Genomic DNA, 259,577 nt, shown 5'->3' on the forward strand with positions numbered 1-259,577 from the left:
GGCATGCATGTGGCAGTTCCTTTCCACTAAAGCCTTGTTTCCAGCAAAGGGGAGACAGTGAGGAGTTTACAAGGCAGTGGAATACTTGTGCACGTCAACATGCTGCCTGCTCACCAGAGCTGAGCAAACTGGTACAACCAGAAAGTCACATACCCACGAGAGGTGGGTGCGGGCGGAGGGGAAAGCTAGTGAGAGAGGGCTGGAAAAACATAAAAGAACCCTAGGTTGTTTCTGTAGGGTTCTGTAGGAGTAGACATTATTCCAATGATATTGCAGGCCTCATAATTTGGGGTAGCAGATGGGAGCAGCCACATCAGTCCTGATAACATCGTCTGTTTTGCAACCTCTGTGGAGAAGTGGGCCCTGTGATTACATATACAGCCCCTTGCAGAACTGGCCCGCAGAGCAGAAATAGGGAAATTCAAAATCCCAAACCAGACTTTGGTTTGCTTACTAGAACGCGTGGAGGAGGTGGAGGAAATGTGGATACCTAGCCACGGCTTATTTGACAGGCAAACTATATACGTTCAGAACTGCACAACACAAAGGGAAAGCCTTGTTGCTCCTGACCATGCACAGTTTAAGAGCGGTATGCAGGAGGCAGAGCACACGGGGAGATTCCGAGGGCTGTACTGCCAGGTGCTTCTTCGCTATAGGTGTCTCCGGTTGAAAGCCAGAGGTAAGAACAGGCGCCGCGGAACACCAACAGAGCTGGAGGCTTGGTAGGGGAAGGCCCCCGGGGCCGCTCGCTTCCCCCCCACGGGGTTCCCGAGGGAAGGAGCCGGGGACGCAGGAGCGCGGCAGCGGCGGTTTGCTGTACCGGCAGCGTGGCAGGGCGGGCGGCCGGCCTGGGGGGGTGGTGGGGCGGGGCTGAAGGGTCAGGTCAGACCGGACGGCGTTGTCCAGGGTCTTGAAAGCGAAGACGAGAGCTCGTGCGGGGCAGGGGCCGGACCGCCGCGCTGCACCGGCACCGCTCCGCCCGGCGCTCCGCTGGGGCATGGCTGGGCACGGCAGCGGCTGCGGGCCCGATCCGGCCGCAGGAGCTGGGCGGCAGCCCGCGCTCACCGGCTGGTTGCCGGGTAGGGCCGTTCCCGTGCTCGCCTTCTCTGTGCTTCCACCCCACCTGTTGTTCGCCGCCGTTCAGAGGCTCGCAGCGTGGCCCCGGAGGGCCCCGTGCACCCCATCCCGCGACCCACTCCGCGGTGGACGAGGGACGCGGGGAGGCCCCGGACACGCCGCGGGGCGGAGCCTGGTGTTTTGGTTGCGCGACAGCGCGAGTGGCCAATGGGGAGTTGGCGTTCCCCCGGGGCCGAGCTGGCGAGCCCGACGGGAGGCGGTGCCGGCGGGAGGGGTGGGGCTTGAGGGTGTGCGAGGCAAGGCGAGAGCGTGTGTGTGAGCGTGAACCTGTGTCTGTGTCTGTGTGTGTGTGTCTGTGTGTGTGTGTCGGCGCGTGTGTGTCGGCGCTGCTCCCGCCCCTCCCTCTCCCCTCCCTCCGCCTTCCCCTCCCTCTCTCCGCCTTCCCCCTCCCCTCTCTGTCCGGCGGCGGAGCGGAGGCGCACTCGGGAGCCTGCGCCGGGCAGGGCGAGGAGCCGGGGGGAGCGGCGTGCGCTTGAGAGAGAGACCGGACCCCCCCCTCCTCCGACGAACCTTCCCCCCTCGGTCCCGTTAGCGGTTCTGGCGTCCCGAGGGAAGGGGGAGGAGCGCGCGCCGCCGGCGGGGAGCGGAGCCTGTGTTCGCCGAGGAGTTGGGGGGGCGGGCATGGGGGTCCCGCGGCTGGAGCACCCGGAGCGCGGGCAGCAGCGGCAGCCGCAGCACCAGGTAAGGAGCGGCGCCGGGGGGATAGGGCGGGCGCGGTGCCCGGGAGTGCGCGGGCGTGCGAGTGCTTTTCCTCCCGAGCACGGCTCGTGAGCAGTTTGGGAAGGGGGTGCCGCGAGGAGAGACCCGTCTCGTCTCTCCTCAGGTGCCGCCGGGCTCCGCGGCAGGACGGGAGGGCTGCGGGGTGGGGAAGAAGCGGAGGGCATCCTCGGGCCCCCCTTCCCCACCAGCAGCCCCTCCTCGCCCCAGCTGCGACCGCAGGGTGGCTCGCTCCCGCACGTAGCCCTGATGCGCTGTGCCGCGCCGGTCCTGGCCGCGGTGGCCGGGGAGCGGGCGGGTGTGTGTGGGGCGGCAGTCACCTGCGGGGCGGCGGCACCTCTGCGCCCAGGCACGGTGCTTCCGTCTCTGGAGCCCACTTCAACAATAATGACAGTTAGGGAGTAAGTTTGCCTGGATCGGACATCTCTGAGTAGAGCTGGTCTTCAGAGCGGAGACAGTGCAAGCTAAGCGTTTGGGGTGCAGAGAGATTCTTTAGACTGGGCGATTGCCTTAAATAATTTTAATGCTATTGACTGAATTATTATATGCAAGGGGCAACCTGTATCCTTTTGCGGTCCTTCTTATCTTGTAATACCGTGATACGCATTCAGCGGTCCGTTCTCCAAACTTAGTATTTGATCCGTTAAATGATAGCCAGCTGAGATCAACTTTGCGTTAGGGTCTGTTTTGGTGGCTGTGTCGGTGCTCCTGTGGTGCTCCGCAGCGTTCTGCTGAGGTGGTGCACGTCCCTGCGAGCGTGGAAGCAGCGTTACGGTCTTGACAAAGACAACTCCGAAGTTGACAAATTTCAGATGTGGCTGTGTTCACGAAGTAGGTCAGTAAGCTTAGCTTAGTACTAGATGCTGGGTAATTTTAACACATCAGTAGTTTGAATATTTGCTTTCAGCCTGGCTTTTCTAGAGGAAACGAGTTTTATTTTTTATGATGCAGAAGACATGCAAAGTTGAAGAAAATTGCACATGTAAATTCTCCCGAGCTCTTTTGTGCGCCATTTTCACTTCTAAAAGTTAACGCTAGATGGCTTTCTTATATCAGATATCCAACAGAGGAGCAAAGCACACGTTCTGCCCGTGCAGCCTAGTATTTCTGTGTTTGTCTATTAGTTTCTTTTCGTGAATAGGAAACTGCCTTCGTGATCAGTTCTGCACTGATTAGACCGGAGCAGAATTTGGAGTTTGCTTACTAGCTGACATAATTCATTGCTTTGAGCGGTTCATCTTGCTGCTTTGAGAGTTTTTTTTATGTATGTATTACTGATAGCAAAAGGAAGTTTGTCTAGTTGGAAGGTAGTTCTGCAAAATATTTAGTTTGCTTAAAGCAAAGGGAGGCAGCTGGATAAGGAGGGATATTTGTAAATGGGAGAAAACCCCAACAATTCAGTCTTGGTTGTTACTTAGCTCAATGGATTTATTTTTAAAAGGATCCTAATGCATTGATATTGCCTGTTTAGCTGTTTTTTCCCCAGATTCTGCACGTAACTGTCTTAGACCGAATGATGCTTTGAGCAGCCTGGTCTAGTGGAAGGTGTCCCTGCTAGTGCACAAGGGTTGGAACCAGATGATCTTTAAGATCCCTTCCTGCCCTAGCCATCCTGTGTTTGTATGATTTTGGAGTTGGGTTCAGAAACATAGTGCATCACAGCCTGCTGGATGTAGGAATGCCTTAGCCTGATGCCATATTAATCAATTTCTTACCAATTTCCAAAATTGTGCCTGTTGTCAGTGGAATGCATTATTTACCCCCATTTTGCTTCTTTGGTAGTAGCTCTGAAATACTTCAATCTTAAATTTGATGTATGAAACATCTTTTATTATTAATGCAAGCATGTTTAAATCATCAGGAGCTCAAATGCATTATGGATATTTAAACATCAGTTAGGTTCCACAACAGTCAATTTATAATTTATGTAGCATTCATATAAAGCTAGATTTTAGAGAGGTCTCTGAATGTATTGTCTTGGTTTTGCAGGCCCAGTGGGTTACCTTACCAGGTTATGTGGCACCTAGATATGCAAGAAGGAATACTTACTTGTAAGGATGCCAGACTGTTTCACCAGTCAGATTGGTTTATTTAAAGATCATTCATATATGCCAAGGGTGTAACATGAAACCTAGAACTAAACAACTCCTCTATTTTTTTTTTTTTGTAGCTGGTAGTTGCTTTCTGTGCAAATCAGAGTACTTTTAAGTGTCTGTTCTGTTTTCCTGAAAGAAAGATAGTACGGTCTTTTTTGTAGACATTTATTGACATACCATTACTCAAGTGCATTGTGAAATACTTTTGCAAATTAAGAGTGTCAGATGAGGAACTAAGCAAAGCAGTGGTCCAACAGGCAAAACCATCCCTTTCTTTTGCTGTTTGACCTTTACAAGTGAACTGAGGCAGTTCATTTTTCTTCACTTTCAGCTTCATTTTGGACATAGTGGTCAGACGTTGCACCTCAGCTTTTTACGTGCAGATCAGCAGTTCAAACTGCTGGAGAAAGCAAGTATTTTCTCCTTGCCTTGGCTGGGATTGAGATTATATTTAGATGGTTGGGTGTTAAAATATCTTCAGTAGATTCATACCTTTTACAAATGAGCTATCTAGTTTGGTAATACTGAGTGAGAAATGCTATGTTATTATGAAAATATAAGATAAGTTACAGATTGTGGAAAGAGGGTGGGGCACTGGGTTATCTAGTTTCTCACATTAGTCATGCAAGATTGCCAGCAGGAGCTGTATTGACAGCTTGAAGTGAAATTGTGCTTTGAGAAATGCTCTTTTCTCTTTCCATGCAATTTTTGCTTTGCAATTTTAAAATGTTTGGGCAAGCTGGGTTGTGAATCATTGAAATGGAGATAGCTGTTTATTTTATGCATTACAATATTGTACTTACGGTAACATTTTTTGATATGTAGTGTAATTTATATCCAATTCTTTAAAACATTACATCTTGCAAAGTTAAGGCAAACTTCAGTTTATCTCTTTATTTTAAGGGAATTTTCATCCTCTTCTGAACAGTTCATGAAGTTTATGGGTGGGGGTGTGCCCCTCAGTCTTTTTCTACCCTTTTTTTTCCTTCCTGAATTATTTTGAGGAAATACTGTGAGGGCTGTCTACCAAATCTAGGAATCCAGCAAAAATTCATGAGGCCTGTTAGGATGTATAGCTCTGAATATAGAAGTTGTAGTTAGTAGATAGAGAACTATGTTTCACTTTATTATTATTATTACAAAAAAATCCTAGTTTTCACATAGGTTGCATTGAGAATAGTATTAACTCCTCTTGACATTCAGTGATGATGCCATATGACTGGTTAGATTTTTTTAACAATTGCTAGCACTTCACATGAATAGCTGTTTGTTTGGTTGTTTTTTGTTTTGTTTTGTTTTTTTTTTTAGTATGTTGTGAAAGAGCAACAAATGTTAAACATCTGATTTATCCTGACACAAGTAAATGAGAGAGGCACTGCCTTCCTTTGTAGTAAAGCACTGACCCCACATTTAAAGCCATTTTCAGGCATAATTGAATGAACTGAAAATTGAGAAGGATTATTGTAATTGGTGATACTCATCTAGTTTTTAGCTAAAGACTGGATGGACAGGAGTAGGCAGAAATGTCATTGTGATTACTTTGCAGCATAGTTCTTACTAGAAGATATGTAGACTCTTGTCTGGATCATAAAAGTGTAATTACATGAGCAGTTAGCTACTTATGATTTATAAGTGGATTCTTCTGGTTTTCTGGAATTTCTTAAATAGTGATCAGTTTTACATAATTAAAGGTTTTATTTAAATAACCGCCTTGAATCCTTATGGAGATAATCTTCTAAACGTATAATAAGTGTAAACAGCTGCTGTCCTCCCATCATTTTGGATCTGCAGACAAACAGCTTTATTGGGTCTGATGCTTGTAAAACATTTTAAGAGCAGGAGATGTTTGAAATGAAGTAGGCATTTGGTTTAGTTGCTGTTAACCAGGGTTTCTGTGTTCTTCAGGAAAATGACCTGTGCTCACTTTGCTCACTTTTATTTTTCTTGGTGTGATAGATGTGATGTAGAAAGGTACCGTAGCTGTTTTGGAAGAAGGGGAATCTAGAAAGCAGTTAGAGCAAAGCTAGTAAACTGTCCTGTAGTAGCTAGGAGGCTGGAAGGTAGCAGTAGTTGGTTGCCATGGCTTCCCCTCCCCCTCAGCAGCCCAAATAAGGTTCTGAGCACAGGATTTAGAGTTTTGCCATTGACTTTGAATCTTTTCTTATATAATCTCTTCATTTGTTCTCCTGGATCCTGCAGAATGACATATCCAGCTCTGCAGATATTTGTGTAATCCTCCTATAGTATTTGCTGTTCCCTCCTTCCTCCCCCTCTCCTTTCTCTGCCCAAATTTTCACTGACAGATAGGCTGTGGATTGTGGTAATGCCTGCCTGCTACCTCATATTTTTGGTAGGATTTTGAATCGTACGTGTTTTGCAATATGACTTGTCAGACTCAAGTTACATAAAAATGATTTGATGGGATTTATGTTACAGGACACGTAATAGAGATACAAAGCTCTCATACAATTCAGCCATTTAGCCTTCCATTTCCCGTTTGGTTTACCAGCCTTTATTTTAAACCTGATACAATCTGTGATGAAATTATAGAACTTTTACAGATTTACATAAACAACAGATTACAGTATTTCATAAGATGTAATTCTAAGGAAAGGTACTCTGAGAGCACTAGAGGTTCTGTGGCAGGTGAATTCAAGTAGAATAAAATGTTTATTTTAAACCTAGTATATGCTCTAGAACACCTTCATAAAGTCTTTCTACCTATTATTTTTTTTCGGGGGGGGGGGGGGGCCGGGGGGTCTTGTTTGTTCCATACATATTAGAGCAAAAGTAGATTCTGGGCTACCTTGTATTTCATGTTGGATTTTTCTGTTTTCCTTTCACATGGGGGAGTAAAAAGGAATCTTGCACTTAATGCATAGTCAGCAAAACTATTGCTGCAAAGGTAGTTCTGTCTCCTGTATTTTGTGGAGAAGGCATTTGTGAAAGATAAGAAATTTCAGTCTGATTTTGTTTTTTTTCTCGTTCAGATATTTTTGATTGGTTCTGTGTTTGTTTTCCTCACCTGAGAGTTACAAGTTATTTATTATTGTTTTCTTTTGTGTCTTTCTGTCCCAAACTAATTATTTCCTACTTTTAGATACCTAAAGTACATTCAAGGGAAACGGCATTCCTAAGTATTTTTCTAGCTTTTCATCACTGAAAATGAATACTTGACATGTTTTAGCGCGAAGTCTCGTTGCAATATTAGTGTGACACAAAGTGGAAAAAAGTGTGTGTGTAAGTGTGGCTGGGTACATGCGCACATTCTCATGCATAATGTGCATATCATCTATAGCGTGTAGTCAAGCATGTGCATTTTGTGTGCTGGTCTTGCTTATTGCAGTGGCCAGTTATCTGAAGAATTGGTAGCAGTTTACAATGATCATGTTACCCTTGCTGTCCTGTTGCAGTAAAGTAAGCATTGTTTTTTGTGTTCTAAGGTTGTCAGGACAACAGCTTATTATTATTGTTCCTGGTGGGTTTTCTCTATAGCGATGGAGGGAACTGTTTCAAAGAGAGTGGCTGCCTTGCCACATTAGGCTGCAGGATTGCCAGCTGTGATTGGGGTTCAGCAGGATGCTCTGGGTTTGTCATGTAAAAATTCTAATTGATGATGAATGCCAACCCTGTGTGGGAATAATTTTGTTCATTGGACTAATGCAAAACAACCCATTGTATTTACAAACCCATGGCCTATTTTCTCAGCAGTATTGTTACTACTCCTCTGTTCTCTTCCATCTGAGACTCGGAGAAAAATGGTTTACGTTTGACAGTATGGAACCTGTAGTATGAGTTGAGACAAGGTAGGAATTAGTTTAAGGCTATGTTATGTCAGTGTGCCGCTCCAGTCTGAACTGGAGCTAACAAGTGAAACCTCTGGGGATTTCTGCTTACTTTGTTATGTCTTCAGAAAAAACATAATATGAATTTGGTGTTCAATGGTAAGCCATCCAGTAAGTGTTTTACTGTAGTAATTTTGAAGCGCTACTATTTTTTTCTTTACATGGTAAATGAGAAAATGAATGCCTGTTATTACATATATCAAACTAAATGACTATAAAGGTGCTTCTCTGTACGTGGTCATTACATGCAAGAGGTGCAGTCATTTCAGCTGAAATAACTTTTGGTTTGTTGGTATGTTAAGGGGTAGGAAATTTGTTGGTATGTTCAGCAGGGAGAATTATATGAAGAAAGCTTTCAAATAACTTGATAAAATTTTTTTAATTTCATAAAATATGCTTATACACAGGACTAATTTTGACACTTCTATAGCTTCCTTTATATTGTTGATATAAAGCTGTCCCTTAGTTTGATCTTCAAATTCTTTGGTCTGCGCTGAGCTATCCGTCTCAGGTGATCCCCAGGTAGTTAAAATTCTTTATTAAAACAGTAACCTATTTCAAATTCAAAACTGAAACAGCAGTCCATTCAGAGAGCAATTTGGCAGAGGTACATAGGCATCGGCATTCAGTTGTGGAAGCTGGCTGACAGAATCAGAAACTATTGGGATAAGCCTGTCAATGCTCAAAATGTTTTCTTCTTTATCTGGCTGCTGGTTTCCTGAGGTCAGGCAGGTATTCCAGAGGTAGGTGTCTTCCCTCTCCCAGATTCTCCACTATTTGCTGCCCCCTCCCCAGCAACTTGTACATCTCTCTGAATCACACAGCCTTGTTTGCATAGAAAGCCATTTCAAATGGTCATTTTAAAAGGTGGTGACGCAAGGTGGGGTAAATACCGTGACTGGTGTAATCAGTAACAACGTGAGAATGGGTTTGCTCATTTCCACTTCTCTTCACATGTAGAATTCAGCCAGTTTACTACAAGAGGGAAACAGAATAGATGAAATTTTCTGAATTGGTCAGGAGTTGTACAGGTGGCTGCTCAGAGTACTACGCTGAAAAACCCCAGGCTATCAAATATGAATTGAGCTCCCACAGTGTTTTCTATGAGTTGAGGTTTCTAGTGTTAGATCAGAGGGGTTTTCCAGGATTCTGAGCTTTTGTTGGCCTCTTACCCTGGACCCCTGGAAATGATTAGTTTTGGTGGAGACTTCCAAGTGAAGGGCAAGCAGTATTTGATTAGTCTGCTAGATTCTTTGGTTCGATAATTTTGCTAATGTCAGTGTTCCTCTCACACTTGGGACGCTTTGTGCTTTTTCTCTGTGGCTGTGTAAGTTCTTTAGTAAAAATAAGTGAAAGTTCAAAAAAATTTATTAAAGTTTCTGTGAACATAATTACCCTTGAAACTTTTTTCTATCAAATTTTGCTGAGTCAAACAACAGACTAAGAATCTCAAGGCAGGTGGAGGTATTGCACAGTGTGATTGCATAAGGCTTGTTTTCTTAGAAAATAACTTAAAATAGCCGACCATTCATTACATCATACCGATCTGCAGCAAATGGGTACTGCATTTAGTAAAGTGTTTTGTTTTTACTTTGAATTTTACTGCTAAATTTTTGTAAGTATCATTAAATATTTCCGGGTATGTTAAAACTCTGAATGTATGGAGTGTACCTTTGTGCCTGGTAATGGGCATACAAACTGGGTAGTCACAAATAGTTTATTTCCAACTGGTTAATTCAGTAGTTAAATTAATGTTGGAGAGGGACTTTTTACAAGGGCATGACAGGACAAGGGGGAATGGCTTTAAACTGGAAGAGGGTAGATTTAAATTAGATATTAGGAAGACATTCTTTGCTATGAGGGTGGTGAGGCCCTGGCACAGGTTGCCCAGAGAAGCTGTGGCTGCCCCATCCCTGGCAGTGTTCAAGGCCAGGCTGGGTGGGGCTTTGAGCAACCTGGTCTAGTGGAAGGTGTCCCTGCCCATGGCAGGGGATTGGAACTAGATGGTACTTTTCAACCCAAACCATTTTATGATATTTGCCTTGTGTTGTGCCTATGAAAATATTGTGGCTAAGTGCTAGAATAGAGTATTTACCTATATGCATAGTAATAATAATTTCTTCTGGGAAAAGAGATGTTTAATGATAATGTTTTTCTCCTTCTTGTGTAGACTGTGCTCAACAGTGCCAATGTTCTTGTTCACTCATTATATGACATTCAGTGGGCCTTAAAGTCAAAGGTATACAAGTTAGAGATTCTTGTGAACCACTTTTTTCTGTACCAGCTACCTCAACCATGTCTCTCGGTACAATTCTATGAATTCATTGTGGCAGGTACAGGAATCACTGTGGGGAAAAGTAATAATAAGAAATATCTAAAATACGTTAGATAGTCCTCTCTTGTGAATTTTTTTTTTTTTTTTTCATCAGCTTATAAGGTTGAAAAACCAACTCTACCAGAGAAACCATTCAGCATGGACTCTCAGCAAGTGCTGTCCCGGCTCCTAGTCACCTGCAAAAGTTTGCACTATAAACCCCTGAAGTAGATGTGAACGGATTTGTTGTGCAGCTGTGTATGAAATACTAATAAATTAAATTGATAAATAAATTTAAGTAATTCTTTGTATTGCTTTGTTACAGTGTGAAGTCTTTCCCATTTCATCATTCATGTATGAAGGGGATAATGACTTTGGGCTTCCCTGGTTGGGTGGTGAAATTAGTTTTTATTTTCATGGACTATACAGATTCTGAAACTTTAAACTTTCTTGGTTTATGTATAAACATGCTTTTCTTTAGTCCTGTGTTTTCTTCCCTAATAGGAAGAAATCTAGTGAAATAGTTTGGGTGTTTTGGCCTGGTTTTCACAGCATCTTGTATAAGAATTGCAATGTTGTGGTTTGGATTGGAGGATTGGCTGGATTGTCAGGCTCAAAGTGTAGCCGTTTATGGTTCATATTCCACCTGGAGACCAGTTACAAATCAAGTACTGTATGGTGACATATCCTGTTCAGTACCTTGAGCAATGTCCTGGAGGAGGAGGCAAAGTGTATCCATGTAAAATTTGCATGTGGCATCACACTGGGGGAGTAGTTGACGTGTTTGAGACAGTGCTGTGCAGTTTGGAGAGCCTGGTGAAATGGACCATACTGAACCTCGTGGCATTCAACAAGGATGAATGCACGTTCTTACACCTTGCAATAACATGCGATGGGGACCAACTGCCTGGAAAGCAGCTCAGCTAGAAAGAAACCTGTACTTTCTGACAGATATGAATCAGCATATGAGTCTTCACTCTGACAGTGAAAAATGCTGGCAGCATACTAGGCTTTATGAACAGAGGAACAGTAGTTTGCCAGTATTCAGCATTCCTTAGAACACCACATTGGATATGCCCTATCTATTTTTGGTTCCCTAAAACCAAAATTGAGTAAATGGAAGCTAGTTCGGTGAAGAGCCAGCAAAATGAAGGGCTTGAAGCACATAAGGAGAGAGTGAGAGGACTGGCTCTGCATAGCCTTGGACGAACAGAAAGCTCAGGGGATCTCTGTCATAAATCAGCTAACTCATACATGATAGATACCTAATTGATTATTATGAAGGCAGAGCCAGGCCCTTTACGGAATTACGTGGCAGGAGAAAAAGACAGTGGTCATTATTTCAAAGAGGTGATGTTCTGATTTGTCACTAGGAAACAAAAATCATCCTGAGGACACTGAGGAACTGGAACAGATAGCACAGGCAAGTTGTGAAATCTACATCCTTTCCAGTTTTTAAGACCAGGCTAGCCAAAGCCTTAAGCAAGTTGGTCTGAATTCAGTGCTTTGAGCAGGAGGCTTGGTTAGATGTGCTGTGATGCCTTCCAGTGTGAATTATTCTATGAAATACCACAGCTTCCTCAATGATAGTTGGCCTGATAATTGAGAATTTTAGTTGATATTCCAGTATACCATGCTTCCACTTTAGTGCGGAGTATTTCTCTGTTATGTTGGGAATAGCGTATTACATACTCATATATTCTTTGTTTAAACTAGTCGACCAGTTTAAACCAGGAATTCTCAAATAAATTATTGGCAGTTAAATATTTCATAACTATAGTACTTAACAAAAGAATAAGCACTTCAAGAAAATAGCCTCCTTTCAGCTTTGTCTTCACTTAGACTTTGCTCACCTTGTCACTGAATTCTAAAACATGATTAGCAGTACTAGAATTTGAATGTGTGAACTTCTACTGAGCGATTCCATTGGATGTCTTCCAAAAGATTGTTTTACTGTTAAAAGAGTAGGACATGTGAGTTTGAAACTGGCTCTCCGCCAGACAAACTTACATTTGTATTTCATTCTCTCTTTTGCTCTGACTACTGATTTTTAGGACTGTGAAACTTTTGATAAGCTACGGTAGTTATCCATGTGGCTGGAAAAAAGAGTTGTAATTTGTCAAATTATTTAAAAATCCAAATTAAAGTGCTTCAGTTTGAGAACAGCTGCTGTTGGCACCTTTTTATGTTCAGTCTTAATATTTTAGCTTCATTAACTATGAACAAGAGCCAGCAGAACCTCAGAAGATTGAGGAGATTCCTGTTCTTGCTCATCCAGCTTCATAGTAATTATGCTTTTCAGTATTTTGATGTTTGCCAAAGCGTGAACCAGACCTTCAGATCTCTGTTTTGGTTTTTATAATCCATTTTATTAAGTGTTTAAAAATTCAGGGTTTTGTGTAACATTCAGCTTCAGTACGAAAGATGTTGTAAATGCATGCTGAGTTAAGCTAACAAATAGGAAAAGGAACGGAAAGAATTTCCTTTAGGGTAAAATTCCTTAAAGTTGATAGAACCCTGACGGCACTTGTCAGTTGGCAGAGAGGGTTATGACTTGGCTTCTGAAGATTTTTTTGTGAAGGTGAGAGGACATGGAGAAGCTCAGCCTGACATCCTTTTGAGCCCTGTTTTCAACAGAAGGAGTTAAAACATTATTTTTAATCAACTGGATCTCCACAAGTAGCATTCTACACAGCCTGGTCTATGGCAAAAAAAATGGCAATAAAGCTTTAAGTTAAACTGCAATAAAGCAACTACTGGAAAGGTTGTGTAGTTGTGTCTTCATGTTGAGTACAATGTCATGGTTGTTCTCATCTTTGTGTTGCCTGCTAATGAGCTACCAGACTGACAAAAATTTTATCGTGTAGTTCTTGAGTGACTCCAAGCATAAAACAAGAGCAGAATGAAATAGCTACTTAGAACTTACTTTGGTCTTTCTTATGTTTTTATGGTTTTTTTGTGTTTTTTTTTTTTTTTACCTTCCTTTGCAGTGCCAGTGTTTCTCAGCTTTGTGTTCTATTCGGATTTCATTAGTAACTTCCACTCATGTTAAGTTCTTTACTGGAAGTAGGAGGTTAAGATTGATTCCAAGATTGATCTTAGTCTTCATGTAATAAACTCAGTTTTTTTTTATAACCCCCAGACGAGTCTAGTCTCTTTACTTGTTCTGTACTATATCAGGTACTTTCTAATTCCAAGTTACTGCAAAAGCAGTTCTTACTGTATACCATTCATGGACTGATCTAGGGTATCTTTCTGCTATGTAGAGCTGCAGCTCCTAAGCCAGTGTCGTGGTTTAAACCCAGTCAGGTAATTCGTTTGCTCACTTCCCCCCCCTTTCTTGCCCTCCCCCTGCTCCCAGAGGGACGGAGAGGAGAATCAAAAAGAATGCAACTCCCACGGGTTGAGACAAGAGCAGTCCAGCAACAAATCACTACTGCTACCACCAATGACAATAATGATAAAAGAACTAACAAGGGAAGAGAATACAACACCTCAGCACCAGCCAACTGATAACTCGCCCCCCTCAGCCCAACCAAGCACCGACCGATACCTCCTCCAACCCTGCAGTCCCCCAGCCCTTCCGGCTAACTCCCAGTTACCTCCTGGGCATGAGGTGCTGTGGTATGGAATACCTCTTTGGTCAGTTTGGGTCAGGTGTCCTGTCTCTGCTTCCTCCTGGCTTCCCCTCCTCCCTGGCAGAGCATGAGGCTCACAAAGTCCTTGGCCAAACCAAAACATTACTATCAGCCCTGTTCCCAGGCCAAAAGTCAAAACACTGCACTGCACCAGCTACCAAGAAGGGGAAAAACGACTGCTACTGCTGAACCCAGGACAGCCAGCCTCTCCCTGATGGTTGTAGGAGCTTAGCTGGTGCAGTAGCTTGCTGGATTCCTCAATAGGTTGAGTATGGCTTATGTACCAAGCAGTGACGGTATAGTAATTTAAGATACAGGAGTAGCAGCATGGAAGGTACAACAGGAGTTGTAGAAAGTAAGTAATGAAAAACAGGCTTCCAAAATCAACTTGGAATTGTTATGTCTTTGAAAAGATTTTATTTGACCAGTTATTGTTTAAACATTCATCCAGCTTTGACATGAATACAGATATGCTCCAAATTGCCATGCTATTATATGTTTGATGTGGAATAGTATCTTAAGTGCAAAATGGTGTCCTAATGTGTGGTTTTGCACAGAGCAGCTTTCAGTGTTGTGTAGGTCTTGGTATATTTACATCGTCTGACATTGAACATTTAGAAAATGGCAATACAGAATCTTGATTTCTTATGATGTATTTTGCAAATGGGTCATTCTGCTTCACCCTTGCCATACCTAAGCCTACCTGCTGGTATCAGAATATGATAGTAACTGTCTCCATCTGATGTGGGCTCTCAGAGCTTCACCTAAAAAAAACACAAACAAAACAAAAACAACCAAACCAACCAAAAAAAAACCAACAAAAACAAACAAAAAGACACCCCCCCTAAACAAATCCCAACTTGAAAACTTTGCAAATACTTGCTCACTTTGTGATGATCTGCTTTCCCACATGCAACATGCATTGGAATGTCAAACACAGTAACCATGACTTTCTACAGGCTATAAAGTGATGTTGTGAAACTGATAAGCCAGGGTATACAGGTGGATTTCCACTGAATCTGCCCAATTTTTGAAGTGGGCTAGGTTTAGTCCCAAAGTGTTGGCAAGTTTAAACAGTCTGACTGGAATTTTCATAGCTGTGAAATGAGAGCTTTCCTTTCTCTAAAGGAAAGATATGTGTTCTTTCATGCAGTCCAACTAATATTTTGATCTTACGAAGGTTAGAACAGTTGCTGATGGAATATGCAGGACAAAAAAGATCTCCTTGGAACCTAATATCAAACCAAGTTCTGTGGGTGGCCAGCTTACAAATGAGATGGAGCAGAGTTTCTGCTTTTTTTTAAGTGAAAGTGTCTTGTAAAACCTTCGGAACTAAATAATTCCAAACGAGTCAATAAAACCCTATAGACACCTGGAAAACTGTAAATTAAACTGAAAATTATGTTACAGGGAGCAATGAGGTTGTGGTTTGCTTTTATTTTTTTGGGGGGGGTGTGGGGTGGGGGGGTGTTGTTTGTTTGTTTGGTGTTTTTTGTTTTGGATTTTTCTTTCTATTTTTCTTTTTTTTTTAAGGCATTTGAACCTGATCCCGAAGTCAGTTGCTTGTGATTTCCATTCATTGGTGGGTTTAAAAAGTCTCTTCATTGGCATTTTATTTTCAGAGCAGGACTAAGCTTTTGAAACTAATCTCCTGATCTTCCAACTTAGCAGTATTTTGTTTGCACGATGGAGTCATTCCAGAGAATGTCAGTTATATTCCTTTGTAATGAAATTAACCCAAATAAAATGTTAATCTTGGCATAAACTGCATTTCTAATTCTGAATGCTGTACAGTGTGCCTGAGTAATTGAGAAATGGAAGTTAAAACAACATGGCTGGAGGCAACATGGTCTGCAAAAATTTAAGATGAATATGTGAGAAGAAAGCAAATAGCAAAAGAAAACAAAGTTTGTGGAGTAAACACTCATTTCTAAGTAATGGTTGGACTTGGTGATCTTAAAGGTCTTTTCCAACTTAGTTGATTTTATGATTCAGGAAGGTTTTTGTTTTTTTTTAATCCCTGTAACTTGTTATGACTTGAAGAGAATTATAAGAAGTTTTCTGTCTTCATTTTGGCCAGCTCACTAAATTTGAGTAATCTGAGATATGGTTACTCAATGGGAAGGGTACCCAAAACCTGCCAAAAACCCTGCACTACTAAGGAAATGTGATTGAGAGCTGTTGTACTGGAGGTTTAAAAGCAGCACATCAGCAGCACCAGTGTTGCTCTTTAGTTTTTGGGGCTTTTTTCAGGCTTAGCTTGAGGTGGGAAAAAGTATGTATCTCCTTGACTGTGTCTGTCCTTATCGTCCCACCCCCCCCAAGTTTAATCCTCCCTCTTCTCATTATGAGGGCAGTATGGTTGTAATTTAAACTTTTAATGAAAGATCACTGATTGCTATCTTGTAATGGTTACTTTTTTCAGTGTTCCATTTATATAGCTTTTGCTTCCTCGTAATAGCTTGGCGCACAGATCTGATCACATACCAGTGTTTTGGTTAAATACACCAAAATCAACACACAGCTCCCTATATTTGCTTTGTACTTTTTGATCTCCTTACTTTTTCTTTTTTTTTTTTTATTTAAACTAAGTTTCAACAAAATTGCAGCTGATTGCCAGTAGCTCAGCTGATTTATAGCAATAATACAAAACTTCTCGTAGTTGAGCTGACCACAGTAAGACCTTGCAGTTATGAGATGTTATGAAACCTAAAACCTGAGCTCCTAATAAAACCTTTATGGCCTTCAACCATTTTGGCAATAAATAAAAAAAACCTCCAAACAAACAACTAACCCAAAACTGTTTAGAATACATTTTTTGCTTAAACTGTGATAATGTAATATCTACTTTAATACTTTTCTTCTCCCACGTAAAGTCTTTCATTCTACAGTAAAACTTTTCATGCCCTTCACTTATGCTCTGTCTCCCACATCCTTTTACCAACTGGCCATTATCCACTTGTGGAACAAAAAAATCACTTTTCTTTAAGAAGGTGTAGGCCTGTGGTACAACAGCATAGCTCACGTAACCCCTGGGTGCTTTACTGCACCCAGAGGAGCACAGTGTGTTTGTCTCTCCAGAGGCTGGAGGCAGTGCATACCTCCTGGTGAAAGACAGCTGTCAGCTCATGTGTACCTTCTGGCTGGGAAGCCTGTTCTCAGACTTTCTTCCTGCCTTCTGCCTGTAAGGTTTCACATTTAATGCTGCGAAGAGGACATGCTCTCAGCCGCTGAGCAGACCAACAGAACAGGTCACCCCTTTGATCACTGGCAAGTTGGTGAAGGTCCTTTTCCAGCTATGTGTTTTATGGGAGTTGTACAGTTTATGATGCAAGGCATCTCGGAGTAGAGAAAGGGTTTTTCTTCTGTTTTGCTTTAAAATTCTTTTCCCTGTGGTAGCATGTCCTTTCAGTAAAGGAGTGAATGGTAGGATGTTTTTTTCTGCATTCACAGAGTGTGTTCTGTCCTTACAAGCTAGGTAGACATTAAATGATTTTCTGTCCCATCAGAGGAAATGAAAATACTACAGGAGGTTCAAGACCAGAAAGTCCGTATACGGTTCACAGAGATGCTGGGGTTTTTTGTTTGTTTATTCAATGGATTTTAAATACATAAACACTTTCAAGGATACCAGTCTTGGCCTTTTGTTTTTCCTATTTGATACCGTAGGATTAGCACCCTTTACCACATGGATGACATATTAAAATAAGCAGTCTGATGTTCAGGTATGATGGTGATGAAAACTCCCTGAGCTCTGTATGTCATTGATACTTTGAATAATTTGACCGGAGGGTTCTGTGTCCTGTAGAGTCAGGTTGTTCTTGTTTTGGTTTTTTTCTCATTTCTGTCTTATTTTAACATCTTGTAAAACTTAAACTACTAGCACATGGAGAACAGAAGTTAATAAAGATGCCATTATCTTATTAGAAGAGTTGTTAATATCCATGTTTTAGAGATAACAAACTGTAAGGTTATGCTTTCTGGGATGTTAATATATTAACAGCAGTTTCTCTCCACAAACTGATGGTCTGCAGAATAAGCCCTCATCTCTTTAGTTCTCCATAGTTATATACATTGTATAAAAATGATATTTGTTGCCTTTGAGATGCTCTTAAACAGAGGGAGATTGAGAAGACCAAGTGAACGGAAACAAAAATACTTCTTAAGAATACCCTCCACATATACAAAACACCCTCAATCTTTCTGTTAGATTACAAGAATTGTTCATCTTGGAAAAAAAAAAAAGAAACCCCAAAAAACAACAAACCAAACAACTTCAGTTTTCATTGTTAGGTAGTAAGACTATATACGATTAATTCAGATAGTGGGGTTTTTTAATATCAAGAGTCACTTTCAGCTCTTTCCTCACTCTTTGGCTAGTACAGGTGGGAGTGCAGATCTGTATTTTGTGATCACTGGTATTTTGAGTAGAATATTTAAGAATTTGGACTCTACGTTAGGCAAACCTCAAGCTTGCTTTGTATGTCTTTTTTTATTTTTTTTTTCCCACCAAAGACTATTTTTTGCATTATATTGGAAGCTTATATGGGAGCATTTGTGATGAAATGATGACATATTTGTGCAGGAGTAACAAGTGAGTAACTAGTCTGAATGGTCTAACATTATAGCCTTAACAGAACAAAAAAGATGTCTGAAACTTAATGCTATTTTTTGTGATTGAGTTATGAGAAATATTAAAAACTCGCAAAGTGAGCCTCTTTCTATACAGAACTGTTGCTGTTCTGCTTAGCAGATACAGACCCTTTTCAGCTGTCACTCTCAGTACAAAAGAGATGGAGCCTATACTTGCTCCCGCTGTCCTAGTCTGATTTTTATCTAAAGTCAAGTCTGATGTCTGCAAGGCATCAGACCATTTGTCCCATCAGAATGCCAAGGTCTAGATCTTGACTTTTTTGTATTGTGCCTTTTAAGCTCATTGTCAGTTGTTAAGGTATCTTTGTTTCAATAGTAACACCAGATGAACGGGTTGCCCAGGGAGGTTGTGAATGCTCCATCGCTTGCAGTGTTCAAGGCCAGGTTGGACAGAGCTTTGGGTGACATGGTTTAGTGTGTGGTGTCCCTTGCCCATGGCAGGGGATTGGAACTAGATGATCTTAAGGTCCTTTCCAACCCTAACTATTCTATGATTCTATGATACTATTCCCCTTTGGTGGGGGATAAAAAATTAAGGTCTGACACAAATATTCTATTCAAATATTAGATAGTCTTTTATTTTTTCTTTTTGTTTATACATATTAAAAGTATGTTAACTTAAAAATACTTCCATTTTCAGTAGAAAGCATCTGTGTACCTATTTTGTTCTTAATATATGAGCTGCTTAAAAATCCTGTAGCTGATAATCATGACTGAAACAAGAAATACTGATCCCTTTGTGAGAAGGGGAAAGAAGGTTGGGTGATTCTTAGGATATTTATGGTAGCTGCAAAGTGTGTATATTGCAATTGCTCAGTTGTCTTAAGCATTTTATTTGTTTGGTATTTTTTTTTCAGTACTGCTCAGTCTTGTTGGGCTGTTGTCTTGTCAAACCAGTCTCAGTGTTCTAGCTCAGTGGCAAGAATTTCTTGGGTAGAGCCTTCTACTAAAAAAACAATAAATAAAACAACAGGTTTAAGTTGCTTTTGGGTTCCGGAATGGGGAAAACTTTGCTAGATGGTAGAGGGGTGAGTGAATGGAGTGTGTATGTGTGCATACATATGCACACATCTGAAAGAGAAATAAAACATGACTCTAAGTGACTGATTTATTATCTGTTCTACAAGTGCAAAAAACCCAACACTCTCAGATCTGAAGTAGAACACTGGTTCTTTCCTTTTTGTAATCTTGGTTTTATAAGTCAGCAGAAAGAGACAGTTAATTCCTGGCCTGTGATGTTTATGATTTAGGTTTTATTTGTTTTGGTTTTTTTTTTTAATTATTGCTAGATACGTGTTCCTGGTGGAAATGCTATACTACTTGACTGCTGGTTTTCATTATTCTTTCATCCTATTGCAGTTTTTAGAATGGAGTATACTGTAGGTGGCATCCTTAATGGGTATAAATTGTTATACAAGTGCTGTATTGAGATACAGCTGTATGGTGTTACACACAGTTGCAAAATGCCTTGCATATCAGTTAATGTTTTAGTCCAAACTTCTTCCTAGTAGCAATTGAAGCTTTATAGTAAAAGGATTTGTCTTGGTTTATTTTTGATTCAATGGTTGAGATAAAGTATGTGTTTCTAGAACTTTAGCAACTTTGAAAGTTCATTTCAGGTCATGTTAAATTCCTTTAGGTACTGAATGTTTTTAGAAGACCAGAAGGCTGTGTTCGCAGCAACACTGAAGATCAAGGTACTGAATGAATGAGTGGGGGTGACTTTTGAGGCAAAAGATGTGGCATGGCATGGTGCCAAAGTTATTGAGCTCTGCTCAACCTGTGCTAGCTGGCAGAATGCACAAATGGGGAGAGCCCTGCTGTCTTTCTCAAATCAGATTTTCTATAAAATGTGTAAGTATAAAAGATGGCAAGAAACTCTCTGCCCTTTTAAGTCCCAGTTCAGGTACACAACACTCATTACTTTAATTTGCATTTTTTCCTGTGCATGGACTAGGAGCATGAACCTTAAATTAGAGCTATTGTAACTAATGCTTGGGGAAAAAAAGTTAAAGTCATTACTTGCAAAACACACATTGAGAGAGAGTGACCTGTTTTCTTTCTATAGGTGTAGTAATTTGCATTTTCTTTCACAGAAAACTTATTTTGCTATATTGAACTATATTATCCTAATGCACTCTCCTAATTCTGTATTGACATTTATTTTGAAGCTCTTAAACATGTCCAAAACCTGCTTACTGTTGTTTTATTTAGAAGTAGGTTAGGTCACATCTGAATCATGCTGAAATCTGTTAAATCTGAACTGGTGGAATTTTAAATTGAGATTGTAAACACCTTTTTTTAACACTGTTTTTTTTTGTGATGTGTGCTGGTTTCTGAACTGTATGTAAAAATATGGGGAGTGGATTTGCCTCTTAGCCAGCTTTTTTTTTTTATCCCCATCTTATAGGTGGCTATTACTCCTATTTAACAAATACTGAATAGCTGTAACTCCTCCACAGTTAAGGACATCTATGTAAGCTCAGCAGCAGATGGCCTTTTTAAATACACAAACCCAAGGACTATCTTACCGAAGACAGAAAGAAATTACTATATATGGCACATATCTTTGGTAATTATCCAGTTACTTAGATCTGTTGGTTTTCTTCTTTCCCCCAGACAGTAAAGTCTATAAAAACTCCATGACAAATACTGCTTTCACATATTTCTGGTACAGCAAACAAACCTCGTTCTTAGTAATTTTTGTTTTACAGGAGGCAGGCTGTTATCTATGCCTTTCCTCATATCTCTTCTTGTGCAGTAGTGCCTTTGGAATGCTTCTAGTTTGATTGGCAGGCTGGCATATTTAGGCAGGTCTGAAATGCAGACTGTTTTTCATTCAGCACCACACAGACTATGTCATGTTTGAAGTAAGTTATTGAAGCTTTATCTGCAAGAATAATGGGTTTAAGAATTGAAACTGGAAATTTTGTACTATCAGAACTCTATTGTTTTGGGTTTGTTTTTTTTTTTTTTTTGTGTGTGTGTTTGTTGGTTTGGATTTTTTTTGTTTTTTTTTTTTTTCTTTTTCCACAAAGAAAAAATAAATCTGTCAAATATAAATGGAAAGGAATCAAAATGAGACAATCCTGACCAGAAACCAAGTTTTAGTCTTAAGTTTCTGTTCTTTCACTTTGCCATTCAGTAAAGAACAAAGGGCTCGGAAGCCCAGTGGTAGTAGAGGTGCTTGTATTAAAAATGCTTGTGAATGAGCCTTGTGTGCAGATATATGAGGGAGACAGGTATGGGAAGGGGTTAAGAGGAACCAAAACCCAAATAAAACCAACAGCTTCCCCTGCTCCCTAACAGGTAATGTCAATTATTTAGTAACAGTTCACAGAAACACAGGGTGTGAAAGAGTGGTGAGCAAATTTTTCTTTGATCAGGCAAACAGAATAGACTGTATTGTAAGTACATAAAGATTGGGCTCTAATTGCAATGAGAATGCAAAACATAATAAAAATGTTTTCTTAGCCAAAATAATTGGAGAAGAATTTGTTTCTAATTTTGTAAAGCATGTAAAAATCTGTTATTCCCCTCTAACACCCCAAAGTGTTTATTCAGATCGAAATTGTTAAACAAAGTTTTACACTCCCATGGGCTTCCCTTTTTAACATATAAGACAGCTACCGTATCCTGAAGTGTTGTAACCTTCATAAAAGGTATTATTTCCTCCAGTTCACTTAATGGGTGAAATCATAGTGAGTTTTGTCTGTGAGAATCTTCAGTGAAACTAGAATTAACCTGTATCCAAAACCTGTCACTAAATCCTGTTGATCTATGGATATGAATTAATCATATTTGGGATTGCTTCCAAGTTGGTCCATCTGGACATGAAAGAGGGACAGTGTTCTTTTTAAAGTATGTTATAGTGTAGTTATCAGCTCAGATGATAGCTCAGATCTCTGTACTCCAAAGGATCACCATGAATTCTTTTTCTGTTGCGTGTTTACCTTATATATTCCTCTTTGTTTTGCATTCTGTGCATGTTTAATCTGGCTTATTCCACTCTACTATTACACAGTGTAATTGAGTGTTGACTATGAAAAGCAATGGTAGTAAATTGTGAGACACACATTCTTGGAATGAATTTGATGACCAATTATACTATTTTTGTCTCTGATATTTGAAGGGAACTGGGAGACATTCAATGCATTTCTGGGCATTGCCAGTCTTTTCAGTGTTGTTTCAGAGTTAAGGTTGAAGGAGGACTGTACAGAATTTTGAATAGGGTTTTCAATCAAATGCATAAATTCATTGTGTATGAAAAACTCAATGTTATAATTGTTTTGAATGAAGAAATGATCAATTAAATTTCTAAATTCAGGAAATGAGTTTGCCTGTTTCAGTAGGAGATCTGGATGGTACGTTAATGATCTTGATTTATGTTAAATACCCCTTTATGTTCCCCATGGTTCAATAGGGATGTTGAGTAACTGGGAACACCACTTAGATGGGTAGAGGGCCTGCTGCTTATGATCTGCAAGAAGAGCCTGACAGAGCTAGCCTTGTTCAGGTTAGACAGTTCAGCCTGAAACTGGCTGCCGGGAGAACCTGTTGAATTTTCCATCTTTGGAGGTCTTGAAGACACAGCGAGACAAAGCCGCACCTGACCTTTTCTGCTGTTGATGACAGTCCTGTTCAGAGCAGAAGGTTGGACTGCATGACTTCTAAAAGTCTCTCTTAGCCACTCCAAAGCTTAAACTGATTAGGTTTTTGTTTATCCTCTATCTTCTTTCTTTCATTACTCCATTCTTAAAGTGACTGTGGCTCTCCTGTTCTTTGAAAAAGCACACAACCCTGTCAAAAGGCATATCTTACACAAAGTGAGCCATTAGCAAATGATATTGACACAACTCTGGTCTTGTTTCTGAGAGAAAAATAAAATAATACTAAAAAAATCCCCTTCACTGGTAGCATTTGTAAACGTCATACTTTTCACTCTTGAAGAAAACAGTGCTGATAAAGAAATGTGTTGGTTTTTTTCATACTACTTAAAATCTTCTTTTCCACTTGAAAAAAAATAGCAAAGTATGTTTTTTGCCGTAGACAAAAGTTAATGACAAATAAGATATTCAGATGACCTATGGGAACAAAATAATAATAATTTAAAAAAATCAGCTTCTGATCCCTTGAATAGCATCCAAAACACTGTAATATAAGTAAGCTTCTTTCACACCTGTTTTATGACCTGTGGTTTATTTTTGTGTCTTTGCTGCTTTTAAGCAGTTGATGTAAGTCAGTTACTGCATTCCTCTTGCCTTTATTTGGAAATTGTCAGGTACTACCTCATCCTCTTGCTGATTTTTTTTTTTTATTTTGCCTTTTTTTTAAATCTGCCTTTCTGTGGTTACCAACAATGATTTCTTATTTGGTAACTTCAGTTCCAGGCTGGTAACTCATCTTTATCATTAGTATTTTCAGCATTTGCACATTTCACGAGGTTTCCTCTTTTTGTGTTTAACTGGTATAAAAAGTACTGCAAATGTGTTATTGATGCGCTCTGAAAATACAGGGAAATTAAGAGCCCCTGTCTCTTTCATTGTGGGGTGTGGTACTTAACTTCGCTGTGGTTATACCAAGCCACTCACATTTTAGCTGTTTACCGCTTCATTTCTTGTCATGAAGCCTGGCATACTACAAAGTAAAGAAATATGAATGAGAGGACTAAATGCTTGGCTATTGTTGGCAGAGAACAGGAAAACAGCAAAGACAGAATAGATCTGGAAGTGGCTATACTCTCAATATTATTTGCTATATTTTCTAGAATTTGTGGTGTAAGCGCTGTATTTTATAGTGCCAGAATTGATACTGTTTCATTTTCTCTTTGTGGTCTTGATTATTACATGCTTTTGCTGTGAGATCAAAATGACATGTTCCAAAGGGAGGAAAAAAGTGCCTGGAGCTGAACATTGTTTCGTAGAAGAAAAATAAAGAAAAGGTGGGAATGAAGATGCTGTTCACATTATGTATGTGAATGGCGGTGTGTCCAGTGGCATGTTGAAGACACAGCTCTTTGTTTATTACCTTTTGTTAAAAGTAATGGCATTCCATGTGCATCGCCAATTTATTGTAGGCAAACGGACATCTGATGAAATGATGGACAATGTGGGGTGTTCTGTTCATTTCTGGAAAAAATCATTTTGGGATAATATGCAAGCCCTTTTCCAAGTGAAGAGGAAGGTAAAAATGTAGAGCTATCTCTAGCTTACATTTCCTGTTTTTTGTAATGGAGAATGTTCTTTACTGGAGGTGATATTCAAACTGTGGTAAAATTCCTTCAGGTCAGAGCAGGGTTACTTGATTTTTCATGTTCAGGATAGAGGTATAGTTACATTTGAGTGTACATAAGAAAATTACGATAGCCTAAGGAGAGTGTATATAAAAAAATTGATGGCCTATTTACTAATTTATGATGGCCTACTTATATTAAGGAGTGAACCAATAGCGTACATTGCACTGTCCACCTTACATGTCTTTAGCAAGTGCTCTTTATTGTCCTTCTTGGAGAAGGGATCATCCAAAGTTACAGCTTACTTAACAGGTTCCATAAATAATTCTTCTCAGCAGTCAATCTGAGACTTAAGCAGACAAAAGCTGAGGGATATTGCTTCTCAAATTAGTACTGCTGTGTAATTAATTGCCCTTAAGTATTCAGACTGCAGTGATGTAATTTGTTTTCCCAGGTAACTGATCACATTAACGCAACAGTTCAGCTTAGATGGAAACCGGCTTTAAACAAACTCCAAGTAATGACATGTTTCATTGAAAACGTTTTGACTGAAACAGTAGTGATTTAGCTGATGACCCTCCAGTTGTCTCGGGGCCCACCCCGTCCTTCCGGCTGGTTACTGTTGCTTTAAGAAAGGTATGAGGTGGGTGTTTGGGCAGTGTGCGCGATGGCAATCAAATGCTGTTCCCTGTGCAATACTCCTCTAGGTGCGCAGCTTGGAAATGCATCCACAGGGGAGGCATTCCCTCCTCTGCTGCATGCACAGGGACTGGTAGGTAGCACTAGGAACAGTGTTTGAGGTATCCCTTCCAGAGAGAGGCATATTTAACTCTGTGATAGTGTTTTTGTGTTTCATGTAATTTTACATTGTGACAGTATTTGTGATTAGATGTGCTGTGATCGTACGTGATAGTGGTAAAATTCTCAATTTCCTCTTGAAGTGAATGGTATGTGTATCCCGCTACATGATTGGTGCCCTCATCTGCCTTCTTTTAGATTTTGAATTTTCTGTACACCACTGGGCAATAGAGCGTTACAGATCTCAGATGAATGTAATTCTCACTATGATGGATGCTAGTATTTTTGAAACTTGCAAGCAAGCGTACAGACTGAGGTGCCAGGTGTCATGAACAAATGCAAGTATATTTTTATTGCCCTTGTGGCTTTGATACAGCATTTCAGAATGCAGAGTCCGAGAAAAACCTGTAAAGAGGGGATTATAGTTTGGGGTTTACATAGACATTGTAACATTGCAATCAACATTTGTATTTAAAACACACAAACCAACCTTGTCAAAACCTGTAAAGAGGGGATTATAGTTTGGGGTTTACATAGACATTGTAACATTGCAATCAACATTTGTATTTAAAACACACAAACCAACCTTGTCAAATAAGGGAGGATTCTCGTTTTTCTTGTCTTCAGAGATGGCTGGAACATTGATTTGTCCATGTTTATTTGGGCAGCATAAAAATAAGAAAGAATTTAAGGATTTAGAAGGAAAACCCAGTTCACAATTCAATGTATACAAGAATTGTGATTGTCCAAAGCCAGGGATCTTACGAGTTTTAAAGCAAAGATGCTGCCTTCTATAGCTTACATTCAGGGCCTTGAAAAACCACCTTGAATGTGTTACAGTAAAAACTATGTGGTTAAATGAAAGACAGGCTGAGTTTGGAGAGAATTAAAATGCAGTACAAACCAAGTGAAAGCCTGATCAGGGATAGCTGTTGTTTTCTGGAGTCTATGTTTCTATTACATTTCATACTGTCTCTCTTGTTTTTCTGTCTTTTGTTATGCAGAGCTAAGGGGAAAAATACATTGTCGATCATGTTTATGGTTTATTGTATATCTTTGTTTTGTTTCATAGTCCTGCTACTACCTTAGCCTTATTTTCTTTTTCTCAGTCTGTATTTCAAAAAGAAGCAGCATGTTTTTTTCTCTGGAATGAAAACTTACTTACAATAGCTTTCATGTGTGAAACACCTGCACAGTAGGAAGTGAAACAGAACTTTTTAGCTCTCACTGTTTTATGGCAAGATTTCTGTTGCCTTTCCTTCCTGTAAACAAAAGGAGTCTCTTAGAGAGTGGGAAATAAGTTGTTTACAGGATATTTTCTGTATGAAAGGAAGGAAAAGTGCCTTTACGGAGATCAGCCTATTGTGTTGGGAATATTGGAAGTTATATGGAGTTAAACCGAGTTTAGTGTTTGTAGGAGAGATAAACAGTAAAGTATATGTGACCACTTCAGTCTTGACCCTGAGAAGTGCCAGATGACCCCATTAGTTGCTGAAATTAAAGCAGGAATTAGGATGCGGAGTGCTTTGGTTTGGTCCCAGATTGTGTGCGTTACCTGGGATCACTGTAAAAACCTGATCGGATGCAGGTTACACTTCAGAATAAAACCTGAGAGGTTATGTAATGCGGCTTTTATCTTAAAACAGGCACTTTTGATACTTATACTTTTAATTACTGGTTCAAGTTAATCTTGCGCATCTGTCTTCCATCTGGCTGTCTTTTGTAGTACAGTTGTCTTTGCTAGAGAAATACCATAATTGGATTTTTCTTGAAACCAATAGTTTCAAATATGCATGTAGAATGTACATATTTTTGAAGTTTTGCTTTACCTGTGAAATATAATAACTATTAACATTGGTATGAATCATTTTATCTTAGTTATACCTGTGTCATAACATTAATTTCTGTGAATGGCTGTTTGATTTCCATTTATCTTCTGTAGCACCAGCAGGAACCTTTATCACCAGTAAGAACTGTGGAATAGGGATTTAATTAGGTATCTAAATTCTGCATTACAGATTAATGTGGCTTTCTTGAAACCTCAGGTGTATATGTAAGCTGATAGGACAGACAATAGCTTTGCCAATAAAACTGAGCAGGGTAGAAGAAAAATATGCATACAATACTACTTGACATTAGTTGTATCTGTTTTATCTGCAGTGCTTCTACTGTAGTCATGCCTGAAAAGGGAAATTCATTGCAGCAGTTTTTGTCATTTCTTTTGCTCCATGAATTACAAGTAGTTAATACTTCAATGTTGAGAAAAGGCAATTGTAAGCATCAAAATTAAGAAGGTAAATCTTGATTGTTTAATAGATACTGAAATCCATTTTCATTCTCAAAAGTGGTGCTTACCTACAAAAAGGCTTAACAGTAGTGGTTCCTGTGGGCTTTTTGTGGCTTGGTTTAGTTTTGTTTTGTTTTTTCCCCTGTTCCCAGTTCCTCACACAGAAATGCTAATGTCTGGGTATTTCAGTGTAATTTGGCAAATAAGACAGGAGTGTGCGAGTGTGTATATGTAAATAGCAACTGAGAGTGGTCTGTTTTCTGGCATGTTTTGGTGAATAGAGCATGTGCCCTGTCTTGGTCCTTACAGAAGAAGTGGAATGATTCCTTTGCTGCCTGTATTTGATTTTGTCTTCTTCTGGGCCAGTAGTGTCTGTCTGCTTGTTTGCTTTCTCTCTGTATTTTTCAGTTCTTTCTTCATTTTAAGTAGAGTGTTACCAAAAGAGTTACTGCAGTCATGAATGAGACTTTGCCTAGGTATAGAGAAAAGCATACAGTTTCTCTTAAAAGTTTGGAGTCTTGAAGAAACAAATGCCAGTGGTATCCTACAATCTAGACCAAATAAATCAATAAGGCATTAGCTAGTCTTTGTGATGCTATGTAGAATGTATTTTGCTGGACTATGTATAATTTTGAATGTAATATTTTTTCAATATGTGGGATCACAGATGGAATCGCATTCTTGTCCTTAATATTCTTGAATGAGGAAACTATTAGGTTTATATTTCGCATGTAAGAAATGGTTTGCTTATACATCTTGCAAATGCAGTAGGTCATAAATCCAGCTTTTTTTTGTATGTATGGGAGTTTGACTCAAATGTTCCTGGTAGATTTGTTAGGCTTATCTTTCAGACATCACTGCTGCTTCTTCCTTCTCATGGAAGTTCTCCTATTGTGCCTCAGATATCCTGGCAGAGTTATGGCTCCTATATGATGAGTTAAGCATGTGCAGGGTACGTCAGACTTACTGTGTAGATTGACTGTGGCAAGTTGATATTCTGGACATACTGGACTTACTGTGGAGATTATCTCTGCAGTGACCATCTGTACAGTGTTTCAGAGCAGTAGGAAGCTGGCTTGAAACGACGATCTCCTGACTAGGACACTGTCCTTCTGCCCATTGTTTCTGGAATCAGTTTCTAATGCATAGCCAAAGCGTTTTTGTAAAGAAAAAAACCTTGCCTGTAGAAAATTTGGTGTCTGGTAGTGATGATATTCTCTCTCTCTGCTTTTCCCATGGTAACAGCAACAACAACAACAAATTGAACATAATTAATACCAAGGATTCATAAAGAAAATTCATGTTTTCGTACTTGAAAGTGAGGTGCAGTGTATGGCAGGCAACAGTTGTGAATGGCCTTTTACCGAATTGGAGCACTAATAAGGATTGGCCTTTTTAATCTACTTAGGAATTACTTCTACCTGAATTTCAGATATCTTCTAATGTGACCTCTTTTTTGCATTGTCATTGGCCAAGTTGTCATCCTCAGTGACATTCCCTGTAGAAGCAAGACTATAGTTTTCAATTCCAGGGGGCATTTAGAAAAAAATAAAGACTAACAAACCAGCAAATGGAATGCATGTACGACTTCTGGAGAACAAAGCAATCCAGATGGGACTCTGGGAATAGTAAAAGATGAGATGTTCAGGAAAAACAGATGTGATCACCACTTTATACATGGGAGTCTAATGATGTCTAATGCTACAATGAATTTTGAAGTACCTCTATAGGTACTTCAAGAAAAAAGGCATAGTTACACCCGATTCCTGATTCAGAATTTGTTATTTTATGTGAGTTTAAAACTTTTAGGTTTGAGTTTTGTTTTTTTTTCTTTTTCCTTTGTAGATCTTCTTGAATGTAGAGGCAAGATACTCTGAAAAAAACTCTTAGAATGCTGGTGAAATAGTGAATTGTTTCAAAAATACATTAAGCTATTTTTCTTCTAAATTCTTAAATTTTTTTTCTGATGCAGTGTTCTGCATAAGAAAGTTGCCTTAAAAATAAATAAATAAAAAAATGTGGACAAAGCCTGGTATTCTCCTCTTTGGCTGCCTCACAAAAGAGCTACATAATCCTCTAAATCCTACTTTACTCTGTGGATCAATTGATTCCACTTTCTACTCCCATAAATAGGCAATCTGGAAATTTGTCTTTGAGACGGATATTTTGAAGCTTGTTCTTCTAGTGATTTGCAATGTGCAAAGACATCTTTTGGGTTTTTTTTTTGAGAAAGACAACTAATAATGATAATATTTTCATAAAATTACTTAGAGAAAATTTAAATAAGCATTTTCTAGAAAATTTACCAGATTCCATAGCCATTCTAAAAAAAAATCTCTTCCATTTTTGCCATTGCTTTCTTCTCTTATATTTACTTTTCTGGTTCTCCCTCTGCAATGACTAATGGCTAATGTTTCTATGTTCTTAAGTTCTTTCTTTCAGGTTTCATAAACTAAAAGTGTTTGTCTGTTTTTAGTTTCAGCTTTTACTTGAGTGAGGTTTATGTTTGAAATTCATCTTAATCAGATGTTAATTTTTAGGTTAGGAATGAGATTTTTATTTTTAATAGCCTGGCTTTTAATTGTGTCTTCTGTAGGCAAACAGATTAGTTATCTAATGTTGGTCAACACTACTACTGATATAGTTTTGTTTTAGCTCTTCTGCAAAAGCAGCACTGGCAAAAGGGTTTGCTCAAGCTATAGGTTATAACTACCAGGAGGTTTTACTACTGTGAGCATACTGGTAAAAGTAGACATAAGTAGCTGCCTAGTTTTGGCTAGGCCTAAAATGAGGATAATGGTAAACTGTCCTGCATTCCATGTGTATGGGCTTTTTGTTTGTTTATGTTACTGGTGTCTGCAATACCTAGATTTGCAGTTGATTTAGGATTTTGAGGCTTTGTGTTCTTTTCCATTGTATGCACTATTCTGTAAAATACTATAATTATTTTTACCCCTCTGGTGGTGATTTAGTACAGGAAATAACATCTGTTCCTGCTGTGTGTGTTTTCTTTTTCCTTTCTTTCAATATGAATGTAACATTGTGTTTTTTCAAGCCAGATTTTACTATCTGAGGTCATGCTAAAATGAACCCCCTTTGAAACTGTGTTAGCACAGATATAAAATAGAAAGCTAAATACTCTTACTAGTACATGATAGATTTATGGTTTATACCTATGTATGTTGATCAGACAGATCTCTATAAAATATTTTTACTTTATGTATACTTTTACTACCTTCAGAAGTAAATGTGAAAATGTCAAATGTAAAGTTTGCAGTGTTAGATATTGTATTGGCTGGAAGTCATCCCATAAATTCTCATAGACTGTTTCTAAACTTGTTTTATGAGCTGACTGACTACTGTCTTCCCTCAAAACATTTTATGGTACTTTGTGATTATTTTTTTCCCATTCTTTTAATTGAAAATATTGTTCAGCTACTTTATAATATGGTTCTAGGAATAGCTGTGGACCCTTTATCATGACCTTTGAAGCACAGCCATAATGAAATAGTCTGGTTCAGCAGCTACTGGTTCATGACCTCTTCCCCAGCAAAGGCTTTTTCCAGTTATTGTCAGGAACTTACACAGATAACAACTTTAAATTCTCTGTTGCAACACATGCATGTGTGATATGTGTTACACTATACTGAAACTGTATGCAATTTTAAAGCCACTGAGTTGTTCTTGATATTTTTATATGTATAAATTAGTAGATTATCATTTTACACAAGCATTCATTTCAGACTTAAGATAAAAATCTTTCTTATTTGACTTGCAGGTATCTCCATTTTACTGATATCAGAAAAAAGTGACTCGTTGGCATCCATTGGGAATCCTTCTAGCCAAAGGTAAGAATATTTTCTGACCAGTAACAAATATATTTTTAGTCTATTTGTAGCATAATCCTACCTTTTAAATAAAATGGCAGCTGTGCTACTGTCTTTCTTGATGTTTGACATCTCGCCAGCTGAATTTCTTTGGGATCTCTAAAGCATCTTAACAAACCCATAAGAGAATCATTTATATGGCTCAGCATACAAGTGAAGTTCAGTCTTTTTTTTTGACCTGTAACTTGGCAGATTGCCTCTCATTAATATTGAAGCGTATGGTACAATCACTTTGAGGCAATACTTATTATACAGCTGCTGTTATACATAAGGATGATTGCATTCCTTAATGCATTGGATAAGACCAAAATAAAATCATAATTTTGATGATTTGGAAATTTTTTGCTTAGTCTTCCTCTGGAAAAGAGTTAGTATGGCCAGAAATAGCATAATACACTGAAAGAATGTCCTTTGTAAGGGCTAGTTAGGCTGCTTGTAGAAAATGCTGAGCCTACACTTGCCCAAAATCCTGACATCTTGATCTTTTCTGCAACAGGAATAAAGAGGTGCGGTTATCTTCCTATAGCTCCTAACTCTGCAAACTCCTTGATCTAGTTCAACTAGATTGCTTTATAGTTCTGTTGTATGGCTCAGGTTTAAAAATACTTCGTTTTGACTTAACATAATCTGTCATTTGATGAAGACATGTTCCCTGCAGCACAGTGCAGGGATTTCACAATTTTGCAGCTGCTGTAGGAGAAAGTAGGAAAATAAAATGCTGAAGACTTTTAAGAGAAGCTCTCCAAATTTTTCCACTTAAATGTTACCACTGAAGTTACCCTTCAGTGGGTATGATAGGAAAAACTGTTGTACTCATGTTCCTTCTTTGTATGTAATGGGCAGATTTGGAGGCAGATTGGAAGCTGAGTCCCTTCTACCTCCTTTCTTCCTAGATTAATATTATTAGGATATGATCAATGTGAAATCAAATTGGGTTAAAAGCAGACACAAAGATGTTTTAGGTAGGCTGCTAATTTTTGTAGTAGTTGCTTTTTCTCTTTTGTCTTTTTATATTTTTGCACAAAGCACAAAAAGAAGGTATTATATACGTCTATACATAAGAAAATAAATTCATATTCTGAGAAACTAGTCAAATTTGGCATTTTTCGTGATTATCACAACTGAAATGTTGGGGTTTTTAAGAGTAGATAAGATTTATATTAACAGACAATAAATGTATATCATTATTAAAAAAATAAGTTACGCTTCATGTTCTTATTGTATTCATCCTAATCTCTTAGTTTCCAATCTTTTCAAGCAAAATACTTCTGACGTAAACACAGTGCTTCACTACTGTGTGATCTTTAACATAGGAATAATGTAAAAGATCATTATTGAAACTGGTTAGAAACTTCTGTTTTCTGACAAAAATTATATTTTTTTTTTCTGATATACACCTATTTGGGGGCAGGAAAATAAAACTAGAATATATTTAGTTCTCTTTTTGTTGTTACTTTTAATGGAACTGTCCCCAAATCCTTTGTTTATAAATTCGACACGAAGCTATGTTTGCCTAGGAGGCAAACTAAGCTTGTAAAAGCTGCTGTTCAAGCATCTGATGTCCATGGTGGTGGCCAGCTTTTCTGACTAGGCTGCATCTAGTGTGAGGCAATAGATTTTGTTCTCACTGAGCCAGGTATAGTCATGCAGTGCCTCCCATTGAGAGCCACCTGCAGCATAGAGCTACCTAACTAGAGGCCAGCTGAACATGGGAGATAGAGTAGGGAGAGGGTAGCATTCCTAACAAACAGCTGCATGTGAGGTATCCCTGGCTGTTGAAGATACAGGATAGGGCTGTCATTCCATACTATCTCAGATGTTCCAAATGCAGGCTTGAAGATAATTTCTGCTTTATAATACTCTACATACAATGCAGTTTGTACTTTTTATTTTTCCAGTGTGGCAGTTTTTTGTCCATGTCATATTGATGACACCAGTAAGAACTTTTCTTTCCAACTAGTTTTGTTTCCAGGAGAAAAAAAAAAAAATGCTGAAAGAGGATTTGATTAAAGAAAGAAAAAAAAAAACCCACATTTATTATGCATTCAGAGATTTGTATGAATTAAGATAACTGCTTTTGGATTGTACAGGTTTGTCAGTTTAATAGAAGGATAATAGATTTAGGAGGGTCTGAACAATTGACCTTCCTTGCCAGTGGTTTGGCATGGCTGGCTTATATTTTAATGCAAGAAACAAAATTGAACTTTCTGTCCAGCCACCTGAGCCCCTCTGTGCACTACTGCAGCACTGAAACTAGGTGGATGCTTAATAGCTACATGCTACTGTTTATCAGGTTTTAAGTGGCTGCCTTTGCTCCCATCAACTTAATAGTTTCTTTCCCTGTCTCATCTAAGTCTACATTTTTCAATAAATGGTATGTTCTGTAATATGAACTGAGATCACCAGACTCCTGTGTTACTGAGCCTGATGGAGCTCTGCTATATTAATGGTAGGTTAGAACATACCTTGGAAAATCTTACCTACTACTTTTCATATCAACTGTTTTGCTTCAGAAGTAGACTGAGAGGACAGTATTGCAACATAATTTGGATTATGTGTTGTTGATAAGATCTGCATTTGAATAATACTAATTATGTAGTAAATGGGAACTTAACAGTGATAGTCTAGTATTGTATGAGAACCACTTCTGTTATTGCATTGCTTTGTGTTTTGGCTGTATGGTTAGCCAAGGCATAGTAGCTGTTTAAAGAAATCTGGAAGAAACTGAAAAATAGGATTTGTAATCATCTTTTGCTCTCTTTCTGTGGCTCAAAGAAATAGGGCTTGTAATATAATGGTGCTGCAAAAAGAATGAGGGTTGCAGATGTCTAGCATGTGCTGATATATTAATGAGGTGCAATGTTTTTATTTTGTAATTTGTGAAGTATGTATCATGACGAATATTGCTGTTTACAGATGGGAGAAGAAACTAGCAAACTAGTGGTTTGCTCATTCATGAACTAAAAACACATGGATCATTATTTTTGGTTTGCTTTTGTTCCATATATTCTGCTAAAACACTTATACCAAAATAATTCTCTGGGTATAGCTTACAGTTATGGCAGCACTGGTACTGATTAGCGGTTTTGGTAACCCTGATTTTAAAATGTATAAGCCTAGAGTATTTTGTAGACTTTAAGAACTTAATTTTATTTTTAACAAAAGGTAAAAATAAGTCCACCCCTCTTCACCTTTAACTACTGATAAACTGAACAACTAGCTCCTGAATCACTCTTCCTTCCACATTTCCAATAGTTATTGTATAGGCACATACATACATGGGACAACTTAGCTTTAAGTTTGATATTTTGGTGGTATATTTGTGACCTGGAAAAGGACCTGCTTCTAAAATATTAGGTATTTCTGCGCGTTAATGAAAAGCTAACTATTGAGAGTTTGTGTTGATTGTTCTGTCTACCCCTGTGTAATAACTATGTAGTTTGTGCATAAACATACAGTGTTTTCAGAAACTAATGCAAGAAAAGAATATATAGCAGTAAATTTGATCCGGTAATGCATGTATATTGTGATACAACTTTTTCATGGAAAACATGGTATGTATTTGGTACTAAGGAAATTGCTTTCAGAAGATGAACTATATTAGACAAATCACAGAATTGCTGAGGTGGGCAGGCACCTCTGGAGATCATGAACTCCAACCTCCCTGCTTAAGGATAGTCAGCAAGAGAATATTGGCCAGGGCCAAGTTCAGTTATTGTCCTTTCCTTGTGGAAAAGATGCTCTGATCTTAACCATTCTAGTGGCACTTTGCTGAATTTGCTCCTGTAATTCCTTGTCTGTCTTGTACTCGGGAACCCAGAGTACAGCACTGCAGATGTGATGAGGATATGGTGGTGGAATTTTAGCTCAAACCAGTAAGTGAAAAATAACTAGCTAGAAATGCAGATAGGCACATACCATTTTTGTCAATAGTGATGTAATGTATTCAGTAATTCTGTATGATGTCTGATTTCTCAAACATCCCTTTTCAAGCTCCAGATTGTTACCCTTTTATTTCTTCTGTGAAAAGAATTAAAATATACTTGGGTATAAATAAAATATTGAGCTGCTTTATTTTTCAAGGCATGGTGTACTATATTCTTGAGTTGTGAAGTGGTACATAGTCATAGTAATTCTTTCAGCTGTCACCTGGGTGGAAAGGTCATGGGTAAGTGATCCAATGTTTTGTTAAAAAGTTATTAGATCATGTAGTACAAAATACTATTAATGCCATAGGTTGGTTGTTTTTGTAAGATCATAAAAATCTGCAGAGCTGGGCTTCTCAGTCTGATTCCTCCCTGTCATAAATCTAGCAGGACTTTCAGTTCAGGCAAGGGGCTATTTTGGTTCCTAAAGAAAGCCAGCTGAAAAACCCACCTGTGCCATGTTAGGTTTCACTGCACAGTGCTTCACAAAGTCTGTGGTTCTGGGAACATTTATTAGTTGGCTGGATCTGTCCGTTCAGCTTACTGAAGCTTGGAAAGTAATGGGACACTCAGACATTCAAATCACTCTAAATAGCAGAGATAACAGTAAGAAGCACTAGTTGACCTTTTGTGAAGGCATGCATTATTGGTGAGGCTCACCAACAGTGATGTCAAAGAGGATTAACATGCAACTTAATAAAATGGAAGAGCTTACTAATTTGTGTTTTGTGCTAGTGGATTTGGAGAGGGCATGGGGGAAAAAAGAGGGAGCATTGCCAAGTTGTGTATAAGGAGAGGAGAGCCAGAGTCATGAGCCGGAGAGTGGTGAGTCTTAGAAGTGAGAGAGATGGCTAATTTCAAAATATTGGGAGAATCTGGTGGAAAATCTTCTTTCCCTAATACTCAGCAAATGCAGTAATTTCTCTTTGAGGAAGAGGCAGATGCACCACTTGCGCTAACTAAAAAGATATAAGAAGAAACAACGAATTCCCTGATAACCAAATAAAAAGAATTGGAAGTAAGTTGTTGGGAGGGAGAGGGGAAGGATGCACACTATCTTAAACTCTTAATTCATGTAATCTAATTTATTTCAGTAAAATGAGTTGCGTATTGTTCTTTTATACAAAGTGAAGGATTACAATAAATTATCTTAAATTAAGTCCTGTGTTTCTGGCTCATGCAGAAAAAGATCTTTAATGAAGTATTTGAAATAATTAATGATTAATGCAAATATTTGAAGATAAACTAAAGAATGGGTCAAAAACATATCCTATGAACTTGGTTTTGGTTGGTACCAGAGCTGTGCAGGATGAGTGGGAAGGCTGGAAAGAAGATCTATGCATCTGTGAAGGAGCGACTTCTCAGGGAAAACTGGAGAAACAGAACATGCAATAGAATGGGAAAGATGAGAAACTAAAAGAATACAAGAATTGTAAATGGATCAGGGAGAACCAGAACTGGTCTGGAATTAAAGCTGGTGAATGATGTGAAGGGCAACAAAAAACCTGCTGCAAGTATATAAGCAGTAGAAGCGATGCTGAGGAAAATACAAGCCACTCATGAATGGGGTAGGGGATCTGACAACAAAGGACATAGAAAAGGCTGAAGTACTCGCTATGTTTCTCACCTTGGTCTTCACTGCTAAGACCGGCCTTCAGGAATCCCAGAAAGTGTGGAGCAAGGAAGATTGATTGATCCTCAGTGGAGGAAGATTAGATTAAGCAATATTTAAACAAACAGCATAGAGAAGTCAGTTGGACTTGGTAGGATGCCCCCATGAATAGTGAAGGAGTTGTCTGATGTCAGTGCAAGGGCACTCCTGATTTTCTCTGAGAGGTCATGGCAATTTGGAAAGGTTTCTGAGGACTGGAGAAAAGCAAAGGTTCAAGAAGAATCTTGGAAACCAAAGATGGATCAGCCTTGACAGAGCTGTGACAGATCGAGTAATCGTGGAAGGTATTTCCAGATACATGAAGGACAAGAACATGACTTGGAGCAATGAGCACGAATCCACAAAAGGAAAATCCCACTTAATCCATCTTGATAGTCTTCTAATATGAGATGGCTGGCTTGGTCAGTGAGGGGAGATAGCCTTGATAAATGGACAGTGAGACAGACTGAAAACTGGCTGAACTGCCAGACTCGGAGGGTGGTGATCAATCCAGTGGGAAGCCAGTTACTAGTAGTGTACCCTAGGGGCCAATACTTGGTTCAATACCGTTCGTTGTCTTCGTTAGTGATCCAGATGATGGGACTGTGTGCGCCCTCAACAAGTTTGCTAGTGGTACAAAACTGGGAGAAGTATGTGATATCCCAGAGGGTCAGGCTGCCATCCAGAAGGAGCTTGGCAGGCCAGTGAAATGAGCAGAGAAGAACCTCCTGAGTTCGATAAAGGAAATTGCCAAGTCCTACAGCTGGGGAGAAATAACCCATGAACCAGCACGTACTGGAGGTGAACTGTCTGGAAAGTAGCACTGCAGAAAATGATCTGGAGATCTGGGTGGGCAGCAAGTTGAACAAGCAATGTGTCTTTGTGGTAAAGGTGGCTAATGGTGTGCATGATAAAGAGTGTTGCCAGACTGCGTGGAGGAAGTGGTCTTGCCGTTGAGCATGCTTGCAATTGTCCAGTTCTGGGTTTCCCAGTACAAGAAAGAGAGGGACATACTGAAGAACACCCAGTGCAGGTCACAAAGAAGGTTTAGGAACCAGAGTATCTCTCATACGAAGTGAGCTGGGGCTGTCTGGCCCAGAGAAGTCTCAGGGGATCTCATCAATGTATAAATACTTCAGGAGGGTGTAAAGAGGATGGAACCAGGTTCTTTTCAGTGGTTCTCGGTAACAGGACAAGGGGCAATGGGCATAAAACTGAAATACATGGAATTCCATCTGAACATATGAAAAGACTTCTACTGTGAGGGTTGTTAAACAGGGAGCAGACTTTCAGGAAAGGTGGATTCTCCGTCCTTGAAGATATTTAAAACCTGACTGGATAAGGCCAAGAGCAGCCAATCTGTCTGGCTCAACTTGAGCAGGAAAGTTGGGCTAGATAATCTCCAGCAGTCCCTTCCAACCTTAGATATTTAGTGAGATTCTGTGTGACTCAGAAAATTTATAGGAAAAGGTGAGAAACCGATGTGTGTTTTCCAAGCAGTAAAAAGCTAGAACATAGTGATGAATTCTATGAATTAAAAAGATTAAGTGAAGGTCACTTGCAGCTCTCTTTTAATCAAGTTGTAGGGAAAATGCTCAGGTTGTTAATTTCTTGGTTAGTTAGCTCATGGAGCATGGTAATAGACGTAAAAATTTTTTTCAAGTACAGTTCATTAAGGGGTGGTGGTGGTAAAGGCTTAATGAGGTTTTGGAAGCATTTTTTCAGGGTCAGACCAGATCATCTGAAAGAGAACTATCAGTGCTTTGAATTACGTGAGACTGGCTGTGCTGTAATATTTTTATCCTGTCTATGGAATGTCTAAGTTTTTGTTTTCAGTGAATTTTAGTCTTAAAATATCTATAATATGATACGGATGACCTCTTGTTATATTTGGTCTTCTCTTGGGTTGCCTGTCACATCCACTCCTATCTAAAAAATGTAGCCAGCTTAAAATAATCTCTTGCAGGCTGACCTGGTCTGGTTATTAACCCAGAACACTCTGAGCCCTGTCCATTTGTGAAGATGGGGAGGAGTAAAGAGGGCAGGAGGTGAGGAAGCATCTAGTTTCAAAATTAGAAATCACACAAGTACTCTATTTGTTCTTCCTCTAAAAAGTCATTAATTTGCTATGAACAGTACTTTGTAGCTTTTAGCTGTTAGACTTTTTGGAGGTTTTTTTTCATCTTGCCATCTCACTTTTGTCATTTAGCCTAGTAACCTGGTTTGCTGCCCTGCCAAATTCCTCCTTACGAATGGAGTGTGTACTGCGTCATGCATGGCAGCCTGAGAAGGGGAAGGAGTACAGAATTTTCCCAGATCCTCCACTTCATCTAGTTTCCTATTGTATACAGTTATTTTGTTTCATCTTATTGCAAATGGGAAAAAGTGATATGTATGGAAAGGAATCATGCTTTATAAAAATAAACAGGAAGATTTTATTCTGCAAACGTCTTGAGATTTCTCTGTCATCTTGTAAGACCAGTGACATTAACTGCTCTGGACAGCTTCAGGAAGGGCAGGGCTACATGCTGGCAAATGCTGAGGATCAAAGTCCTCTGCAGGAACAAAGTTTTCTCAAAAATATAAACTAAATTCGTAAACATTTTTCAAAGCAGTTATTTCTAATAGGAGCAGGAACACATGCTTCCATTTCTTGTACTTTTTGTTAAGCATATATACTGTCTCCTTCAAAGAAAGGAGAGGTTCAGCCTTTTCTGTATGTGACATCCTTCCTTTTGTCATTTGTCTCTTGGAGATTGTAGAAAAGTGATCTTCATTATTGTTAATGATGATAACAGCTAATTATGTTTGGGTGACTGACAGATTAGATATAGACTGCCTATTTCTACTTTGCCTGTCTTTATTTTTCAGTTGGCTGCAAAGCAGCATTCACAGAATTCACTTAATTTCTCTTACTTAGTGATGAATGTTCCTATCACATCATGTTTAAAAGCAAGATACAAAGAATGTGACTTTGTTTTTTGACTGCTTTCATCTTTCCCTAAAGTAGGTTGGAGGGTTTTTTTTTTGTTTCATTTTTGTGTGTGTGTGGGTTTGGTTGTTTTTTTTTTTTCTTTTTTTTGGTTGGGTTTTTTTTTCATTCTTTTGGTGTTACTTTTTTTTTTTGTAAGAAAAGAATAAATAGAAATATTTCCTACTTATTTTAGCAATTCAGAATACACCTGTAAATCGATTTCTTTGTGTCTTCTGTTTTTTCCTCTTTGGCAAGATTTTTTTAGAGTTTTGAAGGGCAGAGTGGGCAGCAGGTTCAATTCAAAAGTGTTTTCTAAGGAGCAGATAAACTGATGTCATGGTCTAGCCCTTTTGCTTTACATATGCTAATTAATAGATTACGTTTGGCTGTTGGTAGCTTTGTCTGAGGAGGAGTGTGGGTTATATGACAGCTGTATGCATTTCAGCTAACTTGATCTCCAGGGCAGCCAGCATTTATGGTACTTTTAGACTTAGTAAGGTAATCCTGGGGCTCTCTTACTTTGCATTTGATATACTTTGACTTTGAAACAGTGTTCTTACACTACACAATAGAAATAAGTGTTTGAAATACTTCTTCTCAAACAGGTTAGCGTATTTGACCACGATTGATTTTGAAGTTACTACAGTGTGGTGTCACTGCATGAGGTAGAGAAGAAACTTCTTGTGTCATAGGTTTATTACTACAATAATGAGCTGTTGGGATTGACATTTTGTATCAAGGTAAAGAATTGATCTAACTACAAAGTTAAATTGAAAGCTATTATTTAATGTTAAGGTTTTTTTTTCCTTTTGGCAGGGGGTAGCGGAGTGTCTCTTTTAGGAAGTAACTGTGAAAATGTCAATAAAAATTGGCAGACTGCATACTGGAATTATGTTGACAAGTGTGTTTTATTAAATAAGATTCTTTTGTCTTGAACCTCTATGTTTATTTTCTTTTTGCCTTTTTTTGTATGTTTGTTACTAAGGTCACACAGGAAACTAAAACAGAATTCTCCATTGTGTTAGGTGTATTTGGCTTGCTTTGAGGTGTTGTGTGCATAGTTTCTAGAACATATACTGAAGCAATTATTTCATTGTTGGAAGCTTCAGGTTTCCTGGTTTGACAAAAGTGAACTAAAGCACAGTTTGAAACCAGATACATTCATGACAGAGGAACAACATGACAGTTGCCAGTAGAACAGCTGCAAGTCTACAGAAAGTATAGGGCCTAGCAAAGTTATACCTGTGACTATTTCTGAAGCAAAAATTGAAAACTTGGGGAGTATTTTAGTGCTGCTATGTTGCAGGGTATGTTTAATAGCTTGTTGCAGAGATACAGTTAGTTTCTGAACTTTCAAAGTTATCATCCAGAAAAAATTGAAATCTTCCTTTTAGTTCAAGGAGATTAAAACTTAAAAGTTAGTTTTAAAATGAAATTGAATAAAGGCAGCTATCTTAGAAAGATCTTGTAGAAACATAATCAAATACTCCGTATGGACATAAGGACTTGTTCCAGTTCACATGAGGTATACACCTTTGTGTGGAGCCCTGTCAGAAATAATAGTCTTAGAGTGCTGGGATAAAATGAGAGTTCAGTCCTGGCAAAGCCTCCATAATGTTTTTGTTTTTCTTTATTTTTTTTTTTGGGGGGGGGGGGTATTTATTTATTTATGTAATTACTTTGGTTCTGATTGAAATAGGAATAAATCTTAACTAAACTGAATTTCTTTATATTTCTTTCACCAAAAGAAATCAGTGCCTCATACTAACTCCCACAGTGTTTCTCTATAAGCTCAGTGGATGGGTGATGGGGGGCTTGTGTGAGAGGGTATTCTGTTGGGATATCCATTCTACTGTGTGCCCCAAGTGTCATCCACATGCTCCCTTTTCTGGGTCTTTATCATTCTTTTTCCTCTTTGTTTCACTTACTAATGCAATACTCTCCCCTGTCTTTTATAAGACAATAAATAATTGTCTTATAATAAAATAATAAAATAATTGTCAAACAGCTTCTTCCCTTCTGCTTCAGTTGAGCCTCGTTGGTTATGCACACATGATCCACGTTAGTTGCTAAAGAAAACTGAGCTTAGTTGGCACATGAAACCTTCTGGCCCTACTGGTGCAGTCATTTATGTCTGGTATGTATTTTAGGCATATGTGTTCTTATGCCTCCTAACCTGAGAGATCAAGCAATCCAGTCTTGCTCAGGCCACGGGTAGAAGGACTGTAAAACTGATTTGTCTGGGATGTTGCTTAGACTTGGAGGGAAACACTGGTAAGGAAATTGTGATTTTAATCAGAATTAATTGCTAGTGCTTAATTTAATTGTCTAATCCTATTAAAAAAAAATTTCTCCTGTAGTTCTCTTTATAGTTAGTTTACTTTTTCCTTCCTCTTTTTCCCTCCTTCCTCCAACTTCATGTCTGGACTGTTAACATATAACTTATGTTTTCTTACTGACAGATTTTATTTTATTTTTTCTTCCTTGCTCTTTCTGACTTCTAAGTGTCAGCTTTGACTAGAATATACTTACTGTCTCCTTTCAACCCCTGATAACTGTGCTGATTTGCATGCAGACAGCAACCTTCATTATTCTGATTCAAGTGTTACCACCTTGATGCTCTGCCCTTTTTACATCTCTTTCAACTATATTTAGCACACTGCTAAACCAGTGAAGATTTTACTAAAATAGTTTTTTACTTGTGTTTACTTCTCTAGTCAGCAGAAGTAGAGCTGAGCACATTGTAGGCAGATGTTTCTCTATGTTTAAATTACAGAATATGTTGTAAAATGACTTTTTCATAGCACGGAAGGGGGCCTTACTGTTGTCCCTTGCCTCCTATGAAAGCTGCGTTTGAGCACTTTAAGTTCTTGTGCTCTCTTACAAAAGATGTCCTTACAAAGGCAGGATAGAATTGTCTATATGTCTTCTGTGGACAAAACTTTGCAGCTGTCATTCACAGTTATTCTGAGGCATCCATGCTACCTTGTTTAGTCAATGGTTATGAAATCTACTTATTAATTGAATTAGAAGACATCTGATTTTGGTTCATGTTTAAAAAAAATCTTTCAGTTGACCACATATGTGGCCTGTCAAGTTTCCTTCTCTGGAAGCAAACATTTCCAGAAAAGTACTGCCTACACGTTCATTTCCCAGACTCAGGATCTATTTCCATTGTCCTCTCTACAATTGTTAGATGTTGATGATAGCTAAAACTGGGAATATATTTTTTTCCTGTTTCATGAATATTTTGGTTTCTAAGTGTTTCTGTATTTGGTGAGGATGAAGTGGAGATCTGAAAACTTTCCTTTAAATGCTTCCGCACTTCAGAGCAGCCAGTTGCTTGGTGTTCGTTGTGGCGTTGATTGCTGAGGTTCTGTTTTGTAGACTGTCGTGGTTTAAACCCTAGCCAGACAGCTTGTTCACTCACTCCCAGTGAGTGGTGCTGGGCTGAGAGCAATCGAGCCCCCTCGCCCCCGGGGCTCTCCCCTTCCCCGCTCCCAGAGGAACGGGGAGGGGGGTCGAAAGAGTGCAACTCCCACGGGTTGAGACAAGAACAGTCCAGCAACCAATGTACAACACAAATCACCACCGTTGCCACCAATGACAGCAATGATAAGAGAAAATAACAAGGGAAGAGAATGCAACACCACCGGCCAAAAAACGAGTCCCACCCGGAAGCCCGTGTCCTTCCGGGTAACTCCCAGTTACCCCCCACCCCGGCCATGACGTGCTGTGGTATGGAATACCTCCCTGGCTAGCCCGGGTCAGACGCCCCGTCTCTGCTTCCTCCCGGCTTCCCCTCCTCCCTGGCAGAGCATGAGCCTCACAAAGTCCTTGGTCAGGGTAAAACATCACTTAGCAGCAACCGAAAACATCGGTATCACCAGCACTGTTCCCAGGCTGGAAGTCAAAGCACAGCACTGCACCAGCTACCATGAAGGAGAAACATGACTGCTACTGCTGAACCCAGGACATAGACTTACTGCAGTAAGATTTAATTTATTTCCCTGTGTTAAGCAGAGAAGTGAGAACTTATTTCTTACAAGCCTCTCATATTGCAACACAACAGGAATACATGGTTATAAATGTTACTTAGAAAACAAGCTGCAAATTGGACAGACTGTAGTAAATTTTTCTTAATTAAAATAACTTCTTTTTCTAGGAACAGAACACCCCAAAAAACCCAAAGCCAAACAAACAGAAAAACCCCACGAACAAACTAAATCCCAACACAAACACTACCAGCAAAAACCAAACTCAAATTCAGTTCCTTCAGAGTATTTCAGGGTAGGAGCATAGTTACCGTGTTGTAATGTGTGGCTGCTCTGGAATTTTTTTCTCTATTTGTACTTCAGTTCTACAGCCTTCCACAAAGCTGCTTTTCTCCAGCGGACTCAGAATTTTTATGTTAATGTGCACTCTTTCCCTTGTCACTTCACACTGTCAGTGGGGTTCTATAGAGTTCAATGGATATAATGCCTGTCTTGTTTAGCTTAAACACAATATGCTACTATAGTAGTTTTACCCAACTTTTTTTTATGCGCAAAGCAGTTTTCATGGTGTATTGAATTCTGTTGCGTTCTAATGTAGAGTCATTGTGTGTGTAGGAACAATTAATCACATATAGGTAGATTGAATTCATTTTTATGTATGTTTTTTAATAAAGTGCATTCTTCTAACTTACAAATACTGCTGGTTTATTAAAATATATTAAAAATTAAGAAATTCAACAAATACTCTTTCAAGTTATATCTTGTTTGAGCACCAAATATGAAAAGAATTGTTGCATTTAGAGGACCCATTTATTGGTTTTCAGTTATTAATCATTTTTGTCTTCGTAGAAAGTTCTAATAATGCTGTAAGACAACGTTAAACTACTGATGCATTTTTTAAAAGTTAACTGTTTAATTTAGTTATAGTTAGTTTAAATAACTTGCCCTAGTTTACGTAGTTGGAAGGGAATTAGATGGATTCATTACTTTACATTAGGTGAGTTGACAGGTATGTCGGGCAATGTGCATGGCCTTACAGCAGCCATAATGTTAGCTGCTTATACAGTCTTTGAAGGAAATTATGTTCTTGGTGAAAACGCAGCAGTAAAGAATGTTTCACTTCTAGAATTCTCCCTTGATTGGTTCCTGCATACAAGAAGGTCCCTTATGTGCAGCTGGTATTAGAATGAGTCCATTCAAATAGGAGAGACATTTTCATCTGAAATTGGGGTGGGTTATCAAAGAAGGCAAATGGGGAAGGGTCTGTATTCTACCTGAGAAATTTGTCTATAGATTTGCTTGTGATTTTTTGCAAAGGCTAAAAAGACGGTCTGCTGCCTCTTGCTAAGACTAATTTTGTTTGTTCTATCTAACTGACGTTTAATGGTGAGGTATAATATTTGGCTTAGTTTCAACTATTTTAGGATTTCCATATTGATTATCAGAATGGAAGAACTGATTGACTCATGAATTGATAGGCCTTTGCTTCTCTTATGTTTTAATCATTTCTCTTATGTTTTAACAGTAAGCATAGACACAGCTCCACTTTTCATTTAACCAGTAGAAGATTTGTTTTGTCTGGAACACTAAATCTAGTCTTTGTTATTAAAAGTTATTTTTGAAGTGTCTTTAGCAAGAAAAAACACATTGCTCCTTTTTGTTAAATCATAGAATCATAGAATCATTAGGGTTGGAAAGGACCTTAAGATCATTAAGTTCCAACCCCCCTGCCGTGGGCAGGGAGACCTTATGCTAAATCGTATCACCCAAGGCCTCATCCAACCTGGCCTTGAACACTGCCAGGGATGGAGCATTCACAACCTCCCTGGGCAACCTATTTCAGTGCCTCACCACCCTCACAGGAAAGAATTTCCTCCTTATATCCAACCTAAACTTCCCCTGTTTAGGTTTTAACCCGTTACCCCTTGTCCTGTCACTACAGTCTCTAATGAAGAGTCCCTCTCCAGCATCCTTATAGCCCCCTTCAGATACTGGAAGGCTGCTCTGAGGTCTCCATGCAGCCTTCTCTTCTCCAGACTGAACAGCCCCAACTTCCTCAGCCTGTCTTCCTGGGAGATGTGGCAAAATAATACAGCGTTTCCATTTCATCTTCAGGATTCGTTCTTGCATTCATAACGTACTTCGATCAAGAACAGTTATTTCAGTTATTCTTTTGATACAGGTATTATGTTCCAATTGCTCAAAGTATTTTGTGGCTTCACTATGCATCTGTGAGGTTTTTACATAGTAATCTTAGTGTTTAAACTGAAACATTAATTGAACACTTTCATGTGGCTTTAATCAATTTCTGAGGTATTTTGTTATTAGTATTTTTTAATCAAAGGCTAAATATTTTTAATATTTCCTCTAAAAATAATAGCTGAAAAGTGAAATAGATTTTAAAAAATAATTTTAGTTTAAAAAATTGTGATGTAGTACTACAGGCTAGTATACATTGTTTTTCATATTAATGTCTCAATTTATCTATACTGAAATAGTGTAATTTGGGATCTGTAAGATCTTATTTGTGTCTTCTGATTTTTTTCACTAGGTTGTCAGGTTTTGTAATTGAAGAAGGGCTGCTGACAGTGTTCTCTGGGTGACTGTTCCTTGGAATTTTCTCTAGGCTATTTGAAGTAGCTTATTTGCTTACTTTAAGGCCACGTTGAAGTACATATTTGTTTTGCCTTGGTTTTGACAGGAGATGGATTGATCAGCACTCAAGTATAATGCATGGTATTGTTAAATGTTGAGCATAGGTACAGACCCTCCTTAGTCAATGGAAAAGAAACAACAGTTAAATGATCATGCAAAATACTGTAACTATGGAAGTCCCATAGCTCCTTCTGGAAAGAAGGATGGAGGAAAGTAAGGTAACGCATGCTAGTCGTGGTGTACAGTGTCTCATTTGATTGTCTTGAATACCACAAAGATGCATCTTGGTAGAATAGAAAGGACTGATGAATGATACTTTAGTAAGAAGAAGAGAATATGCAGGGGTAAAGAAAGCGACAGTAAAGGAACAGTAGTGACATCAAAGAGGGCAAAGCATTCAGGTGAGGAAATTATTAGTAAATCTGCAGAATGAAGTAGAACCTGAATATTTCTAGATAAGAAGGCTGAACCAGAAATATACTTTTAAAGTCAGCTGAGCTTAAATGCTATGTTGGAAACCTGGACTTCTATCGGGGTAGTAGACCTTGGAAAGGAAAAGGATATTTATAAAAGAGGAAGAGAGTGGCTTGTGGAAAGACAATTATGTAGGATGTTTCTTTGGATTTCAAGAGTTGTAGGAGACTGAACTTACCAGGACCAGACAGATCACTTGTTACCCACAGATGATTTTGAACAAGGGGTCAGATTAATTTCCAGGGTGGCTTTAAGCACCAGTAAGCAGAAACCAATTGATGTGGGTGCAAAACAGAAAGCATATGTGGGTGTGTGGGAGCTTTCGGTTGGTGATTAGCAAAGCTGCTAGCTTTTGCTGTCTCCATAATTGCCTGCAAGTTAAATAAATGGTTGATGACATCCATTACCATCCTAGTTTTGCCTGGCATCTTAATTTACCTTATTGGTCTGTTTGCATTCTGATAGCTATGCCTGAATAGCTGTTATCTGTGATGGAATCAAATTCCAGACCAAAGGGTGTCATGGTCCTAACACACTTAAACTATCTGGCTTGTTTTCTGTGAAAGGAGCATTATGTAAGTGTCTGAGAAGGCAAAACGTTGCCTGAATCAGATATGATTTGTTGACTACATGGTTCCTAGTATATGGAAATAGAGAGGAGAGGAAGCGGAGAAGCACGCAGCATCCTCAGGATGTGAGATAAAAATAAGAGACTCAGAATCCTGCATTAAAAGGAAAACACTGTAGTAAATATGGATGGGAGTTGTATCATGAGAGGCAAAGAATTCCTCTTGTATGGAGCAAACATGGCATGCAGATGCAGACTATCACTTTTATGGTAAATTAATAAATCCCTATAATGAAAGGAAAGCTGTATATATGTTATTTGTCTTTTAAACATAAATTTGCACAATGAAATCTTCCTAGTGAACTGTGGACAACCTAATCAGTGATGTGATGAAAGGCTGCTATATTCTGAAACAGCAACTCATGAGACTTTGGCACTTTTTTTGCCCTTCAAGGCTTGGCATTTTGGAGAGAAAATATGAGCAGGTTCCTGAATAAGACTAATAAGAAAAACTGTGCAACCTTCTTTCAAGTGGAACGACATGGTTCCTTAAAACACTGTTTTAGTGCATCCCCTACATCACCAATCTCAGAACAGTCTGCTACAGTTCACTGATTTGTCACTGCCACTGCAGGCCACACGGAATCAAACCTTCTTGAAATGCAAGTAGCCTTCAGTTTTTCTAAATATGTCTTTAGATGATTACTTAGCAAGTTTGCACCCCTATGCTTTGAACTATGCACTTGCATAGAAACATAAGCATTCACTAAAACTCTGGATATCTTTGGGGCTGGATTTTTTTTGTTATTTAAGTGAAAAATAATTTATCACAACTGATAGTAAGGCCCTGACTATTCTGATTTTATTGCCTTTTGCATTACAAAAGACAGTTTTTGTAGTCGTGCAAGATCATGCTTTATTCATGTCAGTGGAAATAAATATTAACTTATTGGATGGATATTCTAGTGCATCTTTAATTGCCTTGGTTGCTTGGGTTTTTGTTTTTTGTTTTTTTTTAATTATTCTTATGTACATTTATTTGCTTAAAAATGTAAAAAAAGCTGAGAGATTCTGTAGAAAATGCTTTATGAATTACATACATAAGAATACTTTTCTTAAAGGGTCATACATAATGTTGACACAAATAGCCGAGACCTTTTGCAGCAATTTATAATTTGTTGACAAATATGCTGTCAGAGTTCGGTTTAGGGGAAAATATTTCTCTAGACTATAAGGAAAATAGGATTTATTTGATAATGTCCTGAATTTTGGGGAAAAATACTCTGGTGATTTTACTGATCAAGTAGGTGGGTATGCATTGAGAAGGAGAAGGAATGTATTTTACTCAGGTTATATGTCAAATACATAGTTTCTGCTATAATCTATTATGAGCTTTCTAAGAGTTGTAAACTTAGCAAATGTAATTGTTCCTTTCTAAATTCAGAATTTGAAATAAATTTGTAGTTTCTATAATGCAAATATCCCGAAAAAAAAGGAAGGTGTACACTGACACTGTATAAAAACTGTCCCAGAATTGTGCAGTCTGTATGAATGATAACCAGTGTGTTGGCTGACCAAAAACTTTCTGCTAAATCAAGGCCAATAATAATAAAATTCAGAGGCAGATTTTTACAATGCCTACACTACATTATTATGCTTGTGTGTGAACACTTTGGATCAGTTAATTATACCCTTCTATTTGAGCATTTTTATTTACATAAAGAGCAGAATTTGGTAAATCAAAATTCAGTGTCTGACTTATTTGATGGGGTGTTATGGAATCACAATTTTAAAAGCAAAAGTTGAAACAGAATTTGTCCTGTGAAAGTGAATCATTCCAGATGAATGTGAATTTATAATTAACATTCCCCGTACACACCAATAGTGAACCATGGTTATATTTCCCATACTTCCTAATAGTGTTATTTCCTATTAGTATTCAGAGATCTATTTAAAGGTAAATTACTGTTTATGAAATTACTCAATATTTCAATATTTATGTTTCCAAAATGTTTACCTTTTGGTTCTTTATCACAATAGCAGTACAGTTAGAAAGATACTTGTGATGGTTTGTAGTTACAGACTTGTATATCACCATAATCTTGCATGTGACCTCATACAAGGTTTGTGTTTGGTTTTTTTTTTTTTTTTTCAGAATCCAGAGAAAGAGGTAAGACTGAGAGTAGGGCATGGGGGAAAGTGTTGCAAAGAAATAAGATTTCTGATTAGTAAAAACTTATTCTAACGGTTGTAGCTTTTAAAATGCCCGTTTACTCCACTGTCGTCATGCTAAGAGTCAAGAAAGGCTTATAGACATTATATTTAATATCTCTCTAGCAGGAAGGAATACACTGAATCTGCATTCCTTAGCCGCAGTCATGATGATGATTTTGTCTGGAAAATTCATATATGCAACAGGAAGTCTTCTTTTCAATTTAGGAAAGTGAAGTCTTGCTGATCTGGCTCAGAATATTTGAAAGATGTGTTTTCTACTCTATAATTCTGAAGACAGTTATCTTCTTCCAGTTTAAATGAAAATATATGGCTTATTTTCTCAGCTGGACACTTCCAGAATGTTCTCTGAGATGTGCGTTAACTTATACTAAAGGACCATGGAACAATGATTGAGTTATCTTTTTTCTTTGTTTTGTTTTCTTTCGAAGGGGGAGCAGAAGAAAGTGTTCAGTAAGGTTTTCATAAAGCTGTTACCAATATTATTTCCCGTTACGACGCTTTTGAGTTTCATTGATGACAATTTTCTTAGCCTGACAGCAGCTTGATTCTAGATAAGATACCAAATTGTCATGGTTTAATCCCAGCTGGCAAGTAAGCCCTACGCAGCTGCTCACTCACTCTTCCCTGGTGTATGGGGGAGAGAATTGGAAGGGGTAAAAGTGAGAAAACTCGTGGGTTGAGATAAAGACAGTTTAATAGGTAAAGCAAAAGCTGTGCATATGAGCAAAGCAAAGGAATTCATTCACCACTTCCCAGCAGCAGGCAGGTGTCCAGCCATTTCCAGGGCAGCAGGGCTCCATCACATGTAGTGGTTACTTGGGGAGATAAACACCATCACTCCAAGTGTCCCTCCTTTCCTTCCTCTTTCTCCAGCTTTATGTTCTGAGCATGACACCATATGGTCTGGGATATCCCTTGGGACAGCTGGGATCAGCTCTGCCAGCTCTGTCTCCTCCCTGCTTCTTCTGCAGCCCCAGCCCACTCACTGGTGGGATGGGGTGAGAAGAAAAGGCCTTGACTCTGTGTAAGTAAGCACTGCTCAGCAGTGACTAAAGCGTCCCTGAATTATCAACAATGTTTCGGGCATAAATCCAAAACAGAGCCCCATACCAGCTACTATGAGGAAAATTTGCCTTACCCCAGCCAAAACCAGCATACAAATGATCACTGAACAGATGGCAGTGACTTTCTATTGCTATCAAGTTCTGAATTTGAGTGGACTGATGAAAAATGAAGAACAAATTCTGCTAACAACTCTCTCACTCCAGCTACTGTTCCTCTGTTTATATCTGGAATTATATGAAAAAGTTTGATTCATCAAAAACCAACTGTGATTCTACGAAGCTGTAGAACCAGTCTGTAGTTTGTCTGTCTCAGAGAAGCGCCTCTTTGTCCAAGCTGTATTGTTTGGTGCCAGGTGGTCCAGGCTCAATGGAATGTGCTTTGAAATGTCATGTATGAAGTTATGTGGTAACTACCCGAATATTTAGTGTATTTCATTAATATTATGATATCTGCTTTTCAAATTTACATTGAACATTTAAGAACAGTATTTTTTCTATGTAGTAAGACTGTATGAATTAAGTGCATGATGGTCGCCACAGGTTTCAGTGTCTCTTTGGTCTACATGGAATGTTGCTCTTTGGAGAGAATGGATAGAAGAAAGTGAAATTTCTGCTCATAGTAAAATATCTTCTTTAAAATGTTTTGATGGGAACCAAGGTCAAGCTAAAATATTTTCCATAAAAAGCCCCTATGAAAATAAATGCTGATATTTTCTTTTTAATTAAAATTTTACTTTAATCAGTCACTTCATTACTACTAAAAATAATTCAGGACTGTGACAACAGAGCCATTCTACTACCAAATGACATGGCATAAAACTTATTTCCTGTTGTACTTTCTTGAAAATGTAAGAAACAAAAGCAAAGCTAAATTTCTATTTTTTCCATAAAATGTGCCTCTTAACCAAACTATTCAGTATTGAGAGATCTCAGCAGACTATTCAGATTTTTTTGAACACTCCATCCGTTGTCATAGGTAATGTTCAATGTTTCGTTATTAATTACAGTATCACAGTGTGCTAGAGATTGGAAGGGACCTCGAAAGATCATCTAGTCCAATCCCCCTGCTGGAGCAGGAACACCTAGATAATGTTACACAGGAATGTGTCCAGGCGGGTTTTGAATGTCTCCAGGGAAGGAGACTCCACAACCTCCCTGGGCAGCCTGTTCCAGTGTTCCATCACCCTCACTGAGAAGAAGTTTCTTCTCAAGTTTAAGTGGAACCTCTTGTGTTCCAGTTTGTACCCATTACCCCTTGTCCTATCATTGTTTGCCACTGAGTAGAGCCTGGCTCCATCCTCGTGACACTCCCCCTTTATATATTTATATACACTAATAAGGTCACCCCTCAGTCTCCTCTTCTCCAAACTATAGAGACCCAGCTCCCTCAGTCTTTCCTCATAAGGGAGATGCTCCACTCCCTTAATCATCTTAGTTGCCCTGCGCTGGACTCTCTCCAGCAGGTCCCTGTCCTTGAACTGAGGGGCCCAGAACTGGACACAATATTCCAGATGGGGTCTCACTAGGGCAGAGTAGAGGGGAAGGAGGACCTCTCTCAACCTACTAACCACCCCCCTTCTAATACACCCCAGGATGCCGCTGGCCTTCTTAGCCACAAGGGCACAGTGTCCTGTCGTCCACTAGGACCCCCAGGTCCCTCTCCCCTACACTGCTCTCTAACAGGTCGTTTCCCAACCTATACTGGAACCTGGGGTTGTTTCTGCCCAGATGCAGGACTCTACACTTTCCCTTGTTATATTTCATCCAGTTATTCCCTGCCCAACTCTCCAGCCTGTCCAGGTCTCGCTGGATGGCAGCACAGCCTTCTGGCGTGTCAGCCACTCCTCCCAGCTTAGTGTCATCAGCAAACTTGCTGATAGTACACTCAATTCCCTCATCTAAATCGTTGATGAATATATTAAATAATACCGGTCCCAGTACTGACCCTTGAGGCACTCCACTAGTTACAGGCCTCCAACTAGACTCCGCCCCATAGACTACAACTCTCTGGCTTCTCTCCTTCAGCCAGTTCGCAGTCCACCTCACTACCCGATCATCCAGTCCACACTTCCTCAATTTAGCCGTGAGGATGCTGTGGGAGACTGTGTCAAATGCTTTGCTGAAGTCAAGGTAGACCACATCCACCACTCTGCCATCATCCATCCACTGTGTTATTTCCTCATAAAATGCTAAGAGATTGGTCAAACATGATTTCCCCTTGGTGAAGCCATGTTGACTGCCCCTCATAACCCTCTTATCCTTGATATGCCTTAAGATGGCACCAAGGACAAGGTGTTCCATCACTTTCCCAGGGATGGAGGTGAGGCTGACCGGTCTATAGTTACCCGGGTCCTCCTTCTTGCCCTTTTTGAAGACTGGAGTGACATTTGCCTTCCTCCAGTCCTCAGGCACCTCTCCCGTTTCCCAAGACTTGGTAAAGATGATGGAGGGTGGTCTAGCAATGACTTCCGCCAGTTCCCTCAGCACCCGCGGGTGCATCCCATCTGGACCCATGGATTTATGGATGTCCAGATTGCTCAACTGATCTCTAACCCATTCCTCATCGACTAAGGCAAACCGCTCCGTCGACCTGACTTCATCTAAGGTCTCAGGGGTACAGGGCTCTTCAGGACTGCCTGCAACAGAGTAGACAGAGACAAAGAAGGCATTCAGTAACTCTGCCATCTCTGTATCTTCTGTCACCAGGGCACCCATCCCATTCATCAGTGGGCCTACATTGCCTCTGGTGTTAGTTTTATCTGCCATGTATTTGAAAAAGCTCTTTTTGCTGTCCTTGACCCTTCTCGCCAGGTTTAATTCTAAGGAGGCCTTAGTCCTCCTAGCTGCCTTCCTACATCCTCTAGCAGCAGCCTTATATTCCTCCCAAGTGGCCAGCCCCTCCTTCCATGACCTGTAAACTCTCCTCTTCCACTTGAGCATACCCAGCAATTCCCTATTTAGCCACGCAGGTCTCCTGGGAAGGCATGTTCTCTTAGGGTTGTTTTCTTTTTTTTTGTTGTTGTGTACTTTTATGATGGGTGAGATTATTGAAGTAGAGGAGAATTTTAATAATGAAGTGGATTTAAGATCTTATTTCCCCCCTCTAGAAATGAACTAACTTTGACTTCTAGGGTGACATACCCATTTCTCATGAACATAAGTAGAATGAAAGTTCAGCCTTTTCTCAGTTATCACAGTCCTTAAAGTTTATGCCACTGAATCCACTTTGGAATGTCTGTTTCCATTGGGCACTAATAGTCTTATTAGTGATGATTTGTCAAAACAGAAGATTTTTGGAATGGAGTAGAGTTTGTTTCTCAAACTCAAGCTGGTTTATGCACCCTCTTTAGCTATCTCTGTCACTGATGGATGTATTGGGTGCATCTTTTGCTTTAAGGAGGCTCTTTCTTTCTACTTCAAAAACTTAGATGCTCTTAGAAGTCATATGCAGTATGTTTTCATTTGAGAGACTATTTCTGATGGAAGTAGCATTAATATTGTTCTGGTACTAAGTGTTTTGCTGTTGGGAGCTGATGCCCAACATACGGGTTTGTGAGGTCACAGCATGGAATCCGGGTAAGTGCTTAGGACAGTGCAAATAGTCTGCCTTCTCCAGTGTGAATACCGCAGGCTTAGTCTCTGCTTCTGCCTGAAGCAGCATTTTACTATGAAACACAGTTATAATAGAAACATAGAAAAGAACTTTCTTGTTCTGGCTACAAATGGCTTTGTTTGTTTCAAAAGCTGTCTTGAGTTACTGTGTCAGAATCTGAAATCTGCTTTGTGGAATGGGGAACCTCAGCTGTTTAATGGATTTATTATCTTTTCACTAAGTGGATGAAAAAGCTTTATTTTGGGCCTCATTGTAGGAGAATTATAAAAAGTGGAATTGCCTTTTACGATTTTCTGTGGCATATTGACCCTGAAAAGTCAAAGCTTGCCATCTTGTTCTCGCTTACTGAGCAATTTCTCCTCTTGCAGTACTTGACTGCTTATTCAACTTCAGCGAACCCTCTGAACCTGCTTCCAAATTTCTACCTGCACAGGTGAAGTAACAGTAAAAATGCTAGCACATCTCTCCTGTCAGCCTTTAATTAAAAAAACATGTCTTCAGATACCCCAGAAGTTTTTTTTGTTTGTTTGTTTTTTTTTTTTTTTTGTTTGTTTGTTTTGTTTTTTTTTGTAGAAATAGTTCCTGCCTGTAGTAACAGATATACAATTTAAATGAGAATACATGCATTCAAGCTGGAAGGGGTGATTCAACAATCAGTGGAAATATGACAATTTCTGAACGTGTAGACAATGCTATTTCTACTGAAGATTCAGAGGTTGTCCAGCTAGCTTGAGAAGACCACTGAAAATTACCTTTTTTGTTTGTTTGTTTTGAATGGACTTTTTGTCAGTGCAATGTTTCACTCTTGTAGCTGAATCATCTTTACTCTTCCAGAATAATTTATGCTCTGTCTAATCTAAGCTTTTTTACTGAGTAGGTTTTGTTAGCTGAGGAAGAGTACATGTCAAGCAATCAGATTTTTTTACTCCCTACTTTGTAAGCTCTTGAACTACAGTGAATATATAAGGATTTATACAAAATTTACTTGTGTTTATCTGCTGACTTTTTTTTTGTATAAATCTTGTTTATGACGTACTTGTGTTGTTATTTGTTGAAGACTTTTCATTCTCAAAGGTGAAGCTTCAATTAAAATTCTGTATTATCAGTATTTTTAAGGATAAATATATATGCAAGGAAAGTGTAATTACTGTGAAGTCTCGAAGGCACAGAGATAAGTGCATCTAAATACTTTAAGGTAGGGAAATGTCTTAAAGTCATCTGGCCTGCTATACTTCTTTCCATCCTGAAGGGCCTGCTATACTTCTTTCCGTCCTGAAGAGATAGTGTGCATGCATGTAAAATATGTTTTGGATGTGATTTTAGTCTCCCTGTAGAAAATAGATTATTTAATGCTCAGTAAGTAGGGCTTTTTTTGTTATCCTGCCCTTTGACACCTGGATTCATGAGCTGAAAGAATGAAAGGAAACAAAGACAGTTTGGGTTCTGTTTATTTAAAATTTTCTCGGGCTGACAGGTGTAGAGCTTCTGTTTGCAATTGTAGACTGCCCAAAACTGGTATTGGTTAATAATAATCTATGATGAGTTTGGTGCCCTTTTCTATAGAAGTTTCCTTTTTACCCCATTAATTACGTTACATTGTAGGCTTTACTATATTTTGTTATTATTTTAACTGCAGTTTCAGTTAAAAAGATCTAAACTGAATTGGAAGAGTAAAAATGAAAGATTCTCAGAGTGTCAGTGGTAGTTTTGCTATTGATATCGATATAGTTGTGATTTCCTTCTGCTGTTTTTTTTTGGTTCAAACTGGATGAGGTATGACTTTTACTTCTAGTTAACAGTTAAACTCTGTGTAGGCTGTATAATTGAACTGTTTATAATAGAACTGTAAGAATGGGAGGATATCCAGTTTCTTCTGGAAATCAAATCAGCCTCAATGCATCTCACTGTCAAAACTTGTGCTAATGGAACAATAAAATATTGGTATTAATGTTCTAAGAAAATAAAGTGTTAAAGCACTCAGTCACAAATTTATCTGAGCATATTTTTTAGTAATAGGTGATTTCTAAGTAAGTTTAAAATCAGTGACAGTAATGCTATAATCAGTAATAGCTCTATATAAAACATTGAGAATCTCTAAGAGAGAACCTAGGTTACTTGATGAAACACTTAAACAGTGTTTTTTAATGAAACAAAGCATGAATTGAGATTCAATGTGTAGGAGCAAATATTCATATAAACTAAAAGAAGATGTGTTAAAGGGAAGCTGGGGGAACTTTGTGATAGATGTACACTGATACGAGTTACACCAAAGAAAAGCTGTATTTTGTAACTACTTTTTTAGTTCTTTTTAATAAATGGCTGTAGTACATTCAAAAACCCAACAACCAAACCACAACTAATAGTAGTGAGATTAGTATTTAGTAGTTGGAACATGAGATTTATTGAATTATTTCCTCTGGAAAAGCCAAGATGACAGGTGGGGGATCTTGACTGTAAGACAAACATACACAAGTCGAACATTTTCGAGGGGTCTGCTTTTTACTGTTAGATGTTATACAATTATTCCTGTAGATGATGATGATATTTTTCTTGTTCTGCAAATGAAGGAGAGCAGTTATGATCAGAGGTCTCTCATTCTTAAAAATAAACCACCTTTCATTGAACAGCCCTGAACAGCAGTAGAATGCAAAGTTCTGTTCTAAAGATCCATTGCTTCAACATGGCACATTGTATCTACGACTCAATATTTATGTGTATGTGCCATTTTATTTGTTGGAGAAGGGAACTGTATTTGATGAACAGTATAAGATTTTTTTTAATTTTACTTTTTTTTTTTCTTCTTAATCCCAAATCTTGCACCAGTCTCAAACTAGTGTGGTTGCACTGTCTTGATAAGAAATATGATGGTCTTAAACCAGCATTGAGAATCATGTAGGCTTTTGTTGCTCATAGTTACAGCTCCTTCCCTCAAACCCCCAAATCAGCGAAGCTGTGGTGTGATTACTGGTGGATTGTTCTGTGGATACATTTCTGTAATATGGCATTTCAAGAAAGGATTTTTTTCAGTTTCTACTCTCGCATTTCTCTCACAAGCAAAGACTAAAGGTGAAGAAATACAGCACAAATAAGGAAGTATGCAACAAATAGTCAGTACGCAGCAGCTCGTATGTATTTCCATTAGTCAAATGAGAGGCTTCCCATCATTGTGCCTCTTGTCTATGTCTGCATATTAATCAAGTATCTGAAATATGCATACGAGAAGTAACCATTCATACTGTAGTAGTTATAGCTTTAATTGTAAATTTGATGTATAATAATTTGAACTATTTTTTTCATGAGCTGTGCTCATAATTTGTTCATTGTATTATTTCCAATCCATTTTCCACAGCTGCAATCTGAATAAGTGGCTCAATTATAGTTAGTGTTATCCTTTAATATTCACTGTGCCTCAGGGAGAACTTTGAAAGAAATATTCTATTTAAAGACAATTATGCCTAAATATCATGGTTTTGTAAAGACATTTGCATGAAAAGAAGTGCATGAAGAACTCCTTCTCCTCTTCATACTCATATCTGCAGCAATAATTCTCCTAGTGACATCATAATCAACTGTCATATGGTGTGATATCACAGTGCAGTGTGACCAGAATTTTCTGGCTTGGACAGACGAATAAGTCAGATGACTTGAAAGCCAGGCATAGCTTTAATTTTGCATCTGAAAATTGGGTAGTTCTGATTTAGGAATCATTAAGAAATAAATGCTATTAATAGATATACTGAAAATATGTAAATCAAAAAATGTGCTAATGTAGTCTGCTTTAAAAAATAAGCAAACTGTAGTGAGCCTGAACTTGCATTAAAAACCCTTTTTGTATGATTTTCTTCATTTTCAAAAAAGATTTTTTTTCCTAGTGTCAACTCTACTTATAGGAAACAATAGCTTGTGACAGATTTGTTCAGTGGGTTATCTGGTCCAGGACTTGTGAAAATAAGAAAGCTTACCTACCACTTTCATTTCTCCTTTGCAGTGTTCTTTTCCATTGCACTTGGAAGTATTGGCCTGAAGGCAGAATTTTCTTGCAAACTTTGGATTCCCATAAAGTAGCCATTGTGTAACTGCTGCTATACTGGTGATATACGTAATACTACTACCCTACTATGTGTTTCTTTCAAGAGTGGAAACTAACCAGACTCTGAGCACACAGAAAAAGCTGTGTAGAATCAACTGAATGAAAATTAAATGTCTCATCTTCAGCTTTTGGCATACTATTCCTGCCTATACTCCTATTTTATCAGATTTCACTTGCCATTTTTTAAGATTAGAAGAGTTTGGGAGTCATGGTTTATAGAATTGTCATCTGGGTAAATGCTGGAGATTAATGCTCTTATCCAAATTATGCATTCTTTTTAGGATGATAACATTACATAATAATAGGGGCAGATTTCCAAAGTCTTGATCAACAACATGATCACAGAAAGACTTCTTAAATAATTCATTTCCATCTATCAAGGCTGACATGAGGCAGCGTTACCAAACAGCCTCCTTTTGACAGGGCAGTCCAATAGTACAGTTCTTATTCATTGCTTTACTACTGGCACAGGAACGTTTGTGGGCATGTATCCAGGTCCCCAGGAAACTTGGAATCATTCCATGTTAAAGAACTGTAACTGTAGCTAACAAACCAGCTGCTGTATTGAGCTCAGAAGGAAGTCTTTGTAGCTGTGTGGAAGGAACTTAAGTTATTTGCATAACATCCAGCAGCCTTAGTGGGAAGGGTTGGCAGGAGCACAACAGCAGGGTAGGCATCCAGCTTTTCTTTTTTGACCGTATCTGTCAGTGATTCCATTCTTAATTGCTAGGATGAGACTGAAAGAGGGGAAAGTGAAGAACTTGACTGAAAGAGCTGTACAGGTCTGAAGAGAAGAATGCTCATGATCATATTGGCAGCATTCTTTGTGGAAGGAATAGTTTATTGAAGTCAGTTTTATAATAATAGTTATGAACATATATTAGCAACAATATTGCTAAGTTCACACTGTGGAGAGAAAATAACCTGAAAAAATAACACATATATGAGAACACAGTGCTATCCATCAGCATGGGTCAGCTGTCAACAAAAACATGCTGTTGTGCTGAATTACAGGAATTTGGAATGGTCATTTACATTAAAAACAGGTATTTTTGTCAATTAGGCCAAAGAATATTTACTAGTGCATCTTAAATATACTGCATCACCTCCTCAGGTTGTTAGCATTTCCAGTTAAATGTCAATCTACACTTCCAAAGCAGGCATTTCTTTGGTCTTCAGTCACACCAGCATTACACTGTAAATAAAAATAATTATCTCTTTAAATACTACCTTTTGCAACATGCCTTTATTTTAAAATACTCATGCCATACTTCAAGTATTTAAGCTACTACTAAGCAGTGTTTTCCTGTGGCCTCCAGGGCCTCTCCTGCCTTCCACAACTACAGCTGTTTGTGAGGCCAAACAGTAAATCGTACTGTAGAGTTGAATTGAAAATTAAAGGGTGGTAGTGTGCATTTGTTGTTGTTTTCTCCTGCTTCTCACCACTTTGTCCCCGATTTAATTTCAACCTGGATTATTTTCATAGTTCAATTCATTACTTTTGCAGAAATGCTTATGACAGAAAAAGGGTTAGCAGAAGGGCTGGAATTTTTGCAGGATAGGCTTTTCTGACCTCAGATGTATTTTCCAATTTGTAGGAGATTATTTTTTATTTAAGAAAAGCATACATTAATGACTTCTATGAATGTTTTTTATGTAGGAGAAGTCAAGAAGGCTAGAAAATGTAATTCACCATAATTTCAAAGAAAATAGAGTTAATCTTCAATAAGAAACTAAATATCTTTCCTGATATGTGAAATTGACCTTTCTGTGTTCTTGACTAATTTATATTCTTGCAGAAATAGAAAGGATGATTCTGGAATAGTTCAGTTTTCTTTCAGCGTTTTTAGTTGGCAAAGGTTTCTCACACTTATATGATTACATAAAGAGCACCCTAAGAGATGATTAAAAAAAATCTGTTAGCTGCCCAGGTTAATGTGTATCCCATAGGCATTTTCTTGTATTTCACCTTTGTAGTACTTGTGCCCCACAAATATTAGGCATATTGATGTGTCTGAGAGCAGACCTATGAAGAAAGGCTTGGGGTGTTGCTAGATGAAAACCTTAATATAAGCTGGCAATGTGTGCTCACAGCCCAGAAAGCCAACTGTATACTGGGCTGCATCAAAAGAAGTGTGACCAGCAGGTCAGGGAAGAGTTTCTCCCCCTTTACTTTGCTCTTGTGAGACCCTACCTGGAGTAATGTGTTTAGCTCTGGGCCCCCAGGTGAGAAGGACATGTTGGAGTGATTCCAGAGGAGGCCACAAAGATGATCAAAGGGCTGGAGCACCTCTCCTATGAAGACAAGCTGAGAGAGCTGGGGTTGTTCAGCCTGGAGAAGAGAGGGCTCTGGGGAGACCTATGTCTTCCAATACGTAAGGGGGACCTCCTGCACGAGAGCTGGAGAGGGACTTTTTCTACAAGGGTGTGCAGTAACAGGCAAGGGGAATGGCTTTAAGCTGAAAGAGGGGAGATTTAGTCTAGATACTAGGGAAAAATTATTCACTATGAGGGTGGTGGGGCCCTGGCACAGGTTGCCTGGAGAAGCTGTGGCTGCCTCGTCCCTGGAAGTGTTCAGAGCCAGGTTGGATGGGGCTTGAAGGAACCTGGTCTAGTGGAAGGTGTCCCTGCCCATGCTGGGGGGGGGGGGTTGGAGCTGAATGAGCTTTAGGGTCCCTCCCAACCCAAACCATTCTGTGATTCTGTGACTGATATTTTCCTTTTTGTGTTGTGTTCTCATAAGTCGATGTGTGAAAATTCTGCATACCACTTTTGAAGTACTATTTCTCTGAACACACCAGTTGCTTAAACAATCTTTTACACTCCTGTAAGGAACCAAAACCTTTGTTTTAATTGGCCATCAAACAGGTGCTCTGAGGAATTCAAGTGTAGTGAAAGTGAGCTGAAATTATACATTGTTACCCATTCCTAGTAAGTCACATAGAAACTGTGCCAATCATGATGCAACTATAACTCTAGCTTGTGTTTAGTGACCCAGTGTGGAAAAAGAGTCCTAAATTTTGCTGTATCAAACACAATTTTGTGTTGTTCTCTGACAAGCAGGAAAAGCAACCTGTCAAGTTTAATTTATATTATTTCTTTTTCCTCTTGCCTTAGTCTTCCCTGCCCCCCTTTCCTTTTTTCCTGTTTTTTGTTTTGTTTTGTTTTGTTTGTTTGTTTTTGTTTTTTTTTGTTTTTTCTTAAACTTTTAATATTGGGGAAAAAACACTTCTCTTCTGAGCTCCTCTTACCACCTTATTTCTTCACTGAAATAAAGGGAGAATTCACATTCCAGGCTAATTTGACCTGCCTTTTTTTCCTTTTTGTTTTATTTATTATTTTTTTTTTTACCTAATAAATGCATGTTATGCTTATTTGCAGCATCTCAAAAGATCATTATGTTGGGGTTTTTGTTCAGAGCACAAAAGCTGGAAAGGGACTACATAATGCAGAGTCTTGTCTTTTACTTTAGTCTAATTTTATGCAATGGGTTAGAGAACGGGCTCTGCCTGCAAACCAATCTTTGCAGCATGAGTCATGGTCATTCTTAAAGACCATTGAAGCCATTGAAGAATATTTTTATATCCTAACAATTCCAATTCTGTATCAACACTTATCAATAGGGCTACTATCTTTTCTTATTTGTGGAAGACAACAGGCTTGTTCTTTAGCGCATTAACAGTTAAACAGTCTAGGTTTCCAGCCAGAGGAATATAATGTAACAGAAACAACCACAACTGTTTTACACAGCCAAATAATAGCTTACACTTCAAATAAAGGAATGTAAGTCCCCTTTGAAGAGAGGAGAAAAAAGTGAAATTTATTCACTGAATTAATCGTAGTGGAGAGATTACTTATCTTTAAAATGTTCTTTTAAATGGGACAAAACACTTTGTCAAAGGTTGTATCTCTTTCGTGTATTTTACATATTATGTTGTAGCAGTCTTGACCCAGAAACTCCTGTATTGGCCAGTTTCATTCAAACCCTTGTGATTAAACAGAGAATAAGCAGCAAAGTTCCTGTCAGCATTGAAGGAAGTGCAGAATGAATTGTGTGCCTCTTCTGCTTGGCAGAACCTGCTGTACTATTTATTCAGTGTGCATGTACTGGTTAGACCATGAGAGATATGGGGGTTCAAACTGTTCATATCCTGTGGAAACCAGGATTATGGCATTTGTTGGGTTTTAAGGAGGCAGAGGATAGAAAAACATACAAAGAAGCAAGTTTCATTAGTTCCAGTTTAATGGGATGTTGTATATATGCAAGCAACACTGGTGACTTTTCATTCTTGACTATAGACATTTTAATACACTTTCTTTTTCTTTTTTTATGAACAGATAAAAGAAATTTTTCTGGATTAATACTGAACCGAATGCGTCTGATCTGAAGGAAATGTTTTAGGATTGTTGTCCTGACAAAGTTGTACAAAAATGGCACACTGAGGTTTCTGCTTGCACTTCTGAGAAGACTGTGACTGTATTTTTGTATTGGATTTTATTGGCCCATAAAAGACAATGTAATAATAGAAGTATCTTTATGCAATAGTAGTGGTTCACCTCCCACTGATTGGACATGAGTGATCAAAGGTCTTTGCAAGAAGATAAGCACAAAGTTAGTAGAACTTCCTCAAAGTTCAGGGAGTCTTCAAGAAGCATGCAATCTGATGATTATTTTGCGAGAAAACTTAAAGCTTTGAATGGTAGCATGGGTCCTCCTGTTTCTTCAAATGCATCTAGCAAAACTGAAAATAATCAAGCAAATGGTACACCAGCTGTGCCTAAAATGGGTGTTCGAGCAAGGGTGTCTGAATGGCCTCCTAAAAAGGATTGTTCCAAAGAGCTGAGTAAAGCTGCCTGGGAAAACAGACCTCCAACCGGTTATGAAGGTGTTGGCTCAGTACTTCCAAATGGACAAAATGACCAAAGTGATGGACAGCAAGAAGAGCTAGAATTGGAATTTACAGAGGGAAAATACTCGATTGGAGATCTTTTTGTTCATTCCCCTCAAAGGGGACTTCATCCCATAAGGCAAAGAAGCAACAGTGATGTGACAATAAGTGATATTGATGCTGAAGACGTGTTAGACCAGAATGCTGTTAACCCAAATACTGGAGCAGCTCTTCATAGAGAATATGGCAGTACCTCTTCAATTGATAGACAAGGCTTGTCTGGTGAAAATTTTTTTGCAATGCTAAGAGGATACCGAGTGGAAAATTTTGAACATAAACCCCTTGCTCCCTTTGGATTTTCTGAGTTTTTCCACTGTGACCCTACAGTTTCTCCAAGTCTACATGCTGCTGCACAGATTTCCAGGGGAGAATTTGTCAGGATTTCTGGCTTGGATTATATGGATAGTGCCCTACTTATGGGTCGAGACAGGGAGAAATCTTTCAAGAGGAGGCTAAAATCAGAAGCAGTAGAAACATCTCTCTTTAGAAAATTGCGAACAGTTAAAAGTGAGCATGAAACTTTTAAGTTTTCATCTGATCTGGATGATAGACTTGACAGAAATGTTCGTTCTTGGAACTGTCAGAAATGTTTCGCACATTATGATGTTCAGAGCGTTTTGTTTAATATAAATGAAGCAATGGCTACCAGAGTAAATGTAGGAAAAAGAAAAAATATAACCACTGGGGCTTCAGCTGCGTCACAAACTCAGATGCCAGCAGGCCAAACGGGAAACTGTGAATCTCCTTTGGGAAGCAAAGAGGACCTCAATTCAAAAGAGAATTTAGATGCTGATGAGGGTGATGGGAAAAGCAATGATTTAGTATTGAGTTGCCCTTACTTCAGGAATGAAACTGGTGGGGAAGGAGATAGACGGATTGCACTTTCTAGGGCGAATTCAGCATCTTTTTCTTCAGGTGAAAGTTGTTCTTTTGAGTCCTCTCTGAGTTCCCATTGCACAAATGCTGGTGTTTCAGTACTGGAAGTACCAAGAGAAAACCAGTCCATTCACAGAGAGAAAGTGAAGCGTTACATCATAGAACACATTGATCTTGGAGCATATTATTACCGCAAGTTCTTCTACGGAAAAGGTAAATTTTTCTAATGCAGCTGTTCAAAGATATTCATGTGTTAGGTTTAAGTTGCTTAGTAAAGATTGTTCATTGTCTTCTTCTCTGTAGAGAGACGTGAAAGTATTACAGGGGATCCTGAAGCTTTACTAAAATTAAACTTGTTATTCTTGCTGTCCCAGAGGGATATTCAACAACCGGTGGGTTATGTACGAAGTTACGCAATACTTGTGTAGGTTCAACGAGTGTGGGGTCATTTAAATTACTACGTAAACTAACTTCTCCTAACTAAAGTTTCTTAGTGGGTAGAAAGCAAAGAAAGTATTTCTGTTTGGTAAATGCACTGGAAATACTGATACCAAGAATAGAAATCATTATTTCTTAGAAGGTGCCTAAAAGAGAAGTTTTTATTATTGAAGCTTTTGGCGCCCTTCTTTTAGATTCTGCTGTCTTCAGTTGTCTGTTTTGTAGCCTTTCATGCTGTATGCATATATATGTACTCCTTGAACAGACAGCTTCTGATGATATTTAGGTTTTCAGCTTAAAGAAGGTTGTTTTATGTTTTTCTCTTAACCTTTTACCCTGTTCTTTTAGGAAACGCTCGCACTGCAAAGTGCAAGGGTACTCTTCTTAACCGAGTAATTATGTGGCTTGAATCGTTATTCAGATAAACTGTTCCCACTTTGTGATCTACTTTGACTGTATTCAGTACTGCATTATGCAATGTCTGTGACAGCTCTGTTTCTGTAGGGAGAACCCCAAAATACCTGTCTCTGTCCTTCCTGTATTATGAATTACAGCTCAGTCTTTTTGCTGTTACTAAACTGCTTCTGTTCTTAAAAGACTGTTACTGCCTGAGTCTTCCTGAAGTCATGCTTCCTCTGCTTTCTAATTATATTTGAACAGCAGGAAATAAGCACCGTTCGGTACTCCTTCCTTCTGTGACCCTTCATAGGGGAGCTGAAAGAAGATCCAGTACAGTGCTTGTTTTCACAATATGGTAGACACCTAGAACATACTGGCTGTAAAAACACTGTATTGAAAAGGCAAGGAAGAGAAGAATCTTGATCCGTCATGCAAGAGGAAGAAAAAGGCCTAGGGCTAAGCAAGAAATGGGCACTAAGTTGAGCCATTCAAAATGCTTTTAAGCTAGGCAGGTTGTGAAAGGTAAATAGTTTTCAGGGAGTCAAAGTGGAAGAGAATGGAGGGAAACTTGTAACAAAAGGGTGGCATGTGTTTTGAGGGGCAGACAGAAGAAAGGATGGGCATAGACAGAAATGAAAGGAAGATTGTCAATGGACAAAGATGCTGGCAGGATAGGGGAGGGGGGGGAAAGACAATGATTAAGTCAAATGAAAGAGGACTTCCTTGTGAAGTGCTTTTATCATGAATGAGTTACAGGTTCTGAAGCTCTGTATATTTTTTTTAAGATAAATCTTGTCAGAGAGATAAAAAGAAGAAAGTACAAAGACTGCTCAAAACCACTTTAAATAATATCCTATAAACAAACTTAATGACCTTTCTGGAAAGCTGATGGAAATGTAATCAGTTTTAATTAACTTCTGTTCTGGTATTACATATATATGATCTCTTGACTAAAAGTAAAGAATGCTTATATTGATATAGTAATAAATAGTTAAGAAATAGCATCCGAGAGTTTTGTCCTACCTAATAGGCAACTTGAATCGTTATTGTCCTTGTTACTAATTGTTCTGTAGGTAGAGTTCTTCAAAAGTATATATAATGCGATATATTTAATAACCAGTAATAAATTGTTACTCTCTCACCCTTACACTGATAGATAAGCCATGCCTTGTTCCACATTGTCTTTGTATAGAGCTGTAACAGAACCTACATGAGAGAAATCTGTATTGGGTGGCTCTTAAGAGTCAGATAGCAAGTCATGGCAAGTGCATGATGGAACTAAAAACTTAATTTTCACTACCTATTATCTCAAGGGATCAAGCATGTAAGGAATCTCCAGGTTACTTCCAGCCAAACAAGCAAAGTTCATTGTGTTGGGTACCAAAATATCTTGCTGCTGTGCTGATCTCCCATGTAAGAAAAAACGACATTTATATGCATACTGAGTCTTACTTGATGCTCTTCCATGACAGTGAGCTCTCCTAGCTGATTGTTCATTGAATTGTAGATTTAATAGCACAGTTGAATTTAGCAAAATAACTGTGGAAGAATGAAATGAAAATGTAGCAAACAATAGTCACTTCTATACAGGGTCATGTAATGCCAACAATGTTCTTTGCCTTTAACAAGATACCTATGAAAAAGAAATAACTTTCTGAATATTTGATTTAGTTCACAGTTTTATAATTGGCACTTGTCAGCATACAAGTTTTATTTCTGTTTTAAGATGCATGGAAGAAACACCCTGGCATGTGTAGCACTAATTATTCCGTTTCCTTTCAAGAAAGGAGAGATTTGGAATTCAGTGTCTTCTGAAATGAGCTCTAGTTTTATACTGCATATTTATAAGCTTTGTAACTATTGTTAAAATCAAATCCGACAAAACTGATGTAAAATATGTTAATGTTTATGGAAAATATCTTCTCAGTTTTCAGTGTAGGTTTGTAAAAGCTAGAATGTTTTATTTTATCTGATGGCTTTGATTTATTAATGGTGTCCTTTATTGAACTATATTTTTGTGGGATAAAAGGGTATGAGAAGGGGAAAAAAACTATGCTGATGTTAAAAAAGGATAATTGAAATATGCTTTTATTATCATTGATTTGTCTTTTTCTCCTTGTGCAATTATCCTCATAATACCTTGAGACTTGACTATTACTGCTTTTTTATTTGAGGGATGCTTGCAATCATTTCTTAATATGTTATTGTATTTATCTGCTGATAAGAAACTGAAGAAATATCCTGGAAAAAATGTATGGGCTTAGGAAGCTTTTGGTATTAACTCAGTTTGTGTAAATAAGACTCCTGTATTAGAAGAAAAGTTGACAATTATTTCTCAAAATTGAAAAGTAGAAATAAGGGAATATTTTGCCATCTCTCTTTCAGTTAGAAAATAGCATTTATTTTCATCCCTTATCTTCAGTTGATACTTTTAAATCAATATAAATACATTTAAATGAGCTTAAAGAGTTTGTACTCTATGAAATTAAAAAAGGGTCTTGAATTAAAAGTGTGTTTCCCAAATCCCAGAATATCGGTACCTATTCTTTCATTTGCTTAAGTTACTTTAACTCCCATTCTTGAAACTGTTTTATCTGTTTTATTTTTAATGTACAGAAGCAATGTCCTTGGTTTTGTCTTTCATATTGTAAATAAATAAGCAGATACCTGCCAACCTTGCATTTTTTCTGCTCAGTAATACTGCAGCTGAGAAATCTAGTAACTGTAATGATCCTTTTCTAGATTTACACCAAAATGAAAGGCTATAGAAACCCTAATTGACGAATCTAACTTTTGTCAAAAGCCTGAGTATGCAACTGTAGGGAGTTTTTCAAGTTGCTGAAAGTGGCCTCTGAATTCCTCCTTCACTCCCGTCTGTAAAATCCTGTTCCATTTGATAAATTTGCCCATAGAGGCTCATAGTTTAATTTTAACACTGGGAAATCCATGAGGTATGATGTATCTATTCAGGTAGAATGTTTACACTGGGGAAGGAATACAGTTGGTGAGCATGAGTGAATAATTAAATGTCTGTGCTCCTTTGATCACAGGTGTTCCTTCCGAAAAAAGGATGCTAGTTGTAATGTGCTGCTCCTCACTTTCTCTCCACCAGGAGATGTACTGTAACCACCAACAAACTTTATAGATAGATTTTTGAAAGGCTACTGGAAACTTAATTTAAACTTGATTTGACAAATACGACTGTAATTTATGTAGCGATAACTTAAACTTTAGTATCCATTCTCAGAGTATGGATGGCTTCTCAGTGAAAGACATTTCATGAAAACCTCCTTATATGTTTCTGTGAATACATTAAAAAGAAAGTATAAAACTAGCTTAAAAATGCTCGCAAAGGGTTTTTTTTAATCCAGGCAATCTTAGAAGGAGAAATAAGTTTATTACCTAATTGCTATTTAAAATATGGAATAATAGCATAAATTGGATTGGAAGACATTCCTGAGGTCATCCAGTTTAATCACCTATTTAAAGCTGTCTTTAAGGTTATATTCTGAATAGGTTGCTCATAACCTATTGCCCTTTAACTGTTGCTTTAGCATTTGACCATCTCTAAGGATGGAGATTTCACAAACTCTCCTTGCAAACTGTTCCTGTTGTTGATCCTCCCTAGTGAGGGGCTGCATCCTGTGATGGTTTCCGCTTGCCCATTCTTTCTGTACCCTGGAGAAGAGTGGCTCTCCCTTTTCTATAAGCCCCCATCAGCTAATGGGATCGTGCAAGTATATAGCACTTGCTCTTCTCCAGGCTGCACAAGCCCATCTCTTTTAGCCTCATCTATTATATGCTCCAGCCCATAACTGTCTTGGAAGTTGTCTGCTGGCCTTGTCCCACTCTGTCCAGAACTGGAAACTGCTCCTTATGTATCCTCAAAAGTGCCAAATAGAGAGGCATAATGTTTTCTCCTGACCTGCTGGTAAGCTCTTGCCTGTGCAGCCTAGGGTGTGGTTAAGCCTTCACCTCTGCAGGTGGTCCTGCTGGCTGCTGTGCAGCTTGTTGTTCACCAGGGTCCTTTGTCCTTTTACACAGAGCTGTTCCTAAGGCAGTTGGTCCCCAGCTTGTGCTGTTGTATGAGCTTGCTCTGTTCCAGATGAAGGACTATTGTTGGCCTTCATGAGATTTTGGTCAGTCCATTTTTTTCAGATTGTCTAAAGGGACAGCTTGTTTTACCATGTCAGGTTGAAAGAGCTGCTGGATTAGGAGTTGCTTCCCAGGCAGCTCAGCTGTTCCATCTCAGCAGTAGCTGCCTCCAGAGGAAGAGGAGAGTGGGCAGTGAAGCACAGACACCCTCCAGCTGTAGGACACCATTCTATCATTTAGCTAATTTAAAAACATAGTAACAGCTCCATTTCCAACTTTCAATATACCTTTTACTGACTGGCCACTAACTGGAATTCATATTGCTTATCACAGTTCTTTGGGGCCAGCTGTCCAGCCAGTTTATGTCCACCTTGTAATTTGCATGTTCAAACCATGTCTTTTAAGTTTAGCTACATGGTTACTGTGGGAGACTGTGTAAAAAGCATTGCTGAAGTACAAGTAGGTGACATTCATTGCTCCTTCCTAATCCGTAAAGCCAGTCATCTCATTGTAGAAAGCAACTGGGTTGGTCATGCATGATTTGCATTTGGCAAATCTGTGCAGGCTGTTTCTAAGCATCTTTTTATCCTTCACATGCCTGGAAATGTCTTCCATGAGAAATTGTTCCTTAATCTTCCTGGGAACTAAAGTTTATGATGATTAGTCTATAGCCTCCCAGACCCTCTTTCTTGCCCTTTTTAAAGGTGGCTGTAACTACTTACTGTGACCTTTCAAAGGCAGTAAAGAGTGGTCTTACAGTAACACTGGCTAGTTTTCTCAACATGTATCCTGTTTTGTCCCATGGACTTGAGTGTGTCTAGTCTGCTTAAATAGTCTCTAACTTGATCTTTCTTTTCTGTTGGTAGGGCTTTGCTCTCCCTAGACTGGGCCAGTTGGCTCAAGGTTTGAATTGAACTATTCATCGAAGACTGAAGAGTAACTAGTCTCAGTTATTTGTTAAAGCTGAGTTGCTGCTTTGAATGTAAAGCTTTAAATAAGAATAAATTGAATGAAATTAATAAAGCTGTGTAGCACCTCATTTGAAGACTTTTAGCTTTTTTTGAAGACTTTATGTAGATATAGTTTCTCCGAAGTAGTTTCTTACAGGATCAAGCAAAATGGTTAATTTCACAGTAAGAAAAAATGCAACAGAATATTATTTCATAGTAGTAGTTGCAGTATTTTGAGTTACATGAGTGATCACTCTGCTCATCAAAATGAGCATTTTGTGATTTATGTACTTCTTGTGCAGTTCAGAAGATCACAAGACAGTGTATTTACAGATCTCATAGCTCAGTTTATTTTTTTTCTCCTTGTTGCAGAAATTTGTAATGAGATTTGTGAACATTTTCTAGGAGATTCATACTTCATTATTTTCTTCTCTCCTCATTCACTCTTGTACAAAAGAGCATCAGAACTACTTTGGAATAGATGAAAATCTTGGACCTGTAGCAGTCAGCATCCGGAGGGAGAAGGTTGAAGATGTCAAGGAGAAAGAAGGATCTCAGTTCAACTATCGTATAGTTTTCAGAACAAGTGAGGTAATGGTCTTTCAGTAATTCTGCAAAGGAACTGAAAAGTTAACTTGGAACTTAGGATGCTAGGTGTTTGGCTGTGGATATGTTGCTAACTTTGAAAATAAACCTGTTAGTGTGAAAAGGATGTTTCATGTACCGTTAGTACCTTACTCCTGGAACAAAGTTTTCCTCTTCTGTACTGCATAAGAATTTTCTCTTTTTGAGCAAGCATTCAAAAGGAGGTAAGTTGGCTGAAGGGAACTGCAGGGGAGCAGCCAGGGAACAGATGATAAGAACAAAATTGAAGATAAGTTTGGATCAAGCTGCTTGATATTAACTTTCTAATGACAGAAATAAAAGATTAAGAAATGTAGAGGAAATGGGAGGGAAAAAAATATGAAAGCTAGTACTATGACTTATTTGTATTTTGTTTCAAAATACTTTCTTAGAAGCTTTTTTCTGCGAGATGTTTTTCTATGCTTCTACACACATGATTTGTGGAAGGAGTATTAATATGTTGATAACAATAATTGTAAGAATTGCTTGCTTATTGTGGAAGAATGTGTCTCATAACTTCAATTTCAAGTGAATTAATATAACTTGCAAACTAATTTCTTCTTTATCACAGCAACTAGCTTTGATTCGTATGAAAGTACACTGTGTTATTGTAGCAAGCAACTATATATTTTTGTATGCTTAGGACTACTGCTTTTTATTGTGATTAGAACATAGAGAAGTGTTAGCTAGACCTCCTGATATCTCTGGGCTCATGTGCTTTTACAGATACAGAAACAGATATGTGCATACATATATATATTCATATATATAAAGCTAGGTTTTTCTTTTATTGCAAGAAAAGTGTGTGTCTGTATGAATGGAAAAGTGATTCAGCTGACTCACTTCTAAGAAATTACTCTCTCTTTACCAAATCCACTGAAGACAAAGCAACATGGCTTAAAAAATAGGTGGACAGGTTAAATAAAGGTGCCATTAGCTATGGCTGATCTTGTCTGTCCGACACCACATTGTACTACTGTGTCTGCTAGGGTAGTATGGCATTAAAATTAAGAATTTTTAGTTTCCCATGTGCTTTAAACATTTTTTTCCAAAAAAATGTAAGTCTTAGGAATTAGAATAAGTTAATTAGATTATCAGTGGATTCCTGTAAACAACAAATATATTTGTCCCTGAGACGATAAGACCCTGTCTCCTCTTTAAAAGTTATTTAGTAATCTTTTTACTGGTTAAAAAGTTAAAAATAGGGATCTGTTTCTTCCCTTTATCTTCCAAGCTTTTGCTAAACGCTGAAATTTATACCTTTGAAAGTCATTTAGTTCTAAAAATGTTTGGTGTGTTTTACCTTTACTGCAGCTTACTACACTTAGAGGAGCAATTTTAGAAGATGCTATCCCATCCACTGCTCGGCATGGCACAGCAAGAGGTCTGCCTCTCAAAGAGGTGCTAGAGTATGTAATACCAGAGCTGAGCATTCAGTGCCTGAGGCAGGCTTCCAGTTCACCCAAAGTACCTGAACAGCTGCTTAAACTGGATGAACAAGGGGTATGTAGCACATGACTTTTCTTTAAAAACTATTCATATAATAATCATTTTGCAGGCAATCTTAATAAACTTGGATCTCTAATGTGAACCATTTACTTCCTTAGTTTTGGAGATACTTGTGTATTTTCACTGATAAAATGAGGTTTGCTTTTCTAAACGAATTATTTTTAAAATACACTGCAGCTTAGGAAAAATCAAAATTTGGTCTATGGAGTTTCTCTTTAGATGAGTGAGAGAAAGATTATAACTGAGCTTTTAACATTGGCAAGAAGTGATTTCAGAGTCTGTGTTTTCACTTAACGTTTGTACACATGCTGAATGCAAATGAAATACATCTAACGTTTTAGTGATGTTGTATATAGGTAAGGAGGCAAAAGGATTTAACTAAGTCTCTATACCTAAAAGTTTGGGTGATTTTTTGCAATAATGTTTTCTGATTAACTTGCAGTAATCTTGCTAGAATAGAATGCTTCTGGGTTCAAACAGCTGAAATTGTGATTAACACTAATGAAATAACTGCTTGGCAATGAAATATTCATATGGCTTATATTTGGAAGGAAAATGGTGAGACTTACTAGGTTCATTATAGTGAATCTGCGTCTTTCAAAACTAGTGATTCAATTTATAGCATCTGAATATTCTGTGAAGGACAGGCTTGTGATGGCTTTTAAATCAAATTTTAAAGCAGTGTTTTTAAAAAATGGTTGTTTAAAGTGAGGGTTGTGCTTCCTAGACAAAAGTCAGTATCTGTCTGCTGGAGTTGAATCAGCTGATGGATCCAGTTAATTATGATGGTGGTATAATTATTTTTTAATGCTAATTCAGTTTTGAATGTGGTGATTGTGTCTAATATTGGTGGTGCATACCAGAATTCTTTTGTGTTCTTTTGTGGTTGAAAATGTTGCTCAAAATCAAGTAAATATAGACAGAAGAAGAGAATTGCTTTTTTTTTGGTAGAATATTTAGTTTTGTATGTATATTTTACTACTTTTGTTCACTGTAGTCTTTGAGGAGGACTTCTAATTGAAAATTCATTTTGCCAGTTGTCCTTATTTACTCTTCTGTGTGTCAGCTCATATGGTAAAACACTAAAGGGTAATCAGAAGCACTTAGTTCTGAGTCCAAGAGTTCCTGATGTACTGCTGCTCTTCGTCTTTCCAGGCTGAGCACCAGAGTGAGTTTAGGTTAATCTAATAAATAATATTCACTGTTCAGAGGAGCAGAATATTCTAGGCATTGTAGAATACTACTTTATTTGACCTGACCTGAATATCTCTCAAACTCACTATAAATATTTCCCCAAAATTGGAAATGAGATTGTCCATTGAACCAACTAATTATTTTATCATCAACTCTTAATTTTGACATCAGTACACACCACTTCTTTTTATTTTGGGTGATCAGTCTGAAAATACAATCCTGTTGTGAACTGGGCTGTTGCTAAGCAAAATGTGATTTGAATGTGTCTTTTGTGCTACTTTATTATGAGATAATTACTTGAACATAGAAAGCTGTCCATAGAACTGGCATGAGATACATTTACGCTTTAATCCTCTTACATACTTTGTGCTTTCAGTTTATTAATCAAGTAAATACAGAGTTATGCTTGGCAGCTGAAGTGATGATTGGCTGAAGTGTCATGAACGTAAAAATATGAATAATGATCTAGAGGATCAATACTGTCACCAGAATAATATTAATTTAGCATTATGGTGTATTAAATGTTTGCATAGTTCCTCAGCAAACTGAAGTCTATTTCAGTGTTTTGATTTAATTTTCTACCAGTTTTGTAGTTTTCAGTGAAATCTAGTATGGATTATGGAGGAATCATGTGGCTAAAACTTTATCTCTAAAATGACAGTAGAAAATAAATGCAAACTGGATACTTGACCTAATTTGAATATATTAAGAATCCGAACTGTCACAATTTATTCTGGCATATGAGAATCAGCCTTAGATTTGGCTGTAAATTTACAAGAAAAGACAACTATTTACCTATAAACTGGACATTTGTGTTTTTTTTAACTTCTCTCTTTAATGTCCCCCTAGTCTCCTCTCCCTGTTTCTGCTAATGGTTGTTTGTTGTATATATGTTTTTTGGTTCCTTTCACATCCCTCTGGGAATGTTCCCTACTCTCTAGGTCAAAGGCTGCAGTTTACAAAAATCCCAAAGAAATTAGGAGCCTTGATTGCACTATATTTAGTGGCTATTGAGTGTTTATCTCTTGAGGTTCGTTGCCGAAAAACTCAAATCTTCTCATGATGAAAGTCAGCAAGTTGTTGTTACATGATAAAGAATCTATATTGATAAAGAATTTATATTGTATAAGAAGATAACAATATAGCAAGATTCACTAGTGAGTGATTCTGAGTAGAACATAGTCATTTTGAGTCAGAAAGGATTGCTGTGCACCTTTAATACGTATCACATACGCAACTAGCTAAATGGGTTTAGAAATTATTTTCTGATGTCACATTGTTAAATTGTTCTCAGTGTTACATTAAATGTAACATTTCTAATTTAAAAATAATGTAATCAGGACTATGTTTGTAATTATTTACTTAAAAAGACTTAAATAAGCATGTGGTACCATTTCAAAACTGTCAAACTTTATCAGTTTTAAATATTCTGATAGTTTTCTGTGGCAGTTAAATGTGCCAGATGAGATGATCTTGCCAAAGCTCATTTATTTACTTATTTCTTAGGCATTTACTTTTAAAGGTACCTCAATTTCTGCTTCTGCACAGTCCATGTGTTCTTGGTATGAGAGTTCTTTTGCTTAAGTCTTTTAATTTCATAGTCATGAGTGCCCCTAGCACATGGGTAAAAGGTTCAGATTGCTGGAAATGAGATTGTAGCTGCTATGGTTTTTAGGAATGGTTGTGTTGGTAGAATCAAATTTGACATAATTGCCTAGTATTTGCCCAGGAAGTGAGAAGCCAGGATTTCTTCCTTGGGGTGGGGAGTTTCAGATCCTCATCTTCAGTGTCTGCTAGGATAATGTTTAAACCATGAGATTGGTAGGTTGTTTTGGATGATAGAGGAATAATTCACTCCTGTTTGGAATTATATTGATATTCATGAACAAATTCAGGAATGACTGGTGTCTCCAGAAAGACACAAGGTGTATGACTGCGTATTTCCAGGCTGAATATTTTGCCCAAGTGATTCATTACTATTATTTGTCCCTCTATTGTTGGTGTCTCAGTTAGCATTTAACGTCTCTACACCTCAATTCTAATGTGAAGTCAAGGAAATTAACTTAAATTCCCTGTGGTTTAAGATAAACTATTTGACACAGAGCTGGGGTAGAGGTGGCAGTGTGTTCACAATCATTTTAAGTCTTTGCTGGGAAGTGTCAAGTACCAGCACTGCTTCCTGTAATCTAATGTTTCTATGACCAGTTTTATTCCAGTTTCCCCCATGAGATGTTCATGCTAGCTTTCCACTGAATAAAATAGTCACTAGTATGCAGTCTGGAACCTTTTGTTAAATACCTGACTCTCTCCAGTCAGCGCTTCAAAATAGGGACCAAACCAGGAAGCTCTCTGTATTGATAGTATCTAATGCTAGTCAAAAGGAAATGAGAAGAGCAAGCAGTATCTTAACCCTCCCACGCTCCAGAGTTCAGGAGTCTGACTCGGGCAGCTCCTGAAGTGCCTCCGTAACCCAGAATGTCCTTTTATTTCAGATGGTCGTCCTTCCTCTTCCACATTCAAACTTTGTCACAGCTCCTAGTTCCGTGCTGCCAAGGTGAAACCTTAGTGCAGCGCCATTCCTCATTCCTGTCCTTACTGAGTCTGTTATTTGTCCCTAACTTGTCTCTAGTCAGTGGCCTCCTACCAAAGTATGTTCCACAAGGGCTCACCCTTACATAAAGCAGTTGTCAAAGGGAGGGGGCAGACTGGGGCTCAGAGAGGCAGGAGGGCTGCCATCATACATTAGTCTTATTCTTGCTGTGCTGCTGTAGGTTTTCTACACCAGTAGACCAAATTCAGGGTGTGCATTGTGTGAATGTAGATCTGCTAAAAAAATGGAGTTAAGCCTGTTCATACTAGTTAAAATGAGAGGAAATTGTCCCACTGATAGGCTTAACTTAATAGTACAAAAAGAATTTTTGGCCCAGTTGATGTTATGAAGTGTTTTGCTATTGACTTTAATAGTCTACAGTTTCCTTGTTACATCATTTTAATACATTTACCTTTTGGGTGTGAGATACTTGTTGTTGAAGAGTCTACCTATGGCCTTCAAAGCTCTTCATTAGCTTAGCCATCTTGGGGATTTTTTGTGTGTTGGTTGTGTATGAAATTAAATAGTTAAACCAGGAATGCTGTCAAGTTTGATCTTGAATTGCATGGGAGACAAAAAAGGATAAAAGCTTAAAAGGGCAGTAGCATTATGAAAACATAGGAGTCTAGGATAGTGAAAGCATAGTGAAAGCTTGTATTTCTCCAGGGATGATGAGGATTTAAGTAGTGGTTTTCTCTTCGTTTTGTTTTGTTTGGGTTTTGGTTTTTTAGTGGTTTGTTTGTGGACGTTTTTTTTTGTTTTATTGGGTTTGCTTTTGGTTTTGTGTTGTTTATATTTTTAATTGACTGTTGCCAGCTCCCTTACATACAACTCTCCACTTAAAATGGACAAATGCAGCATTTATCAAAGAGGGAAGGTTAAGGATTATTTGAAGTCTGGAATGGTATTTTTTACACTTTCTTCTTTTATATAAGTAGGTTTTGTTGAATCAACCTTTTAGTGTTCTCATCATGTAGTTTTTCCTCAAAAAATCCCAACCATTGTGGTAAAAAGTTGATGCAATAACAAGTCTATGGTACAGTAGTTTTACATTATACTTAACATGGCAGACCATGTGTTACGTATGAGAAAGGTGAAGCAGACTGTTCTTGTCAACCTTTGCTGTAATAGGAATATATACCGTCTTTGCAAAGCACACTTTAGACTGTAATCCTGAAGTTTGGTTAAGAGAAGTCTGCAGCAACAGAATTGATCTTGTGTGTGACTGATGTTCTCTGTCATTTCTGAAGCTCTAAAACGTGTCAGTTAAGAATAATAGGACTATTCCATTCTCCTGTTTGTCATCTTAAGTATGCATAAAAGCTAAGAAAATAAGACAATACTCAAGAAATAATAATCTCTTTTTATACTTCTTTTAGTTGTTATACAGTTTTTTATATGAATAATTTATCTCTTTTTTAATGTTCTAGAATTGATATTTAGTTTCTTTAACAAAACTAAACAAAATCTGTTTTCTAGCTTGAAGTATACTTTTGAAAATAGGGAATAATTTTTTAACGATGGATGATATTATGGGGAGAGCAAAAGATTTCACTTAACAGACGTTACTGTTATAAGGGCCTGTTTTAACTGAACTGCACTGAACTTAAGTGGTAGAAATAAGGGAAAATAAGCTCACTGTTATGAGTCTGAGAGAGAAGATAGTTATAAGAAAATTTTCAGTTATACAAAAAGTTGATAGTTATACTAAAACTTCTCATACTGTAACGTGCAGTAGAGTGCTTTTATAGGTAACTAAGTCAAAAGCCTTCATGGGCTGCTTTTATCTTTGGATAATGTCAACCCAGTTTTCTTTCCAGACGGTTGTTGCGGATTTTACTTTTGTGGGTTATTTTGGTTTTGGTTGCTTTGTGTGGTGACTTAGTTTCCCAAATAAGAACACTTTTTTTTCATGTTCAGCTATCTTCTCCAGGGAATATAACAATGTTAATATTTTATTTGTTAATATTTGGTCTGTTATTGACTTTGCTTCTGTATTTTTTCTTTTCCTTTATTTATGTTTTTTATTTCAGCTGAGTTTTCAACATAAAATTGGTATCCTTTACTGCAAAGCAGGCCAAAGCACAGAGGAAGAAATGTATAACAATGAGATGGCAGGACCGGCTTTTGAAGAGTTCCTTGATCTTCTGGGCCAGAGAGTACGGCTAAAAGGATTTAGTAAATACAGGGCTCAGCTAGATAATAAAAGTAAGTTACATTTCCAATCTATAGCAGAAACTATAATTATTCAGTTGATCTACTGCACATCCTGTCCTGTCCTTTCATGCTCTTGACTTTGGGTTTTGATTAGTAAGATTATATGGTAAATGAGGAAGATGAAACATTATGATAAAAGCATATATCACACCTTGTCTGAAAGTTTACTTACTTTTTCTGTGGCGTTAGTAGAGCTGAAAATCAAAACAACTTATTTCATTTGTGTGCACTCAGTCAAAATCATACTATGTGAGTGATATTTTTTATGTATTTCAAAATTTCCCAGCTATACTTTAACATCTTACCCTTAAAAAGGCAAAAAAAAAATATTTCAAAAATAGAGAGTCATGACAAAGGACAGTTTTCCTTCCTTATTATTATTAATTTTTTGTGGTTTTTAATCAACGTACATACTGATGTTTATATTTGAGGGTCAAGTTCTCTCAGTTTCCTAGTTCCTCACACATGCACAGTAAGCATGGTATCATTCAGCAGTTGAGAAACATTCATCTACCTAACCACTGTGTTGTTACTGCCATTTCATCAGGTCTTTCAGTTTCCCTAAGTGCAACAGTATAATATTTAATTGTACACATTTGCTGCAGCTTGTAGCAAAAATAGGAACTCAGATGTTGCTATTAAAGTCAATGATAGGTTGACATTCTTCTTTACTAGCACTGTGTTTCACTGCCATTAGATTTAACTTAGTATAATACAGTTTTAACAGAATATTGACAGCTCATCACTATGAGCTGTGGTCTTAAGGTTATTTGGGTATTCATCTACTTTATTGTAACATACTATTTTTAAAGAACTTTTTTTTTACAATGAGAATGAAACACTAGAACGGGTTGTCCAGAGAGGCAGTAGAAGCCCTATCCCTGGACACATTCAAGGCCAGGCTGGATGGGGCTCTGAGCAACCTGATCTAGTTGGAAATGTCCCTGCTCATTGCAGTGGGATTATACTAGATCGCCTTTAAAGGTCCTTCCCAAACCAAACCATTCTCTATTTCTGTGATTTGATTTGTATCCTAATTTTTGCTGCAGCTTGTGTATTACATCCTGAAAATAGAACTATTTTAATGTACTGTATATGGCCTGTGGATAACAAAAGAAATATTTTAATTAGCAAAGCTACTTGTGTGTGAATTAATTAGCATAGGTACTTGTATGTGAATTCTACTTACTGTTGTCATCAAATGGGAGAGTTCCTTAACTATTACAGATAAACTGCCAAGAAAGAAGCTTGGGAAGATGTAGTTAGAGGTCATTATGGGAAGATCTTTCCTTGCAAGGGATATTTTGCCTTTCAGATAGTCACAGAGATCTGGGAATTAAAAAGTCCTCTTATTTGCTTCTTTGGTCCTCCTGCCACTTATCTATCCAACCCAGCCCAGTTCTAAGGAATCTCTTAGTGTTTTTGCTACTTCAAAATCAGTCTTCATTTAACTGGAATAAAACTGGATTTTTAAAAATTTTTATTATTTTTAGTGATACATTTGAACCCTGATTGGTGTCATAGTTATAGAAGGATTTGAAGAATTTCTCTTATATTATCAAACTGGCAGTGCCCTGGTAGCCTGTCATCTCCTGTACAGCATTAGCAGAGAGACTTAATGATTCACATTACAATTTTTGCAACTACCTAGTGCATGTACGTTGTGCTTGGTACCAGGTGAAGATAAGTTGTTCCTAAGCCAGTCTCCAGAGGGAGTTGAGATATGTGAAGTTGATGATAAAACCTCATGTTTTTACAATGAAGGGAGACCAGCTTTTCAATTCAAGAAATCTTTCCCATTTTCCATCTGTAGTAGTGATAGGAAATGGTGAAAAAAGTGAGCTGAATCCTATGACAGATTCTAATTTCTGACTTACAAGGTAGGAAAACAGCAATTCTGTAGCTCTGTCAACCTGTGTAAGCACCACATTTATTAACATTATTACCGCTTCGCTTATATCCATGCTTGTTTCACTTTAATAATTCAGGCATGATAGAGACTATTGCATCCTATTTCAGTTCAGAATAATAACTCATTTTTCAAATTAATGTGTAGAAATACTTATTAGTGCACTGTGGATGTCAGACTTCTGAGATGAATTGATAAATAGGGATGAAAAATTCAAAGGAGTAAGGGTTTTTTTTGGTTTTTGCTTTTTTCCCCAATCAGAGCATGTCCCAGTATCACCTAGTAATTTTTGCCTCTGAAAATATTTGCTGGTCTGCCAAGCAAATTCAGTTTCTACGTTTTCCATGCTTCACTATGAATGTACATTGCTGATTGGCATTGTGTACGTATCATTCGATAACATCATTTTAATGTTTTACTACGCCTGTGTGTCATTAGTGAATTTGACCTGTTATGATGTGTTGGCTTAGTTTGTAACATAGAGAGAGGAATTAAGAGAGTTCACAAAGATATAGTCTTCAGTTTGATATTAAATGAAATATACTGTCTTAATTATAATATTTTCATCGTACTTGTTTTTTTTTTAAATAGCATGGCACGGGTAGTATAGCATGTCATATTTATAATTGGATAATACATTGATCAGACTGCTTGCATGTTCAGAATAGTGTAATAATTTCATCTCTAGTAGCTACATTTTTGGTAGGCATAATGTTTCGTGCTCAGTTTTTATATTCCCAAATGTTTGACTAGCTGTATTTTGTTTTTTTTTCTTTAAAAAGTTCTTTTTGTTTTAATTTGGTCTGTTTATTTAATATTTTGATAGGGGATTAATTGGTGCATTTCTTATGGACTATAAGATGTAGAATGTTGTTGCTAGTTGACTTGTCTGTCTGGTACGCACCCATTACTTACTTTCTCACTCAACCCACAACAGAATAGGGGAGAAAATCAGAAGGGCAAAAGCAAGAAAAGCTTGTGAGTTGAGATTAAAGCAGTTCAGTAAATGAAGGAAAGAAAGGAATAAAACCAAACATGCACACACCCCCCAAACAAAACAAACCCACTGAAAAACAGCCCACCACCACACCAACCAGCCAACCAACAAAACCCACCCCCACAAAGACATCTGATGCAAAGGCAATCACTTTCTACCTCTCATCAGCAGACTGACGCCCAGCCAGTCTCTGAGCAACAGCTACCATAGGAAAACTGCCCCCACTCCAGTTTGACTGTAGGACATGATGTTATATGATATGGAATATATCTTTGGGCAATTTGACTAAGCTGTCCACTCCCAAACTCTTGCCCTCTCCTTGCATACACACCAGGGAAAGAGAAATCTCGGATGCTGTGCAACCACCATTCAGCGATTGCTAAAACATTTGTGTGTTAGCCATGCTGGTTTGATCACATCTAGAAAACAAAGCACCAAATGGGCTGCTTTGAAGGAAATTAACTCCGTCCAAGCCAGACCTGGTGCAGATGTAAAGAACATATGGAATATATTAACTGCCAACTCTATTCTGCCCTTCTTTAGTGCGTTTTTAAAGGAATGTTTTGTGCAGTATCTGTTCAAGCTAAATTAACTTTCTTTAATAAGTAATTGCAAAAGGATGCAGGCAGTAGGGTTGCTGAGATCAGTGTAGTTTAGGCAGATACGTGTATTCTGCAATATAATTTGTTTTCTCCTCCTATCTCTTCAAAACTTTATAAAATGCCATGAAAAGGTTATAATGGATATATATTTTTCAGCAAAGATTTTAAGAGAAGTGCGTAATGTTTGCTTTTTAAAGCAATATTTAGTTAAGAAACTTCAGTGGAAATTATGCTCCCTGGTTTTAATGTAACTGTAACATGTATTACATCAATATTAAGAAATGAAATGAATGCAAACATAACTGATGAAGCCTGTTGTAATTTGAATGTGCTCAAAATTATACACACACACAAATGTTTTCAGCTCTAGGACTGCAGATACAGTATGGTTGCTGTTTTATACTTAACTGTATGTTTCTATACTTTTAGCTGGAGAAGTAACATGGCCAATCAATTCCTTTTTGGAATACAGTTACTCTTTAAAACAAAACCAGACCCCAGGACCTTAAACAGTGTGTACAAGTGAACACTGGAAAATGGTTATTGGTGTTGATAATATAAAATTAGATTAAAAAAAATGAGTGAACAGGAAAAAAGTGAAGAAAAATTGACAGTTTTGATTCATTAGTGTGTTCCCAACCTCCTGCTTTAAAGTTGCTTGTGCTTACTTAGATAATCCATACATATTAAAGAAGGTGAATATGTATGGATTCAGATCATGTTCTGAATGATGAATTTGACTGCAGATTAAAACTCATTTAATTTGTTGTAAAGATTCTGAAATGGTAACTCTATTAATAAACCTCCAAGTAGAAGACATAAAAACTAAAAAAACCCAAACAAACCTCTCAAGAAAAAAAAAAAAGAAAAAGAAAGGGCTGGAGCACCTCTCCTGTGAAGACGCTGGCACAGGTTGCCCAAAGAAGTGGTTGATGCCCCATGCCTGGAAGTGTTCAAGACCAGGCTGGACAGGGCTTTGAGCAACCTGGCCTTGTGGGAGGTGTTCCTGCCCATTGCAGGGGGTTGGAACTGGATGAGCCTTAAGGTCCCTTCCAACCCAAAATATTTTATAATTCTATTTTAATAATTTTAAGAGATCTGAAAAGCCCCAATAAAATCATTTGACATTGTACTACAATGTATGTTTTTAGAATTTCTGTTCTGCAGTATGTGTTTTAATGTCAGATTTGAAGTAGCATTGTCAGTTTATTTTCAGTAAAGTATGGGATTAGTGTTCTAAAAAAGGAAAATGTGTATTATGTAAAACTATACTCAAGTAGCTAACAGTTCTTTTTCTCATGAAATGCTAATAAATTCAAAGTTCTATCATTTAGGCCTCATAGAGAGCAAACTCCTTGTGCAGTTTCTTGCAGGACCCTTCTATTTCATAATATGAAACTAAAGAATAGGTAGATCTTTAGATGATCCAAACTAGTTTTCTTCTACTGAAAAAAGTTTTAAATTGCATTAATAGATTTAAATCATAGTATGCAAAGAGTGGTGTTCTAGAAAGTACTATGAATGTTTTGTTTTACTGACCTTACTGCAATTAAATTCATTTTCAGCTGATTCAACAGGAACTCATTCCCTCTATACTACCTATAAAGATTATGAGTTAATGTTTCATGTATCAACAATGCTTCCATACATGCCCAGTAACAGGCAACAGGTATGGTTTTTTTAACTTTTCATTGTAATTTTACATTGTAAATGTTTGATACTGAAGGGTTTGGGTTTGGGTTTTTTTGTTTTTTTTTGATGTTTTTGTGGGTTTTTTTTAGGTAATACTGATTTAAAACTGAGTTGCTTTGTAGGAAGTATGACTGAAATGTATTTTTTTTCCCTTGAAAAAGAAGGCATTAGGAATCTTAGGATTTTTATACTTTAAGAAACTTATCCTATCATCTCCTCCATTCCATGATACTATTAAAAAGTAATTCTGCTTGTGGTGAATGAGTTGTTTTCAGTTTAGACTAGGTTTACATCATGTATGTTTTAAACACTGAATAGAATTAAGTTTGAAAATAGTCCTATGGTTAAAATATGCATGTAATAAGATTTTTTTAATTGTTCCACTTAATCCTTATGTTACAGATCTCAAAATGTTTATTAATGTGTCAGCTTAGTAATAAATGCTTAATTGTATCCTTCAAGGTTTCTGCTTGGAAAGGCAGAAAACTGCAGTGTACTTATTTCTGGTGAATTCCCTTTGTTTAGGTAATAATTCAGGATACCTTTAAAGCATTAAGGATGGCTAAAAAGCAGTGCAGCATCCAAAGTGTGTGGTGCACCAGTAAGGTTACTATGTCTTGACTGACTTAAATATTTCTTGCAACTGGATTGAGAAGTACAAGCACATTTGGTGTAATATGCCAACATTAACACTTAAAGCAGAATTGCTCATAAGTCACATTGATAATAGTTTGTAACTTTCTGAGCTACTAATCTGCATTTTTCTATGTCTGCAGAAAGAAGTGTTGGATTTATTGAGTTTTAGAATATTCTCTCATTGCTATGAAAGATACAAAGATTACAGTAATTTTGGAGGGTTGTCATGAAATAAAGATTCTATCTCACTTTCTTACTGCACAGCATACCAGAGGTGATTACTGATTGTTAAACCATGTGTGAGTTGTATCTTTGATGTCTGCCCTATCAATAGGTCTTGTGGAAAGAAGAGATGTGTCAAAGCAGCCAGAAAAAAAGAAAATATTAAAATTCTTGAGAAAGGATGAATCAAAATTGAAATGGAAGAAAGTTTATAATGTATTTATTATGTATTTTAAACAGTGCATAATGTTCTGTTTGAAGAACTGTTTCAATTGAACAGTTAAGACAACTGCAAATTTTGCTTCATTACACTTAGGGTTTAGAAACTAAATTAGGAATCAAAAGCCATAAATTCTTCACCTTATGAATAATATCAATGTTTAGATTATACCTTAAAATGTGTGGCTTTGAGCAGTCAAAATTCAGCTGCAGCACACACTCAACTGTGCCAATAACTAGCTATCAAGGTGTCTGCTTATCATCACTGATTAGAGATGGTTCCACTTCTCTAAACTTTCACTTACACCTTATTACAATACAGGATTAATTTAGTAAACACATTAGGAGTTGTTCTATCCGTATAATCAATCATAACAATCTTTGACTGGAAAGCACATGTAATTAGGGAAAACTGTACACTATTAAGAAGGTATAATACACTGAATGAGCTTGTCTTAAAAGGAAAAAAATATTTTCATAGCTAATCACAGGCACTGACAGTAAATATGGCCTTACTGGGATTTTATTACTTTTGTTGTTGTCTTTCATGACTTTCCGTTGTTTGTGAGAATAGAATGTCCTCTTGCCATGATCCACTAATTTTCATAATTGTTTGCTGTTTGTCAGCTTCGCTGCAGTGTTGCTCAGCCACCCCCCTACTACTGTCCTTTCATTTCTTCCTGTGCCTTCCTTTCAGTCTCATCATTTCTAAGTGTCTTTCTTTATAGTTAGGTGCCGATTCTTGTGTACAGCAAAATCCCCCAATTTTAACTCCATGGTTTTCCCCAGCAACAAGCAGTCCTTTCCACAGTGTTTTTAGTAAGCTGTCTTCTTTGTCACTTTAACAGGTTCAATATTTAGTGGAATCACCACGTTATTCATGATTTCCTTTGATCAAAATAATGTGGCAGTTTTCCAGTTCAAGTAGTATGCCTACTGAAGACCCACCACATTATTTTTTTAAGGTTCTAAGATCTAGCAGTATTTCCACAGCATGGACACTGTCTTAAGGAAACATGACAAGCACACCCAAATGATCAGAATTTAGCCAGCCTTAATGTGCAAAAGGGATCAATAATCATGGTGTAATTTTTTCTATTACAGTTTAGTTCCAAAATAGCTATTGAAGAGTGAAATATATCAACAGCGTTATTTCTTAAAAGCTTGGACAAAAATTTGATTAGGTCCTTTTCCTTGAGAGATTTTAGATGCTGAAGACCACAAATGCAGTTGAATCCATTGTGTTCAAGAGAGAGACTTACAGGTGCTGTGGCATATGAATTTTGTTTCTTCAGGGTTTGGCTCACTAACTCTACATACCCAAGTGAGGGAAAGTTAAGGACCATGGTAATTTTCCTTTTAGGTTATGTTAGCAATGAAGACCCACATTCAATAGTTATTTTTTGCTAGCATATTGCGTATGTACTTCATGATGAGATTATTACATCCTGTGCCCATATCCCTTGTTTGGTAATTACTGGGCCAAGGTATAGAGTCACTCTTCATCGTCTACAGCTAAAGCCTTCAGTGAGCAAGCGCTGAGCATTGCTTATATTCCAAATACCTGTGAGCCAAGAATAGGCCACACCAGAATTGTTTGTTGCTTCTTCCAGGACATAACTACGCCCTGCTTGGTCCCTGATCAGGACATCCCTCTAGTTTTAGAGCCAGCAGGAGATCCAAAGAGCAAGGTAATTTTCACTTTGGCTGCAACATAGGCTGGGAATTTTAAAGTCAGCTGCTCCTTCCGAAGGACAGAAGAGACTACCAGCCCTGGTGTGGCCAGTTCCTTTTCCTTTACTGGCCTTTTCTCAAATCATAGTTCAAGGCTTTCCCGTTTAAGCTTTACCTTTGCGATGTCCCTTTCCGAATCATTCCCTTGCTAATTTCCCGTTCACACATTTGCACTTTTTGCACTCTGCTTGTGTACACGTGGTCAGACCTGGTCAGTCCAAATCAGTTCAGATAATCAGTTTTCACCTGGTTTGATGTAAAATTTGATGAAAAATTAAAAATAAATCAGATATGCTATAATTAAACTTGTTGAATTTAAGCTACTGTTAAAGTGGCTGGGATAACAAGACATGGTTATACCAATCTCAGTTTAACCAGATGTAGTGAAATATCTTTTGCTGTTTGTTTCTGGTTTTGGTAGTGGCTAAAAACTTAGCCACTAAAAGAAAAAGAAAACTTTTCAAACCACTTATTATAGAAATATACTAAAAAAAGTTTTATTTTTTTCTTATGTGACTTAATATTTCGTTTAATTGAATGAAGAATATTCTGCTATTTCGCTTATGAATTTCACTGCTACTTCAACAAGAATTCCATGTTGTTTCACAATTTGAATAGGCTATTGAAATTCCACAGAAGTTAGTAGATTTTTATGGCTGTGCATAACCTGTAAATACACTGTTTTAAGACAGTACTTTTCTTCAGAGATGCATATCTGGAAATTAAGAATTGAGTAGTTAAAATCTCAGAATTAATGTAGTGACTATTATTTGGCATATATTTTTTAATCCAACAGATTCTGCTTTTCTAACATATTTTATTTACCAGACTCCCCTTTGTGTGTCTTATATTTTTACATAAATTTTCACTGATTTCCTTTTGGCTGCTTATTGTACTTGATTGGGTTCAATTTCAAATTCTGCCATGCTAATTTAGGCTGATACTAGAATGATGTCAAAGTGTTTGACATCTCATTACTGTAAGTAATCCTCTGTAATCTGTGTACCCTATCGAGAGTTCCTATTGTCCTCTGCATTGGCATGAGGCTTCTTAAAGTACGTTAGAATGTTAGAAAGGCAGATTTAAAGGAAAAAAAAGAAGAAAAAATACACACACACACCCCCCCCCCAAAAAAAAAAAAAAACAACAGACAACCCAAATCTGAGCAGACCTCAAAATGGGAGAGGAAGGGGAAACTGAGAACCTGAAAAAAAAAAAAAGACCAAAACCCTAGAAGGTAAAAGCTGGGAGGAAAATATAGGTTACAGAGTAGAAACTAGGGAGGGGTCTCTTATAAATCTCTTTTGCTTAGTTCCAGTTTCCTTCAATTCCTTTTTCATTTTCAGTATGCTATCCTTACCTCACATTTCCAAGGAAAGCGTGTTCCCTCCTTCTCCATTCAATGCATCATTCTTTTCCTATTCCTTTATCCTATCCAGAGCACTTCTTTCCATGTTCCAGACTTTTCCCTTTTAAAGTTCTTTGCATTATGATACTCTGCACTCAGCCACAACTGTGCTTTGCCTTTACATTGTGTTGAAGTTCACTGACCACTTATGCATGACAGTTATTTATAACAGTGTTATAATGATTTTATTTTAAAATGTTGAAGAAGTCACTAAGATCTCCACAAGTTTGGTAAGGTTCTTGAAAATGATGACCTGACTTATAATTTCCTATTTTTTGTGCCTCTTAGCAGTTTAAGCTCCTGAAAAATGTTTTATGAATAGGATATGGAAACTGCCATAATTTTGAAAAGCCTATTTTTACTAGTAAAATTTCAAACATTTCTAAAATGTACCTCTTATTAAATGACTGCTATTCTTGCTTAAGCAACCTATGGTGGCAAGCAGGGCCTCGTAGGAGGAATACAAAAGCAGAAAATAATCTTGGAAACCGTGATTGTCTTGGGAAATAAATCTAACTTTAAATAGGATATTGCTTTCTAATTTTTACAGTTTTGCTCTGGGGAAATGTATAGGCATGAGCCACTATGGCAAGAAAGAGTAATTGGGCAGTTAGTTATATAACAAAGACAGAAATGAATCACCTTGTACCTCATAATTGGAAGGTTTCTTAAAAAATTAATTGTGGTGTAAATTCCAACCTATGAGATAATAACAACCTCTAAACATGAACTTGTGCTTCACTACTATGATTTAATTGTATGGTTGAGGAGCTCAGCAAATTGAAGTACACCTGACACATAGTTCCACATAGTAATTTGTACGCAACAGGCTGTGTCTCTTAAATTGGTCAAATAGCCAGTTATTTTGATTATAGTCCTAAAGATAAGGAAAATTGACTGAGCCACATGGCTTATACCAAGTATTATTCTCTGTTCTTATATCTGTTTTAAAGTTACATTAGAAATCTTATTTCTTAATTCGCATTTGGGATGTTGATTGTTTTTAGAATAATACAGATATACTGACTACTTTAAAATTGTGGCTTTGGCCCTTCTTACTACTTTTGGAATACCATCCTTTGTGTTATTTTAGGACATATAATGAAACACGCTCATGATTCTTAGGCTTTAGCATGTATAACTTTGCTTTTTTTGTTGGTATCTGAAATACTAAGTTTTAATGGAACTGAAAAAATATGAACAAATACTCTTTTATTAGAAAGACTGTGCTCTGTAAAATCAGCTTGATAGAGAAATTTGTTCTGTCATAAAGTTTTCAAATAAATTTATTCTTGTATCCCTTTTAGTTACACATGAGCTAAGGTAAAGCTTTAAGTGTCTGTATGCTGTTGGTTGACAATGCAAGTTCTTTGGGTGGATATTTAAAATGTAGCACATCCTAGGATGCTTTTTTTCCATCTGGTAATATACATGGATATCTTGTAAGCAAAGGTATTGAAGAAAAAAGGTTTAAAAATTTGAGATACCTACTTCCGTGAGGAGAGTAAACATCATTTTACTGTGTTGATTTGCTCGGAGTTTTTGGGGGTGGAGAGGGAGAAGTGGTCCCTTATTGCTGGACATGTTTTATAGTGTTTATTAATTTTTAGCCTGTAACAATGATTTAGTACTTTAAATTATTCCTTCAATATATTTTGATAATAAAAGCTACCAATTAGATGTTTCTAATTAATGAGTTTCTAGTAGGTATTGTTTCTCCATGAGTCTCAGATCTGTTTCTCGAGTATGCAGTTGTTAAAATTTGTGATGAGTATCCATTATAATCTGGGTTTGCGTTGTTGTTTTTTTTTTTTTTTATATAATGTTAAGGACAATTTTTAATAAAAATTCAACATGGAAAAGGAAGATTTATTGAGAAAGAAAAGCAGAATTATATTTTTCAGATAGAAGTAGATCTTACTCTGTAAAGAGAGAACTGAGACAGTTCTGTAAATAGTAAGAAATGTCAAGTGATGTCCCTTTTTTTTATTACTAAAGTGATGTATTGTAGTAAAGGAAATGTATTTTTCTCATTGGATAAAAGGGAAATGAGCAGAAACTATGCAGAACTAATGTGGGGATGCAAGAGAACTCTAGTATTTTTGTGAATTTAGCCCAATTTCCTTTTCCTTTTTGCAGTGCATTGCAGTGTTATCTGTAGCTATTCAAAATGTGATTAATTAATCTGAAAAATTAAGCTTTATTTATTTTGGTGGTAGGGTTTTTCTGTGTGTGTTTGTGTTTGGTTTGGTTTTCTAAAATGAAGAAATTGCGATTTTTATTTTTTTTATAACTAATTTTTCAATGCATGTTTCTTGTCTAGCTGCTAAGGAAAAGGCATATAGGAAATGACATAGTTACCATTGTCTTCCAAGAGCCAGGAGCACTTCCTTTTACTCCAAAAAATATTCGTTCCCACTTTCAACATGTATTTGTCATAGTCAAAGTGCATAATCCTTGCACTGAAAATGTGTGCTATAGGTGAGTAGAGCCTTATAACTATTTAAGTTCGGTTTTAAGACTATGGTGGAACTGCCTCATCGATTTTGTATTTCCTAGCAATATTATGTATACAATTTTAAAATTTCTGCTACATTTTCTTTGAGTTTGAAAGCCCAGTGTCTCCCTTGCACATATCTAGGGTTATGGGGCAGTCTGTAGACTGAAAAGGTTATGTGCAGAGCTCTGTGTTGCTGATTTATGGGCACAAAATTGGGAAATAACAAGTTAGTAAAAGTAAGATTTGCAGACATAGCAATATGAATTAATTTAGAATTTTTATTGCACATTTCCTTTTTCAAAGAAAGTGACTTAAAATGAAGTATTTCAGAAGGCTATTAACTTGTATAAATCCCTGAGTATGACAGTATGATTGCAGGATGAGTCATGGCCTCTAAGTATAAGAATGAGGACTTTTGGGGAGTATAAGTACATCTCAAATTTCGAATGCTCTCAACTCTCCCATTTAAATTACATCATGAATTCATCATGAATTCCAGCAAGGTAACCAGGTGGAAGCATAGTTCTGAACTGATTGGGAATTGTGAAAATAATGGTAAGGACTTGAAGCCTAATGGTGTAGGTTTAGCATGTATACACGTTACATGTTCATTATTAAGAATGAAAGTAAAGTACATCATGGGGTCAGGTCACATTCCTGTCTCTTAGCTGTCATTTAGAACTTAAGCTATCTTTTACAATTTGATTTTGTTCCAGTTTCTCTTTTGTGTTTAATTATATATGACATTTCATAAGTTACAGTCTTATTACTAAATTATGTCTGTCTGTCATCCCAAATGTAACTGCATTTCAGTCAAATTTGTAGTGGCTGTATGTAGTTTGTACAGTATTTTAAAATCTTTTTTTCAGTTGAAATATATTATGTAGGGATCAGTTTTCAGTGAGAAAATATTCCTATTTTACATCTTTCTGTGAACTGCATATATCAACAATTACAAGTATTTTGGAACTTTATTAACATAGAGTGTACAACTTAGGTGTAGAATGATCCCGTTCTAGACACGTTTGACCAATACTTTGTCTTCAGGCTTTGTTACAGCAAAATGTCTGAGGATTAAAATAAATTCTGGTTTTATTTATATATTTCTCTAGTTTTAAGATCATGCAACTGAATAACAACTGAAAATTACACACTTACATTAAAAAATTCTTAAAAAAACTTCTTTCATTTATATGTCACAAAGCTTTTTTATATTTATTCCATTAAAGAAAGCAGACAGTGACACCCTAAGAAGTCATCCTTGATAGTTTGTATGTTACAAAGATACATCTGTAATATCTTTTGTATCTTTAAAAGAAAAAAGCCAATTTAAAACAGACAACCCAATCAGTTTTCTTTGATGTGTTTAAAATATCTGAAAATTGGCATGTCAAAGCTAAACTGAACTGTGTAAGTAGACTGACCTTTTTTTAGGAACTAGCCATTGATTTTTTTCTTTCTATTTCCAGTGTTGGTGTTTCACGATCAAAAGATGTACCTCCGTTTGGTCCACCCATTCCCAAAGGAGTAACTTTCCCCAAATCAGCCGTCTTTAGGGACTTCCTTTTAGCCAAAGTTATTAATGCTGAAAATGCGGCACATAAATCAGAAAAATTCCGAGCCATGGCCACAAGGACACGTCAAGAATACTTGAAAGATCTGGCAGAAAATTTTGTTACCACAGCTACAGTGGATACTTCAGCAAAGTTTAGCTTTATTACTTTAGGGGCAAAAAAAAAGGAAAAAGTCAAACCAAGGAAAGATGCGCATCTATTCAGTGTTGGAGCAATTATGTGGAATGTGATTGCACGAGATTTTGGCCAGTCTGCTGACATTGAATGTCTTCTTGGAATCTCCAATGAATTTATCATGTTGATTGAAAAGGAATCAAAAAATGTTGTGTTTAACTGCTCCTGCAGAGATGTTATTGGATGGACTTCTGGATTAATGAGCATCAAAATATTTTATGAAAGAGGAGAATGTATTCTTCTGTCTGCAGCAGATAATTGTACTGAAGACATCAGAGAAATTGTTCAAAGACTTGAAGTAAGTACAGTTTCTAAACTGGAATTCCAAATTTTAGATTTTTTTATGAAGAGTTACTTGTCTACATCTCCTTTGAGATATAATTAAAAATGTTCTATGTTTATATTTTGAGAGTGGTTTCAGTCTTCAGAGAGCATTACAAATAATAATCCTTACAAGAGCATGTGAGATAAGTGTTATCAACCCATTTTCAGGGATGAGGAATCTGAAACCAATAATCTGATACCTTTGCCCAAGGCCACAGATGGCTTCAGTGTCAGGATTGCAAAGATAAGCTTTTGTCTGTCTTGCTGTAGCCTCTTCTCAAATCTCACCTTTATAGGTAGAAATATACCTTAATTTAGAAATATACAAAATATACTCTAAATTTTTATAATAACCCATTAGCAGATAAATTGTATAAGTGATTCTGCTGATCTGTTCCTCTACACTGAGCAACTGTGGCAAGTGAAGAGAACTAGGCCAATTAATGCCAGTTTTTACAGCTGACTAGCTAAAGTTTTTCAAACGCTTGATGACACTGTTAGCACAACTGTACTGGAGCTATTTCAGTCAGTACAAACAAGCTGACAGGAATTCCAAGGTAAAATTGTTGATGCATTTAAAGTGGTTACACTTTGCTCTTTGATCTTAATTTAAATTATCTAGATGGTCTGAGTATTGTTTATATTAGAATGCCTGGCACTAAAAGAAATCATTATACTTACCATTTTCACACTGAAACAGTTGTATTGCAGCTGATGTTTTAGGGCCTCCCTAGCTCTGCAGTCACATTTAGCATTGTTCAATATCATGCTCTACATTTTGATACAGAAGCTCAGAAGTGACCATTACAGCGCTAAAAAGCATTTAAAACTCTGATTCCACACTTCATCTACATACTTTTAAAACCTTTTAAGTGACTCAAAACACAGCTAAGGTCAACAACCAGCAGATGCTGAAGAGGAAAGCTCAAACTGTGATGTAATGTCAAACTTCAGTGACCAGATAATTAACCCTTTTCAGTCACTAGTAAAAGCATTTCTTAAAACCAGTGACTAACTAAACAAGATTGTCAAAGAAATAACTATATTTTATTGTCTGGGTTTAAATCACACAGTTGAATAGGAAACCTATCTGAATATTCAGATAAAGCAAAGATGTGAAAAGCAGAGACTGTGCTTTTGGTTTGGATGGAAAGAAGTCAGTTCAGGACTAAAAAAAGGGCTGGTATTTGTCAGTCTAGAATCAGATCTATTTGTAGGGGAGAATATCTAGTGATATAAAGTAGAAAGGGCAGCAAAAGCAAACTGTAGATTAACTTGATGGGCTGTTCTTGAGGACAGAAAAAGCAGTGGTCTGATCATTAGGATATCAGAGAATGGCAGAGTGATACAAGATTAAACAAAATCCCTGAATGGATCTCTAGACAAGAATCTGAGTAGACAAAGTTTCCTTCGAAGCCTGTATACTAAAAAAAAAAAATTCACCTTCTTCATAGGACTTAGAGGATTTTTGTCTTTTAATTTCATCTGTATTAAGTGAATTCAGAGAAGCTGGCTCTTAGTTCATGCGTAGGCACACGTTCAGTGAAACAGCAACCAAATAAGCAGAATGATCTATTTAGAAGTGGAGCAGTACCATGTTTTATGTGACATTACTATGTAACATGTAGTGTCACTTTTTAGGGGATAAACTTGTGGAAGACTTGATCTCCCGGAATCTTTTCTATTAAGAATACATGAATCTTTGACAGGAATGTTTTATCTTCTTCTCTCTTAACCTTTGACTATTTAGCTAACTTGAAGAAGAGATGTTGAGTGCTTTGAGTTGGGGAAATCCATATACTTTGGTTTGTGCATTCATTCTGCTGTATCCTGTAATTGTGACATAATGATAAAAAGGTGTCTGTCCCCTTACCCCCCACCAAGAATATTGTGTAGTTTCATAAGGATAAAATTCCATCTGTCATTTGGGCTCCTTATTGTCATAGCATGTTCTTTTTTACTGTGTGACTAAGTTTTGTATGTGTTTTAGAAACTTGCCACAGAAGTGCAGGGAAACCAGTGAGAGGTGAAAACTTCATTTTTCACATATCTGGTTCATAAATTCTGAAAGTCTTGCTTAAGAATTAGTCATAACTGAAGGTGAACCTCAGGGCTACAAAAAATAAAAGGGCTAAAGCTTAGTGCTGTCAGCATACCATATCACTCTAGTACTGTATGTACCGTTGTAAATACAAAAGAAAGCTCTGTTTAAAATTAAAAGCCTCTAAAAGATACCAAAAGCTCAGATCTGAACAACAACAAAGGAAATAGCTGCCTTTTTTTTTAATAGGAAGACTCAGAACATGATTTTGTAAATAAAATTTAAAGTTGGTTTCCTGGACATCTCAAGAATAACATTCACATTTTAACTTTGAAGCCTACATCTTCAGAAATAACTGGAAGATTTTTTGACTTATGAAGTCAAAGTGCTGCAGTTTAAGCAGCCTAAATTTGCCAGGCACTGATTCTCAGAATATCAAATTCTTGCAAGGTCTTTCTCCAGTATTTCACAGCTCCTGGAAGATTAGCCCCTAATGAATGAGGGCTAACTGTATTTCATTGCCTTGAGTTTATCACAGGTTAAAAGCACTAGCATAGGCCAGCTCCCTCAGATCAGCAAACTTACAGTTGCTCATGGGTTTGTGGCATCTTTTTCTTGTGTGTGCAAGTTCTGTTTTTTTTCTGCTGAGTGACAGAAACATGTATAGAAATATTTTATAAAGGCAATAGTGCTTTAAAACTAAGGTAACCAAAACTGTGACTTTCGGTCACTGACCAAGTTGCAGGTCTAAGTTACACAAATAGAATCATAGAATCATAGAATAGTTAGGGTTGGAAAGGACCTTAAGATCATCTAGTTCCAACCCCTCTGCCATGGGCAAGGACACCTCACACTAAACCATGTCACCCAAGGCCTCGTCCAGCCTGGCCTTGAACACTGCCAGGGATGGAGCATTCACAACCTCCCTGGGCAACCCATTCCAGTGCCTCACCGCCCTTACAGGAAAGAATTTTCTCCTTATATCCAATCTAAACTTCCCCTGTTTAAGTTTGAACTCGTTACCCCTTGTCCTATCACTACAGTCCAGTCAGCGACTGGATTGGGTATGAAGTACAAGTTAGGCCACTCATCTCTGCCTATTTTTCAGCTGTATTGTATCTCTGATCTGTCTGCACAGCTGCACAAGTGCTAATGAGATACAAGGGACAGTGTAGTGGTGGTAGGGTCTTAGATCAGTTCAAACCTCCCATGAAACTGCAACTCATCAACTGCCTCTGACTAAGGCAGTGAAGGAAGTGGTTTGTGACAGCTTCACCCAGTCACAGCACCAACATCTTACTAGCTGCACGGTCCCATTCCCTCTCCATGTAGTCCTGAATTAGGGAAGCACACAGTGAACAAGGGAGCTAGGCTGCCCAGACTCTGGCTCAAATAGACAATGACAGTGGAGAATGGCTCTTCCAAAAGAGCCTCCTAAATTAAGCTCAAGCTATAAAACAACTTTTGCAAAGACCTATCTTACACAATGGACTATACAGGACAGTAGCCTCCTAACAGGCACCTTAAATGAGATGCCTAAGTTGAGTAATGTGTGTATCTTTAAAGGTCCAATATTTGCCCTCTAGTGTTATAGACCAGTGTGATATCTTTGAATTATATGCATTATGAGCAATGATTTTTCTATAATATTTCACAGCGGTTAAGATTTTACTCTACATTGTACTGACACAGCTAAAATACATACTGATTTGGTGACACTGACAGAAGGGAATGCTAGGGTAACTGTCAAGCTTACCTTTTAAGCTTGGACTAGAATTTAGTCTTAGTCTGGTGCAGTATCCCAGCATATGTGCTATTGTATGATTATGTTTTGCTGGGCAAAACTGTTGAGGACTTGTTACGTAGTATGTAGAAATAAGCCTGCTTAGCAAAGCCTAAATTTGAAGGATGTTGGCTATTCCATATGAGAGATTTACTTTTCATTGAATATGAAGAAAGTAATTTCTTTGTTTCCAAATTTCCCAGTGACATGGAAACTCTTACCTCATTTTAGTGATATCTGCATCTGAAGATGGTGGTAGTTAGGAATCTGACTACAAGGCAAAATAAATCAAAACTATTTTCATTGCTATGATCTTGAGGAAGAAAAGCTGCAAAAACTAAAGCATTTCACTCAATTTGGCTCATGTTATATCTCAAGTTTAAAACTATCTTAATATTGAACTAAAAATGCCTGCACTCTTATAATCAGTCACCACCTAGAATGAAGTAACTAACAGGACAGTATTTTGCTTGGTTTGTGTTTTGAAACTAAAGCAGCTGTTAAGTTTTCAATGAGATGGAAATGGTATTGTGTGAATGTTGGGCAAGGGGGAAGGAACCTGACAAGGGCCAGCTGCTTGCTCTGCGGATGTAAGAACTTTAGCATTGTGAAATGTTTTTTTTTTCATTTAGTTTTGTATAGAAACCTTAATTCAACCACAAATCTTTAAATAAGCAGTATTAGTATACTAAAGATATCTCTGTCTTTGCAATTTACACCTTTTTTATGTTTGAAAACGGATCTGTTTGTGTCCCCGAAGAGGTGAGTGTCCTAACACTTTTGTAACAATCTGATACTTCTTTAGATAGTGACCAGAGGATGTGAAACCACAGAAATGACCCTTCGGAGGAACGGGTTGGGCCAACTTGGATTCCATGTGAACTTTGAAGGGATAGTGGCAGATGTGGAGCCCTTTGGTTTTGCATGGAAGGCAGGCCTACGGCAAGGGAGCCGCCTGGTTGAGATCTGTAAAGTGGCTGTGGCAACTTTGACTCATGAACAAATGATTGACCTTTTACGTACATCAGTGACAGTAAAAGTGGTGATTATTCAACCGCACGAGGATGGAGCACCTAGAAGGTAATGAGCAACAGTTCTCAATATGACATTTTTATCTGTTTGGTTTTTTTTTCTCTGGTATTGCTTAAATGATGGCTCTTTCATTGGAGGCCCTCAGGAAGTGGGTATTATCTCTCATGTTTAGTGATAATATTGTTGAGGCTTTTAAAGCAGTCTTTTTCCCAAAACCACTCTTGGCTTTCAACAGAAGATAAAATGGATCTTATAAGAAATTTAATGGAAAATTTATATTTATATGCCTGTGAAAGAGTAAGAAGTAAACTTTAGTGCATCATGACTGAGCTGTTATGAAAGCTGATGTGACTTCTTTTCTTCCACAGGACAATTTTATATTTTAATACTAAATTTGAAAATTGAAAATCCTTCTCTGAAAACTGTACCTTGTCTGTCTTTGACATTTCTGTGACTCCTGACTATTGAAAAAGATGTGGTTTATTTTTTCTTATGTTAACATTTTTTGTTGTGGAATATTGGGTTCTGGAACAGATATGGTACCAAGTTTTCGAGTCTTCCTCACTTTCTGCAGGTATCTAATTTAGTCATATTAAATAATGAATTAAAACAGTGGAATCATCAGTTAAAGCAAAGAAATCTTGTTCAGTATGAAATAAATGCTCACATGCTCAGGAAAAGACTGTAATAAAGATTATTATAGTGAATGTACCACATGTTTTCAGGGTTGAAATGCAATTTCCTTTTGTTGGTGTTCCTTTTTTGGTGACAAAGATTTTTGCTCTTTTCTCATTTTTTAATATTATGAGGTAAAGAAGAAGTAGGGAAAAATTAAAACTTTCTATTATTGGGGCTTTATTTCTCATATCCCTTCTCTAGGCACTGTTAATTTGTCTCATTCTAAATAAGAACTGTACCAGAGTAATCAAATTACTTGTCTTCTTGTAGAAGGCCAACTTTAAATCTCTTGTTGATTTTTAATTTAACAGAAAAAACATTAGATGTGTTGCTTTTGGCAAGAAAACAAGCCATAAAATTTTACGTAGCATGCAGCAGTATGAAGTTGCTGCCAATTGTACACGAGTACTGTTTAACTGGTGGCAATTCTCCAAGCAGTCATTGGCCTGATGAATGACACAGAAGTGCTCTCCCCTGTCTCAACCTGTGCGTTGATGTGTTGGGTTCTTTTCTGAAGAAAATGCCTGTGAATGTAGAATACCACCGGTTTGCTTAGTTGGATAGAATTTGCAGTTAAGCCTCACTTTGCTTAGCTTTGCTATTCTCACCATCTGCTTCTGGGTAGGAATTTTCATGGACTTGTTTGGTATACATTTCCAAGCTGTTTACAGAATATGAGCCTAATGAGCAGATCCTATTGTATGGAAGGTAAAAATGCGTATTTTATAGGCCCTGATGGAAAAATACATGCTGTATGAATTGTTTGTATCTTCTTTGATGCAATTTTGGAAGTAAAATGTTGAAATCCTGAATCAGCATGATACATGGCACTCAGACTATGTGTAGGAAGAGTTCTGAGTGCCACCAAACTGGGAAAAATCTGCAAAAGCTGCTTTTGTTTGTTTTGGTTTTGGTTTTCATTTTTAAATCTGTGTGACTATTACTAAGGAAAATGTTTTGGTTTTTTTTTTTTTAGGCTATTTCTCTATGTCACAAACCCAAAGCATTTATGTGTAAGTTTTCAGTCTCATCTCCAGCATAAAACAGAAATCTTCATTAATGCCTCTTTCTCACGAATATCAAGTTCACACTGAAACAGAAAACTCCTCATTTCCCTCTTTGTGTTCACAAAATATATTAGTGATTTTGATTGCCCATCCTAAAAGTGATCTGATATCCAGAGAGTTTTGAGATTGCCTTTTCTTAATGTTTGTAATCTAAACAAAGCAGACAGAAAGCAATATGGATATCATGTGACAAGTCTTAGAGTTTCAGTTGACAAACACAACCTCTATGACATTGGAAAATTTATTAAAGAATGGGGGAATGAGGAGAAGCCAGAAAGACATAAATTACCAGAGGCTTGGAGAAAGGAGATAAATCTATCACACCTATTTAACTAGCTAAAACTTGTGCAAATCCATCTTCCTGTCTCCTACTCAGTTGTTTGTCTTAGCCATCTGCAGTGTCTTATCTTGCAGAATTGTAGAAACAGAGAATAGTTGAGACTGAAAGGGACCTCTGAAAATTGTTGAGTTCCAACCCCATTGCTCAAAGGAAGGTCAGCTTTTGCAGATTTCTCAAGGACATCTTCACTGGGTTTTCAATATATCTAAGGATGGAGACTCCACAACTTTGGTTCCAGTGTTCAATCATCCTTACAGTAGCAAATGTTTGTGCTTACACGTAAGTGGAATTTCATGTATTTCAGTGAGCACACATTACCTCCTGTGCCTTCACAGAATACAACTCTGAAAAGTCTTACCCTGTCATCTTTTCTCCCCATCACCCCATTGGGTATTTATACACATTGATAAGATCCCTCCTGAGCCTTTTCTTTCCCAGGCTGAACATTTCTAGTGCTCTCAGCCTCTCCTGGTGTTTCAGATGCTCTGATCCCTTAATCATCTTTGTAGCCCTTTGCTGGACTTAACTCGAGTGTGTTTATGTCTCTCTTGTACTGTGGTGTCAGGTTTACCCAGGAAATTACAGGCCGTAGTTTTGGATGTAAAACAGAAGTATCTGGAGAACTATAATCCACTTGACAGGAAATGCCACTGTCCTTGAAGAATCCATACATGGCTATATAGGGTAGACTGAGTTCTCTGGGTGATTTCCAAAACGTATCTGTGAGAAACAGTTAAAATAGGTGTGTCAGCTCATCAGGAGAGAACTTTTTTACTGTCAAATAGCTCTAATAATGAGACCTCACCTGGAGTATTGGTGTCCTCAACATAAAAAGGACATGGAACTGTTGGAACAAGTCCAGAGGAGGGCCATGAGGATGATCAGGGGACTGGAGCACCTCCCATATGAAGACAGGCTGAGGAAGTTGGGGCTGTTCAGCCTGGAGAAGAGAAGGCTGCATGGAGACCTCATAGCAGCCTTCCAGTGTCTGAAGGGGACCTATAGGGATGCTGGAGAGGGACTCTTCATTAGGACTGTAGTGATAGGACAAGGGGTAACGGGTTAAAACTTAAACAGGGGAAGTTTAGACTGGATATAAGGAGGAAATTCTTTACTGTAAGGGTGGTGAGGCAGTGGAATGGGTTGCCCAGGGAGGTTGTGAATGCTCCGTCCCTGGCAGTGTTCAAGACCAGGTTGGACGAGGCCTTGGGTGACATGGTTTAGTGTGAGGTGTCCCTGCCCACTGCGGGGGGGGGGGGGGGTGGGGGTGGAACTAGATGATCTTAAGGTCCTTTCCAATCCTAATGATTCTGTGATTCTAAATAACACTCAAAACGTATAGATATTCCTTTCAAGGTTGGGGGTGTGTCAGTCCTTGATCTACGTACTGAACAAGTATAGAGGAAAGATGGTTCAAAAGCAGGAGAAACATTTGCATGTATGCTCCAGTAATTATTGCTTCCATTCACAGTTGGTTTTAGAGATTTTCTTCAAAGAAACGATACTTCAGTCTGTCTGGCATTTGTAGAGCAATAGGTTTGGATGTTGAAATAAGAACCTTGAAAGTTTGCCTCATCTAGTTCAGACAGGAAGTGTTTTTTCCACAGTGAATAGATACGAAAATATATTCATCTTTGTTTCAACAAGAACCAGTTGCATCAAAAATTGACATTCATTTACAAGGATATAAATATAATTTTAGCAAAAAAAAGGAAAAAAAACCAACAAACCCAAAACATTCATAGAATCGTAGAATGATTAGGGTTGGAAAGGACTTCTAGTTCATTGGTTGGAAAGATCATCTAGTTCCATCCCACCCCGGCCATGGGCAGGGACACCTCACACTAGACCATGTTGCCTGGGGTCCTGTCCAACCTGGCCTTGAACATTGCCAAGAATGGAGTATTTACCACTTCTTGAAAAATCCCATGTATCATTTTATTAATGCCCATCTTTCATGTACTGAGATATTCAGTAGATTCTCACTGCTTGAAAGAGGTCTGCTTAGCTCTGTCCACTAGATTTTAGGAAACACAAAGCAACAAGGACTTTCTTTTTAGGTTGCTTATTAGCACTGGTTCCTTGCTGGGATCAAATTCAGAAGTGAGTTTACATGTATTAGACATGAGTGCCATGGAATGTCTTGGGAATTACACTCTTCAAATGAAAATGAGTTTCAAGTGTGCAAGGGTGTTTCCAAAGTAGTCCCAGTTGCTTGGAAAAATATCTGCTGAAATGGAGATCTTTAATCAAGTTCTTGTTTTTTTTCTCTGTCAGCTCAGCCACAAATCATCCTCAGTCCATCAGCCTTTTATATTTTAAAAGAAAACCAAAAGTTATAAACATGCATACACAGAAAACATTAGCAATGAACTAATGACTTTTTGTGTGTGTGTGAACTGTCTTGTATTAATTTATTTCAGCATGAAAATAAATTACTTGGATGTTGAAGGTGCTTACAAAGGAGGGTTAGAGTGATTAGGAAATTACTGTAGAAAATTTTTCTCAAGAAATGCATTCCATTACTTAATGTAGATCCTTCTACCTATAGTCTTGATAGCAGTATATGCAAAAGCAATCATGGAATAAGGCCTTTCATTTACTACCCTGTAAAATTAATGAACCGGAGACAAAGCTCCTGCTGTTTTCAGTTTGCTCCAGCAATTAAATAATCATGCACAAATTGAGAAATCATAATTATTTGCATGGCACCAGACTGATATTTAGATAGAAAGAAGAAATTGCTATTTAAAACATAAATTATTCAAATTACAAAGCAGTATTAGAAAACACATGCTGGTCATTGTATTCAGATCCAAATCAGTATCCTTGTGTCATATTTGTTTCTATGCTATATCTTTCCCTTCAGAACTGTTGATTTGTTCTTCTGTTATTGTATTACTTAGTACCGCACTGCAGCAGCTGGAATTATACACATTTTAACAGGAGAGTAAGAGTATTCATTCTGATTTGCCACTGGTGGTGTCAATGTAATGCTTAAGGGCGCTATATCCTTAGTCAAATTCAGTCGAGGAATTCAGGTACTTCTAAGTCTATTTTAAACAGTAGATTCTGCTCCAATCTTACTACATTGAAACTTATATTTCTGTTGTAGTTCAACTACCATTATATATAAAAAGAAACTTTTTAAGAAACAGTTCTTAGAAAGTTAAACAAGCAAGCAAACAAACAAAACTTTAGGCAAAATTTGCAGGGATGGGTGAGAGACAAGGAGCTCAAGATCTGTAGCAGCGGTAGTTTCTAACTGTTGGTCTGAACAAGTAACATACTTTTTACTGCTGTTGTAGGCAATTTTGAAAATAGAAATACTGTAGCAGCTATGGCTGAAACTGCCTGTGTGCTGTTACCAAGTACTACTGCATGTCTTTTGCAGTTGTTTTATTCTCTTAAACTTTGCAAACTCTGTCTTACGAAGAAAATGGGGATAATGACTTTCTGTATTTTCCAATCAGGATGCTTGTTCCTCTTAAATGATTGTGATCTTGTTAGACAGGTGTGTTTGTAGGGCGTTTTTAAAGTAACAGATAACCAGCAGAGTAGAGAATGCTTAGAAAATTTTTTGTAGGAAGTGGAAGGGTTTATTTTGTGGAGGAGTTCAGATCTCCTCAGAGTGATTGCCACAAGCTAGTGGGATAGTTTACAGGGCCCTTCAGATTATTAATTTTATTCATTTTTTTAATTAAGCTGTCTGAGCTAGAAAGAAGTTCGGTCTAGAACTGCTGGCAGGATGCTGCCAGGTGAACAACACTCGAGGCGGGTTAAAGCAGAAAAACCTGAAACTGAACTTCTGGTTGTTAAGTAGAATTTAGATGTGCCAAAGGTTTTAATTACCACCCCTGCTAGTAACTAAGAAGGCTACAAGTATTGAAAACTCTAGATTATGATGGTTTTTAGATATAGACTCATAGAATCATAGAAAAGTTAGGGTTGGAAAGGACCTTAAGATCATCTAGTTCCACCCCCCCCTTGCCATGGGCAGGGACACCTCCCACTAAACCATGCCACCCAAGGCTTCGTCCAGCCTGGCCTTGAACACAGCCAGCGATGGAGCATTCACAACCTCCCTGGGCAACCCATTCCAGTGCCTCACCACCCTTATAGTAAAGAATTTCTTCCTTATATCCAGTCTAAACTTCCCCTGTTTAAGTTTTAACCCGTTACCCCTTGTCCTATCACTACAGTCCTAATGAAGAGTCCCTCCCCAGCATCCCTATAGGCCCCCTGCAGATACTGGAAGGCTGCTATGAGGTCTCCACGCAGCCTTCTCTTCTTCAGGCTGAACAGCTCCAACTTCCTCATTCTGTCTTCACACGGGAGGTGCTCCAGTCCCCTGATCATCCTCATGGCCCTCCTCTGGACTTGTTCCACCAGTTCCATGTCCTTTTTATGTTGAGGACACCAGAACTGCACACAATACTCCAGGTGAGGTCTCAGGAGAGCAGAGTAGAGGGGCAGGATCACCTCCTTCTACATACTGGTCATGCTCCTTTTGATGCAGCCCAGGATACAGTTGGCTTTCTGGGCTGCGAGTGCACACTGAAGCTGGCTCATGTTCATTTTCTCATCGACCAACACCTCCAAGTCCTTCTCCACAGGGCTGCTCTGAATCTCTTCTCTGCCCAACCTGTAGCTGTGCCTGGGATTGCTCCGACCCAGGTGTAGGACCTTGCACTTGGCATGGTTAAACTTCATAAGGTTGGCATCAGCCCACCTCACAAGCATGTCAAGGTCCCTCGGGATGGCATTCCTTCCCTCCAGTGCATCAACTGAACCACACAGCTTGGTGTCATTGGCAAACTTGCTGAGGGCGCACTCAATCCCACTGTCCATGTCAGCGACAAAGATGTTGAACAAGACTGGTCCCAACACCGATCCCTGAGGGATACATATTATCAGAAGAACTAGCATTAAGAAAATACAATTATATTAATTGGAAAAGGTAACTTGGAAAAGTTAATCCTCTATATCCAACAAAAAATGAAGTGGTAGAAAATACTTAACTTTCTTTACTGTCAGAATTACTGTACTACTTATAACATCATTACTTCAGGGAAGGAGACATGCAGTATGATTTAGCCTGATGGTGATCCTTGGTAAAAATGAACTCTGCCAGAACTCTGGTTAGAAGCAGATTTCAAATTAGGCTGTTAAAAGTGCAAGTCTTAATAGAAGGTCAGTGTCACAGTAATACTCTTTGGCTCTCCCTCCCACCATGAAGTCTTTGCCAATCCTCCTGCCCTTGAAAGGGTGGCAGCACCAGCAAACAGCAGTTCTTAGGCATAATGTATGGGCTGCCCTCTTTCCCATCTTTAATATTTTATGAACCGTGTGCTTTGTCTTTTCATTAAATAACCAAAACATTATGGTTTTCTTCTGAGGAAAAAAAGACATTTTTGTTGTTTTAAAAAAAAAAAAGGTTTCTCTCTCTTTTTATAAATCCTTTTGAGCTTTATTCTTCCCAATATAGTATTCAAAGGGTGTATAAACTTGGGCTTTGATAGTAGATATAGTTTGCATTTTAATGTCTTCCTTAAATTAATTGTATTTAAGATAGTCAGGCTTTCATAAGTGCAGTGTTACTATAGTGTTACTACATGTTACTATGCAGTGTTACTTGGATCCTTGGAAAGCTGAAATTTTATTGCATGATCATCTTTTTCTATTTTGATTTGCATTGAAACAATGGAAAACCTAGGCAGTGTATGTGACATACAGTCTCCATGCAGAAATAGTCTAATAGAGCTATAAGCTAAAAAGGTACAAAGTTGAAAATAATTCTCTAATGCTTATCACATATCTCATCCAAGTAAGAAGTCTTTGAGTTTTTCATACATTTAATTATGAATGAAGTGATAGCAGGAGTTAGTTATAATTGCTGAAGTTTATTATGTGTATAGTTGTCATAGTCAAGCAGAAAATAACAAAAATGCCAGGCAAAGCTCCAGTTGTCTCTATGGAGACAATTATTTAACATGTTTTAAAAAAATATCAAGAGAAGCACATGTTTTGGCCATTTTGAAGCTTAACATATTGCCTGCTCAGTTCTGGGTCAGCAGTTTTTCATTGTAAATACCTTGGGGTATATATACCTACTATTATATAAAACCTTTCTTGGATCCATTTTAGTTATGTCGGGCTTGGAATGTGCAACATCTCTGCAGAAATTGCAAGTGATTTGATCTTCACCTCACTGAGAACTCTTGGGGTTCATGGTATCATATTCAGGTTGGAAAGGGGATTATGTGGTTCAACCTCTTGCTCAAAATTGATTCAGATATGAGGCCAAGCCAGGTTATTCAGGGCTTTCCCCAGTTAGGGATTAAAAAACTCCAGGGGTAGACACTGCATAACCTCTCTCTCTGGGAAACATTTTACTTGGGTGTCTTTGAGAGGAAACGTTTGTGTTTTCCTGTATTTCCTCATGTGTGGTCTTAATTCTCTCTCCAGTGTCTTAAAAAAAACTTCAAAATCGGGATTCATTCCAAATTCAGAACTTTCAGAGCTCAAAGACTTAGATCTCCATTTGGTACTGTTCCCCCTGCTTCAGTTGTCCTCTCTGTTACTCCTCATTTCCATTTCTTAAGTTGGAGAATGATTTAACTTTACATCTCTGTCATTGGTTTTACAGTTCTTAAAATGTAATGGTGAATTTTGAAGGCTCCTTAATGTCACAAAAATCTTTCCTATTTATCTTTTTCCCAGTAATTCTTTTTTCTTGCCAATAGCTTCTCAAGCCTATATTCCCCACAACTGTTTTCTTTTGATGTAGCTGTTCTCTGGGATTTGGAAATGTGACTTGCTCTGCTCTTACCATACTGATCATACAAGTAAGCCGAGCACCTTCATTGGTTTGGGGTTTTTCTCCTCTCTTATTTCCTGACTAGCTCCTTTCATCCAGCATCCTGTCTGTATTTCTCTAGTTCTTTTTTTTGTACAACAGTGCAGGTGTAGAAGCTCTTAGGAGGCCTCTAAATTGTTTGTCAGCTCACCAGTACAAAGATTCTGTTTAAAAGTGGATAGCAATGAAGACCAGAAGGACGATGAGTTTATCTTCATAACAAAAGGTTCGTCAGTTTCAACTCCTCAGCTCTGTGAAGGGACTGTTGGAGTTCTCACTTACTTGCCTTAACCTGGAGTGATAGTGGGCAACAGCCTTATCTGAGGTTGCCATAAGCAACTGCATAGATCTGTTGTGCTATTAAATTACTGTAAAATAAAACTGATTTACCATTTTTCAAATGGCATCTCTTTTGATGCAGTATGACTACTGTCAATAGGTTTCCTAGAACTTGGAATTTTTGCCTTGACTTTTTTAGCAAAGTTATCTTAGACCATTTGAATTTTATCTAATGACTGAAGTTAATATAGGGAGTCAGTGGAGTCAGCGGGTTACCTTCAAGAAACACATCAGTGTCAAGGAACGGAAAATATATGTATGTCTTACTTAACTACTCAGTGAGTCTAAACAAAACTAAGCTACTAAATTCTTACTTTAAGTTCCCTACAATTATGTGATTACTAATCTATGTTTTATTATGTGGATTTAATAGATTGCATGATGAGTCCTCAGTCTCATTGTGACACTTTGTGGGAACTGCTGTAGGGTAAGAACAAACAAGCACTGTAATATAAGTGATTACTTTCAAATGCAAAGTTTGAGTTTAAAAAAATGCAATTCCTTATTGTACTTTTAGATAAAGACTCCTTATTGAGCAAGAATAAGTGTTTTAAATAGAAATGTTGATAGTAAGAGATTATTTATCAGTGTAATTCAACAGTGTACACCAATGGTTACTCTTCTATCCCTGAGTCCACCTTAGTGGTTCAGAGCTGTGATGCATTGAACTAAAGCTTAATTGTAACCAGTTATTTTAGTTTCATTACTACCCTAACAAATTGTCCATGATGCACGAAATGTATAGATAGCTAGGACCAAACACCAAAGGCATACCCAGCAGCAGATAGTGGTAGGATATAACAGAGAAGGTGGCTTTTGTGTAGTAATTGAGGTGGCAAACTGCTAGCATTGTAACTAGCATCCTTGCTTAAGTTAGGCTGTTCACAGAGCCTTTTACAGAGCCTTTTTATGGAATATTTAGTTAATATTGAAAGGTTTGGTTAACACAGCTTGAAAAGTTTAATGGTCTGCTTGATAATTGTTTCAGAACATACATAATGCTCCTTGTGGTAACGTTTGAATACTGCAGATTTTTATAGTGGACTCTTAAATTTAATATGCAGTCATGACCTGCTGTATCGTAGAGTCATGCTGTGTGTAATTGCAGAGTAGGTTTTATGAACCAAATTTTTAATAGGATAATATGGCTCTTGAGTCAGAGAGATTAGTCTGTGCCTTATGTTGAAGGTTTGATTAAATTAATACTGAACTATAGTGAAGGACAGGAAGTGCTATCATTTCTAATGTGTGGTTAATGCTCGGTCACTTGCTTGGTAAATAACATGAGTCTGTTTTTCAAAATGTAATATTAGATGTAATTGGGAAAGATATTTGATATCCTATACTTGTTTAATATAAATTTAAATATCTTTTTCAGACCATAAAATATAGATTTGTCTTTACATATTCTTTTAGAGTGAATTTAAAAAAAATCAAAATTAAAAAATGAATTAAAAGCTGTCATTCAATACCAGTGCCAATGTGTATTCTTCATCCAGTGGAATAAGTAACAGTATTGTAAATAGAAGTTAGTTAATGGTTAAGTCTAAATATTTAATAGGAAATTGCATTTAATTTTGTGACTCTTTTAATGCAAGATAACTTGCAGTTTGATCCATGGCAGGGGGTAGGGATCCAAATTGGACTGCAAGCATGAAGTGATTGATTCTTTGTTTCTCATGTAGGAGGTAGCTACAATTATGACTGCACATATCTCACTATACTGCAGTATTTGTTCTTTAGACACTGTTTGTGAAGTAATGAAACATAAATCTTCATGTAAGTGTTGAACTGATCAGTTCAAATGTGCCAAAGGAAGCCATATAAAGTATGTCCATTTTAACTGTGAATTTTTTGGGGGGCCAGTTGCAACAGTCATGTCGAGGCTCCATTTTGAATTTCAAGTAACATTGTTAGATTTTTATAGTGGTTTGAAACAGGGTTGGTTTTAAGCCTTTTTTTACAGGAACAGTGTCCTGAATATTTTTTTTCATTTGCCAGAGGAATGCATTTTCATAATGCAAACAGATGTAACATTTTACAAAATTTTAAGTTCCTATTCTTTGTGGGAAATATTGTTGTTCTCTATTTTTATATCATGCTTTAGTTATTCAGTTAACAAGCTGAGTCAAACTAAATAGTAGTACCCATCCCTTTTGCCTTCAAAACCCATGGCTATTTTTACAGCACCCTAAAGTATTTGAAGGGGTATCTAATAGGGGATACAATGAGAATTACACACTATAGTTTTCTCAATTACCAAGACAAACTATGAAATCAGTATCTTAATAATAAAAGTTGGGGAGGGGGTGGTTTGTTTCTATCACATAAGGTCTATAATATTGAAGAAGGGAGTGAAACGATACCAGGAAATCAGCAGATGATTGAAATTGGAGCCTACGTAATTGTTCAACTTCCTAGTGAAGTAATGACAGACTATGTCTGCATGGCCACATGAAAAATTATGAAGTGCACTAAACAAATATAAACCTTACTATGTATGTCATCTGTCATTCTTTATTCTGTTTGGTTTGTATATAAAGCTTTGTGAAAGCCTTTAATTGAATAGTCAATCTTAGGTTAGGTTTTCCTTTAAGAACCCCCTGCATTCACACAACATGGACCACTTCTGGAAATTAATCAAGGTTGCATTGCTGGAGGCTTTTGTCTCATATATCTTGGTCTTATTTGTTACAGGCAGTGAACAAGGAGGGAACTGTATGAGGAGAATGGTCTAGAGATATATGCAGTTAAATATTCCATTGGAGAAATGTATTCTATGTATGGTTCAACAGTAGAAATAGTTGCACAATTCGATGCAATTTGCTTAACTCAGCCTTTGCCTCATATTGGTGATTCTAGGAGCCCAACATGGGTTTTATGCTTTTCAGAAGTGTGAAATAATTTTAGAAATAAATACATGCGCTGAGGTAGTTTGAAGTGGTGGTCTGAATAGCCCTGGCATTTTCATTTCCTTGTCTGATGGAGGGGACTAGTGGGGCTGTGTTCTCTCCATAGGGAAGCTTAAAACCAGAAAGTCATTATTGTGGTGCTTCCAGCGTATCCAGCTATGCTTTGTCAGCAGAGTTTATGCAGGTCAGATTTTGCTGGTGTGTTTAATACTGATATTTCTGATCAAAGAATAATCTTGAAAAAAAAAACCCAGGAATTCTGTGCTGTGTTTTGGAGCATTCTAGTGACCCTTCTTCAGCTTGTCTTCATCACAGTGGCTTTTACCTTGCATTGGCTACTAATCTCCACTCTCAGTGCTTTATTCTTTGTGGTTTATAGTTCTTGCTTTACTTTTTTTGTATGCTTGTGTGCCATCAGGGACTGAGAGATAATGCTACAGGATAAACAATTTACCTATTCAGTACCACAAAATTCATCAGCCTGAAGCATTTGGCTTAATCAGACTGGGCATATGCAGAGTACCTAGAGTGTAACTGCTGCAGTTGCACACACGTCTGTTCTTCAACAACTTTGAATAACATAGTTAGCATTTTTATAATTTATTTTTTTTCTAATTTGCTTACCAGAACACTGACAATGAAAATGTTCTTTTGGGGGTTTTGCTCAGAAACTTCAGCGCACAATAATTTGATGTATGCGATTCTATGCAGTTTATTTGAACTAATTATAATAAGTCATTTGTGCCAAAACATTTTCAGAGTGAAGACTGTAAACACTTTCTATGCGCTCCCTTACACTTTTTCTAGGTGATTTTAATTTATTTGAGAATAGTGAATGCTGAGTTTTCAACAAAAGCAAATCTCAGTCAAGACTCAGCTCAATGGATAGAGCAGAACTGTAGCTGGGACAGAGAAGCAAATTTTCAGTGTTTCTTACTTAAATGTAATGCATCACATTACAATTATTCAGGGTGTTTTCTTTATAGATGCTAATTTAGTACCCATTGCCTATCAAAAAATAATAAAGACAGCATGTGAAAATATATCTGCAGTGATAATCACTGCTGGCTTAACATGGGTGTGAAGCTTCTATTAATTTCTCAAACAGTAACCCTTAATTCAAGTGCAGCCTGAGTCTGCCACAAATATCCGACACACAAACTGATCGTTTGGGTAACGCAGTCACTACTTTTACCTGAATGTATACTTTCTGGGAATACTGTTAGTATTTAACTGTACTGTAAGCTTGAAGCGGAGGTTGCGAGTGTTGTGACTGTTCATGAGCTATCTCTTACTTCCATGTCCCCATTTCTCTTCCAGGCATAGACAACCTCAGGAAGAGGCACATTAGAAAGTATACTTAGAAAATAAGTAGAAAAATATTTAGATGTCACTTAATCATTTGCATTGCAATGTATATGCTCTGTCATTTGGTGGGGACAAGGTGGGATTCTAAAGGAAAGTTCTCAGTCCCACTAAGAAACATTTAATTTGATGCAAAGCAACAAATGTATTTATGAAATCTAAACAAACTAAGTTGTTCTAGAAGAACTTGCTGTTTTCTGACTTCTGAATGCTTTGTTGCTGCTATTTTTTATTACATACAATTCAAGCTGCAGAGTGATTTATAAAAACTGGTATTTTCTCCTTTTTGAAGAGCAAGGAGAGAGTTCAAAGTCCTTTGAGCACATGACATCAAATCCTTTATTTTGAAATGCTTCCTACCCAGTTGGCATGGTAGTTTTGAAGCATTTGAAAGGTTGTACAATGGTATATGAACACCTTTGACCACGTGAAAGAAAAATATGCATATATTTCTGTCTGTAGGATGCAAGATTTCTTTTTCTGTTCCCTCCAGTGAGACTGATTGGAGTTTTCATTTGTTCCACAGGGGTTGTTCAGAACTCTGTCGTATACCCATGGTGGAATACAAACTTGACAGTGAAGGCACCCCATGTGAGTATAAAACCCCTTTCAGAAGGAATACCACTTGGCATCGGGTGCCGACTCCCGCTGGGCAGCCTCTCTCTCGTGCCTCTCCAATCCTAGGAACATCTGACAGACTGCAGTGCCAGCAGCTTCTCCAGCAGGCTCAGACAGCCATTCCTCGCAGCACTTCCTTTGATAGAAAACTGCCAGATGGTGCAAGGTAATATACTCTTTGTTTAACGCCTGCCATTTTCCTAATGTTCCTTACTTTAGGTATCTTTCCTTTCTAGAACTTTAGTATACTTATGTTTAAACCTTATTTTGTTGAGTTTTTGCAGTAATTTTAATTCTGAGGTTATATTGAAGAGCATTCATTGGGCCCAGTTCGTCTACTTGAAACAAGTGACTTTAGCTGTCTGTGATGGAAGTAGACTGTACTGAGAATCCTACTGCTGAGGACATCTGACCTTTCGCTTTAGACCCAGATCAATGAAGTGGGAAACTGCCTTGTTATTTTTGATCTAAACAGTGTCCTGTCCCCCATCTTTTGGGAGCCTATTTAAACAAATAATGAGTGTAAATAAAATCAACTTATTCCTTTAAAAATTTATTCTTTAATCTCTTTACCAAGCTATTGGCATAGTTTCAAAGGGTTCTGTAACTCATTACCAGTCCTTATGCTTTGCTTTGCTTTTAATTAAACAAAGCAGAGCTTGTGATTTGAATATGTAACACCTCCTTAGAAGATGGGATGGTATCCTTAAATGTTAGCTCTGTTCTAATTAAATGATGATTCTTCATAAGATAAATTATTTTTAAAGCTAAAAATTTGTAAATACATTTGACCTTTGAATTATTTAGATTATTTAGGAAAACTGCATGTCTTGAGCAGAACTCTCTATCCATTATTGTCTGCAATTATTTTTGCTTATGCCCTTTTCCCATATTGTGATGTGGTTCTAATTTCCAAGGAAAAAAATACTCGATGTTGAAAATATCTAATTGATATGAAAATCTAAAGTAGCAATCTTAAATAGCTTTAAAAAAATATAGATGAATTCATAAAATACCACTGTTGTTACACTATTTTATTCAGTAGCAAAGAATTAGTGACTTTTTACACTATTTGAAATACACACAGGCGATAGTAGTACATGCTTGAAAATACACATATATCATGGTCTGGGCAATGCAGACTCCCAGTTATGACCATTTGATCATTTGTATTATTCTCCTCCTCCTCCTCTCCCCACCCCTTCTCACCTCCTGAAAAAAGGAGAGGTGCATTTCTGTAAGCATGTATTTGCCATTAATAGGACTTAAGTTTTTCCTAGTGTCTTATTACTGAAATTTTCAGCAACATCTGGGATAAGGCTGGCTTTCCAACATAATACTCATTTCAAAAAAACTTCACAAACATAAACTGCATTTCTCACAATGCTCAGCAGAGTAAGTGAAAAAACTGCTAAGATAGAGGTTATCTCTTGCCATGAAGAAATTCCTGTATCGCTTAAATAAAACAAGTGTAATGCAGGAGTTGCTATTCTGGGGAAGATGTACTACAGAGTATAAATAATGAAAAGAGAGGAAAATGATGAACATGTGGGTCTTTAAACATGAAAAGAAAGGTACCTAATTGTGAAGGTGTTTCTACATGGGAAGAAGCATAGTTGATGGCTTGGCAGAGAGATTGGCTTAAAAAAGAGGTTGAGGGTAAGGTTGATCAGTACTTAATAAGTAGTCTTGCAAGGATAAAAATGTGTTCTCAGGCTAGGAAAATGATGAAGAGATTTTAGGGGGTCAGAGACCCAATAAATTTAGACAAATTGAAGGATGCAGGCGGGGAGAAGTAGGTTGGTAAAAAAGGGAAGGTATAGCAACTGATCTGAAAATGAGCTAACAGTGAAGTCAGTGATAAAATGGTCGCTTTTAGAAATAAAAAGAGAAAGAAACAACAAAAATGTGGGCTAGACACAGTAAAAGACTTAGGCAGCAAGTTAAACTACTGTGACATGTAACAGTTAGGTGCCTACGCCTTGGAATGAAATTAAAAACTGGAAGCAGAACACCTATGCTCCTAGTACATCTCCTGAGGAGAGTTAAGTGCTTTGAGAAGGCAGTCCAAATGTTTTTGTGTTGAGCCAGGAGTTTCCTCTAATTAGTCTCCAAGAAATACAATGGTATCCTTGAGCTCTACTCCATTTTTTACAAAATGCCTAATTTGGTGACGGCTACTCATAGCAAGTGCCTAAGGTGAAGCTTCAGTCAGATTTGCTCTTCTGGGTTTTTTTTTTCCCTAAGAAGTCTTGGTGTACTTCAGTCCTTGTGGCATGACTGTAGACAAGTGCATTCTTTCACATGGAGCCTGGAATCCATTCCTGGGAGTAGGCAGCTGCAGCTCTTCTTTAAAGGAGCTGTGAGAGGCATTCCATGACTGGATTTCTGTGGTTCTCCTTTTGTAGCCACAATTTGTTTAGCAGGCTAATAGCTAGACACTTGTCTAGCAAACTAGAGGCTTGGGATGTAGACATTCTTCAGCCTGAGATAGTGCAAAACAATGCCCCGGATATGAAGACAATGTCCTAAACATCATTATGGAGGCAGGAAATACATAGTTTCATAAGTTACCCATTCTTTAATGGTGGTTCATTTAAGCTATGCAAGAATTTCATAGGACTTTGGTATAAGAAGCAAAAAAATGCAACTGAATTCAACTTTAGCCTATAGACTATTTCTCTTGTTTGAGAAAGGCTCAGTCCTGACAATACTTATCAGAGAGGGACATACTGAAAAATCAGGCACTACACTGTCTACTTACTGTGTATGTGTTTGGCTGTTAGACAAACTCATATCTTTACTAATATCTTTAAAATTTTCAAGCTGAACAGTAAAGCTGGTTAATGAATGTCCTGTCCTTGGGAAAGTGTTGTGCATAAATCCAAGATTACCTCTGAGTACATACATTGAGTCCTACATACAGCCTCTAAAAACTTAATTAAAAAAAGAGGGGGGAGGAATACGGGGAATTTATGTAACGTTGCTGAGATGTTTATTGTAGTTGTAGATTGATACAGACGTGAAGTACAGGAAGGTAACATGAGGCTCAAAAGGTTAAGTTTTAAGTACAAAATAACGCTATTTATGCAGCTGTTTCCTTAACTGCTCTTTTATGTCAAAGAGTTGACAAAATAAATGAGTACTGGTATTACCCCTTCTAAATGACTGAGTGAATACATGCAAAGCAACTAACAATCATTTCTGGTAGCTTCCCACTTGTAACTTTAGAAACCTAATCTGGCTGCTTTGACTCCTGATTATTTCCACTTGTTCAGAAGGAAAGCTAGATGTAAGGAAAATAGGATTTGGCACTTAGTCTTTCTCTTTTTGTGCCTTTTTAATATATATTTTAATTTTGTGCCTATTCTAATATATTCAGTTGGGAATGTTTTATTAGTGATTAAATTAAAATATACTTTAAAAATACTTGTTTAAGTTTTATGAAACTAAGATAAAACTGTAAGTCCACAAAATAATTATAATTACGTGTTCATACACATCTACATTATTTGTAAAAGTGAATGTATTTCATAAAATAAGCACAGTCCAGTTAAAATCTGAAACCCCACAAATATCTCAGTGCACTGTTAATGACTCTGGTCAACATTACAGAAGTTCTCCAAGCAACCAGTCCTCCTCCAGTGACCCAGGACCCAGTGGGAGCAGCCAGTGGAGACAGCAAGTGGGATATGATGGGTATTGGTGATTTTCTTATTTTTTTTAAATCTTGCTGTAGTTCTCATGCATCTTCTTTGAGAAGCAAAATGTATGTGGATGTTTTATTTCTTAGATATGTTTGCAAACTCTGTTAGTATATTTAAGATGTACAGGTTTATTGTATATATTGTTATATAACCATTTTAAAGTCATACTGCTTTAACTCTTTAGGACCAAATTTTTATTTTCCAATTCAGGTAAATAAGCAGTTGTGAGGTTTGTTTTCCCGGGAACAGGCCATAAGTTGATGAGTAACTCAGATAACTCAGAACTGGAATAAAATAATAATATCTCCTCCATTTACTTCAGTGGAAGGATGTTTGATTAAAAAATTATCTTTATGGTCTTCAAGGGTCTTATTTCCTACTATGCTTGTTCCACTGGTATCTGTTCTCTTGCATCTCTCCTCAGAGAAGAAGCAGTCTTTCAGAGGTCTCTTCTCCCTAAAAGGGTGTTGCAGTATATATATTTTACATCCCTATTAATCCCTTGGTTCTGAAATTGGAGAAGTTAGCTATCTGTGTAAAATATTATCCCCATATACTGTCCATGTTGTAAGAATATTATGAGAGACATCTGTTCTAAATGACTTTAAATTTATCACTTCGTTGTATAAATATAGCTGGCGAAAACACTCCTATTATAAAATGTTGAGCTATGGCAGTATCTACATAGCAAAACATAAAAGCATTCCAGACTTGCCATGTGGCTTTCAGAAGCTACTTTTCAGAAAAAATGTGAATATTGAAAACTTCAGCTTGACTCCTTGTCTGTAAGCTTAATATTGCTTTGGCATGATTGTTTGTGGATAAGATACAGCAGATAGCATGATACAGCAGATATGCATGCAATATCTTGGAGACTCATTGAGGAATTTCAGAATACGCACTGAAATCTCTGGCAGTTACATAGATGCTAATAATTCAAATAAAACTATGGCAATTTTTTTGACAGTAAACACATGATAATGCATTCTGTGTCATTTTACCAGCACAATTATTTCTGAAAGCAACCTTGGTTTTGGTGTGTTCCTTTGTGAAATAATGTAAACTTTTGCAATACGATACAAAGCAATGGATCTGGTAGTAGCTTATGTGTTCCAAGTGTGAAAACAAGAAAAACTGAAGAATTACTTTGTGTGGGGCTTACTTCATAAAGCAGTATACAGTATCATATCTCTCCTTTGCAAAAACCTTTGGATGTATAGCCCCAAGAATTCGTTTCTTCTTGAAGCTCAGTGTCATTTTGTGCTGTTCACACTTAAAATACAACAGTGCACTGTTGAAAAAATTGCATGTAAATATTCCCATGCCATCTTTGGAAATGTTACTATACTTGCTTGGTGTGTGGGGGTGCTGATTGTTTAAACAAATCGTAAAATATTTGCTTTGAAGAGAAAAAGTGGTGTTGTTCAACATGTAACTAGTTTTCCAGGGATAAAAAACAAACAGCCTAATTCTCTGCTTACCTTAAAAGGTGCCAGTCCCCTTTGCTCCATGAACATCACCAAGGTTCAGGCTCACTGGAGTGTGAAGGAGGCAGAGAACGAGAGGAAACTCTGGAAGGAACTAGACATTCTGGTAATACGGAACCACAGTATCTTAAAAGTAAATGTTCTTTACAATGCAGTGCCTATTGAAGTGCAGTCACCTTCTGAGGTTTGATTTGCAAAAAGCATGTAATACCGCAGTGAAAGCAGGGTCGGTTACAGACAGTCTAAAAGAATAAGGTATGGGATATTTAGACACTTGGAACAAACTACTCCTGAACTTCAGAAAGCCTCATGAATGATAGAAAAGCAGGTTGAACTTCATTTAATAATCATTGAAAAACTAAATCTTAGAAAATTCTGCAAAGATACACATCTCTGATTCCAAAGAGTGTACAGGTTTGAAAGCTGATGCTAAGCCATGTACCTTTTTTCTTTGTGCAAGTATACTCATCTTTTTAACATTCAGAAACTAAAACATAATTATTTATGGCAGAAACCAAGTGGCACGGACCATCAACCAAAGTCCTGAGCTCCTACAAAGACCGGGCTTTACAGAAAGAAGGCAGTGGCAAGGAGTCGCCAAACAAGCTTTCACATGTAAGTCTCTTACTTGAAAGTCATTCAAAACTTTAAAAAAAAAAACAAACCAAGCCCCAAACCAAAGACCAAAAAGCCCCACCTGGGACCTAAAGAAATAAATCTTAAAAATACATTTCAGTAATTTATGAAGAAAATTGTATTTTGGGAGGCAAAGAGTGTGCTCACCTAAGTGTGGGGTGAATTGAATATGCTTAATCTGTGTTTATAAACTGAGAACTAAGGCTTGGGTCTTGGGGCACTGAGGAGATAAAACTAGTATAGCCTACGCTCAGTTCTGTATTTTCAGCTTCATTTATACTGGCTTGCTTAATCTGTAAAGTATTTCATATCCTTTAAAAACCCCTAAACAGCTCTTCAAGATACCACTTGTCATGTTGTGTGAAATACTTATGTAGTGTAATTATCAATAAGCACTATAAAAATTTAGGTTTTATGTTGGGAACGCTGAACAGACTTCTCGTCTACCTAGGTTAGTGCCTTCAGTAATGGCAAAATCCTCATTACGTGGTGATAGAAAGTATGCTAATGATATATGCAGTCTATTTGGGTTTTGTGTGTTTATTGCATGGAAAAACCTGCTCTATGCAGTAGGAATCTACACTATTTGAAGACTTTTATTGGTAAGAATATGTGGCCAGTTTCTCATCTTATGTACATTGATACCTTATGCGAATCTAGCTTGATACCTCTCAAAGAAATTACCATAAACAGAAACATACTGTAGAATGATGTACACGAAGACAAAAATACCCCCATTTACCTTAAGTCAAACTTGACGGCTAGACTCAGTAATGTAACAATGAATTTTAAACAGAGCACTGTTATCAAAGTTAAGTGATGAGCTTGCTTAACTTCAGCCAGAGCTTTATACTAACAGCAGCTCTCCTGCTTTTAGGATGGTAAAAATTTCATAATGGGCTCATGTTTTTGTTTGCCTGCATATGCATATGTGTAGTGCAGGTGCAAAAGAGCTGTATTGTGTAAAGTAAGAACCAGCATTATTACAAAGATAATACAAATAAAATGAGGCTATTTTGTTGTTAGATGCAGTAAAACAAAAAAAAAAGTGATCACCTTGTAAAGGACCTTGTGATGTTCTCTTGTGCATCCGCTTTCTGTTCAGCTCAGTTTGCCCTAATACTCTGACAGCCAGTGAAGTTCACAAGGGCTACAGCAAATGTCCAAGAACTCTGTAAAATATTTAACCATTAGAAAAAGTCTGTGCTGTCAATATTAACTAATATTTATATCAATATATTGTCAATATCAATATTAACTAATATTTTTCTGTATTAATTTGGGGGAAGAAGGATAGGGGTGTATTTCACTGGCTATCTTCAAGCTTTCTCTGTTCTCCTGGGATAAATACCATATTCCCTCTGGGTTTTGGGGTTGGATGTTTTTTGATTGTTGGTTTTGGTTTTGTGGGGAGAGAGAGGGGCACAAGGCAATGAATAAATTCATCTAAGCTATGGCCCCAGAGAACTTTGGGCAGTTCACGATTTCTCTTGTCACTAGCTGTCATCCAGTTTCTCTGCTGCTTACAGGATCAGGAAGGTGCCTAAGCATGTACATTCAGCAACATATAGGAAATTTTTGGGAAGGTTCATATGGGAAATATGTCTTCTGAGGCTACTTTTATGCCTTTGAGCCCCCTTTCCCCATTTTTTTCCACTTTGGTTTCATTTTTCACTGCAGACACCTTTCTCAAAATCTCTCCTCAAAAACACTCGTCATTGTATTTTTATCAATTGTTCCATTGTTTTTAAGGTAACAGCTGTCTTGTAAAGGTTAGAATGAATGCAAATAGCCCCCCCCCCCCCTTTTTTTTTGAAAATAATTTTCACAGATTTTGAGGCCTGCTAATTTCCATATAGAATAGAAGTATCATTTCTGGAAAGGCTGCCTTGGCTAACTGCTTTAATGTGTGAGCAGCAGCTATGTTTATATGCATTTGTTATGAAGGGGATCTCATAAAAATGTTTGTCAGCCTTCCCATTTATATTCTACCTAATAGAAGTCCATCTGCCCTTTTTCTGGCTGCTCTTGTCATATAGATAAATTAATCCAACAACCTAAAATGTCTATAAAAAACAAAACAAAAACACACACACACACAAATCTCAAAACTGCCCAACTTTATTGACACAAATGCCTGACATAATTATTCCATTTCAACAGCCATGCTTAGATTAGGGCCCTGTGAGTTAAGTTACTTTTATCTGGTACACATAAATCACAATTGGTTTCAATTTAGCTATCCACACATCCAATTGGATTTGATCCAATAAGCTGCATATTTCACCCACACTGAGAAAAAGCCAGCAATAATTCAGTCTTTTGTGTTTCTCAGATTTGAAATAGAACTTGTTTAAACAAATAATTACCAGTGCTTCTAGCTTTAACAAATACTTATTTTAACTGTTCAGAAATGCAATTTTATGGATGTTAAGGAGGTCTTATAATCAGAAAATTCAAGTGCAATCGTAAGATTTGCCATAGAAGATGGAACGAGAACTTTTTACTTGCGGTGACATCAACCTTTAATGTATCTATCCAGCTGTGCAATTCATTTTGTAGAAACTGGTGGTATAATTAGCTCTTTTCATACTTTGCAGTTATATTATAGCATACTGTAAAAAATATGAAAGGGTATTTGAGTGGCACAAATTGAGTAATTTATATAAAATAAATATTTTACTATTTAACTTGAGAAAGGTCTTTTTTTGTTTGTTTTCTTGTTGTTAAGATTGGAGACAAAAGCTGTTCAAGCCACTCCAGCAGCAACACCCTATCCAGTAATACATCCAGTAACAGTGATGAAAAACACTTTGGTTCTGGAGATCTGATGGATCCCGAGCTGCTTGGATTAACATATATAAAGGGGGCTTCTACTGACAGTGGAATCGATACAGCTCCCTGCATGCCTGCTCCTCTTCTGGCTCCTTTGCACCTTGCTGGCAGCAGGTCTGGAGTACATTGTCGTAGTGAGCAGTGGACCGAGTCTTCTGAAACTGCTGGGCCAGATGATGATCCAGCTAAAATCTATGCTGTTCATAGCTATGCCTCTGCTATTTCTGCCAGTCATACAGCTGAAGGCAGTATGGGAGACCTAAGTGAGATCTCCTCTCATTCCAGGTATGTGTTTCTTATAAATTAGGGTTTGTGGAATATAGAAAAGAACTCTTTTACATTGTTATTATTTTGTTTACCTGTCTTTGAAAGTGCACTTCCCTGATTTTGATTTTTTGATTGTATTTAAATGCCTATTTGAGCAATTTTCAGGCAATTTTTCATGGGTGCTTAAAAAGCAAACCTAGCCCTACTCCCAGATCTGATGAAAATTTATATGTGACCTTGTGCATGTTGCTTAGGTTTTCAAAGTTTGGAACATCCCTGAGTAAAAATGAAGTTTGCACCTATTATTTCAAATACTTTTTTGTTTTGGTACAGTGTAACAAATTACTTGGGAGTTAATGCTGAGAGAAATAAAAAAAAAACCTGCAGTGAACAATTTTGACAAACAGTAATATGCAATTTTTACACATAATGAAACTGCATTACATAACATCCTCCCTAATCTACGTTATTGTGATGTGTGCTTTACAATTTTGTTTGTTGAACTGAATTTCTGATTAAATTTCAGCTCTTTTTTGTTACCAATGGAATGTCCGTATGGTACATCTGTTGCAAAGCAAACTTTGAAAGTACGCTTTCACAGCTGGTTGCCTTTATCTACCAATTCCCATTTTATGGTGACTTTGAAGTTGAACCTTTGGTCTGTGTGTTAAGTTTTCTATTCTGTAAAGGATGGAAGAAAATTCTTTGTATTTCTTTCCTTCTGATTTTCTGGTTTTCAATGTCAATCAGCACAGGAAAATAACCAAATAATAACTTATATCCTTATTTCTTTGTATGCTTGACATAAGTGAATTAGTCTTTTATGCTTACGCTGACTTCTAGATATTTTTTCAGAAGTTATAGAGTACAGACTATTGTGAAAACTAGGTAAATGCTTTCACATTAAGTTTTTACTACCCCTATGATAATGCAGAAGCTCCAAATTTACTCTGCTTTGCGTGTGTGTTGAGATATAATTTTATATATTGTACTTCTAAAGTGCCTTTATATATTTTATATATTATACTTCTAAAGTGTCAGAAATTAGCTCTGTTGTTCTAGGACTTCATCATAATGAGCTGAAATAGATTTCTAACAGCTAGAATGTCTATTCTCAGCATATATGTGGCAGCTGTCATATTTAAAGTGCCAGGAGCCATTAAGTGATCTGCTGCTCTCTTCTATGGAAGCAACTTTTTATGGAATAATGAACAATAATAAAAAAAATAATCATAGGCTTTAAGTGAATTTACCTAGGCATTTCCAAAGTAGTAATTACTGTTGAGATGATGGCTCACATTAGGATTGCCCAATTCCACTTTGGCGATAGCCGTGTTTTTAAACGGTCCCCTTCTAATTTGTGAGCCAAATCTTTTACTATAGAAAAATATAAGACTTACGTGACCCAACTTTTTTATTTAAACTTTGATTACGTATCCTTCAAATTACATTGGAGTTGTAAATACTTTTGCAGTTGAGTTTAAACCTGGCATCACCTATAGAGCATCCACAGGCATCCATTATTAAAAATATCTCATTTTGCTATGATGCTGCAATATTGACGTGTTCTAATAAACATAAGAAAGTTGAGTTAACATTTAAGCGTGCGATATCTACTGCTGATTCCTAGGTATATTTTCTGACTGGTCAGACACTGAGTTTGTATTTCTTCAATGGAATTCTAACACTACTGAGGAATTCATACATGATTATTTTGTGAATATTAAATAGTAGACTTGTTCTGCAGCAGCTAAACAATGTAAAACTTCAAGACACAAGCCCACAGACTGGTGGAATGTCATTGATTTATAACTTCAACATCTCTTTATTAAAATTGTATTCTGTTTACTGAAAAAAATAAATGCACAGGAAAGATGTTTGTTGGTTGAAAGATACTGGCCTGATTCTCTAGCATCATTAGGTAAAGAACCTTCTGAAGAAACTACTACTATAGTGTCTGAATAGGATTTACGGAATTAAACGTGCTGTGGGAAACAGTATGTCAAACTACAAGACTGGCTTGAGCTGTGCAAAACACTCTCTCACAGCTCTGTTATGAACGGGTTTATCTCTCCTATTTTATATTAATTATGCACATGAATTATCAAACACCTTCATGTTACTGTAGCTGAAACAGTTTAGCCTTGTTACCTTTAGTTTTGCTTTGTTTCTTATATAGAACATCTTTTGGATCCTAAAAATGTATACTGCCCGTTCCAACCATTGCGTTCAGCTCATTAACTAAAACCAGGCTTTTATAGGCATATTATTTCTTCACTTCAAAAATATTGCCTTATTTAAAATCTCCAGAATGAAGTTGGATGCTCAATTTTTCAGAAACTAAATTACAAATTAAAGTCTGAAATCCTCTGGATAATGTCCTTGCTGTCGATCTGATACGTATTTTACATTGTGCTTCAGTGTTTGCTTCGTCTTTAAATTTCAATTTTTCATAACTGAATTATGTTCTTGCACCACATCATTACATAATTTATTTGCATGTTTGCAACAATAGGAAGCAAAAATTCTCATAACATCACTTGCATTATCTTCTTCCCCGCAAACCTCATAATCTCATTTCTACTTTTTGGGAAGAGAAGAGAGAAAATAAAGTTGGTTTAAGATTAAATGTGCATCCTGACTGTGACCGAAATTATTAATCCATTACCTTACTCATTCAACTCTCTTCCACAATAGGCATTTTAATTTGATCTAATGACATCCATGCATGTGCATTGCTTGTACCTGACACTGCGTGGACAGCAAAGTACCAATGTCTGATACACTTTCAGCAGCACTTTCTAGTCCTCTGTGAATTAGTTCAGTGCTTTTGGGATTAAATTAAAAGATAGCATTGTGTTTTGTGTTTGTAAACCAACAAAGAAAACAGAGGCTGCTTCAGGTTCCAGCCTCTGATATTAGGCAAGGCTCTTGGTTTCTGAATGTTTTGCTTACTTCACCTCCAAGATGAAAAGAAGAGATTAATTCTTCAAGGAAGTGTTTGATTTAGTTAATTCTAAATAATTTTGAGAGTCTTCAGTAAAAGCTTTCATTAGTGTCTTCTAATGAAATAGAAGAGACTGTTCATAATAGAAGCAGCTATTCAAATTATCCAGAGGACTCTTTTTGTTGAAGTGAAATCTACTTCTGTTAATATTAAATTCTTAACTCTACTGAATGAAAGGCAAGGTTTGATGGGGCTTTCAGCAACCTGGTCTAGTGGAAGTTATCTGTAGAAAATTACTGTACCAATATCGCTACCTTGATTTTAACCTTGAAAAAAACTTCAGAATTATTGCTGCAAAGCATTTCTAATTTATTGTATGGCAGATTTCATTTTTGCTTTTGTCTGTTTATTTTTTCAGTGGCTCACATCATTCAGGAAGCCCATCAACCCATTGCTCTAAAAAGAGCGGCTCCCTAGACACCTCTAAAGTCTATATAGTGTCGCAGAGTAGTAGCCAACAGATTTCTGGGTCAGTTTCAAAACCTTATCACAGACAAGGAGCAGTGAGTAAATATGTCATTGGATGGAAAAAATCAGAAGGAAGTCCTACACCTGAAGAATCTGAAGTTTCTGAGTGCCATGAGTAAGAACTGTTTAATTTTATTGGGGGAAGAAGGGCAATGAAAATAAATTTTAAAATAGGATAGAAATAAAAAATTACAAATTCTTCACTTTTAAATGTTTGTGGGTTTTTTTTTCTGTACCTTTATGTATCAAAGATACGTTAAAAACAAACAAAAAAAAAGCCCTGTATATCTCCATAAATTGGCATGCAGTATATCTGATTTTCAAATGTTTAATATGGGATTACTCTAATGGGAGTGGGCTATTTGCGTCTGATATCTCATATTGCATATATATGCATATTTATGGCAAGGTTCGCATTTAAAAATATAAACTAGAATGTGCTATGAAATATGATCCTAAAGTTAAGCTCTTAAATTCCTAATTTTCAAAAGCAGATGATGTTACGAACTCGTGTCTTGGTTATTTGTTTCTTTGTGCTGTACTGGTGATTTCATTTTTACACACCCACACCCGCACACACCCCCCCAAGTGTTTTAATTTCTTGAAATTTTTGGTTGTAGTATTTTCACTTAAAAGGTGGAATCGTTGATTCCCACAAGTTTTTGCATTTAGAAGTTGATAGACTCATGAAAATATCTCTTTGTTTTGAGTGGAATATTTAAAAATTAATCATGGTATTTAAACTGAAGCCGCAGCAACTTAGTATCTTCAAGAGCTAGTACTATTTAAGAAAAATTAATTTAATACGGCAACAGTTCCTATATCAGAAAATATTTTCAGATTTTTCCATGGTGTACAGCATTGCTTCACCTCTTTCTTTCTAGGAAAGCTTTCTATACATCACAGAGAAGAAATATCTCTCTGAGGATAATTATGTTGAAATAAATTAACATCTCTAATTAGCAGTGATGATGAAAATCAGGTCAATTGCTGAATGTTGTGCCACTATAGGATATAATTCACTGAGAATTACACTTTACTGTAGCAGAGCTTGTTTCCTCTCTGCTGAAGACAGAGTCACTGATTATGCTGCACTTGGCAGTAAGTAATGACTTCGAATGTATGTTCTGTGTGATTGGGAGTCTCTAGTTCTTTTGATTGCATTTCCAGAGTAAACCTGTTAAAATTCTCTTTCTCTCACTGGAAGGAAGCTGAAAGATAATAATTCATTTAGTCTTTTGTTGACTGTAAATAGATTTATTTTTTTTTATATGCTGGTAGTTAAGGAAGACAGCTGTTTTATTTATCTAAAGAGCTTTATGAAATTGCTGTTTCACTTGGCAAATGGCACAGTCAATTATCAATGCACTTATACACTTTAAACGTTGCCATTGATGACCATAGTGATTTTGCCAGATTGTGATGCTGGATACATTATCACACTATAAAATATTGATTTTCTTGTTTGATAAGGAAGTAAAAGTTAAAACATTTCGTGGTGAACTATTGGAAGTGTTGATATGAATACAGCTTTAACAATAGAGAAGTATGGTGTGTAAAACCGAAAGAGGCAAAGTAGGAAAAGCAAGCATTCTGCTTTTATAAATTGTTCCTTAGAATTCCTAAAATTGATTTTTCAGTGGTTTAAGAATTTTATTTTGGACCCACATTTTCATAAATAGAAAATGATATAAAAAATGTTCTAAATAAAAGTGTGCTATGTCAGGAGATAACTCTAACAATTTTTACTTTGTGACAGAAAATGAATGCAATATTTCAAGTCCAAGAGCACTCTTGCTTCTCTTGCTAAAACACCAATTGTCTCAACAGAGTGTATGATGATATTGATGCTGTGTCTGCATCGAGTCCACTCCAAACTTCTGTGAGGAATGCTATTGTTGAAAGCCAGCAAGTCTTGTCCAAAGAAGATTTCCTGAAGCTGATGCTGCCAGACAGCCTTCCTATGGAGGAGGGGCGAAGAAAGGTTAGCTACTTTCTTCAACTCTGTGTATCTCAGATAAAGTTAACTTAGAAATGAATTTCTGGTATTCCCCAAATTGGTATAGAGAAGGCAGTATCATTTCGTATAAGCAAAATGTATTCCATGGTTTTGTTACAAATTCTGACCGTAAGTCCCAAAATACGATTTCCCACAATATGGAAATGATTTCTAGTTTAATGATTAAGTCTGAAATACAGTATTTGTTTAAACATATATTTGCTTAGCTTGAGCAGAAACCAGTGCAGGTTGAGCAACCTAATTATAATTTGAAAGGCTAAAAGTAACATTTTTAGGATTGGATGCCTAAATTTATGCACCTAATATGATATTAAGGCACATGAATAAAAGTAGCCTGCTTTCCCCTGCCCTGTACGAACAATTCTGTTTGAAGTCTGAAACATTATTTTATGTGGGTACCAGTGGCAACTGCTCAAAAAGCATAATTGCAAGTGCTAGTGGAGAACATACATCTAATCTTTATAGTATGAAGGCAATCAGTAATATTTAAAAGTGGATAGAGAACTTAAAATACACTACTCCCCAAAGTATTAAATGATTCTGAATTCTGTGCTTAATGTGGAATAAAGCACAAAGCAATTAAATTACCTGAGATAATTGTCACACTTTGCTATTAACTCTATGCTCTCCTAACCCACTGTGTTTATACAATGTGCTAAATAGCATAATCATCATGTCTGAACAAAAGTAACACATGGGAATCCTCTTAAAGTCAGAGTTGAATTTAAAATTCAGATCATATATATATTTTTAGCATGCAGAATGTTAAGTATACATTACATGTGTTTGAATTTTCATGAATAATGTCCTAGAGGTTTTTATAATTTGATTGATAATTAGTTTTTTTGTGATGATTTCAAGAGCTGTCAATGGTTCTGGCTTCCTAAATAACAAGGTCTGAGGAAGTGTGGCATCCTGCGTTAAATTACTGTCCTCTTCCCCTTGCAAGACACCCAAACAAAAGCTCACTAAGTGAGAAGGGGCTATGGGCCCCGACTCGCAGGGGCTCCCCAGCCATAGGACTCGGCAGTATAGTCTTTGATTATGCCTTCAGAGGTACATCAGTTGCCTTTAACAGAAAAGTCAGAAAGGAGTTTTCTGAATATGTAAGAGTCTGTAGAACCAAATCACGTTTTTTCTTTGGTTCTGTTTTACTTTCTGTGTAGCTGAGGAAATAATGAGCCCTCTAGGTAATGCTTAATTTTTATTGCACTCTGAAGGGAAACTCTGTAAAGCTCCAGCAGTTAACATTCAACATGTATGGCTAGTGAACAATCTTTATGGATAGAAGATGCAATATAATGTTGAGGAGACTTAAGTAACAGCCACAAATTGCATTAAGATGCTTGCTGGGAATATCCAGGAAAGAGGACTGGAGACCCTTTGATTCAGAGGGTAGAGGACCACCTATGTCCAGTGTGGTCCCTAATTAAACTCAGGGTCTTTTGGTAATTTTTAATCACTGCTTATAGAAGAATGCCATAAATACATTCATTTAAGGATGCTCTATCCAGTCATTTAGGGATGCTGCTTATGCCTGTGCTATTGCTCATTTTACATATGTGTTAAAGTTTTAGATTATGTTTATTCCCATGGCCCATATCTGTTTCAGGCAGATCTCTAGAACTGATGTAGTATTTTGATGCTTTCCTAGATTGGAATCTGAATATCTCCCCTAATTTTCTCTGGGATGTAGTTAAGCATTCTAACAATTGACCATGTCCTGTATTATTCTCAAAATAGATGATTTCCTGAACTACCACTATGAAGTGTATTAAATTATTTTGTAAAGACAGTGGCTTGTGACATGATTGAGCATTTCTATGTATTCGGTGTAGAAGTACTCATCAGTGAGCAAGTTGTAAGAAATACAACAATGTAGATCTGTTTAAGTCTATGCTATATTCACTGTTTTAAAAAGCTACTGCTCTTAAGCATATATTCTGTATAAGGACTGTGCAACTCAGAAAGAAAACAAGACAGGACATTGAACTGTTATATGCAGGACAAACCAGTTAAAATAATTAAGGCAATAACTGACCTATGTAGATGTGAAGAATAACTGGATTTGCAGTACTGAAGAATGACATATGACATGGAATGGCCCAGTTTTAGAGTACAGCAACATTTTGTTTCCTGTAGATACTTGGTTGTGGTTTCAGTAACTTTTTTTAAATGCAGAAACAGTTTTCACTTAACTCTGTTACCCTGTTTTCTAAAGCTATTTCATGATATCTGGCGAGATGTAGTGTCTCAAATCACTTTTGTCATCCAGTGAATTATATGGCAGGGTATATCAGTTTAGAATGTTTAACATTAAAGCATAGTCATTTCAAATAAAAATCAAAGAGTTCTATGTATATACTTGAACAAATGTTAACAGAGTTGGTAAACATTGCTGTCATAAGGCCATGGAGGTTTCATTTAACAATTCAGAATTAATAAAACGACACAGTATCTGATTCATTCATGGTGATATGTTCCAAAATATCAAGAGGAAATATGAATATCCAATTCAGTAACTCTTTTGAGGCCCCGGTAGATCTGATATGGTGGAACAAATCTCTGATCTTCTGTATTAGCTCAAGAATTCCACAGTGCCTGCCTAGAAAAACACTCCCAAGAGCTGATGATGGGATGTGATCACTTGAGTTATTTAACCAGTAATATGTGTTCTTATATCTTCGTATTTTGATGTTTAGTTTTCATTCTATGGAAACCTTTCTCCACGGAGGACACTTTATCGTACCTTATCTGATGAGAGTATATGTAGCAACCGAAGAGGATCTTCATATGCTAGCTCTCGAAGTTCAATGCTAGACCAAGCCTTGCCAAATGATATCTTATTCAGCACTACTCCACCATATCACAGCACGTTGCCTCCCAGAATGGGCCTGACTCCTGGAATGGGAAATCTGAGAAGTAAGTGGTTGCTGCTGTCATTGCCGAGTTTGGCATATTTGTAATAAACAAATCACCAAATATTAAGAAATTATGAAATGTCAAGTCATCATTCTAGTTAGCCTGATGAAAAAGCATTTGGTCAGCGGTACGTGCTTATGCTTGCCATAGTGATCAACACAGATTTATCATGTTTGGAGACAGCATTCACTTTACTGCACAAAATACTTTCATGAGATAGATGACAGGCAACAAACATTTGTCTGAAAATACTTCTTGTTATCATTTTATTTTCCAGTGGTGACCTAATTAAGACCAGCTGGCCTGTTTTGTTTATTTTTATGTACATTCAAATAACAGCTAAACAGGACAACTTCTATTTAGATGATCCTTTTGGTAGCATCTTAAAGGGAAATGTGCAATAGTTTATGTTGTTGCCTCCAGTTTCAAAACTGAATTTGCTGATACTCTTTGTTTTTGACATTAGTAAACCTTTGCAAATAACACTTCATTATTAATGTCAGAAAAAGAAGTAGTCTGGGGTGCGAAGTTAAAGCTATTGTATGAAGGTGACTCTTATGAGATCTCCATAAGTGAGATCTTTGTTATATGCTTACCTTGCAATAATTCCAGTATGAAGTGATAAACTCTAAAGTTTGTTGTTATAAAAACTAAAAAAAAAAGTAAAATAAATACATGTTTATATACCACAGTTCAAATCTACGTATCTGGATCCCTATATTTAGGCTACATAACAGTATTTTTACTTATTAAGAGTGAATCGTTTTTTATGAAAATGCTGTATCTCTTTACTTTTCAGTTATTTTAGGCTGACCTATAGAGGACACCCAATCTTGGGAGGAGGGAATGGGACAGTTAAAAAGACGTTTTTTCTTACCTACTTTAATATTGCATCACAGCTGACTGCAGTGCAGAAGAACGGTAGAACAATTTAAAGGAATAGTAATTGTGAAGTCCATACTTAGGAAGCTGTGGGTGGATTTCTTAGTGTTACGGACTTCTGTAGGCACATGTCCAGAGAGAATGCAGACAGATGACTTAGTAATAAAAAGGGCTCTGTCATTCATTGTGTCCTTCAGGAAGCAGCAGTCACTTGCTGACTTTCAGAAGTAAGCCTTATATGCAAAACACTTTTCTAGTTATAGTGGCCTCAGCTATGAGGCCAAGTAGTGTTCATTAATGACTGGTTAATTTTAAACTGGTATCGCAGACAAGTGCTGAATTCCTGCTTCAGATGGGAATGCATGCTTGGTGTACCTTTTGCTGTTCTAAAAATATTCTTCTATCAGAATGAAACTCTTTACTAAAAATTTAATATGTAAAGTTCCTTTGCTTTTACTGACAGATAATGAAGACCCATTTTGTTTCATTTGAGACTAATTCAGTAGATTTTGTAGTCTGTGAGGGAGTTACATATAATCAGGCATCCTGACTGTATTTTTTTCTTTTACTATGTTAGGCCTGTGTTTTAGAGCCATTTTTGTAAAGGTAAATGTGCAGTGGCATCAAACCTTAAGCGTGCTTTTGTTCTGGAGATTGACACAAGGCAATTAATGGTGTATATTCAAGTTGTATACTGCTTCTCCAGCAGTGAGATTTTAGTGGTTTGTGTGTTAGTTCTGTCTTAGACACCTTATTTTCCATTCTTGCTGCTTCTTAGATACAGAAAGTTATTTATACACGTAGCTGGGAAAAAACATGAAACTAGATCCTGTCAGTCAAAATGGAGCTGATATGGTGATGATATTTTCATATACAACCTCTATTTTCTGCCTTGGGTTTGTATTATAAAAGTGCCTTTCAATTCCAGTGATACAGGATCTTTGATGATGGCTTTTAATTGATTAGCTGTAATTACACTCTGAAAATAAACACATTGTGACTTGCCCACCTTTATTTTCAAAATAAGGTTAGTCAGTATCTCCATATTAGAAACTAACTTCTGCTCTTGTTATATAAAAACTTGAAGGTTTTTATAATCAGTGCATAGGTATTTACATTCTGTAGCAGTGGTGATGTGAGAGGAATTTTTTATGTCTATAATTTTAGCTTGAGGTTGCAGTTTCAGATATCAAGATTCTTAACTGTCATAGTAATGACTTTAGTAAAATACATATGTTTGTGATCTTAAAACATTTTAATTTTACTGACATTTAATGTGTACAGAAGTCAGTGGAAATAGCATGGTTTGGGCTGGAATTAATTTTAGAAAGATACATACGTTCTTGCATGTTATTACCTAGCATGGGGTACATGAAATATTGTGGCAGCACCAAGTCTCGTGAGACCCGTCTAGCGAGGAAAAGAGTGTGATTAATAGGTAAGCAAGGCAGCATCAAAACCAAAGCGTAATAGGCAACCTTGAAGGATTTCAGTTTACTGAGAAATCAGAGTTATCAGACAAAACAGCCATGCGAATATGGAAACTTCAACTATGTGTGATGTTGACTGTAGGAAGAAGATGAGAAAATGAAGCTATAGGATTTTTTTATTTTATCACTGAGGGAAGTGAAGTGAAAAAAGAGTTTCTTTCAGTAAAGTCTGAAATGCAAGCTCTGACAGATGAGTGCTCTTGATTGCACACAGTGCACAGATGTAGGAAGATTTATTTCATTATATCTTATTTTTAACTTAAACCAGAAAGGCGGACTCATGTAGCTGAGAACTCTGGAATTTTACCTTGGGGACATTAACAATTCACTAACTGAGACGGTGCTGTTCATGCTGAGTGATTCTAGCATGCCATACACAGTTGCAGGTACAAATCTATCCCCATCTTGCAAATTCATGGCAAAGGAAAAGAATGAAAACAATGAGAACCACTGATACAGAACTAGTGTACTAACAACACAAGTCAGAAGCCCAGGAAGACACAGGGAGGTAGTTTGACATTGCAGGAACTGTGATCCACTCCTATTATGAAGCACAAAAAGGAAAGGGAAAGAAAAATTGCCCTAAGTGGTACACTGGCATGTTGTACTGTGCTGTGAGGAAAGGAGCAAGGTGCAGGATTCTTGCAGTGAGGAAGGTCATAAGGAAGGGACTATTTTGCAATGATATAAGTTCTGAAAGTTCTCTGATTTTACATGCCATAGGGAGAAGGTTGCCAGGAGTGCAACTATATGCGTGTAACTGTGTTATTAGAAGAAAGTCCATCTTAAAACTGGCTTACAGCCACAGTTAGCTTCAATCCAAAACTAACCTAATTGATAAAAAGCAATATTGATGAAAGAGCATCACTGTGCATCGATGATGTGCAAAGTGAACAATTTGGAAGTCAGTTTTTCAGTAAGCAGATACAGGCTGTTGATTCAGTAATACAGTGCAACCGAAGAAGTATATATGTTGCTTGTTACAGACTCTCACACAGTGAATATCAGAACATGAGACTATCTTCAATAACAAAAGGGAAGGGAAAAGTAGTTATTGGGATCACATCTTTACTGTTCTAATGGTAATGTGAGCATATGTCCATAAAAAATTCTACTGGCATCTTTGAAGGGGGACTTTGGGCAACCCTAGGTAATAACTGAAAAAGGGAAAGGTTTGGCAGGCAGCTGTTGTTTAAGAGGACTATAGAGATACAACTGCTGATTGCAGGAAAGAACAGGAAGCAGACACTGGGATTTATGTCTGCATATAATTTGATATATTCATTCCGCTGCAGCATCTTTTGAGATAATCTACTTGTTAAATGATATGTCTAGTTTTAGCACAGTAGGTGAGGAGTACTTAGCAGGTATTTTTTCATGATGTACAGCCTCTGCATAAAAGTAACAGTTCCAACTGAAGCAGGATACTTGTCTTGGAAGTAGAAAAGGTTAAGTCAGGTGAATCTTTCTTCTTTCAGTATAACTAGTTACTCTTTGAATGCAGAGCTGTATGGGACCAATGATAGTCAATTTCAGGAGCTCTGTTGGAAACTGAACTGACCACGTAATTTTGGTGAAAATAAGGACTCTTCAAAATGCTTTATACTTTATGTATCAATAATAAGGATAAAGAAAATTCCTAAGTGTAGGAAGCGACATAACTGAAAGGACCAGAAACCACGAGATCAATTGTTTTGTGCCAAAAAGAGTACAGCAAATAAAATACTCTTTAAAACTGAAAGATAACACTGAAATTGTTTTCTCAAAGGAAATAAGGGATAATTTTTTGATGCTTCAAGATCAATCTTGTGGGCTATGAAAATAGTGAGATTTATGAGATTAGGCATAGCCTCTTGGACACACAGAGATGGGCTTGCTCAGGCATAACATGCCACCTTTGCACAAATGAAAAAGGAAGACAACAGGCAGCCTGCAGCTGCTGATGTGGCGGACGTACAGAGAAAAGTGGAGGCAACAGTGAGGCCAGGGGAACAGAGAAGAAATGCAAATACAGGGGGCTGGAAATAATTCATCTCACCCAGAGCATTCCTGAAATACAAACATTATTCTCTGAAATTCAAAGGTACAAAGAGGCCTATATCATTAGAGAGCTTTTTTTTTTCTTCTTCCTTATTTTTTTTTCATTTTATTTCCCTTTTTTTCTTTTTCCTTCCCTTCTCACCCCCACTGCACAAGGACACATAATGTAATAATGAAAATGAATTATTCTGTGGTGGCATACTCATGCATGTTCAGTTATTCTGCTTATAATTTCAGCCATCAGCAGGAGCACTTGCATTTTCAGAGCTATCAGTATTCAAACCTCTACTCCGGCAGGCTTTCTGCAGTTGAGTTGCTCTGTCAAGCCTTATGCAGGAGCAAATAGGATCCACCCTAAGGCTCTCAGAAAGACAATGCATAATGAAGGATGACTACTGGTGAATATATCACTCCTACACTTTAATTTGGAACGCCAGCAGAATCTCACTGGGAACAGGCATCTTCCTGACAGGTTTCACAATCAGCTTCTGTAGACTGATCATACGAAAGCAAGGGCTGTCCCTTAGGGCCTCCCTGCTGGTCTAGAACCAAAAGCTGGCTTGCCAGCCTTTCAAATAAGGCATTCTGTCTATTTTTCCACAACAGGGATGTATAAAACATTTGTACTTGCATAAACAAGGTTCTTATAATTCCCAGGTCATATACAAAAGTTCAGACTGTTCTGATCTTGAGCTTGCAGTGTACTTGCACCCCAAGGTAACCTTAGTTCAGGTTTCATGTATGTTTATAAGGAACTGAAAATAAAATCTCAGCACGGATGTATGGCTAGAATATATTTGTATATTACTTTTCCACCTCATATAACAGCCACTTTTGCATACAAGAGTGGGTATTAAAAAGACATTTCTACATAGGTTTTTCAGGCCACTTCCAATAGCAGTACTGCATCTTTCAGATAAATTGTAGAACAAGATAAATACCATAGTAGGTAGGATTTCTACCTCTTCTGCATTGTTCCTGCATTGTTGGACTCCTAATTTTTGACAGAGGATTTCAAACCTACTTTAATGTTCCTGATTTTGCTTCTTAAAAATAAAAAACAAGCTTTCTGCAAAGCATGTAGTATGCTCTGGTCATCCCTTCATGCAGTAAAACACATGTAACAGGCTACTGCTTTTGTATTTTTACGTCAGAAATCTTTTTTATTCAAATGGACTTTGGTGTTCTTTTTTATTGGTATCAAGACAATGACAAGGTGCCATTATCTTCAAATATATTTTCTGATTGTTTAAATGCATTCTTTTGGGTTTTTTTGTTTGTTTGTTTTTTTCTTTTTTTTTTTAATTTAAATTTGATTTTTTCCTGGGGGGGGAAAAAAAGTATTCCTTATTAGAGTTGAATCACTGGAATAGCTAGATGGAAATTTCATTCTGAAGTATTTGAGGAAAAATTACTATTTCAGCCTTTAATAGGAGTAGCAATGTCTGAAGCAAAATTTCTTTTTTTTCTTTGCTATACTATGTAATAACAGTACAGTATTGTATCACTAGCATTATGGTTAAGATGAAATGTGACTATAAATAATGGATTTGGTTTATGTTCAGTTTTAAGAACCTGAGTGTGCTCATTCAGCAGTGTTAATTTTAATGTGTTCGCACCGATCAGAGTGAAGATTGTTATGGATAAATACAGAAAATGTAAAACTGCTTAAGATAACTGTGAAAATTAGCATCTCCTCTACTAACATGCATGTTCATGGTACCTTTCTGCATAACTGAAAACTGTGTTTGAACTAACTTTATAGTGTATACATTTCAGTTAATATACACTTTATCTACAGCATGTAATGTATTGCAGATCATTCTGGAGCTTAGCAATTGGCACACAAGTCTTATGTCCTCAAATATATAGCTACAAATATTAAACTAATAGGGTAATATTTTCAGTGTGAAAGTGAGTTTTGGATATAGTCTAGAACTTAACAAATACATTAAAAGAAAAGCAGGTGATATTTTTAAATTGCTTCTGGAACTGCGCTATTTAAGTTTCAGGATAAAACTCTGCAGGTGAACATCTTGTATGTTGTTTCACAGCCTTCTTAAAAATGTAACTATGTGTAGCAACTTTTCTGCTCAGTGCTCAGGTTTAATATGGTATGCTTTAACTGATGCTGCCTACTCCCACAGCATTCACATGAAAATGTGAAGGACGCATCATGTGCAAACTGGCACAAAAAAAAAAAAACCTTTAGAAACCCTTCCCGTCTTACTCTGATGAAGTTTAAATATTGTTCTGCCCATACTGAGTATTGAACAGGAAAAGACAGAAACAAGAGAAATAAATGCTCTTTGCTGATAGATTTTTTTACAGTTCATTAAAATAGCTTCAAAATTAATTGTACATCATTGTAATAGGAAGACTAATTATTGTGTTTATTGTTTAGATGAATTCTGGTTCTCAGATGGGTCCTTATCTGATAAAGCCAAATTCAATGATCCCGGCCTGATGCCCCTGCCAGACACTGCCACAGGGCTAGACTGGTCTCACCTGGTAGATGCTGCACGAGCGTTTGAAGGTAACAGGAAAATTTAAATAAAGATTAATGTTCAGTACACTTTTTTTTTTTTAATGTATAGCCACGTTTTGAATTACAAAAATTCAGTGTTTGCCTCTGTAGCTTTTGAGTTCTTCTGGCAGTATTGCTACTCAGTGTGAAATATTGTCACTGAAAATGTGGGTATTCATGATACTTTCAGTATCTGTCTTAATACAGTTCATCCATTTATGGGCCTAAATTCCTTCTGTAATCAATTGGATAAATCAGGTGAAGGAGAGATTCAAAGCGTTTAATTTAGATGTTTAAAATGAAACTGGAAGTAACACTTCCCTGAGTTTATTGTATTGTGCTTGTCAACTTTTATTTGTAGTCCAGATGATGTTGCAGTTCCTCTTAGTTTTCATTATAAGCCCTTGAAAAACAGCAAAAATGTACACCATATTTTCCAGTAGCAGAACTTAGGGTGCAAGGTGTAGACCAAGGTTATTCAATTCTTAAATTGTAAGACCAAGTTAACTAGGAAAAAAATCTTATTTGCTTCTCTGAGCGCTAAACCTACACATAATGTATAAGCGCAGAAAGGTGGATGTTGGTTTGAGTGTATATATGGATATATGCAGTTGAATGTTTGCATTTTGTTGTTTCTGAGGGGTGTTGCAGTTAGGTCACTGACTTGTAGCTGGCAGGAAGTACTGTGACGCTGAGTATCTGACAACCATGCATTTCTATGTTTGATTGCTCAGGGAATATCCTGCTATTTGCTGTTGACATCTTAACTGAAAATAAATTTGGATCAGTAAATGACTAACTGTAACTTTGTACTTGAAGAATATTTTTCAATGTTAATAAAAATTTTGAGGTAAACTTACTAAATGGTCATTCTGTACCAGTTATGCTCCTGTATTTTTAGATTTCTTTGAAAACTTCAATAGATTTTCATTATTTTATGACTTACTGTTGTAATGAAAATAATTTCACTTTATTAAGTGTTATGTGCATGTAATTACCATTTGAATTTGAGAGAGAGGTAGAAAAACATAACTACCCACAGTGCCCTGTCCTACAGGGGATGAGTATTCACTTGTTGCATTTTAACTGGAAAAATCATAGATATATCTGTAGATAATGCTGAAGAATTGATGGTGTGAGACCAAGACAGAAACTTTTTATTGTTTGTTAGAATTGCAGAATAGTTAGGGTTGGAAAGGACCCTAAGATCATAAAGTTCCAACTCCCCTGCCATGGGCAGAGACACCTCACGCTAAACCATGTCACCCAAGGCTCTGTCCAACCTGGCCTTGGATGCCGCCAGGGATGGAGCATTCACAAATTCTTTGGGCTGCCTGTTCCAGTGCCTCACAACCCGCACAGTAAAGAACTTCCTTATATCTAGCCTGAACTTCCCCTGTTTAAGTTTAAACCTATTACCCCTTGTCCTATTGCTACACTCCCTGATAAAGAGTCCCTCTTCTTCATCCTTATAGGCCCCCTGCAGATACTGGAAGGCTGCTGTGAGGTCTCCACGTAGCCTTCTCTTCTCCAGGCTGAACAGCCTCAAATTTCTCAGCCTGTCTTCATATGGGAGGTGCTCCAGTCCCCTGATCATCCTTGTGGCCCTCCTCTGGACTTGTTCCAACAGTTCCATGTCCTTTTTATGTTGAGGACAGCAGAACTGCACACAACACTCCATGTGAGGTCTCAGGAGAGCAGAGTAGAGGGGCAGGATCACCTCCTTCAACCTGCTGGTCATGCTCCTTTTGATGCAGCCCAGCATATGGTTGGCTTTCTGGGCTGTGAGTGCACACTGAAGCTGGCTCATGTTCATTTTCTCATTAACCAACACCCCCAAGTCTTTCTCCATAGGGCTGCTCTGAATCTCTTCTCTGCCCAACCTGTAGCTGTAGGTACATGACGTCAGCTTCTCTACCCCTGTCCATCAGTTCCGTAGCCCCATCATAGAAGGCCACCAAATTGGTCAGGCAGGATTTCGCCATGCTGGCTGTCACCAAGCACCTTGTTGATTTTCATGTGCCTTAGCATGCCTTCCAGGAGAATCTGCTCCAAGATTTTGCCAGGCACAGAAGTGAGACTGACTGGTCTGTAATTCCCCGGGTCATCCATTTTCCCCTTCTTGAAAATGGGGGTTATATTTCCCTTTTTCCAGTCATCGGGAACTTCACCTGCCTGCCATGACTTTTCAAATATGATGGCCAGTGGCTTAGCAACTTCATTCGCCAGCTCCTTCAGGACCTGCGGATGGATTTCATCAGGACTCATGGACTTGTGCACGTTCAGGTTCTTAAGATGGTCTCGAACCAGATCCTCTCCTACAGTGGGTGCAAGGTCTTCATTCTCACAGTCCCTGCATCTGCCTTCCAAGACTTGGGTGGTGCGGTCAGAGCCTTTGCCAGTGAAGACCGAGGCAAAGAAGTCATTCAGAACCTCAGCCTTCTCCAAATCCAGGGTAGCCAGTTCTCCTGATAGCTTCTGGAGAGGGCCCACATTGTCCCTAGTCTGTCTTTTATTTGCTACGTACCTATAGAATCCCTTCTTGTAATCTTTCACATCCCTAGCCAAGTTTAACTCTAACTGGGCCTTAGCTTTCCTAACCTGATCCCTAGCTTCCCGGACAACATCCCTGTATTCTTCCCAGGCCGCCTGTCCTTGCTTCCACCTTTTATAAGCTTTTTTTTTTCCCTTCTAAGTTTCCTCAGCAGCTCCCTATCCATTCAAGGAGGTCTCCTGGCCCTCCTGCTGCGCTTCTTTCTAGTAGGGACGCAACACTGCTGAGCTTGTAGCAGGTGATCATTGAATATCAGCCAACATTGTTCATTGTTTTGGGTTTTGTTTCTTGGGTTGTTTTTTTTTAAGTATTGTAAGAATTTGAGTAGTAAATAATAATCTAATTTTTTATGAAGGAATTTAATCCTTTTCTGTTTGGGACTCTGCAGTAGAGACATCTGTGTATGTTAGAGGATTTATAAAATGTTTTGACTAAATTCACAGTACTGCAATTTGATTTTTTACAAGAAATTGCATTTTTAAGCTGTTGTTCAGCTTTCTCTATCTTACATCTTGCAATTTGAATGTCATTTAAAAAGAATAACTGATAGGCATGTCATAAAAAAATCACTGAGAGTGAATATGCTGGATATGAACTAGCAGATGCAGCTTCCCTATGTATTTTAATGTTGTCGACTGAGGAGTTGCTTCAGCTTACTATTTAAAAATAGCTTGGAATTGTTGTTCTGCATTATATTGGTGTGAAAAGAGGGTGGATAGTTCTAAAGTTCGCCCACTTCTGAATGTAAAACTGCTTTGATCTTTCTATTGAACTGGGTGAAAATGTGATAACATTTACATAGGGCAGTCTCAGAAAAAAATCCCAAATAAACACCCTTCACCCCCCTGAACCTTCAATAAAAAGGAACACAAACAGATAGGACTTTTTTAATACTAATTGAAGAAGTTAGTGTTAGAGTTGTTCTGTAGTTTGGCTTTGCCGACCTGGTATTTCAAAGTTGTGTTCTATTCTAGAACCTGGATACAAGATTTTGTACAAGGTCTTAATACTGATTAATTAGAATTACCAGTCTGATTCCAGCATCAGGGAATTTCTCATGCGATGTCTCTAGATTGTATGTTCACAACTTAGATATTTTGATCAGTTCAACATCCATAACATGGGCTTCACAATCCTTCATCTGTCTGTCTTAAAACATTTTAGGTGCTTATAATATTGATATTAATTGGATTAAGAATTAAATATAGTAGCAAGATTTTTGCTACCATTATCTGTACTCAGAGCTTACTCATGGGTGTAACAAGACCACTGGTCTCAGTTTTTAGCTACCCTGCCCTTCCCCCAGATAAACAGTTGATGGTTGTTTATTAATTAGTATGAGCTTTTATCTGAACTGAAGCCTTGGTCCTATGTAGAACAGTAGGGTTTAAACTGTAGTCTGTGAGAGTGGAGTAAGCCAGTACTTTTTAATTGAAAGTATGATGGGAAGTTGTGAATGCTCCATCCCTGGCGGTGTTCAAGGCCAGGTTGGACAGAGCCTTGGGTGACATGGTTTAGTGTGAGGTGTCCCTGCCCATGTCAGGGGGGTTGGAACTTGATGAGCTTAAGGTCCTTTCCAACCCTAACGATTCTGTGGTTCTGTGATAATGCTTTTCACTTTGTGAGCCTGTCATTTTCACTGCTTTTGCTTGGCAAGAACTTTTTCTGGGAAGCTGAATATTTACTTCGAAGTTTTCCTGAAAATCCTCTGTTATTCTTAAGGCAGGTCTTCATAGTGGTGAGCTGTGCAGGTGTTAACTCCACAGGCTCCAGAAGCTGCGTCAGTGTGGAGTTTTGCTTGAGCTGTGTTCGTTGAGGGTCAGTGTCCATAAGCTGGAACACAATGCAATGTTATTTTAAGTCTTCGCACTGCTTCCTTCACAGGACATAGTGTTTGATATTTATCCAGAGGTCCTTTGTCATGCATTTAATCAGTAGCAAGGGGTAGCCTTCCATTTCTTTCATGCATGGTTTGGATACTTCTAGTTCCCTTCTCTTTTTTTGCTGAGGGAAGCAGAGAGGCAGTAACCAAGGAGCAGGTGACATGCTGGAAATACACTGTTGTAATATTTTTGTATCCATCCCTGAAGCAAACACTAAAAATTTGATAGAGGTGCATATGACTGTACAGCAAAAGAGGTAGGGGTTTAGGGAGGGCAGTTGTCATGAAAAATGAGAAGTTGAAGCAAAAAAAAAACCAAGCATGTTGAACTGAGTAAAGATAAAGATGGGGGTTTACAGAATAAATTGGAATGTCAAAATAGAAAAAGGAGAATTAAAAAAACTCAAGAATATGGAAGAGAATGCATTTTTTTAATTATCTTTTTGTATTATCCTTCCAATAGATCTCCAGGTTAGGGAAGAAGGACTGGCTTTCAACATATTTATTATGTTGCTGGTGGCTAATTTTGGATCTTTTTTTATTTGGGGAATAAAAGGAGAAGCAACAGATACTGTTACTATCTGTTACTGTCATTGCAGAAGAGAATTGAACCAAACATAAATATGAATTGTTATTATAAATAGAACTTTTTACCATTTGTGCTACCTTAAACTGGATTTTTTGTGCATTAAAATAGCTGTTTAGTGTTTGGTAAATAATTCTGTGGGCATTGACAGCCTATGAAAGTCCCTCTGATGTCTCTGATTTAGTTCATTAAAATAGGTGGTTTCAACTTCTGACTTTTTATCCAGGTTATTTTTATAAATGTCTACTAGTGCCAGTCAGAATGCAGCGTTTCTTACTGCCAGTTTATCTTTGCAGGAACATCTGTGCTACTATAATTAATATTATTTTAATTTTTCATTTAAAAATCTTTATAGCTTAATGCAAGTAATGCTACACATAACATAATGAGAAAGAAGTGAAGCATTCAGCAAGACAGATAATTATTTTAATCAGTGTGTTAAACTGCTAGAAAAAAATAAAAAGATAAAATATTTTGTTAACGTTCGGTCATTTCTAGTTCATGCGTAACTTTTTTGCTTCAGTGCAGATGTCAGTGTATGTTTGTGAATAGACTTTGCCTTAATAATGAGAGATCAGCTTCATGTGCTATATTAATTTTAGCCTTTTCTGCTTTCCAGTACATCAAAATTGTCTGAAGCTTTTTTTCTGGCCTCTGTTAGTGGTCTGGAACAATGAAAATTCAGATTCAAATTCCTACTGGTTAAGCTGTACAATTCTGTCATTTTAAAGTGAAACATGAATTTTAGGAGGACCAAAGACAAGTCAACTGTTGCTTAAAGTTTTAACATAAACACGAATATGTTTTTGTAAATACTTTTATATGCTCAGGTCCTGTGTGGGGTTTGGAAAGGATGTCCCAGATAAAAATGAGAGCTCTGAGATTTACATGCATGTTCTTCCATTTAGCATGCACATATCACTTGAACTGAATAGGAGGTTTCCCTGTGGTTTGGAAGAAACAGAATTTATATCTACAGCATCATAGCCAGAAAGACACTTGATTTTTCTTTTGAAAGATTAACTGTCAGTGGAAGGTAGCTTTGATTTCATTTTCATGAATATAGAGTCAAGCCAATTCTGTTAAGAACAAATGAACCAAAACTCAGCAGGAAGATACTGCGTTTTGAAGTACAAATTCAACCTTCACCACTGTTCAGGTTTAAAACCAGTTCTTATTTAAATAGTAAATTGGTGAAACTATTGCTAAGCATGAATACTTGCAGGGAGAGCAGGCAAAATATTTTGCTAGTCCAGGGTCTTGTTGATACAGTATTTATTACAGAGACTCACATGTTACTATCTTGTTCAGAGAATGAGTTTGGCGCTAACCTGGCTTTTGAAAATTGAGGAACTAACTGCTCTTTGAAGAGCAACATAGGAATTTAAATAGTATGTTATATCATTGGAGACTCCCTAGTTGTTACTGGCCACATAGTGACTTAATTCCTCACCTGATGAATGTGAGAATATGGTTTCCTATTTTGTAAAGAAAGATATGAATATCAGAAAAATATATTTAAGTTATACTAGGAAAATAGAAAAGGTTTAACAATTTATTTTCTACTCCAGGTGTTGTTACTTTTAAATTGTGGAGTTGAAATTTGTTAGGGATTACACAAGGAAGAAGTTAATCCACACATTACACTTCATTGCAAACATCATCTTTTTATATTTTTATTGTGGGTTGAAATAATGCAAAAATATTTAAAAATATTGTGTTTTAAAATGAAATCCTGTGATTTCATTAACAGCTGCATGAACCTGGTTTTTATCTATCAGGAAAAAGATGCTTTCATATACTTCTGGGGAGATAAAGCTGACAAAATGTTTTCTCAGCTGACAAAATAAACCAGACAAGTGGCAATTCTCTTTAATTAAGCTTAGTCAGCAGAGGGAGAAAAACAGAGATTTATTATATTATAATAGAATTGCCTCTGAGACACAATGCCCCATGTTACCAACTGTTTGCCATAGAAAAAACAGCAACAGCAAAACATTTGTTGCTGGCTTTGTTTTCCTCTAACAAGTGATAATGAAAAGGTGAACAGTATAAAGGTGAAGTTAGTGATTAGATATGCACTCCAAACTGCTTACACTGTCTTGTTTCTGGCCTACATACTGTGTTTGATCTGGGAAATTATTTTTTGCTTATATGTTCTAATTAAATATGTTCAACTTAGAGAGTTTTAAATCTGTGAATGATGTCACTGTTTAAGTGTTTAAAATTCTTACCATATTGTCAGCACTATGAAAAAGTCTGTTCATATTTGCCAAGATGTGGCACCAGCCAGAAGTAAGGATAAAAGCAGGGGAAATGATCTGTGATCTTTAAAAACGGACAAAAAATTGCATGCAACTTTTTTTCATTATATTATTGAATGAATTTTCATTCCTTGCTATTCCTTAAAACTGTTTACAAAAAAAATCCCTTCAAAGAGCTTCCAGTGATTTCCTGTTTTTATTTGGTAGGGCTTATTAAACAAAATTTCCTTCCTAGTTAAAGTGATCTGACCTGTATTCACTGTTTGAGCGCTAATAGTTTCAAGGGTTGTCTTTAAGGTATCATGCCAAGTTCTCATGTTGTGTCGCAATACTGGGTACTCCTGTTAAAGACATGGGGCATGATATCTCATGCTTCACTGTAGTGTTGTGTAAAAACGGCATTGCAAGGCTTCAAGTGAGAGCCAGCATGGGTTGCATGGGGAATATCCCACTGAGTGCACTGTACGTGAGGGCCACAGCTGCTTCAGTGGAGATGGACTGTCTTGTTTATAGGAACATTCTAAATCTTATTCCAGGTTTTGACTCAGATGAAGAATTTGGGCCGTTCTGTCATCACACGCCGTTTCTAGGTGATGGTCTGGGATTGATGACTTTTGCCTTTTGTAAACTTTCTTTAATATTTCCTATGTTTGCACGTTTGCATGATAATGCAAGCTTTGGGCCTGCGGGGTGGTAGAGCAAGGGGAGAAAGGGCAAGGCAGGCATGTTGTCACCAGAATTTATACAAACCTACAGACATGGGATTTTATTTGACAGAAATAAGTTAAATTGATCTCCACAGAATATGGATGTTTTGTTTTTTTAAAGAAGACAAATTAAATCCTAATGAATGCATCATTTACTCCTGTTCTGTGCAATGATGATCTGCATGGCATACTTCTATTATGTGGTGACTGATGTATTTTGGCAACCACACTGTATATCCATAGGTAATTACATCTCTGCTTGTTAGATTGTGTTCTAGTGGAATCCAATGTCGATAATAGCATTCCTTAGTAATATATATAACAAAAACTCAATTGATGTAAAGAGTGTGAATTTATTGTTTTTCAAGTACGCAGATTACCATTAGGTTCTGCAAATTCTTGAGACAGCAAAACAGTACAAAACGAACAGTGCAGATTTCTGAGGAATCTGATGGCTTTAAGTCCATGGGAGATGCAAACCTGTTTGTGGAATTATTGTTGTCATTGATTGTGGCCCTGAATTCTCAAATGGTTTTCTGCAGACTTCATCAAGACCAATTTACTGTTCATATCAGCATTGACTGGTCCAAGCAAATCTGTCTTACTCTACTGATAGACACAAAAAATAATTGCTTTGGGGTTGCCTTTGGATGCAGATGTGGGGAAGCCAACTAGTTGGAATAAACTTTACATCTGCTGATTATTTTCAAAGCTGTGATGTAGAAATATACATCCATTTTTATAACTGAACCAGGATAATGGCTGTAATATAGTCTTTTATTTTGTATATAGGTCCAGCTTTAAATGTATCCTTATGTTACTTTTTTACAGATCAGAGAGTAGCATCTTTTTGCACCTTGAATGATATGCAGCAAGGTCAGGGTTTGGAAGGAACACAAGAGTTACCTTTGGATGAGAGTCCCACAGATGGAAAAGATTTCCTTGAGGCTGCTGGGTATGTCAGAATTAAAGTGTATTTCTCACAAAAATCTTTTAAGAAAAGATTTTCTCCTAATGGTTCACATCAAATTGCCTGTCTGCGTGTTTCACTGGTACTTGATGGGAGACCTGTTACCCTGACTGACCACGTCTTCAACTGTGAAAAATGTTGCTTCTTGGAATCAGCCTCTGAGCACTTCTACCTAGAAAGTTTGTAGTGTATAGTCAGATATAGCGCCCTCATTAGAACAGGCCTCTAATGTAGACTATGGTTAGATGCAGAGCTTCAGCTACTCCGATTTTTCTCTGTATCCTTCCTATGCAATAATAATTTGTCATGCTTTTCTTTATTTTCATTTGAGTAGAACTGATGATAGCAGCTCAACTCTATAGTATGAAATAACCTGATCTGCAGCAAATGGCTCAGAGCTGAAACGGGTGTGCCTACCTATCTTTTGCAACTATTCACTACTTGCAAATCCATAATTTTCTTTTATAGAGAGGTGAATTAATGAAGAGAACCTGTAACTGAGGAGTGCAGGATATTTTAATGCCAAACTGTCCAATTCTTAAAATTCTTGCTAATGCTCTGTGAGAAATTATTCTCTTTTTGGTTTTTATGGAGTTTGGGTTCAGTTTTTTCGGTTTTGTTTTTGTTTGGTTGGTTTTTTGGTTTGTCTTTTTTTGCTTGTTTGGTTTTGGTTTTGTTCGATTTTTTTATTCCCCCCCCCCCCCCATCTTCCCTACTGTGAGGAATATACCTGTTAAAAACACAGATTCAGCAGTATATGTATCTGTCCACTTGCACACTTTAAAAGAAAAACACCTTTTATCGTTAGTTTTGCTCTTCAGTTGCAGGAATGGAAGAGCAAGAAACAGAGGGAAAATTCTTCTTGCTTGCTAGGCTATTGCATTTTAATTCGAACCAATTTACACAAATTAACTTACTTACATGGTAAAGCCCATTTAGCACATTTATTGTAATGGTTTCTAAGTCCAGATCTTTCCCCAGCCTAGTAAAAATTGCAAAAATTGCAAGAGATTATTAAAGACGTTCCACTTTTAGCATCAACAGATCTATCAAATTTGTGCACTTGCATGAAGCAGCTGATTCAGCTTTGTATATAAAACTTCTCTCTTCCAGACAAAATGATTCACATCATGGCTAATTTCACCTATAACATGTATGAAACAATCTCCCACAGTGCTCATTGCCATACAGGAAATGGAAGCTATTCACTGCGTTTTCCTTCAGTTATGCGTTTGATTAACCTGTGGCAATATTTCATGTTTTGACCTTTAAACAAAATATTTGTCTTCATAAAGCCGTAGGTTTATCCTTTACTGGAAATGACACAACTGCAGGCCAGACAAAAGAACTCTTAACAGCTTTTTTGGTTGACAATAATTGCTGCTGTGGCTTGCTTCAGATTAGTACAGTCCTTATTGAAAAGCAGCTTGTTCACAAATGTGCTTGTCTCACTGTTTAGCAGCAGATTTGACTTGCACAGTGAGGGTATGTGCAAATAATTCTGAAAACATTCCTTCTTAAAATCATTGTAATTTCTGCTTAATTTGAGAGGTAGTGTCACATTTCAGATATTGTAGCAACGGGTTTATGTTCAGTAATAGTCTTTTGCTGATGCTGGTTTTGTCTGTGCTTTCCTAACTATGCCTAAATAGATTTGTTCCCTTAGCTGTCACTGAAAGTGTTACGCTGCAAAAGTTGGGGGAGAAAATTATTTTAACTAATTGAGAGTGAAGTTAGTGGTTTACTTTACAGGGAACATGCTCCGAGTACTCTGACAGGAAAAGTAAACCAGCTAGAGGTCATTCTCCGGCAACTACAAACCGACCTGAGAAAGGTAAAAGATCATCAGTATTACTGCTCTCCAGGCGTAATAGTTATTTTTTTATGCTGAGTTCATCAAGGACTTGAAAAAAGTATGTTAGTTAAACTAGACAGTGTAATTAATGAATGGTAGGCCCAGTGGTTGATCAGAACACAGAGGTGCAGAAGGTCCTGCAGGAATGGCTATGTGAACAATCTGCCCCAAGGCAAAGTAAAGTAGTTTATGGATCTTTACTCCAGAATGCCTACCCTACCTATAGTCATGCCCCAGAAAGGATGAGGCACTTTATCTCTATTTATTGTGCCTTGGATGTAACAGAGGATAGAGATATGAACATAGGCAGTAATCTCAAGTAGTTAACAATCCAATTCATCATCCCTGTTGCCTTGTGGTATTTTGATCCTGTAACAATGACTTGCTTTGTGTCTCATTTGCTGTATAATTTCTAAGCTGGAGACAATGCCAAGACTGGTAGAAATGAGCCTGATTTGGTAAGAAAATAATCATGTAAGGGAAAATTATGAAATCAGATATTTTTTCTTCCTTAACATGTATTTGAATTCAATTCCTTATGACTTGGGCTCTCACATATGACTTGTACTAACTAAAAACTTCTTATCCTTTTAATGCCTTTTTTTTTGTTGTTGTTATATGGAGAAAATTTTTATACTTAAAGTAACATCTAGTTTTCCTTTTAGCTTACAGTATTTTCTCAGAATGAATGAGGTGATTGCAGGCTATTTGGGGAATTAACTTAGTCGTTGTCAGAACAGGTTAGGGATCTCAACAAAATATAGCTGTATGACTTGCACAGAAATATTAACCACAAAAATAAATGCTGTCATCACGACTACTCACTTTAATCAACTTGTGTCTTTGTTAACCAGGAAAAACAGGACAAGGCAGTTCTCCAAGCAGAGGTACAACATCTGAGACAAGATAACATGAGACTTCAGGAGGAGTCTCAAACAGCAGCTGCTCAACTGAGGAAATTTACAGAATGGTTTTTCAATACAGTAGATAAAAAGTCCTAATGATGGGGCCCCTGGAAAATACTTACTTGAGCAATGTAACAGCTGTATTTTTTTGAATTAGCGGGGTAATAATTTCACTGTGTTCACAATCCATTTTAGGTGTTTCTGCTACGTTCTCTATCCAGCTTTAGTCATTTGAAAAGGAGAGAGAATTGTGGTAATTCATCTTTAAATTCATATGAAGAAGGCAGAGAATAGCAGATATTTGTTTGTGTGCAGATGAATGTAAAAAATCCTTAGTGTCATTTTAGACATTTTTAGAAGATGCTCTGGCTGGGGCTTGCCTGAAGAGGAATATTTGGGGTTTTAGTTCCTGCATTTCAGGTGCGCTGGTGAAGATGTTAAAGCAATTTACATTAGCTTGGGCTTCGGTATTGTAAGATAAAAAGAATAACCAGACATATACTTTAATGTTTAAAAGGTGCTCTATTTTTTTGTATGTACAGTAGTTTTATTTCCACAGTCCACATTGTCATAGCAATAAGAATGGAGGTATAGTGAATAGTCACAAAGCTGTGTTTATAAAATGTTAGCACTGATGTGTTTAACACTAGTTTGGATGCAGATACATTAGAGATTATTTATTTGCAGGAACAAATGGTGCCTGAATATAAACAGTGTTCTGATTTTCTAAAATAGACATGCCTTGTAAATGGCTCACTGGGGTTAGCCCACTTCCGACTTCAGTTAATTTTGTATAGTTGATGTTCATCCAAACAGTTAAACTGCTTAACTATTGGAATCATGTATGGTGTGAGCCAGCCAATCAATTGTACAATGCCAAATTTGTTTATCTTTGTACAGAAGCTTTGATCAAGTGTCTTGTATTTAACACCTTTATTTAATCTTATTTAACCTTAAATTGTTGTTTTTATAAAGTTTGTTTTATCTGCACTATGGTGAGGTCAGTTGGTTGCAAGTTGTAATATTTTTAGCTTGCCAAGACTGTACTGAGGAGTTCTAGAAAATTCTAACAATTGGATGCTGCTAGTACACAATTGATTTGTTTGTATGCTTTAACATTTTTAACTGTTTAATTTGAAATGAACATACATCTTGCTTTTTTAATAAATGTTAAAAATCTAAACCTAAATTAATCTATCATGTCTAATCACTGTCATCAGTAATAGCTCAGGTTCCCATTCAGCCCACTCTGGGTTCTCCATCCAGAGACAGTGCAACTCGCTTGCTCTTATGATCCCTTTTTGCCAATGAGGGATTGTCAGTGTTATCAAAGTTAGTTTCTTCAGTGTGTCCTTTGCTATAACTGAGGAGGTAAGCTTCCTGGGACAAGAAACAAAAGCTGGTTTGGCTATTCATAGGCATTGATTTGTGACGTAGGAGAAAAAAGCAGCTTTCCAGAAAAATACATCCTAAAGACAGTTTTGAAAAGGGGTCTAGTTTTCTCATATTACTTTACAGCAGTTGTGGCAGCAAATAGCTTGTCATCTTCTTGTGCCTGCAATTGCAGATTTGATTGCAGCATTAGCATGTGTGAGGTGCTTTGTGTATAGTACTGAGCTTAAAGTCTACACCAAAAGAGTAAAGTTTCGCAGAATGAAATGAAGCTAATAAGCATCTTTAAGTTACTCTACTGAGAGAAAAAAAAACAATAGTTCAAGATCAGTTTACTTTCAGCAACTGAATGCATTCAAGCAAACCTAAGAAAATTGTTGGATACTTAAAAAATGTATTCAACCAATGCAAGTAAAATTCTGTGTCCATTGCTATTGCACGTTGGGTCAGAAATGTTCTGCGAGTTGAAAAAATGTCTGCCTTTGCTGTAGTGCCTGTTCTGAATGACTGCTCTTGGGAAAGGTTTCACATGGGCAAATAATAGAGGCTTTCAAATGAAAAAGATTAGCTTGCCTTTGTATTTTTCATCAAAAACTCTGACTTTTGCATACCAAACAATTTCCATTAAGCTGCATTAACAGGGTAATTAAACGTGGCAGTCATGTATTACACTAGATTCTGACTTAAGCACCTTAGAGGAGTCATTAGCGAACCCATCTGGCTGGAGCCCTTGCCAAAAACCGTCACTGAACAACTTGGGCAATTTGTCTGTGAACATGTTTCTGTGAGGACTGGTTCATCCATGGCTTCGGAAGGCCGTGCCAACTGAAATGAACTTGATAATCAGCTTGTTCTGGAGGGACGGTGTTAGGTTTGTGTAAGAGTTTGTAGTCCGGCACTCATTTTAGCTCTTTTTCACCCAGTTCTTGAAAATAAATGTTATTGTAACTATCTGCACTACGCTGAAGTATTTTCAGTAGTTACTTTGCTTATTTTCTCATCCAATTGAAAACATTTTATTTCCAAATGCGACAGAAAACTTTGTCTGCGTATCTGTTACTCCCTTTGCTGACATGAGGGAGAGGGAAGATTTTTGCAGTAGATGCCTGGTCTGAACAGCCAGGGAGAGGCCTGTGTGGTTTTAGACAAAGCTGTAGAGAGGCAGCGCCTAAACATTTTGCTGCCTTTGCTCCTACATTGCTCTTCACAGAGGCTGCAGAACAGAAAGCCGAGGCAGGGACAATCTCATCCACCCTTGCAATGCAAATCTTTGCTATTTTGCTGACTCTGAAGTTGTTCACTGGCTTACTACAGCAGTAGCTTTCTGAATCAGTTTTGACTCATGGGTACAGCAACCAGGCAAGAATGTGTATTTCCAGAATAACTGTGTCTAGCAGGTTTCCAAAGCCTTCACCAAGGAAGCAATTAAAAAAAAGGGGGGGGGGAGGGAGGAAGAAAAATGGGCTAGGAGATAGGACATTGCTGGATGTTGCAGCAGCTTATGGGGACCCAGCAGGAGAATGGATGGAACAGACCAAATTGTCTAAGCCTTCCATTTTAGAAATCACTTGAAGGTTTCAAACATATTAGTATTGGAATCCTATTTATTCTGTTCACTTCTCCAGGAAAATTGTTGTATGTCCTTCAATTTTTGTTGTATGTCCTTCAATTTTTTTAACATGAGCGTTTTTCCTCCACTAACCATTGATATTTAAAGGCTTCTTTCCTATATAGCAGCACAGAATTAACCTAGTAGTAGTCATATTGACCTTATGCTCATTGGAATAAACTGGGGCTGATAGATGGATGATACAAATGATACAAATGTGTTAGTATTGCAGAAAGGCTATAAATCTATTTCATGGTTTTCTGTGTTCCTCCTATACCAATGTTGAAATCTCAAAAGCTGAAAAACAGCAGATGGGCATTTTCTAATCAATAGCATTAAAAAAAAATAAAAGTAAAAAAAAAATATTGAGTATGCAGCTGATACCAGTTCAGGTGTCCTTGTGCCTAGACATGAGCTGGAGGTGTTTAAAATATATCTGAGGACAGATGATGGAAAGTAAGGAGACAAAACCACACCATGTCAGAACACGAGACATGCGAAGTGCACAGGTAGTAATCATGGCAATGTATGAGTTGTGCTTTCATTGATGACAGATGACTCTTAAGTCCAAAGACTAGAACTTCAATAAGATAGGAAATTTTCATGTAACCTGTTCGTCTTTTGTAAATACACCACTTCGAATCCAGAAGGCAATTGTGAGAATACATTGGGTAAAAATCGTCTGTCATGAGTTAACCAGGGCCAGGAATCTGGGAGACAGTGTGCAGCATGTGGATCGTTAAGACTTGGTGTCTGAGCAATGGGACTTGGTTATACTGAAACCAAATTTGAAGTGATGGAAGCTCTCTCGTTTTCATCTTTGGTTCCTATTTTGAAACTGATGAAAGTGTATGACTATTTGAGTGACCAAAGCTGTTAATAATAGAATGAATAAGTGACCCTAGGGTTGTTCAGTAGTAAATACTAGTCTAGCCATCTGGGGTTCCTGTTACCACTGACACTGTAGTCTTGCTTTCAGTTCAGGCATAATGTTGATAGGTAATAATTTCTGAAGAATTTTTTGTGGAAATATGCGATAATCTGCATTTTCATCAATACTGTATTTCTCCTTTTACCTAAATGTTTTATTCAAGACAGTAGATGTTTCCTTCACAACCCCAAGACACAGTATTTCTTTTCAACAAGAAATGTTTTTTTCTTGTGCGTCAAGAGCAGTGCTCCAGGGAGTATATTGTAGCACTACTGCAACTTTAAGCTTTTATTGCCCAAGGGTGGGGTATCTGTCTTCTGCCACACAGCTCCTAGACTCTTGGTCTTCCTTTCCTTTGCTAAGAGCTGAGTTTCTCAGTAGCAGGTTCAGTAAAAATAAGCACAAACCAAAAAGCTCCTTCAGACTTGCAATGTCTTCATTTTGTAGGAAATACAGGGGGCAGGGGGTTAAAGACAAATATCTCATCTTGTTCTTTTCTGAGCTTTTTCTTAAAAAAAGAACTTCAGGTGGTTCAGTGCTTGAATGATCCAAAGCCTGTTTGCTGAAATGCTTGTGTATGAGTAGTGGATCTTAAACATGAGCACTAATTAATATACAAATTTGTTTATCAAGCTTTCAGTCTGTATACAGACCAGAGGCAACCTGGTTTCCAATGAGGGAAATGCCCAGCCATCAGTTCCAGTCTACACTGGCTTAGACAGTGAGAAATGAGTAATCTGCCGTTCAAAGGAGAAAGCAAGCAATGGGCTCCTTCCTGTGTATTTTTAATGTCACATAGCGAACAGAAGCTGTATGTCATGCAGCCAGAAAAGCTCCAAATGACACCATTAAATTGGACTGTGTTTTGTGGGCTGGGTGGAAAAAGTATTCATTTCTTTGGTGTAAATCAGGTTCATTGTCATTGAAATTACTGAAGAGAATAAATATGAGAAAAAGAACCAGTGTCTTTGTGTGGAATGGTGAATTACATCCAGACCATGTTTAAAAAGGTCAAACGATTAGACCAAAAACAGGATATGAAAATAAAATTTAAGACTGTCTTTATTAACCATGACCTCAGTGATCCAGATTTTTGGCTCATTGATTTCTAATGTTAATGTGGTTTAAACTTCTTACTAAGCTCTAAAGAATGTTCTTTCAACTGAACCATATCTATTAAATGAGTCATTTGCTCTTTAAATCTAGATAGCTTCAGAGCCCAGCATGTAGTAAGCTTCCTAACATCTCGCCAATTGTCCAGCAAGATTGTTGATATTTATACAGAGAAACTTTAAAGGGATGCTGACGGGAGACTTTCACCATCTGTAAACAGCCTTATTAAGGTTCATGCATAAAATCCTCTTGGATTCTTGAAGTGTGAATTCTTGCTCAGGCTGTGTTGGTACCTTCTTCCCGAGTCTGTTCTAGTTTGTTATTGCAGAGCAACCCGGAGTTCTTCAGCTGCTGATTTTCTTTTTTGTCTAAACCAAACATGAAAGAGAAGAGACTCTGAAAGAAATCTAAGGAGAGAAAGTAAAATCAGTCTTCAGACAGCACAATGAGCATCCTTTACAATGTTTATATAATGTTGTAGAGATGCTTTAAGAATTCTCCTAGAGGGAAACAAGTGGGCTTGCATATTTAACAGGACAGTGTATAATTCCTGAATGCACCACAGGTTCTCTGACAAGCCATGCAGATGGCAAACCACATTGCAGTGAATGGCTAACAATATGTTAATAACTTGCCCACATGTTTTACAAGAAATGTTACAAATTCCATCCATAAAAATCAGTATTTTTCATCTCTAGGAAGGTTCTCAGGAATACCCAAGCTGCATTTTCTTCAAATGACATGGAAATGCTCACTTAATGGTATGAACCCCTTAGTGTTGTGACTGGAAGTGAGATTGCTAAGCTGTGCTGATAGAAAACTCAGATGCTCAGAGGCACAGATACACCTGCACCTTTTTCTTGAAGGGAATATGCCTGAAATATCAGAAGGGCATCCAGTCTCTAATGCTTGATTTGATGAGTCTACAGATGAGAGCATGGTAATTGCTGACAGAGATACTCTGATCTTCTGTGGAGATGTTTTTTTCTTCCTAGTGTTCACAACCAAATCTTTGCTCTCTGCCTATGAGGGCTAGATTTTTCCTCTTGCTCATACTGTGTAGCTTTGAGCAGCTTCCCAGATTGCATAGTCCCATCTGACACCCGAGGAAAGTGTCATTTTCCCCAGCAACTTGCAGGTTATTTGTGTGTCTTTGTTACAGGCAAGTCTCTTATTTCATTCAAGTCTACGGCCAGCCCGCAGGCTTCCTGCTCTCTATTGCTCTCCTTCCTCCAGTGGCTTTCTCCCGCTCCATGTGCTGCACCACACTGCTTGCTTCCATGCCAGAGCAAAGCAGCCTGCCTTTCTGCTGTCCTCCTGTAGCCTTTTAAACTGTCCACCACACAAAACATGCATGGAGTAAACAGTGAGCAGACACAGGGTGCTGGGCCATCTTGTCTAGACCATGTTTTTGCCAAAAAAGGTTGGACCAGATGATCCTTGAGGTCCCTGCTGGCCTTGTTATCTTTTTGATTCTATGTAAGACAAGAGATGCTATCCTTCCTGCTTACCTAAGTTTTTGAAACCTTAGCTTGTGGTCATATAATGATAACTGTGGACAATCTGATGTTACCAGTACTGAGCACAAACTGTGGATCGCAGCTGGAAATGCAGGAAACAAAGTGGGTTTGAAAAAACTGTAAACAGCTTTATCTCATTAAAGTCATTACAGGAAGGAGCAGCACAAGAAATTTCAGCTATTTTGGGGGGAAGCCGTATGCCTTGGCCTGCTGCTCCTCGCTGCATAAACACGATTAGGTTTTAATTTTTATGTGGTTTTACTTTTTAAAAAACTATCACAGAAGCCTTGAGATGATTCAGACCTTGACTGGAGATCTTTGCCTAGTGGCAGGCAAATAAATTCAAGGTTCCTAGGTTATTTTGGAAGCAAACATAGGAATCATATTCAATATGTATGAAGTACCTTTTCTGGCATCCAAAGCAGTCGACTGTACAGCTGGAGGGGTATCCCTCTGAAAGTATATTTAACGTCCAAAATACATCAGGTATTGTATTTTCTAAAAAAGCCCTCCTCAATGAACTTTGTGTGTTTGCGGCTTTCTATTCCAGCTCCAAGCAGGTAATAGGGACGATGTTTTTTAATGAGGTTGCTTTTATTCTCTTAAAATTATCTGATGACCTTAAACTTGCTAAGGCAACATTGCCAGAAAAGTAAATGCTCTCTTTCATCTCTAAGTGCATTTTCCTCATTTGGCTGTATGGATTTACAGGGTCCAGAGTCCATTTTTCATACACACATAGACATTTTTTCCTCCCCTGTGAGAAATCGCATTTTCTTTTGAAGCTGTTTCAGTTACTGTCAATTAACAGGACTTATAGTTTGTGACAGAAATGTTGGCTGGAAGAAATGTCTGGAAGTCTTCCTGTCCAACCTCCTGAACTAGCATTGTCACCGTACCAGGTTAGGTATGGCTTTATCTAGCCAAGTCTTACAAACTTCTGAGAGCCGCCATTCCCCAGCCTCCAGGGGTACCCTGTATTATCCCCAATAACGTGGGGTTTTTTTCTAATGTCCACTCAAGATACAGTCTGTGGTTGTTGCCCCTTGTAATCATCTGGCAGTACCAAGATTTTGGCTGCTTCATGTGCGTAAACACCCTACAAGAAGTTGTCGACTGCTATTAAATCATCCCTTAGTCTCTTCTTTATCAGACTAAAGAAGATTGAGCAAGCCCAGTTCTCTCAGCTGCCCCTTTTTGGCCACATGCTTATGGCCCCGACCATCTTGGCAGAGCTCTGCTGCTCTCTCCGCAGTTTATTACCATTCACCTAGTACTGGAAGTCCAAAACTGAATAGTTTTCCAGTTGAAGCTTTACCAGTACAGTTAGTTAACCCCATATATCCAGGGACATGCAGCATAACTAGTTCCTGCTACTTCCCTTCCTTTTCCCACCAACCCAAATGCTCCCTGGAGATGCAGCAATACTTTTTTCTTTTGGTTACATCTGGGATTTTGCCTGGCTATGGTTTGAGGGCAGGAGATGCTTTGCTATTTATGTCATCCGCGGAGATGGCAACAAGGGTAAAGACATCCACAGATGCACACATGGTCCTGATAGAAACAGTCAAAAAATGTTGGTGTTGGGCAGAAGCTGAAGTACAAAACACATACGTAGGCCTTCTGTGAGATGTACGTTAGCTGAAACTCCCCTGAGGAGTGCGGTTACTGAAAAGAAAATAACCTTTAGTTTGAGACTGTTTTCAAACACCGTGTTGCTATTTGCTGCAAATCTGAGAAGGGTACTGGGTTGCAGTCTGTCACTTGTCTTTCTACTACAGATTCCCGAGGAAGATTTGCCCGGCTGAAGCCTTCTGTGTCTGACTCCATCATGTACGTTTTTCTTAATAGCTGAAGAAGGGAAACAAGTTTTTGCAAAGGGTGGTTCAGCTGAACGGTATCACAGAGCTGCTCTGAAGAGAGTCACCCAGTGACAGGCCTCTTTCTCTCTCTTCAGCATGAAAGGAGCACTGAAAAAGGAGCTCAGGTACGGAGCTCTGCGGTATAGTCTGTTTTCCAGTTTTTCCTTGTTCATTGCTTTTGTTGCCTTTAATGTGTAAATGAATGTTTATGAACATTTTGAACAAAATGAGAAACACCCTGACCTCCTTTAGCTAGCAAGCAAGATCAGTGTTTGGATTTTTTGAACTCATCAGTCCTGTTTTGTGTTCTACAGAAGGTATGATCCCTCAAAGGTGATTTTTCATTTTGACTAAATGAGAACAGGAGATTTGAGATGAACCTACCTAACTTATCTTGGCTGAGACAAGTTTGAAGCATTATTGGATGCCTCAGCATGCCTCAGCAAATTATATATGATCACATATACCTGGAAACAGATTTTTATAACCCAGGTTGTGTATCCTTTTCAAACAGGTTATTATGAGAAGCAGAGTTCAGCTGGATTCAAGCCGCTGTTAAAGCAGAATCTAGTGGAGGCTCTAATAGAGTATCTAATAAACAAAGACTTTGAGCCTGATCTACCGGTGTGCTGTTCTGGTTTACTTCTAGAGTAACTCAGTTCACTTAATGTCATTAGACTTTAGATTAGCTTCAAACTAGAGCTGCTCATTATTGAATCAAGTTCTGTGTCTTGATCAAGATACAGAGAATGTGTTTTTAAAAGTGCTGAGGCGTCTGTTTGTTTGTTTTGGAAGATGTTAAAACATGTTAAAGAAAATTGGTTCTAGGCTGAATATTTGTATGACAAGTTCTGCCTACAGCAAATCTCTATGACTGAGCTGCAGGTCTCTAAAAATAAGACTTAAAACTGGAATGTTTATGCAAGTCTTAACACTTGTGGTACCAGTGCACGGTGCCATAATAATAAATGGAATAACAGAGTGTTGTCATATTGCATTGAATTTCTGACCTCTGTTTCATCTTGTGAAACAAATTGATCCTTGAACATTAAGGCCATAAAGGATTATCTGAATAGAAATGTCTTCTGGGTACTTATAATGAAACTCAACATGCTACACTATTCAAGTAAACAATAAATGAATTCATTATTACGATCAGTTTGTAAATTACATAAGTAGCAAAGCAGGAGCAAGATCAAACAAAACTGTAGACAATAACAGGGATTTTTTTTCGTGTGCTTTTGTCTTACACTACACAGAGGTATATTTTTTCATTTGACACTGTCAAAACCCAGTGACTGTGTGTGGAAATTAACTCGTGTGGTTGTGGAGGGTGTTACTTCTAATGCACAGCAATGTGAAACGTTGAAATATTTCTGGGTTTGCCTTCTCCAAAGGGGACCATCAGTGGCCAAATACAGCAACTGCAGAAAATATGTTAGGGTGAGTTGTGCTTTCGCTGCTTCTGCAAGGGCAGCTGGTCCTCAGAGCCCCTCTGTCTGCATGGGAGGCAGCGGAGTATGGGAACAACTGAGAAAAGTCAGAGCATTTATGCCTCCATGGCACCAGCACACTGAATCCCCTCTGGATCTTTTTCATACTCTGTTGATCATGTTACTGGAGTTGTTTGAATTGTTCTTCAAGGTGATGGAAATTATGTTGAGGAACAGAGCCAGGATCTCAAGAGACAGAGTAGCTGAGGGAGCCACAGCTCTGCTTTCCTCTCTGTCTTTATGCTTTGGGCTCCTTTGCTGCAGCCTGGGGTATATGCTGTAGTTTTGAATCCCAGAAGGCTGGAGGGCCTCAGCCACCAATCTGTAGAGAGGCTGAAGGCTCCTACCCCTCTACCCTTTATACCTATGGAAGAGTTTGGCTGGGAATGTCATTGTTTTAATTTACAAATGTGGGGCTGTGCTTGGGGCAGGCAACGCTGCTACGTTGGCTGCGTTTAGTCTCCTTTCTTCAGGGCCTGAAGAGAGCTGCATGCATTCACTAAACAGAAACAGGCATTGAAAGGCACTGCCTTTAGTCTGGCAGGAGAAAGCATCATGCCTTTGATGTGAACTGGTGCTGTAGCAAGAAAACCAGCCCAGCTCTGTGGAGCCTGGAGTTTTGTCACTTATTCCAGAAACCTGGGGGCAGAGCATCTTGGGTTTTCCTGACAGAGCCTCTTACCCCCGAGATGAATGTACTGGTGCCAGACACTAGCTTGCGGGGTAGAAATGACCCATAATCTAACAGTAATTATGGAAGCATATCCCCATGAAGAAACTGTATTGGTTTTTCCAAAATGAATAGTTTTTTGCAAGACTGCACTTAGCCTATAGGTGCTCCCTCTTCTACATGTATTTCTCCAGTAGCTTACCCAGGGCACATTTTTTGAGACAGTGCAAGAGTTTATATGTCAAACCTCACAGGAGAATCTCCTTTTGGGGCTATCCTGTATTTTGGATAATTTGGCCTTCCTTCCACATGCTCCACAGACTCGGAGATGAAGGCCCTTTTGCACCTAAAGGTTTCAGCACCTAGATCTGATAAGCAATGTAGAGAAGGTAATCTTGTACCAGGCCAATGTGTTAAGGAAAATTTTACATCATTTTAAGCTTAAGGAAAATTTTACATCATTTTAAGTAACCACAGCTCAGCTAGCTTCTAAAAAGAACTGTGGTTCCTCTTGCTCCCTGTTTTCTCTGGCAATGTCCAAGGCAGAATTGGGAGTTTCAAAACTAGAGGAGTCTTTCTTTGCTTGCTCTGCTCATCACTCCACAGAAAAACCTTCACCTTTTGTCCTTCTTCCTCAAATGAAATCCCAGTGCTCTCGGTCAGGTGATCTACTTTGATTCGCTTGCAAAGTGAAATCAATAATCTCATTTAAAATACTTGCTGAAGGCAGGGAATCTCCCTCATATTGGACATGCTATCAGAGGAGAATCTGCCATTCTGGCTGCAACCTGACCTCCAGCCTGCAAGGATAAGTAGCCTGAGAAAGCATGCAGGATTTAGCAGCAAAATCAAATGAGTGGAGAGATTGTGATTAAGAACTATGTGAGATTACTGAGTTATTAGGATTATAACACGTTTCAGTTTTTCAGTCCCACACTTTTCCCACAGATTTTCTAAATAATAGCGTTGGATCCAAAATGCACAGGATGATGTTAGGTGTACATGTAGGTGAGCAGGTTGACACACTGAAAGCATCAGTAGCAGAACACATGCTGTTTCTATTTCTTCTCCGTTATACACAGATGACAAAGTCACAATGCCTCTGTGAAATTAAGAGTTCCTTTGATTATCACTGAGAAAATGTCCATTTCCCTTTTTCAGAACACTGTTTCAGACACTGCTGTAGAAGAAAACCAAACCAGCTGAAGCCTGAATGCTATATTTTGGCTTCACAATGAAGAACAAAAAAACACAACAGATTTTGTTGTTGAGTCCGAATACACATTGCTAACCTCATGGAAGACACCCGTTTTCAGAATGAAAAACCACTCTGTCCCCAGCTTCCAGTCTATATCTGATTATTAGTCTTTAGGGGAGGAATACAAGAGTTTTCCAAGACTAGGTTTGGGACCAGATGTGTATGTTTCATAATAATCCCTAACCAAATATCAAACGTCCTTTTAGATTTAAAGAGTACATGATTTCATAGAGTGACTTTATCTCCTGAGGCCTTAAAAATGCTCATCAATAGCACCACTGACAATGGAAATAGGACACTCAAAGATAAAGGAGAGTGCAAAGTGAAAAAGAATCCCTGCTCTATGAATCTGTAAATGATCAGACAGATTTGCTGAGGTGCAATCTTCACTTCTGCCATTAATATCTTGAGGGAGGGGGCAGGGTCCCATGTGCTTCTCATGCTGCAGGGCAGCCACATATCCTTAGTGGCCCCAGGCAACTAAATTTGCCACATTTGTCATCTCCAGATCTGAGGGGCTCTGTGCTGATCCTGAGAGGTAATGATGTGAAGCCATATAGCACATGGTAGAGCAGGAGCATTTGAACTCTCTGGTCCTTCCTGCCTAACTCCCACTGAGTGTGGTAGAGTTGAGTACCTCCCTGTTTGCTATGACTTTGAGGTTCTTCATACACCACATCAGTTCTTGAGATATGGGGGTCAAGCTGGCAATTGATGTAAACCAGTAGAGCCAGTGATGGGCAATGACAGCAGATTCCTCACCACAGAGTCATGGTTATGTGTCCACTGGATGTTCTGCGATGCAGTCTGCCTCCAGTTTGCCTGTCTGGAAGGTGCTTATCTGTTGTTTTGCTGAGCTGATGCTGTGTTTGCTTATGACTTGGATGAACTCTGTTCTCAGGTCAGGGATTGAAGACACTAAAGGGCATTTTGTGAAGACCCCAGTGGTTGGCAGGGAATGTGGGTTACCCCACACATGGCTGCAAATAAAATGAGACCCTCTCTTGTTGCTGTCATCCAGGAGGAATTAGAAAGTTATAGACTGTAGCTAATAGGGAGAGCAAAGCTTCATACTCATTACCTTGAGTGTGATTTTGCTCAGTGTTTTTTATGGATGAGCAAAGGTTGGATATCTGGGACATAAAGAGAAGTGAGGAAAAGTATGAAATGCAGTGAGACTGTGATCTCCCTGTGGAGAATGAGGAAGAATGGTATTTACTGGCAGGAATGCAATTTTCCTACCACTTAAGTAGAACTGCTGCAGTGAAGACTCCTGACCTGTCTGCTCACACCACAGGCCACTCACTTCATCACTTCAGACACCTGCAAGTGTTGTACATGCATTGGAAGGTCAGGGGAGCTTCAAAGGCAGTTGGCTGTGAATGCCTAGAGCTTTTATAAAAGCTGGGGGGAGAGTGCTTCAGGATGCATGATGTCAGCTACAGCAACAGGGGGGTGACGGAGAGCATGCGAGTGACAGGCTCTGCCCAGTTATCCCTTCTGGAGCTCTGGACTGATGTCTTTTCACATCTGCTGGTGATCCTGTGTGGCTTCCCATCCCAGGTGGGGCAGGATGTTACATCTCCCAGGAGTACCCAACATGCAGATTGCTATGTCCAGATGTGACTCAAGCACGGTGGTGGTGGTTACAACACAGTTTTTTGTTGTAAGTATTAAAAACCAGTGGCAGAGCTCATTAATGTCAGGCATCTGACTTGTCTCCAGAGGTATACCTCTTTCCTTAGCAGCTGATTTCTGGTGCTTTAAGCTGCAGACAGCTGGGGTAACAATGGTCTTCAAGTGCCTTTTGTCTTAGCGTTTTATCTGCTTGTGCCAGAACCCTGGACAGGCAGACCTGGGAGATGGAGTTGGGTTAAATTGAGCAGAAGATGGAGAGACCACCCTGGAAACCAAAATCACTGTCATCCCCACCATATATCCTGCCGACAGCCTGGTCCTTGGGACTCTCTTCTGACCCTGGAGAAACCTCGAGTCAGATTTGGGTGGTTCCACTGGTCTGACTATGTCATTAAGTCTCAATCTGTTAACAGGTTCAATGGCACTTTGATATGAATGGGAGCCAGGGAAATGTTAAATTGAAATCTGCTTATTTTTCTTCCCCACTGATAAAAAACGAACAATGCATGAGGCTCTGTGCCTTCTCTAGCGCAGGAAGTGAAAAACAAGCTCAATTTCATCCAAGAGCAGTCAAGAAAAAGGAGCTGAATTTGTCTTTGAAGCCCAAACATTGATCATAAACTATAGGATACTATTACTGTGCATGCTTCCTTCAGGTGCATGGAGTGAGTCTTTATAGGGAACATCCTACAATGCAGGGAACATCCTATTGTTTCCTAGTTATTTCATGTTGTATAAGGCAACTCCTATTTATAATGCATGAAATGTTCAGCCACCGAAGTTTTCTGCCTGGCTGATTCTGCCTTAATTTACAATAAACATTAGTCTGGTGATTATGGACTACCAGATTCCCTGAGTAGGATTACTCCCTTGAAGAAAGCTCCTCACCCTCAGGATGGCTCAGACAGAGTTTCGATTGCTTCTGCCAGCTCCAGTCTGGGATCTTGCAAGAAGAAAAGGGCAGGCAGGCAAGCAGGATGTGGCAGGTGAAGCAGCAGTCTTGGCACAGCAGACGGCATTTACTTTGGGTAAAAGGTCTAACATGGGTTCAATTCTCCTCTCTCGTTACTTCCAGGTGCCTCCCTTGAACACATGGGTTCTGGCCAGCCCCAAAGTAAATAAATACAAAAGTTTTGTATTTATGTCTTCTGAAACTTTTGTGTGAGAGAATTCATCAAACGGTTTGCACTATTATAGCTCAAGGGTTTGTGTCTGCTTGTCTTAAGTGCCAAGGTGGAATGCCTCCTTTTGGGATCCTGGATCTAAGGTCACTCACATTCAGACATCACACAGGGGTATAACGCCAGATCCTAGAGCCTGTAAATCCTTGGGATCTAGTTCTCCTGTGTGGTTACATGGTGTAGTGTCAGCACCATGCTTTGAGCAGACAATGGCTCCAGAGGAGCACTGCTCAAAGGACCTCCATCTTCAGTGAGCAGTTTGGCAGGCATAACAGCTTTGATGACTTAGCATTGTGCTCAGAAAGACAGAAACTGCTTCTGGCTTAAGAATAAAGGACAGGACAGGGAAAGAGGATTCAGGGGTTTGTTTGTACCTTACATGCTTAGAGCAGCAGTCCTCCCTCCTCCTCCTCGCACTCCTCCCTGAGCTGCAGGGAGTGAAGAGAGCAGCAAGTTTTTTGGTAGCCTAGATGTGGTGAAGCAGTATGTTGTCATACTCCAATTAGGGACTTAGTCTCTAAGAGGTATTAATATCACAACTAATGTTAGTGGGCACTTTTGTTGTCAGTCTTGAAAGAGATGCAAAAGGCTGAGTTACAGACAGGAGACTCAACCCAAATGCACTTTGTCCAGTTCAGATGTGAAATGTTATCACTGCACAGAGTGAGGGAACTCACGTGCTGACTGCTCAAGCTCCACATGTCCTGTGTGACTGTGTACGGTGCTGCTGCGTCAGGGCTGGCAGTGGGGAGGCTCTCACAAGCTCCAATCCATGTCAGTAAAACAAAGAAGTGGAGGCTGCTGGTGTGCTTACCAGCCTAAACTCCCATAGCACTGGGAACAGGAGGCTCTGGTCAGATGTTTATGATGGTTCATTGTAAAGTGCATGTGCAAAGGTGAACATCATGTGCATCAAGAGGGATTGTCTGAGGTAGTTTCTCTTACTAATCCAGATGAACGCAACCAGCATCTCATAGGCCTCAGCTGTAGAGTCTGCCCAGCTCCCTATTGGGAAAAAATTGTTCATGGTGGTCTTTTTACCAGATTCATAACAGTTTAGGATCTGAGAAAACACAGCTACAGTCCTGAATGCAAATCAAGTGAGATCACCAAAACAGGAGGTGTTAAAACCGATTCTGCTGTGTTATTCAAATCAGGCCAAAAATGCTCTGAATCTTGGAGGAAATTCTATTTACAGCAGTTTTCATAAACCAAGGTGGTGGGCATCCCTGGAAAGGATTTGGTGGGCAACCTTTAGAAATGTGACCCATCTGTTTAGCTTGTGCCTTAACTGTGTTTTCATTGTCTGGGTAAGTTTTCACATCACAGGAACTAGAACTTTTTAGAGTAACTGGCTCACCCATGTGATCTTGTAACTTGACTGAATCATCTCATCACTGGATTAGGCTTTGATAAACACAAGAAATAAGCTATTTTATAGAAGAATCCCAAAACACCTCTCCCATTGCCTGTTGCTTGGAGAATTTTTCTCCAAGTGCCAATTATGAAATTATTTTCATTAGGGCAAGAATGTCCTTATTAAAAAGCAGTTTTCAGACAAGGCTCTTGTCCTGGCTGAGGTAGCACCAAATGGACAGATCTACACGGAGTTCCCTCTTTCTAGCCTGTGTATAAAGTATCCAGAGTTTTGAAATGAAACAATCAGCCGCACACAGAAGCCTGTTTTGGTGGACTCCAGCCAGGCCATTAACATAACAAAGAAAATATGTGCTTATTCAGATTCTTTTCATGATCCATATTTCATAACTTCTAAAGAAGGAGCTGCTTGAATAATGGCAGTAATAATACATTAGTAAAGTTATTTGTAATCTGTGTGATCTGACAACTACAGAAAAATACAGCACTCTGTTGAGTATCTGTATTTGTGTATGTATGTGTTGGGGGGGATATGCAGAAAGGTGTGTCTGGACACAAAGTCATAGGAATCCTTGCTAAGAATACAGTTGAGTGCTCAGTGATGTACAGTTCACAGGAACGTTTGTCAATTTTCCCTTCTTTTTCCTATTTTTGACTTTTTTTATTTTTTTGCTCTTCTTCATTGTCAGCCTGAAGAGCTCATCTCCAGTTTTCTGTTTCAGCTGTGTGGACTCAGTCCTCAGACATTTTTGCAGCAGCAAAAACCCTTTAGACCACATGAGGGTTTTGCCACCACTCAAGTGGGAGTACTTAGGTGACATAGCTGACTGGCACTTAGTGCACTGCTATGGAGGTAACTCAAAAGAAGGCTACTGAAAAGAGCCAGTGGGCTGCAATAAAAAGATTTCAATCTACATGACAATGCCCTGGATTAACATCTGTATTCCAGCAAAGACATTCACTAGCTTGACTTGCATGTTCTTAAAAATGAACAAGTAACTTTTCACTGACAGGTTTTCATATCATTCTTCTGCCTGGTACTTGATACACAGAAACTCAAATAAAACAAGACCTTTGTGAGGTGCTTTTCCTGTCAGTTTTGTTTTAGATAGTACAGCTGGTATCTCCCTATATAGTTGGGCTGCTATGTGTTTTCCTGTACAAAAGATTACTTTTTTAAGGATGTTTTTTCTGTCATTGCCAATAGCAGATGGTTAGAATTTGGCATCTGGAGAGATGTTGATCTACAGATATATACCTGATCTTCACCCACAGAAATCTGTTCTAGAATTAGCTCACTTATAAATTGCTATGGATGTTATTTTCCTTCATTAACCTTCTCCAAAGTTGGCAGCATCCCAAAATAATAAGTAAACATGGCCATTGCAAGGTGCAGGTTTCAGCACCTGCAGGCACAAGGGGTGGTGAAGGATGAAGAGAGAGCTAAGCCTGCCCACAACTCTCGAACCTTCCAGGTATCTGGGTTGTGGTTTGAGCATCTGGGTTGCCTTTTAGAGGTAGCAGTCTTTGCTGCAATGGGGCATTGTTGTCAGTGTTCTGGTCTGGACCAGCATCACCCTGGCTCCGAATACAGGAACTCAGCCCCACAGAGGCAGATGGGGGGCATGGGAGGGAAGGCTCACTCCTGTCTAGTCAAATGAGTTGTTTGAAGCCTTTTCTGTTTAAAAATGTAGAAAACTGTATGTTTAAGCTAATAGGGTTCCCAGAAGAAAGGACTGACCAGTTCTGTTGCCTTAGCCCTTGTCGTGGTTTAAACCCAGTCAGGTAGCTTGTTCACTCACTCCCAGTGTGTGAACATGACTGCTACTGCGGAACCCAGGACAGCCCTGTTGGAGATGTGGGTGCGTTGTGGTCTGGTCACACACGGTTTTCTCCCAGGACCTTTCCCTCCCACAGTGCAGTGGTAGGCCAGGTAGAAGCACAGAAATAACACAGCTAAGGACAGTCTGCTCTGTATTTTTTTTAACTTTCAATGACTTTGTGGTACAACACTAACAATTTTCTTCAGCATGGCTTACCAGCATGCAGTATGTGAAGTGAATGAAACAAACAGAATAACCTCAAAAAACAATCATCTCTCTTCCTAATCAAGTAGCTTCCTGCATAATACCTGAAGAGATACCAGTGAGATAATAGCTATAATCACTGTGAATCCCTTACAGGTACAATTTATTATGCAACAATTGTTCACTGATTCAGAATATTATTCTCTTAATCTATGAGGAGTTATTCACCCTTGCAGACTGTGCTGCTTCTCAGGCTGGCCATCTCTCAGGGACTAGGTCCCTTGCCATGCCAGGAAAACTATCCCGGGAAAACTCCATCTGTTTTAGCTTGCACAGGATATTCTCAAGCAGCCTTTTATAGGAGAGGAGAGGGTAGACAGTAGGATTCAGGTTGATGTTTGTAACAGGGGTCAGGGTGGATTTAGTAGGTATGCAGACTTAAAAACTTTAAACCATCCTAGAACCTGAAACACTCCAAAATAAAAGCAAGAGACTGTTTGCAGGGCACTGCTGGCCATGCTCCTTAGCCACCTGGTGTAATGGACACACGAAATGGGCATGTTAGAAAATGTACACTGGCTAAAGGATACTTGTTTTATTTTCAGAATGGAAGTGGTGATCCCAGCATAAACATGTACTAAGATCAGCTGTGCTAGACTTGGGCTCTGATTTAGTCCTGCCTGAGGTTACAGAGGCAGAAGACATTGTAGGTCTAAATACAGTGTAGGGTCTAGTATTTCTCCTTAGGACTGGACAGACAACCACCTCTGCTGAACTTAATGTTTTCTTCAGTACAGTGCTGCCTGCATCTCCATCAGGACATCTGCATTCTTAGCAGGCGAGAGTCATCTCCCACAAGTCACTCACGTTGCTCTATAAAGACTCTCCCTTTGCAGACTGAACAGGTCTGGCTCTCCTTAGGGTAAGTTAGATGATTCATAAATGATCAGGTTCGAATTAAGCACAGCTGCTGTCTCCAGTTTGACCTCCATTGTCAAACAGGGCCAAGGAGTTTCTCTTGCCTCAGGTCCGATGACTTGTGGTCAGTTTAAGCCTCTGCTGTGCTTTACAGCCTGAGATGATATGGCAGCTTGCCATCTCTCTTCCAAATTTGTACAATCATCTTCAATTTCTCATGTGTATGACAAGGCACATTTATGTATGATGAGGCTTGCAAAGACGGCAGAGATACTCCAAGCATTATGCTTGAAGGCGTGCCTCATCCAAAGGAATTACTTCATTACTGGGGGAATCATGTGTACCAAGTCCATGCAATACACACTGAAAACTCTGGCTGGATTTGAACAGTAAATAATATGATCAACTCCATTTGATGAGGCAGAAGCAAAGTCATGGAAAACATTGAGTCATATATTAAAAATACTACCATGGGCACAATAATATCATCAGAAAACACTGACCACAGTTGATGACCATTGTTACTCTGGAAAGATGCTACAAATTCCTGTGCACTGAGGGGTTTGATAAAGGGAACTCAGAACTCCTAAGGACAAGTTCTGGACTGGCTATTTCACAGCAAGCTAAAAACTTCTTTTTGATCCTAGCTGCATTTAATGAAGAACAGCTTCAGAAACTCAATTTAGATCCCCTTTCCACTAAGTCTGAATTAGATGTATATATTGCTGATATTACCGAGTTTCCTAAATATTACAGTTGAGTGAGTGCATTAAAGCATGAGAAAAATTGCATTCAGGAACATGTTCCTATCTAAATTAAAACTTATTAAGGAATATTACAACATTCTTCAAGGTAAAGATAGTGGGAAGGATTAAAAAAGTTTCATTACTGCAGCCTCAGTTCTGAGGCATGGGGACACAGAAGTAACGTGTTTTTCTGTATCTCCCGAGGAGCTTCCAGGCTCATGAGTTGTAGAGCTGATCCTCCTGTGCAGGTGGGAAAAGGAGCACTGGGCAGAGGAGTGATCAGCTCCACTTTGCTGAACTCCTGCTGATGGAAAAAGATGATCTGCCATCCCTCTGCCAATACAGCAAGAGGAAGAATGGATTGAGCACTACTTTTCCAGGTGGTTTTCAAGGCATCCACTTGCTTGAGAAAAACAGATCTATGTCTAAAAGATCTTTGTAAAGCGAAGGTCTGGACAGGTTCAACAGTTCCCAAAAGGCAGAGCAGCTGGCCATGCAAGCATGCAGCAGTCCCTACAGCTGATGCCATCTCTGCTGAGGCTGGCAGTCAGCAGGGTGGGGTCAGGTCTTCTGGTGGTATCTTTCTAGTGGTGTTGGGTAAATATAGCTGTGTATGATGAGTGCAGACCAACAAACAATAACCAAGTGTATATTTTTATTGACTAATTAATTAATTACATGCCTCTCTCTCAGATGAGCTCTCAGGCTGAGTATGTGAGCAAGCTGGTGTGTGCATTTGAGCTGAATGAGGTTTGAACTGTGGCAGCTGCAGCAGTGTGCTGATGTCTGCATTACTTTCCTTACATCCCTGCACATATCTTCTCCTGATCCCAGTACTTTCACATTCCAATATGCTGCCTCAAAGCCAACCAAAGCTGACACAGCTGAGGAGATGGTTGTGTTTGACCACATTGGATGAAGAGAATGCACCAGCCCAGGCCCAGGAAGGCTTTCATCCCTGTACTCTGCATGATTCCTTGCATGCCCAGGGTGAAGACCTTGGATAAGAAGCCTTTGCTTATTCAAAACTGATTCAGAGCAGTGTGGACTGAAAATTAATTCCTTCAAGTCTCTGACTTCATCCTGGTATAAAATGGGGGTATCTTTGCTGAGAAGAAGATTGTGGAAATAACAAAATGCTTGTGCTTAATACTTGTATGCTTCGTACTTCATAAGTGCAGGCACGGTAACTGTATATGGTAAAAAGCTGCCATACACAAATATGTGAGACTACAGAGGTGGTTTTTCTCTCTCTGGATTTAGAAAGATGCTGTCCTTGTCACTTTTTGTTGACAGAAGTCACAGGTAGAGTATCAGTGCCACAGCTCAGACTGTGGCTGCACACCTGACAGCAGGCAGCTCGGGTCACCAGTGTGTCTGGTAAGACGTACTGTATGAATGGGTAGCACAAGTCAACATTTAAACAGACAAGCAAGAATGAAGCCCCAGTCCCTGTCACAGTGGGAAGGAGCTCATATGCCACTAGCATTAATTGGCACCTTTGCTCTCGCACTTTCTCCCCTCAGCTCTGCCCCACATCACCGTGATAGCAAAGCACTGATTAATGACCTCAGTGGAAGTGTGGGACCCTGTGTGGCAAGGAGCTGAATGCTTTAGATGGCCTCTGCATGTCAGAGCTGAGGTATGCTGGGCTGGAGGGGGTGATATTCTCCTGTCCTTGGACCACTGATAAACAACAATGTAATTTGTTTAGTCTCTTGAATGGGATCTTTGTGTGTATTTATGCAAATAAATTGGTAAGAACTAATCAGCCCCTTCCTGCCTTTAGCAATAGAGGAGAATATGTGCCTTGCATGTGAGGCTGGTACCTGCTGAGATAACTGTCATGCTTTTTGCATTTCTTAGGAATTTTTGATGTCTCCTGCTGATGGTGTTAATAAACCAGAAGGGAATTGCACAGGCAGTGCTGCCAGACATACAAATGGAGATGTTACTTTAAAGGAAAAACCCATGATGTTGGGATACATTTGAACATTCTGTCAGTCATTTTTCCCACTTTCACATATAATAGTAACCAAGTAAAAGACTATGCATGGAAGAAACCAGAAATTGGAAAAGAGAGGAGAGCATCAAGACAGCTTCCTCTGGTTGGGTCATCAGGCTGAAAGGGTAGTGGTCAACCACTGAAAGTATAACTGGCAACTTGTTACGAGCAGTTGTCTTCAAGGATTGATATTGAGGCTTATACTATTTAGCATCAACATCAACAGCCAGGATGATGAGATGGAGTGGTCATATGGTTTTGTTCATTTGCCACCATTACTCCAAGGATAACTTGAGATGAACTGCTTTGGCAGCTGGATTGTGGCCATTGAGGGAAAACTGATGGTAGTGGGGCAGGTGGATCTTCGAGTTGCTTACAGAAACTGCTGCGAGTTATAAAATACAATTGATTTCAATCACTCTGTCCCTCAGAAGGTGTCAACTGCTATTCTTATAGCCCAGATTCTCATTTCAGGTATTCTCATTTCATTAATATGCTCTTCTGTCATCTTCAAAATACCATCAATAAACCAGGACCTGGCCATTCTGGCAGAAAACATAACAAATATTCCTGCTCTCTTTCCAAACAGGATGTCAGCTACGGTTAAAATTGTTATTATTTTTCTTCAAAATTGCTATCGACTGTCCTTCGGACTAACTGTGCTTCCTTCTCTCTCAGCATCTGTACAAAGCCTCACCCTCTCTCAACTGATGACAAAGACAGCTCAACTTTTACCCAGTGTGGGATGAAGATGCGCATAAATACACAAATAAAAGCAAGCACAGAAAGAAGAAGATCGTCAGCCAGCCCTCCATAGCTGGCTACCCCAGCTGCTGGGGAGCTTTGAGCCTCAGCAGATTTCAAAACCTGTGGGGAAGAAAGTGGTAGCACGGCAGCATTAAGTTCATCCCAGTCTTTCCCTGAGCAAGCCTTGAGTCTTTCCCAGAAAGGAGAGATAGATACTGATGTCTGAGGGCCAGGAATGGCAAGCCTGAAATCTGCCATACTGCTCTGGCACAATGTTTCCACATAGGTACTGCCATCTCCATGGGCTCAACCCACATCAGGAGCCAACATGATCCTGCACATCACCTTCCTCAGGAGCTGCATGCAGCCCACTCACAACAGTGTTCAGCTGTAGAGGAAAGCTGCAATAATGAATGGCGTAAAGCTCATTAACAGCTTGCAGAGACCTGAACATTTCAAATGTGGTGCTACAGAGTCACCAAGTACCATCTAAACACAGTGGGAAAAACCTTCTGCTCTTCCCAAGCCATCCTCTCCTCTCCTTCCTATTGACGTTGCCTCTGCAGAGATGCCAGGCACCTTCTAGGTCACTGGTCCTGCTCTCGTCTGGTGTTTTCTGAGCTATTTGTTTGAAGTGAAGCCTAGAGGGGCCTCTCCTCCTTGGGTGTGATGGCTGGAGTGTCACTCATACCTTTGCTGTCTTGTCTGCCTCTCTTCTGTGAAACAGCTCTTGCCCCTGGAGAGCTGCCAGGCACGGCTTGTTGCTCTCCGGCAGAAAGCACAGAAGTCATTTGTGCTCATGAGGAAACAGCACTTATAATGGCAGCAAAGAAAGTCCTCAGGAAAGGGGTGATACCAAGCACTAATTCAGCAGAGTTCAGGGACATGGGCAAGTTCTCTGCATTTAACTTCCTCACCAGCGGTGAGGAGCATTAGTGGGGGCTCTGAAGGGCATCCTTGGAGCACTTGAAGGAGCTGCTAATATCTAGAGCCAGAGGTACAGACCAGCTCCTTGGCCAGAGTTAACACAATCATGGCAAGTAAAAATTTGTCTCTGTGATCCTTGACATCCTGGGAACAGCAGAAAAAAAGGTAGAGCTTTCTGAGTTACTCTGAAATCATCACTAGCTGACTGCTCCACCCAAGAAGCTGTTTATGCAGTTTGCCCGCTCATCCCCAGGATGGGAGAAGCCTGCTGGGAGTCAGAGCGGCGTCCTGCCTACATCTGCCTGCTGCGGGGCTGGTGGGGAAAACATCGCACCTGTCCTTCCAAACACTGCCTTGCCACGCCATCCTCCCCTCCAGGGACATTCCCACAGCCAGCACTTAACTCTCAGCTCTGTTGTGGTGAGCTCGCCTTTCATTTATGGTGTTAAAAGCTTTCTAAATCTGGGGTTTTTTTTTGTTGTTATTGTTGGCTTGAGGGTTTTTTTTGTCCTTGCAGTTTCCCCTAAGGTAAACACCTCAATTTCAGTGTGAGTCATATCTCCCTATGCCACTTGTGCTGACATGCTGGGGTAAGTAAGTGGTGTGAAGTACCTGTCTCTGGCTAGATGCTGCAGCCCAGCATCCTTGAAGCGTGAAAGCATTCAAAGTGATATAACAGCCCAGGAGCTGAATATCCACTATTTTTAAGACTGAAACGCAGACAACAGCTCATGATCATTGCAGTCATGGCAAAATGTCACACCGGTTCCCATAATGCCACAGAGCAGGCACTGCTTCCCCACCCTGCTCTTTCTGCCTAACAGTGGGAACACCACTCACAGGGTTTCATTTTCTTTTTGCAGTAATAGCTGCTGCAGCTGCTTCATTGGGCTTTTGGCAGCCCACAATAAATTACAGCAACCTTCAGGTAGCTCTGATGTGCCAGGGGATGGCCTTTTCTGGGCAGCATGGGAACAAGGCAGTGTCTGACTACAGCATGAGCTTTACCTGCTCTTCTGTATTCCACTGGTTTTGTTCACCCATCAACTCTTCCTTCTTTGGTTTCACTTATTTCAACTTGTCTGTCTTAGTCAAAAGCTTATTTGTTCCTTGTAAAGCCACCCTTTAAAGTCACTGTGTTGTACTTGAGCCTCTCATGGAGGGATTTGGAGGAGAAGCATCCAGGACACAGGAGGTACAGGTGAGTGCAGCCCCATGGAGGGTGGTGAGCACCTGCTGCTCCTCTCATTGGAGTGAAAGCCCAAATATCCTGTACCACAAACCCTTAGGAGAGTGCAGAAGAAGGAAGCTCCCAGTAAAAAGAGAGAAGACCATGTCACCACTGAGAAAGGCAGGTGGCCTGTTCTGCCTAGATGTCCACACTTAAGCAGCGGTCCAGTGAGAACAAAGCTAATGTAGCCAAATTGTGCTATAAAGTGAGTATTAGTAATCCATAGTCAGGGACAAATATTAAGGAGTAGCTTTTGCTGCCTTATCACTTTCCAGATGACAAGAAGTTGCTCCATCTCTATACTCAAAGCCTTGCTTTTCTCATCTCCAGTTCTTGAGCCAGGTCTTTTGAGGATCACCTCAGTGGTTTGCAGATCAGGAGATGCTCCATGCTCTGCCTTGTGACAGCTATTGTCATGGTTTAAGCTATGTCCTGGGTTCAGCTACGGACTCACAGCAGCTCTTTTCTGGTCTCATGTGTAGCCCTCACTGCCTATAGACTCAGGAGCAGCAACACTATTACATTAGATCAATATTATACAGATTAACTCTGTTCCCAAGATCTTATTTAGAGAAGGATTGAGAAGATTTTCCTAGTGGTTTGTGTTTCTTGCAGCTGATCCCTTGCAGTCTGGTGTTTCTCTTAATTTCTTCACTTTCCTTTTACAGCTGCCAGGTTTTCTGAGCTACCTCAGAAGCTGGCCTGGATTATGCCTTTCTCCCCTTAAGAAGACTTACTGACGACTTTCTTCTCTTGTGAATTCCAGTGTGACTGCAATGGCAATCCTAAACCTACAGATGTTGCTCTCTTTAAGTCTGGCTGCTGTGTGATGCCGTTTTCCCAAGACAAATAGAAAGCATTTTGGTCTGTCACTAACCCAGCAGGTATCCCCAGGGTTTTAGCAAGCAGAACAAATGGAAACCTTTTCTCTTTTCCATGTTGTTAATTTGATTTTGCAGTGATTTAGTTGTTTTTCCTTAATTTAGAGGAGATGAAGAAAAGAGTCCAGTATTTTGAAGCTTACTTTGTCACTGAGTACTCATATTCTCATGACACTGCTGGTAGTGACAAATGAAGTGGAGATCTCAGAGACACAGCCCATGCTTAATCTTCTTTTATCTATGGAAACCCTCTTAGCTTTTTGGACTTATTTTCTGAAGCTTGGCCTCTCACCAGCCCATCCCAGGGTCATCTGCATAGAACAGGTCGCCAAGATGGGTGGCATATATTGACTTCTAGAAGTCAATGCCTGTTGTTTTCCTACAGCTGCTAAGGGCACTCATGCAAATTAGCTAAGACTAAAATTTAGACACCTAAAATGAGACAGGTGAGTTCCAACCTCAAGTGCTCAAATCTGAGTGCTATTCCTGGCCCAAGGCAGTGCTACCTCCAAGGCACAGGAGGGAATACAGATATTGTCAGAGCTGGTGGGGGACTGGTGCTTTTCCCATCTCTCATTCTTCTGTCCCCTTTTGATGACACTACCACTCCTCCCTTTGCTGTACTACTGATTATGTAGCCTCAGGGGAGATGCCGCTTAGACGCGCAGTGTTCTGGAATCTTTCAGCCCAAGGGGCCTGTTCCTCTGATGGGAGTCACATGGCAGAAATCATTACTAAACACACATAACTACTTGGTCAAGGAGTTCTGGGCTGCAGTACCATGTCCTTCCAGCCTTCAGCAATCTTGGATCTTTTTGTAGCTGGGCACAAGAAAAGCTAGACAGTAATTTGATTCTGTGAGGCTTCAGTGGTGTTTTGTCTGAGACTGCAAGGATGAACCATCGTTATCCAAACAGCAGTTATTGAGTTATGAACATCAGATACTTGCTGAGTTGCTATTCTGCCTATCGGGCACTTGGTCTTGGGCTTGCTCTGGATCCCTACTCAACTCAGCTTCCAATCCCCTGGTGGGGAACTTGGTGGCCCCATGGGGTGCTTGGTGGCTTGCAATGTTTCCCAGGAGACCTGTGCATGAGTGGGGCCATGGAGGCATGTGGCTCCTAGGATGGACAAGGCTGTAGGTGTGTGGGTGCTGGAAGCCAGATCCCTGCAGTAGGAAGAGCAATGGCGCTGCTGGGGCCATATAGTGGGTGTGAAACACAAATTAAACCTGAATGGTGAAAAATAAATAAGTAAAAAATGAAACGGAAAACTCATCTTAAGGATGTGCCATGACAGAGCACTGATTTTACTCAGAATTTTTTCTCTTACACTCTCCCATAGAGCAATTCAATTCCTTTGTCCTTGTCCTGCCAGGACTGGAAGAGACACATTTTCCATGCAGCAGCTCCCATGGGGTTTGGAAACCCTATTTCCCTGCTCCCTCCCTGCCTCTCAGCACTTTCCAAGGGTCTGATCCTGTGCCATGCTGTGCATTTTGGTGCTCTGGGGGTGAAAAACAGGGTTCCCACCTGAATAACAGAAAGATAATGCAGGAACATTGATGTGTACCTTTCAAGAACAGCGAGATAGAAGTAGCATTTGCTCAGAATAGCCTTGTGACGCAGATTTCTCATGTATATTTGGCTCATATCTGCTACAATAGTTTAATAGATATTTACCATTAATAGATATTTGCCTTCTGTTAAAAAGGAAGAGGGAAAAAAGAAAAGCCATAAAAGAAGATTATTCTTGGAAGCAAATCTTACAGTTTTCTATGCTTCTCCACAAGCCACTTTATTTTGATCCTGCTGAGGCAGTGATCTCACCAAAAACATGGTGTTGGCCAGGGGCCCACTCGTGAGGCTGGCTACAGCTGCAGCCTCCCAGAGATGAACACCTTGAGGGACATGGGGGGATGAGCCTGCCCACCCCCTGTGCTGCTATCAAGCTGTGAGAGGGGCAAGAGCCAGATAGCATAGCACTGCTGAGCCCATCGCACAGGGCAATGGTGGGACCTGGGAGCAGTGTCTGCAGCAGGACTCTCAGGGACACTGTGACCCAAACGTTTTTCCCAGCAAAACCAGTGTCTTTATCAGCAGTCTCTCAATGTTCAAGAAGCAGAGATTTGGTGATGCAGTGAACTCCTGGCACGGTCCAGCTCCTTGCACTGGCCTGGTTGTCCATGAAAATGTTGATGGCAGTGTGTAGGTGTCAGCCTCACATAGGAGAAGTGATGGATCAGCAGTTTCACTGGCCACCCTGGTTGCACAAGGGGCTACGTCATGGACATTCCCATAACCGTAATGTGGTCCTGCCATTGCCCTAGCAAAACTGGAAAGAAAAAGGAAAGAGGTGCAAAATGTCATTGCATTGTGCAAGGCCAGCCTTTCTGCAAAGACAGAGAAAAACAAAACTCCCATTTCTCCCTTGTGTTACGGGATCCCACTCCCCCTGCCTGACTTCCACTACCGCCCACCTCTCTGTTGGCTTAAAGCCATAGAGCTTTCCTGGTTAGAAGTGCTGCTGTAATAGTACCTCTGGGAGGAACAGTAAGCACACCTGGATCCTGCCAGTGTTTTATGCACAGGCATAGACACACATATGCATTTGCCTGGCAGCATCTGGGGATGTAGGCTCCTGATGGAGACTTTTTGTACCATGTTCCCCTTCTCCTCCTCACTCTCTCACACGGGACATATGACACATGAAAGGACTGCCACTTTATTACATGATGATAACCCCTTCACATCAGTGCTCCTCATCTCCTGTTTTAACTTAGAAGCTCTCAAAATATTTGGGGGGGGGGGGGGGGGGGGGTGGTGGTGGAGGGAAGAATCTGTCTTTTTTCCATGAGATGACACACAAATTTCAGCTGTAACTAAAGGATTAATTGCACATGTGCCATTTGCACATGACCTAACCCAGAGTTTCTCTGTGTTGCCAAAACAGACTTTGCTGTGACTGATGTTCTCAGCTGCTGTTTTGTTTCCTTAAAAATCTGAGCCTGGGCATGGCATTTCAATCCATTTGGGAGCTGCCAAGGGTCACTTTGAGAAACGCCTGGAAGCTAGTTAGGGCAGGGGAGTTTACTGCTGTTGTTTAAACATCTCTGAGCCAGTGTCTTCAAATGCACTTAGAAACCCAAGGATTTGGAGCAGGAGGGTGCCTAGGGCATTGTCAAGAAAACTTGCATTTCTTATCTGCAAATTTAAATATTTCTCAAAATCTGTCCCTAAGTCATGGGCTGAATGAAAGCAAAGCAGTCGTGACAGGCATTGGCAGAGGTCTTCGTGATGTCTGGGTGTCGTACCAAGAGGCACATCAGTAAAATTTTTTCCCTGTGGGGCTATGCACGGATGACTTTTCCTTTGGCTTGCCAGGACAAAGAACCAAACTAAGACAGGCAGAGAGCAAGGAACTGCAAAAGGAGGGCATTTTGTTGATAAAAGGGGGAAAGTGTTTTGGGTCAGAACAGAGCTGTTGCGTTTTTTCACATGAGGCTGGAGAGGAAGGGCAACTGTGTGTTCTTAAACAAGCAGTTCACCAATTAAGCTGGTGCCTTAGCAGAGCAAGTACAGCTGTCTGTAGGTGATTGCTTGAGAGCAGCATTAAGATCCCTGCAAGCGGTGGGGGACCCTGCCTCCTGCCGCTGTTTTCCTGGTCTTGCTGTGGTGGGAAAACAGGTCTCTACACCTGGCAGTTCCATCCCTCCCATATCTACAGCATGGTTACCGTATGCTCCCCCAAAAAATATGGGACCCTCTCCAGCTGCTGGATCGGTGTATTGCTACTGAAGCTGTGATGCTTGGCAGTCTCTCTCCCCTTCTGCTTTGTACCTGTGCACGTACTGCAACATTCCCAAATCCCATCCCACCTACTGTGTCCCACTGAAGCATAGCTCCTGGTGATGTCTTCGCTTCCTCTCTTGGGAAGGGCCAGCAGCCCCTTGCATGCCCTAGTTTACTCTCCTCTTTAGTGCAAAAGCTCTCACGCCCTTACCCCCTGGGAACTGCAGACAAAATGTAGTTTCCACTTCAGAGCACGCACAGGCTCTTGAAAAGCCTCCCTGGTTGTTTGTCTGGGGCTTTGCTCGGAGGACGCTGTTGGGATGTCAGGAGAGCATGGGAGGAAATAATAGCCCCAGGTGTTAGGTGAGGAGCCCTGAGATGGGCTGCACACTCAGGATGCACTCCGCAAAATGGAAAATAATTTGGAATTTATTATCATTCCCAAAGGCCAAAATCCTGTACTCAGCACTGGTAAGCAGCTGCCAAGCTGTACACTGAGGGAAGGAGTCTTGCTACTGAGTGGAAGAGAAACTGCTTCACCACCATTAGGTCAGCGTGGGGATGAGGGAGAAAACCAGGTGCCCTATTTAAGCAGTGCCAGCAAGATTTTTTACATCCTGGAAGGGAAAGCACTGATTCAGATCAGAGCACTGTTGTAAGAGCCTGGGCCTCTGAGAGCTCCTCCAGGCCAGCAGGTCTCTAGCCACTTTCTGCAGAGGGATGTTGCCACTGACATCCCTCAGCTATGGGCTCTTCCCTGGTCTGAAGTGAAAAGCCACTGCAAGACACATCCTGCTCTTCTTGCTAAGGAAAGGCAGTTTCCCCATGAGCTACTTGAGAGCAGAGAGGCTTATCCTGAACATGCTGCCCTGTGCTGGGTGTGTGGGCAGCGGAAGACACGGTTCTCCTTCCCATAACTGTTCAATGCGAAGTGAACAGAGCGTGACATCCCACGCTGCCTGAGCAAGTATCCCGGGGAGCATGGGTTGGGGGTGACTGCTACATGGCACCTTCTTCAGCAAAGAAAGCTAATCCTTGTGCCACCCGCAGCTCCACCAGAAGAGTGCTGGTGACAGGCAGGCTGGGAGAGCACTCGGCAGGAGCGGGCAGGAGGGCAGAAGTGTGGAGAAAGGAAGCTCTAAAGCCTGTGAAGGGAAATACGCTTGTAGAAACACACTTACATAGGCAGTGGGAAAAAGAATAGGCTGTTGAAAGAGCCAGGAGTTAACTCGGCAAACAGCAAGCTGCACAGGGCAGAAAATCCAAAGCCCCTCCTCAGGGTGCAAGCAAGCTGGAGCAGGGTTGCAGAGCACTTGATGCCCTAACTTGGATATTTCTGGCATGAGGATATTCCTGCTGCCAGTGTCCTGTCAGCTAAAAGAGGGGACAGAGGTGGGAATGCAGCCCCCGTGACAACCTTGGGCCCTTTTGTGTACCTGGCTGCTGCGGGTGACAGCCCTTTTTGTGCGTAAGGCAGATAGGCTGCAGGAAACTGGAAAGAACAACGAGGTTCTGCCTTGCTGGTGCAACAGCTTGATGAGTGGTGGAGAGGAAACGCTTCAGTGACAAAGCAGGGTGAGGCAGAGGCCAGAGGACACATTTTTCACACTGTGAGGGCTTTTTGGTGTCAGCACCGCACTCGCATAATAAAGCTCAGCACTGAACAGCTGGGTCAGTGCCTCTCAGTGGGGGAGTAGGTAAGAGGTTCCCAGTTTGAGAACTGGGGAAGACTACACGGGAAAATGCCTTAGGAGTTGTCCCTGAGACGGGACAGGCAGCCCCCGTGAGAGGCAGCAATGCTGCCTCCTTGTGCAAATCTGAGCTGGAGACAAATAGCCCCAGAAGTCATCTTCCGATGAAGGGAGGGGGCACTGCCAAATCCCCATTGCAGTACTAGAGCTACTTTCAGCTCCCATCTGAAAATCTGTTTTATGCTGAGGCATTTCAGGGGCAACTGAATGCTGTAGAACTTTAGCCTGAATTACAAGTGCCCGGCTCTGTCCCTGCTGAGCCTTAAACTTCCCCACCCGTCTCTGGGTGGTATTATAAGGGTGAGATCGTTGGCATTTCTGAAGTGCTTTGAAGATAAAAAGAGATGTTAAGTTTTACTGGGCCAAGATCTGAGGCCCACATGTAATCTTCCTTGAGCTGTCAGACATGAATCTCACTGCAGGAGTTTACGGCATGCTGCTTGTAAGCAGCACAAGGAGCTGCCCCCTGTTCCCAAGCCCACCCTGCCCTGCTGCAGCCCCATGCCCTGCCAGCTCTCCCATCACAACTCTTTCCCAGGCTGGCTATAAGCCAGAGTGCTGAGATGATCCGAGCTACAGCATTGCAGAACTGCAGCCTCATTAAAACAAAGAAGGAAAACAGAAGGGGAAGAGAAGCTACATGAGAGTGAGGGAAGCCTGGCACAAAGTTTGTGTACATGTTTATAACTATCCCAGTCATTTAGGATACACACGTAGCCTCTGAAACCTGCTTTTGGCTGGGGCTCCTGCTGCGCTCAGAGCGGTATTAACACAAGCCATCCCCTTCCCAATGCCAGCCCCAAAGTGGTAGATGAGGCAAACAATGGATCTGAATACAAGAGGGAGTGGAGGAAGAAAGCGCCCATCAACAAGGCAAGCCAGGAGCCTAGAGCACCAGCCTCCTTATCGCTGTCAAATTTCCTGCAGGCATTGCAAGGAAGAGAAGTTTTAAATTGCTTTTACACCCCCCTGCCTGCTTGAGTGCACAGAAAACACAGAAGTGGCTTCAGAAGCAACTGGCTGGTGTTTTGTTCAGTATGTGGCCCCTTGCCTCATTTGCAGTTTGCTGTGTAAGCACTGTTGTTAAGTGGGAGCTGTTTGTTTCCTCAGGGCTTTTTTATGGGACCTGTCACTATTGGCTTGGGAGGACTTCAGACATCAATTAGATTCTTTCCAGAACAACCCTCTGAGGCTGAGGAAGGGGAAACCAGAGGAAAAGCTTTGTAGCTCTGAGGGCTTATCTCTGCTGCAAACCAAGCCCCAGTTTCAAATTAGGTGAACAGAACACAAGAAACTATAATGACCTTTAGGCTGACTTACCCAGCTTGGCACAGGAATCTTGTGGCAAATGTTGGATTAACATCTAATGCTCCTCAGCAATATTGAGATCAGTTAAACCCCATGAAATTGGTTCTACTCCTCAAGTCCCTTCTCTCACTCATTTCACTACAGAGCTTCTTCACCAAGAGACTCCCTCTTTACCCAGCCATGATGCATGCGCAAGGTGTCCATATACTGTGCGCCACAGGGCCAGAGTGAATGGCTCCAAAGACTGCATTCAATTAATAAGGCTGGAATAAAAAATGAAAACCGGCATGTTCTGGACTTTGAGTACCTGGAATTTATGCTCCAACTCCCTTTCTCTGCACTGATGGAGGTATGTGGTGCAGTATGCAATCTTTAGTTTTCCTTCCTCACTTGCTCCTGCTCCCAAGTATCTCTCCTTGCTCGTTTTGTTTGGAGTTGGGCAGCACCCTCCCAGCCTCTCCTTGCCCACACCCAGCCGTGACACCACTGAAATTTTAGCTATGGAACCTGGGGATGTCTCCCTGCTCTGAGAGATACAGCACAGCTTGAATTGCCCCCCAAAGCTTTCTCCTGTCTCTGGGAATGTTTTTCCTGTGGGGAGCCATCCCTGGCATATGTCACTGAACTGCACACAGGTATTGTTGGCCATGGACCAAGAAGCATGCAAATGCTTTGTGTACAGATGATCAAAGGCAGGTATTTGAGCCTGCACCCTGGCCTTGCCTCGTACACTAGCATTAAGGTAGCTGGAGAGGCCAGGAGAGGCAAGCTTGTCATTTCTAGTGGCTATAACCCAAAGAAGGATGTAACTGGAGAGGTAAGGGGGAGGATGGGGCTTGTAGATGGTGAAGGTCATCTGGCACAGCCCAGTCCCCTGTTTCCCCTCACAGCACCAAGGACATGTGGTCTATGAGGCACTGCAGGGTCTTCCAAGCTCTTCCAGAGTCTCAGAGGTACAGAAGCTCTGCCCCATCTGCCCCACTGGGGCCCCAGGGTGCAGGGCAGGGGACTCAACATGGGGCACAGTGGTGGCGTAAGGCAGCCAGATGTTGGGGGGGAGGACAGGGCTCGTCACTGGTTGCCAAAGCTGCTGTGAGCACAGACCCACCACAGTGGGAATGTCACCCTCCTCCTGGGCCAGACCCTGCCCACAACTAACCAAGCAGCTAGCAGTCTTTAATGAGCTTTGTCAAGCTGACATTATGGTCAAACTGAGGCAGCTTTGAATGGGAATGATAAAATGAAAATTGTCCCTGACAAACGGCAACTGCTGCTGCAGGTTTCAGGCTTTGACTTTGAACTATGCCGCTGTGGTTCTTCAAACCAACCCAAAAATAGGTAATTTTTAGTGGAATATTTATGCTCCGTTATGCTCTTTTGGGTTTTGGGTTTATTTTCCAAAAACAGAAAAGATTTTCTACCTGAAGCTCTCCTTCACTGTGAAAGGGACACAAGAACATGGAAAATTTCAGGAATTAAAGCCTTAAAGCATTTGTCAAAATTACAATCAGCAGTCAAAAAGGGCTTATACCATGAAGCATGAGGTGATCTCAACAATAAGTGACACTACCAGTTCAGCTTAGAATACGTCTAAAACATATTTCACAAGGCCTCGTATTCTCTGCTAGATTGAGTTTTTGCAGTAAAAATGTACTTCACCCCAGAGAAAAGTGTGTGGGTTTCTGGCAGGAGGAGAAGCAAGAGCTAGGAGGAAAGGAAGTGAAAGTAGAGCTAGGTGTCTTCTTGCTTTCAGTCAGCCAGCTCTCCCTGGTCCCTGCAGCTGCCAAGAACTTCTGTATGACAATAGCAATAATACAAAAAACCTGTTAAATACAGGTCCACCTGGATTTAAATTGAGGAAAAGCATCTATAGTAACCAAGATTTGGTGGACGTATCTCGACTATGGCACTGTTCTTAATTATTGAGCACTGCACACCTGCAGCAAACATATTAAAAGTAAAAAGTTTTCCAGCGTGCTGCTGCTCGCTAGGTGAAGTGAAGGCCTGACAGCTCCGTGTGGTTCTGCCTTCACAAACTCAGGACAGTGAAACTTCACCAGTTCTGCCTCCAGCCTTTTATTTCTCAAGATGCCAGTTATGGCATAGGTCGTCAACACATCCCATACTCTTTTGTACTCTGTCTTTAAAAAACCTTTATGACAGAAGGCACAATGGCTTATCAAGCTGTTCGTGACCTGTGACCATACAGGCTGAAAACTGTGTAGCTTGGTGCTTGCCAAATCAGCCCATAGGGAAGTCTATTGCACAACAGCAATGCAGACACGCTCTTTCTTTAGAAGTAGCCCATAAACACATTTCAGGAATAAACCCACAAGTACAATAGAATAAAAAGCAAAGGTTTAGAGTAGGTGTTCTCTCCAGGAGGTCCCTGAAACAGCTCAGAATAGCATGACAGGCACATGAACTCTTCACTCCTTCACCCTGGCCAGGGTTACTGTGCAGAAAATACATGAAGTAAAAATGGAGAAGGAAGGCTCTAAGTAAAAATCTATTTGGAGAATATGCAGGCCTGAAGCTATATTTAAATGCATGGCTTGGTTCACTGGATGGTGCTGGGCATGGAAGGGCTCAGCTTTGTTTCCCCTCCTTTTTTTCAGTCTTTGTGGCTGACAGTAACAGCATTGTCTGAATATTCACAGAAGCATACACATACCTCAGTACACGGGCACTTCCCTTAGGAAAGAGTTCCTTCACCTTAGTCTGCGACTGGGGTGGATCTGGTTTCAGCCACTGTGCAAATCACCAGACACCGTGGTTAGTTCTGCAGCTCTCTTACGTGATGGGACTGGGACATCCCTGAAGGATGACTTTACTAGACCTGCTTGACTTCTGATTCCTGGCTCCTGAGTCTACCACACAGGTGGGTAGTGGGAACAGTTGAGAGAGGGTGGGGATGTGTTGACTGATGTGTTGACACTGCCTACAGCAATCAGCAATGCTCAGCTCGGTAGCTGGGCTTGGTAGCAGAGGTAAGCAGACAGGAAAGCATCGCCACCAGGCCAAGAACAGCTGCAGAGTGGGTCCTCTAGGGATCAGAGGTAATGAGGGAGCAGACTGTGCCTTGGGGCACTTCATCATTCTGAATAGCATCTTATTTGCCCCACAGCCCATTGGAATCAGGAGCATGGCTCACACCTGGTAGCAGGAACGAAGAATGGGTAAGAATGATGCCTTCAGTGACAGCTTTCAGCCCAGTATCCTATTTCCATTCTATTCATACAGCAGATTTTTCACCTGTGATTGCCTCTTTTACTGCCACCTGTATGCCAGACCATCTTTTATTTTGTATCCCTATGTGCTAACAATGTGGGATTCATGAAGAGAGCTGACTGGCAGTTCAGAGATACAATGACTGCGTACAAGTATATTACAGTGGCAGAATGAGGAACTCTGAAGTTCTCTGCTTTGCCAGCTGTGGAACAAGTAGAGCAGGACCATTCCGTATTTCCAGGTTACTTGCAGGTAGTGCTGAAAACCTTGTGCTGATCTGTGTTGCTAATCTGTTCAGATGCACTTATGGAGAAAAAATATGAAGACAGGCTCACACAGCTGTTGTTTGATTTCTTTGTGTGGTTCCTGAAAACAGGGGTACTGAAATTTGTGCTAACAAGTACCTAGTTTATGATACCTGTACGCCTTCAGTGCTGAAAAGCTTCATACATCTACTTTCATCACAAGCGCTGAAGGGCAGTGAAGTGTGCAATGTGTAGAGTTTGCCACCAGTTAAAAGGAAAGGTGGTGATCCCTCTGCTCTTCTTTATGATAACCCCGCTCCTTGAGTAGGAAAAAACTACAAGGAAGAAGAAATTATTTGCAGTTCCCATCCCTGAACACAAAGTGAAGCTCTGGCAGACAGTGGGCCAGATAAAAATCACCCAAGACAAAATGCCATTGCATTCCATTCAGCTCCGCCATCAGTGGCGGAGCTGAACACTCAGCTTTTGTTTCTTATCCTGAAGTCAGGAATAAAACTGTCTGAAGGAAGCTCCCAGGGTGGCTCTCAGCAGATGGATCCTCTGAAGAACAAACTGATGAATGACAGTATCAAACTTGCCCATGGTCTTTTCTGGAGCTGGATAAATGACAAAAAAATGTGGCAGGTTCATATCCCTTCCGAACTATGACCTCTTGATGCCTGCCTTGTAATCCTCCCTTGTGTTCTGTCCTCTCCATCCACCCACATTCCCTGCAGACAAACATGTGGGGCACAAAGTGGTGTCACTCCTCTTGAAACCTGGCTACCAAAGGCCACGATTAACCCACAGCCCCATCCCAGTGGAACATTTGACCTTGTTGATTATTAACAGCATGTTTTGCAAGGGATAAAATCCTGCCTCCTGGGACCAAGATCCTATGCCTATAAAGGAGCGTAGTCACTGAGGGTGTCTTCCTCTGTATGAGCATGACTTGGCTGACCTATGGATATTTCTGACACACAGCTGGATGTCGAGCCAGCCGAATAGCAAGAGTCACCTTCCTTTTGTTTTGCTTCATGAAAGAAAAGAAAGAATTGCAAAAATGGCCAAAGAGCTTGGAACTGTTGGTGCACTGACATTTTATTTCATGAAGCTATGTGAAATGAAGGGCTCCTCCCTAGTGCCAGGCTTCTAAAAGCCTTGTGATTGGAAATTTATGTGACTCTTAACCCCTCATGCTGTTACAGGCTGTGACCCTGGGAGTTTAATAAGGCTTTTAAAAGGGCTCCCCTCTCCACTGCATCAGAAGGCTGCTCATGGGAGATAAGGAAGCAGGATTCAGTCCCAAGCCTCTCATTTGCTGTCAATGGCAGTGGGAGACAGCTGGGGCTGCTGTCCTCGGGGCTGCTGTCCTCAGTGCTGCCTGGGAGGTACTACTTGGCTCTGCCAGGGCAGTGCTTGTCTCTCCCAGCTCAGCTCTGGCCAGACAATCATCAGCATCCGTGAAACTCTGCTCCACAGTGGCTGAGCCTCCAAAGTGTTGTGTCCACCCTCCCTATGGCTCCAGAACTGCTGGGAGCTCCCTTCTCCTGGCTTGGGGAATGCAGTTGAACCATGTGGGATCCCACCGGCATCCCTGGAAACAAGGGCAGGCAGCACCATTCTGCTGTGCAAGTATGAATTGGAGGGCTTGCTCCTACTGAGAAAGAGGGGCAACTTGCACACAGGTGTCCTGCTCAGGCAGAGCCCCACCACCAAGGTATCTGCTGCCTGGGAAGTCTCCCTCTATGTGCCTCAGGGAAGGGAGTGCATACCCATCTTTGGACCAACCATGTCTTCTTCCCTCTTTCCTTTGCATTTTGTTCTGCTTTGGGCTTTTTTTCCTCCTCCCCTTGAGGCCTCACCCCACTCAGCTGGCTGCAGCACACTTCCTCATCATGCTCAGCAGACGTGAGGACAGAGGTGCTGCTGGTGTGCTGTGAAGGAGGGAAGGGAGGAAAAAAGATGATTTCCATTCATTTTTCTCCTTTTAGCAGCTTTCTTCTAGGCTTCATCACAGCAGCAACCGCTGGCTATCAGCACCTGTGCCTATGGTCTAGGGAGTGCAAGCATGTGTGTGCCTCCCAGTGTGCTTAGGCACACTGAAGCCCATCTCTTGTTGGACAATCAGTGATGGTTGTGCCTTGTGTTACATAAATTTGGTGCCTGGTTTGAGTTTTGAGGTCACAGTAAATTGCACAGCCTTGAGGAGAAAAATGTTGGTTCAGTGCAGGAACAATAAGCAGTTGCCTTAGCTGGCCAAAGTCAACCAGAGCTCAGAGCCCCAGCCTCAGCCACGGTCCATGGGGCTCTTCATTTCATGGCCAAGCCCCAGACCCGCAGCGTAGGGGGTCTTGTTCAGGGGAGGAAATTTGAAGATGTTGCCTTGGGAAACCACACGCTTGCAGGGAGACGCTAGGTGAGCTGGCAGCCCACAGCTAAACCAGCTCTTCCAGAGATTGCATGGGTTTGGCATCCTCCAGCAGGACCTTGCTTTACAGGACAGTCCTGGGCCAAGCCTAATTTAGCACCATTTTGTGGTTCTAAATAATGGTTTAAGTCTATCAAGTTTTTCAAAGTTATCTTTGCAGAGAAGAGGACTAGAAATGTTCTGTTGTTTGTCTCAAGTATATTTTTCAGTGGAAGTCAGTTGGTTTTTTTCCTAGCACTTGATATTAAACACATTTCTCCATCCCACACACTGCTCTTTGCAGCACAGCCCCTTCACATTCCTGCCAGCTCACAGGTTGACAGCAGTGAGGACATCACTCAAATGACACAGGAGGAGAAACTGGGCTTTTATTAAGTATGCTTGCATTTCTCAAAGTAATACCAAGCATGGAGCTTTGGTATTACTGCTCCTTTCCTCTGCTCTCAGTTTGAACATTTTCCTCCCTTTCCTCCCTCCCCAGCTTCAGTACAAACCAGCATTGCTTCCCGTGGTGCAAACCAGCCTCACTTAAATCACAGTCACAAAAAGCCGTGCAAAACAATTCCAAGGCACACTGCTGAGTTGTGGGGAAGCAGAGCTGAGCTTTGCAAGAAGTAAAGGTCTGAGTGTGTTGCTGTGGCAAAAGAATACCAAATGCAATGATTGAAGGAGAAAAGATGAGTTCTGACAGGTGATCTGAGCTCAAGCAGTGAGTCAGACTCCTGAGTCACTGGGGACACAGAGCACCATATGACCAAAATCAATGTTCTGGACTTTGTGATGTAGTTATTGGGATTATTAAAATGACTGGATTTGCCCATTGGAGTGTACAGGATGAGACATATGGTACTAAGCAAACCAGCAAAGCAGTCAAGGGGCTGCTACATAAAGGGATGTGTATGTAAACATAGTAGGGCAAGGAAAAGCCATGTTCCTGTACGTTAATATAGCTGCTTTTGCTGTAATGACAATGTAATTATAAGAGTGCAATTCAAGAGATTTATCTTTTTAATTAGTAAACTCGCATGTCCTTCAAAAGCCTCCTTTCACAGCTACAGAGCCACCTGCGTCAAAGTGCAGTGGGGAGCCCTTGCTTACTCACAGCTCCTGTGCTCCGGCTCGCCTCATGCTGCAGAACTGCCACAGCTCCGAGCAGATGGTCCCGCACCAACCGTTTCCTTCCCATGTCACTTACCATTAATTAATTGGAACATTGTTAGTGTGCATCATAATTTCCTTGGACATTTTCCTCATGTCAATATATTTCCTTTCAGAGGTACCTTAAATACACATGCATATAAACCTATATTGCCTGGTAGTGGAAGTTCCTCAATGGTAATTCCAGCTGGAAAGATTTTGTTGTCCTGAAAACTCACTGCATTAACAGTGCTCCCTGAACTTGCTCTGCAGGAGCAAGCCAAACACTAGGAGCTCTGCCAAGAGCCAGAACCCAGCCCTAGAAAAAGCAACTTGTGCCCAAGCAGTACATACCTCCTCTCACAGAGAAGCAGATCCTGTCAGAGGGGCACAGTCACTCATATACACAGGAAGCCAAGACACACAGTGTACCTGAGCCCTGATCTGGCCATTTTTTGTGACCCTGTATGAGCTTCCTCCCCTCACTGTGGCTGGTTTAACTACACTGTGTGGGACCTGCTAGAAGAAAAGCCTAATGATACCCTCAGAAGTAGCATAATGTTATCACTGCATTTTCAAATACTGCTTATAAACTTCTCACATCGTGGAATTACTGTAGAGTAAAGGCTTGGGACTGCATCCTTGCTGTGTTTCCGGTAGCACCGATACCCAGAGCACCAGCCAGGGCCCTGGTGAAGACGGTGGGGTTCTGTATGTGTGTGGTGAATGACCTAGCTTGGTGACTCTATCATAAGAAACTAAGAACAAGGATGACAGTAAAGCTTGGCGCCAATGCAGAATTGCCCTGATTAAAAGCATGATGCTGTTATTTTCCTTCTTTGTAAGTGCTGGGAGGGGAGGAAGGAGCTGCACCATGCACAAAGGTCCAAAGAAACCCTTCGAAGGATATGTAGCTGGGTAAAGCATCACTCGCCTGCCCTCAGAGAGCAAGGGGCCTGGACATCTCACAGAAGGCACATGTTGTCCCTATGCCTTGTCCCCCTTGGGAGACCTCAGGACTGAGCAGATGCATGGGTTCAGGTTCAGCACATCCCAGCTGGCATCTGCAGGGCAACTGGGAAGACGGGTAGCCACTGGCACCCCACGATTCCCTGCATGGCAGCTTAAGCCCCATTTCCCATATTGGCAGTGAAAACACACAGACTGGAAGGCAGGGAAAGGGGCATCAGCTGGTGTGACTGAAGCGAGTGTCTCCTCCGGCTTCACCAGTTGCCAATGTGCCTGTGAACTTACTTACCACAAGAAAAGTAACATTTGCAAATGCTTCCTGACATTAACATTTCCTCTGGGGAACTGCTGGAGGTGTCCTACTAGTGCCAGCCTGCTGACAGCACCAGGCCCTTGGGAGGCTGTTGTTAGAGCAAAAGCATCACTTTGGTGTTGCTGGCACTCAGGCAGTCCCTGGACTGGCCGTGGAAGAGCACAACAAGCTGCAAAGATGAAGGCATAGCAGGAAAAAAGGATACTCCACAGAGCAAAATAGACTTTCAGGGAAAACATCTAAGCTTCAATACACGCAGAGTGCAACACCAAAAATGCAAATGACAGATGAGTCTAAAAAGGTCTTTTGTTTTTCTTCTTGCAGTGTTTTTATTTACAGCTGAGGTCTCAAGGCAAGCAGAACTAACAACATGAACTTATGTGAAATGAGCATATTATTTTTTAGGTGATGCAAGATTTTTCACTCCTGCTGAGTTTAGCACAGATTTGAGCACAAGATTTCCTCTAAAAGATGATCACAAAGAGCTGCATCATAACAAAGGGTGGGTGAGCTAACCTGACCTTACGCATACTCACTAATTTCCTTCCCTTCTGGAATCTAAAGCCATTTACAAGAGGAGTGAGCAGATGAATGGATGAATTAAATCTTACATAACCTTTGGGAGGTGGAGACAGGCAACACTATTTTCCCATTTAAAAGGTGGCAATTAAAGCAGCAGCCTGTCACCAATGGTTTGTTTCAAAGGTGTCAACAAGCGGGAGCAGAGGAAGCAGAGCTAACCTAACATGTCTCTTTCTTTCCATAGTGTATAAAGTGAGCAGAGGGCAACTAACTCAGAGGAATCCAACTCCAGAAATTATTTTGGCTGATTTTGGATCATGCACCAAAGTGAGCAGCAAGATGAGAAAATGCCCCTTTCAGTTTTGATTAGAAAAGGTGCTCTTCCAGGCCTGCCTTGGTAATGACAGCTACGTATGAAGTGATCGAGGGTGCCTGGTGTCTGTAATTAAATAGATCTGCTCCTTGTGTGAAACCAGTTTACCTGCCAGGGAGCCGCAGGCCCAGATATTGTCTGTGGACCGCCCAGCCCTGTCACTTCCAGCTCTCCCAGCTGTGTGTGTATCATCAGCATGAGCTCAAGACTGCTCTCGGAATCACGCAGGAGCACAAGCTGTAGGTGCAAGAACCACACAGTACCTTCATCAGGTTCTGCGCTGTGATATCAAAGGGGCTGGTATCACAGGTTTCTTCTTGGACTGAAGTCCACAGATCAGTGTTGGAGGAGGTAAAGATGGAGGGAAAGCAGACAGAGCCCAGGGCCATATTTCTTACTTGACAACCTTTTTGGTTTGCTGTAAGAGTTGTTCCTCCCATGCCAGGTCTTTCTAGGACATGGATACCACTTTCATCAGAAATATGGCCAAACTCAGTGCTATGCCTGCGTTTAGACATTAACATCTCCTGTTTTACCACCTGCTATTTGAAATTATGTTTAAGCTATAACCTGTGTGTTTTTAAAAAGACCTTTAAACCAAATGCTGCTTAAATTTGATATGCTCTTGATCTGATGGGAATCCAAACTTTGCCTCCTTTTTTTAAAATCTATTTGAATGGGACTTGCATTAACAAAGTGCTGCTTTGGGACCATAGCTTGCCTTATGGTTATCTCTAAGCAAGTCTCAGTAAGAAATATTTATTTTAAATGTGAAATTTCTGAGGTCTGTGCACCCCTAGTAGCTAGAAGAATTTGTGGTATACTGAATCAGTGCATGACACTGAGAAAGGCCTTAGTCATTGCTTCCAAAAAGGCTACTAAAATATCCCATAAGAAGATAAGTTGTGTAGAAGGTGTCTGTGTAGCAGATTAAACATACCTCAGCCAGACAATGTTTCATGGTTAGAGGCACTGCCTCTTCTCTTCATAAACCCCAGTCCACTATATCATTTCTTCTTTAATGTGCTCTACCTGGCTTCCTGCTGAGGAAGATCTATGTGCTTTGTGGAAGCAGAAACTATTCTGGGGAAGAGAAGAGGAAAAAGAATTTAAGCTGATTGTTTAATTTTCATCCAGAAAATTCTGGAAACTGGGCAGCATTTTTTTTTTTTTTTCAGAAGAAATTGTGTCTTTTTCCCTTTACTTTTACTGAAAATGTAATAGATGCACCTTTTCTAAGCTATCTTTTGCATGAGTGGATATATAAAATGATAAAACCCAATGAACCAAATTTGCTTCTTGGAAGGTCATGTGTAACTCCAGGAAAGTACATTGAGATAAAATATACCTGTGGTTAAATTCTCTGGGGAGAGGATTGAAGTGCTTACTGAAATCAATGAAGCAGTCTTTTACAGCAGAAGAAGCTGTGGTCTGCATGCTGCTAAGTGAATCATACAGCTATTTGCCAGTGGTGAAACAGAGGAGATCCATTGCCAGGGTTGTGGTTGCTTTTACCTTGGCATTGTGCTAGATGAGAACCAGAGAAACCTGGTGGTTGGTCTGTCCCCTGTGGCTTGCACCATCCTCTCTTCAGCTGTGAGCAGACAGGCTTCAATAAAACAGCAGTAGGGAGAGATACTGTGGGCTTTTTAGCGACAGGCCAAGGTGACACAGGGGAGCAGTAGCAAAGCTCATGTTGCCCAACTCTGACATCTGCCTCTTAGCCACAAACCCAGCCATCATCACCAGCGTTCTGCAGCGCAGGGCAGGCAGGTTGTAGGACTGAGACTCAAGCCTGCAGACCTCAGAGAGACCAAGTTCCTGGTGGCTTTAATGGCATAAAGTCAATAGAATTCAACTCTTCTCTCAGTCTTTTTTATCCATGTTATTTAAAAAGGCCAGATTATGAAAATAAACTCATTTCTCTGAAAAAATATGTTCAGGAATGTGTAAGAGAAGAAAGAGGGAGGAGCAGTAAATGCTCACAGTGCTTTAATTTATGTGCTAAGGCTAGATGCTTGTCCCTAGATTCTTCCTACAGTCAATGGCAAGAGAATTTCCTCTAACAAAAAAGATTCAGAGCCTTCCCACTACCTGCCTGCAGCTACAGCTTCTGATCACATTGCAGCAGGTCAGCTCCCACCTCTGTGCCATACCTGAGGGCAATATCTATGCAATGTACTGCATCTTCCTTCCCTTCCCTTTCGTTCCCTTCCCTTCCCGTTCCCCTGCATGCAGAGCAGTCTTTGGGAGTTTATGGATCTGTGTTTATACAGGACACATCAGAGCTCTCTAAACTATTAATCACTGTTATTCCTCTGTATCCTGTCACCAAAGTAATAGTCTTTCCAGGCCACCTGCGTCCTTATCAGTCTTTTAAGAAAGCCATTATTGTTTTGGCCACTGTGATTAAAGCACCTGCATGAGCAAAGGCACATGTTTTCGCCAGCCTTGCCAGTCCCGCACAGGATAGCCATGCTGCTTATCTGTTGGACTTCCATGGACTCTCCATTTTAGGTGCTGTCTTTAACTTACCTCCCCCTTCATCGACACAGGTCAAGCAGGGCCCATTTGTAACAAGTATTTCCACCCAGGGTCAGAAAGTTATCATACTAAGAATATTTTTCAACTGAAAGTAGATTTCTTCTTCTGGGGGGAAGGGAGGTGAGGAGTGAGGAAAAAGAAAAGACACCAAAGAGACAGAGAATGATGGGCAGCTCGTAGATAAGAGAAGCAGTGAAGTGGAAATTAAAGCTTCCATATCATTGCAAACAGATAAATTCATGCACGGCAGTAGGATGTCACAGGCTGTAATCACAAAAAGAATCAAAGATACATAATAGCACCATTACTGGAAAATATGAGAAAGACTTGAAAGATAAGGTGTCATCAAAACTCTCTTACACTGAATATTTTACCTCAGTTTTGTGCAAAAATAGGCAGGGAAATAGTTCTTTTTGCCCCCTATTATAGGCAAGTTATTGCCCTTTCTCCACATATCCTCAGGTTTAAAACACAAATAAAGGCACTGCCTAACTATATGACAAATGAAGTCATAAAACACCATGCAAAAAGTCCAATATTAGAAGAACATTTAGGTTTTCTAGTCTTTGAAGCCAGCTGCAGGGAAATGGCTGTGATAAAGGTGCCCCTGGAGTTTTCACAACAGTAACCCTGTGTGCGTGTACCCATTACCACACAGACTTTCACTGCACCCTCACATAATTGTTTTGTCAGAACCTTTACCTCTTCCTTTGGAAGGATGGATACTGTGCAGCTGTGCAATGAACAGCGTACCTGCTCTGTATTTCTTTCTAGCCTTATAAAGGTACGCGTAGCCCAGTATCTCGTGCAGAGCCTGATGAAATGCCTGTGTCAGCCATCAGGAACTCCCTATGCAACATTGAACATGCCCCAAGTTGTGCCCTCTATTTTTATCTTCAGGGTTTCCATCCTCCTTCCAGCACCTGAGACACCATGAAGAGCTATATAGGGGGGACTCATTTACCCATTTTCCAGCCACAGAGCTGAAGCAGGGGAATGAAGCAACTTGCTCAGATCTGCCGCAATTCAGTCAGAAAGTTTAATAACTGGGAAAGTTTTCAGCAATTAAAATATTTTGTTTTTTCAAATGGAAATGCCCAGGCAGCACTTTCTGCAATGTAGAAAATTATGCATGTAGGTACACATATATGTGTAGCTCTGTGTGTGTAGGTGTCTCTGTGATTATACATACACTACAAATTCCACCCAGAAGCTGGCAAGCTGCAAGAGACAAGGTTTTGAAATAAAGGACAGTTAATAAACAATATAAACCAGCAGCAAAGGTAGGAGATTATCTGTGTTCATAATCCTCCCACATTTAGCAAAATACGTGCTTGCACTGAGTGGATCTACTTTTCCATAGCAATAAAGCTTTTCTGTATTGACAGATTAGTGAATTAAGCTTCAGCTGAGAGTTAATAAAACCTCTCTGACAGATTTACTAACTCCTGGGCTTCTTGTGGATGTACATAAATGCTGAAAAAGAATCTGAGTATGAATCTTACACTTTTGCTTCATGCCTTTCAAAATTCACATCTTTAAAGTAACTTAGGCCTTTGAATAAGAGTCATCTCTTCAATAGGCTGATCTTTAACCCTTAGCAAAGATTTATGATATTGTTGGGGTCACAAGAAGCTGAAATCAGAAAAGCTTGTCCAGTAGCTCCTTCCTTTCCACACCAGTGATCCAGGGTCACTTCCTGACTTTAAAGACTCCTCTGTGCAACAGTGCTAACAACTTGATGGAGAAGCCAGATGGCTGTCTGGGTCCTTCCAGCATTTCCCAGTTAAGGTAAGGCTGAACCATGACCTTGAATCTTTTTGCAGCTCAAGGTCTGCAATTCCTCCCTGAAGGGATGGAGCAAAGAGGGAAAAAAGGCAGGATGGCTCCCATGGACCATCTGCAGTCAAGTCCTCAGGGCAGGAGCTCCAGCAGAGCTGCCTGCCCATCCTTCCCTCGCACTGGCAATGTGTGGCGTGCAGTGGGAGCTCAGCGGCTTATGCAGCAGAAGAGGTTATAACCCCTAGGCATGGGGAAGGGCACTTTCATTCAGTCTTTCATTGCTTCATGACTTCACAGAGATATGAAACCAACACCACCCGAATCCCAGACATTCCCTCAAGACTCTGTTTTGGTTTCTGGTGCAAAAGATGAATGCATCCCCACAGCAAAAATGCTGTAATGGATAAATAGTAAGGAAACAGTTAACAATGAAGGAAACAAAAGCTAATGTTTTTGAAACTGGAGGCTAAATGGCAGGTAAGGAGGATGCTTAATTTCTACTTTCTAGATTATAAACAGCAGAGTAAGAGGCCCACAACCCACATCATGAAAAATAGTGTGGTTTTGGCAATGAATAGTTATAATTTAAGAAAGCTGAGCTCTGTATTCAGACCCGAAGACTTCCTACAAGAATAAGGCCTGGAACAGTGCCCCTGGCTGATGTATGGCAAGTCATTTGAACAGAAGTCCCTTGTGTGGCATTAAAGGGAACATATTTAATACCATGTGCCACACAGCGCTGCGGGTCTGGTGTGTTTTCTTTGTTACACTTTTCATGAGGTCGCTTCACAAACAAGCAGGTATGGGTGGAAAGTGACCATGATGATTCATACTGATGTACTAAACCAATAAGCCCAGTGGGCAATAGGGATCCCTGTGTGGCCGGTGTTGCTGTTTGTTAGCAGAGCTGCAGAGCAGTGGTGTGAGAAGAGTCATTTAGTGATACTCTGACACACATTACAGCAGTGTCACCTTTTGTCATGGAGACCCAGTTGGCCTCTCCAAAAATCTCACTTTAAAATCATGTAAGATTGCTTCTGTGTCCCTGTCACCCACCTCACTTTCCTGCCCCTCCCCTTGTCTGGAGGGCTGTAAGAAAAGCCAAATGATTCTTGGAGGACAGCTGCAGATATCAGTGAGGTGACATAAAGCTGCTTAGAGGTAACCCCAAGAAGAGAGCATGAGAAGGGCCAGCAGTTGCTATTTCAGTGGCTTTGAAAGCACCAAAAAGTGCCTTGTTTGTGACAAACTAAGCCATCCTGCCCTAATGCTGAGTCCATAGCATGAAACTCTGCAAATCCACATCCTCATTCACTCTTCTGTTTCTTCCTGGGTTTGGCCTTTGGGATGAAATTGTTGGCTGGAATTTTTCCACTGACCAAAGAGGAACCAGGACTTCCTCCAATGTCTACTATAATAACCTGTCATACAAGATGATGCATAGGGACTGTACAGCCTAAATGACCAAGAGACTAGCTGGCTGCATTACTGTAGTGCACTGAGTCCTCCTTACTGATGTAGCATATAGGAAAACCTATACCATGCTGGAAACAGAGGAGCTGCTTCATTTATACCTCCTCTCTCCTCGATGCAAGAATCTGCAGGTTTTATGGTCCTCTTCATTAGATTCAGCGATTTGAGCTTTGTGGTATAATCATACATAACTACACACTGTTCAGAGCTTCTTACTCACTTCAGAAGAAATTTTTCCTGGAAAAATAGACCTAAGGAGAGCTTAGTCAAAGAGATCATGCATTGCAACTACAGATACCCCTAACTGCAACCTGCCCATGATAAGATGGAAAGTGATGCATTTGAAAACAAGCTGCCTTCAATTATTTTTTGCACTCTCAGACTTAAAGACCTTGCACACATTGCAAGAACTGCCAGTATCACTGCACTGAAGGTTGTGTCAGCAGCACTTGTGTTATAAATTCGCTTTTTCCCAGGAGCCTACAGCTCAGCTGTGAAATTTCCTCCAGGCTCAAGCTTCCTTTCAAAGTGCTAGCTAGGAAGTGATTTTATTTTCATTAGTTTTGACTATTTTTATAATATAAACAGGAAGGAGAACATATGTAAATCATACTGAAAGGCAAAAAAAGAAAAAAAAGAAAGGCACGTTTTTATTTTATTCACTTTGTTTTTCTCACTTTCTCACACTTTGAAAATTTACATTTAAAATAGTATGCCACAGCAGCTGATCCCATGTAATGAGGTCTTGTCTTTAATCACTGGGTAAAGATACGATAAAGATCTGAAAGGCTAGGCCCAATTCTGATCTCATGCATCTGACTTCAAATATTTGACTTAAGGGGCTCTCTTTGTAAATTAAATCAAAACCAGACCTATTGTCTTGCAGAAAAGAGTGGTTTTCCTTTATGTAGCATATTTAACCTGCAGCCTCTAATTGGTCTAATGATTAAGTAGCACATTATTTTTCAGACACCAAAGCTCTTACAGATAAATCTCAAGGAGACATTGTTTGATTTAAAATCAGTATTAGCGATTTGATGGCTAATGACTTGTTATAAAATTCCACTGGCACAGAGACAATACAACCTACCCCGGTAACAAAGCATTGTATATGAGTGTTTCATAGACTTTTAATTATGATTATCAATCTTCTTTTCTGTCTCATTCCCTCTCTCTCTTGAGTCCATGTCTTAATCTGTACGTTGCTCTGGGAAAAGTGAGGCCCTATCCTAAGGAAGCTGCTGTGATTTTCCATGAGACTAAGGATCTGCAGAGCCTGACTCAGTTTTGAACAGGGAATGGGTGCTCCTTTGAATGATTTGTCCAGGCTGCATGGCATCTCAGCCATGCTGCAGGAAGCAGGGCATAAAGAAGGGAGTGAAGGCAGTCCCTGCTCCCCTCTAACCCTTCATGACTGTGCTCAGGGTCCATGTCCCTGCAGCTGGTGTCTGTCGGTGAAAGTGGGCAGTCCCATAGCCTCACACAAGGTCCTGTGGGATGCATGCAATGTCACAACTCTGTCTGATGAACAAGCCTTGCAAACACACCCATCCTTTGCAGATGTTGCTCTACACCACCCCCATGAACCTCATGAGGGGTCCTCACTGAACAATACTCTGATTTACTAGGACAGTGTTGATGAAACTTAGCCAGCCTTTCCAGTTCTTCTGAAGTATCTCAGAAACCCTGCAAAGCAAAGTATCTTCTGATGAGTCTTGGTTAAAACACAAGACATGTGAAGCAGGACTCTCCTGGCGTGTTTTGTGGGTTTCTTGTTTGTCTCTTTGCCCTTCATACATTTTTGCTGACCAATTGCTTTATCTCCTAGTTGCACTTACCTTTTGCAGTGAGAGAAGAATTACAGATGTTTAAAGATACATTGCTAAAATATGTACATTAGGATTACATTAATTTGCAGTGAATCACTAGATTTTGCAAATTAGAAAGTTACTAAATGCAATATAAGAGCAAGAATCGTGCATTATAATACATACTCTTTTCATTTATTTGGACAGTTGTAGTTCAGTTTTTAATTATTGATTGTAATCCTCCTTAATGTGCTGGTAAATGTGTTGTTTTATGTTTAGTAAAAAGTGAAGTCTTAGCAAAATGTGAAGTCATTACAGCGCTCAGCTGTTAATTATTGCTTAGGGATAGAGGGAAGACTACAAATTTTGTGCAGGTTAATGAAGCATGAATCAGCTGGCTCCTGCTGCAAGGAATGGCTGAATATCATATGCGCTACTGCAGATACAAGCATTCCACAGTCTTTGTTTTTACACTGGCTTGAGCATCAGCGCATGAAAACAGGCCTTAAGAGACACATTACAGAACTGCAAAAGGCTGCAAATAGCAGGGAAAAGTCCGATTTGATCCGTCCCCCACTGAATTCAGTCGGACTTTGAGTTCACAATGTCCGTGTTGCACCACTAAAAGAGTCACTGACGTTTCTCTTATGCTATTCAGAGCAGTAAGAATTGCAGATTGTCTGCATTGACTCCGGTTAGTTTTACCAGGTGGACTGATGAGTATGCAAATGACTACCTCACATTTGTGTGCATGCACAGGAGTATGTGCGCCTGATCATCAAAGGCACTAGGTAAAACAGCAAAGTATGGATCCCATCTGCTGACCCATTCATTCCTCAGTGAATGGACAGAAAGGTCAGAGGGACACTCCCTTTGCAATGCTATCTAAAGCTACCACATAGATTTTGTGTATATTGCTAACTTGGCCATCTGCTTGAGCAAGTTTTTCATACAGCCTCTGTGATTGATAATATTTCCTCTCCTTTATAACTTGCCACCTTTTGTTTAGTTGGCAAGAGAGACCCATTGGTTAATACAACAAATGAGTATTCACGAATGCCTGTAAAAATAAAAGCTGCTGACTCACATCGCTGGTGCCTCTAGTCTCTTTTATTGCCTTTTACAGACATGAATGGGTTCTGACTTGCAGAATTACTTGTAGAAACCAAAACATCGTAAATACCAGCATCCAAAAAAAGCTGTGCCCACATAGCACTACTGGGTCTATTTTTAAAAAACCTCCAATAATTATGTTACATTTATTTGGCAATTGCAAATGGAAGAGAATACAAGTCCTGGTTGCAATTCTTTCATTGACCCAACCAAAGAAGAAATTGCATGGCAGCTTTGGTTACAGGTTGTACAGCAAATCACTGCTAACGCTCAGAGCTATTAGCTCTAAAACAAACTGTGAACTAATGCAAACTCTTAAACTCTTGTGACGAAAGAACAGTCTTGTAGAAAGCATTTCCTCTTTGCAGAGGCTTCATGAGTGGGAACAAAAAGTTGCGTTCATTATATAAATTAGTAACAGTAAATAGTTGAAGGCTCTCTAGTCCTGAGTATTCACATTAGAGTGAATAAATTCTGACTCTGCAGGAAGTTTGTTCTGACCCTCAACAAGTTTGCTGATGACACCAAGCTGTGTGGTTCAGTCGATATGCTGGAGGAAAGGGATGCCATCCAGAGGAACCTTGAGTGGTGGACCAATGCCAACCTTATGAAGTTCAACACAGCGAAGCGCAAGGCCCTACGCCTGGGTCAGGGCAATCCCAGGCACAGCTACAGGTTGGGCAGAGAAGAGATTCAGAGCAGTCCTGTGGAGAAGAACTTGGGGGTGCAGGTCAATGAGAAAATGAAGACGAGCCAGCTTCAATGTGTGCTCGCAGCCCAGAAAGCCAGCCGTATCCTGGGCTGCATCAAAAGGAGAGTGACCAGCAGGTCGAAGGAGGTGATCCTGCCCCTCTACTCTACTCTCGTGAGACCTCACCTGGAGTATTGTGTGCAGTTCTGGTGTCCTCAACATAAAAAGGACATGAAACTGTTGGAACAAGTCCAGAGGAGGGCCACAAGGATGATCAGGGGGCTGGAGCACTTCCCATATGAAGATAGGCTGAGAAAGTTGGGGCTGTTCAGCCTGAAGAAGAGAAGGTTGCGTGGAGACCTCATAGCAGCCTTCCAGTATCTGCAGGGGGCCTATAACGATGCAGGAGAGGGACTCTTTATCAGGGACTGTAGCAATAGGACAAGGAGTAATAGGTTTAAACTTAAACAGGGGAAGTTCAGGCTAGATATAAGGAAGAAGTTCTTTACTGTGCGGGTGGTGAGGCACTGGAACAGCAGCCCAAAGAATTTGTGAATGCTCCATCCCTGGCAGTGTTCAAGGCCAGATTGGACAGAGCCTTGGGCAACATGGTCGAGGGTGAGGCGTCCCCCTGCCCATGGCAGGGGGGATGGAACTAGATGATCTTAAGGTCCTTTCCAACACAAACCATTCTATGATTCTAAGTTACCAAGAAACTTTAACCCACAGGCTGAGTCTGCAGGCAAAAAGGGGTTTAGTCTTTCCTCCCCTGGCACAAAGAAATAGGCATGGGCTAGGGTGGGTAAGACCATCTGTCTGAAAGGTTTTGTGGGAACACTGTCTGCTTATGTACAGTAGGATTCTCTTCTATTAATAGGCCCTTTCAGGTCTTGGTTACCAAATCAAACAAGGCAGTTTATTGAAGGTAAAAGGTTTCTCTGTTCACTTACCTAGCAGGTACAGAAGTTACCTACCACAGGAAAGTTCTGCCACAGAATTGTTTGCCCCGTATTATTTCCTGGTGTCTTTAATGAAAGGAGCTGGTCTCTTCACCCAAGCTGCTGATAGCAAGGTTTGCACAGAAAGACAAACTGCTTTTCATTATTGATGTTGTTATCTGGCAATGCCACCACCTAATCCTTTGTCTGCAGAGAAATCAAAGATTATTTTTTTTTTAATTTTCTGCAATTTTTTTTCTGTGTAGATTTTGAGCGATTTGGGAGCGTGGAAACTCAAAAGAGAGGGCGTCATGTGTGAAATCAAGCTGCAATTGTTAAATATGTTAATTATTCATATCAGCTGGTGTTTTCCTAATATTTTCCTGATTTGTGAATGTGTAGTGAATGGCATTCCTTACACATAGAGGAGTGCTATGAAGAAACCTGAACTGTGATGGCTGAAGCTCCCCCCCAGGCCAGCCTGAGCACATACCTGGGTTGTGCCCCTCTTGCGCAGTGGGACCCCACTCTGCCAGGCTAGCAATGCCCTTGCCACACCACCTTAACCTCTCTTGACCACAGAGGAGTGATTCAGTCCCTGAGAGATGCATCTGTTCCCACAGCAATTCTCACTGTGATTCCTGTAAAGGATTTTGTCAGGGTTTGTGTGCATCAAAGACTCAACTCCCATCAGGATGGGAAGAGCCTGGCTTCCCTCTTCTCCATGCTTTTCTGCTTTGGGAATGCAGCCAACTAGCCCTCGTAATCCTAGGACAGATCTTAGTACCACTAATGCAAGTCAAAATGAGATGTTCCTGAGGTTCTGTACTTAATCTGGCATCTCTAGGGACACTGCCTCTTGCATACCATGTGTCTGCCTTCTCCTGAGGATCAAGGGGTCACTTTAGACAAAAGCGTGTTAAAACAGTACCTGTTTCTGCCTTCTCCAGAGCCACCATCTGGCAGCCATCAGTCATGAAGGTGCGACACAGCTGGGACATGATCTTGAGTAATCATCTGGGGTCACATTGCAAAGCTTCCCTAGGTTTGACAAAATCCATCATCAAAGTCTGGCATCACTTTCCAAGTGAAAGACAAAGTAAAACCTGAGTATGAGCACCTGTGTTGGACACAACCATGACTATTAACCAAACTATATCTGTTCAAACTTTTTGTGCGACACTAAGGAGGTGCTTAACTCATAAGTGAGACTATGAGGAAAAAGGCATGACTCTGGTGTTAGGCTATTTATGTACCCGAATTAAGACAATTTAGCAGATGCCAGTAGGCCTTGTAGGATCCTAAAGACAGGATTCATAGAAGAACCACAGCATGGAAGCTGGCATCACTAGTGGTGAATTTGTTGTGGGAGTTGTTGCGGGGGCTGTGTTCACAGATGAGAAGAGGTAGGGAAATATTTGGCTGGAATGTGTTCAGGAAGAGACACAATGACAAAACAAGGTTTCTTCCCCCATCATTACCTCTGCATCAGCCGAGTAAGCAGGGTGTTGTCTGTGCCGCCTGCCGTTGGCATGCAGAATCTAATTCATCAGCATCACTGCAGATGGTGTCATCCCCCGGGACCTCAGTGGGCTCGTGATTAGTACCAGCATCCTCAAGGGGAGAGGGGAGGGAAGCAGGGAGGCTGGAAAAAGCATGGAAATGCTTCTGACTTGGGATGCCACATCCTGCTACCATCCCTCTTTACCTTTCCTCCACATAGCTGAAAAGGACAAAGCCAGTGCTGCTATTCCCAAAGACTGTGGGGGCAGCTGGACTTTAAAATTAAAGTGAACTCTTAGAGGGATGCTGCTGTGCCTTCCTCAGAGCAAGAGGGTGCTCCAGGGATGGAGCACCAAGCCTAAGTGTTGCAATTGCTTCTTGTTTGCTAAAGCCCTAGTTGTCTGTGGCAGCCCAGGCAGTGGCTGTAATGGTGCCTGGCTGTAGGAAGGCAAGGAGTCTCACACCAGTGAGCACTGGGCTGTAGGAGCTGGGGAAGTGGTAGCAGTACTGTCTGCTGATGGTCTGGGCACTGCTTGGCAAGGCAGGTATTTCCCTTTCATACTCATTCTGTAAGGGGGAAAGGCTTATCTTTTATATGCCCTTACAAGCAGGACTGGGAGTCCATGGATGAATTAGAAAGAAGTGTGGAAACAAACAGTGGAAGTGCACAGTGGAGACTGTCAGGCAGATTTCCATGGGTCTAATGCAACCAGCAGATTTCTGGGTGTTGCAGAAGGCTGGGGACACTGACAGAGATCAGCTCCTACCAGGGCTCTGCTGTCCCACCAGGGAGCTGCTGTTCCTCAGTTACACACTATTCATACTATTGGTAAAATTGATATATGCATGAGCAAACAAGTAGCCCCAAGTTTGCTTTTCTCATAAATTCCCATGGGGAAAAAGCACTGTGAATAGAAAAGGAAGAAAGTTTTAACTAAGTTGTTATTTTTAAAGGAAAAAAAAAAGAAGCTGCCTATCCTTGTAAAAAAATAATTCCTCCGCCCCTTCCTTGCCTTTGAAAGGAATTAAATAGCTATTAAAAAGTACCTTCTTTTTTAAAAAGACAATTAACATTCTGATTAAAAGAAGCTTTTAAGTATTTATATGATTACTTCTTTTGTCCCTCTGGCAGCATCTGTCTTGTTGACTGCTCAGCATCTGGCGTGTGCTGCCTCATGTCAAGAAGGCCCTGATTTCTCATTCAGACAGGGTGTGGGTGAGGGAACAGACGTATGTATACATGGAGAGGCTTTTGCCAAAAGAATAAGGCCATTTCCCTGGCTGCTGCTGGTTGTTTGGCCACAGTACTGCTGGAAAACAACACCCCTTTCTTCCCGCTGCAGCATACTGTGGGTACCAGATGGCCAGCTCATTGGGGTCAGCTCCCCATCAGCGTGCTTCTGTGTGGAGCATTGCCAGGCAGGGCATCTTAGGTCAGTATTCCTGAAATTCCTTCTGCTTGTGGATGAGATGCCTTTTTCCTCTTACTTCCAGGCTCTCTTGTTTTACTGTGGATCATGAGGAGGCATGGCGAGACATCCAAAGCACTCAGCAATGGCCTGGCAGTCAGTGTTTTCCTTCCTGGGGCAGCAGAAGCAGGCTGAAGCAGGCTGAAGCAGGCTGTCACAGTTCACTTGGGAAAACCCCAACACACCGTTTGGTGTGCTCACATCCACCACACACAGAGCAGATCTTTGGGTTTTGTAGGATCAGCCTTATTTTGTGCATATTCGTTTCTCTAAAACTATCTTTGGTAACACGGTTGATGACTCACACAAACATTAGTCATACTTTACACTGTGTATAATTCCTTGCCTTGCAGAATTTCAGAGTGTTTTAAAGATGACTTAAAATATCCACTATGCATGAAAGACTGAGTGGAATACGTTCATTTCAAGTGTAGCTACTTAACGAAGGCTGAGAGAGCAGTGACTTGCCCTAGCAAGACAGAAGTCAACTGTCAATGCGTAAGTCCTGAATCTCCAGCTGCTGGGCAATATGCACACTCTTGCATCAAGTCCCTTCTTACTTTCATTTTAAGATCTGGTATGTACCAGCAACCCTACTTGGAAGTCAACAGAATAGTAAGGGAAACCTTTTTGACTCCATCACCCCCATGTTTATGAAGTTTTGCTTCCAAACTGAAAATTGCACTTCTACATGCTTTCCCTCTGCCAAGTCCCTGAGCGAAGCAAGCTGCTTGTTGTGGGGATGCTTGTGCATTCTTGAATCACCCTTCAGTATCTAAAGTACACTCTTTCATTAATTGCCATTAAAGCTTTACTTCTGCTGGCTTCCTCAAGATTTGGATAGGACCCTAAGTCACATGCAGAAATACAGTAGAAGACTTTCTTGTTTTGGGGGCTGGGTGGGAAGGTTTTGACCTGCAGTTGATTATAGGAGTCTTGTGGCCTGAAGGAATAGGTAGCTAATGTGGTGGCAGGTCATAGTAGGACTATTTTGTCTGGCCAATCGTTGTGTGACCCTTCCATGTGACTGGGGACCCATGTAACCTTGCTTGCATCTGTTGAAGTTCAGGGAAACACAACCGGCTAAGGAGCCTTTTGGAATTCTCTTCCATTCCCACAACAAGAAACACCCAGAGATGGGCTCCAAGTTTTGCATGTGGCCTCTATATGTGAAAGAAAATAGAAAGAAAATCCAGGAAGGTCTGGCTCATGAAGGAACAGGTGGCAAATCTGATGGTTTTGGTGCCATTCATTGACCATGCTGTAATAGATGCTACAGCTCAAGACTGTTCTTTTTAACATAAATTTGCAAGAAATCTCAGGGTTCATTTTACTCTTTTATAGAGCAAAATTGCTGAAAGAATAGGAGAGAAAATTTTGGGTCAGATTTGAAAACCAGGTTAAAATGAAGGACAGTTGTTCTTCCTTAGTATATCCTGGGTACTTTTTGTTTGCGTTTGACTGTTTCTTTTCTTGTATAGCACACTCAGATCATGCTTTTTCATGCTTGTTTTCCAGATGACTAGAAGCATAAACTTCTGGTTTATATTAAAAAAGGAAGGTGGTATTCTCATTTGTTTTCAATGCCCAAGGCTTCAAGAGATAGAACATATTGTGAGAGACCAGCAATAAGATACAAACAACTGGCAATATTGCATCAGTGATTTAGATGTCTCCTCTCATTTTACCTGCTGTATTAGAGAGCAGTGATCCACCCATCAGAACAAATAGCTGGAAGACAAATAACAAAGTGATTTTCTTTTACTGTTACTGTGCAGAACAGATTCTCTCTTCAAGTAATGTACAATCATTAACCTTCTCCATTACAGTACAGCACAGGGAGGGATGACTTTAACCTAATTTTACTCATTTAGAAATTAAGTATCTGACCTAAGTTTGTTGCCTAATTCTTTCTGTAATCAATGGAGGCAGTGCCAGGCAGTGATTCATCTCACCTACCTATATACCTGGCTTAAAAGGGGATGAATCAGCCAGAGCTGCATCCCTCCTCTGCCGCTGGCTACAGAGGCAGTGCAGACACTAGTTTGTCTGAGAGACCCTGCTTCTGGCCACGTACATTTAGGTAAGGTGAAGCCTATGGTGTGCTGGCTGAGGGGCCAGACTTCCTGCGGCTCACTGGAACCTCCTTGGAGTCATTGAGCCTGGGTGTCTCATCCAACTACAGCAGAAGTAGAGGGAGCTGAGCCAGCTCATCTGGCCACCTAATACATAGGCTGACGTGTCTCCCTGAGACACACTGGGCCAATTCCTTACATGTCTAGGAAACAGAGCAGGATCCTGAAATGTAAAGCAAGATAGACTTAATAGCATTTTCCAAAAGAAGCATAAGCTACATGGGAGTAGAAGCCAGACTGGGCTGCAGGTAGAGAAGTACAGTATTTCTGACTAATACAGGCAAGTAGTCCCCAAACCATCAAAGCCTGGAGGTCCTTGATGATAAAGGATACTTACCCTCTCAGTTTCAAGCACAATGGCGTCAGTACCTGTGCTCTGTGATTGAGCTGTATCTACTCAGAAGTCTTTCAGCCTACCTTCAGAGGTGGCAGAGGAGGAACCTCCTCTAGGTTCACTCTAGGCAGTGCTATTTGTAATTAGGTCTCAGAAGGAAATTTATTACCAGCAATTAATAGGAAACTGTAAAGATACCCTGAAGAAACCAAACCAGAACATGTTTTGGAAGGGGGTTATTAGTTTACAAGAAAACAGTTATAGTATCTACCCAGTTTGACCCTTACTTAATGGAACACAAACAAGTAACTGACTTGCTTTCAGGATAGTGTCTCCTTCAGAAAGTCATTAGCTGACTGGATCCTTTGGGGTGAAAGATTGGATTCCCTTTGATGACCATTACTCTGTTTCTAACATTTGGCTAATGAAGAAGAGCTTTATAATATGTTTTCATGGGCTGTTTTAATTCACATTCATAATAATTTCCAATCTGATTTGTGTACTAGCACAGGAAGCTGGAATCCCAGAGCAGCAAGTCTTGCCTGTCTTGAGTCAGGGGTGACCCTAGTGAAGGGACTGGAGCTTGGACAGCAGGGAACAGATGACCTTTCACTTGTGTAATGACACTGTGGGGATGGGGTGGAGGAGTGGGTGACACTGGAATGAATTTCTATTGAAAAGAATAGATTGTCATTATAGAAGATGGCTTTTTGAAGGGTAAGAGACATCAAATATACTTACAGCTCAGAAGCTTTCCATGAGCTGAAGGGAAAGAACAGCAGAGGAAAGAGCAAAGCTCCCCTCCCAGCCACCCACCCTCAGCTGCTGGCTACAGCCCTGGGTTAGTGACTGCATACTTGGAGCAAGCACAAGATGGCCTAAGTGGTTAGAAAGCGAAATGCAAACAGTGCATTCCAACAAGATAATTAGCTAATTCACTTTTTGTCATTATTATCCACAACTTAGAAATTGTGAAAGTAATACAGTCCCATTTTAAGATAGTCTGACTGGTACGAGTGGTGTATGTTCCATTCAGGATTTTACCACCAACATTTTAGCTTAACCTGTAACAATTCCAGGCTTTCAAAAAGAGGGGTTTTTTCCTTTCTTTTTTTTTTTTTCCCAAATTTTGTTTTGCTTTAATCTTCTGGATTCCAATCGTGTGACAACTGAAACGTAAATATTTGCAAAAGCTACAAGTTTCAAAGCTCCTAATTCTGCTCTCACTAGAGGCTGGTACACATACATGACAGTAGTTCTGCCAGCTCATTAGCTCCCTCAACCAAAGGGTGTTGGTCTCCCGTCTCTCCTCACTACCCTGCCAAAAGTTAATACAGACACAACTTCTCCAGCAAAAACATTTTTGTCAACATGTTAAGACTAAATTCTGAGGAGTGATTTAAGCTCTACCTGAAAAGGACTGTTTGTACCTGTATGTGTGTATGTCTGTGTGTGGGTGCACACAGGAGAGGGCCCTGAATTAGGTTTTCTGCTGACTTTGTCAGTTCATCAAGGCATTCTGTTCCATAAAAGAGAGCCAGTCCAGGCCTGCGTCCAGATGCTCTTCAGCTTCATGGAGTTCAGAGACTAAATACAGACCTACCTTTTGGGACTGTCTGTAATCTGTATTCACACCTGTTATGGCTAAAACAGAATCCAGTTCTGCAGTCCCTCTGTGGGAATTAGAATTGTGTCCGAGAAAGCAAGTTGAGCTAGCATGGATATTTTATGGCAGCATGAGTAAAAGGGGCAGAAATCGCTCGTAGTGACAGCTCAGCCACCTGCTTCCTTTACCCATTGACATACAACATTAAATGCTGAGGTCCTAATGCTGTGTCTGGAGTGAAAATGGGGAGCGCACAGGCACACAGCTGTGAGTAGTAGTTTTAGACTACGAAAAATATCTTCCACACATTTTAAATCTTGGTTTATCTCTTCAGGAAACACTGAATAAGGCAGTGGGAAAGTGGCATTAAAAAAGTAAAATGGCAAGCATTCTGCATTGCCCTGGTAACCAGCAAGCTCTGAAAAAAGCATCATGAGAATAAATGACCTTCTGTCACTCCTTAGTCAGAAGTTAAATTTGGAAAACAACAGGGCATCCCACAAGGATGGGAAAGGAAGCAGAGAAGCTTTCTGCATTCTGCCCTGGTTTTGTCCTTTCCTCACCCTTTCTCCTTTGTGTTTACGTGAAGAGGATATTGATTCCAGCAGTGACAAAGACAAGATAAGTCAAAGCTCCTCTTTGTTCTTCTGTAGGAAGGCGGTTACCCTTGTTTCAAATCTAATGCTCCTGGTGCGCTCTCCTCCTCCTTATGCTGCCTGGGAAGTCATAGAGTTAGCTGTGGGTTGCATTTACACTAATAACTGTTTTTCTCCCCCTGCTTTCCCCTCCAAGCTTACTAAGCTTTTTCTTTTAGCATAACCAATAAAGCAAAAATGCAAATAGGCCTGAAGTATTTTTTCCCTTTCATTTTTATTTTGCCACTTTTAGAAGTTACTGAAGAAAATAGTGTCATTCTGTTCCAGAAGAGCTTTTATACCAAGCTGACACTGTACATTTAAATATGTATCGCTTCCTCTATCATTTGCATTTTAATGTTCCAAACCAATAATCATGAAGCCTTGTGTGAAAATGTAAAATAATAAGGATGGGGGAAACTTGGATCTGATTTTAAACCTCACTGAATTACACCTAGATGTGGCAACTCAGCGAGAGATCCCTCTAAGAAATTTGTTCAGATAAATGTAGGTCTTCTGAGAGAGGCTGTGCTGAATCACCCTGGGTTTTTGTACTCTTCCCTTTAGTCAGCAAAGGGTAGCAGGCTTTTTCCTATGCAGCTGGTGCCCTGGCAAAGTGTCTTGACTCTGCTTTGGGAAAGTAGCCCTCCAGGTGTGTACAGAGCAGAGATTCCTCAATCATTCATTATTTGCCAATTAGTACAGATAACATTAGTCTGGTGACATTTCAGATGTATGTAGCCATCTACCCGAAGTTGGTCTGAAAACAGTGCGTATGGTTAACATTGCAAAAACAAGTGCCATACAAAGCTATAGTCATGGTATTTTCGTGTTCTGTTTCATCATGGCCATCAGTTATCTCCACAGCATAGAAAAGAAGAAGGGAATATCCAAACCAGAATTTACCCTGTGGACTTCAGAATTTTGTCATACGTACAAAGTCAGCCACTTGCAATAAATTGGTCTGTTGGAGGCATTGTGCAATGTAAGAAAAAGTTTTTTCTGTGCTCCTGTTGAATAGATTCTGCAGATGAAGGCTTAGCTTGGGAGAAATGGCTGCTGGTGACCCAGTTTAGCAAAACATTTGTGTCTGCATTTTATTCTGTATTTTTTGCTTTCAGAAGAAAAAGAAATCCAGCAAAAAAAGCAAAATACATTTCTTGTATCACAGCTTCATGAATTTAAATTCCTCCTTGGATCCTTACCACACAGTGTATCTTTGCTGCAACATTTTTTTTGCTCCTTTTATAAGTATCAAGTGCTGAAGGATAACATATTGAGTATCTGAGATGATATAAATCTGACAGGAGAGTTTTCTTCTCAGTCTTAGGATGGAACCAGAAACAAATGCAGAAGGGTGAGCCCTTCAGATAGCATAACAAATGGTATGGATGTTTACTTAAGAGCTCAAATGAAGCTCAAGGTACTTCCAAGCATAGGAAAGGGCCACACATATACATGGATCTTTACATATTGACTGTTAGCTTGCGGCTCCAGCCATGAAAATGATCTGGAAATACTGTAAGATTATTTTCTGCAAGTCCCCTATCTGAGCAATTTGAGATTCATCCATTCCTCAGACACTCTTAAACTGTTTTACTGGTTCTTTGCCTGATTTAGCCTGTTTTCCTTCCTGGATTTCCTCTAGGATCAACACTTTCACCAAGAACACAACCTTAATATGAATCTAAATAGAGTTTGCCTGGGTGGTATACAGTTGTGAGAGATCTATCACTTCTTCAGCATTTTCCCTCTCTCTCTCCCTTTCATCTTGATAATGATGTAGTCATTTTCAGGAGAAGATGAAAGTAAGAGGAGAGCAAGTAAGGGGAAACATGAACAGAATTAGAATAAGAAATGAGTGGATACTTGAAATTTCCCCTGCTTTACACCTACAGATTTGCTTTTCCTATCCTTTGTATTGTATTTCATTTCCAGTAAGGTTTCTCAGACATTTTGAAAAGCTGCTATATTATAATTAATTAAATTAAGTCTCTGCATTTGCTGCTAACAAGATGTTATCTTCACCATTCTTGGAAGCTTGTCTTTGGTTGTGGGTTGATGTGGCTTTGCCACCGGCACAGAAACATTTCCTGCATGAACACAAATTACTAAAGCTCCTTGTTTCCTGGCTCAGTGTGGCATGCTTCTCAACTCCTTGTGTTTAGGTAATAGGATTAAATGCATGGATCCATCAGATTGTTGGCTGATAGTGATCTTGGCAGAAAGGAAGGCTTAGCTTCAATGAGTGGGTGGTTGGGCTCAGTGCTGTAACCTCAGGTGCCCTGATGGAAAACCACTGTTGGGATGCACAGACCTGGCAAGGGTTGGATGCTGAGCACGAGCCCTGCTCAGCAGCCTCCCACCACATCCACCCTTGCAGCTCTATCTGGGGTTACATCTCACCCCATCTGTAGCACCGTGCTGTGGCCTGGCTCCTGCTCTGTGCCCATGGCACAGCCTCTTGCCCTGAAAAAAAGAGCTCAGTGAGAGGTCTGAGCTCACAGGGTGAGGCAGGCACCTGCAAACAGGATTTGCCAGCACACCAATCAGACACTGCCTAAAATAGATTCTAGGAAACAGAAAAGCTGAAGAAAGGGGGTGGATCTGGCAAGAAAGCTCAGCCCTTGAGCTAGATCAGCCCTTTCTTGCAGAAAGTGCTGGTGTTTGTCTCCCTGTGAAACACTCTCTTCAGGAACAAATATGTACATCCAAAACCCCCAGCAGTGTGGGTGTCACTTTTCCCAGGTAATCCTTATCTGACCTCACCACTCACACCAGTGGGATGTTTTCAGAATCCCTCCTTGAAGCTGTACTAGTCTACATGGTGTTTCACACGCCCATGGGACCAGACACTGATCCTCCCATGTCCTTGGTGGATCCCTTGATCTGGTTCTTTGGGGAAAAGTAGCAGTGCTACCGTCGGGTCTTCAATGCCATGTAACTCATGGATCTGTGCACAGCTGTAGCCATGCACCGCTCTGGAATCAAGGTTACATTTGTCTAAAGCCCTAATCTCATGTGGCCAGAGGGTGACTGTGTAAAAGTGATTTTTCGTAACTCCATGATGACTTCACCCTCCTGAGGGTGTCTTTACTAGACTAGTCCATGTCAAGAGTTGGGAGTTTGTCAAAAAGTTGGGAGGGGATTTGCTTACAGAACCAGACAAGACTGAGACATAGGGTAGGTTTTGAGACTTTGGCTTCAAGATGCAGATGCTGGAAACATCAGTGAGAAACCTAAGTCCCTCGTGGGAGCCTAAGCTCAAACATTGCAAGAGCACATCTGAATGTTGCACCATCACAGAATCATTTTCTGGGAGACAGGGTCCTTGCCTTGCTTTCTGCAGTCTTTCAAGGGCTGGTAGGACATTCCCTGGCTTCCCACAGTTTCTGTGAAATGCTTAAAGATGTTTTAGTTATGGAGTATTTCTGTCCCACATGTGGATCTACACTGAACTTACACCTCTATGTAGAAAATGGAGACTACAGCATATTCCTAAGACAAAAAGTTAAGCTCTTATGAAAAGGCATATTAAAAGTGCTTCCTTTGTAAATTCTGTGCCTGACTCACAGCTATCTAAAACTAGTTCGGTGCTGTGTTGCTGCTTGGGTTTTCAATATGGTCTTTCAAGGGAGCTGGTAGGAGATTGCACACCTAAAAATGTGCCTGCAGGAGCAAACCCAGCAGTTAGATACACATGCACACATCCTTATCTGTCATGAGCAGGCATCTATTCTCTACCCAGGAATATGAACTTCTTTATTTGCATGCCTGTGAATGCTTCTGTTGGCATGGTATTTGACCATAGTCAGTGTAAGACGAAACAATCCAGTGGGGGGAAAAAAGGGATCTACTAAAAAAAGAGGGCTTAGGATAAACCACAGCTGTCTAGGGCTCAGCTGTGAACCAAGAACAGTCCAAGCAGTCATACAAAAATAGGAAGTTTTGCACCATTTGCAATTTAGATGGGGAAAAAAGGAGATGAACAAAAAGTGTAGTGACTATGAGGAGTATTTTTAGGCTTTAAGGGATGTTGCCTTATTGTGAAGGGTTGAAGAATGTGAACGTTGATTCTGCACAGGGCAGAAATACTTTGCAGTTTCTAATTGCTTGTGCGGTTAGCTACCATAAGAAAAATAAGACTTGTGTAATCCTATTCCACATGTCCCATATGATTATTATGATTGTTCCTAGTTTTCTTGTATTTGGAAGGGATAGACCCCCTCCCCCCCCCCAAAAAAAAAAAGAAGTACTATTTATATACTTTTCAGGCTGCTGGCTATAAACTAGTTTTGCTGTTTCCTTCTATGCCATTTCCACTGAATTGAAGAATGGCTCAAGGAATCATAGAATGGTTAGGGTTAGAAAGGACCTTAAGATCATCTAGTTCCAAACCCCCTGCCATGGGCAGGGGTGCCTCACACTATACCATGTCAGCTGGCCTTGAACACTGCCAGTGATAGAGCATTTACCACTTCTTTGGGCAGCCTGTTCCAGTGCCTCACCACCCTCACAGTAAAGAACTTCTTCCGTATACGTAACATAAACTTCAACTCATTACCCCTTGTCCTATCGCTACAGTCCCCTGTTGAAAAGTCCCTCTCCAACATCCTTGTAGGCCCTCTTCAGATACTGGAAGGCTGCTATGAGGTCTCCACAAGAGTAGCGGGGCATGATCACCTCCTTCAATCTACTGTTCATGCTCCTTTTGATGCAGCCCAGGATACGGTTGGCTTTCTGGGCTGCGATTGCACACTGAAGCCAGCTCATGTTCAGTTTCTCATCAACCAAAGAAGCATTACGCTGTTTCTCCATTGTGGCTACACCCAAGCAAGAGCCCCCGGAGGGTTTCTGATCCACCATGTCATGATCATCAACCTGATTGTCTTGGGGAGGGAGAAAATACATCAACAAATGTATTGTATGTATTGTTGCTGCTTAATGGATAGAGTTTCAGGGTTAAATAATAAGCAAATTATTAAGTTAATAAATTATGGATTTGGTTCTGACACCATTCCCTGTATATGTCAGCACAAAAAAGTATCAAGGAAGATTTCTGCAGAATAAGGTGCTTTTCTGTATGAGCCAAGACTTCAGATCTTTCTATGCAAATTATATTTATCTTATTTGAGGCTACACATAGAGGATCAAAATCTAGTCCTCAGGGAAACCCATCTGGTAAAAAGACACATGTCACTCCATGGTAATGCAACTGTTAAGTTATAATGGATTTCTAAACAGAACCAAATAAAGTAATTCAGAAAACAATTCCATTTTAGCTGCTTTATCTTCAGCTTCCCTTTAAATTTTGTTTACATTTTCCAGCTAGGAGTCAGTTTGGATTGGAAAAAAAGCAGAATCTTTGATGCAAAAAATGAAACGATGCCATATCTCATATTCCAGTATTTTGAAGACTCATCACCTCAAGTATTTTATCATGTTGTCAGTAGATATAGCACAACAGACCCTCAGTAACAAGTTGAAGATTCAAAGAATCAGTCTTTGCAGTGAATAGTATTTAATCCTTAACCAAATCTCTTTTCAACCATTATAAAACGATTCATTGATTAATAAGCCAGAAGATTTCAAGCAACTACTTCAGAATGATGTTGAGAGCATAATTTTTTTTCCATTGCAATTCCTATGTGATGTGTATAAAATTTATAGGAGTCAGAGTCTGGGTCGCCTTTTTCTGCAGTTAATGCAGAAGTCTAGCTATTCTTTAATTATTATAATATACAATAATGAAACAATTTCATTCCTGCTACGTAATGTACTTTACTAGCTTTAATTAAAGCTAACAACCTCATTAGTGAATATCATTACATTGGCTTTAGGGAGACAATACTATCTAGTGGATAAAGGATTATTACATGACTTTGGAGACCTGGCATACTAGATGTGCCACTGGGCTGCTGTTTGACTTTGGGCGATTCATCTGAAGTCTCTAGGCCTCTTTTTGTCCACTGCCCAAGTGAGATCCATAGTGTTTAGTGTTCTTTGTATAGCACTCTGCGTTACGTGGATTAGAAATGTCCTGTTTGAGCACCATGTGATTGCAAATGAGCTAACAGAGACACAGAAAAGTCCTACCCAAATCACAAAACAAGACATTGTCAGTTGCCAGAATAGGGGCTCCCAGTTGATCAGTAACTTCAGTAAAAAATCATTTTTCCATGACTAAAAAAAAGCCACTAGCTCTGCGCCATCTCTCTTACTTTGTGCGGGCTGGGAGCAGGCTGCATACCCTGTGCAGACACTACGGAGCAGTCCTCGTGCTCAGGTGCCGTGTGCAGGGCCTGGAAGAGAATGCCTCTGCCCCACAACTTCCTGCATATAAAAGAGATTCAGTTGAGCTTTGTCTCCTCATGTAATTTAATTGGCTTTATGAGTCTTGCCCAGAATGCAGCAGAGGGCTTTGTCTGTGTGGCTTCATGTTTGTGTCAGGCAACATGAGAAAACCTAAAAATCAGAGAGGTTTGACCTGCAGATGTTGTTAGGACTTCAGAACTGGAACTGGAGCCATCTCCCTGATGTGAGCGGCTCTGAAGTGGTTGCTTCCCAACAGAAAAGGGGCATGTTTTTAAAAGAAAAGGGTAACAGGGCAGGACTGGGTCACATCTGGCTGCCAGCAGGTGCCAGGACCACAGGGGAAAGCATCATGCCACCAGCAGGTGAAAAAGCCTGGAGGAGGGCAGCAGCAGGTGGATACAACAGCAGGGGTTGATAACGCTTGAGCTGCTGGAACTCACTTTTCCCTCAAATGACACATATTTGATATTGTTACCAGCAGCAGGGAGCCTGTTTTAGCAGAACTGATTTTTCTAGTTGCCTCTAGTGCCTGCAGACTGCAGAGGGTACAGATGGCAAGTCCCCGTTCTGCGTGCTCTTTCTGAGATGGAAGATCTCAGAAAGTTCTTCCATCTCAGATTATGTGGCATAAAACATTAAGCTCCACTGAGCGCAGTTCCTGGTGAAGCACGCTACAGAGGCAAGTGGGACAGTGTTTCTGAAGCTTAAACCACTGACTGGGGTGCAGTATGTACAACGACATGCATAATGCCATCTCTGGCAGCTTTGAAATGGAAGAAGAGTTGCAGTATAGGATCATTGACATCCTTGGTGCTTACAAGGATGATGCTAGCTGGTTAGTGGTTGCAGCAAACTGATAATTCAGTACTACTAATTGGTTGTAATGGCAGGAAAGCAGCACAAAAATACAGATTTGTCAGAAATGCACAGCCATAAAATTCAGGTTATGAAAAAGTGCATGTCATATGTGAAATGTCTCATGAAAGACTTAACACAAAATGTTTGTACATTTAAGATGGTATGTCTGACTTTCTCCTCTTATTTACAATAACTTAAATCTGTAACACACATTAAAGTTATACTCCCAGTGTGAAACTGCAGTGAATTTAAAGCCTGTGCCTCAAGTCTCAGAGGGGTTAGCACTGGAAAAGTGTAGATGATTGCAAGTTGCAACATGAAGTTGCAATCTTTTCAGATTTACCCTCTAGTGATTTGAAGTGATTCATTCATCATGTTGGCTCAGTCCCTGATTTCTCCTGAACAAAGAATGTGCCAAAAGAGAGGGTCATGTGAACATCTGTCTACTTTCAAGCACTGACTGCCACATTGACAGGACACAGCCTCACTCTGTCCCCTCTTGTCCACAGGCTGACCTGGTAATTAGGGCACATATCTGTGACAATTATCTGTGGCAACTGCTGACATGCTAATGGAAAATCCAAAAGAGCTAATTCAGGGAAAACCACAAGAATTCATGGATCACCTAACATCTCCCTGCATCTGCCGTGCAGATATGGCAGCATATCTCTGCCCTCTGCTTCCTGCGGCAAGTCACAGGTTTGTTGCTGCCACATCCATCACTGGTCTCTACCAGCCTGTGCAGAGTTCAGCCTCACAGTGAAGCTTTTTAAAGCTCCCACTCAGAATTATTTATTTGCTGACATGTACATATTTGACCAGTGTTTATGATCAGCTTGGTTTCCTAATGAAACAGATAAATGAGTTTGCACCATTCATCCACCTTTCCATGCCAACCTGTCTGTCCATCTGTGCAGCTGCCTATTATTTACCCTCCCCAAAAACTTTTAACCCCCTTAGATTTTTTCAGGTATATTTGATGAAGCATTAGAGAGAGCTGTGAGACAGTAAATTCCCAACTGTATTGTGAAAATCAGTGGGAGTGTGCAAGAGCAAGGTGCATAAAGGCCCACCAGCATCACACAGATGTAACTGGGGCTCCTATCTCTCAGGAGCAATCATCACCTTGTGCAGCACCACACATGTTGGCCTTGCAGCAATGACATCAACATCATTGCCACAACTATGTGCTGGCCCTCACCCAGCCAAGAGGCCTAACTGGGAGGAGGGAAACACTGGGAATAGTGGAAGAACTGGGGACTACAGGAAAGAGATGGGGTTTAAGAAAAAGTAGAACAAAACCCCTTAGGAACTAGGGAAAAGCCTTTGTGTGTTCCTCTGTGCAGAAGGCAATCTGACAGTTGTTAATTTCACCACATATTTCACTTCAAAGTGATGGAGTTAATTGAATTAGCCCATTAGATAGTGAGCTGTATTTGCCTAATGGTTTCTATATAGCACTGAAATCCAGATGGTTTTCCTGGTAATGCTTTCATTGCCAGTACAAAAATTGCAGTTGCATGTGCATGTACAAGATGCCCAGGTACATTACATATAATTACAGGTGAACTCAATTATTTATCTTCCTAAAACATAAACTTTGCTGGAATGCCTGATGCACAGATTCCTCATATATCCATACAGTTCCAGCAAATGCAAATACATTCCCAGTCAGTCTAGACCAGGAAATGTCATGAGCAAGTCATCAGAAAATTATAAAACAGGCATTTTTATTTAATGGACCCTGGCTCTGGAGATAGTGTGTAGGTGCTGAGAGAGCTATCCAGTAGGTGCTGAGAGAGCCCTCCAGTCTCCAGTCTGTCCCAATGCACTGGAAACAATAATGAAATCATGCTTACAGCATATCTGCATTATCACCACTTGGGGGGGGGGGGGGGGGGAGAGAAAACTGAGGCACAAGAAAAAGGAGCTTTGAGCAAGACAACATTTAGCAAAATTTGGCATCAGAATTCACTTGTGAAAATCCCACTGTTTATCCTTACCTCTGAGATCATCCTTCCATGATTCAGGAACTCTTTCATTGCAGATATGTGCAGTGGGGATGTGGGTGGTGAGAGAGAAACAGTACGATGCTAAGATTTCAGCTGTGCCTGCAGCCTGAATTGGCCAGTTTCTCGTGCTAGAGGTCATTAGTTTGACAGATTTCTGCTGTACAAATCCCACAGCAGTACAGAAGCAAAAACCAGATGATTTCCATCAACTTCTTATAATTGTAAACAAAAGACAATGAGAAACGTCAGGGAGTCACATTTCACTGGAGCATAGAGACAGTGGGGGGCATAATTAGCATTGGAATCACATCTGCATCAAATTGAAAATTAGTAAAAATAAAGAAAATTCTTCACTTTGCCGCTTCTCAGATGAAGAGCAGCAATTCTTCTATGCATAGCATTTTTATTAAAAATGTTTTCTTACTACTTGAAAGATTTAAATAAAAGATTTGTAAAAACAGAAAATTCAGTTTTCCATCCATCTGAGGGTATGTTCCCCACATGTGCTATTCATGCTTTTAACAAAGAAGGGTGGATAGATACCTAATTGTTTGTGGATTATCATTTTTCAGCAGCAGCCAGATAAGCTTTTTTTCTCTTTTGTATTAGATTGTGATCCCCTTAAGAAAGCTGATGCAGGCACAAGCCACACCTCAGAGAGATATGATGGAAGGCAGGAATTTGCAGACCCCCTGTTTGTCTTCTGCCCTTTGCAACCCAGACAAAATGAGCAGGGCCTGGCTGTCTGCACTGAATTGGTTTTGGGGAGAGATGTACTTTCCTGTACAGAGCACTGCCCTGGAATTCAGTGCACCAGGAGCACTTCCGTCTCTTCCACTGTCTCATGGGTGACCTTGGGGAAAAATCTCACTTCAGTTCTCAAACATTGTTTTCCATCAACTGCCAAATGATGCCAAAGTCCTATCTGAATACTATGGATGAAAATGTGTCAATAAGAGCTACCTATTCAGCCCTCCCTGGGATAATGAGTGACAGAAGCGAGTAAAGCTCGTATAGATGCTCCAGCCTCCTTTGTCAAAGGTGTCTTGGGACCTAGGTGAGGTGCAGAGTCCCTGCTTAGGAGCATCCATCTTAGATTCACAAACACCTAAACTGTTGACCCCTATCCCCACTAGGAGCTTCCAGGGTAGCTGCATGAAAAAATAAATCCCGGTAGGACAATGCAAAACATCTATGCAAGTGTCTGCCTAGAGCCATCCAGCAAAGACACCAGCTCAGGGCACCTCTGCCATGTCCACTCTGGTGACCTGACTCAAGGCAGTATGTTTGGTTCCTCACTCCGTTGACAATGGGGAGCACAAATCATTACCCTACACCCAGGGACTGAGCTAAGTGGGGTTTGGGTGTGAGTTGTAATTTAAAGTTTTACCTAAGCACTCTTTGCTAGCATAGATCAAACAGCAGAAGCTAAACTGACAGGTTAATCTCATTGTCAGGAGATTTCAGCATTTTAAAAGTGGGTTTTGTCTGGATTTGGAGTGAAACCCCCAAGGCTGCCATGTGTCCTGGGAACGAGCAGAGTCCCTGCGGGCAGAGGAGCTGGTGGAAAACGGAACAGGGTTCAAGGAGATCTGTACCCTGCAGAGCTGTTCCTAAAATTGGTCATTTATGGAACATTTTGACCTTGTCATCTGGCATTTCCAACAATAAAAGTGCTTAGTAATTTATTTTTCTCTTTCCTGAGCAGCTCAATTCCAACTATGTGCAATCCACTAAACTTGCACGTTTGCCTCTGAAGATTCAAAAGCTTCATGACCTCTTTGAATATTTGCGTACTTTTATTCTGCTGCTCTTCTGACAATGTAGAGAAAGGCCCAGATGAGAATAGCTGTTCTAAAACAGTTTGCAACATGGATGAAATGACCTTAATGTTGCAGCTGAGCACCCATCTCGCATACCTCCCTCTGATTCTAGGTCTGATCTGCCCACACAATCATGAGGCCAGCCTCTGGCTAAGCTCTGAATGCCACTGAAAACCCACAAGAAATAATTATTCTTCCTGGAAAAAACTTGCCCCAGTGAGTGGAAATAATTTCATAATAGCTTGTAAGATTATAATTCTTCACTATCTGAACCTCAGTGATACAATCGGATAAGAAATCTCCCTGAAGAGTGCTGTAATTGATGGGAATATGTGGGCAGAGAATGTAAATCTCAGAGTACATCTGGAGCATCTGAATAGGTGATACGCTCACAGAGAAGATGACAGAACGGGGCATTTTGCACTTGGCATCATGAAAATTTTATTTTCAAACTTAATTACAAACATAAACTCTAATCTCAGTTTTCCATCCTTCACTTGAATGCAGCCTAATAACTTCAGTGATGATGATTTATGTGGCTGAAAAGTAACATTAGGTCACAATCCTGCTTTCTCAATTTTGTGCAAACATCTCTAGATCATCACTGTATCAGTCCAGAAGTCACTTTATGTGTGATGCTGCAGAAAGTCTGTGTTGCCTCCCTGACACATAGACAGGCATGCCCTGGCTTGAGGATCATTTCACCAATTTTCACATGAGCAGTTGAAAAAAAGATTACATTCTTTCCCAGACAACAAAACAGTGAGTTTTTTTTAAAAAAGGGGTTTTAAAGTTCACTTCTAATCAGCTGTGAACAGTTGTTAACGAATGTAGAAGCACTTGGAGAAATTAGCACACAAATTAATTACTACAAAAAATTGTTAGGCTCTCCACTTCAAAACTTGTTCTAAATCTCCTGGGTACCAAAAAGCAATGTGCTCTTTAACATATTGTCGTGTTTCAGAGCATATTATTAATTATTTCTTACAAAAATATTATGCTAAAAAGCCACCATTTGTGTCTGTAAATGAATGGCAAATCAGAACTTAAATGAGATGGAAAAAACAATCTGTTGTCTTTGTGAGTCTTTCTCTAAATACTGCTTTTTCATTTTATAAAAGGAAATATTTTGCAGCTAATAGAAGTATGTTTTGCATATTATGTGACAAAAAGAAAATCACATTTTCCTTGGTGGAAGGAATGACTGGAGGTTGAATTAATTAAAGACACCCCTCGTCTGCTGGGTCTTCAGATGTTTCACCAGCTAGGCAAAAACTGCCTCATTTTACTTAGAATCTTCTGCTGGTATTTCAGACTCATCCTTCCCTGAGCTGGAGGCCGAGTTTAATATAGATGGAAAGAAGGACTGTGATTTGCAATAATGTCTAAGAGACTGAGGCACATGTGCCCAAGGAAATGTCATTTATTTGTGTTTTTTTTCCTTCCCAAGGCAATTCAGAAAACTCTTGATCAGTCATGCATGGTCATACTAGCACAGGAAAACTCATGCGGTAAAGCTTTAAAATCCTGTCCTGCACTTCCTAGGCTTAGTAGGAAGAGTTGAAAATGTACCCACAGATGTTTCACAGTTTGAAAAAGTAAAGATTAAGCTCTTCAAGCTTTTGGCTTAATTATCTCCTGTGATGTCGCTTATTTGGCAGATTCTGGGGAGGAATTTATGATTTTTCTTACTGTAGTTTCATGATGCTTTTCCTTACTTGAAGCTTACGCTGGACAAACACATCAGCCACGGTGTTGGCAGTTCCAGATTCAGCTTGCTGTTTAACAGCTATGTCTGAAAACAATAAATCATGTTAATTACTTAATTTCTTTAACATGAAAGGGAAAAAAGAAAAGTTTACATGTAACACACTGTGTTTGCAAAAGGAAAAGCTTTTTAGTCAATGACAGCATATAAACTGGTTTATTTACACTGTTTAGGTTCTCTTTGAAGGTAAACATGTTACTTTGCTTTCAAGACACTAAAAAAGCTTATAGTCTATCACAAATGTACAAATCAGGTTTCTATGAATGTATCCTTCTGTTACACAGTTTACATTTCTTCACTTTAAACGTATCCGCATTCAAAGAGTCCATATTGCAACATCAGACTGTGGGAAATGACTTTACCAATTGAGTTTAGTTTTCAAGGAGCGATTGCACGTTTAGTATTTGTGTTGGTGTTTTTCATAGATTTTTTTAATGTATAAAGAGGTCATGGAATTGGGATAAAATAACACATGATCAGATACTCTGATGGTGTTTCAGTTCCTGGAGAGGGGGAATCCTGGCACAACACTCAATCTTGCTTTTAGAGCCACAGAGGACTTTGTGCAGGGGAAGAAAGGAAGTTGCTGTACATAAAAAAGCACAACCACTCAGTTCCTGGGCTCCAATGGTACTGCAATGCTCGGCCCCACTGCCTGTAGTACTGATGACCGACTTCTGTGGGGCACAGTGATATATGGAGGGAATGTTCCTATAAGCAAGGAAGCAGCCGTATTTACTGATTTATGACTAAACTTAGAAGAAAGAAAAAAATGGAAAGAACAAAAGTTAGGTCTCCATGAGAAAGCACAGCATGTCTCCACTGTATGAAGGCTTCAGCAGCTCGAAGGACAAAATGGGTGATCTGTTGTGTGGCCTGGTGGCAGTCATAGCAATATACCAATGCAAGTACACAGGAAACAAAAGGTGTCACAATCTGCAGTTACATCTTATCTCTGAATCACAGGAAAAGCTTCTCACCTGGTGTATATCTGATTGCAAGCATAACGCTGAATCTAATTAGATGTGTCAAAAAAGTAAAGCTTGCAAAAATAATTTCACAACTGTTCTGTTCTTTGAGGGTAAGAAATTCTTCCTTCAAATGTATTCAGTCCTCCTAAGGATGCACATGCAAACACATACAAAATGCCCTACCTGCAGATTTTGAAGCCTCGGTATTTGGATTCTTCTGTGGGTGCATCTGAATGGAGAGCAGTACAGGCAAACTTTAACACTTGAAGTCAAGAAAAATGCAACTGTTGACCCTCAGTTAGCAAACAGAAACACCGCCGGGCATAGCAGGGAAGCACAGTCCTCCACCCAGGCTTTGGTTCTTCAAGGACATTAATGTGGGCTGATTTTCATGCAGGAACAGTTTCCTCTTGCCAGTGCATGTCTAACAGCTCACCCTGTGGCTCTGCTCTATTAGCAGTGATGAATTCCAGTCAAGGGAAGCAAGTTAAGCTGCAGTATCTCTTGAACTTTAAAACAAGACAGAGCATTAATGAGGAAAATCACTGGCTTATCTCCATAGAGTGATGCCTGATACTTCCTCTGTTTTTGTGCCCCCTGCCAGTAATGGTTTGCAAGAGTTTATCTAGAAATTAAACCCTTCTTTTCCCAGTGTTGCCCAGTGGTCACAACAGACCCTGCATTATTTCTAGGGGTGATTTTTTGTTGGCTGCACCTGTACTAGTGGCCACCAAAGGAAGGAGAGCATAGTGCACGCGGAGAGGGTAGCCTACTGGTCATTGATTCATTGACACTGGTTTAACTGCTTAAGGCTGCACTTTCCACCCTGCTACAGCAATGGGCTACAGTGACCCACTTGTTCTCTGGTTTTGAGTGCTTTATCTCCTGTTTCCATTCCCAGACGTTCCGAAAAATGTTTGAATAGGTTTTCTGGTTGGAGGATGAGCTGCAGTATACCTGTGTATAGAGCTAGCTAGGAATGAGCTGCAGTACATGTGTGTGTAGAGCTATCAAGGAACAAAGACACTCTGAAAACTCATTAGACTAAAAAAAAACACCCAACATACTCAACATAAAAGCTAGCAGCAAAGGTTTAAACCCACCACAAAGGCTGAGAAACTGCATGCTGAGGCATAGCACCCTGTGCTTAACCCACATTGCCCCTGCCTTGGGGCTGTGCTGTGCAGTGCACGGAGAGCTGCAGCATGCCTGTGGGAATGAACCAGTGCTGGTAACATGATCTGCAGGTCTCATTTGGTGAGTGGCTGGAGGATTTGGGTTTTCTCCCATGCTTCCCTTCCCACTGGAGAAGCTCTCCGTAAACACCTGCAAAGTTCCTCAATCTGCCTTCATACCCCTCCTTGGGCTTAAGGCAGCAGGGCCTGAGGCAAGTGCAGCAGCCCACTTGGGAGGCTGATGTACAGTGACACAGCCTTTCCTCTTGGGACTGGTGTAGCTGTTACTTCTTGCTGGCAGTCTGTTTGCCTGTTGGGGCTGTCTTTCGTTCTGTTTGCGCAGCAGCTGGCACAACAGGGTCCAGGCATGGCATTTTTAAATACTGGCATCATATAAATGGAAGACACATCCCTATTTGCCTTCCAACAGAGCAGCTGGTTTGGAGCCACCTCTGCAGTAAAATGGAATTTTCATATTATTTATTCATATTATTTATATCAAGGCATGTGCTATTTACTAAGTAACTGGGCACTCCTGTGCCACTGTCACATTTTTAGGAAGGTTGCACCACCTTTGCCCAGGGCAGAAGAACTTGCACCAAGTTGGCATGTTGTGCCATTCCTCTGCTTCTCTTACTCATACCCAGGGAATCAGATATGTAATACCAGACTTATTGGAGATGGACAAACCAGTACAATGAGTGGTGGCAAAGTCATTGCTCAGAGCTAAACTATTGCCATCTGGAGCATTAGAAGCATTTGGCTAGTCATTCTCTTTAACATTTTACAGATTTTTCAGTCCCTTGGGAGCTAGAATTTTTAAAGCCAAGCTAAATGTGATTTCCATATGAGCCAGAAAAGGTGTGTTTCTTGGCCTTGTCTAGTAGAACAGCTCCTAACTGTGCCATGGACCCATGGTGCTTGGTCTGAGTAACAACAAATTAATTCCTTCTCCTAAATAGCTCTGCCTTTTGTTGCAATACCAATGTTCGTACGCCTTTCAATGCTGCTGCCCCTAAGACTTGAAGAAATCTGTGAGTAGGAAGATGAATATCACTTGGAGTCACTTGTGCCCTTTGCTGAAGTTTCTTCTAACATTGTCTGTCTACCCTCATATTGGGTCTGATTCAGAAATCATTTGAATTAGCCTAATTTCAATGAGCTTTCCATTCATTTCAGGGGAACTGGAACATGAGAGAAGAGGAGAATTAATTTCATCTGATGATAGCTGTATAAAAATAATACAAGGCACCTCTTCTGAATCAGTTATTTGGGCCCCGCAGCCATCAGTGGAAAGCCACCACTGAAAAGTGGCTTAGATGAATACCACAGCAGACATTCAAGGCTCATTAACATGTCTTCTGCATATGCTTGTCTCCCTCCATGCACTGTGGAGGGAGTCTGGCTGATCTGACCGTATTAAACACCTCACATTTAGTTCACAGACTTTCATCTTTGGGTCCCTGAATCCCCCTCCCAGTGCTATGATGGAAACAGAGGGGGCTGTTGGATCCCTTTACTGTTGTGATTGTCTCTTCCAAGAATGGCTGGAAAAGCAGCTGTGTATCAGAGTTTCTAGCGATGCTTACTCAGGGCATGCTGTGCCTGTTAGATCCCACAGAGTCTATACGCAGGGCCTGGGCTGAGCCTGTCCCTGCACACGTATAGGGTCTGGACTTTACTGTATTCCCACAAACTGAAGCTCTCTGTTTAGCTCCTGTTGTTTGTTTTCCAGGAAACAACAATGATCTGAACTGGGGAAAGCTTGCTACTAGTATCTGATCAGCTCCTGTGGAGATGCTTGGCTCTCGCTGTAGGCTATCCATAGCGCAGGATATGCTTGCTACGTCCACGGACAGCAGCAGGATAGGGGGCTTTGTGATGAATCTGACTGAAAGGTGAGTTTAGTGGGAGGACTGTGCTCTCAGACCCTCAGCAGTACTACTGATGGAGTCTCCTTAAGGAAGAGCAAACTTCTGCTGGGCATCCCCTTTGCCACCAAGGAAGCTACGAACCACTTGAAAAATTCTACATTTTAATCAGAGCTCAGGTCTTACTGCCATGGACAGAAAATAACCTTGTGCCTTGCTCATCTTGTTACTATCTCTGACAGCGCAAAGGCATTAGACTCAGTAAGCACTCATTCTGACTGATCCTTCTCCCAGCTGCCTTGTTCCACACACAGCAGAAGTCAGTAGTGCAAAAAATTGGATGTCCTCCTCTTCATGACACAAGGGCAGAATTATTCCTCCCTGCAATATAAGCATTTGGCCCCTCAAAGACCAAAGATTTAAGTAATGTTTCTTTTGCAGCTCCCTGAGCAAGCATTCAAGGATTTAATATATCTGACCATTACTATATTTTCACTGATGTCTTCCCTGCATTCTTTTCATGACAGCAGCTTACTTGTTTTCCTATGCCTTGGTTTTAGTATCGTAGTTTGGCAATAACTGTCTATAATGGGCATCACGAGAGATGTGGAGCTCTGAAAAACTCTGCAGTGGAAGGAATACAATAGCAGATTCCTCTACCCAGGACAAAACCTCAGTTGGCATAAATTAGTATGGTTTCATTGCCAAGCATGTACATCAGCAAAGGATACCTCCCTGAGAACTTCAGTCACCTGTGTAACAAGGTTAATTTTTTCTCTCTTCTTGTTTCTGAAACCATGCTGCATTTTTTTTCTTAAATCCAGCCCAGTAATTCTCATTTCTTTGAGTCAGAATTATTGACAATCAAATTAAATAAGAAGGTAGCTTGAAGAGAGGTTGTTTCAGATATTTCTTCTTGCATCCTTTTCAGTGTCCTTCCTCAGTCCTAACTCCCTCGCTCTCTCCCCCCCTTCCCTGAAATCCTTCATGCTGACACCTCTAAAAAAATTGGAAAACAGAGTATGTTCTTTTGTTTTGGTTTGTTTTTTTGTGTTTGGTTGTTTTTTTTTTCCTGGCCTTATTAGCTAGCACTGTATACATCATCATAATTGTGGTAAGATGCTGTCAGCATCACCGGCTAGTTTCACATATTGCTCTGACTGCTTTCCAAGCATCACTAAGAATAGCTCAAGACAGTGATGTATGATGCTGAGTAGAAAGCTGTCACTACAACAGCTCCTCTCTTCCCATGGACCTGTACTAGGGATTGCAGAAATGTTAGACTGGAGAATCTCCTTTGAAAGTTTGGGGTGGAAAAAGTGGGTAAGAAGAAGCTGAGGTGCGTATTTTGTGTTTCTTATATCCTCTGACTCTGAGCAATACTGAACACAGATAATCATCTAAAGCTGGTTATCAGTGCACTGTTTGTTCATTCTGATCAGGCAGTTTATTTGTAATTGTTAATCTGTACTGTGTACTACCCAAAAATCAAAGCAGAGGGCATTTGCTAGAGTAATGACCTTGTGAAGAAAAGCAGCACATTAAAGCTGCTGATTTTTGTGAAGAGTTCAAAAATGATTTTCTATACATTTTTTTGCGCAGTGCACTTCTTACAGAGACAGATGCATCCACAATAAATGCTGCATGGCTAGAAACCACACATACATATATACACTCTCAAAGGTCTGCTGCCAACAAATTCAAGTTTTAGAGCCACAGACAGCTCTTGAAGTGTGCAAAGGCTTGTTGTTGTTCCCTTTGTTTGACTTCTATGCCGATTAGTAAGAACACAGCTAATTAACTGCAGACTCACCGTCCCACTGACGTAATCTGCAAACCTGCCACATAGCTGTAGTGAAGAATAGTGCCTTTGGGTACAAGAAAACTATAGATTTTTACAAACTTCTTTTGTAGGAGCAAGCAGACAAAGACCATCCTTATACCAATACTTACAAGCTTTTACCAACCTGTGCAAACCTTTTCTTTAAGAAAACAGGCTGAAACATACGTGATGGAGTTCAGAAGACTATTTTTTTTTCTTGGTCTTTCTCTTCCCTTTTATTTTCCTTGTCAGAAATGTATGCAGTAATTGCCCTGCTTATTCTTGGCCCTCACTGGTTGGAGTAGAGTGGCAGGTATAGGCTGGGGGCTGTCTCCATGTCCCTGCCTGGTGGGGTCTGTCCCTGGTAAAAGCTAGTGTCCGTGGAGGTTCATGTCTTGAACAAATACAGGGAAAGATGGCTGAGTGATGTCAGAGTCCAAACCCACTTCCTTTTTGTGCGGGTGTCATTATGCAGCATCAGACTCTGGCTTAGAGGAGGCACTGCTGGAGGGAGGGTGAGGTAATGTAGCTGACCCAGCCAGTATCCTCCTGGGGCGCCCAGGGCAGCAGCTGCTGGGCATCAGGGCTACCACATGTGGAAGGATGCCCTCTGTGAGGGGCCAGTGATGGTGGGTGGCACGGCTGTGCCTGGGACTTCAAGGAGGCTGTAGTAATGCAGCTCAGTCCAGTGTAGCCATTGATGTGGCTCTTGGCACCACATCTGAGGAGACTGCTGCACAGCAATTATTTCACCTCAGGCATTTTGCACTTGAAAAGGCCAAAATTTCAGCTGGTGTTGAACTAAAAATACCATGTTTCTGTGAAACTGGAGCCCCTCCCTGCGATCTGTTTACTCCACAGCAGCAATAGTAAAGCACCCACATTCAGTGCTTTACTATTGGATTCTGGGAGCATGCAGTAGATGAGCTTTGCAGCCTGAGAAGGTCCTTCATTTCTCTAACTTATCTAAGATCCACCCTGCAAATCTGATAGAGGAATATAGCCCTAAGAAATGAAGCCAAGTGAATATACATGAAATGAAGGATTAGCTTCATCTGATACTGTATAACAGCAGATCTGCGTGCAAAAATGTATTTTTGAGATAATCCTTTTTTCCTATTTTTCCTATCCTATTTCTACTTTGGAAAATTTCATATGTTATGTCCAAGCTCATGGTATTTTTAAGAGATAAGCATGTCATCATCCAGTATGCAGTAGAGGGTATGGAAGCGAAAACAGTCAATATGTTTAATACAGTCTCCCTAAAATGGATCCATTTTATCCTTAATGATAACAATGTGTTTAATATCCTCATACAGTGAGACATTTTGTATATGACCATCAGGAGCATAGTTAATGTGAAACAGAAGCTTATACCCAGGGCTGTAACCACGTAAAAGTCTTTCTCCCACCTAGCTCCTTAATCACATGCCGAAAGCTTGCCCCAAACTTCACCTGCATCTTTCTTACCCCAGACTTCCACCCCTGTACTTATTCCATGGACACGTGGGGTTCAGCTGCAAATACCAACCCTTAGATCAGAGGAAGGCACTGTACCAATGCAGAGCAATGTAATCCTCCCTGCATGCAGCCAGTTGCAAAGGCACCTGCCCAGCCTGATTTGTTGTTCTCAGTGCCCTACGGTACACAAAGCACCGTCTGAAGTGTCAGACTTTCACAGATCCATATTGCAAGAAGCTGAGAAGGTGGCTTTGGATGGCGCATAATAAAGTGGCAGAAATAACAGATGAAAGAGTAAAAGCTGGGATGTCTTAAATTGTTCCACTCCAATAAGTGTGCAGTTGGTGAACTGCACTGAAAAAATACCGTACTTGCTTTTGCCAAGCAGCTGTTCTCCAAACGCTTCCAAATCAGCAGGCTTGTGCTTTTTCATGCCTTACATAGTCTTGAAAATATCTAGGTGGAAATATCACTTATTCAAAGAAACACCGGCAAAAGGAGAGAACAGCATATCCAGCTATTGTGAAGTGAGTCCTGCACTGTGTGCAACATTGTTCTGCACCCCATTTAATACAGGGCAAAGATCTCAGATGCCCTTCATTTTTCAGATTTCAGGGAAAGGATCTAAGTCTCTGAAAGACTGCCTAAAGCTCTGGGACAAAGGCAGTGTTCTCTGCTCCACCCTTCTGGCCCAGTAGAACTTGCTGCAACCAAAGTAAAACCCAGTCTTGTGGGAGACGGCTTTCCCAAGGCTTAGACCAAGACCATGGTAAGAATCTTCCCCAGGAAATGGACATTCCCAGCCCACATTCCCTGCTGTGCTTACAGGCAAGGCACATTTCTGTGCTGTTTACTTCTTTCATATAAATGCAAGCCTAAGTGTCTGTGTGTTCATATATATATATACACATGCATACATACATATTTACTTATAGAAGCATGCACTCACACATGCATATATACATATATACACATCTATACATATGCAGAATTAAAAAATCTCAGAAGTGAACACTGTGCTGGGCACACATCTTCCTACGGGGAGATGATGAAAGAGCAAGCACACGACAGATGTTGGTTGTATTGCTTAATGAACCGCTATGAATCATTATACTGCTTAGTGTAGTATAACCAGCACAGAATAAACCAGAATCAAATAGGCAGGACTGGGTGCTGAGGAGGAAGACAAGTGGAGCCTGGGGAGAAAGGCAGCTGTGGGGCTCTATGTGTTGGCTGAGGAAGGAAAATAGCTATGCATAATGGTGTCTCACAGCAGCTGGAGTGCAGTTTCGGAATGCTTAGGGAGGGTGGTATCTTGGGTAGGAAGAGAGGGTAGTAGGGAAGTGGAATGCAGTATTTGAAAGAGAAAATGTGAAGATGGAATATTTTGGGGAGGTGATTTTAAATGGTTAACTCAATTAGAAAGACTCATGCATAAAGGAGTCAAGGTGGAGGAAAGGAATTTTTTCATTTACTGTGGAATTTATGTCAGAACAATATTTATAATTGTCTTGTTTGCACTGCTACTCTGTAATCTCATAGCAGGGTTGCTGAACCATCCTGGAGACCCTGACATGGGGTCTCCATTAGAGGTAAGCAGAAGCCTATGTGACTGCACTGAGAGGAGACCACCAGAGCCTCACAAAAGCCTGCCATTCTCCACCACCACATCCTTCACCTTTACTCTTGCTCCAGGCTCAGTCATGAAACTGGAGGAAACATTTCCTGCAAACTATTTAAGACAGGAACAAAAGAATTGCTGGTTATAAATGGAACAGCATGTCTTTTTTCATCTGCGTATTCACAACACTGGAGACAAGCAAGAACTGAGGATGTAGTTATTGAAGCAGGTGAACAGATATCATCATCCTTGGAGTTCTGCACATGAATATGGAGGAATTAAATCTTGGACGGTGTGTGATATTTTAACCCAAAACCACAACTTGTGCAGAATATTTTCTTACACGTTTGTGCTTAAGGTTCCTAAACCACCATCCGTCAGAATATTTGGATTTCTGATTCAAGAAAACCAGAATAACAGCATGATCTTGACAAATAAGATCAGAACGACCTTTTTAATGTTTGTTCTCAGTCACACTGTGGCTTGCTGCATAATGTGAACTTAATTTTAGTGGCATAGTATCTGTTTTGAAATCCATCACTGAGAATCCATCACTAAAAGGAATCCTGGTCATTTTATAAACCTCACACACAGTAATCAACTGTCTCATTAAAACTATCTAATATTGGTAGCAGCCTACTTTTCTTTCTAATCAGCAAGATCTGCAGGCATGAACAACAATGCAAGAATGGAGCACTTAGACTTTTTTTTTCTAGTTTCATACAAGGCTAAACAATGTCCCACAAAGAGAGCATACAGAGATGCTACTGAGTGATCAGGCTAGGTCTCCTGATGTCACTATTGGGGCGATAGCATATACTCATTATGACCTGCTGTGTGTGACATTAATTATATCAAAAGGCAGACAGAGATAAAAACTGGCTGTAGAAAAATGACTCTATATAGCTCCATACTGCTGTACTCACTCTGATTTTCAGATGAAGACCAATGGCATGCCAAAAAAACAATTTTATTCATCCCCGGTAGTCCTGCAAATTAAAATAGGGATCTGTAACCCACCAATTCCCAGGGAATTTTTTTCACTGGCTTCAGTAGAACCTGAATTATCCCAAAACTTCCTGGAAATGTATACATCTGGCAAAAGTTGGTATCAAAGACTCACCCTCAGATATCTCTGACCACCTCACCAGACGCAGAAGTAAATGCCCTGCTCTTCAAGGTTCACAATAGACTATATCTGCTGGTAAGTTTGCACCCAGTTGGTGTAACTTACCACTCCAGGATCTAGGGGACCAGTTAAAACCAAAGCCTCCTGTTTTAGGAAGTGAGCACAGAAACATGCTTGAAATTCAACATAGGCAAACTAATACCATCACCGTGATAGCTGGGAAGGGAGATGAAGTGGCCCCAGGTCAGCCCATAGCAGAGCTGGGGCTCACACCACTGTGCTTGCATGCTGCGTGTTTCCCTGGAGAGGAATCATGGTCCATGGAGAGATGACAGAGTTCACTGGTGCAGTGCATCCGCAGGCATTTTCTGCTTACAACTATAATTCAAACTGATGGGATTTTTGAAAAATGCTTTATTACCCCACCTATCTAGGTCTGATTTGATTCCATCAACAAAGTAGCTGAGCTGTTTTATATTTTTCTCATCATAAATGCAAACTCTGTAAATTGCAAACTCAGGTGTCAAGAAATCTGAACAAAATGTAGCGATGGGATGGGAAGGAAAATAGATAGTTCCTCAGCTCCTGCACATTTAATAATAAGAAAAAGATAGCACAAGACAGGGCAGATAATACTGATTTACTGCAACCTCACCTGCACGTGTACATGAATATAAATACTTACAGTTTTATTTGGACTTTATGATTTATTCATTATATGCATAAAAAGATAATGAACAACACATCTGCATGCTATGAATCCAGGTTTCATTGAGAGGTTTCATTGACAAAGTAGAGACGAACCCCACAAGGAGGAACCTTCTGCTCCCTTCCTAGTATACTGTAATTGGGGTATCAGGGTTTTTTTAAGTTAGTCTTTTATTTAAATTAAATACACAGACATCATGAGTGCAAGCATACTATCACAGACAGATACAGATAGACTACATTTTCAAGTTAGGAAAACAGATATTTTTACATTAATTATACATCAGCTTTGTTTTTTCCTGTTACTGAGAAAATCGGACAAAAGAGGAATTCACTCATTAAAAGTGACTGAAGCCATAGTTTTGCAAACATCTTTGCATGACAATGGCTTAGCACAGTGGAATAAAATTCAGCAGTACAACTGCTCAAAACCTCACAGAGTGTAGTGATGGCAAATAGCTGTTGGATATGATAATTTTCATATCAATTTTTAGTTGTAATTTTTAAAAATCCTTTTTTAGTTGTAATTTTTAAAAATCCTTTTTTAGTACAAATGAAATATTACGCATTTTCCAACAATCAAAAACTGGAAAGCCTGTTGGGCTAGGGGAAAAGAACAACAAAGCCAAACAATCCCTAGCCCCAATGTATTTCTAAAATGTGAAACTGTAAAATCCAGTTACCTTGATTTCTTTTCAGCAAGAGCTCACAACATCAAATCCAGGTGCTGAAGCAGTTCTCCTGGAGAAATATACACAAGTCATTCTAGTATAACCCAGGTGTGTGAGAAATTTTTTCCATCTCATGAAGATTTAACACTTTTACAGAGATTTTAGCACAGCTTTGAACAAGCTACCCAGTGAATATAACATCTGATTGCCCAACACTTTCAGCTGCAAAGTTCTGTTAGGTTATTAACTCTGATGCCTATATCAATAGGTGCTATAATTTCCATGAGCCTTCTGAGTGTGGCTGCAGAAGGTGTAGCTTGCAAAAGTATGCCTCCTCTGGTTGTGAGATACACTAAATACAAGCGTGAGCAAAAGCTCATACAATTTCAAAGAATGGGTTTGTCGTATCTCCTTTCTCTGTAATTTGATGCCTAAAAACCATTTATTCCCTTCTAATTTTTGCGTTAGCCACAGATTCTACACCAACATTTTTAAATGTGCAGTGTATTCTGTATATTTATTTGGAAACATGAACATAGTGCTGGGAATGTCATGGTCCTCACAGCTGAAGAAGGCTGTGCCCCAGCTTTTGTGGAAGGGTGGACCAGATGACCTTAATGGGTCCCCTCCAACCTCATCCATCCTGTTTCCAGTTTATTTATGCAAAATAAGCTCTAAGTGTATTAAACTTTGTCCCATCGGTGATGTTCCAGCTTGCAGCAAAACAAGCCAACTGCAGTTTGCTCAAAAGGAAACAAGCCAGTGAAGTGCAGAAAAGGTATCTGTTATCCCACCAGGTCTGCACCAGGCCTTGAGCTGTGGCCCTGGATACCCAGGAAATAAAATGTGAAAGCCACATAGTTTAGGGGAAAAAACAGAAACTTTTAAATATATCATATATAAATAGCTTCATCAAATTTGCCTAGGACTAAAAAAGACCCAGTGCATTAGAAAGGGTGTATTATAGGTCTGTCTTACCTGGTGGTGTAAACTGACCAGGACAGATTCAACATGTCCTGCAGTGCTGCAGATGGCTAAGAAACCTAATTCAGGGAAACCTTTGCCAGCACAGTCATAAAGGGACAGGAACTACAGAAGACTTTGGGATACCTGTGCTATTGCTGCTGCCTCTGTCTGTTTCTTTCTGAACACCTTTCAGCTTCCCTGTGCCCAGGATCTTTCATAGATTTGGCTGTCTGAACTGGCTCCACTGAGTTTCTATATTGTTTCTCTCACATAAGGCACTTTAATCATCAACACAGTTTCTGCATTCAGAAGAATGTATCAGCACCCCAGAACATGCCCAGACAGCTGAAGGAGAGCACAAGCCCCTATAGGGTGTTTCTTTTCATCTCCTGGCGCCTCCTGCTCCTTCAAGGACAGCAATCCCATAGATTTCAGGGGGGAAAGAAAAAAGCTGTAACACATCTTGAGCCCTTCATCTGGTTTCTCTTCTTGCAAGATTTCCCGTTTCCACTGCTATGGTAATTTTCAGGCAAGGGGACTGGGGTGAAAGAACAGATGCTGCTCCTGTTTCCTCCCTGTTATCATCCCACTCCCAGCAATGCTCCCTGTAATCGTTCCATTGTATGGCTGTATTTCCCATAAAGCTGAACAATGAATAATGGATGCAAAAACTAAGTGGTGTTTCAGGTTCATTAGTATGCATATTGTTATAAATTCATTTCAGTAGGTGCTGTGAAGCCACTCTCCTCTCTTTTGTATTTTGAGGTGTCGCTGCTTCAGGCTCTGCTAATGTTCATTTTGTATTCATTCATTTGCTTCTGTAGTTTTACCTGGATTATAGGCGATTGCGCTTATTTGCAAAGCTTGGGTTTAATTTCCTGTAGGAAGCTTTTCTTTTGTCTCTAGGGCTCATTTCCCTATTATCATCCACCTTGAGAGTACCAAAGCATTGTCCTGCTGGTAAAATATAATCTGTTTTGTAGTGTTCTAATGAAAATTTTACCACTTCTGTCCTCAAAAAAAATAAAAATCAAGATTTCCCTACTTTCTCATTCTGGCTGTCAGTATCCAGGGCTTCTCTTCATTCTTATTCCTGAATGTTAAACAGCCCATGAGCTCCCCAGCTACAGTCCTGCAAATCCTTGTTACCTTTGACCCATGTCCAGCTGCCAGCAGAGGCTTTGCTGGTAATACTGGGTTCCTGAAAAGAATTCCTGTCAGCCATTCAGAAAGCAAGTCATGTAACAGCATTTTCTTATGAAGTCAAACAGAAACTATCTCCTGCTCCTTTTCAGACCTCAGCCCCTGTTAGTACATTCTGCAGTTATTCCCTTTATTTATATGGCATACATATTTTACTCATTATCATTAGACTGTTCAATAACAACCCATTATCTTTCAACAGACTCATAGAAGATAAAACATTCATATTATTGCCCTTATTTTTATTTGTTTTATGATATTCTCCTTCACACATTCGGACTCACAGCTGCATATCATTAGGCCTTGCCTTCAGCTATTGTTAACAACGAACTGACAAAATGCAGTAGGATGCCACAAAAAGTAAAGCTGATCCCAAGTCCTTTTTTCCTCTCTATCTGTATTGGACCAATAGTGGTACGGAGCTATCAGCTCAAGAAAGTACAAAACGAACTCCAGCGAAAATGGAAGAAAGAGACAATAGTGAGCTATATCTGTGCTCTCCCAGGACACTTTGCACAAAGGAACAATTGCCCACAGCATTTGCACTAAAATGGAATTTGCAGTGGATAATATTTGGTGTAAGTGCAGTGCATATAAAATAATACAGTAGCTGCTGATAGCAGTTAACTCTATGAATGAAAAGCATCTCTTACTGAAACTGTTTCTTGTCTTTGATGCTGTATGTAAAGCCTTCTTAGCATTATAAGTAGCAGTGAGTTTTAAGTATTCAGACCAAGCTGCTAAAGACAGGTGTTGAAATCTGAGCACTGAACTGAGTTGTCTTACATGCAGTACCAGGAACCAGCAGCCACATTTTGAAAATGTTGATGTAAATGACTCCATGAGGATGGAAAGGAGAGCCTGTGACAGAAAAAAGTGTAAGTCAGTCCACTCTGCCTGGATCATCATCCCCTTTGTTCCCCTTCTTTCTTCCCACAGCAGTAAAAAATGTCTAGCTCTCCAGTTCTTCAGTCATATGAAGCCAAAGGTGAAAACAGATATATTAACAAACACTAGTAAAGGCTACAAAACCAAGTGAGTCAGGTTCCTCAAGTGCTTCATTGGGAAGCTTGTAATCTCAGCTATGTCTAGGATGCCTGTTTTACCCATGGTGACAGCAGACATGCATCCACTGGTGCCTCCTTGCTAAGAGAGCCGAACCGCATGTCCCTGATCAGAGCATGGATGCCCTCAGATAAGTAGATGGCATAGACAACAGATCTAAGACTTACAAGTGTGTGACATGTAGACATACCACATGAGGAGCAGAGATCAATCATAAGCAGCTAATTTCCACCTTTATTATGGTACATTGCAGGCTTATGGTAAATTGAACAGATGCTGACCTCTGAAGTCTGAAATATGAGAACTTAAAACTTACAAAAATATTCTCAGCGTGCAGTTCTGCTACAGATATTACCCTGATCACAGGAACATGGTAATATCTTACTTCGTAAGTATCACAGACTCACACATGGTGTGTGTTTATATATGGATATATATAAATACACTGAAAGAAACCCACACATATACACTGTAATATTATTAATATATAAATATATACTCTCTCTACATGTATGTATAAACAAGCAAAAAAAAAATGTATGTAGATACCCTAACAGATATGCATACTTAATAACAGGTTTTTTAAACAAGTTTACTCTTATTTATATAAATATTCCACCTTGCATTTATATTTAAAGCACTGTACCCAGCCACATTTTTGCTGGCAGGGGACACTGCCAAGGGCACTTGCTGTTAGTCTGTTCCCTTCAACTTTTCTAAGTACAGTTTTATTGTATATTTCTTTGGGAACTTGACTATGTGCAAAGGAAATAATCAACTCTTGCAGAAACTACATAACCTCTGTTGAAGTGGTGTGGGGAGTGATTAAAATCAGAGTTAGTTTTGGCCATTTGGGTCCAAATGAGTAACTGAGGACAGAATTTGTAAGGAACGCACGAATGGCCCTCTCTCTAACCGTAATTAGTATTATCTGTCCTACAGACAACAAATCTACAAAGATATAACCTGATACTTACTTCTCCCGTTTTTTTTTTTTTTTTTTTTGTATGCTAGAAATTGGAAGGGACCTCGAAAGATCATCTAGTCCAATCCCCCTGCCGGAGCAGGAACACCTAGATAAGGTTACACAGGAATGTGTCCAGGCGGGTTTTGAATGTCTCCAGGGAAGGAGACTCCACAACCTCCCTGGGCAGCCTGTTCCAGTGTTCCGTCACCCTCACTGAGAAGAAGTTTCTTCTCAAGTTTAAGTGGAACCTCTTGTGTTCCAGTTTGTACCCATTACCCCTTGTCCTATCATTGTTTGCCACTGAGTAGAGCCTGGCTCCATCCTCGTGACACTCCCCCTTTATATATTTATAGACACTTATAAGGTCACCCCTCAGTCTCCTCTTCTCTAAACTATAGAGACCCAGCTCCCTCAGTCTTTCCTCATAAGGGAGATGCTCCACTCCCTTAATCATCTTAGTTGCCCTGCGCTGGACTCTCTCCAGCAGCTTTCTGTCCTTCTTGAACTGAGGGGCCCAGAACTGGACACAATATTCCAGATGGGGTCTCACCAGGGCAGAGTAGAGGGGAAGGAGGACCTCTCTCGAGCTACTAACCACCACCCTTCTAATACACCCCAGGATGCCACTGGCCTTCTTAGCCACAAGGGCACAGTGTTGGCTCATGGTCATCCTGTCGTCCACTAGGACCCCCAGGTCCCTCTCCCCTACACTGCTCTCTAACAGGTCGTTTCCCAACCTATACTGGAACCTGGGGTTGTTCCTGCCCAGATGCAGGACTCTACACTTTCCCTTGTTATATTTCATCCAGTTATTCCCTGCCCAACTCTCCAGCCTGTCCAGGTCTCGCTGGATGGCAGCACAGCCTTCTGGCGTGTCAGCCACTCCTCCCAGCTTAGCATCATCAGCAAACTTGCTGATAGTACACTCAATTCCCTCATCTAAATCGTTGATGAATATATTAAATAATACCGGTCCCAGTACTGACCCTTGAGGCACTCCACTAGTTACAGGCCTCCAACTAGACTCAGCCCCATAGACTACAACTCTCTGGCTTCTCTCCTTCAGCCAGTTCGCAGTCCACCTCACTACCTGATCATCCAGTCCACACTTCCTCAATTTAGCTGTGAGGATGCCGTGGGAGACTGTGTCAAATGCTTTGCTGAAGTCAAGGTAGACCACATCCACCGCTCTGCCATCATCCATCCACTGTGTTATTTCCTCATAAAAGGCTAAGAGATTGGTCAAACATGATTTCCCCTTGGTGAAGCCATGTTGACTGCCCCTCATAACCCTCTTATCCTTAATATGCCTTAAGATGGCACCAAGGACAAGGTGTTCCATCACTTTCCCAGGGATGGAGGTGAGGCTGACCGGTCTATAGTTACCCGGGTCCTCCTTCTTGCCCTTTTTGAAGACTGGAGTGACATTTGCTTTCCTCCAGTCCTCAGGCACCTCTCCCGTTTCCCAAGACTTGGTAAAGATGATGGAGAGTGGTCTAGCAATGACTTCCGCCAGTTCCCTCAGCACCCGCGGGTGCATCCCATCTGGACCCATGGATTTATGGATGTCCAGATTGCTCAACTGATCTCTAACCCATTCCTCATCGACTAAGGCAAACCGCTCCGTCAACCTGACTTCATCTAAGGTCTCAGGGGTACAGGGCTCTTCAGGACTGCCTGCAGCAGAATAGACAGAGACAAAGAAGGCATTCAGTAACTCTGCCATCTCTGCGTCTTCTGTCACCAGGGCACCCATCCCGTTCATCAGTGGGCCTACACTGCCTCTGGTGTTAGTTTTATCTGCCATGTATTTGAAAAAGCTCTTTTTGCTGTCCTTGACCCTTCTTGCCAGGTTTAATTCTAAGGATGCCTTAGTCCTCCTAGCTGCCTTCCTACATCCTCTAGCAGCAGCCTTATATTCCTCCCAAGTGGCCAGCCCCTCCTTCCATGACCTGTAAATTCTCCTCTTCCACTTGAGCATACCCAGCAATTCCCTATTTAGCCACGCAGGTCTCTTGGCTCTCTTCCTTGACTTCCTACGTGTTGGGATGCTCCGATCTTGAGCACGGAAAAAGCAGTCCTTGAATGTCAACCAACTATCTTGGGCCCCTTTACCTTCAAGCAGCCTTGCCCATGGGATTTCCCCTAGCAATTGCTTGAAAAGGCCAAAGTTTGCCCTGCTAAAGTCCAGGGTTGCAATTCTACTTGGTATTCTACTAGTCCTACCACACAAGATCCTGAACTTCACCATCTCGTGGTCGCTGCAACCAAGGCAGCCCTCAACCCTTACTGCTTCAACCAGATCCTCCTTGTTAGTGAGGATGAGATCCAGCAGCTCATCCACCATTTGCAGGAGGAAGTTATCATCCATACACTGGAGGAACCTCCTGGACTGAGGCTGGGTTGCCGAGTGGTCCTTCCAGCAAACATCAGGGAAGTTAAAATCCCCCACGACGACCACGGCCTGTGACTGTGAGGCCGCTCTCAGCTGCCTGTAGAAGGCCTCGTCAACTTCCTCACCCTGATCCGGTGGTCTGTAACAGACACCTACAACAGTATCCCCCCTGCCAGCCTGCCCCTTAATTCTCACCCACAGACTCTCAACTCGCTCGTCATCTGTCCCCGGACAGAACTCAGTGCATTGTAGTTCCTCCCGCACATAAAGAGCAACCCCACCACCCTTCCTGGCTGGCCTGTCTTTCCTGAAAAGGACATAGCCCTCCATGACTATATTCCAGTCATGTGAGCTGTCCCACCACGTCTCTGTAATTGCCACCAGATCATAGTCTCCTGACTTAACACAGGTTTCCAACTCCTCCTGCTTATTTCCCATGCTGCGCGCATTGGTGTACAGACATTTCAGGGAGCGAGCTGAGCACACCGATGTCACCCTAGGATTATAGGAGGCCTCCCTGTCTTCATTAATTCTGGAGCGCTGCCCCACTGGGGCAAGCCCAGCAACAACCCCATCCCCCTTCGAATCTAGTTTAAAGCTCTCCAAATGAGCCCTGCTAATTCGTGCCCCAGCATCCTTTTGCCTCTCTGAGACAAACCTTTCTCACTTGTCATTGTCCAGACTGGTGCCCTATAAAACCAGCTGTTATCAAAGAATCCAAAGCCCTGCCTGTAGCACCAGTCTCGAAGCCAATTGTTCACGAACTGAATCTTCCCATTCCTTCCCACATCATCAGTGGAAGATGGAAGGAGTGAGGAGAAGATCACTTGAGCCCCAGACTCTTTCACCATCCGCCCCAAGGCCCTGTAGTCTTTCTTCATCCCCCTCAGACTGTGGGAAGCAGCTTCCTCCCCACCTGTCTGGAAGACCAGCAGCGGGTAGTAGTCTGTCGGGTGCACCAGGCTGGGGAGCGCCCTGGTGATATCCCTGATCCGGGCTCCAGGCAGACTACACACTTCCCTATGATGAGGGTCAACTCTGCATATCGGGCCCTCTGTTCCTCTCAGAAGGGAATCCCCTACTACAATGACCCTTCTTTCTTTCTTAACAGAGGCAGTCTTGAGGTGCAAAGTCGACCCCCTTTTCCTATGTGGCCTTGTGGGCTGGCCTTGCCCCACATTCTCACCTACCTCTCCTTCAAGATCCAGGGCCTCGAACCTATTACGGAGGGACACCTGGGGAAGCAGGGCAGGAAGGGGGGAGGGTTTCCCACGACGTCAAACTGGGACTCGCTTCCAACCCTCGTTGTCTTTTTGGTCCCCTACCTCTGCGCAACAGCTACAGGGCAGGGGCTGTCTCGGGCCATCCCCCTCTGTGTGAGAAGGCAGGGGGTCCTTCCCCTTTTGGGGGGTATCTCCCTGGAACCGTTCCGACTGGCACGCCAGGGAGTTACTCCACCAGTCGATCTCCCTTTCACACTCCCTGATAGTCCTCAGCGTCTCAACCTCCTCCTTAAGTCTTGCCACCAGGCTAAGCAGATCTTCTACCTGCTCACACCTCACGCAGGTGGAATGCTGTCCTCCCTCCCCCGGCAGCAGCAGGCTCTGGCACTCCCTGCACACAGAGACCTGAACAGTCACGGTTTGGGACGGGGTCTCTCTCTGAGTTGCTGCAGTCACCTTACTGCAAGCTCTCTTTCTGGAGACGACCATATTGGTCTGCAGTCTGGGACACCAGCAACAGGGTCAGCAACACGACCTGCTGGTTCCTCCCTGCGCCCGGCGGGCAGCGGCTGCCCTCTCAAAGGCTTTTTCAAGGCAAGCAGCAGGGAGTGGTCACCGTCACCGTGGGAACGCCCCCCGCCACGTCAGCCTCTCTCTCTCGCAAGGGCTGCTGTGGCTTCGGGGGATGTCGGGAATCGCGATGTCTCTGCGCTATCCCCTCTGATTTTCCTGATCTCCGTTGACCCTCGCGGTCGCTGAAGCGTGCCGGCTGTGGCTCTAGCTAGGCTAGCTCCCATCAGCTGACTTTCCTTCCAGCTTGGTGCTTCGTTTAGATTGTTCCACCACACTGATGGGAGTCTGGAGCTGAACACCTCCAGGACATGTCCTTCACCTGCACCAAGTGAAAAAAAGGTGTATATTTTATTGTTAGAGTTGCCTGGAGTCTGTGTTACAGCTGCAGCTTGCTGGGATGAGGGTCTTACTGTGTGTGCACCTGATACAAAAGGAACTATGATGTAAAGTGCCTCCTGGAGGTGAGGACAGAAGTCGAGATGTAAAGGCAGGAAAGGGGTGCAAGTCTCTAAAATCTAAGCCTAATTCTCTGTCTGTCATGAACAGCTTGTGAAGGAGGACAACCACAGAAAAATCTAAATCTCTGCAGGAGAGGAAGAGTGACAGCTCATATTCATGTTCGGCTCCCAAAATGGCAGTGCCTGCAAATGGTCGGTGGACTGTGCTGAGGGGCAGGAGGGGGCCAGTGGGACTGGGATCCATCCCATTCCTTCCCACACCTTCCCATCCAACCCCTTGTATTCTGGCTCCCCATTCAACCCTGCAGAAATGAAGTGCCTGGACACACTTGTGTGTGTGTCACTTCTGTGCTCATGAACGGCAGTAAGAGAGCCTTCCTGGCCTGAAATGAACATGTTTCAGATTGAGTATACTCGGATATTACTGCAGTGGAAGCCAGAGAACAGACAACATATTCATCTGTCAGGTATATAGCTCCAGTTTGCAAATCTGGACATGAGCATGGTAGTTAATGTGTTCCCTTTTCTTTTTTTTTTCCTCCTTTGGCAACTTGTTCTTTGTTCTTGTAGTCTACTTGATTCTAAGGATTTTTATTCCAGGGAAAGATCTGATTTTTCTTTTTAATACATGCCCTGGCACTGAGGACCTGCTGCAATTAAAGTGTTGGTACTTGGCCCCTGTGAGGCTTATTCTATTATGAAGTCTTATCCATTGATTGTAGACTAATGAACCCATCAATTCATCACAGCACTTCTATTACCCTACTGCTGTTGTGGGATATTATATTGCTGAGCTTGGGTAAGAGGATTGACTCTCTTGCTACTGCCCCAGCTGTTGTTAAGGATGTAAAAAAGGTAAAGTAATCAGAATTTCAATACAGTTCAACTTTGTGGCCCTTCTGTGGCATGTCAGTTCCTTCTACAGTAGGACTTTCTCATTTAAAGCAAATCAATTTCAGCAATACTTGCTGTTCAGAAACAGTGGGTCTTCAGTGGGATGGAAGAGGGGAAGAAACTTGATATTTTGCTGGGAAATAGTGGGGGACACAAAAACTGTTTGTTGGTTTTTTTTCACTCATACAAATTTTCTGGAGTGGGACATCAGCAAAACCTAGGTAAGCTCAAGTTAAGGTAAGTCGAAACAGCAAGAAATGGCTTGAACAGCGATAGCAACAGCAGCAATATGCTTTTATCTTCTGCACCAGATGCTGGTAATGCTTCTTTCTAAAGCCTAGTATCAGATTATATGTGGCAGATTTACTTACCATTCTGTAGTTTGTTTTCTGTCTTTTTCAGATTGCTTGGCATTTTATTGATTCAGCACACAAATGCAGAAATGCACAAAAGGAATTGGTAACAAAATAAAATCCAGGATCACAAAAGGAATTGCTTTCAAGGTATCACTTTGAGCAGTCAAGAACCAAATGCAATAGTTCTTGCAGTCCTCATATCTTTCTTGAGAAAACACTTTGGTGTTGAATTTCGAGGGTGAACACTAATAAAGGAACATACTGAAAAATAAGAGACCAGACTGTTCTTTATAATTGTGTCAGAAAAATCACAATGTCTGTATAAGAATGTAAACAGTGGGTCTGCAGACACAAATGAAAGGAATGGAGATGTCTAGAAAAGCAAGAGGCCTATAAAGAAACATAAAAAACTAACAGATAGAAATGAATGCAACCTTTTCAAATTGTACTATTTGCTAAAAACAGCTATCAGGCCAACTGAAAAAAAAAAATTTAGGCAACACAAGCCCACAAAATAAAGGTTTATAAATTCCAAAAAGCAAAACCTCTTTCCATGCAGCACGGCTGAATTCAGCCACCAAATCATTCACTTGTTTTTTATGCCAGCTGTTACAACATACATAGTACTCTGGTTATCCAAGCATCTCATTTATAGGACTAGACTGTTTTTCTAAAGCACATAATCTGGTGCCACAGTACAGACAAGAGATTTAAGCAGCATGGGCATTTTAATACCATGTCCATCTGCTGCACATGTTCTGACATAGGTTCTTCTGGATGTGCGAGATGGAGCATTTAGAGCAGGCGGAAACTAATTGTATTTAAAAACAAGGCCAACAATTAGCTAGTAAATAGTGGTGCTGCAAGCCTAATTAATTAATGTTTGCAAAATGTTCTGAGATTCCCCAGATAGGACATGTTATGGAAGTGAAAAATATCACAAGTAATCTTTACTGATGTATTAATAACACAGAAGGTAGGAATGCAGCTGTGTTATAAAAGAAGGCTCATAATAAGTTTCTCTTGCAGCAGGTTTGCTAACAGAAGCAACTGACTCCAAAGCAAGTACAAAGCTCTGCTCTAAGCTGTGGTGCCTCAGGAAGGCAGCATGGCTTGTGTACATAAGAAATGTTTGTTGCTGATACCCCACAAGGGAGCTGGGTGCTCCATCCACCTTCAGGCAGGTCCCCGGAGATCTGTGAGCCTTTGGCTTTGTTCAGCCTCTCTCCTTGGTGTCCACAGTGAAATCTCGTCACTGCTCTGCAACTGCAATCCACAAAACAAGCAAGTGGCTTAATACATGAGAAAAATTCTTCAAATGACAAAACTTCTGGATTGGAGTGTTACTTCTTCATTGCAGAGGGTCCAGGAAGGGCATTAGAATATCATCATGAGACCTGTTCCACTATGAACATGGGTGACAGGATCAGTATTCCCCCTCTGGTCTCTTTTGGGGTCATGTTCTGACCTCTTTCATCTGTGAATACAGTGATCCAGCATGTGCCCTCTCTGAAAGCCTGCAGACTGCCCACTGCAGGGAACTACCATCCAGGTACTCTCCCTCTCACCCAGTTCAGCCCTGAACATCAGGACTAAGGCAATGAGGGTGAAAAGGTCCACAGATACTTCCTCCAGCTAGGATTCCAAGGCATGCTGGAGGAAGTGTTGAGGGATGACAGGGTCCCGACATGGTGCTTTCAGGGGTGTGTTGAAAAGTACAGGGGGAGGACAGCTCCTCTGCAGGAAGACTCCTTGGCTCCTGCATACCACATACATTGAGAAAGCAAATAAACTGACAGTGACTGGGAAATGACTGATCCATACCAAAGGTGTGATCAGGTGCCCCTGCTCTTCTGTCCTCACCTCTCCAAATGCCACTCAGGCTTTTGAAGTGTTAAGGTCCTCCTGTCTTTTTCCTTGTTTGCTCCTGCCTAGTCGATCTGTGGGGATCCCTTTGCCATACTGATGAATCAGCTGATGCCTTCCTGGCTGAGCAGAGGGACCACATGAAGGGACCCCCCAGCAAGGCTATGCTTCCTTACACTGACATTCATTTCTTGTTATGTAGAAATAACTGGATGTTTTGATAGAAAAATAAACCAGCAGTGTCAAACAAAGCTGGCTCAGAAAGGGCAGGCAGAAAGGAGCCCTAGCTCGGAACAGTGACATGAGTAAAGATGTGGGTAACCTCAGCACAGAACAGGATATGTACACTGTATAGGAAGACTTATTTCACGCTGCTATTATGAAGCTTGATAATGGAAGCAGCGACAGGGTCCTCATGTAGAAACCCACTCACAGGCCCTGTGAGTGCACCAGGCTGGAAAGGCTGGGTTATTTCTCCTGGCTGCTCTCCTCAAAACAGCATTCTGTGAAGTGACATTTGCACAAGAGTGCTGGGTGACTGCAGCACACCTTGTATGTTCACATCTAACAAGTGCACCTGCAAACAGGCACTGTTGCATACTGTGCGTTGTGTTTGATTACTTCATTATTGTGGTTCCCACTGGTATGAATGGACACACCCCACTTCTTTCTGAGATCTTCTTGTAAGATAGACTCATTCAAGCTTAATGAAGGTTTGTGGGAAAGTCTGCAGGCATGCATGAAGGGCATTTATTCATGCTGAATGCAGGATGTGCAGGTCTTTACACCTGCTCTCCAGCTTCTTTGCCTGTGTCTACATCTACAGTAGTCAGATTTTTCCAGCATGTCCCTTGCAACCTCCAGAGAGAACAATGAGGCTGAGCAACTGCAGAAGCAGCATGGAAGCTCAAAGAACAAACTCCTTTCTCCCCCAGCATGATGCAATAGAGTGTAAGTGATTTATAAACAGGAGTCTGAGGAAATTGCAGTACTCAGGACTAATTACACAGTTCCACTACCCTGTCACATGTCCAACATTTGCCACAGACCTGGTAAAATGAACCATGAGGTCTCAGCAAAACATACCCTTATTCACTGTCACAGAGGATGGGAAGTCCTACAAGCTGCAAAGTTATGGACACTGACTGGATAATGTGAGCTGCAGAGAGTGAGTGAGAAATACTCTTCCTTGTTTGATCTCTGAAACTTGTGGGACAGCTGGGGGGGAGCCTGTGCTGTTGCTCACATAACAGCCTAGCTTCACTCCTGAAGCCATCACCCAGCTACACATCCCATGCGTCCCTCCCAGGGCTTTCTACAACATCAGACCTTCACATCCTTCCTCCTTAGCTTCTACTGTCCTGAAAGAGGAACTGTCATTCTGAGGGAATTAATTATTCCATTCCTTTATTCCATCCTTCATGTTTGCTACAGAAGCATAGACCAGAAGGCTTCTCTTCTTCCTTCATGCAGGGACCTTTTTGGTCATCTCTTTATTTAGGAAATCAAAGCTCAGTGGCATCTCTCCTTACCCTACCTCTTATGCTGGCTATCACCATCTTACAAAAGCACTAAAACAAACCCCTGTCTGTCCCCAGTTAGATATCTGTTACCTCAAAACACCTGAGAGTCATTTTGCTTTCTTTTCGCCTATGTTTGCACTCAACAGCTTCCCTGCTTTCTCTATGAGGCATTGCTTTTCCACTGTTTCCAAAAGCAGTCAATTTTTCCATCACCAGAACCGAGAGATGCTCTGCCCCTGGACTGAGCTCATCTGCTCCCACACAACATTTCCTGTCCCTCACCCTCACTCCCTGTGTTTTACAGAAAGCTTGGAAGCAGGGAGCTGCTTTCAGGCTTCGCAGCCAGTTTTTGGGTGGAGCAGCCAATGAACTCATTGGGGCTGCACTGGTCCTCATGGGCTATGGTGTTCTTGTTCATTCACAGACAACAGCTGGATCGCTAACCTTTGTGTGCATTTACAGCTAGACAAGTGCTCAGGCACTTTGGAAAAAATGTGTAATTAAACTAATTGTTCTGTCCAAAAATAGTAAGTAGCGTAAGATCTACAGAAGTAATTAGAATTGCCACACCATTACTATTAAGAAGCAATAATGCATCCCTTATGTAGACATTACTCTGATAATTATCTTCTTTAATGGAGATTGAATATCAGTGTGTTTGTTTGGGGTTTTTTATCTCCCCAGTGCATGGAGTCCAGAAGTAGGGTTACAAACTCCAGCATATTCTTTTTATGGGGCCTTTGAAGTGCATGACTCTTTTGGAAGGGTATCCCTTCCTGCATCAAAATATCTCTCTCTCTAACACAGATATCCATATGTACCTACATATACATGTATCTCTACATGCATGTGTGCATTTAGGTGTGTATAACCAGGGCTCTTAGAGAAGCTGTTAGGCTCGTAACACCAGAGAACTTGTGCTGCTTTTCCTGCTCACTCTTAGCTGCTCCCCTGTAGCGGACAGTAAATGGCAGGTTTGTATAGTCCACACTTACACCTCCCAGCTAATTCCTCCAAGTCAAGCATTAAAACACTCTGAGCCTATAATTTTTGAAAGATTCTTAATTTGTATTATAACACTTGAAAAATGACCAATTTTTCTTACACAGAAGGACTGAAGACCAACCCAATATCCTAAACCTTGGATATACTGCACAAGAAAATGATGGGAATAAATATGCTCAAAATGGAGGTGGGTGGAGTGTTAATAGCTAGTTACCTTTCTTCAGATGAAATCAGCAAATACAGGTGTGCCTTAATTTTGAAATGCTATACTCAGATGACTGATTGTATTGTCTTGGAAAACTCAGTTGAGTTTCCATAAAATGAAACTAACATCTGATGTGCAAGAAAAGAGTGAAAGATTAAGCCATGGCACTGGTGTGTGAGGTGTATCATAGTGGAGAATAGCTGCAGAAAAGATAGGTTATATGTTGAAAGTTGACATATTTTCCTAGCATAACCTTGTTGTCCACACCACACTTGCATCTCCATACAAAATAACCCCCCCCCCCCCCAAACTTTAGGCATCATGACTTTGAAGGCAGTGTTAAGTCTTCTGACCATTGAACTGTCTTGCTCCTTTGGAAATAAAGATTTAAAAAAGTGTTGACGGATACCTTCCTGGAGCAGATATTTTGTGTTTTAAAAGAATTTACCTTTTACTCTTTGCTTTCCTGCTGTATTATCACACACTGATAGAGTCAGTTGTGGTGTGCTTTTGTGTAGCTGTGCTCCTTTCTGTAAACATGCACTTATCAGAAACCAAGCAGCTTTATTTTATGAAGACTGAACTTTCTGATCTTTGTGCAGAAGTTTTTTCAGAAGAGGTACTTTTTTCTACCTCAGAAAACACCACTTCTGGTTTTTGCTGGTTTTTTCTTCCTCTGTAGTCAGACCCTGACCATCTTGCTGAAGTGAGGTTCACACAGTGCCTAATAGCGCAGCTCCAGACTGCAGCACCAAAATGTTCCACAGAAAAATGATAAAAGAATCCCCAAGATCTGTACAACCTCTTCTGCTCTCTCCAGCTAAGATCTTGCTTTGAGAACACGCATATCCCCAGAATGAGAGCTTAGATTTCTAGGTTGCCAGTAGTAATGAGCATTATCCAAAATCTGATCCTTGAAACTGCAAAATTTTCTTAAGTTTTTTTTCCATAGCTTGGTTATAACTGTGTAAAGCTGAACCCATCCCCATGGCTTTGCTCCTCTATTGGATCCAGAAGTGGTGAAGAGGGTGAGGCTTGCAAAAGGATGGGCCCTGGGGAGTAGGTCATGTTGTTTTTCTGTGTAGAGCTGGATGCAGCTGCAGCTTAAGAAAAACAGATCAGAAAAGCCCCAGTGGTTTGCACAAGACTTCCACCCAAGGTGAGGGAATCCTCATGAGACCATCTGGGTTTTCTGTTGTTGGGTACTTTTTTTTTTAACCATGAATTCCTGACTCACCCATTTTGATGCGACTGACAAATCTGACTGATGCTGTTTACTAGAGACAGCTTGATAAATTCAAATCTAGCCAAAGCTAGTAACTGAAAACCATTTCTCTGGAGTCTTTCTTGACACAGCTTGTGTGAAATCAGTTTGTCATATTCATCCAGCCCTTAAACTCTGGCACAACTGAATTCAGTCTAATTTGGAAAACATTCCAGACAGGAATAAATCTTTACTGGAGGAAAGGGCAGAGAAGGGTAATTCATATTACCCCAAAGAAAAGACAAAGACTTCAAGAACCTGCCTTGGTTAGCCCAGCAAACTGAAAGCTGAAAGAGGAAGACTGCTCCCTATGTAGGGCTGGGAAACACCAGGAAGGGAAGACCATGTGAAAATGAAGCAGATCAATGCCCACTGCTGTTCATAAATTTGGAAGGAAATAAGAGAGAAGCTGATGACAACTACAGCAGTGGCACAGCCTTATAAGAATGAAAAATCCTAGGTAGTTTTAAGACAGTGTTAGGGCTATTTCTCAGGAACTCTGTGATGTGTCTGTCTCTAGCACATGCTGTGTTCCCAGTGGAGCAGGTATGATTAGTTGGAAGTCACTGTCATCCTTAATTTGGAAGCAGTCAAGATAAACACTTCTCATCTTCTATGAAGTAGACAAATCCCAGATCCCATCTTCTGCCCAGAGGAAATGGATCTTCTCCCAGCCAGTACCTTTTTCCCCTCTGATCATAGAGACTGGTGGAGCAAGACAAGAATAGACTACAGAATGTGGCCAACTTCACATGATCTTTCTGATTATCATCTCCATAAACAGTGTGTTGGACAAGGGGGTCCATTGCTCTGACCCTCCTCAGCATTTCTTCCTTTATGTTCTTTATTGTTTTCTCACCCATAAAATTGAATACTCAAAATTATTTTTTCAATCATGTTTATGGAGGAGTACCAGGAAGTCTGACATCAAATCTCTGGGCTGGATGCATTGTACCTTGCAGCTTTTCCAAAATATTTGTAGCAGAAGAACCTGTGCTCATCATCAGAATGAGTGTGAGGAGTCCCAAAAATATATTGGCAAGCAAACAATGAAGATAGAGAGGAATGTGAACTAAATCACAGGTAGACAGTTATATGTGCAAGATTAGAGAGATTTTTGAGGATAATGAGGCCACTGCACAGGCAAACAGATGCAAACCTGTTTTCAAAATGTTTATTCAAGGAACAAGAAATAGTCTAGGGAAGCCTGCAGACCCTCCCAGCTCTATTTTTTACAACTCAGTGGTTTCTGTGACTGTGATTTGAAAGGGTAGCTGGTGTCAGACCAGTCAGACTGCAGGGGAGCAGAGGATTTCATTACCATTCATACTATTCCCAAGAATAGAAGGCAAAGCACAATCATACTCCAGACACTGGGGTCTGTGGCTGCAGAGGTGTCTGTGCAGATGAGGAAAACAGATTGAAATTGGTGTGACTGGAACAAAGAGAAGCAGCAAAAGTGGTTGAAGGGGAAAGGAATGTCAAGGGCAGAAGCCTATTAGAAATCACTGTGGTCTCTGAACAAAGCTGTGATGTGACTAGTTAAGGCAAACCACAATATACAGATTGGAGTACTCTCTGTCCATCAGGCACAGTAACTCATCCAGCTATTCCACTGACCTATAAACACTGACCCAGTGAATGTGATAGACAGAAGCAACAGGGAGATGTTGCAGTCACTGCTGGGTATCCATTCAGGCAGAAACATGTCTACAAAGGGTGCAGTCCAGTCATGAACTCAGAAGCATGTTTGCACCCGCACTCATTTATTCATCATTAACAGCATGCTGCAAACAATCATAAGAACGCCAGTTACTTGCCAAGGCACAGAGATTTCTCACGTCTGTCACTTGAGCTGGGCACAGCAATAACAATGCCAGAGTCCAGCTGTGTGCTACATACAGCTCAGTATTTATGAGTTTCACATCGTGAAGGCATTTGTTGTGGTCCCATTCATCTGGGTATATCAGCAGCATGCCAAGTCCCGGGACGGCTCACACTGGCATGGTATCGGGCTCACTGGTGGCAAACAGAGCCTTGCTGCCTCCATCACGACATGACACCTAAAGATGAGCATGAGCACTGAAAAGGATTAATTGGCAACCATGCTAAAGACACCCTAGAAGCTGTGATACAACCATGATGTATGTTGTCACCTATATGTATTCATACAGTTAATATGAAAGCCTACAATCAGCTCCTCCTGCTGTGCTTTTCGTTACTCGTTTGTAGCCCAGCAACAATTTGCCACCCAGAAAAAAAACTAGGATTTCAGTGTGGTAGGAGATGTATGAACACAGAGCGAAAAAGGTGGCTCCTGTCCACAAATATTTCTCATCTAACTGCTTGGTAAAATGTCACCATCCATATATAGCCATTTACTGAGCAATCTGTCTGTCATTTCCACAGTCTGCTAGGGAACATGACCATCAGCCTTACAATGCCCAAGTGCTTGCACTGTTAAAGAGAATATTCAGCTAACCTCTCCCATAAGCACTGCTCTTTGCCAGCCTTGTGTGGCTCCAGATTACCAAGTCTGTTGTATATAAATGTTTTCATATGACATTGTCCATTAAAATGGATATTTGGCTGAAGCAGCAGCTACAAATATTTTGCAGAACAAACTCTACAAGTGGTTTCTCTGGTTTCAGCTGCTAAAGACTGACTAACAAACTCATATTATTCGGTACCTCCAAAATGTGTGGAAGTCTCAGTGTGTGCTAAAAGAGTTAAGGAGTATGGTGTCAAAATTCCATCTATGCTACCAGCCTCCCAACCTGGCCCCACTGCAACTCTCAGTCCAACTTCTGACTTCCCTTGCCAAAACTTCCACTTGATTCTTTGTTCTGCCTCATTATCCAGAGGGTCCTGTCTTTCCTCCCTTTTCTCTTTGTCACTTCCCTCCTCATAGACCAGCAGAGTTTAGGGATTTCTGTAGGAAGTGCCAAAGGCAAATCTCAAGGCAGGACGTGGGAGCACAGGTGGTGTTTCAAGATCCCAGCATAGGACCCAGCCCCAACAGGAGAGGCCAGGAGCCACAGCTGTTTTCCTGCCCGCAGGGGTAAACAGGGAGCATCAGAAAAGGTTCTCCTGGCCACTTGTTAGAAGTCATGAGACAGTAAGTACTTAGTAGAGGAAGGGGGAGGAGGAAGATGAAGGGTGGAAAGGATCATGGCATGGCATCAAAGGATTCATTAGGGTAGAGCATTGTGGCTGCAGAGCCTAGCTCACTTTGTCACAGCTCTCCCCAGCATGACTGGTTATAGACCAGGAGCTTCAATGGTGAGACAGCAAAAGCTCAACAAGAGAGGAAAGAGGGGCTGGGCAGGGAGGTGCCATTCAGAGTAGGAAGGCAGGAACTTCAGGAATGACATGAAGGCAAGTTCTCACTGGAAACACGGGGCACAAGCACTCTGGAAAAGAAAGGCTGGATGCAAAGCATATATGAACTGCATGAGATCAAGAAGATGGGAGGAGGAAGGCACATCTAGCCTACCACAGGAAAATCAACCAAGCGTGAGATACTTCCCCACCCATCCCCACCCATCCCCACTCCAGCTCAGCTTTGACAGTGCCTGTGTGGTTTTTCCTACGCTGGACAGATTCCTAATTGTATCACTCATGCTGTACCAAAACCAGCATGGGTAAATTAATTAGAATTGCACGCACTTAATAGTGTCATGGCAGAAAATACACAGTCTCAGAGAGGAGAGGCAATGCTCAGATGTTTGCATGGAGGACTCCAACCTTCCATCCACTCAACCTAGGACTAGCTCCTGCCACCCTTATATCGTGTTTTACTGCGAGCGCAGTACCATTGCAGCCAGCAGTCCTAAGGTACATTTGTTCCAAGCACTACAAAAACTGTTCAACTAGAAATATTCTTTGCTAATACAAGTGCAAAAAAAAACTTCTATGAGGTGAATGGTGCTATACCCCTGTGGTTTCATCTAATGAAGCTAGACTGCTGTTTAAAATACGAACTTGCCCTACAGCTCTTTTAGCTGTTCATCCCCAGAATATGAACCTGTACATTTCCTGGACAGTCTAGCCCAGCAGCAGTAGCTGGGCCCCAGAAGCTGAGTTTGTTGAAGCAGTGAAACAGCTAAATCAAACATATTTAGGTCTGTGTAATAAAAATGTTCCATCTTGTCTTTTTCCCATGCTGAAAGCTATGCAATTATCTTTTTTAATAGTTCCCCATACTTTCAATAAAAATAACCATTAAAAAAAATTAGCAAAACAGGAGAATTGCTTTGGAAAATGCCATAATTGATATTCAGAAGTCAAATTTCATAGTTTATTATCAAAACTGGTATGAAGAAATTATCTCCTGTGGTCAGTCAGGGGGATTGGCAGGTTTTCATATTATTCCTTCCTTTTCAAAAGATAGAGCTTTGAGCTTGAATTCAGTGTATTACACCAGATAATTGTTGGATTGGATAGCCATTTCAGCCAATAATCATGCAGAAATTGTAATTGATATTTTATTATTAAAGTCCAAACTGAAAAGGAATAGTAATAATTAGTGGGTAAAGCACATAATAAGAAAAGAAATTACAATATAGCTGGGAGATTTCCTTTAGGCAAAGGAAACAAATTACCCTTGAGCTTTCTTAAAGTAAAATCAGTTTCTTGCTTTTGGGGAGTGGTTTTTGTTTTTTTCATTTAAAGCACACTTCAGACTCCACTAACCACTACAGGGATGATGCATTTCTCTGAAGAAGTGTTAATAGTCTTATTTGTATTGTCTTATCCCCAAATGTCCTAAATAGAATCTGCTCATACTCACCGCTAAGTGTTGTGCAAATAAAAAGCGGGAGAGAGCATATGCCCATATGAGCTTTTATACAACCTGATATCTCAAAACACAGAGCAGGCTGCAAGTGCTAATAAGAATCATTCAGATTCCACCTCTAAAGGTTTTACCTTTTCTCCCTTTCCCTCATTAAAAATTCTGGCAAACATTCAGACAGAGCTGGTGACTAGGGAAGATCTGTGCAGCATGGGCTGTATTTTCTGGCCTGGCATGGTTGAGTACAGCAATCTCAAACCAGTGCATCCCTGGGCAGTATATTCTGGGCTTGAACATTCTGGTGTCACCCAAGCTCATGTCACGTGTTTGGGGTTCTTCTTGCAATCCTCTTTCTGTGAAGATCTCCATGAACCATGAGAAAACACACAAAGTCAAAACTGTTTTCACCATTAGCTCTCCTCATCCTTCTGCCATGGGAATGAGTTCCAGGGAGCAGATACTCCTCACTTGTAACCCTCTGAGCCTTTCATACCACATGATGAGTCCAGAGAGAGATACAAAAAGGCTTATACTGGCAGCTATGTATTGCCTTGGGAAAATGTCGTTCCCACTTGCAGGGTTCCTCAGATGCTTACTGGTGCCATTTATTCACATTTGTTTCATGATATGCAGTGTGACAAAAGGAAAATAAGTAGCTAAAGATCTCTCTTAAGAACACTTCTCAGAAATGTCCTTCCTTTGTTCTTCTATTCTTTTTTAATTAATGTAAACCATGCAGAGTGGCAATAAAGAAATTAAAAACTGAAAAGAATTTAGTATAAGAAAAAGAATTATTCAAACATTTAAAAAAGTGCTTCTTACCTCGGGTTTTTTTGAAGGCTGTTTAGTCACGTCCCTCCTTCTTACCCTGCAACTATCCTTAAGAATCTCTTCTATACAGGTTTCTTTCCATCACTGAAGGTTAAAGGACCAAATAGATTTTGCTCTGTTGACTGAGGAAATTATGTGCTTCCCTGGTGCTTGGGACCTTGGTCTCACCACCAATCCAATGCAAATCCAATCCATTTCACCGCTTACTTCCCTTCATTTATCAAATCTTGCCATTTTGAAATAGTAATAGTAATGTATTAGAAAGGTACTTGGAGGCTTTTTTTAACCTATCCACTTTGTAGATACTGATTAAAGGTAACCAAATTATAAGCAACATTACAGGCTAATATAGCAATAGTAGTAGTATTATCTAGGAACAATGAAAATTGAAAAAAACGTAGTCACCCTGTTACTATGCTATGTTGCCAAAGTATCTCACTGTATTTCTCTCTAATAATGCTGCAATCTCTGTACATTTCTAAATGTAAGAATTCACCACACCTGTAGCACCATTCTGCTAAAACCTCTTCAACTGTCCTCCTCTAAACTGAGTTTGACTTAAACAGATTCTTTTTTTCCCATATTTTCTCTTTATATTTCTTTCAGTCATATTTCTCGCAGTATTGCAGTACACCTTCATGACATTTTTCTTCATTTCTGCTGTTCCTCACCAGTGCATACTTTTCAATATCTGTGTTACAATCTGGATGACAAGTGGGACGTATTTCTATTATCTTAACGCTACCTAGTTTCATATCCTACACTTTTGAGACTTTCTGTTAGTTCCTAGGTGTTCTGCTCACCAGTGCTGTTCTCTAGATTAATTTACACTACAGATCTCTTATTGCTTTTGACAAAGATTCCCCAGTCACATATACTCAATTCTTCTAGCCGCTGCATTCCTCACGTTCTCTCTCCCCTGCTCCTTCTGATTTCTGCCTGCAAGTCACACTGATCTCCAGTTAATTTTCAATTTAACTAGGCATGAGTAGTCACAGTTTGCCCATTTAATGTCCACATACTCATCTATAGGCAATGCAGGCACCTGCACTGGTCTATTGTTGCAAGCTCCTGTTATAGCCAGCAGTAATTAAACCAAAACAACTGTCAAAGCCTTGGGAATGATTCAGTTTATCCTAAAATAGCCATCAAATTCGAAATATTTATTCAGTTGATTCACTATAGACATCCAGAATAATTTTAGATTGCCCAGCATAGCATCTGGTGGCTACCCTGGAAGGGTGCTTGTCCCCTAAGGCTTCTGTGCCTCATCAGCCTCAATGTCTTGCACATCACTTGGATCCCTACATTTAATCTGATGAATTGGGTACTTTGTGGCTGGTCACCTGAGTCATCTGCTGGCAGCACTGCCTGTAAGAACTAGGGATCAGGGGCCCACATTTTTGCAACCTGTGCCATTTCAGATGTTCCAGTTTGAATCACTTTTGCAAGGAAAGGTCTGACCAAGTCTGTAGGTCATGTCAGCTCCGCTGAGGTGGGCAGGGACTCACAGGGGGCGGCGCCAGGAGTGCAGGCCATTCCATTCCATTCCATTCCATTCCATTCCATTCCATTCCATTCCCTGCACTCACAATGAGTTGTATAATGATGAGACCATTATTATATAAAATTAAATTATAAATAATATAAATAAAACAAAATAATCATTAAAATTAAAAGAAATTTATTTATAAACAAAGTTATTTATCTTAGGTTAGGTTAGCTTAGCTTCGTTAATTTTAGCCTAGTTTAGTTTAGGTTATATATTCTTTTTCTAAATCTGTCAGAGCAGTGCTGTGGTGCTGTGACAGCAGCGCAAGAGCCCAGCCAGAATGGGCCGGAGAAGACCTGACAGGGGGTGCTGCTCAATGCTACAGAGGACAGCAGCAAGTCCCGGAGCCACACTGGGGCCACCGTGGGAGTGCAGAAGGCTGCCTCCCCCCGGATGCGGGGCACGAGGGCCAGCTGCGTGGAGCACGAGCCACTGCCTTTGGGCTACAATAGCCCAAAGGAGCCCCATTAAGGGGCTGTGCTCGGCTGCGGAGGAAGGCAAAAAAACCCCGGGGACACTTGCTAGTCCACCCTGGGGAGAAAAAAGCCCTTCCGCCCCTCAGCTGCAGGACACCAGGGCCACCTTGGTGGAGCATGAGCAGCAGGCCATAACCCAGAGCACCAGGACCAGAGGAGCCCTGCCAAGTGGTCATGCTCAGTGCTCAGAGGAAGGCAAAAAACCCCCGGGGACCGGTGCCAATCTGCCCTGGGGGAAAATTCCTTCCTGACCCCAGTGCTGGCGATCGGCTACTCCCTGAGCACGTGAGCAAGACCGGCTCCTGGTCCATGGGCTGGTTATGCCTCTAAGGGGACAAGGGGACACTGGCACTGCCTTTTCTGCCTCCACCTGGAGCCATCTCAGGGGCTTCCAAGAACAGCAAAATGCCGCTGGCCTGATCAACCCTAGGGACAGGAACCCTTCCCGTCACTGGCAGTGGGAGCTCCAAAGCACTGGGGGAGGCCACTGGCCCATCTCTGGATCCTATTTCTTATGGCTACTGCCTCGATCTCCCCAGAAGATGAGGACGGCGAGCTCCTCGAAGGCTGAAGCAGGATTTCCATCGGGCTCATGAGCCGTGAGTGTGCCCCCTCCAGGAGCTGGAATTGCAGCAGAGAACCCCCAGCAGCTTCAGGCAGTCTTCCCTTCTCTGCCCCTCCAAGTAATTCCACTGGTGCCTCAAGGAATTCCTCTTGGGTGCCTGCAGGCTGCCAGCTCTGTCCTGGTGGCAAAGCCGGGCCCTCTGGCAGTGGGACACGGGAGGACGCTGCCTTATACTGCCCCAGAGCATTGTGATGCTGTTACCGGGTGGTGGCATTATGACACGCGGGTGATGGGGCCCCCACAGCCCTGCCCACTGCAGGCCTGCTGCTGCCCCTTCAGCCAGCATGCCTTGGAGAAAGGCCCTTGGGCTGCTGGCCCCTTGGCAGTGCCTGTGCCCAGGAGACCCAGGGGGATCTCCCTGACCATGGCGCCCACAGACTGGGCACCGCTGCGGGGCGTCCCTGTAAATTAATCTCTCTGTTCAGACTGTATCGATAAAGGCTTTTATACCATGTACGGTCATTTGACTGTGGTGATCCCAGAGGTGAAAGAAAGGGGGTTTTGGGTCCTTCTGCACGAACTCTGCAGAAACGTAGAGAGCATGCAGGATTTCCTCACCATTCTTTGTCAATACACCAAGTGGCATTTGCTACTGTGCTGCTTATGGTGAGGTATTTTCTTGGAAAGAAGAGGTTCAGAAATCTCTTCTGCGTTTGTTACACAGGGTGTTTAGACATTTGCTTGTGTTTATTTATCATTCATCTGTCTAGTTTGGGGGTTACCTCTTGTATTACTACTTGAATGCAACCCTTCACTGACTGCTGCCTACTTCCATGTTCTTGGTAGCTCAATGAAGCGTTTTGATCCCAATTCGGTTTAAACGGCATGGACTGAGCAGCTTTTCCCTGAAACACTCCAGAAAAAAAAGTAACTGACTCAGTTGTGTGGAAGAGTTTTAAAACCCTCAGCTAAGTATCACATAAAGGTACTGTATAATATAAAGGGCAGAGATTTCGAGACTGGCAACAAATGCCCCCAGCACATTTGTTCAAATCCTTGAAATGCAGAATGACCGCTGGTCACTCTCCCATAGGCTTGTTTCTTGAGTGGTCTCTTGGAGGGGACTGGCCTCCCTTGGGACTGCAGACAGCCCCCCAGACCTACATCAGAGCTTGTCATGCAGAACTATATTCTACAGCCCCATCACAGAAGGCCACCCAATAGGTCAGACAGGGTTTCTCCTTAGTGAAGCCATGCTGGCTGTCGCCAACCACGGCGCTCTTTTTCATGTGCCTCAGCGTGCTTTCCAGGAGAATCTGCTCCAAGATTTTGCCAGGCACAGAGGTGCCAAGCTGAGCAGCTCCAGAGAGGAGCCTCCACCCCGCAGCGAGGGGAAACGCAGCGTCCAAGGGCCTCAGTTCTGAGCGGCGAGAGCCACCGAGGGAGCCTCGAGCCCCTGACAGGCCTTGCCCAGAAGCCGGCAGCTCCGCTGAGGTGGGCAGGGACTCACAGGGGGCGGCGCCAGGAGTGCAGGCCATTCCATTCCATTCCATTCCATTCCATTCCATTCCATTCCATTCCATTCCATTCCATTCCCTGCACTCACAATGAGTTGTATAATGATGAGACCATTATTATATAAAATTAAATTATAAATAATATAAATAAAACAAAATAATCATTAAAATTAAAAGAAATTTATTTATAAACAAAGTTATTTATCTTAGGTTAGGTTAGCTTAGCTTCGTTAATTTTAGCCTAGTTTAGTTTAGGTTATATATTCTTTTTCTAAATCTGTCAGAGCAGTGCTGTGGTGCTGTGACAGCAGCGCAAGAGCCCAGCCAGAATGGGCCGGAGAAGACCTGACAGGGGGTGCTGCTCAATGCTACAGAGGACAGCAGCAAGTCCCGGAGCCACACTGGGGCCACCGTGGGAGTGCAGAAGGCTGCCTCCCCCCGGATGCGGGGCACGAGGGCCAGCTGCGTGGAGCACGAGCCACTGCCTTTGGGCTACAATAGCCCAAAGGAGCCCCATTAAGGGGCTGTGCTCGGCTGCGGAGGAAGGCAAAAAAACCCCGGGGACACTTGCTAGTCCACCCTGGGGAGAAAAAAGCCCTTCCGCCCCTCAGCTGCAGGACACCAGGGCCACCTTGGTGGAGCATGAGCAGCAGGCCATAACCCAGAGCACCAGGACCAGAGGAGCCCTGCCAAGTGGTCATGCTCAGTGCTCAGAGGAAGGCAAAAACCCCCGGGGACCGGTGCCAATCTGCCCTGGGGGAAAATTCCTTCCTGACCCCAGTGCTGGCGATCGGCTACTCCCTGAGCACGTGAGCAAGACCGGCTCCTGGTCCATGGGCTGGTTATGCCTCTAAGGGGACAAGGGGACACTGGCACTGCCTTTTCTGCCTCCACCTGGAGCCATCTCAGGGGCTTCCAAGAACAGCAAAATGCCGCTGGCCTGATCAACCCTAGGGACAGGAACCCTTCCCGTCACTGGCAGTGGGAGCTCCAAAGCACTGGGGGAGGCCACTGGCCCATCTCTGGATCCTATTTCTTATGGCTACTGCCTCGATCTCCCCAGAAGATGAGGACGGCGAGCTCCTCGAAGGCTGAAGCAGGATTTCCATCGGGCTCATGAGCCGTGAGTGTGCCCCCTCCAGGAGCTGGAATTGCAGCAGAGAACCCCCAGCAGCTTCAGGCAGTCTTCCCTTCTCTGCCCCTCCAAGTAATTCCACTGGTGCCTCACGGAATTCCTCTTGGGTGCCTGCAGGCTGCCAGCTCTGTCCTGGTGGCAAAGCCGGGCCCTCTGGCAGTGGGACACGGGAGGACGCTGCCTTATACTGCCCCAGAGCATTGTGATGCTGCGTTACCGGGTGGTGGCATTATGACACGCGGGTGATGGGGCCCCCACAGCCCTGCCCACTGCAGGCCTGCTGCTGCCCCTTCAGCCAGCATGCCTTGGAGAAAGGCCCTTGGGCTGCTGGCCCCTTGGCAGTGCCTGTGCCCAGGAGACCCAGGGGGATCTCCCTGACCATGGCGCCCACAGACTGGGCACCGCTGCGGGGCGTCCCTGTAAATTAATCTCTCTGTTCAGACTGTATCGATAAAGGCTTTTATACCATGTACGGTCATTTGACTGTGGTGATCCCAGAGGTGAAAGAAAGGGGGTTTTGGGTCCTTCTGCACGAACTCTGCAGAAACGTAGAGAGCATGCAGGATTTCCTCACCATTCTTTGTCAATACACCAAGTGGCATTTGCTACTGTGCTGCTTATGGTGAGGTATTTTCTTGGAAAGAAGAGGTTCAGAAATCTCTTCTGCGTTTGTTACACAGGGTGTTTAGACATTTGCTTGTGTTTATTTATCATTCATCTGTCTAGTTTGGGGGTTACCTCTTGTATTACTACTTGAATGCAACCCTTCACTGACTGCTGCCTACTTCCATGTTCTTGGTAGCTCAATGAAGCGTTTTGATCCCAATTCGGTTTAAACGGCATGGACTGAGCAGCTTTTCCCTGAAACACTCCAGAAAAAAAAGTAACTGACTCAGTTGTGTGGAAGAGTTTTAAAACCCTCAGCTAAGTATCACATAAAGGTACTGTATAATATAAAGGGCAGAGATTTCGAGACTGGCAACAAATGCCCCCAGCACATTTGTTCAAATCCTTGAAATGCAGAATGACCGCTGGTCACTCTCCCATAGGCTTGTTTCTTGAGTGGTCTCTTGGAGGGGACTGGCCTCCCTTGGGACTGCAGACAGCCCCCCAGACCTACATCAGAGCTTGTCATGCAGAACTATATTCTACAGCCCCATCACAGAAGGCCACCCAATAGGTCA

At 40.2% G+C, this 259,577-nt stretch overlaps 1 protein-coding gene across 5 annotated transcripts; it reads left to right on the top strand.

The window, feature by feature from the left end:
- The first annotated feature begins 1,678 nt into the window (after positions 1-1,678).
- On the top strand, positions 1,679-148,915 carry SIPA1L2 (signal induced proliferation associated 1 like 2). 5 transcript variants are annotated; one of them, XM_062641710.1, is made up of 23 exons: positions 1,680-1,818; positions 31,496-31,565; positions 63,188-64,887; positions 71,014-71,147; positions 72,495-72,683; positions 78,507-78,681; positions 83,764-83,867; positions 90,433-90,590; positions 92,079-92,655; positions 97,311-97,585; positions 111,624-111,881; positions 115,331-115,414; positions 116,912-117,015; positions 117,421-117,524; positions 120,277-120,665; positions 124,013-124,237; positions 125,953-126,106; positions 128,845-129,064; positions 135,881-136,012; positions 143,826-143,879; positions 144,828-144,951; positions 146,719-146,800; positions 147,676-148,915. In XM_062641710.1, exons 3-23 carry the CDS (start codon positions 63,423-63,425, stop codon positions 147,820-147,822), a joined length of 5,154 nt encoding a protein of 1,717 aa, XP_062497694.1. In that variant the 5' UTR covers positions 1,680-1,818; positions 31,496-31,565; positions 63,188-63,422; the 3' UTR covers positions 147,823-148,915. The 5 variants fall into 5 exon arrangements, 4 of the variants coding, with proteins under 4 accessions (XP_062497694.1, XP_062497696.1, XP_062497698.1 ...); XM_062641712.1 differs by having other exon boundaries at positions 124,013-124,228; XM_062641713.1 differs by lacking the exon at positions 143,826-143,879 and having other exon boundaries at positions 1,681-1,818.
- Positions 148,916-259,577: the final 110,662 nt, after the last annotated feature.

The sequence above is a fragment of the Pezoporus occidentalis genome, unplaced genomic scaffold, assembly GCF_034315485.1.
Source record: "Pezoporus occidentalis ecotype Australia unplaced genomic scaffold, CSIRO_AGI_Poc_V1 ctg7, whole genome shotgun sequence".
Lineage (NCBI taxonomy): Eukaryota > Metazoa > Chordata > Aves > Psittaciformes > Psittacidae > Pezoporus > Pezoporus occidentalis.

What these genes read in the sequence shown, in the direction of transcription:
- SIPA1L2 (XM_062641710.1), top strand. Translation starts at nt 63,423, where the DNA reads ATGAGTGATCAAAGGTCTTTGCAAGAAGATAAGCACAAAGTTAGTAGA. An exon ending in CAGCAAGTGGGATATGATGG is followed by an intron (nt 115,415 to 116,911) that starts GTATTGGTGATT and finishes TTACCTTAAAAG; the next exon opens with GTGCCAGTCCCCTTTGCTCC. An exon ending in GAAGTTTCTGAGTGCCATGA is followed by an intron (nt 124,238 to 125,952) that starts GTAAGAACTGTT and finishes TTGTCTCAACAG; the next exon opens with AGTGTATGATGATATTGATG.